Source organism: Astatotilapia calliptera, chromosome 5 (assembly GCF_900246225.1).
Source record: "Astatotilapia calliptera chromosome 5, fAstCal1.2, whole genome shotgun sequence".
Lineage (NCBI taxonomy): Eukaryota > Metazoa > Chordata > Actinopteri > Cichliformes > Cichlidae > Astatotilapia > Astatotilapia calliptera.
Genome location: NC_039306.1, coordinates 30,022,356 through 30,290,749, shown reverse-complemented (window position 1 = coordinate 30,290,749; position 268,394 = coordinate 30,022,356). Strand labels below are relative to the sequence as shown.

Sequence of the window (268,394 nt, the reverse complement as noted above, 5' to 3'; positions counted from 1 at the left end):
TCAGTGACACTGAATCTGCATATGGTAAGCAACTTGCTGGGCTTTGTAGTGCCCCCAAGACAATAGTGGTGCTAGCAATGACAAAAAGAAGTGCACAGGGATCTTAAACAGTAGGAATATACAAATGGTTGTAGTCCTGACCTGATGTGCAGCGTTTCAGGGTTGAACACTAAAATCTGCTTGTTCTCTGAGTGTAGCCATAGACCCTGTTTGAGCAGAGCTGGAGGTGCCAAAGGAGATGGCCAAGTATATATTAGCTGTGGTGTTTCTTGTTATTGTAGAACATTTATGATCTTATCCCGAACATCTATTGCAGCCTTTGCATGGCAGTGTACTTAGAAATCAGCCTTTTGCTGCCACACTAGTACCCTTATGTTCTGACTATTATACTGTTAAAGTAGAATTATAGTTGCTGCTGATGTAAAAGAGAAACATGATTCTGTTAGCAATATAACTATTCCATTTGGAGAAAATGGACTTGAGTCCAATCAGATGCATCTCTTATAAATCAAATTGTAAAATTCAGAAAAGAAAACTCCGGGGGAATAAATGTCCTGCACAGTTGCAGCTATTACAGTGAGTCATGCTCACTGTGCTGTGTAATGGCAGCATTATAAAAAAAAAGTGTCATTTTCAAGCTGAAATAGAGGTCGGGTTCTGATAAAGCTTTGAAAGGCAGGTGTAATTTATTACAGTCTATAAGAAGGCAGAACAGTCGTGAATCGCCATTTTCAGGTCGTGAGTTTCTCCTGATACAACCAATCTTGTTAACGCGCCTTTATTTTCTATTAAACTCTGATCAAGTCTGCAGCATGACAGTTTTGGGCTCATACCTGAGGTCATGTCTGAAATTATAGTTAGATGATCTGAGTTGCCCTACTGTGAACTACTTCTGAATCACAGCTACCTCGCCAACAGGGGTGCTTCACAGACAGATGGTTTCCATGGCAACATTATTTGATAAGCTCTCTCAAAGCGATCAAAAGGGGGAATAAAAAGCCACCTACTTAATAAGTCATAGACTGGTGAGTGTGACTCTATCACTGCTTTGTGAAATTTGGATGTCAGTTTTTGCACAATGACAGCGGGTTTATTCAGGTGGAGGGCAATTATGTCGCTGTGAATCAAAATCCAATTGCATTTGGTGTACACAGCTCTCATATCGAAGTGCTTCCACTGATGCGCCGCCAAAAAATCGCACAAAGACTAAAGTTATCAGAGTTATGAATATGTGAGATAAATGATAATCAGAGTTAAGTTTGCTAGATGGAAAACAGAAGTTTAAAAATACTTTTTTATCTTTCTGCAGCTTATTATGTTTTCACTTGAGGGGCTGAATTTCAACCGAAAAATGTATGGGTCAAGATAAGTTTACCCAGCAGCTGCAAGGCTGTGAAAATCGTACATTGTGTCGGTGTGTGCTCATGCACCCTTTGTCTCCCTCTCTCCCTTCCTCTTATTTACCCTGTCTAATATGATTTATGATCTTACATAGAACCGAGAAAATGTTTGCATTAGATCACTGAAAGCATGACCCACATTTATATGTATCTTTGTCATATCTGCCACAACAAATCACTCACTAATCCTATATATACCAGCGTTAGACATGATTCATAAGCACCAACAATTAAATCGAACGATTACAGATTGGATGACACAACTTTATTTATGCATGCATGGTGACCTACAGTACAGGGCCCAGCATCATTATAGGCTGTTGAAGTTGGGTCTTGACAGCCTGGTTGCATAATCCTCATTGTTATGTCCCAGTACCTGCAGAGCAGAAGTGATTGCAATAAAAATGGTGGGAGTGGCAAAGCAGGCACAGGGTGAGGCGAAAAATCAAGCTCCGTCTCCCTGATTGAGGGCATAGAACCCAGCAAGGTAAATGTGATAACAGACACCACAGAAATGTGTTTGTGTTTGCATGCATGGCAGAGCAGCCCAAAAAACTTTGTAAAGCACTTCCATGCAAGCTTGAGCAAAAGAGAGTTTAGCTTCTGTTAAAGCCATCTGGCACCCCTTTGATAAGATGCGACTGAACTGTGTCATATTTTCTTCAGCTGGCTTGTCCATTAACACTACAGACCATAGAGGAGACCGAGACAGAGAGCGGCACACAGTGTGTGTGTGTGTGTGTGTGTGTGTGTGTGTGTGTGTGTGTGTGTGTGTGTGTGTGTGTGTGTGTGTGTGTAAGAGCTGGTGGCTGTGGGTGTGTGGGTAGGTGGGCGGTGTGGGATAGGGGCACTCAGAGAACGACAGGGAGAGTAAATGTCATTTCAGAACCCAGCACCTTTCCGCTAACATGCCACCCTCCTTTATTGTTTTATTCCTTTTTCAGATGCAGTGCGAGGATTTCACACTAAAGCATGAGGAATTCCTGAAAATGACAGCTAGTTTTACACATTTTCATCAAGTCTCATCAAATTCTTCTTTTATGTGTATGTAAAGCTTACAAAGCAAGTGATGGGGGATAGAGTTTTTAAGAGGCTATTCTGCTCGTGTGTGTGTGTGTGTGTGTGTGTGTGTGTGTGTGTGTGTGTGTGTGTGTGTGTGTGTGTGTGTGTGTGTGTGTGTGTGTGTGTGTGTGTGTGTGTGTGTAACAAAAGAGATGAAGAGGATTTATTTGTAAGAAAGAGAAAACAAAGGAGCAGAGGAGTTGACCTAAGGGGAGGACACTTTTTCTGCACTTAATTGCTAGCAGTCTCCCGGGATACAGAAGATGATCGTGTGGGCCTTATTCAGGACAATGTTGCAAAACCTCAGCCTGTTTGGCATTTTCTCATTTAATAATGCAACTGTGTGAAAAGTACAGGAATTTTTAAGACAAACAACTTCCAGGACTATTCATGAATTTTTGAGCAATATGTGTCCATAGACACGATGGATCAGCAGTTCTTCTCATCCCCTTCAATTCATGGTTCAGCAGCTGGAGAAGGCTCCCCATCCCCAACCAAGTTGCTGTTTAGCTGTCAAAAGTCTAAGTGAGCAGAGAACACTGGATGAATGATGTGGGGAGTGATCGGTGATTTTATTGACGGTGAGATGAAGTTCAAAATGATTCCTATTCCTATGAGATCATCGAATCTGTACTGTACTACACTGCTTCTTATCACGAGCATCCCACGGTGCCCGATGAGTCTAATTAGAAAGCAGATACAGACGGAAAGCAACGTAAACATGTGCTTGCAGAATGATTTGGATGAATTTCAGCTCGTACTGGGTGTTCCGGAAAGTGCCAACCTTGTCACACAACACATATTTCATACTTAAACAAATTCAATATGGCCCTGAGTAGAATCAGTGTGTGAGCAAATTGCACAGAAGATAATGTATCAAATAACAGGCTAAATCCAATTTCACAAACACATCCCCTAGAGTAAGATTCTGATAACTTGACAGCTAATCCTTGCTTTCATGCACTCATTGAGAGTATGAGAAGAAAGAGGCAGCAATCCCTTATTGTTAGATGGAAAACATGGAATTTTTATGTAAATAAGCTTTTATTTTGTCATTATCCTTCCACCAAGTTCTGCTTGAAATGGATTTTCTATTTCCAAATGTACATCTTTCAGTAGGAGTCCAGGTTACACAGGTCACCTACACTAAAATGGACTTAAGCATACACTTACTGACACGCACATATTAACAGATGAGTTTCTCATTTATCTTTGTATGAGTGGGGGTAATCTGCATTTAAAATGTATTATACAGATATCATTTTGATTATTGATCCAAGTGGTTGATATAGAGCATATCTATAGTTAGCAGTGATAAACAAAAAGTAAGTGCAATCACTTTACAGATGGAGCTTTCTTACATATTGTCTTGATGCATCCTCAATCATCCAGGTAAGTAAATCTTTCTTACATACATTGTTGGATATTTTGTTGGCAAATAAATCTTGTTGCTGTTACACATCTGCTTGAAATCCACAAGCTTGTCTTACCCTGTGTGTATTCTCATTGATTGCTCTGTCATGTAGAAGTCCAGCATGCGTACCTGTTCGCAAACTGTATGGTGAAACTTAAAAGTACCTCAAGCCAAAGATCTCAGTTAGTTACTAAAGTTATGTACTTTGCTGAAAACAGAAAACCTTGAAGGGACGCAAGAATATGGAGAGTTATAAAAACAGATGCCTTCAGTAACACTAGAGTTAAACAGTTGAACTGTAATGGAAAATGGATCCTAATGTATCCCTCTAGTTCAGGGGTGGGGAACTCCAGGCCTCAAGGGCCGGTGTCCTGTAAGTTTTAGATGTGTCCTTGATCCAACACAGCTGATTTGAACGGTTGCGGAGACTTTTTAGTCACACCATTGAAAAAGCACTCTAGAGCCCTGTAGAGGGAATGATAATCTTAAAATGTAGATTACTCAATAAATGCCCTTAAAATTCACTGATAATATTTTATTGACTTATTCAAAGGAAGTTTCTATCTCAAAATGTATTTTCGTGTTTATTCACAAATATAAATCCGTTTCCACACAACACAAAAGGTGAAAAAATGGACAACAATCAGAAAACATAAATGTAAATTAATTGTTTGTTTGAACAATATGATTTTCTACAAAAAAAATGTATTCACACTATTAGCATTTGTTTTCAATTAGCTAGCGTCCTCCCATTGCTTCTTTGTTAGCTTGACCTGCGTTGGCTAGCAGTGCTGGAGACTGCTTTGCAGTTGGCTAGGATGTAAATAGCTGGCTCACTAGGTACATAAGGTAAATGTAATTTTTAGGCAGAGAAAGTAAAACTTATTTCAAGATGTTTATTCAAATTAAAAATGGGAGATCAGGATCAGACGGTGATTATATTTTCTATTAAGTAGTTCCACTCGCTAATTTCTCCTTTGCTGTCTATAAATCGGAAATAATCCTTTATGTGTTCCTACCCCAGCTGTGGCAACTCTATTGTTTTTTTTATTTTCAAAAATATTACAGGAAAATGTGTGAACTTCTATTCAGTTAAGTAAGACAAAGGACAAAATGGGCCAGAACGATCTGGAATAAAGTCCCACCACCTTCAGCTAATGAGAACTTAAAGGCAGTTTAAAAGAAAATACTGTCAAGCGAGACTGTTTATTATAGAAAGCAGCCTGGCAGTCCTCCCAGCTGATGCCTCTGAGGTTGTTAAGGAAGTACATGGTTTACTCTTTACATCCTTTCTTTCTTCTCATGGCTGTTGTGCGTTCATGTTGCAGAGGTTTATGAGGACACATGTGTGGTACTTCAGTATCTAGCTGTTACTACAAGATAGATGCAAACATAAATGGAGTAAATCTTTTTTTACATGCCAAGTCATTTCAAATGCATTGGCTGAAAATGGTCAAATAAATATAAAAAAAAACACGAACTGTTTTACAAGAACCGTTTATGTTTTTTGAGAACAGTAATTATCAAAAAACATAACTTTTGTCTGTTTTTTCCAAGAAGAATAAGAAATAACACGTGATTTCACTCTGAGTTGGAAAAAGACGCAAAGGAGAAATGACATGAGAGGAAGATGAGAAGTTATTGTCAATGCCAAGTTGAGCATGTGAAATTTAATAGACTGGAAAAGGCTGGAAATGTCGTGTTTTGTATGGATGAGGTAAGTACTGGGTCTGCAATACTTTCAGGGAAAAGGCACTGTCCAGCATTCTGGTTTTGATACTGACAAAATCTGACAATTTCCTCTGGCTACTCCGCTTTCATATTTTACCTGACCACCTGCAAGAGAGAGGAAGCATTACTTGCTGTAGAACTACTAAGACTGCGCGGAATACTGTCCAAGATACTGCTTATGGAATTTTTCATACACTGTGCTATTGTCAAACCTCATTCTCTTTAGCCCGGGGATATTTTTACTGGCTACTACAGTCGCACAGTTTCGTCAGACTCAGCAGTGTTGCTTAGATTATTTACCAGAAAAGTAATACAATTAAAATACAACATTAAGTTAGCTTAAGAATAAGTCATCCGGAAGCACAAAAGTAAACAGACAATCCACAAGAATTTCGCTAACCATTGTTTATGCCGAGGCCAAGCATAAACATGGCTGGAGTCAACTTACTGGGTCACACATGAGGAGTCAGGAGAATATAAAAAACACATAACAATAGTAGCTTTTTTCTATATTATAAATTCTCCTGTTTCATTGTTTTCTTCCCACTTCTTTTATGATGACCACAATTTCTTCAAATACCAACTTTCGCCATATTTGAGCAATAGATAACAACCGTGCTCAAATCCTAATGGGGCAACAGGCAGCCAACCCCAGACTGGCATCATATTTGTCCCATCTGTTTTCATTGCCAAAGGCTTTGGGCATGCGTATGTCTGTTTTCCCACACTCGAGGCCCACATGCAAGTGTGAATCTATCCCTGCATATCATGTTCTCGAACCAAGAGAAAAGAATACAGATGATTTTATGATGTTCTTTCAAGCAGCCCATCCAGCTTAGTAATGAAAAACAACAGCGCCAGCATGATTTAATCAAACTGTTTCATGAAGTCATAAATAAAACTATGAAGTTTTCTGCTGTCAGGAGGTAAGACTGCTCCCCACTTGCCCCAAAACAAGGCTTGAAATGACCTGTATCTGGACAAGATTCTGAAAACATTGACTTTGCATGAAACATCTCCTCAGTCTGTTAAAAAAAACAAAAACAAATGATAAAAGTGGAACAACCTCAAACTCTTAGTGACCACTTTCAATTGTGAGGCGATTCAACAGGTCAGCTGGTGGGAAGCACGATCTAAGTAAGCAAGTAAAACTGATTTATAAAGCTCTTTACAAAGACATACTGTCACAGAGCACTATACAATTAAAGTAACTACAAATAGTAATAATCATAATAAAATAGAAAACAGCCACAGACAGAAAGTCTCTGTCCCTCCTGGTCCTGAGTTTTATAACAGGAACCACAAATAAATGATGAACCTGAAGCAGCAGCGTGTTCAATAAGAAGCTGGGAGAAATAACCTGGAACTTGTCCATTTTCACTCTTCTATCTGTCTCGCCTCTTTGTTGTTCTCTATCTGTATGAGTTTGTGTGAGTGAACAGGTAACCACACTTTTGTGTTTCAGGGGCAGGGTTTCATTTGGTTTCCTGCCCTCTGGTCCTGTAAGTAATGAGCTCATCTGTGTGTAATCATCTGATTCTGCTACTTAAGATTTAGGAAGACCTTCAGTTGATGCCTGATTGTCGAACTAATGCCGTTAGTGAATCTGGCTCCTCTTGTGTGTATGCTTGCTTTGTTCTGTGCTGAGAATATTTCTTGCCTCTTTTCTTCTCTGCACAGAAACCTGGATGTGAAACTGAGCGACTTACTGAGAGAGAGAGAGAGCCTTGTGATGGAAGGAAACTGTGGATTTGCTTGTGTTTGAATTGTGGACTTTACTAACTGGAAACTCTTTAGCCTCGAGCCTTGTGATTGACTTTGCTGTAAATAAACCTGCTAACTTTTCTTCAGAGTCTCGCATCTTGAGTCCAACCCATTCGCTTGTTTATGACACATTTAGTGTTCTGGATGTAAGTACAAGATTTTAAAACCCACTTGCTAGAATGTGTAAATACTCTGGCAGCAGCATTTTTTATAGCTTAGAAGTGTGAAATGATGAGTTGTCTAAGCCAGTAAGTGGGACATTAGAGTAATCTAGGCACAAATGAACTATTGTCTCAATTCCACTGAGGAGACTATAGCTCGTAATTTAGAAATGTTCCTGAAATGAGAACTAGATTTTACATGTAAGACAAACTCCAAAGGAATCAAATAGTATGAACCCTGGACTTTGCAGATGAGTAAAAAGAAACAATCAATTATTGCCTCAGACTTTTCGATGCTTAAAATAATTGTTTGAGTCTGTCACCAACCCGGGTTAAATACTCAGCTATGGTGGACAACGTATCCAGCTGCTGCCGCTTAAGAGACACGTGCAACTGAATGTCATGAGCATACAAATAAGAAAGGTCACTAAAAGAATAAATGATGCCAGCCAAAAGGAAAACTGAACTCTGTGGAAACCCAGAGATTAGAGGAGAGCAGACTTTTCTTGCCCACTCCTGTCAGATCAGTGTAAGAAAAGACAGTCTAAAGCTGATCCAGAGGTACCTGGCATAAGCTTAACCCTATTGAGTAACATATTATGGTCAAAGGCTGCACTGCGATCAAGTAACATGAGTACAGACCAATTCCCTGTGTCAGAAACTATTAAAAAATCATTATAGACCTTCAAAAGAGCAGTCTCAATGGAGTGCTGCTATTGAAATTGAAATATTATTGAAATAATAAGAACCTGAATTGACTTTCCAATAATTTGTTGATAATTAGCTATTTTGAAATTGGCCATTAGAGCTAGCACTAAGATTAGGGTTTGTTTTGTTTGTTTGTTTGTTTGTTTTTGTTTGTTTGTTTCTTTGTTTTTACAATTTATCACAGTTTACTGCTTTTTTTTTATCACAGATTGCACATAACTGCCACTTTTAACTCCTTTTGTTCAATGGTCTGCAACCACTGTTTTCCCCTTGTGTGACCCAGGCCAAAAGAACAATTCAGGCCAGGTATTTATTTTTTTCACTGCTAACCATCTGTGACTATATAACACAAATATGTCCAACCATCTGACTAGTAGCTTTAAAGGGCAATGAAAAAAGTTAATAGGAATGCACAATCATAGAGTTATTAAGTGAGTGTATTTGTACTGGAGGGTGAAGCATGGCAGAGCTACCACCACACATATCCTAAACTGTATAGAAGCTACAGCATTATAGGTAGACTAAAGGGGGCTACACAGAGGAACAGGCTTCCAGCAATGTGGTAATAAAATTTAATCGGTTGTCGCAGCAACTTGTGAAATAACTTAGCAATGCAAAAAGTGACGTGTTGGGTGCACACAAATGGCAAGGAGCACAAGGTTAGCACCTACTGCCTGTATTCTGAGTGGTCAGCTCATTTCTGCTTGCTATATTAAAGTTGCTCAGGTCAACCGTGGACCCTCAGGCAATGAAGAAATGTCCTGGTGCTCTCGACAGGCTGTCCACTATTGTTGCCTCTAAACCCAGTAGTTCACATATTCTTCCCTTCATGCTCTTACTGGCGCCGGCCGTGTGTTTCCACTCAATAGAAAGAAAAATCACAGAGCGCACACAGGAGTGGAGAGCAGAATGGTTTAGTTTGCAAAACCCCACAGGGTGAACAATGTCAGCCACCAACTCCCCGCAGAGACTCACTGGACCTCCCCACTGGGAGCATTAAAAGAAACGGGCCTAGTGGCAAGACACACGTGTACACACTGACACAAAAGCACATGTGTACTCATGGAAAAGGATAATACAATAATAATATAATGACTACTACTGATTTTTGAAAATAAGAATGCTTTAATCATGCTGATTTTGGAGCCATACATTCACAGACTTATTAGGGTAAAATCAAGTCATTTCCTCTTCTCAGAGAGGAGCAATGCATCACACCTCTCTCCTTGTTTTAGACGTTACTTCATGAAGGTCACATAAAAAAGCCTGACTTTACAAAACCATTCATGGTGCATGTGCTGTAGTTTGAACATTATGTTGTTTTTATTGCTCCATTACGTTCTTCATACATGAAACAACAACCTTAGTTGGCTTTCTTACACCTGTCTCTATGGCAGAATCTAGACTCATAACAAATACAGTTTTCGAAGCTTCAGCACTGTTCTTCTGATAATATGACACAATTGACCCGTTGTGTCTTTCTTTTGCTTCTCCCCTCTGGCCTCAAATACTGTTTATCCTTCAGGCTGTCCAGCTGCTCAGCGACTGGTGTTGGTGGTGAGAATAAAAGCACTCTGGTAGTTTCTCCAAACATATTTTTGGTTGAAGCACAAGTCACATACTGTACAGTATATTTATTCAGCTGACTCACCATTTGTCTGCCTCTAGCTTTGGACAAAATAAGATCACGAACATTTAGCAGCGAACGAACACAAACATTGTCAGTTTTTCACTGTGTGAACCATAACAAAGCCAGGAGATTAAACACACATGAGACCATGCTGACCATCAAATTTTAATGCTGTGTACACATGCATTTTCCAATTTAGCTCTGAGTACCAGGGAGGTTAAAAATAAAAGCAGATGAAAAGGATTAAGGTCGTAGGTTTGCACACAGTATGAGATATTGTGTTCCTGTAATCGTGGCATTTTGAAATGTGCTAATGGAATAATTTTCAACCTTCTCTTGGAAGCATGTTTACCAGCAGACAAACATAATTCAGCAGAGCTGGAGACCATAAAGGGGCATCTTAACTCCTTTATCCAAGTTTTAAAAAATAATGAGCTTAGAGCTATTAAAATGTAAGCCACAAGCATTTATAATGAGGTAAACACAAGTGGCCCCAGAGCTGTAGTAGAAGAAAAAAACAAAAAACATCCTGTCTTCTTAATACCTAAAACTAATGGGCAAATTGTTTTTGTGAAACTTCCAGACTCGTGGGCAGAAACTAAACTCGAGCATTTGTTGTGCTGCCAGAGTAGAATTACAGCTCAAAATAAATGATTTGTTGTTAAAGATATAGTCAGGTATTCAACTTACACTGAATACTTATGAGGCAGGTGGGAACTGAGGTAAAAACAAAAAAAATCAGTGATGTAGGAGGTCATAATAGTCAAGATTTATCACAGACCACAGGTTATTACCCATAAAATATCAGATCTAACCTTGACCTTGGGCACAGTTGGGTGGAAATCAATTCAATGATAATTTTGCCTAAGTTTCATTGAATTTTGACCTTTTTTATTTCTTTTATTTTATTTCATTATTTAATGACGTGCAGTTCTTTTCTTGTTTCTTGCATGGCTGCTCTGTGTTGCAATTAAATTGCCCAAATCTATAGTGCATGCAATTGACGATTGATCCCTCTTTCTTTATGTCCTGCAGGTGAAATACCTGTGACCTACACTCCAGATCAACAACCACACAAATGGCATCCCCAGGGGTGCAGGGGTGTTGTCTTCAGGTATAACTTCTGACGTAACGCTGAACCTCTGAGGATGGCTGCATGGTGGGAACTGGAGGGCACAAATGCTCACGTAGATATTCTACTGGGAAGTTTTTTGTTTTTGATATAAGGATCCCCTACAACTTGTGAGAGCTCTGATGTGCGTCACCTGCGATTTTGCTCTGATATTTCACTGCACATTCCTTTGAGGTAAATGTCCCACAATGAATCGTCCAGTAATTGTCTGTTGACGTGTGTGTATGCACATTCTTTTCAATCCCAACTGTGCTAAGAGTGTAGCATAGCTAAGAGAGCACTGATTTATGGGTATCTCTTCCACGCTCATGTTTCTGGATCGAAGAAAAAAACCTCATTCTGATGAGGCGGGACATCTTCATCCAGGATGCTAGCCTTGTTTAAAGCCACTTAAGAGCCTCAGCCTTAGCTGGACCTACAAAATGATTTCATTTTTGAGCATCTGGATGAGTTCAACAATGTTGCCAACACAGTGCCGTGGTTCCTGTCTTCCCTCTTGAATGTGTCAACCAGAATCTGGCTTCAGCTGAGAGCCTCCTCCAGTCTTTGAAAGAATTGCTTCACTGATTCTGTTCTTCCTGCAGTTTGCGCATCTCTGCTCAGTGCTCTGGCGATTATTCAAAGATTCAAAACTTCAGCTCTTAAATTTCCAGTTGCATTCCCCTTTGGACTTTCATTTCAGCTGACATCAGAAATGTGTAGTATAATTTCAGCTCTTGGGAGTATGTTGGGGTGCAAACCGAATTTCCCTAATAGTGCAAGAGCACTGAAGTTTGAAATGCTTTGGGCTAATGCTGATTGGTCAGATGCAATAATATCACTCTGTTTTTGTAGCCTGATTGCTGATTGACAGGGAGAAATCCAAGTGGTTCTAAAATCAACAATGTTACTCATTGCTGTAAGGATATAGACAGATTTAAGTGAAACCCATGCAAATGTGTCCCACCTCCAGGCCTGACAATGTCAATGCATATCCCCTATCACCCCAAAAGACAAATGAAGTCCTGCATCAACACAGTGGATGGCGTGGGATGGTCGGATGAAATGAAAGGCAAGAAGTTAAAAAAAGACCTTGTAGGGAGATGAGATGTAATGTAATAGTGAGCTGAGCTGAATTAAGCCTTCCTAGCTAGTCTGCTCCACATACTGCACCCCACACAGTGTCTGCATTACAAGCAGTTGGTAGGTGGTGAGATGTGGTTGAAGACTGCTTGTGGGCAGATTGTCTGAAAGTTCTTTTTTTTTTTATTGTTTTTTTTTCCTTTTTCAAGAAGATGAGAGCCTCTCCATTGACTGGGAAGACAGACTGCCTTCATACAGCCAAAAGTTACATGTGAACATCTGCTATATGGAAATATTAGAAAACGTTTTTCCTTCCTTCCCTATAATAGACGCAGACTCTCCTCAATACATGCTGACTGGTTGCCATAGTTATTGGAGGCAGTGGAAAAACACAGCTGAATGACGAAATTATTAATAAATGAACACAACACAGGCTCTCACATGGAGTTCGCCTGCACACATGAACAGCAGAATATACTAATAACATCCTGACTAAAAAAAAGACAATAGACGATGGATGTCAAAATTTCACGGCTGTGTATACGTTCTGGATCAAGTCCACTTAGCATTTCATTGACAGATTATTGTATTTTTGGCCACACAAAGAGTGCATTTGCTGAAAACAGAACTCTGAATACCCTGAATACCACTGCAAAATTTTGGCAATATTTTCAGCTGTCCTTAATCCAACATCCACAATAGAGTGATTCATCAAACAGTGCCCAGTGCCTCTTTTTATTTGAAGTTTATGTTTAAAACCGATAACCACGGTTCGTTGGAGATCCATTGTTTAATGTCTGAAATGAAATAACAAGAGACATCTACAAACCAGTCCATCGTTGTTTAAGTCAACAAAGATCTGCAAAGCTCCAGCTGGTCAACATAAACATACACTATTTATAACTTTCTGTGTTTGGAAGATTTGTGTGGTTGATCACTAAATGCACATACTTTTATTTAGCAGTAAATATGGGGATTTTATGCATTTGAAATAAAAAACAACACTTAATGGGAACATCAGATATAATGTGGCCTGTTGAACAAGAAGTTCACCACTGCTTATATCTGTGCTTTGCATATGGAGCTGGAGCTCAGAGACATTGGCTGTGTTCAGCATGCCACATACGCATACATATTACATAGACACATTGTTAGTGTGTTGTAGGCAAAAGCTAGTTTCTGCAAGGATTCAGCCCAGTGCTTAACAAGTGGAAAGTTACATTCATATTTATTTCACCCAAATGTAATATTCTGTCCTTCCTGGAGAGAAGACAGATTCTAGCTTGGCAGATAGATAATAGGTTCATCAATAAACACCCAAGATAAAGCAGGTAAGCTTTACTTACTTCCAAGATTACAAACTTCCACCAAGGTAGCTCACTGTGTGCAGTATTTGAGCTAATAGTATTGTATTTTGTATTTATTCATTTTGTTGTTTTTTAACATACTTAAAGAGGTTTGTGGTAAAAGCAAGTGTAAAGTGTTGGATTTTATTTGGCCTGTTGAAACCCATTATAATATACATGACAGGAGTTTGAGTATAATTATTTTGTTATTATCTTTTAGCTATATAGATGCTATACATGTGTAGCATTCATTTCATTGTCTAGAAATATAACTGTGCTAGCTATAGGCAGTAGCTTCATACTGGCTGGCTACCTGCCCAAGCACGTGCGCCTTTAACTACACTGATAATGATAATTGTGGAAACATCTAAGAAAATCAGGTTAAGGTTAGCATGGCAGCTGTTTACTGTGATTGCACAAATATTATAGGTAATAGACAACAGATCCTGATTCATAAATAACTGGACATGAATAACTTCAACTTATTATATAACATTACACTACGGTATATTTCGAACTAACTAAGCAGCTCTTTCACTTCATAATACTTTGTTTAAAGATAGAACATGTTTTGGGGCTAAGTTGAAAGAAAGGCAGATGGGAAATGACATCAGGGGTCAAATGTGACATTATATTTAAAATCTTTCTGATGACAAAGACGCTTAAATACACGGGATGGAGACGATAAGATACAGGGGAAACACAATCGGGTGGAGCAGGTTATCGTACAGGAGGGAGATTCAAGGAGGGGAAGGCATACCTCAAACAAGAGACAAGGGTTGGCAATAAATCACACATGGAACAAAACAATGGGAAAAAATGTGCAATCATAGGGCATAGCTTATGTAGACAGCTGGTACCTCACAATATCACTGCTTACTTATATCACAAGTTCTTTAGGACTCAGCAGAGAAAAACAAATGAGAAGTGGAAAAACAGCAGCTATGCAGACATTCTCATTGCCAATAAACCCAGGATATGTCTGCATGAATGAACAATAAGCATATGCAGAATCATAAGCTATAGAAAGGCAAAAATGTATGGATTTTGAGGAAGTTATGAATTGCAATTACACTGCTGTGATGATAAGACCTCAAGAAGTCAGTGCACCTAGCTTACAAGACATATAGTGTTATTTTTACATTACATTTTAAGTCAGTGTGTGCCTGTGTAACTCAAGATATAAAACTTCTATATGATATATTGTGATTTTGGACATATTGATCATTCATATTTCAAGGGAGTCTAGCTGATTCCCACTGCTTTCAGTCTTGGCTAAATTAAAACCCTCTACTGCAAAGACATCAGAGTGGTATTGATCTTCTTCTTTAACTCTGGAACAGACTTTGGTAAAATAACATTCATTCATTGTTCTTGTCTTGTCAACAAACAACAGTAAGAAAAACAATGTGAGATCCATAATAAGCAGTTTGCCTGTCTAACTAAAGGAAGGGAAAGGAAAGGTGGAAAAAGGTGTTAACTCTCTCATTACTTGCAGATATGTTTGTCCATTTGCAAAGAAACTTTGTAACATGCAGCTATTTATCTCATAAACAGTTACCGGTGAGTTTTAAACTTAGGTAGATTTTAGACAGTCATTTGTTTTTGGACAGACTCCTGCAGCACTCATGCACACTGGACCAACTAGAGACTTCACAACACTTCTCAGTGACCTCTGCTGTACCACTGGTGATCAAGGGCTCTAAAGCATCTCCCAAGCATCAATTTTCAGTGATGATTTTTTTCTCGTTTCATGAGAGGCTCTCAGATCAGCCCATATAATAAAGTGGATCCTTTAAAACAACAGCAGATGAGTATCTTCTTAAGCCCATATATAGAAAAAAAAAAAAAAAGGAGTGGATGATGATGATAATAATAATGGTGGTAGTGGTAATCATGATGATCAGCAGGATGAAGGTCATTTTCCAATATCAGACTTCGGCTGTATGGAATTGGAATTGGAACGCTGCCAGGGAGGGAGCTGACATCAGCAGGGTCAGAAGTCCAAGAAGGTGTGGGGTGGGTGGTCGTGGATTTGATGGGAGGCAGACCTGTGGAGCAGAGGCAGTGATTATGGTGCAAATGGTTTTTCGGGAGGGGGAAGTGTCGGTGTGAGGGCTCTTCATTGCACTTGTGTCAGTTTAATGACTCGGCAGCGTGATTGCACAGTTTAGTCCACACAGTTACATAAAGCACCACTTTTTCTGCTAAATCTGGTCATTCTGTTGCTAAGAAGTCCACCTGGTGATAATAATGGTATAGTTTTCTAATGCTGTACTACAGCTAAACTGTTTGACTTTGAAATATTGCAATAGCCATATGGGTAGGTGTCCCCACAAGCTAGTATACTGCATGTATTTATTATCAAAACTACAACCAAGCATGATAATAATGGCTGAGATCTATCTTAAAAATACTCTGTGTAATGAACAGGAAATAACATTCAGTGACAGTGTAACAATGTTACTTTTAAAATATCACATGCAGCCAATTACTAAGTTACTCTGTTACTGTTTTAAAAAGAAGGCAGCTTGAAGGATCCGCTTTCTGAATGCTTGTGCCTTTGTCTCTTTTCAAAATGTGACTGTGCAAAACAGGCCGATTGTGGACTGAAGGAATGGAGTCCAATTTTTTTTTTTAATCAAAGCCAAAAATAAATATAACAAAAAATGAGATGAAATAAAAACATGTCCAGCCAGTGTTTTGCTTTGTTTTCCATGTTATCAGAGTTATCACTCAGATGGTCAAAAACATTAATGTCCATCTAGTATTTTTGTAGTGCTTCAAGGGCCTACTTGAGAGTTAGGACTTGATTTAGAGTTGGAATTAGGTTTGAGTTGTGGTTAACGTGCTTCTGTGTATATGTGTCCCATCCCTCAGTCACACAGGGTGCTTACTCTTGGGAAGCACTGTTAACAGAACATAACCTTTAGACAGTAGCGGTTTTTGATACGGGCGACACGAGCAGTTGCCCGGGGCGGCATCGTGGTGGGGGGCGGCATCACAGGCATCGGCAAAAAAAAAAAAAAATGCTCGTACTGACGCGGCCCTGACGTCATGCCAGCGCATATTGGGAATGGCATAGGCAGTGATCGGTTTTCTATTTGCTGGGAGTAAGGGCGCCCTCCGTTTGTGAGGTGCGCCTGCTGATTGCGGTACAGGGAGAAGAGGGCGGGGTGGCGGGGGATTCTCTGGCTGGCTGGAGCAGCATCTAATAACCAACTCACAAAATAAAACAAAATACAACCAACAAACACAAAAACACCAGACATGATACAGACTTATAATTTGCACCGATGTTTTTTCGAAATTCTATACACGAAAAGTGAGCGCGAGAGCCCTCGGTGCGCCTGCTCGCTGCTGAAGTCAAAGTAAACTTTATTGTCATCTCCTACATACAGTCCAGTATATAGAGAGAAAAGACGATGAGGCTCCAGTTACAGCAGTGCAAGTAAACAAACAATACACATAGGAAGAGTAAGAAAATAAATATACACTTTAGGACTTGGGGTAAAGGGATCAATAACAATTTACAGTTTGACGATTTAAAGTCTCACACACAATCTGTTGAAAGGGGAGGTGGGCGGCTGCTTCCAAATAGAGCACATTTCATTCATAATGTTGTAAATCCAAGCTCATTATGTATTCATGATTTGAATCCTGGATTGTGCGAAATCCCAGAAATAAACCCTAGACAAAGCGAATCTTTGAACTAAGGTGTAGGTATATTAGGTTATGTTGTGGTGAACCTCGGGTTGGGGGGGTGTTCATACTGGAGTGCAAAATTAAAACCAGTGGAAGATGGACAAGAAAAGTTCGCCCAGGGCGCCAAACAGGCTAGAACCGCCTCTGCCTTTAGGCAAAGTATGACAGTATGCAACTGTAAATGATGCCTGACAGATATGACCACATCTCAACGCTTTTCAGCACATTTTATTTTGGTTGTCGATCCTTTACACTCTTGGCTGCAGCTTTTCAGCCACCTGCCGGGCACACATCGACAACAACAAAGGACCTAGTTCATTCTTGTTTTAAGCCGGCGATGCATGATTGCGGATGCTGCTCGGGTGCGTCCGCCTCCCCCGCAGCCACGCCGCAGACCGTGCCCTGCCACAATAACAGGGCTGGACTGGGACAAAAAATCGGCCCGGGCATTTTGACTAGAGACCGGCCCACCAAAAATGTGACGTCATTCAGGGGTAAAACCGCAAAGGATTCTGGGAACTTGTGGCAAGAGGTACTAGCGCATGCAGGCTTTCAATTGAGCTCAGTTACACAGCGATAAAAAGAAACACAAAAAATGGCAAGAAGCTGTTGTATTATTAACTGCAATAGCCGGTGTTGTGCCAAAAAGTCTGCCAAAAACTGATTGCTGGTATTTAAATTGCTATGAGTAACTTGTTGGGCTATAATATGTGAAACATATGTCAAATGCATCCCTCATGGATGACATGAAGTCATCTCTCCATCTCTCTCTGCTGCTCTTCTGTCTCCTCTGTCACAGACTTCTCCACTTTAGATGATAAATCAGCCTGGTGCAACATGTAAGGATTGGCACAATTTGTTAAGATTTTGAGGAGTTTGAGAAACTAACCTGAAGCATAAAATAAAATTTACTATCAGTAGCTTCATAGCACCCGCCCAGCAGTATATAAACTCCATCATGCTAGCTAGTACGCAGTACCAGTTATTCTAAGCGCCTGTAAAAAGTCAGCACAACGAAAACAAACTACAACTAAACTTGGTTTATATCTGACACAGACAGCAGGTCATAACTTCTTGCCTGAAGTTCAGTTCCTCTGCCACTATGGCTACGTTCACACTGCAGGCGAAAGCGCATCAAATCCGATTTTTTTGACCCTATGCGACCCATATCCGATCATGCTATGACAGTGTGAACGGCGCAAATCCGATATTTTCAAATCCGATCTGGGTCACTTTCGTATGTGGTACTGAATCCGATACATATCCGATGTATTAGAAAGCGACTGCTGTTTGAACGGTCAAGTCGCATTAAATCCGCCTTTTACGTCACCGACACAAGACTGAAGCCAATTATCAGCGCCAGAGAAGCGCCCGAGAAGACATCGCGAACACTTCCTGGCCATCCAGTGTAGATGTAAGTGAAACTGTTGGGAAGACAACGTAAACATTTTATTTGTACTGTATAATCTGCAGATTCTGACAGAAATCTGCAGCTATCCTTTGAAGCACCGCTCCTCTCTTAAACAGCAATAAGGATCATTATTAGGTTATTTACATTATTATGTAAATAACAAAATAACTTAAAGCAAAAATTGGGAAACGTGAAGTCCGAAGTCTTTACATTAAGGGCCATCAGTCAAACAATACTGTTGCTCTGGGTCTAAACAGAGCGCGTTGTGTGTGACATCTTCTTTTGCGCATGCGGGCCGCTTTGAGCGTTCACACTAGAGCGCGTTTGCTGTCGCATTTTATTTGTAGTGTGAACGAGCAGACAAAAAAATCGGATTTGATCAAAAAATCGGAATTGAGTATTAAGACCTGCAGTGTGAACGTAGCCTAAGACCGGCGGCCGCCTCGGTCTCTCCTCCTTTTGCCTCCCCTTTCCCTTATCCACCTGTTGGCCTCCACCACTTGCTGATGTTGCTAAATCTGTGGAAGCTATGCCATAGCTACCGCCAAACAATTCAGTTATTTTTACACATTTGGCAGCGTCTGCCTGAAGGGCTCGTTTCTTTTTGGTCCTAATTTTTTCTGCACCTTCTTTCCTTTTTTTGTTCTCCATTTTCTTTAGTTCGTCTATAAGATTGCTAAACAAGGGGGAGGGTGCATCCGACCTCCTCGGCTGTAATTGGTCCAGCCCAGAGTCAATCATGACCAACTGGCCAATCCAACACCTTTCATTATTTATACCCTTCCAAAAAAAAAAAAAATCGATCGGCCCATAAAAACAAAAAATCGCCAGCGGCCCACCGCCGATGGCCAGTCCAGCTATGCACAATAACCAGAATATGGTGTTGATCCAGCATGCAGTACCACGTCTAGCATGACACAATCCCAAACATACTGACAATTCAGTAAAAATGCAGTGCCTGGATAGAAAACACACAGTGGAACACTATCAGTCATGGATTGGCCTCCCCTGAGACTGGACTTCAACATTATTGAAACAGTGTGGGATCAGCTTGCAGAGAACAGAACAAAAATAAGCCAACATCCAAAGAAGAGCTTTGAATATCCTTCAAGAGGCCTGAAGAACTATTCCTGAAGTTTACTCAAAGAAAAAACAATAAAATTTCCCTAAGATAGTTCAGGCTATGTTGAAGAAGAAGCTTGTTCGTACCAAGTTCAGTACTTGGTACAAACAAGCTTTTAAACTTGTTTAGAAATGTGCAAACTCTGTTTTAGCTTTATACACTGTTTTTCTATGACAATCCTCGAGGTCTCCAACTGAATACAACTATCTGACCAGCACATTCCTGATGGATTTTTTAACTAACCGTGTTTGATAAATGCTCACCTCTTACCACTTTTGTAACCACTGAAAAAAATGGACTTGTTCACACTGATAATAGATGGTATATTGATTTGTCATCTTGAGCAGATGGGATTTTCTTTTCTGTAAAAAATGCCATTTCGTTTGTCACACTTTAAATGCTGTCTAATTTATGGGTTGTTATTTGTGGTGTTAATGGGTTTTTAAACAGATGCCACCTGGTTTGAAACCTGAGTTGAGAGATCTATGCTGTATAATAACATCCTCTGCCTATCAGTGCATGCTGAGGGCAGGCCAAACTCCTGCTACATACTGTACTTTTTCTTTCTAGGCGTGGTAAGTTTGGTAAACAAAAAGAAAACATTAAACTTCATTTATATATTTTTTTTCCACTGCAATTCTTCTGGATGCATTGTGAACATGTTCTGTTCATTAATGGTATCAAGGGAGTCAAAGATCACAGCTTTTGCCTTTTACCAGCTGCAGCACATGCAGTGCAATAGTACTTGGTGAGTGGGTTCAAACATCAGAACTGACTCCGTTAATATGGCTTTGTGTAGTCAAGGGAAGTATCCCTCCATGTAATTTTAACAGGGGTGTAAGAGAGCAGGCCATAGGGACTACTTTGCTTGTCACCCTCTGCCACCCTCCAAAGGTCGACAATGAGCTCCAAGGAAGCTCCAGCACTCTCCACTCACGTTAATTAAAGTCTTCTACTGGACAAGAGTTAGCAATTAGTGTGTCTCCTCAACTACTGTGTGTCCCCAGGGAGGTGCCAGGAGGAACTCCCACTCACCCATTAATGTTTAAACTGGCCTGATTGAGTTGAATTATTCAGTGAATCGCTCGTCTTCTGTGGTTAAGTACCTCCTTGTTGGTTTGGTCCACGGGCCTGATTCTATGTGACTGTAGGAGCAGCTGCTACGGCTTTTGTTTTGGTCTGTGGTTGTCCTCACAGAGGGACTGCAAATAGCGATGGATCAGACTAGACACAGTTTGATGATGGGATCACACAAGTTACAAATGGCTTTAAATTCTTGGATAACACTGCTGAATCTGACCTTCATTTTAATCTCAGCTACACACTACACATGTTTTATGACTGTGTGTAGCACATTTTAGTCATATAAGCAAAATCCACATAGAAATCCAGACGTTTATGTAAACTCTTCCAAATTACTCAAAACCACTACTACTCCTATTAAGATATGACAAAAAGTAGTTCCTATTTGCAGAAACACCATAGTACACCATTGTAACAGATCACATTGTGCTACAGTGACACACAAACAATACCAGCCACGCTGTTGTGGCTGGTATTAATATTTATCTTTGGAGGAAGTCCTCTGGATTTTCACCAAAGCAGAGCTCAAGCTGATATAATTGTTTTGTTCATTTTGTTCAATTTAAGACTCATCATTTCCAGCATATGGACGCTGGATTAAAAATGTTATGTACTGTTTATCCTTGGAGAAGATATGCTGGTCTATAAAGTGATCATCGTCGTGTTTTCTTAGCCATTCTTGATGGAATTGTTAGAATTACAGAAGATGAAGACTTGTTGTGAAGCACACTACACTACCTCCTTTCTATGCATAGGCCATAATACAAAATTATCTAGTCCTTAGTGGCTCTTAAAGTTGGATAAATATAAACTCAAATGAACAACAACACCTGACACATTTTATTGTGTCTGTTATTTATCTCAAAACTAAACTAAATTTGAAGAACCACCTTCAGGTGCAGTAACTTGAAGTAATCATTTACTCGTTTACATTTTGAATACGACTTTATCAGTCTCTTTTCTTTGCAATGTTTGCATTGATTTTTGGGGCCATTTATTTATGCACAGTTTCTTAAGGTTCAACAACAGCAATTCAATCAGGTTCAGGTCTGGACTGAGACTGGACTAGACCTGAACCTGTTAGCACCTTATTTCTTTTCTTTTCTGTTGTACATTTCCTGCTATTTTCAGATCATTGTCCTTTTGTATGACCCAATTTCAGCTAAGCTTGAGCTGTTGCACAGATGTTCTCACATTTGACTCTAGAATACTTTGGTATACTAAGGAGTTCATACTCAACTCAATGACTGAAAGGAGTCCAGGTCCAGCATCTGCAAAAAAAATCCCAAATCATTGCTCCAGCTTGTCAATTGGTATGTGTTTTTTCTCACATATGGTGTTGTGCATTATGGCCAAATTTCTCTACTTTTGTCTTGGCTGTTTGTTCATATCTGACTTTGCGAACCTAAGCTGTGCTGCGATTCTTTTTAGAGACAAGAGGCTTTCTCTTGGCAGCAATTTCAAACAACCCACACTTGTTCAGTTTTCTTATAACTGTACTATCATGAACTTTAACATTTAACATGCTAACTGAGGTGGTCTGTAGAGTCTGAGATGTAGTGCTTGGGCTTTTTCAAATTTCAGAGCATTGCACAGTCTGGCCTTGGAGAGACTTTGCTGGGATGTCCACTGCTGTGCAAACTGCTGGGCCAATGTCTTAAATGTTTTCCACTTGTGAATGATCTTTCTCAGTGTAGAACGACAGACTGTTTGGAAATGACTTTGTAACCAAATAGATGAGCAACAAAAATTGCTCCTGTAAGATCACTGCTCACTTTCCTTCTTGGCATTGTGTAAACGAATGAGAAAGACCAGTAAACTGATAATACTGCTTTTATCGAGGTACTCACACTTGCTGATGATCAATAATCACGTGTATTTTGATGATCAACAGCTGGCTGTTACTTACTGTCTTAATCCCTGTGGAAGTTGTAAGGTTGTAATTAGTTTTTACACACAGCTTTTAAATTTTTGCTAAATAAATAGTGTAAAATGTCATTTTGTTGTTCATCTGAAGTTGTATTTGTTTAATTTGCTAAGATCCAGATTATTTTTGTGATGTCCTGATATGTGAAACCTTAAAACTGACAAATACATGAAAGAAACATTTACAACAGGTATTGCTGTAGATGGTATATAAACGGTGGACATAGCCACCGTAAGATCACCCACTGACTTTTGACTTTCAAGTCCTAGGCAGAGAATCTTGGCGGTGACCATTTTTGAATGAAACCATCCTGAAACTGATTATAGCTTGCTGTTTCTAATGAATATAACTATTGTGCATCGCTTTATCATTAACAATTTTTTTTAGAGATATCTGAGGTACACTACAGTATACAAGGAGTCAAAGAGGTACTTTTGTGCTGCAGTGTTTTCAAGGGTTTCAGGGGAGTTTATGGGCAAATTTGGGAACTTTGGAAAGATGCAGGTTAGCTTTTTCCCTCCAGCTCCCGGTCCATGCTAAGCTAGGATAATCGTCTTCTCGATGTAGCTTTCTGGACAAACTCCAAAGTAGTATTGATTTTCTCAGCAAAGCAAGGCCAATTCTGATACAATCCCAATAATTTATGAACACTTACAGGCAACAGAGCAACAAAGAAATTGGACGTTAGAGTCTTAGAAAGCTTCAGTTTACGTCATCATTTTTCAATTTACTCTAAACCTGTTGGGGGGGAAATACATTTCATGACCCAGTGGAGCTTACGTAACATTTGAGAAGAGGTGCAATTTTGCCTGCGGTTCAGATTGTCCATGCACACAAAATATACAGCATGTCTCATACTGATCCTAGTCCATAATTCACAACATTTCTTTCTCTCACAGAAGCAATCAGAAAGGCCTTTTTTATGTGTTTGGAGAATGCCTTCAGAAGTCAACTGACTTGGCTGCATGCTTTTACTATAACTGGAGCCATTTGTAGGACATATCCATTTTTGAACAAATCTGTGGCAATGTGCAAGTAAAGCCTGGGTTATCTATATTGAACCATATTCTGGCATTGCTTCTGGCATCCTACACATCCTCATTGTGAAAACAGCAGTTACCTTGGTAACAAGCACACCACAATAAGGGCATCTTAGGAGACAAACAAACCGTGCTATGCCATGGAGGCTGGGGCTGTGTGATAGATTTATGTAATCAAGGACATTTACTGTATGGCCACTCTTACCTTGATCTCCAGCATCTCCATGGCAACACTTATGGCAGTTCTGTTACATGGACACATCTGTGTGTCTTCTACAACGCAGCATATAGACACTTAATGCTCACTGACTAAGGCAGATTCATTCCCTGGAGCCTTTCCAGGGTTTAGCTTGGCAAAAAGAATGAAATGAGAGCAGTGACTCTAACACATGTAGTGATAAAGTTTCCTCAGCAGCGGAACTGCACGCCACTGTTTTTTCTCATGCATATATGCCCAAGGCAATCTTGATGGTTCATTGGATGAGTTTGTTCACTTAATCCAACAGATGTTCCTGTGCAGTCACAGCTGTTAGCTTTATTTGGTAAGAGAATACTTGAGAGGACATCTCAGAGCTATTATCCCAATAGAAAGATAATGCACATTCACACATTTGAGCATCTTGCTTTGCTTCAGTGGACTGTGGAGAAAGAAACTGTACTTTTGGTTTGCACTTGTCACAAGCTCTTCTGCTGTACTTTCTTTTAGTTGTTGTTGTTGTTGTTGATGATGATGATATTTGTCACATAGCAGTGGCTGAGACTGTCCTTCCACAGTTGGAACTGTCAGTTTTAACAGGTCAGGAAGCTGGTCTGGCTTCTGCTCATACTTTCTTTATCAAACTCTAGAATTGCTGAGACAAGTGCTGTACAGTTGGTTTCATTAGAGGTCTATCACATAGTTTGGACATTATAGGATGAAGTGTGTGCTTCACAGTAACAAGGGAGCACTAGCCTCTTACTACAGAAACAGCCTTGGATATGTGTTGACATCCTATATTCCATTTGCCTGAGAGAAGTGCACCCATCCAAAATCTAATTACCACCACCTTTGCTCCTCATACAGCAGATGGGATTAGGTTTGTGGGTATTCCATCAGTTAGAAATTCCATTTTTGATCCATTATTATTTATTCCCTATTTTTTCTGATATAGTGGCATTTTAATTGATTTAATTTGTTTGCTTTTGCTTTTTGTTGTTGTTGTTTGAATCCTAATTAATTTTAAGAAAACAAACATCATAAAACAGAAAGTGACTTTAACGTTAAGCTTTATTTAAACAGATATTTAATCTCATTTGAACGCGCACCTACCCTTAGAGCATAATATACTAAAACAAATGACATATAAAACTGATATTTTCTGTTTTTAAAAAAAAATACATAAATAAAATCAGCACTTGCATGGAAAAGGTAAATCCACCTCACATTCATCAACACCTTCAAGTCCATAAAGTTAAAGTGGTCCAGATTAGGTGCCAAATGCTGGAACCTGCACAGGGACTGATAGGTGGAACCAGCTGTATTTAATCCTCTTATATTTAGTCTGCTGCTCTCTTTGCTACTCAAGTGTGTGGTTTCATCATGCCAAGAGCTGAAGAGCTCTTGTGAAAGAGAGACATGACACTCAAAGAGCCCTGGGTTTATGGGAGACTTATGTAATGCCAAAGATGGCAGTTGTGCTGTCCCTGCTCCCATCGAGCCAATCAGCAGCTGAACTGAGAAGCATATGAGCCAGTTGTGTTGTTCCCTTGACGGAAGTACAGAGTTAATGTGTCTGAGAACTCCAGCTGTGTGGTGGCAGACAAAACTGTTATAAACTTGTTATAATAGCAGATGAGTAAGTAAATGTATTTAAAGTTTTTCTCCCCTGACAATATACACAATGGTAATTAGTGGGTATTTGTTTTAGTTCTGCATCTTGTGTCTATTTCAATTAAAGTCATGGTTCTTGCCCAGTTCATTTGGTCTAGAAGTTTGGTCTTTGTGTTTCCAAAATGGCAGCTGAGAGGTTAAACTTGATTCTCTTGTGCCTTCAAAACAGGCTGTGAGTCTCATATGGGATTTATAACATTTTCCAAACTAGTAGAGCTAAGTCATCAGACTGTAGTATGATCAGTTACAAGTGACATAGGTTGGGCAAACCCCAAAACCCTTGAGACTGAAGATGTCTGAGGGTTCGTTTTTCATAGCAGATTGTTTAAAATGTGCACAAATTGCCAACATGGTCTACAAATTTGTTAAAAAGCAAATAGCACAGCACATAACTGTAGACACAGTACGCCTTATATCATGTCTTATATCATCCTAAATTCATTACAATATTAAATGAAAAAACCTGTATGGATCTTTATGTTAATGTGCATTAGCATAGCCCATATGGAAAAGATATATATAAGTCTTATAAAGTTTGTATCTGTCTTGTGAAACTTGCATGAAAAGCATATAAGAGTGAAAACAGATATAAGATCCCTTGAAAAATTATATAATGAAACTTGTATGTTTTGGATACTTACTAAAACAATGTATGAAAGTAATGAGAAAGTGGCCACTTTCATGAGTAATCACATATAAGTTTTTACTATTTCTTTTCCATATGGGAGTGTTTTCAGAGTTTATGGAGAAAACAACAACAAGAATAATTTGTGCAAACCTTTATTTTGCTTTGAGTTTTAACACAGAGCTACATCTAAAAAGTCCACAGATGTCATCACCTCTACATGTGGTGAAATTCAAGCACAGTAAGTAAATAGAGCTTCCTGATATGCGTTTAATGTTGTTAAGAGGTGTATATTTACTGAAACCCTAACCAAGTACCAAACAGTACGGAAATGCTAAAAGTAAAAATTATCCCTGACCCTGAGTCTCAGATGCTTGACATTTCATAAGTCTTTTTCACAGCATTCACAACTGCCTATATTTAATCACAGTCAAATTTTTATGTGTTATAATGCTTATAAATTAGATTATCAAGTGGGACATTTATCTTTTTGTCCCTGTGGACCTTTACATATGTTTGTTCGTGACCACTAAAATATTTGTTAGTAGGGGTGGGCTGATTCTTCATCCCTCTTTCATGCACCATTTAATAAAACCCACAAAAGGCCATGCTTGCCAGAGAGCCGTCAATGTTCTTGGTCTGTGAAACATCAACTAAGAGTGCCTTCTGTAATTGAAATGGATTTGTTTGCTATACATATAGGCTTTCACACTTGAATGCATTTTACAATTCCAAGCTGTATCTTAGTAATCAGAACCTTCCACTCTGTGGAAGTAAAATGAGTTACAGTCTAAGCTTCAGGCCCCGAAGACACGACTAAATTGGTTTTACGACAGCGACAACATGTAGAATTATTCTGTCGTGAAGCTGTTGTCTAACACAATCATTTTGAGGTGCTGCATTAATACACTGTCAGCGTAAAATATGTCTGTTGTATGCCATTTTCCTGACTTGTTTGCACTGTGTAGTTTGACAATGATCTGGCTGAGAACACGCTGGAGGCCTGCAAGTGATGCAAGCAAACATTTAGCCCAGATCTGTTGTCAGAAATGACAAATGAGGAGCACATTTTCTCCAATATCTTAAAATCAGCATGTGTTTGTGCATACCAAATGTACAATGACCAAAGAAGCTCAGTACAGCGTGTCTGCTTGGAGGAAATATCTGTGAGCAAACCAACTTTCTCTGAAAGCAAAACAATGAGAAGATAATGAAGCAGAACAAGACAGAGATTAAAGGTCAGTGTTTGAATCGAAGAACAGACATTTAGAGAATGTCTAAGAGAATACAACAAGCCACTGAATACATTTCTGTAGGGTGTTTTTTGTCTCCACTATCTCATATTGTTGTTCTCAGTGTCCCAGTAAGTCAATCTTAACAGTCATCTTTTGAGTTAAATTACAAAGTGGAATATATAAGAACAGAAGCAAATATTATCTACTCACAGCGGTAAAAGCACGAGGAAGTCCATGCACATGTTTGATATGAATACACATGGCAGCTGGTGGAGAGCTGAGTTTATTGGCTGCAGTAAAGGCAGTGTTTTAATTGGCTCACATGAAGAACAACAACATTTTGTGACAGCACAGTGGGCAGGTTGAGTTGGAACATACAAATGAGGCAGCGCAGACCTCTGCTCTTCTGTTTGTTTATCATCTTCGTATGCAGGCCTGCATAAAAGGAGAGTGGAGCTGTCCGCGGTGCTGAACCCGCAGCTGCTCAAAGTTTAATCTTTGTTCGTCACATTATTGTGTTTCTTGTGATGTGAGGAAGAAAATCGAACGAATAACAACAACTTGATAAAAAAAAAGTATGAATTTCATGAATGTTAATTTCATTTATCCATTCAGTGGGAAAATTCATTTTTATTTGCTTTACCCAAAATCGTGCCAGCTGTTGATTATGTTTTTATTTTTTATTTATTTTTCTCATTCATTAGCCCCACCACAGACTGTGTGTGGGGGCTACTTAACATTCCTTTCTTTCTGAGGGGGGCGTCTCAATAATCACCTGAGCAGCTACGAGTTACAGCTACAGCATACTGCAGTGTTTGCATGATATGATGGCTTCTTGAATTAGGATCAGCCAAGCAGTGAGCATCTGAGACTGCATGAAAGTTTTGTTTATGAAATATTTATAGTGCACAATAAATTTAGAAACAACTCAAATAGATTATAAGCTAAGCTAAGAACAACAGATGGGTTCTGAATATAGAATTTTGAGACTTGGACTACACGTTCAAGTCTTTGCTTGTCCAGATTTTTGCTTTATTATTGGGAACCGTTTCAATGGAGAACAGATGAACAACCTTACTCTATGTCCTCTAAACTCCCCGAGGAGACAAACTCTTTTTAATAGAAGAAGTAGTGAACTTCAATGCTACCATAATTCACTAAAAAAAGAAGATTCAAAATAAGAGAACGATGAGGTCGAGAAGAATAAGAGAGCAGAAAATACAAGAGATAACTGATCAGTGGAAAGAAGATAAATGAATGCCAACAAAGAGAACTTAATAAAGTGGCTGTCCAAAAGCTGACCATTTAGGAAAAGTCTTTGAATACTGATGTTCTGAACTTAACTAGAATTATACCGTTTCTGAGTTTGGATACATCTGCTGCTACATATCCATGTAGTTCACTATGCATGTGCTCAATAGTGAACTTTAACAGGATAGTTCTGAGGACAAAATGTGAATCTTATGTCCAACTGGTGTAAAGGATTAAATAACATTCAGCTCTAAAAATGCAGAATCTTCATGGAGGTCATAAAAGTAGTTATACATGTGTACAAAGGATGGGAACATCCTTAGTCATCATGAGATGGTCACGATATCAAATATTAAAATGTAAAAAGAAAGCCAAAGTCTGGCCAGAGGACAAGTCTTGAGAGTACAAGTAATCAGGTAATTAAGATTCATCAAATGAAGTCTGGATACATTTTGATGCCAGTCTACTCTTTAGCTGCCTGCGACCACCTAACCCCACAGCCATGCCCCCAGCATTGTTAAAAAGTAAGAATAGTCTTATTCTAAAGATGAAAAGACTTATATAAACATACAGAGACAGACATCAGTGAACAGATTTTTAAAATATGTTGAGATGATTTCACAATTGCAGGGCATTTCTAGGAGAGCCCTCGTGGTACTAAAATGTCCAAATGTCCAAAGCAATTCAAGAGGTTTCTCCCGTAGATCTTTTCAGTGGTGACAGGAGACAAGCGTTCCCTCAACCAATCTTCCCATCCATCCTGAAATCCTAAAATTATTCTCATGAGCTTTTGGATTTAATTTATCAGTTTATCATGGAAATGTCATTTCGCAGTGACTGGGTTTTGTCTGTCTAGCAGCATCAGGGAATGAAGTCTCATTCTCACTGTGGTTAATGAACCAGATTTTCTGGCATTAGTCTGCACTAAGTATCTGCATTTACTGTAATCATTAGAGAATATAGGACACACCGTGGCATGCTAGATGAGCTGTAACCACACTCTGTTATGCAAAGATAAAACGTGATTCACAATAATAAAACAGCATCAGATTGCAGATGTCAAAATGTACTTTTTCTTTATTATTAGAAATGATTCTTCCAGGTTGCCTCAGGTTGCCTTAGTATGCAGTGCGTGATATGAAATATTTTTAAGGTTCTTTGAAATTCATTATGCACCGCACATCGTTATTACTGGGAAGGAATATTTAGAGAACTGCAATGTTCAGGCTTCTTCACTTTGCCACCTGATTTATTCCTGAAAACTTCCTATGCAAGTGAAACTGAGTATTTCATTGAGAATCCCATGAGACAAACAACAAGTCAGGATAATTTTGAGATTATTAGATATTTTTAGTCTGATATTGTGTATCAGTATTGTGTACTTGGCCAGAAAGTAGAATATGTCGTTTACTCTTTTTATTTAGGGGTGTTGGGAACGTGATTCGAGGTTCAACACCTTAATTCAATACCAAAATTATGCTTGATTTAGACAGTCCCATCAACCATGAATGGGGCATAAATGTATATGTATATATTTCTGTAAATGCCTTATGATATAATCAGCATTTATTAACTGGTAATAAGGCAGTATAACAATTATTGCATAATTGTAATTAAAAAAAAGATTGGTTCAGGAAATGAGTAAAATCCATATTAATATCAGTGTAAAACGACATTAACTCTAAATTTTTTGTCAGTGTTTATTATCAGCTTTTTTATTTGTTGTTTTCTTAAAAATAGCACATACTCTATTACAAATGTCTGATCATACAGTGAAAAATATTTTTCCTGCTGGATTAAGCTCATTGTTAGAAATGAGGGTGGTATCAGTGGCACACTTTAACAGCTTAGCACACTGGGAGTAGGGAACTTTGAAAACTCTGTGTCCCCAACCTCTACGAACCCTCAGATCAACTGACACGCGGATGCTTTAACTACCATTTGGAAAGGCTTATCATGCTGAGGTACTAAAATGCTTGAATAAGTGTCAGGTGTGTGCAAACAGTTATAATTCAAACAGTCTCTCACATTCACCTGCCTTTTTGGTTTTGATTTATTAGAATAATAAATGCATTATTAATTTTTTATTGCTTTTTTCATTTATTTTTTTTTTAAATCTGCCCCCTGCGTCTGCAAGAGTTAAACTGGTTAAACCAGAATGATCAAGCGAAAGATGGTTAAACATACAGCTGAGGGGGTTTATTGATTAGCTGACTAAATGGTTCATCGAGAGAATCCACAGCTAAAAAGGTGCAGCACAAAAACACAGAGAATAACAAGCAAGTGCTCATATTCAACAGTATGATACCTTTTGAAGGCAGTCCTTCTTTTTCCTGTCTTGAAAAATGTATGTTACCTGGCTCTTTGATTCTCAGTTCCCGGAAGCAGAAGTCCTCAGGCTGCTGTGTACCACACATTCTCCGTTGTAAAAGCGGAACCAGCAGCCAGCTACTGTACCGCAGCACAAATACAAACATGTATCCTTTGAAATGTACTTGAGATGAGCTCGTGTCCAGCAAAGGCAATCTTTCGACAGAGAAACAATGCAGTCTTTCCTCTGCTTCAGCATGTCTTTTTGTGAAATTATTACCTCATGAATCATATGTGTGTTACTGCAGAATTATCATTCATCTGTGCTGCTGTTCTCTAGAGCCGATGAGCCCCTATGAAAGCAAAACTATATTAAAAACAAATATCGGGAGACAGAGGTAGACAAATGTAAGACTGAAATCTATCCAGCTGGAGGGGGCAGACGTCCTCGCAAAGTCAAATCTGCACTTGCACTTTGATTTTATTTTTGCAAAAATCTGGGGATACAGAGCTACATTCCATTATTGTTTTTTGTTTCTTTTTTATTTATTTTTGTTTCTCTTTTTTGTGCGAGAGAAGAAGCCAAGTAAATGAACACAAAACTCCCATCTCACATTACCAGAAGCCAGATTCACAAATTGCTGAAGGCATTCTGGAATAAACAAGAGGAACAGGTTGCTCTGCCAAGTCTAAATGCCTGTTGTCTTGTGTAGACTCAGTAAAATCATTGTTTACTGTCTTGCACCTCAGTTTAAAGCAGAGCTGTGACCATCAGTGTCGGATGTGGCAGACATAGCAGTAGGCTGATGACTGCGAAGGAGCAAAAGTCGATGATGTGTGTTGCAGAGCTGTTGCATTAGATTGCACTGGTTGTAGCTAGGCGTAGCTTAAGAACTAGCAACTAAATGCATATCTGTCTTGGCGATATGTGCGCTTAAAATCAGGAAACAGTAATGCGTTGTTAATGAAAGGGGAGCTTCTGCAGCAGAGCATATTATCTCGCAGTTTCATCGTTTTTTCATACCTTTGTAATTCAACAAAAATACCGTATGACCCGACTCTCTGTTCACACTGTTAAAGCCCAAGTGTCTGAATGTTGTTGAAATGAGAGGATTGTCAAGGTATTTTTAAGACTTCATTTCAAGAAACATGGCCTATTGTGTAAAAGCAAGAGCCAGCAGTGGAGGCTATAATTACTGCATGTAGCTTTAAAAGTACACCATTGAGGATGTAACAGTGAGTAAAGTCAGTGTTTAAATAAATCAGCATCCGATACTGCTATTGTTTCTCTTAGGCAACCTTTTTTTTGTTTTTTAGCTTTTATCTCTGTTGAGGTCTCCTGCAATTCCAGAGGAACAGATCTGGCTCCTCTTTTAGCTGTTAAATGCTGCACTGTTTGCTGTATGCACATCTGTTGTTTGTTTCTAAATGGTTTATCAAAGCTTTAAACATTGATCTGCTGCTTCAGGTGAGGCTAATGAATGCAGAGGGTCTGAAAGACACTAAAATGCTTCTAGATCTGAGAGAAACTAACAGGGACACCCCCATCACCCATCCCTGAGGACAAGTATATGCAAAGCTTAAGCGAAACAGGCCCAAATGCAGAAATTCAGCAAGTACAAAAATATAGATAAGAGTGAAAGCATCCTCAATGTCCCCCCAAAAAAGTAAATACAGAACACGAACAGAAGCAGAGTGGTCTATATGCAGTTCAACAGCAGGCAAAAAAGCTTTGACTCAAAATAAAAAAGTGGCACACTCAAGTCAAAAATCTATATCAAGCATGCTGGCATTACTTTTGAGCCTCTGAAATGGGGGGACTATATATAAAAATGGGTGTAATCCAAAAGCAGAAAATGTAATATTTTTGTAAACTTCCTTGAATCAAAGCTGAAAGTTTGACTGTTTGATTTAAAATCTACTGTGAAGTTGTATAAAGGGAAAACTACAAAACCTCTGTCAGGGTCCAAACGCTCATATGGCTAACTGTCTGAACAAAATAAGAAACTGTAGTGATATAATAGCAGTACTGGGGGAAAGCAACTCAGAGCACAATCATTCCAAATCAGGCCTTTTACCTCCTGTCACATGTTTCTTTTTGTATGTGTTTCTCTCGTTGGAGGTTTTATTTAGAATATTGTGCTAACATAAATGGACTGATTCTTATATAGCACTTTCTTACTCTCCCAAAGAACTCAAAGCACTTTATACAACACGCCTCATTCATACACGAACAATTTCTATGCAGAAGTGCTTTCTATCTAGTATTGACACATTTATGCATCAGAGAGCAACTTGGGGTTAGTACTGAGCACAAGGATATTTGGCATGCACACTCGAGTAGCCAGGGATCAAACCATCAACCTTCCAATTAGTAAACAACCTGCTGCATTGCCTGTGCTACAGCAACCCCAAACAGCTTGAGCCTCTCCTCATTTCTTTAGCCGAAAACTTGGTATATGCCAGCAAGTGTCAGGTCTAAAAAACTAGACCTGATGCAGGACCTAAGAGGCCCTTCAGTTGATCAATCTATTGTTCACCAGCTTGACAATGATCTCAAACACTCTAGCAGAGCAGTAAAAACATACATGGAGAGAAAAGACACAGTGAAACACTATCAGTCATGGATTGGCCTCCCCAGATCCCAGACCTCAGTATTATGCATTTATTTATTTACATATTTGTAATGCATTTCCCTTAATGCCACTGTCAGTCTTGCTTATGTCATTTGCATAGAGTTCATTATTCCCAGTGGGCTTGTCACTTCAAGCTTTTGTAGCAGTTTAACTAGCTGACACTATTTAAAAAATCAGAGTGCAGCTCTCAAAATGTTTACAGAAAATTATGTAATAAATTAATAATAGTTGTAGCTATCTCCTCACTCCAAAGCTTGCAAGTTTCACTTGCATGCTTTGTCTTTCCTGTCACTCTTAAAATAATTAGTAAAATCACTGATATTTACTTGTCCACTATTAAATTATAGCTTCCGTTCTTCATGTACTTTCTTGTCACTTTGTTGTATAATATTAACAGGTCTAAGGATGACGAAATAAACCAAATAAGTTATGATAAAAAAAAATCAATGAGGGAAATATTCTGCAATGAATATGGCCTAAGAAATCAAATACATCTTTTCTTAAATTTGGTAAAAAGGAAAGAACAAAATTAAAATAATGGAAGAAATAATGGATTTCAAGTGAATGTATGCCTACTCGATGATTGACGGGTGATTTTCTTTTCTTTTCTTTTTTTTTCTCTTTAGTAATAAGAGGTGAGACTGTGTGAAGTAAGGTGTCAATGAAGCTGGAACACCGAGTCCAACAAAACCATGAGAGGCAACACGGCCAACACAGCACTCAGAATGGAAGCACAGCTGGAGTGTCTGTCGGTCGTGCTGTGCTGTTAAATAGGTGATGTTCATCACCAATTACTGTGAAACCATCTGGTGTCATCTGCAGTTTGACGTTAATGCCAGCTGACTGCATAAATGCATGAAATGATAAATTCTCATGGTCAGTAAATGTGGGACCAGAGGGCGGAGCACGTGTAATAGATTCACAGAGTTGTCGGTGACCCAAAAGCAGCATACAGTATGACAGCACATCGACTCTTCTGACTGTAGCTGTGCCCTTTAAAGACCACTGCAGATCCGATGTTAAACAGTAGAATTTGATTTGTAGCCTCTCCCGCTACAACAGTGATTACCACAGAGGCGGTGGTAAGCAGAGAAGTTACTGATAAAACCTGACATTTACTCTTGATGTTCAAAGGAGAGCTATTCTACGTTTATCTGTTATATAGGGGTGTGTGGCCAAAGGTTTGAAGTAATCCCTATGGGGCAAAAGCATGGGCATCAAATTGCTCTAAATACTTGGTTGCGGATAGTTTTTTCTGCTCTTCTTTCTTTAGAGTGGAAAAAGCTGTAAAATTTTCCAGCACATGGCTTTTGTGCACCAGTTTAGCTCGCTGGACTAAGCGAGCAACCCATATGTCGTAAGGCCTGGGTTTAAATTTGTTTTTTGTTTTTTAGTGTGTAACTTCACTGTTGCGACTTTCTTCCGTAAATAAAGCCGCAGCCGGCTGAGTTGGTTGTGTCCCTGTGACGCGCCTCCAATAATCCATAATGAGTCGTACTTGTACTTTGCGCATTTATTTTAAGAACAAAACAAAAACAAAGATTTGTGCTTTCAATCAATTTACAAATAGCGCATGGATTAACTGGTGTGCCAAAAAATGACGGTCAACAGAAAAGTTTGCCCACAAACCACTCACCCAACACACCTGCTGCAAACACCGACATCAGGTAAATAGACTGTGACCACACCCACATACCATCACCTGAGACGCAGGTAAAGCTATACACCTGTGCCACCAAAACAAAAAGGAAAAACATAAACATTGACTTTGGCTCTTACATTCACCCTGGTCTTTCTTTGAGCTTCCCTGTCTTCTTTCTATTATCCATTAACAATAAAGGCCAAAAAAGCACAACAAATATATATTTAAAGTTCTATGCAGATTGCAGTCAGCTGAGTTATGGTCCCAATTCAAGTGCATTATCCTAGCTACGGTGGCTGCTGTAGCACAAACAAGCCAAGAGAGTTCAAAAACATTACATTCAGAACATACCCCATAATGGCACAGGCCAGTCACCATGTTTCCAATAATTTTTGTGTAAAAAAAAAATTTTGTACACACTATATTTTAACATGTTTGAATAATATCAATGCTTACCAGTAACCAGATAAGGCAAATAAACAATCAGTTAAATGCGTTGCAATATTTTTCACTTTTATTCCAGATTGACCTTAAAAAATCTGGCCTCCATTTATCAGTACTGAGTGTACTCAAATAGTGGCTCCAGACCAGATGCCTAGTGTTGTTGTTTTTTTGTGTGTGTGTTTGTTTTTTTTGTATAGTCTATCAGTCTACTCTTTACCTCAGCTGCCAATGCTGGGTGAGAAGTTCCCACCTTTATTTACTCTGGGAGAGGCCGTAGAACTTTGCCAAAGGATTCAATGAGTAGGTGAAGCTCATTTCTTATCAATGACAGCCATACTGAGGATTAGTTGTTGAGGATTAGCTGAACAGTGGCACTGTTACCCTCTGTTAGCTGCTGTTATCTATGATAATGTTAGCTTATAACCAGCTGTTGTTGACATTTAGCTGGCTCTTGTCAGCTGAGATGGGAGGTCACATGTCTAACCTGCTGGCAATAAGAAAATGTTACAATAATAAGCAATAATTGGGACTAAATAAGCATGTTACTGCGCATGTTCATTTGTGTTAGAGCACTGACTTCAGTTTAGAAGATGAGGCTTAAAGTGAGGAGGAAGAGGACCACGTTTTATTATTATGTCCGCAGTGTTGTCTCTTCCCTTTGCATTTTGAACGAAAGATGATGGGGACCCCTCCTCAGCAGAGAAAACAAGAAAATCTTTATAGTGAGTAAAGATGATGTTTTTGTAAAAGGTGATCATGCAGCATGCAAATATGGAAAACTTGTTCCCTTCTCCTCCACCTTAGCTGTTAAACATAAACATGGTTGCCTCCATAAACTTCAAACCCAATCCTATGGAATTTTACATTAATTATAAGTTTATGAGAATCCCTCAAGCCAATGGTAGCCAGTCTGTCAAAGGACTAACACGGAGGGACAGAGTGACAACCCACCAAAGCCCAGTATAAGGTAAATATTTTGAACTGTGCAAAATGCAAAGTGACTCTGCTCGAGACCAAGTATAAATATATGGAGTTAGAAATGAGCATAATAGGTCGTCTTCAAGGTGGTATTCTGCTTTCCTCTTGTCGAGAGTTATTGTTCTCTCAGTAAGAAATATGTGGGCCTGACAGTATGTCATCCACATTTTGCCAGCCAAAGTACACCAGCACAAAGCAACAAGCTCCGTTATTAGACTAAACTGACAGTCCTGTGTTATTCAGCCTGACAATGGGCCTCATACAAGACTGCACTGGTATTCTTAGCATAAATCCCTTTGAAGTTTGCTCACATGTGTTTTTCTAGGGCTGTTTGCAAGGAGCACATCTGTAAAATTTGATAGCTATATATATCTATGCTCTTAAAATTGCTTCTTCATTTGATTCATTCATAAAAAACATATCAAAGAGTTACAATAGAAAAGCAAGGCAGTGTTTGATATGTTTGGAGGGTCTAGCATGAAATCCTTCAAACAACTCTCATTGACAGGCCCTCGTGTTTTTGTACGGTACCAGATTTGGTGATGCAGTCTGCAATTATTTTGAGGTCATGAGTCACAGCAGCTTTATAGTGAAGAGCTTTTTGTAAACGCTGACGTCAATGTTTGGCCTCTGGTTGCATGTAATTGTTGCTGTTGTCTACTTTAATGGGAGGCAGGAGGAGAGCAAACACTCTGGGTCCTTTGATGGGTCATTGTCTCTGTCCTCCCATTCTTGCAGTCTCTCTCCATCCATAAGCTCTCACCATGACTCGAACTAACATCTCTTATTTTCACTGCACTGGCTGGCGCCTATGCTTGAAAGATAGTCTTTTTAATTACACTCTCTGTTTTGTAACTATCTTCTCTCCCAGAGGAATTTGTTGGAAAAGTGTCAGAGTGAGCCCGCTTCAGGCTAGAGTTTAACACAAGCCTTAATGTGTCTAAATATCTGTTGATTTATATGGCGCTAGTGATTACACCCATATTTCATTTTCTTAGCTTTGTTTTACAATCCCTGCAATCATCTCCTTAATATATGTGTAGCAATAAAATTGCTTTTCCTTCGCAGAGTTATTACTCTAGATATGTAATCAGTATCCAGTGCTAACTCACCCAATCTCATTTTTCCATCATTAACTTGTTTATTTTATTGTGAAAAGACAATAAATTGTGGCAAATTTTCCAAATATAGGAGCTTAAAGGAGTATAAAAAATCTATTAATTATTAAAACCTGAAATCATATTTGACCTTTGCCTGAATGAATTAAAACTAAAAATATGTTAGAGCACAAGAAGAAGAGAAGGGCCTCTATTTGCTTTCAGATGCGCCCAGTGCAGCTGTTGTACAACATCCTGAATTTTATGTTGTGAATGCCGGACTTTTCATCAAAACGAAAACCCACGAGGACCATCTCTGTGGTGTTCCCGGAAAAAAACACTCTTGCAGATTGTATGGTAGCTTTTCATCAGAAGGATGGGACAATGTTTGCACACTAGGGTGCTCCTGGTGGTGCAGAATAGCCTCATATTCCTTGGCTACTATGCAGCTAGGCACAATAATTATCAGACAAAATGACTCGCTAGATTGCTTCCCATATCAGTACAGCTGCACCACCATGTTTAACAGTTAGCAACAGACATTGAGATCACCCCAAGTGTAAGGTTTATAATTGATACAGTGCACACACACAGACCCACACGATTAATTGACATTGCCTGCCCTGAAATGGCTCTCTATGTTCTACTTAGCACGAAAGTAATTAGGGACAGATGTCAGCGACAATACAGCAAACAAGTTATAACTTGTACTATCAGGGTTTCAAAATGTGGAACCGATAAACATTGAACCATTGCTAATGCAAAAATACAATATTACCACGTGTTGCACTAGTCACTCATTTTCTGTCTTAATATGAGTTACAAGAGAATATCAAACCACTTGTGCATGTTAAATCTAGCTTAGCAGAATAAAAGATAGAGCTGGCACAACTAATAGAAATCATCAATACTTTGGTATTTAAAAAGTATAACAGAGGACTTGTATGTGACAGTGGTCAGTTGTGATAAACACACAGAGAAAAGAGATTGACTGTACAGCTAATTTTACAATATGTCATATTACTGTTTTCCCAGGTCAACACAACTTAATATACGTTTTCAAATAGCGTCACAATGTCTTTTTCTACTTAACACTCTGTATATAACTGCTGCTGCACGGTGCATTGTTCAAACTGTAGACTGTTTAGCATTTGATTTTAAATATCTTATTTGATTTTTACTCTAAAGGCTTAGCCTAAGCATCCAATTAATGTAAAATAGCTTTTTTTTAATGCAAGCTTTACTCTATACAGCATGTACAGTTTAAAATTTGAGCTAACTCTATGCTAAAAACTAACACAGCCTGGATTAAAACTAAAAGAAAGGGTACAGTTTCCATTATGAGAGCTGGCGTCTGAACAACAAAACACAGTTAAAGACGTTTCGAGACACAAATTCAAATTATGTGAAGGACTTGTTAGCATAATGTGGGAAAGAACGGGCCTGTTGTGAATGCTTTATGTAATAGTCACCCAGCACTGCCACTCCACAGATGGTCCAGGAGAGGTAGGCAGTTGTACCAGCACATCTATTTCCACATAGCAGCAATAAGAGCTCTTATCCCTCTCTGCAAACCCACACTCTGACAGGAGGCTGAGGCACTTGACGAGCAGCAGCGAGGCCAGATACTGTGATTAAAAATGGATGCTTATGCGAGAGAGAATGTCAGCATGATGCTGCCATAACACACTCATATAAAACGGGCGTCAGATTGCTCGTCTCTCGATGTGGTCCTTATTGGTGTGTTATTGATTATGGCGAGTGAGCAGATTGCACTTGGAGACAGGCTGATATCCGGAGATTTGTGTGGCTGGTGCTTTCTTTACGAGGCTCCTATCCTGAGTTTGTCAATTAGTGTGCTCAGCAGAAAAAAAGACACATGCTGTACCTGATGATAAATGGGAACTTGTTGAGATGTGATCTGTAAAATATTGAATGCCTGTGGACCCACGTGGAGTAGATAACAGCATGAACAGGAAATAATTCCCCGGTATGAAACTAGTATGAGGTCTGACCAGAGTACAGCTTTAGCTGTATGAGAAGTACGGTTGACTCTGTTTGTGTATGCCGATCTCGCATTCTCGCACCGAGTTCTTCTGATTAGAGGCAGCATAAGGAAATGTGGTGCAGTGCTGACTCAGATGAGAATTAGTTGTATTTCCAGAGTTATATAGTATTTGCAGCACTGCCCTCGTACAGAAACAAATCACAACAAACAGACACATCCAGCAGGAAGATATCTCTCGCCTTTCTAAGTAAAAGCGTCAGTAGAATGTAATACTCCAAGAGTACTATCAGGAAAAAGGTGGCTTTAAACACAATGCTCATAATATTAAGAGAACAAATGTTCTGTTGTGGCATGTAATGTCCAACACATTGTGATGACTCCACAGAGAATGACTGCCCCGAGTATTATTTAGCTGATTTAATTGGTCTTACATATTTTAACCTGTGTTCAGAAAAAATACTTCCTCCAACCTGACACAGGTGTACACACTGGTAACACTGTTGGATTGTTGATGTATTAAGCATTTGCTTAATACTTGTGCATGCGCATTAGCATTTCTTCTGTTGCTGGCCCTATCTGTGGGTTCCCACTCAGGTAATAGACTTTAAATTGGGACAAGGTGTAAAACTTTTCGTGAAACACTTTTCAAGGTGTTGGAAAAGTTTTACAAACATATAATCTCAGTTATTCAAAGACAGAGGACCTTTGCTTAACAGATGGAGTCTATGTGGAAAAGGCTTTTGGGCTTTTATTGTAAAACTTCGAGTGACCTCCAGAAAGAAATGCCAGCAAGCCTGAGTGCCTGTGGTATATTCACCATATAGCTATATATGCTATGTAGCTATATATGCTATATAGCTATATAGCTATATGCTATATGCTATATAGCAGGGGTCACCAACACGGTGCCCGCGGGCACCAGGTCGCCCGCAAGGACCACATGAGTCGCCCGCGGGCCTGTTCTAAAAATAGCTCACCATAACAACTTACCAGTAAGCTGCATCTATTTTTATTTTTTCTTGCTATTTTTTTTTTATCACAATTGCATTGGCGTTTATTTGTTAGAGATAATATATTTAAAAAAAAGTTTATTATTAAATATTAGATCATGATCTAATATTTAGTGCTAGCTGGTCTCCACGGAAACAGTTGCCGTGAAGACCAGCAAAGGCAAAGGTGAGGAGATGAGGAAAACATGGCGGAAAAAAGGAAGAAAACATATAATTTTCACAGTGAATGGGAGGAAGAGTTCTTTTTTACCTCTGTGAAAGATTAATGCATGTGTCTCATTTGCGGGGCAACTGTGGCAATGGCAAAGCGGCACAACGTGGAGAGACATTTCCGAACGTGTCACACAAGCTACCATGCTAACTACCCAAAGGGCAGCACACTGCGAGCGGAAAAGGCCCGCGAATTAAAGGCAGGTTTGAGCAAACAGCAGTCTTTTTTCACGAGACCGGTGAAAAACTCTCAAAAAGCAGCCGAAGCCTCATTTAGAGCTAGACATTTCATGATTAAGAAAAAGAAGGCATTTTTAGACGGGGAGTATTTCAAAGAAGCAATGACGATAATTGCAAAAACTGTGCTTAAAGACGAGAAATATGGAAATATGGAAATATGGAAACGATGTAATCTCCAACTACAATTGTTAGAAGAGTGTCGGCTATGTCCGGGAACTTGGCCGATCAGTTGGATCAGGATCTGGCAAAGTGCAGTTGGTTTAGCATCCAGTGTGACGAGTCCGTCGACAGCAGCAGTACAGCACAGCTGATGGTCTTTATCCGGATGGTATTTGATGGTTTCTCCACAAAAGAAGAACTTCTGACACTACTGCCGCTAAAGACAACAACGAAGGGAGTTGACATCTATAACGCGGTGAAGGAGTTTTTCGCGAAGAAAAAGGTACCGTTGGAAAAGCTGGTATCAGTGACTACCGACGGGGCTCCTGCTATGATCGGCCGACATACGGGATTCATCGCTCACTGTAAAGGTGACACAGAGTTCCCAAACTTCATGCATTACCACTGCATCATTCACCAGCAGGCGTTATGCGCAAAGGTGATCGGCTTCGAGCACGTCATGACTCCCGTCGTGAAGATCATAAACAGCATCCGCTCCAGAGCTAAACAGCACAGAACATTCAAGGTGCTATTGGAGGAGCTGTCAGCTGAATATGGTGACCTGCTACTACATACGGAAATCCGATGGCTCAGCAGGGGACGGATTTTGCTTCGTTTTTTGTCACTTTTGGGTGAAATCAAGGAGTTCATGCAATCCAAAGGGGAAGACACATCTCTGCTGGAGGACACTGAGTGGACACTTGACCTTGTGTTTTTAACAGACATTACTGGGAAACTGAACCATTTGAACTGTGAGCTGCAAGGCAAAGGTAAGACTGTTGCTGACATGATTAGTGCTTTAAATGGATTTAAAGCCCAGATGAACATTTTCTCTGTGCATTTACAGAGAAAAAAGGTGCTGCACTTTCCCTCTGTGCAGATGGTGCTGAAAGACAATGCTTCTGCATCTGAGACTTTTGACAAAGTTGCAGAAAAGTACACTCAAGTCATAAACCGACTTGGTCAAGAGTTTGAGAACAGGTTTTGTGACCTTGATCAGCTTGAGCCATGTGTCTCATTTGTTTCCAATCCTTTCATGAATGTGGACACAACATGCATTGCTGAGCAACTAAGTTCAATGTTCAGCTTGGATGCTGGACAGGTGGAAATCGAAATTGTAACATTGCAAAATGACGTCCACCTCAAAGCCTATCTGGGTGCACCAAACTTTTGGTGCCTTGTTGACACAGAAAAGTACAGTGGTGTGTGCACAGCAGCTATGAAGGTTGCCAGCCTGTTTGGTTCAACCTATCTTTGTGAATCAGCCTTTTCTGACATGAACTTCATCAAGAACAAACACAGAACACGCCTCTCCGATGCACATCTGCAAGACTCACTCAGAGTTGCAGTGTCAAGTTATACCCCAGATTACAACACACTGGTGAACAGCATGCAATGCCAGGTTTCCCACTAACAGACAAAGAAAGCCATATTAGATGTTCTCAGTGGCAACATTACAGTGTCATGTCAAAGTTGAATTTAATTATTGAAAAACAAATGTGTTTGTTAAGTGTAACATGTGACAATTTGCTTTAAAATGCTGCCAATTTGGTGAAAAGTTCTGTAAAATTTGAAAGTTGATTTTTTGTATGTTACATACATACAAAAATAATGTATGTAACAGTGCATGATTTGTTAAAATTTGTTAGTGGTAAGTGAAAATGTTGTAGAAGTGATCACTTCAAAATGTAAATACTTGCAGAGATATATAGAAATAAAGCGTTGCATATTGATATTTATGTTTCCTACCTTGTTTCCTAATTGCATTCTTTATAATTATGGTGAAAAATAATTAACATAATTAGTGTCCGTACATAGATGAATATCATTAATTATTAATGATAACCAGAGGTGTGGACTCGAGTCACATGACTTGGACTCGAGTCAGACTCGAGTCATTAATTTTATGACTTTAGACTTGACTTGAAAAAATGTTCTAAGACTTGTGACTTGACTTGGACTTTTACACCAATGACTTGGGACTTGAATTGGACTTGAACCGGTTTACTTGAAAAGACTTGATATTTCACCCCAAATATAAAATTTAACATTATATAGAGATTGAAAATGTGACGTCATTCACGGGTAGAACCGCAAAGGATTCTGGGAACTCGTGGCAAGCGGTACTAGCGCACGCAGGCTTTCAATTAAAATCAGTTATACAGCGATAAAAAGAAACACAAAAATGTCAAGAAGCTGTTGTATTATTAACTGCAATAGCCGGTCACATGACAGCCACGGGAAGCCGACGAGTAAAGAGATCGGTTGTTACCGGATTACGTCGTTGAAGAGAAATTGTTCGAGCCATGTTTCCGAAGTAACAAAGAGGCGACGGATGGCCTGGATTGCAGCCATTCAAAGATCAAATATAACGTCCCAGAACACCAGCTCACAGGTTAGTCTGCTCCAAGCATTTACACGAAGGTCAGTCTGTTGTTGTAGTTAATACGTCATTTTCACAACATAATTAGTGATATAGGTTACAAGCAAGTCTGGCGCTGAACAGAAATTGTCGCGCTATGCTCCTTTATTTATTGTGCATAAATAGTGAATTGTCCTGACACAATATTGCGTTTCGCTTCTGTTATTATGGTACATTGACAAAAACATATACTTTTATTCACAGGGTAAAACAGTTGTTTTGTATCACTAATTGCCCAGTACGATTACAGCATACAGTATTATTGTCACTGCTACATTTCTGTGATGAACCAGAAATTATTTCCACTACTAATTAATTACCGTTGAGCTCAAAGGTCCTATTAATAAACGGTTAAGGAATGTGTATTTATGACGACGATTTGTGAGACTGGTAAACTTATGATAGGTACGATGGTCTTTCGTTCTACACGGTGCATTTCAAGGTCCTGCACCCATCCGTCGGTAAACTGTACCTGGGCTTGTTGCAGTGACCTGAAGTTACTAAACTTCATGAGTGTATGCACTCACTCCAAGAACCGTATGATTATAAATATGCATATAAATATGCTAAGATGAGATAGCTGACTTCATCTAACTAGCAAATGTTGTCCAGGCTACGTTGGTGATACAGTTTTTTTTTAATGTGTATGATATTTTTGTCATGCGATTTTAAAGCTGGTCCTACAACCGCATCCAAGAATAACATGCAGCTTATCTCAGAACTGTCGGTGAAAATTATTCTTGGAGCTAGGTTTAATTGAGCTGCATTTTAAAGAGGTGCAATTTCACAATTTGTGTATATTTTTTAAGTTCACTATTTTGTCATGTGTTGAGAAAAACACAGATTTTAAAATTACATGGTCTAATATTTACATTTAGCATATAACTGCAACATTATTTTTTCGTTGTTTTTTTTTAAAGACTCGAAAGGACTTGAAATTCAAAGTTTCAGACTTGTGACTTGACTCGGACTTTTACACCAGTGACTTGAGACTCGACTCTGACTTGCCTGACATTACTTGAGACTTGACTTGAGACTTGAGGATAAAGACTTGAGACTTACTTGAGACTTGCAAAACAATGACTTGGTCCCACCTCTGATGATAACACATAATTAAGTTAAACTGAGGAAATTTGTTATTTGAGAAGTGTGTGTCAAACTGGTAGCCCTTCACATTAATCGGTACCCAAGAAGTAGCTCTCACTTTCAAAAAGGTTGGTGACCCCTGCTATATAGCATATATAGCCATATAGCTATATATGCTATATGCTAAATAGCATATATCGCATATAGCTTTAAATGTTCTAAAGCATATAGCTAAATATGCTATATAGCATGTAGCTACATAGCTATATAGCTATATGGTGAATATACCACAGGCACTCAGGCTTGCTGGCATGCAGTTAGTGTGTGCCATAAAATATAGCTATATTATAGCACACACTAACTGTATTACATATTTAATTATAGGTAAGACTAAAGTTAAATATTTCTTATATTATATATGCACCGGAATGTTAATAATTAATATAACAATTTAAAACCCTAAAAAGTCATCTTAACTAAAAAATAAATAAAAGCACATGAAGTATTGTAGACTACACTTCTTAAGTTAATCTTTTTTTTAATCACTGTAGTCTTCTACATCTGAAGTCCAAAACACTAGGAGGTGACTCATTTGATTGCAAATAAAAGTCTGATTTTATTAAAACTCCACTCTTTGTCTCACACTTTTGTACTTTTCTGATGCTTTTATTCAGTCTTACTGAATACAACATAATGTTCTTTCTGCACACTGTGGTCCTCATTAGAGTTAAGAAGGATAATTAAAGAGAAAACCCTTTAGGGCAAGCCTACATTGTTACTTTCTGTCAGTGCCTAGGAACATGTGGTTTCCTTCAGTTATGCAGTTCCGTTAATGTCCAGTTTCAAAACACCAAGATGGCGATGGTGAAACCGGTTAGTTTGAGACATCTAAAAAGTACTTCACTGACTACATCTTTAATATACACTCAATTGTGACAAGTATATACACTCACCAGCCACTTTGTTGAACATAAATATATGTAGAAATGCTTCTTAATGAAACCATCCAATCAGTCACTCACATAGCAACAGCTCATTTAGGCTTGTAGAAATGGTGAAGACAGCCTGCTGAAGTTCAAATCAAATCAAATCAAATCACTTTTTATTGTCACATCACATGTGCAGGCACACTGGCACAGCACATGCGAGTGAAATTCTTGTGTGCGAGCCCCACAAGCAACAGAGATGTGCAAACACAACAACACAAACGAGCAAAATACAAGAATGGCCAACCTGAAACTAATAAATATATGTACAATATATAATAGTGTATGCATTTCTGGATGTGTATACTAAATATTTTCCTACGTGTGTGTGTGTGTGTGTGTGTGTGTGTGTGTGTGTGTGTGTGTGTGTGTGTGTGTGTGTGTGTATACACATTTTTACAAATTAAATAGTAAAAAAATAAAATAAAATAATAATAATAATAATAATAATAAAATATATAAAATATACAGAGTTGAATATGTGCAAAACAAGTGGCATTTATATACAGTGTGGAGTGCATAATGTTGAAGTTCCAGTAGTGAAGCTGAGGTGTCTATGACGTGTTCAGCAGTCTGATGGCCTGATGGAAGAAGCTGTCTCTCAGTCTGCTGGTACGGGACCGGATGCTGCAGAACCTCCTTCCTGATGGAAGCAGTCTGAACAGTTTATGGCTGGGGTGACTGGAGTCCTTGATGATCCTCCCCGCTTTCCTCAGGCACCGCTTCCTGTAGATGTCTTGGAGGGAGGGAAGCTCACCTCCAATTATCCGTTCAGAGCACCGCACTACTCGCTGGAGAGCTTTGCAGTTGTAGGCGGTGCTGTTGCCATACCAAGGTGGTGATGCATCCAGTGAGGATGCTCTCAATGGCACAGTGATAGAAGGTCCTGAGGATGCGGGGGCTCATGCCGAATCTTTTCAGTCTCCTGAGAAAGAAGAGGCGCTGCTGCGCCTTCTTCACTGTTTTGTTTATGTGTACTGACCACGTAAGATCCTCAGCCAGGTGTACGCCAAGGAACCGGAAGCTGCTCACTCTCTCCACAGCAGCGCCGTTGATGGTGATGGGGGTGTGTACTTCTCTGCACCTCCGGAAGTCCACTATCAACTCCTTTGTCTTTGCGACGTTGAGGGTGAGATGGTTGTCTTGACACCAGTGGGTCAGGGCGCTGACCTCCTCCCTGTAAGCCATCTCATCACCGTTGGTGATAAGACCCACCACTGTAGTGTCGTCCGCAAACTTCACAATGATGTTGGAGCTGTTAGTGGCTGTGCAGTCGTAGGTGTAGAGTGAGTACAGGAGAGGGCTCAGTACACACCCCTGTGGAGCACCAGTGTTCAGTGTGATGGGGGATGAGGTGATGCTGCCCAGTCTGACCACCTGGCGTCTGTCAGACAGGAAGCTAAGGATCCAGCTGCACAGGGAGCTGCTCAGTCCTAGATCCTGCAGTTTCCTGTCCAGCTTCGAGGGAACGATGGTATTGAATGCTGAGCTGTAATCTACAAACAGCATCCTCACATACGTGTCTCTCTTCTCCAGGTGTGACAGGGCAGTGTGTAGTGTCAGGGCTATGGCATCATCAGTGGACCTGTTGTGGCGGTATGCAAACTGTAGAGGGTCCAGTGAGTCGGGTAGTGCAGAGCAGATGAAGTCCCTGACCAGCTTCTCGAAGCATTTGCTTACGATGGGGGTCAGGGCTACAGGTCGCCAGTCGTTCAATGAGGAGATGGTGGAGGATTTGGGTACAGGGACGATGGTGGCCATTTTGAAGCAGGCTGGGACTACAGACAGAGAGAGGGAAAGGTTGAAGATGTGCGTGAACACTCCAGCCAGCTGAGCCGCTCATGACCTGAGGACGCGGCCGGGAATCCCGTCCGGACCAGTAGCTTTGCGTGCGTTCACCTTCCTGAAGCACTTCCGCACATCCTCCTCAGACACAGTGTGAGTCTGTGTATTCATCAATGTCTCTGGCGGCCATGTGAAACATTTCCCAGTCCGCGTGATCAAAACAGTCCCGCAGCGCAGACTCCGATTGGTCCGTCCAACAGTGCACCGCCCTCCGGGTTGGAGCTTCCTGTTACAGCTTCTGCCTGTAGGCGGGCAGGAGCAGGATGGAGCAGTGATCTGATTGGCCGAATGGGGCGCGGGGGAGGGCTTTGTACGCATCCCGGAAAGAGGTGTAACAGTGGTCGAGTTGCCGGTTTCCACGTGTGTTGAAAAGGATGTGTTGATGGAGTTTTGGTGAGACTTTCTTCAGGTTTCCCTTATTAAAGTCTCCGGCTGTGATAAACGCTGCCTCTGGGTGTGCGGTTTCCTCCGTGCCCGAAGCTCGCACAGCTTGTTCTCCAGAGACTGCATATTAGCCAGTAATAAACTGGGTAACGGTGGTCTGTAAGTGCGCCGTCTCAGTCGAACCAGAACGCCAGATCTTCTCCCTCTGCGTCGGCGTTTGCGGCCTCCAGGGCCAGAGAACAAAGGCGTCTCAGGTGAGATGAATGGGGGGTCTGCAAATGGAGCGTCCGTGTTGCAAAACTTGAACTCCGGAAAGTTATAAGAAAGACCGTCTTTTATGTCCAGTAAGGTTTGTCGGTCGTACACAAGGAGACAAGTGCTGCTCGTGAAAAAATAAAGGAAAAGTAAAATTAAACACAGAAGAAAGCCGTTGCTTGGGGGAGCTCGCAACGAGGCTGCCATACTCGGCGCCATCTTGATCACAGAGCATCAGAGTGGAAAACAAGGTGATTTAAGCGCTTTGTTATACATGCGAATATTGTGGTTATGCAAAAATTCTGCTCCTCGCATACATGGTGTTGAATAATCAGACCCCATCTTATCTTAATGACCTTATAGTACTACATCACCCCCACTAGACCACTTTGCTCTCAGACTGCAGGCTTACTTGTGGTTCCTAGAGTATTTAAACCAGCTTTAGTTTGGATTCTGGAGACAGAAAACTATCTCTACTTGTAAGATTTGGCTTAAAACTTTCCTTTTTGATAAAGCATATAGTTAGGGCTGAATCAGGTGATACTGAATCCCCCCTTAGTTACTCTGCAATAGGTCTTGGCTGCTGGGGGATTCCCATGATGTGTCCCATGAGTGTTTTATCTTCAGTCACCTTTTTAGCTCACTATGTGTTGATATACCTGTCTGCATTTAATTATTAGTTATAATTAATCTCTGGCTTTCTTCCACAATGTGTCTTTGTCCTGTCTTCCTTCCCTAACCCCAGCCAGTTGTTGCAGATGGTCGCCCCTCCCTGAGCCTGGTTCTGCTGGAGGTTTCTTCCTGTTTAAAGGGAGTTTTCCCTTCTCACTGTTGCCAAACCACTTGCTCATAGGGGATTTTTGGGGTTTTCTCTGTTTCTTTGTGTTATCATAGGGTCTTTACAATATAAAACGCCTTGCAACTGTTCTTGACGCTATATAAATAAAATTGAATTGAATTGAATTGAACTTAGCATAGTTGCTGGTACCAGACAGGATGGTCTGAGTGCTTCAGAAGCTGCTGATTTTTTCCAACACATCCATCAGACAATGGTCCAAAAAAGAGAAAATGTGAGTGAGAGGCAGTTCTCTTGAAAACAATGCTCCTCTGAAGTTAGATGAGAATGGCCAGACTGCTTGAAACTGATATGAAGGCATTGATACCTAACAAATAACCATGTGTTACAACCAAGTTATTCAGAAGAGCATTTCTGAACACAGGACACATTGAGCCTTAAAGCAGATGGGCTGCAGAAGCAACATAACAAACTGGGTGTCACTGCTGTCAGTTAAGAGCATGAAACTTAGACCACTAAACATTTGAATAGTAGAGGATTAGAAACTTTTCCCTCGTCTGATGAGTCTCAGTTTCTGTTGTAATATTTGGTATCAAAAACATGAAGTATGGATCCACCCTGCATCTGAATAGTTCAGGCTGCTGATGGTGATGTAAGAATGTGGGGGATATTTTCTTAGTCCACATTAACATTTTAAGCAGAGGTAGCAAAAGTATGGACATTCTGTGCTTAAGTAGAAGAACAGACACTAGTGTTTTGAAAAATACTCCAGTAAAAGTCAAAGTACCGATTCGACTTCTTTACTCGAGTAAAAGTGAAAAACTGCAGGCTCTTAAATGTACTTTAGGCAAGAAAGTAAATGTAGCTCCTAGAAGAACATTTGTACCACCCATTTTTGTGCAAAGCTAAGTGAACCGTTTGCTATAGAAATAATAAAATAATACAGGAAGATAGGAATACAAAATCTTATTTCAGTTCATTTTAATTATAATAAAGGTACGCAGCTTGAATCAGTTAAGTAGAACATGAGCAGAGAAAAAAAAGGGAAAATGAAAATAGCTCTATTTTCTGTTGCCTACATCGTGGAGGGTGACTTTGGCTCTAAACACGAAAATATGTACAGTCGGGTGGAGCAGGTGGAGGAACCCTAAAATTGGTTGTAATGGCTCAGTGTGGGGGAAAGAATCATAACTCACAATAATTTCTATTGAGAGCTCTGGTAGATTTTCATAATGTACAGGCTGTGATCAGCTAACCTGCTGCTCTTTGTGGATGTACATAACTAAATTCAACGAGATGTCCTGGCTTATTTCTATCCTCTACACTGACAGCACACTGTTTATGCTTTAGTTTTCTTTTTTTCTAGATGTTATAAATGTTGTATGACAGTGGAATTCAGTGAATGAAACTAATAATCATCAGCTTAACTTCAAATTCATCTCTGTTACCCTTGATGTAACCTTACCACTGTCCACCAGTCACAGGCTGTGCTTTAAATCCACCACAACACAGCAAACTAACCTGTTTACCCTGCACTAACCCACACTAACCTTTAAATAACAAAGTTACTCTACCTCAGTTTGTTTTGCAGCATGCTTCATGTCATGAAAACAAAACGTGATTAATATGTACAGACACAATATCTGAAAACTTAAATTTACAGTGTATCAAACACCACTGAGCAGTTCTTACCTTTAAATCTCTCTTCTTCCTCTTCTGTCCCGTCTTTCTTATCTTTCTACATCTCTGAGTGAAATTAGCTCTCTTTCTCTTCTCTCCCTGTGAAAGACAGCAGCTGGACCTTCAGGAAGCAACACACTGTGAGACAAACTGCACAAATAGTTTGAGCAGATAGAAATGTTACATTTCAAATTGCCTGTCACTTAAAAATTGTTACTCCCTTTATACTCGCACGTCTTCTCTGAGGCTAGCTAGATGCTGAAGCACCACAACCACAACTTATGGACACCTGCAGTCGTTCTGGTGTTCTGTCAAATAACAACACCAACCGCAATAATAATAATAATAATAATAATAATAATAAGAAGAAGAAGAAGAAGAAGAAGAATAACAATAATAACAAATAAAGAAAAGATCCACTTTAACCCCTGACTGTGGCACACGGTTTTGCCTCTTTCATCTCTTTTTATGCCACATTTCCTGGTGATTGTCACAAGTACAGGGCCATCTTTCATGTGTTACTGAAAGGAAGATTCAGATCATGGATGTCTTGATTCATTCATTATTTAATTACCTGGATGATTAAGGAACTGACCTCACAGCCGCTTGCTCATTCAGTGGGCTACTTTCAGTCATTGTGCAAATGTACTGTTTATAAGGTTGGGGAAACCTGCAGTCAGCTGAGACTGGCAAAGTCACATGGATGAGTGATGAAACGTTTCTCCCACTGAAAATGTTAGGTTGAGATGAACAGAATCAACCTTTCGGGATTGTGGATGTGTAGCTGACAATTCTACAGCAACTATGTGACGCTGTCATGTTAATATGGATTCTAGATTTTTCACTTACGACAGCAATTTAATTAAACTGCAACCCCAATCTGCTGTTGCTGATTACTGAAGAAAACTGTCCAGTCTATCACCTCATTAGTATCTTATAAGACAAGAGATACACACTGAAAAGAAAATTCTGTCAAAGCAGGTGAAGAGGCAGAATAGCCGAGACTTCCATTACCAGTTATACAGACAAGCTAAATGTGCGCGCTCCTGCTTGCTATTGTGCTCCAGTGTTATCACAGTGTACACCCCTGAGCACAAATTAGGGACACAGATGTCCAAAAGAGTGGGTTTATCATTAATTTAACTATGTACTGAAGAAGTACAATGCATGACCCAAGGAATAGGACTCTCACAAAGCTTGCTATAATTGAGCTTTGCTTCCTGCTGCTCGTACCAGACAATTGTCCCACCGGAGGCTATTCTCGATGACTCATTCCTGTACTGATGGTCACACAAAGCACGTCTTAGCCATGTAAGTTAACAAAAATACTGGTGAGATGAAGATAGCTTGTTGTTTAATACAAGGAATATGAATGTTGTGCAACTTGAAATTCAGCTCTTACATGTTGGAGATACACAGAGGCAGAGATTTCTTGAGAAGATTAGTAATAGCAGTGCATTAGGAGGAAGGACCTCTGCTTTATTTTATGTGGATAAAATACCTCATGAAGATACAATTCTCTTGGATTAATAAAGTATTCTGATTTATAGGAAAATGCTGGGCTTTTCTTGACCTTTGAGATGACTGTATTGAAAAAAAAATCTGGCAATCCCAATAAATAAATATCTGTATTTACTGTAAGTTGATCAGTGCTATACCATGTGACGTTGTATTTCTATAAATGATATGTAGACCTTGATTTTGTATTCTGTAAGAAGGATGTTTCAGAGCTGATCACATGATAAAACACCCAAATGAAATGAAAAGGTTAGCCTTAAGCAAAATTCAAGCCGGTAAAGGTATCGTTGATACGTGAACTCTCTAAATTTCCTCTGCTTGGGGCAAGGTATCATTGCTTCAATGTGATGAGAAGATTGTGATGTATTATGTGAAACTTTTCTCAAAGATTTAATGTAGGCTTTTTTTTATTTTTGCCATAGAAGAATCTCTTTGAGTTCTCTCATTTAACTTTTAGAGAATGTACCACTCAGGTCAGCAGTGGGTTTACCCACTGAGCAAGACATGATGTTAATTACCCATCAAGAAGTTCCCCTCCGACCGTAGTTCAGTGTTCTCGCACTGCAGCGGGTTTCACTTTATTACCTTCATGGTGGTAGTAGGAGAGACTTCTTTTGCCTCCAGAAACCACTAAATTATTGAAAACAGGTATTCAGTGAGATACTAGGAATATGACTTTCAGTCCACCAACACAGGCTGGTCTAATAGCTGATGCAGATTTTCTGCAAACATCTTGCCACTTTTCCCCCTAGACTGGTCCCACATTGCTCAGATGCAGGGACAGGAAGACTTTCTGTGTCTCTGCATATATGAACACATCCCAATGTTTCCCTCTTCAGTATTCCTCAAGATAATCTCCTTTGGACAGCTCTAATGCCTTTTTGAATATTGAATGAATGGACTAATGGAGAGGAGAAGTCACTAATCAAGATCAGATTCAATAATCATTCTGTTTGGGTCGATGAATTATTCAACTAATATGCATTTTAACTTAAACACTTGGTGACTTTGCCAACACTACAGTAGCCGACATTTTTATAGGAATAGTAAGAATAGGTAAACACAACTGTCACTCAGAAAGTCACCTAATCACCAAATGTTCAAGCATTCATTGGTCTTATGTCATTTGTATTTTTCTCTTGAAAAATCCTAGGGTCATTAGGTTTGTCTTTGCTAAATGATCAGCGTGGTGTGTCAGTCAGACTACTATTTCAAAGATGATTCATCAGGAATAAATTACCTGAAAAAAGCCGACAGGTTAATATTTATCAGCTTTTATGTGAGCAGGAATACTGGGAATAGGATATGAGATACACCTATATCTGAGATTTTCAGATATCAGTATCTCACAGTCAACAAAACCAATGGTGTAAATACATAAATGTATGTAAGTGCAGAAAACACCTGTCAATCATTTATTGCAACACTACCTCACCCATCGTGCCTCCGAGGCCACAGCAGAAGCTGTCGTAGCTGTGGACACGTTCCATTTGGCAGCACTCAGTTATACGTGCTGGTCAATGCTTAACACTGCGTGTGCTTGATGTTTAGGGGGATGTATTTGCTGGTATGATTATGATGGGGATAACTAATGTACTCGCAAAATAATTCACTTGCGTTTAGCTAGCTGATTGTGACCCACTTTGACCATATAAAACATGGTGATTACTTCCTCCATCGTGAGATCAAATAAGCTACAGCAGCACCCAGCACACTCTTCTGGCATCAGCACTACTGGCTGAAAAGTTTAATTTTCCTCAACTTTTTAATTCAGGCAATTAATGCAAATTAAGCAAGAGACACAAAATTTATTGCTGGAACCCAGCTGATCAAAAGTAATCCCAGCCCGCATTTGTCAAACATCTTTAAGGAACAGCACACAGCTCAGTGATTTAAAATGCTGTCCAGGCTCCTTAGACCTGTGAATGGACTTTAAGCGCTCATTTCTTTAGCTTCCCTTTTATACTTTATTACATTCTAAGGACAACTTAGACATCCCACGGTAGATAAAGATCAGTAACAGCAGGAAATTATTAATCCCCTCCCTTCCATTTTCAATCTGGACAAAGCCTGAAGGGAAGATCCAATTTTATTTCCTATTATTGTGCCTTTTAATAAAACAAAGACAAAGTCTGTTGAACAGCTAAGGAAACGTTGCACAGTACATAAGGTGAATGTGACTTAGAGCCAATCTTTAAATATATGAATGCCCACAATAAGTCATTTACTTTTTCATTTACTGTAAAATTGGCTGTGCTGAATCTGCCTAGTTTTGCATTCGTCTAATATGTCACGTTTTAATGAGGTAGGTAGACAAAAGTTGTTTGAAGTGATAGGTGTTCACATTTTTCATACTTGGTTTTTTGTTGTTGTTTTTCATCTTCTTCCACCTACTTCTTTTCTTCATGTCTTTACAAGTTTCCTCAGTTAAAAAACTCCAAACACATCAGCTGTACATCTTGAATTCATACTTTACCTCCTGGGTAAAATAAGTCAAGCTTGGTGTTGTAAAATCAATAGTTCTAACACTGTAGTTCAAGCCTGGCTGCTGGGCCAGGCTCAAGGAGCACATCTTTCTGCTGTCAGTGTAAGAAAAAAACCCATTGGATTCCTTTTTCTCATACAAAAACAAAAAGGGGCGGGGTGGGAGAAGCTGTGTGAATCATTAATAACTTGTATAAAAAATGCAAGTAAGTTTTTCTTCCTGATGGAGAACTGACGTCAACTCAACAACTGCTGTCCAGAGCTCGCAGGTTCCTATTCAGCAGAGCCAGCAATGACTGTTCTGAGACCGAGGCTGTTGATGGATGGCTCTACAGTGTGAGACTGTAGTGCCAAGTCCCTGACTCAATGTGATTGTTGCACAAGCACACAACAAACAGATCAAAAAAGGGGGCAGGAGGAGCAGTGGAACAACAGTGAACGAAAGTCAAGAGACAACTAGCGCAGGCTGTCGGCACACATTGAAACTGTTTCAATAAATGTTTGCAAAGGATGCAAGGAAAAAAAATCTGTGCACACCTTAATGGGCAGGATTTTTCAAATATAAATACAAAAAAGGGTACATCATTACTGGTATGACAAGCAGATCCCACCTGAGATGTTTTCTACACGCCAGAGTGGAGGGGGCGCCATAATGGGCTTTGGTTTCTTTTTCCTTCAGTGGAACAACGGAGCTTCCGGAGGTGCAGGGGCGTCTTAGCCGTCATAGCTGCTAGCTATGTCCAGATGTTGCAGAGAGCACCCTCATGACTGAGGTCCCTCGTCTTAACGACTGGGTTTTTCAACAGGACAATGCTACAGTACACAATGCCCGCAGGACAAGGGACTTCTTCCAGGATGATAACATGACTCTTTTGGAACATCCTGTGTATTCCCCTGATCCAGATCCAATTAAGAACCTTTGGGGATGGATGGCAAGTTTCCATCCATCCCTCGTACAGCCGTCTTCACCACTTGGAGAAATGTTCACACTCACCTCATGGAAATGCTTGCATCAAGCATGCTGCAATGAATGTTTGAAATAATCAACAATAACAGTGGAGCTACTCATTACTGAGTTCATGTTTGGAACTCTGATTTCTGTTTTGGGGGGAGGTTTGCAGGTTTTTTTGGAGGTGTGGTCCTAAACTTTTGATCAGCTGTAAAACAGCTTGTTTCAGTTTAAGAGTTGTTTTCAGTAAATTGCATGCTCAAAAAATGTTTTGTCTCACTCGCATTTCTTCTGGATGCATGTTGAAGCTCTACTTGGAACCTTGTTAAGATCCAAACATGCAAAGTATGATTTTTTTTGGCATTTTTCAAGTGGTCTTAGACTTTTGATCGGAACTGTATTATATGCACACCACTGAGCATGTACAGACTGATATTAATCTTTAATAGGGCTGTCAACATTGAGAACAAACAAAACAACTGCTGTATAGTGCCCTCCGCTATTTTAGTTTTAAGTGGTAACATGACTGCATCACATGACTAAAATGCGTCATCGTTTTTGAAAGTCTCCATTTTCACTGTCCACACTGCGACGCAAACGCGCCGTCTTCAAATGTATTCGTTTTCAAGAGCGCTTTCAAAACGCTGCGCTTTTCCTTGGCAAAAAAAAAACGGAGAGAAAACGATGCGTTTTCAAACGAAAACAAATTGTGGACACAGTGTGGACATAGCCTTTGACGTCCCTCTAGGTCAGGGGTGTCCAACTCCAGGCCTCAAGGGCCAGTGTCCCGCAGGTTTTAGATGTGTCCTTGATCCAACACAGCTTATTTAAATGGATAAATGTCCTCCTCAATATATCTTGAAGTTCTCCAGAGGCCTCGTAATCAACTACGGTAATCGTTTGATTCAGGTGTGTTGACCCAGGGTGATAGGAGGCCTGGAGTTGGACACCCCTGCTCTAGGTAAACATGTTTCAAATGCTGTTTACATGATAAATGTTACAAGTCTCTCATGAATAAGTTATTTTAGCGCTAATTTTGTCTGGTGTAGTCCTGCTGAAGTGACGACACAGGAATTGCTTTAAAGATTTTTAAGGCTGCTGAATATGTCAGTAAAAGTTTTTTTTTTCTTAGCAGAAGCCCAAGCATATCTTGCTCTTCCTCATCTTCTTTCATTTCTGTTTTTAAATTGCTAAAGAAAATAAATGTAGGCCACCCACACCCAACAGCAGGGACAGGACATTTACCTAATGTAGCCAGCATCATTTATGGTGTACAGTGTATGGTCAGAGAAAATCCTCACCACACAAGAAGTAATAAACTGAGTTGTTGCAATAAGTACTAAGAGTGGGGACAAAGAAATGGGACCAATTACAGTCCAACATGGTGCAAAGTTATTTTATTTTTGCTAGAACTGGAAAATGTGTTCATATCTAAAGCTTGTGATATGTGGGGTGTACAGCGCAATATAAAGGAAAGTGCTATTTGAGTGTTCGATATAAATTTTTATCCTTCTGCAGAAGATAGGATTCTGAGTAGATTGTAAAAAGAAAACAAAAAGGCTGACAATATCCTGGCTGAGCTTCAACGGCTCATGAGGGCAGAATTGCTCACACAAAATAAGCTTGTTTGAATGCAAATTCCGAATGTGCGCACAAGGACCTTTTTCTTTGTCATTTTCATCGTTTCCGGCTGTGCATATAATGAGCGCTTTGCTTCGCTGGTTCCATAGGATTTTTCACTGCACTTTTTTTTTAAATAAAGCAGATGGAAAAGAATCCGTGAGCTCCCAATTTGCCTCTAGCACTTGTGAATCTGCCATCTTCACAAAGAAATGGAAATAATTAGCCTACTAATTTCATAAGTCTCGTTCAGATGGCCAATTCCACAGATTGCATTTCCTCTCTCCAAATATGACACAGCACTGAAGCACCGGTTATTCTTGATCCCTCTGATAAGCCTGCCGTAGGGCACGTGTGGGATATGGACACAGATCACACACCCTCGGTGCATCACATCAATCAGCGTTGAGGTTTTATTTTTAATAGACTGTGTGTGTTGTCAAGTTTGTATTAATAAATAGGAAAGGAGAAATGAGATGCACTTCAATAGCTTTCAACTAGGGGACCTAATGATAAACTTATCTCAGAGAAAAGGATGAGGCTTGAAATGGTCATACAGCAGCAACTCTATTCACAGATTCTTTTGTGGCCAAGACAAAACAAGAGGGAAGTAGAGACGGACAAAAACAGGAGAGAGGGAAACAGAGGATCATCGCTATCTTGATTTTTCACCACTGTGGATTTTGTGCATTCTGCAGTGCAAAATGTGGCTTTGCAAACACACACACACTAAGCACACGCACACACTCACACTTTGACAACATAAGCTGGGCTCGCGCTCTCCATCTATATCAAAGGCCCCACCATGCGGGGATTGACTTTTGTTCTTGGCAGCATGAAAATAGGGAAAACTTTATGATGTCTGTTTCCCTCTGGTTTTATTTGGCTCCAGCTCTGTTGTGGGGAGAGTGTGCTTGTTGTGTGTGTCGCCTGTTTCCAGCCCAGGGAGTTGCTACTGTATGCTGGTGAGACACTTGTTTGGTTTATTCGGGAGACTGACAGATGTCTCGGTTGGCTGTTTCTTCAGCTCATTTAATTGAAAATGCAGTCATTTGCTCCAGCCAAATGTTTATGGGAAGAACAAGTGAAGGAAGAAGAGAAGGGGAAAAATATTTTTGGTCTGTTGTAGCAGGTCTGTTGTCAGTTTTTACAATTTTATGTGGCATCTTTGTGAGGATCGGCTGGAGGTGGGAGCTGTTTGGTCAGTCGTGCTGTTTTGCAGCCCCAAAAATAATGAAACCACTAAATATATCTGGATCCACTGACAGGGAAGAAGCAAATCAGTGCCAGTGAGTATGACTTCTAAAAGAATACTGACCCCTAGTGGAGAACTGCAACAAGTGATTCATTCAGTATCAGAGGAATGGTACACAGAAAAAAAAGAAGAAAGAAAAAATGATTGAGTGGCGTGCAAAAGGCAGCTTACACAAATATTTACTCATAACCGCAGGATGAGAACACAGCTATAAACAAATAAATACTTAATTACACTATCTCATGCACACATCTAGTTAGAAATGGGGTGATGTCAGAGTTGTGGTCGATGTTGAAACTTTAAAGTTTGATACAAAATATGCAGAGGAATCATTATACAGCAAAATAATTAAAAGCAACACTGCTGGATATGAGTTACTCTGCTACCCTTTTAGCCCCAAACTGTGTTTTTTATTTAAAGAATCCCTGGACCGGAAGAGCTTTACTTCGTCCAACCTGGCAAAGCTGTTTTGTGTAATTTGTAGCAAGCTAGCTAACATTAAGGCTAACTTAATGACTCTGTAATAAATTAGCTGCTAAAGGACAAACAGTTATGGTTGAAGACAGTGCACTCTCTGTCAGTTATAAGGTTTTGTGGAACAGAACTTGCCGGTAGGTCTTAGAATTAGGTAAATACGACCACAGGTGAACAAGTTTATTAAGATTATGACGTCATTATTCATTAAAAACCAAGCCAAAATATATAAGCAGTGTGTGAAAAAGTAATTACACCCTGTAATTCAGTAGCTTGTAGAGTCATTTTTAGCAACAATAGCCTGAATTGTTTTTGATTTGATGCTGCATCAGTCTCTCACATCATTGTGGAGAGATTTTTGGCCTCTGTTCTTCACAATGCTACTTTAGTTCATTCATTCATGCACACCTCTCTTTAGTCACCACCATAACATTACAATCCGAAGTCTGGACTCGAACACCTCGATGATTCTTTTCTTTTTCACACATTCTGTTGCAGATTTGCTGCATGAACCGGTTTGGGCCAAGCTTTAGCTCTCACACAGATGACCTCACATTTGACTCTACAATACTTTGGTCTACAGAGGAGTTTGTATTCACCTCAATGACTCCAAGGTGTCCACGTCCAGTGACTGTAAAACAAACCCAAATCAGAATCGGAATCAATTCACAAAACTTTATTTAGCCCACAATAGGCAAATCAATTCAACAGTCCAACATTAGAACAGTAAGCAGTGAATAAAAAATAAAAAAACAAATAATCACCCTTCCACCACTGTGCTTGACAGTTGGTATGATGTGTTTGTGCTGATATGCTGCGTTTGGTGTTTGTCAAACATGCTGCAATGCATCATGGCCACACATGTCCACTTTGTCTCATCTAAATCTAAATCTAAAGGACTTTGTTCCAGAAGTCTTGTGGTTTGTTCAGATACAACTTTGCAAACCCAAGCCACGCTGTCATGCTCTTTTTAGAGAGAGGAGCTTTTCTCTTGGCAACCCTTAAACAAGCCACACTCGGTCCTTCTTTTTCTAAATGTACTGACATGAACTTTAATATTTAACATGATAACTGAGGCCTGTAGCTTTCAACTTTACAATTGGGGTGAATTTGATGGGACATCCACTCCTGGGCTGATTGGCAGCTGTCTTAAATGCTTTTCGCTTGTAATGATCTTTCTGACTGTAGAATTATATTTATCTTATAATGATCTTATAACCCTTCCCAGACTGATGGACATCAACATCTTTCTTTCGCATTGGGGTAACAAACGCCTGAATGCGTGAGACCGGCATATTGCCAAAACTTTAGTTTTATTGAGGCGCTCACACTTGCTGATGATCAGTTAATAAAGTGCTTTTATTTAACAGCACCTGGCTGCTGTTTACCCTCTAAATTTCTATGGAAATAGTTAGGGTGTACTTAGTTTTTCACCAACTGCTTCTGCATTTTGGCTTAATTTTGTTAAATAAATAAAGACATGAGATAATATGTCATGTTTTATACTTAATCTGAGACTGGATTTATTTAATTTCAGGACCAGCTGAAGACCAGATTATTTTTATTATGTCCTGATATGTAAAATTGTAGAATCCAAAATGAGTGTACTTTGTTTTTTTTGATGACTGTATTACAATAAAAACATTTTGTTTCTTTGGTTTACTAACCAGCTAGTACGACAAAACTAGCTGGTTAATAGCTGGTTACTACAGTCTAACATATTGTCGGTTACCAGTTTATTTATTGGAAATAAATAAACTTAAGATAAAGCAGTTTTAAGGTTTGAATTTTACTGGTGGTATCTAACATGATGAAGTATGCTTTATTATTTGGATCCATTTGTGGAGGAAGAACATGTGCATCTGCAAAAGCTCTGCGCAGCACCAATCCAGAACTAATGCAGTACCAGCCCCTTAATCCACTGTCAGAAATAAGCACTTGAGCTCCCCTCTCATCAATGCCTCGCTCACCAAAAAGCACACTTTTCTTCTTCAGCGCCCAGCATCTGTGAGCCTGCACTTCTGTAGGTGTTCGTAATTTGAAGGTACTTTTTACTTACCTAACGCACTACGATGAAGAATATCTTGCTATCTCTGTCTTTCTTTTTCCTTTGGTTCACAAACCTAAAGCCCACAGTTGGGCCTTCTCACTTTTTCCATTCTGATTCAAATCCACTGAGGTAAAAAACACTGGTGTGATGAGACAGAAGTTTGTTTTTTTCCTTTTTTGTGCGCCTGCTATTAGCACCAGAACCAGTTTAAAGTAGGGGGTAAGTAGGGGGAGGTGAATCAAGAAGACATTGAGCTCGAGTCTTCAACGTCTGTGGAGTCATACTCATCAGCGGATTCAGTCAGGGCAGGATAGGGATGAGGCTGGTCAAGGTTGACGTAGGTGACATTCAGACTGATGTAGTGCTCTCCTTCCAGGCCAGACAGTATGGTGGAGACAGCTGACACCAGTGTAGCAAAGCTGGGCCTCAACTCTGGATCCGGGTCCCAGCACTGGAGCATAATGCTATACCTGGGGAAAAAATACAGGCACAATTAATATACTGTATAAGGAATTAGACATTTTCACGTAAAATTTACGAGGCCCTGAAATTTTACAGACTTACAGCAGACTCACACAGAAACACTGTGTATGTGTTAATAGCTGCAGCTGGTTAATCCTCTCCTGATGACAACATGGCATGTAGGAACGATTTTGATTGGCATGCGTGTCATACACTTGTTTTATTGAACCAGGGTTTACAGGGCCGTGAAGCACAACAATTTGAGAAGATGGCATATATTTGTATGCTGAGAGTTGGATAATGAGACAGATAGCTCTCCTGTGTCTGAACACTAAGCATATATCTGTACCCGGCAGCTCATTAGCACAAAGACTAGAGCGAGTGAAACAGCTTGCCAGGCTGTGTACAGCTGTAAGACAATCCAGCGCCTAGGAAGCTCACATAGGCAACCAGATGAGATCCCAGGAGGTTCATGGTTCAAGCTGGCAAAGAATATTTTGAAAATATTTAATTAATGACATGTAAATTTTGTTACATTTGGGTCAAGCCAGATTAGGTTTGTTTCACCATTCCCAGAATTTAGCTTCTTAAAGTGAATGGACCACCAAGAAAGTGATTATATAATTAAAAAGCATTGTTCCTCTGATTCGCTCTGATCTAGGTGGTCCAGGTCCCTTCCATGAGACCTCAGACCACGTTGAATGTGTTGCCAGGCCTCAGTGGACACGGGGCATGCATGGTTACTCTTTAGTTGTTGAGCAAGAGATCACCATCTAAGCAGTTTATCATTAAAAGGCAAAAGTACGGTCACACTAGAGTGTGTTGGGGGGGGGGGGGGTTGTCAGTTGTGTGTAAGTGTATCTGCGTGAGTGCGAAACACATAAACATTAACTCCAAGACAGTGTTGCATAACCATGTTAAAATACAAAGTAGTGGAGAATTTACAGGTATCACTCCACTCGAACATCTTGTCATTATTATCTGGACTTTGAGTCATGTTTTTTTTTTTTGTTCTCTTTTACCCTGCAGCTGTTAATTTGTACCAGAACTACTTAAGCATTGGTAGGATCCACATCAACACTTACACAGTGTATTTTTGCAATAACTTTTGGAGTGAATCAGAAATTTGGGGCCATAAAATGACTTCATTCTTACTACTTACAAAGGGTCAGGGCAGTACTGTGGCTGAGGAAGCCTCCTGCCCTTCAGTAAATAGTGCGTTATATCGTATGGGTCCACCTCTGGGTAGGGGCTGGCTCCTCTGGTCAGCATTTCCCACATCAGAACACCAAAGGACCACTGTATCCAAAGACACAAAAAATATACATCAAGTGTCAGCAAATGTGCATAAAACACTCAAATGCAACGTTTTAATGCAAACAGTGTAATGGAAATCAAATCAAATACATTTTAAATGCAACTTTACTGCAGTAAATCTTTATGTGCGTACCACGTCTGACTTGGAGGTAAATTTTTGTGTTTGCAGACTCTCGATGGCCATCCACTTGACAGGCAGTTTAGCCTTCCTGTGGTCCTGAACACTGTAATATTCCTTATCGAAAACATCTCTGGCCATGCCAAAGTCCGCCACCTTCACCGTGTACGACTCATCCAGCCTGAAGAAAGGAAAAGCCAACTGAAGGATTCTCTCGAAACCAAATGCTTTAAGTCTAACAGAGACACTGAAACATTTGCTAAATTCTCTGCATGTCTTGGAAACTCACATGCAGTTGCGTGCAGCGAGATCTCTGTGCACAAACTTCTTCTGGGCCAAATACTCCATCCCCTTGGCAACTTGCAGCCCAAAGCCAATCAGATCCTTTACAGTGGGGTTCTAAAGAAATCCATGAACACACAACAAGACACACCTCATTAAACAAAAGGAAATGATAGTTCATTAGGTATTTAACAGATAGTTCCTCATAAACGAGGTGATGAATTTCCAATATTTTAATATAGTTATCACACCCTCTTCTCGCAGCGTATGAAATGCCGCAAGTCCCCGTGTTTCATGTATGGCAGAACCACAAGAGGGAGCCCTTCCTGTGGCAGGAGGATGCCCAACAGAGAAAGCACGTTGCTGTGATGGAAGCCCTTCATTATGATGCCTTCCTTCAGAAACTGCTCCACCTCTTCCACATCTGTTATTCCTGATGACACACACATGTAAAAATTCTTTTCTGATGGCCTCTGAGAAGACAGTGGAATTACAGAGAGAACCTCTTCTGAAAGGTACTCATAGGACATCACAGATACTCTTAGCACTTTGTTCCACAGCAGAGACACTCGGGTTCTTTCGTAAAACATATAAATCAAACCTCAAGAAGCAGAAATTACTCAACTATTCAAAGACTTGACAGCACAGTGGATTTCTCTGTTGTTGGAGTCTGTGAAGTAGCCGTGATAGACGGTTCCAAAATGACCTGCAACAAAAATGAGACATAATTGGCTTCAAAATATTATATAATGCTTGGCTTCCATAGCAAGTTTTTTCACGTGCACAAGTCCTTACCTTTTCCGATAATCCGATGTTTCTGGACAACAAGCATCTCGGCAGGAATGAGAACATCTTTCACCTCTTCCAGCAGCTCTGGCCTAAAACTGGTGATAGGGATCTTTTCTGTAGGAAGGAGGGGAGTGAGGGTCGGATCTATGCGACCTCCAGCATAGGTCAGGCTGGGGAATGCTACCGGCCCCACCAAGGGGGTGGGAGGACTTAGCGATACTACTAGTAAAAGTTCACAGAGAAAGAAAAAGAGAGGCATGAAGTTATTAAGTTTATGAAGGTGTCTTTGTCAAAGGAAAATCAGCAATAATTAGAGTAAAGAATATTATATATGTGCTTAGATAGCCACCTCTTCTGTAGTCTCCAACAGGTGACATCTCCACATTATTTGTACCACAGCGGTTGGCGCTGTGGGTTAAACGTGACTCTACCATGGAGGCTGAAAAACATTTCACAATAGTGTTCAATCATCAACCCTAACAGTGGAACATTTACATCCTATACAAAACCTGAGATGTTCTACTTGAAAGACTTTAGTAATTCATCACACTGACACCCACTAGCAGTTGTATAAACATGACTCGTCAAGGTCCACACATGAAAGCGGCGCTAACCTTTCTTCTTCTTCCTTAAGTGTTTCATGACAACAAAGGCCAGCACCGCCCCGGCAACCAGAGCTGCCAGGATCCCCAAAACGATCCCCACCATGTAATGGTTGCTGACCCTCACCACTGTGCCAACGTTGTGAACCTGTCCGTTGATGGAGATCTAAGAAAATAAAGTCCATAAATCACAAGTTTAGTATTTCTGTAGATCTGGAGCAAACCATTCATTTATGTAAAAGTTTTTGCCTGTCATGGTCCTGGGCCATGTTGGCCCAGTGTTCTTAGTTTTCTTGTATGTTTGTATTTTGTTCCCTATTTAGGCCATGTTTCCTGAGTTGCCCTGTTGTGTTGTTCCCTAAGTGTTTTCCCTTCGTGGCTTTTACCCCCTGTGTGCCCCTCTGTGTATCTGTGAGCCCTCGTCTCTCCTTATGTTTTATTCCATGTTTCCCCTGCCCGTTATGTCTAAGTTCTCCCCGTGCTCTCTCTCTCCCCCCTGTGTGCCCTCTGTGTATTTATGAGCCCTCGTCTCCCTTTGTGGTTGTTCCATGTTTCCCCAGCCCGTTATGTCTGTGTTTTCCCCGTGCTCTCTCTCCTCCTGTCTGAACCTCTGTGTACTTCCTGTTTGACTCTGCCCGTCTCCCGTCAGTGTTATGTTCACCCCGCCCTGTCTCGTTATGGTTATCTGTGTCAGCTGTGTTCCCCGTGTGTTCCCACTTTCCTCGTTAACCCTCTGTGTATTTCTGTCTGCGTCTCCCTCTGTTCGGCGTCGCGTTCTCCCTCATTGTTGTGTGGATTCCCTGTGTCTCCCTACGAGTGTTAGTTTATTGATTCCCAGTTTAGTTGAGTTCTGTATTTCCTATGTTCTGCCTGTCAGCAATAAAGCTGCTTTTGAGTTCATCCCCGTGTTTGTGAATCTTGCGATTGGGTCCTCCTCCCGCCTGCCACACAGCCGATCCATGACATTGCCACATATGCTCGAACCAATGTTAGTTAGTAAAAATCTAATTTTGTATGAGCTCAGCTGTAAAAAAAAAAAAAAAAAAAAAAAAAAATTTATAATATTAATTTGTACATTAAATGTTGATTTTATGGTGGATGGCTCAACACTTTAAACAAACAGCATGCATCTCTAATAGATCCATAATTTTTCTATAGTATTCTGTTTATACATTAAAGAGTATCTGCATGCCTGGTGGACAGCAAGGAGGAGGACGCTACTTGGAGATATGGACGCTACTTTTATTTTTAAGAGTCAAAGTGCATCCAAGACAGAAACAGCTGCTGACACAAATACTGCTAACGCTACATCAGCTCAGTACAAGCATCTGCACTCACAGCATGCTAACACAAAGGTATCAAAGACCCCTAAGTGACATCAATATTGAGTGCACACAACCCAGCAGCCAAAGCCTTCTGCAGGTAACAGTAGCTGTGATGAGCATTCAGACATGTAGCATTGTAACTTCTCTTTTATACCTGCACGTGTTTCTGCAGGAGAATCACTCCGATGATCACTTTTAACTTGCCTTGCTTTGTGTAGTGGTCTTTGTTCATGCTTAAAAAAGAAAGCCATCGTGTATGTCGTCATTAAAGTACTGATTTGTGTCAGCGTGTGGAATGCAGCCGAAGGTTAACACTGTTAACCGGTATTTATGTGGCAATGCATTTTAGGTCATGTTACATGAAAGTAACGAGTAGTGTAAGAAATTACTTTCCACGGGGAGTAATTAAATCACGTACTGCATTAGTTTTAAGAAAAGAAGCGAGTAATGTGTGATGCATGAGTTTTTGTTTAGTATTGACCCCAACACTGTATATGACACATTAGTGCAAATTTAAAATGCTGACATTCCAATCCATTGCCTACTTACAGAAAGATAAGTAATATATTACAGTCAACATATTATTTTAATATTAAACTTAGGTTAAATGCTAATAAGCTAAAACTAGCTTATTTTGGACAGTCACTTAATATTTAGTAAGCTAAAAATAGGGTTAGCTTATTCTGAACTTGCAAATTTAGCATGTTCAGGGAATCATGAAATATCACAACTCATTATTCCATGTTGTTAATTTTTGTAATTTCTTTCATTTGAATGTCATAAAAAGCACAGAAACTGGTCTTTTATATAGATATGGGGTCAGAACCCATAGTTAGAATGCCGGAATCAGTATGGTGGAGATGGGATCTGTGTTCATATAAAAAATATTGAATTTATCCAACAGTTACTTGTCTATCCTATCTTGTAGGTACACGAGACAGGACAGACAACTTAGTGACGTACAGTAATGGTTACTAATCAGTGGCACAGACAGTAAAACCTAGGACCCCAAGTTCCATATTGAATCACGTTAATCAATTTATAACCATCTGACCGACCTTCACTGGTAGTCCCTCACTAGGAATGGTCATGTTTTTGGGGATCCTGCAGGTTATCTCATTATCCAGGACTTTAGCACCACAATCAACACCTGCCACCGTCATAATGATGGTCATGCAGGAGCTCACCAGGTTCAGCTTTTGGTGCTAAGAACAGGATCAAAACGTGTGATATTTAAAATTTCCAATATATTCCACACATTTGAATTGATTTAAGTAAGAATGAAGTAACACAACAGCTTACATGTAGTGACACTTCATCAAACCCAGGGTACAAATTTAGAACATGTCCTTCTGTTTCAAAAGGTATGGGCTCGCCGTAGGGGTGATAGGAGAACTCTTTGCTCCACAGGCTTGATGCTCCATCCATATCAAAAGATAGCGATCCTTCCACAGTTTCATCCCTGTGGAAAACAGGGGTCATGCATTCCATCCGTGTGGGTAAAGACTTGCCGAGGCACTCCTGAAACAAAACAGTGTAATAAAATTTTAATGCTTGTTCTATACAGTAAAATATAAGCACATCACCCAGAGAAGCAATAGAGAAACTCTATAATTTAATACACAGCTCAAAAAAATACTAAAAACATATCAGATCTCAAAGGGAGAAAAATCATGTTGGATATTTATAATGACATGGACTGGGTAATGTGTTAGGAATGAAAGGATGTCGCAGCATTTTGTGGGCATAAAAATTATCAGAGTTAAAATACAGAGAGTTGAATTCAAAGACACTCTGAAAAAATGATGCAGCAGAATAGTCCTTTTTGCAAAAGAAATGTCATTGCAGCAACTCAAAATGTTCCTCAGTTGTTTGCGTGGCCCCCACATGCTTTTACGCATGCCTGATAATGTTGTGGAATACTCCTCGGTATCCGGGGGGTATCTCTTTCCAGATCTAGATGAAGCCTGTACAGCCTGAAGTGCAACCTGGTGGCTCTGGATGGACTTGAAATATAATTTCCCGGAGGTGTCCTATTGGGTTTAAGTATGGGCGAGCATGGGGACCAGTTGGTGTCAGTTCCTTCATCCTTTGGAACTGCGTGACCTGGAAACCTTCACTGACTGACCGCTAAACCAGCCATGCTAAACTATGTTACAGGCAGGATTACTTTCTCCAGACCCTTTCATGTTGGTTACATGTTCTCATGTGCTCATGGTGCCGCAGTTCAGCAGTGAGCACAGAGCACACTGAGGATGTCGGGCCTCGTCAGTCTGTTTCTGAACACCAGTGTCCTGCTGGAGGTCATTTTGTAGTTTTGGCAGATCTCATCCTGTTCCTCCTTGCACAAAGGAGTAGACACTTGTCCTGCTGATTGGTTAAGGCCCTGTCCAAGTCTTCTGGAGAAACTGTCTGGGTCCTGGAATCTCCTCCATGCTCTTGAGACTATGGTAGGAAATACAGCAAATGTATGTGCCGTCCTGTAGGAGTTGGACTACCTGGGCAACCTCTGTAGGGTGCAGGGATCACCTCATTCTACTAGTAGTGACACTGAGCCTACCCAAATGGAAAACAAGTTAAAAAAAAAACAGTAAGAAAACATGAGAAGGGAAAAATATCAGTGGCCTCCAGCTGTAAAACCATTCCCGTTTTGAATGTTGCCTCATTGGTGCACCTGTTGTTAATTTTTTTGAGCACTGTATATTTACAATGATCGATGATGGAACTGTACCGTTGACACAGATTTCAGGTGGCTCTCATTGGGTTTAAAGCGGATGATTGTGCGGTAAACAGAATCCAGGTTCTCCCCTTCAATGACAATCTTTGAACCTCTGCAACAAAAAGACGTTTAAATTCCATTTTTTAATGAATCTGCCATCTCAGAAAAATGAATAATACACAAAAGTGAAGTGCAAATGCAAAATGGTCCAATCATGCCCTCAAAGTATGTACACACAGCAGCTGTTTTTGTGCTGAGGTTTCTGTGGCATTACCTGTCAAAGCTACAGTCAGGCCGGACGTCTGTTATCTTTGGGTTTTCCTTGTAGTAAAACACCTTTGTTGTGAGAACAGGAGACTTGTCAATGAACACACTCAGAGGAACATCTCTCACCTCTGAGATTTCTTTGGACAAACAAATGATGGAAGACACGTTGCCTTTAGGCGCTGTGACCCTGCAGAGAGACAAAGCTATGTGTGAGTGACACGTCACAACAGACAAACTGGAGCAAATCGAAAGGCTTCATGCTCTAAAATATATTTGTGTAATCATCAAGAACTGGAGCAAAAAATAGTTCACTTGTGAGTCTTTTAACACTTTTCCAAACCAAGACAACTTTACAAGCTCTAAGACAAACACTTGAGAAACCGAGTAAGTGATTGTGCTACAAAGCACGTAAGGTTTTGTATTTGTACCTTTTTATGTCGCAGGCCACATCGTTAAGAGTGACTCTCCTGGTCTTTCCAGCGTCCAAGTGAGGCCCACTCACTGTGATGAGTGTGCCCCCAACACGAGGGCCATAGTTGGGCTGGATTTCTGTGATGTTGGGAACCTGAAGAAGTCAGTTTATTTTGATTTTGTGGTAAAGCAAACCCTCTTCATAGACAAGGAAAAAAGAATTGCAAGATATTAACAAAGGTTACCACAAATGTGAATCCTGGCATTTCTGCCTTCCCTTCAATAGAGTAGCGTCCCTCCACTTTGCCCTCATGCACTTCCACTGTAATGTTGACTGGTTTGAACAGCTCAGTGGCCCCAGAGCGAATCTTACACACCAAGCTGAGTATCAGAAGAAAACACTTGCATTAGACATGTCCAACAAAACTACTAACAATTTAATTTCATGGTGAACTGTCTGACTACAACAGGAAACAAAATTACCTTCGGTGACTTATTTTTGCTGTTTGCAAAGACCGTTATAGAATAATGAGCAAGCATTAATATAAATAGGGCATATCACAGTGCAGCAAAGATATAAAAAAAAAAACTACTGATGGATTTGCTGATAATGGTTATAACACAAAAACCTTGTCCTTGGAACCAAAACAAGCCTTGCAAAGTTACTCACTACGTGTTGTTGCTTTTGGCTGGAATCACAGTGCAGGACGTCTGTCCCAGTCGGATCTGGTGGGTTCTGGAGGTGATAGCAGGCCTCAAAGGCGACTGGAACTCCCACCCAGTCAGCGTTAGCTCTGTTTGACCATCAGGGGGAGCAGTCCGTGGAAAGAACTGTGTTAATAAAAGACAATTATAGTTCACCATTGAAAATGAATGCTGTCATAAGTTGTAGATTTCAGATTCAGAGATTGTGGATTATTAGACTAAATCTCACTCCGGAGATCCCAGGTGGGCAGGACTCGTTTCTCCAGCGATTGTGGCACTCGCTCTCCCACGAGCACACTCCAGAGCACCAGCCACAGCCCATGAATTTTGGGGCAGTCAGGCACATGGCACAAGTCAGGAAGTGTTGACAGCCTGGTCCTCTTTGGGGCACCTGGATCATCTAAAACAGAATAATAACCGTTTTCATCTCACACACTTATTGCTAGGGGGGAAAAAACTCTCCATTTTATTTTTCATATAATGAAGCCTATAAGCAGCATAAGAAATGTTCTTTTCAAAACCAAGTATTGATTTCTCACATTAAATATGAAAAGTATTCTGCCTGACATGTTTGTCTGCATTATACCTTGTTTCTTGTATTTAAATACCTGAGTAGATCATCCCTTTCATAGTGTTAGGAGGACACATGTAAAAATCTTAAATGCAGGATTTAAACAAGATGTAAGTGATAATGTAAATGACATAGGTGTGCATAAAATAATGTTTAATCTTCAGTTTTTACACTGGCACTTTGGACACTGCTTGTTTCATAAAACTACTGTAGAATCATTTTATTTGCTCCTTAATAACTGATCCTGTTCATGGAGAGAGACGTGTAAGCTGATACTTGGTCTCATTCAGCAATAGTCTGTTTAAGAGGTCAGCTGGACAGCTCCTAGTGCTGAAACGAGTCTTATCTAGTGTCATCAAAATATTACAAACATGTTCAGAGGAGCGTCATTTTCTAAGGTCACGTGACCAGTTTGATTTAATGATTCGGTTTAAGGCTCTGACAGTCATTTCAAGTTCTTCAATTTTCTAATTACCCACTAATTGATTCTCATGGTCACAAGGGTAACACCATTTAAAAAGTGAAAGACATTCGCTGGCCCTAAGGCAAGAGAACACCCGGGCAGGTGCTCTAGATTGTCACAAAAAGACTGCTAAAATTACCCAGCTCTTTTGTAACTGTGATGTGACCAGATCTCCGTGTCTTTCAATAGTGAGAGCACGATTTACCCACAGAGTCTGCTAAGCTTGGACTGGTATAAGATTGGTATACTGTGCAAAGGGACTGCAGCTGTACCTTGTCTCCAACCACAAAGAGAAGATATTCTGAAGAATGCACAGCAGCAATGGAGGAGACCCTCTGGTTTTCTACCAAGGAGTAATTGGCAAAGATGACAGGGCTGGATCTTGTCAGCACAAGCTGCCAACACAAAATGAAGGGTTGATCATTAGTAGAGGAGCAAGTAAATAAAGACAAATGCTAAAGATGATAAATTATGCTATACCTGAAGCAGGCGTCCGGTCGAGGTACCAATGTGGGCCACGGTCTTGTTCTCTATAGTTGTGACGAGGAGAGATGTGAGCAGGACGTTTGTCATCTTCCTGTTGAACAGGTCCACTCTGTAGTAGGGCTTTGACACCATGGTAGGATGGTCTCTGCATGTGGCATTGTTCTCCATGCTCTAGTACAAAGGTCGTAGACAGCAGAGGGCACAGACAACAGGAAATGGTGAGAGAAAAAGCAGTTCAAGTGCAAGCTGCAGCGAGGCAGTATTGCACAATATGTGGCAACAGGGTATCAACAGGTTGTTTGTCCTTTATGCTGGAAAAAGAGAGTATGATCTTGTGCAGTGTTGTGCTGTCAATGTGTTTCAGGCTATAGACATAAAAAATTGTTTATACTGAGCATTAAAATGATCACTTATTCTTGATATATCATATTACGTTGTGTTCAGCAGCTGATCAGCAGTCATTTAGGTTTAACTGTAGAAGAAGTTTAGTAAGTATACCCTGAGGTGTCTGTGAAGGTTCTCAGTCATCCAGGTCATCGTAGTCAAAGGAGCTTGCAAAGAAAAGCGTCTGGACTTCTTTAAGTTACTTGAAGACGTTTCACCTCTCATCCGAGAAGCTTCTTCAGTTCTAAGGTCAAATGGTGGAGAGTCCCAGATATAAACCTAGTGGGAGTAACCCCCCACAGAGGGACAACAGGACCCCCTGATGATCCTCTAATCGCCTGAGCCAAGGTGTGAAACTGGGTGTGGGTCCCAATCAGCCAGAGTTTCGGGTGTGTTCATTGTGAAACCTGGCCCCACCTTATCAAGCGAATTCCTGAGATCAGATGGCCCAGGATGTGAGTGGGCGTTAAGGCGTCTGGGAAGAGATCTCAAAACTGGATTATAGATGGCAGAGAGTTGGTGTCGTAAACCCCCGCCTCTGTTCAAAGATGGTCGCTCACAGTGGACATAGATGGCTTCTTTCACTCCTCTTTCAAACCATCTGTCCTCTCTGTCCAAAATGTGAACATTGGCATCCTCGAAAGAGTGTCCTTTATCCTTAAGATGCAGATGGACTGCTGAGTCTTGTCCTGTGGAGGTGGCTCTTCTGTGTTGTGCCATGCGCTTGTGAAGTGGCTGTTTGGTCTCTCCAATGTAGAGGTCTGAGCATTCCTCGCTGCACTGTACAGCATACACCACATTGTTAAGTCTGTGTTTTGGCGTTTTGTCTTTCGGGTGAACCAGTTTTTGTCTGAGCGTGTTGCTGGGTCTGAAATGCACCGGGATGTCATGCTTGGAGAAAACTCTCCTGAGTTTTTCTGATACACCGGCTACATAGGGGATGACAATGTTGTTGCGTCTGTCTTTCTTATCCTCCATTCAGGAGGAGGAGTGTGTGTTTTTGGAAGCAAGGTGTGAAATTTCCTGCGTTGTCTTCTAGTTCACCAGGGAAGACACCAAGGACAACTGTTTGCCTTTCCTGGACTGCGCTGTGCACATTGAGGAGAACGGCAACCTCAACATCGAAGTTTACCGGAAGCCCACACACACGGACCAGTACCTCCTTTTTGACTCCCATCACCCTCTGGAACACAAACTTGGAGTAATTAGGACCCTACACCACCGGGCAGAACATGTTCCCTCTAAGCCTGAAGGAAAAAAGAAGGAACACACACATGTAAAGGAAGCACTCAAAACGTGCGGCTATCCTAAATGGGCGTTCTTAAAGTCAGCAAAGAGGCACAGAAAAGAAGACCAGACACCAGCGAGGGAGGATAAGAAGGACAGACGCAACAACATTGTCATCCCCTATGTAGCCGGTGTATCAGAAAAACTCAGGAGAGTTTTCTCCAAGCATGACATCCTGGTGCATTTCAGACCCAGCAACACGCTCAGACAAAAACTGATTCACCCGAAAGACAAAACGCCAAAACACAAACTTAACAATGTGGTGTATGCTGTACAGTGCAGCGAGGAATGCTCAGACCTCTACATTGGAGAGACCAAACAGCCACTTCACAAGCGCATGGCACAACACAGAAGAGCCACCTCCACAGGACAAGACTCAGCAGTCCACCTGCATCTTAAGGATAAAGGACACTCTTTCGAGGATGCCAAAGTTCACATTTTGGACAGAGAGGACAGACGGTTTGAAAGAGGAGTGAAAGAAGCCATCTATGTCCACTGTGAGCGACCATCTTTGAACAGAGGCGGGGGTTTACGACACCAACTCTCTGCCATCTATAATCCAGTTTTGAGATCCCTTCCCAGACGCCTTAACGCCCACTCACATCCTGGGCCATCTGACCTCAGGAATTCGCATGATAAGGTGGGGCCAGGTTTCACAATGAACACACCCGAAACTCTGGCTGATTGGGACCCACACCCAGTTTCACACCTTGGCTCAGGCGATTAGAGGATCATCAGGGGGTCCTTTTGTCCCTCTGTGGGGGGTTACTCCCACTAAGTTTATATCTGGGACTCTCCACCATTTGACCTTAGAACTGAAGAAGCTTCTCGGATGAGAGGTGAAACGTCTTCAAGAAGTCCAGACGCTTTTCTTTGCAAGCTCCTTTGACTACGATACCCTGAGGTATATTTTCTAACTCAAATTACTGTATTTGCAGGGATATGTTTAACTTAAAAGGCAGCATGAAACAAATCCATCTCTCTGTACAATTCCTTGATCTAAAAACACAAGTGCACACTGCAGTAATTGTATACCCTTAATATCTGCACATCCTCTATAGAGAAATAACAAAGTCAGTATGATAAGAGGGGTACTTTAACTTGTTCGTTACTGTTCTTACTGTCTTGGGGCAACTTTGACCACATAACGTCCTCTGGGATTAATAAAGTATTTCAATTCTGATTCTTTATGACAACTGAGCAGAGTCTGAGAATGTCTGATCTAATGTATGCTGTGTGATGAAAGTTGGTCCTTGAGAATAAACTATTAAGGGGGGCTTGCATTTGGACAAATCTGTTAAAGTCACTGTTTAATGGGAAATGTAATCAAATCTACACCATCAATCACATATAAAGGTTTTTTGATGTAAACAAGAACACAGCCATTATAGTATGTTAAGGAAGATTTATTAGCTGTCCGACCGCATGGGAGCATTGTTTGTTTTACATGCCTTGAGCAGTTCCATATTATTAGATTGTAATATTTGATCTCTGGAAAATGTACAGTTGTGGTTCGACAGACTGAGCTGCTTTCTTGTGAGATAAGTTGAGCTCGTCACCGGGGTGACAAAGAGAAACAAAGTATCTGGCACACCAGAAGCCCGAGGTGAATCGGTTGTGATAATATGATTATTTAATAATCTAAAGGCCTTTGATAGATGTTTATGCCTTGCATTACTGACAGGAGGATTGCCCTGGAGCTGTAGATACAGAGCAGGGAGCATCACTGTTTGATTTAAGGGAGTATTCTACCAAGGAACAAGAAGCACTATGAGAACACAAACCTCCACCAAGGCAGCTCACTAAGCAGCATTTACTTGTAATGGAATAGTATTGTCTTTCGTGAATATTCATTTTGTTTTCTTTGTTCTATATACTTTAAAAAGTTTTTTTTTTTGTATTTTTTTATTTAACATTTATTTAACCAGGAAGATCGAATTGAGATTAAAAACCTCTTTTTCAAGGGAGACCTGGCCAAGTTTGTAGTGCAGTAAAAACAAGTGCAAAGTTGGTCCTGTTAAAACCCATTTTAATATACTTGACTTAATTTTAATGACACTTTTTGGGTGTAGAGCACATGTGGCATGCATTTTGTTTTTAGTAAAATTTATTTTTGTCATGGTCTCTGTGTCTTTGTTGAGTTACTCTCGTCAGTACAGCCCCAATAAACCCTGTTTCTCGTGTGACTACAGGGATTATGCTAACCGCAGTTCTCTTGTGCTTAGGTTCTCGGACTTGTCCGTACCCCCGATCTGTTTCCCTGGTGGTGTGGCGTAGAATGGAGTAAGAGTGAGTGTGTAGAAAACAAATACGAGAGGAGCGAGTGAGCAGAGTGTGCTGGATTCAGAAGAGTGCCGAAGACGAACTGGGAAGGAGCGAATGAGCGGAGCGTGTTTTGAACTTTCTCCCCATTTCCCCCTGGACCGCTGCATATCCCTGCCCTGTACACTGTCTATACTTTCACGTGGTGTTTCGTAAATACATTTACGATTGCTATTCTAGCTGGTCTGCGCCTGAGTCCAGTTTCGCCTGTGTTACAATTTTAATGTTTTGCAATAAATATCAAGTGAAAAACATGTTTTGATCATAAGTGTTTTCAAAAGAAAAAATGCCAATTCTGGAATATTATGACCTGTTATTATAATTTACATAACATTCATAATAAAATAATGTGATATTTAGAATCCCTATACATCACTGCCTATATGTCGTCAATACAAACAATGTCAGTAAGAATGTCAGTAAGTCATTGAGTTGACCTTGAAGAGCTTAGTGAATGTAGGGAAATTTTTATGGATTGTTAACATGAGCCCACTCTGCACCCCTGCAAAGCTTTAATGGAATTTATTTAAAACCTTCCAAGCTGTCGTGTTTACAGACAGGCTTGAATTTGCCATATTTTTCTAGTCAATGTCCAATCGTAGTGTGAAGTCTCCTCCAGTTAACTGAAGCCTGACATTAGTGGCCTAGTGCCACTGGAGGCCATATATGTCTTTGTGTCACATTTCCTCTGTTTTTTTCCCCTCATCACTGATATACGTTGATCCAAGTTTCATCTGTCCAAAACCTGCTTTTCCAGGAGATACGTGCTGTTTTAGGTATGTGTTAATGTCTGATCTGGCCACTCTGAGACAGATCACTGGTTTAAACCCTGTGGTGAACCTCTGATAATGATATGCTTACCTCCTGGAGTTGTCCTAACTTGAATATTGTGAACAGGTTTTTCTTTACCTTGGAAAGGATTCTGCAGCGATCCACCTCTAATGTCTTCGGTAAACCTTCTGTCTTCGGTAAGGTCCTTTTTATGTGTCATTTTTTTCACCAAATGTGCCACAGTTTCCTTTCCTGCTATCTCTCTGACAGATTTGGTTTGTTTTTGAATCCTAAAAATGACTTGTTTCAGTTGATGAAACAAGTGAAATGTCTTTACCTTGAAGATTAAATTTGTTCACATTCAAATCCCACCCTTAAGTGAACCCATCCAGTTACATTTGAGACCATGCTAATAAGTACCAGTGCAAAGAATGGCAGTAATTTCTATGTGGTTAATCCAATATACTTGTTCAGCTGCTTAGATCAGACCATAATAATCATATAACTATATCTCAATTATGTTGTGATATACAGATAAACTAAAATTGAGTCAGTGTCTAAAAATATATGGACTGTATGTAACCTTAGAGCTTAAGAAAAAAACAAAAACAGCACTGCTATTGCCTGAAGTCATCCACCTCCTAATCCCAGAGGAGTATAAAACAGTGGGTATGAATTGCTTTCCTAAAGCCTAACTCTCCGTTACAGCTACTCTAAATACAAATCATAAATACAAATATAAAACTAATTAAACTGAAAAGCTGTAAAAATAAAAACTGTAAGCCAGAATATTATCAAACATTTTAAGTCTAAAACAATAGTGCATTTGTCATCACAGAAATAGCTTAATAATTCAGTGACATAGTAACAAGCCAAATGAATGAATCATGAATCAATGTTATTGGAATTCCACGTGAAAGACCAATTCAAAGTGGTGTACACGTGAGAAGTGGAACGAAAATCATACATGATTCCAAACATTTTCTACAAATAAATAACTGCAAAGTGGGGTGTGCGTAATTATTCAGCCCCCTTTGGTCTGACTGCAGTCAGTTGCCCATAGACATTGCCTGATGAGTGCTAATGACTAGATAGAGTGCACCTGTGTGTAATCTAATGTCAGTACAAATACAGCTGCTCTGTGACGGCCTCAGAGGTTGTCTAAGCGAATATTGGGAGCAACAACACCATGAAGTCCAAAGAACACACCAGACAGGTCAGGGATAAAGTTATTGAGAAATTTAAAGCAGGCTTAGACTACAAAAAGATTTCCCAAGCCTTGAACATCCCACGGAGCACTGTTCAAATGATTATTCAGAAATGGAAGGAATATGGCACAACTGTAAACCTACCAAGACAAGGCCGTCCATCTAAACTCACAGGCCGAACAAGGAGAGCGCTGATCAGAAATGCAGCCAAGAGGCCCATGGTGACTCTGGACAAGCTGCAGAGATCTACAGCTCAGGTGGGGGAATCTGTCCATAGGACAACTATTAGTCGTGCACTGCACAAAGTTGGTCTTTATAGAAGAATGGCAAGAAGAAAGCCATTGTTAACAGAAAACCATAAGAAGTCCCATTTGCAGTTTGCCACAAGCCATGTGGGGGACACAGCAAACATGTGGAAGAAGGTGCTCTGGTCAGATGAGACCAAAATGGAACTTTTTGGACAAAATGCAAAACGCTATGTGTGGCGGAAAACTAACACTGCACATCACTCTGAACACACCATCCCCACTGTCAGATATGGTGGTGGCAGCAGCATGCTCTGGTCAGAGTTGATGGGAAGATGGATGGAGCCAAATACAGGGCAATCTTTGAAGAAAACCTCTTGGAGTCTGCAAAAGACTTGAGACTGGGGCGGAGGTTCACCTTCCAGCAGGACAACGACCCTAAACATAAAGCCAGGGCAGCAATGGAATGGTTTAAAACAAAACATATCCATGTGTTAGAATGGCCCAGTCAAAGTCCAGATCTAAATCCAATCGAGAATCTGTGGCAAGATCTAAAAACTGCTGTTCACAAACGCTGTCCATCTAATCTGACTGAGCTGGAGCTGTTTTGCAAAGAAGAATGGGCAAGGATTTATGTCTCTAGATGTGCAAAGCTGGTAGAGACAAACCCTAAAAGACTGGCAGCTGTAATTGCAGCAAAAGGTGGTTCTACAAAGTATTGACTCAGGGGGCTGAATAATTACGCACACCCCACTTTGCAGTTATTTATTTGTAAAAAATGTCTGGAATCGTGTATGATTTTCGTTCCACTTCTCACGTGTACACCACTTTGTGTTGGTCTTTCACGTGGAATTCCAATAACATTGATTCATGTTTGTGGCTGTAATGTGACAAAATGTGGAAAAGGTCACGGGGGCAGAATACTTTTGCAAGCCACTGTATTAAACACAGATGATGTTTTGGCAGCAGTTTTGGCATATATTGGTCTGCTGTGAAGTGGAAGAACCAAGGTTTCAGTCTATTGGACAGTCCCGCTGTCACGTTACTCAATATTCAGACCAGCAGCCAAAAGCAACAACAGAAGATCCATTACAGGAACACTTCATTAGTCCAACCAAAAAGTGTTCCTCCAAAGGCAGAGGAAGGGGCAACATAACTCGAGTTCTGCCAAACTTTATGAAATCACTTTCTCCTGAAGTGCCATCATCTGGGATAACCAGCAGCTGAAATCATACTAATTATACAGCTTTACAATATCACAGCAACATTACAGTAATAGCAACCAGTCCTTGTGGGAATACTCATAGTTTCTCAAACTGGAATTTACTTAAAGTAACTGTGGTATCAGATGTCTTACCACAGCTCCCACTACCCAAAACCTACCCCAAAAGACAAAACTGAATAATTTAACACAAAAAAATATGAGAAATATGCATGGGATCTGGGAATAAACAGGCGTTTTCCCACGAGAAACCAGCAGCAACATATTCTAAGACCTTTAAAATCAGACATCCTAACGCACACGCATCACCTGAAAAGGCCACTGACTAAAGTCACACAAAAAGGGAACGGGGCAAACCTTTCCAGTCCCTTCTTGAGAGCATTCAGCCTATAGAAAAAAAAACTGACCCTCACTCCCACTTGGCTGCCATCCAGGTCCTTCTGGATAATGATGAGTGTAGTAAGACTTTTTCCATATTTATTAGCGATCCAAAAAGCTTTCTGCATCCCTGTTTTCTCTGACTTAACAGTGGCTGCCAACTGACTGCCGATGCAAAAGCTTCTCACATTCCTAATATGACTAAAATGGAAACCTTAATATTGCTTCACAGAAACCACAAAATTTTCCTTTTCATTGGTGTCTCATCTAGAGGAGGTGATACATGATGAATACAGGATCATTTCTGGCTAAAGAGGAAAATAGATTCAACTGAATGACCATAAAAATTCATACAAAAAGGGTGAATACAATAGACTGTATATAAAAGATGGTCATACCACCCAGACCTCTCCCATTGGTTTTGTACTGTGTGTAATGAAGCCAGAAGTAGCCAGACGTAGGAAAAGCTGGCCAAATATGCCGAGAATCCCAGCTGTGCACAAAACAGCCAAGCAATGATGCATTCAAGAACAACCAGATGCTCTGAAATTTCCAGTGTTTGTTTTCCTAGCTGCACTGTCTCTAAATATCTCTCAAAACCATCTCAAAAAATGTGCTCCATTGACGAGTGTCTGATGTAAAAGCTGCAAATAAACCCCAAATCTTCATCCAGCAAACCTCTCGCCTTTGAGTGGAAAATCCCTGCTCCATATAAGATGCGTGTGACCTAGCCAGAAACCCAGGGAGATTTGCCTCGTCAGTGACGCTTTGGTGACAACACTGTGTGGTTGTGTCTGATCAACATTTTCTTGTAAACCTAGTGAAGGTTTTGTCAGAAATCTCATTGTTTACAGATGTGGTATAAGTGTGTATTTATCTAAGTTTTATTTGTCACTAAACCACAATGATTCAAAGACATCTTCATGACATCTTCAAGTTAAATATTCATAGAAAAGATGGAAGGAGGAACTATCAGTTCTGGCCAAAACCATTTTTGGTACCAGGCTGTAAAGGGGCTTTTTAATTTAGGGTTTAACATGGGAGTCTTTTAGGGATTGATTCACTTTTGGAGCCTGCCACTACAGGACAAACAGTTTTTGGCTTCCTGTGATGGATTCATTTTCAGCACCAAGGCTTGATGAAGATGAGAGACATATTGTGCAAGAGTTTTATCGAGCCACCTTTGTTAGTCCATAAATTATCCAAGTTCAGATAATTTTCTGCTCATCTTATCGCGACATACTTTCCTTTTTGCCAGCTCAGACCAAGCAACTGTAGCATTTAGAAGAAGAAGTAGCATTTTCATAGTTGTGTATTTGCAGACTGATGCGCTCACCTCATGTGGACAGCTCTCACAGGGTTGGAAATGGCAGAGCCCTCTAGAGAGCTGCTCAGGTCCAGACTCACAGCAGTCATCCACCCCATCAGCAATTGCCTTGTTCACATTGTCCATGGGGAAGGCGCACAGGGCAGAGTCATGCTCTGTGACTCCGTTGTCGTCGGTGACAGCAAAAACACCATACAGGATGTCATCCTCCTCCTCCGCTCCTAACTCCTCTGCCAGCTCCCTGCCTGCTTTGCCAAAATGGGCTGCTTGGACCACGTTGTACACAATATCCTTATAAGGTTCACTGGCTACGTTCCTCCTCCTGCGCTTTGGTTCAAAGCGACACTCCAAGATCAACTCGCGATACCGCTTCATTTCCCATTCGTTCCTCGGGAGACGTCCCAGACGAGTCTGAAAAGGCGACGATTCCTGATCCGGGCTCTCTCTCTGGACTGAAAGGAAGTACACAAACTCCTGAGTGAAGAAGCTGTAGACATATTCAATATGGTATGTCTTTCGCAGGCTGGGAAGGACAGTCAGACCACGCACATCACTGAAGAAACCATCTTCTGTGGCCAGTGGTCGACGAACTGATAAAGACTTCCTGCCGTAACGCTGAGTGACACTGTCATTAACACTGGCCGCGACAAAAAAATAGACAGTCTGACCCTCCTCCACCATTGTGACTTTCGTACCAAGAGGGCTAGCCACACAGTCAGGACAGTTAGCAGCAGAGTTTGAGCCCTTTCTGAACAAACACTTTGAAAGAGAGGGTGGCTCTCCATTTGGGTTCAGCTGGTGGAAATAGCATACGCCGTACTGAGAACTTCCACAAGAATATAAATACATAAAGAGTGTATCCAACAGCAACACCTGATTGTCTGTGTCCTCTGGAAAGTTGTGATTCTTGTCAATCTCACACAAATTGCATATGTGACACTCTGAGCCCCCCACTGGCCCAGTGCGGAGCTCCCACACCTTCTCCAGGCTTCTGTTGACAGCTTCGATCACATTCTTAGAGGCCACGTACACTTCTTGGTAAAATGAGTTGTTGACTATGTTTTGGATGGGACCCCCAGCTTGGAAGAAAGGCATTGTGTACACAACAGAGAAGTTGACAGGGCTGGGGGCCAATGACGCACAGTTGGCCAGGGCAAAGGCCAGCACAGTCTGGAACCAGACGCATGCCCACCACTGTCCGGCCCAGTGGACCATCTCCAGTCCGGGTTCCAGGGGCCCAAAGGCACAGGCGATGTGTCGCTACCTCCAGGTCTGCTGCTGAGTCAAAACCATCCTTAAACCACCCAGTGACACCTGATCAAACAAAAAGAGTAAAATAACTCATTAAACTGATAAGAAATCATGAGCTGCAACTCAAGAATGACTAAAGCTTTGATATTTCCTTGCTTGAGAGTTAAATAACAAAGATGATCCAGGAAAGCTTTGCATAAAGATGTGAAAGTGAAAAGGGGATCTTGGCTGACTTGACTGCTTTCTCCTGCTTTAAGCTAAATGTCCTCTAGGACCAACATTATACTGAACGGACATGTATAAGTATTAGACAGATCTTCTCATCTAGCTCAGGCCAAGAAATCAAGTGAGCATATAACTAGCAGTACTTACATTACCTTCATTCAAGGCTTTTAAATGCATATCGCCTATTTCTTATCTAAGGTTCCTTTGGCAGGAATGGATTTTGTTTAAAGAACCACCTTTTGAACAAACAAAGAGCCACAATCCCGTTTGTATGAAGAGGTAAAAGCTGACAGAAGTGAGATGTGTCTGAAAGCTGTTTACTAAAACTGCTGTAAGACCATAAAATGATAAGCAGTAGCCTGTTGTTTCATGTTGTCATGATAAATTATGCCTCCTATGGGATTTGCTACTAATGAAAGTGAAAATCAATATAACAGTATTTTATTATGTTTTGCGTGGAACCCTAAAAGACCCGAGGTAACAATCATGATCACCATCTTGTCTGGTCCTGATAATAAAAGCACATGTGGTCATAAAAATAAAAGCTTTCTCTGACTCACCACAGACACTGACAGGAAATGTTTAGATCATCAGACACAGAGTTGTGGTGGTAGAAGATGTGGATGTAACTATTTTTACTGGGGCTTTGTACATAAGCCATTCATATCTGTCTGGTCATGTTTACTCTGGTTAATCACAGGCAGAGTTTTTCAAATGAATCATCTTCTTTTATGCAAGGGAGTTGGTGGTAACAAGCCAAGATAATGACTTTTGCTCAACATGAACCAACCAAATTTAGCAAATCTACATTTTTCCATTGCTCATCCAGCCCAAGCTCTACGTAGCGTCCGAGCCCTGTCTTCATCGTGAACATACATAAGTGGGTGGATCATTAACTGGACATACGCCATGACTGTTTTCTGGCCTGGCCTCTCAATTATTCATTCCTGTTACAACCACTACGTGCCTTTCAGGGGGAAAAGATGGCCACGGACTGATGGTCGTCAGACGTTGTGTAGCCTTTAAAACTACCAGGTGAGGGCAAAACTGCTCTTCGGCTCGTGTCAGAGAATTTAATCCATTTTGAACATTATATTTAACAGCGTCAGAAACGGCAGTGTGAGCCAACTGATTTTAAGCACAAAGCACTTGTTTTTGCTAAAAGCAGTCGTATGGAAAAGTTCAGAGTCTCAGGTCTTTGCATCAATAATTCATTGAACCCCGCTGATGCTGTTGTTACATTTTAACATTTGCAGCTCCTTGTAAAGCTGAGGTTAAGGTCTGGGGACATGAGTACACATAGTAATGGCACTGATTGACTTTCTCCGGGTTCATGGTTAATAAAGCAAACGGCTGAAACAGAGTTTCCATTCACTTTGCTATTTTCAGGCCAATCAAGGCTTCATCAGTGAACCGGCATGAGTTGCCAGTAAAGCACCTTGCTCACTGGCACTTCGGCGTCCTAATCAAGAGTAGAAGATCGAAGACCTCTCTTAGAATAATCAATGCACAGATATCCAGGGGGATTTGCAGAGTTGAGCTGCTGTTCGAACAATCAATAGTGAACACATATTGAACCTGAAGGACTCATTGACTGAGAAGAAGGAAATAAATTCCAAGGCAATACAGACTCACTAGAAATATCCAGTTTAAGGAGAAACTGCGTCTGCATTTCTTTGTTTTGAAAATATCTTTATTTCTACTGTGTGATTTTATACAAAACAAGTGAGATTAGAAATCAGTCCAATTATGAGTATCTTAACACAGAACAGCATAATTTCTTTTCGCCCTGTGCTCATCTGCCCTCTTCAGTTGATCGCTTGTATTTATGGGTTTGTTGTTGTTGTTGGGTTGGTGAAGTTTCTCCTTTTACTTTGTCTCCATATTCGGTTACAATCTGCGTTTACTTCTTTGAATCACTCCAGTGTAACAGAGTGCACACTGGCTCCAGTCCACAGGTTAAAGATGTTATTTTCATTCCAAAACCCGAGTTTAGATAACGCAACACTGAGTTTATATTTCACAACCCCCACAATAAATATTAATCGCAAATAGCTTGCTTTTTATAAACAATTATAAATGGATGACACCGGAAACCCTTCCTTGCATTATAAGTGCTGTGAGAGATAATATAAAGAATGCCGGTGCTGTAAGTCAAACTTTGGATCATAAACACAAGCTATTCTTTTTAAAGTCCTCTTCTAGCATTGCCTGTGCTCTGAAGGCTAGTTGGTTTCTGTTTTGTATCTAAACATCAGAGCAGACGCTGCTGAAGGAAAGAAGGAAAGATGAAAAGCTTACCTGTGCAGGTCAGTCACAGTCTTGAGGGAAGCAGCCACTGCCAGCTCTGCGCCTACTGTAAAACAGCGCGCGGGGGAAGGCGGGTTTTTCCTCAGGTAGAGTTAATATCACACGATTAGCTTAACACACAAACATATATATATATATATATATATATATATTTTAAATATAAGCCCTTCTGTATTCGTTAGCGCCCGCTTCGTATTTAACTTTAACTCCCGGTTTGAATCGGTCCTCTGTACCTCAGCTGTGTCCTCGCTCCTCCCCTCACAGCTCCACACTGACACACACCAGCAGCACGAACAGAAGCCAATTAGCCCAGCGTCTATAGGTGGCCTCAGTCACTTTTTAATGCCATAAACGTTTCCTCCTTATCCCCCCCACCACTGCCCTGCCTGTTTCACAGCACCATAAAACTTACTCCTTTTGTTGTGCAAGTGTGCTCCGCGTTTGTGAGACGGAAGTGCTGCTGCTACTGCCATCTACGAAGTGCCTACAGTGTGAGGGGAAAAGAATGACACATCAGCTTGCAGGTCGTTTCTTTATTTACATATAATTTTGCAATTATGGGACTGCCATAAAGCATTACATATTTGTTTTGCACAATAACAGTTAAGGCATGATGTGACAAATGTGACAAGGCTAGATTCCTCAAGCATAGCAGGTTTCTAGGAAACAAAGCTTTAAGAGGCATGCAGAAATATATCATCTGTTAATGTGAGTATTATGGGTGAAAAGAAAGAGATGAACTGGAAAAATAATGGAGTTCATGTGGAATTCCTCTACAGTGGTGTTAAGAGAATACGTGTTATTACAAACTACTGACAGCAGTAAACAGGTCACAGGCTTTCTGTTTCAGTGTCCGTTACATAAACAAAGAGTGCATAGAGGTAAAAGGGTGATGCTTCCAACAGGAATGCTGTTAACCCATATTTTGCCAACATGTCTTCTAATTTGAAAATACATTCTACTGCAGTTCGAGGAATTTCCAGTTTATTCTTCATTTCTAAGAACTGAGTTAATACCATAAAAGACATTTTTTTTAAGTTGTCTGATGCATAATAGCCGTTACAGTAAAACCATTCTTCCATGAAAGATCTTTAACAACAGGTAAACACTGCAAGCTTCTGTGTTACCAAAAGTGCGGAGGCTTCTATCTGCTCTTCATTTTTTTAAATTAAAAGTTATAAAAAAAATTTCGCCAGCTAAAATACAGCGTTAATTCAATTGCACAGCACACTTCATTACAAATCAGAGAATTAGAACAGAGCATTCCAAAAGTCAAAAAAAAAAAAGAAAATGCATAGGATTTGACAATCATCATACTCTTAAAGACTACTGCTTCATCATGCGTAGCTGCTGTTAGCACCACTCCAGTCTGTTTTCACAATACTGCTTTACGTTTCAGGAGGCTCAGTATGTGAGAGGACTGAGGATGAAGAGGCGATCCTCCTCCTTCCTGATCCACTTCAGCAGTTTATTGACAGCGGCGAACGCTGAGGCCTTGGTCGCCAGCGGACTAAAGCAGAGGTAAAGCTCAAAGCCACTTGTCACCTGCAAAGGAGAGAAGGCACAACGAGACAAATGGGGCATGAAAAAGCTCTGTGTAGTAGAAGGATATTTTTCTGTTAAAGAAGTTCAGAAATGTGGTTCAATGTAAGAAATTGTTACAGTCTGCAAAATTACTGTAGCTACTGCATTTCAGATCAATGATGAGTGATTAAAGCTTAATGTCTGATGTCTTTAGTCAAAACAAACTTTGTACTTGACGCCAGGAGGCTAAAATCTTGCTTATTATGAGTAATATTCATTTTTGCACATTACTGTTAATATTGTGCAATTATCATTAATGGCACATTTAATCAAAAATTTGTGTTATATGCACATTGAAAATGTTAAAAAAAAAACTAATTATGTAATGACAGTATATTTTTTGTAACAATATTTGTAAAGCATTGCACCACATTTAGAATGATGACCCTTTTTCAATACGTTTCTTTAAGATATATATTTAACCACACAACATGCAGTTAGAGGGGGGGGGGAAGAGTGGTCAACAACTTTCCAGAAGTGTCAATGTGGACATTACTTTTATTGTTATTTTATGTGTATGTGATGGTAATGTGCAAGGGTCTGCACAAGCACAAAGCTGCTAACACAAAGCTGGTAATGAAGGACAAAGGTTATTCCAGTAAGCTATAATTAAACTCGTTGTGGGAATAAAAAACAAAAAAACACTAACACACTAATTAAAATAGAAATCAAAAAACATAAGCAGTATCTTCTTTATCTTCTTTGGGCTGGGGGATGCAGCATTTTCCAAAAAGAATTATTTATGGATCATGTTCACACGTGGCTTTTTTACTGTATGATAGAGCTTCAACCTGCATTTGTGCATGGTACAGTGAACTGGGTTCACAGACAGTGACTGGAAGTGTTCCTGAGCCCATGCAGAGATTTCCATGACAGAATAATTGCTGTTAACGGCAGCCAATGCTGATTTTTGGCCTTGTCCTTTGCCCACTAAGATTTGCGTTTTGATCATATTAGGTACTGTAGATGATGAGAAACTCAAAGTCTTCACATTTTTATATTGAAGAATATTATTCTGAAAATTTCCAAGAATTTGTAGACATTTTTTCTCTCTAAGATGCTCTTTTTATACACAGTCATGTTACTGACCTGTTGCCAGTTAACCTATTTGATTGCAAAATGTTAATCCAGCTGTTGATAATACTGCATTGTGAATGGAAAAACTGATGTAAAGTTTATGCCAGCAATCAAAATTATTTATGACTTTATTAAATGGACAATTGACCCTAATAAGGCAAATAGTTACACCCCCCCCCCCCCCCAAAAAAAGAAAAAACAAAACAAAAACAAAAAAACAGTAAGCTAACTAAATGTGTATGAACAATGTCAACAATCCAGTGTCCAGTATTCATTTTGTACACACCAAATGCTTTAAATGGCTGTCAGCTTAAAAATAATTGTTCAAAAACAATAAACCATTTTAACCACAACACCAGACTCACCTGTGCCAGCAAGTTTTCAGTTTCCCTGCAGCGGTAGTAGTAACGGAGAGGTCTGGTTGGATGGTGCAAGCAGCTGTGAAGTTCCTGGTACAAGCTCAGCAGCCTTTCCTGCTCTCCATCAGACTGGTACACCATCGGAAAGTCGGGGCTGAAGGTGGAAAATATCCAAGAACAAGGATTTGTGTTCATGACAAAAAATATATACATATAAGAATGCAAATCTTTGTATACTGATGATCATTTTACTGGCCCAGATAAAATCAAGTGTCATCTGCTCTCATGAAGTTGTCATTTATGTAAATTTTTCGTAATACCGAAAACATCTGAGTAGATGTGTTTATACAGTGAAAGGAAAATGTTCTTGAATTAACAGGATTAATGACTGTTAAAATACTCTGATCGTTATCTAAAAACCCCTAAATTTGACAAACACAGTCTAACCACTCACCTGGTGTACAGTCCGGAGCTCTTTGATTTATACAGGAAGTGCCTGAGCTCTGGGATGCCAACCTGCACCACGGAGTAACTGGGACATTTCACCGCCTCCTTCAGGGCCTGGTAGGCACTACGCTTGCTCAGCCTTTCCATAAACTTCTGCTTGCAGTCGGACATGTTAAAGAAGTCCTCTCTTTCAGTTGAGACCAGAATGAGACAGAGCTGGGAAGCAGGCTCCAGGTAAGAAATGTGAGCGTGGAAAAATCCTGCGGTGTTGAACTTTGGCAGACAGATCGGCGTCCAGCCTTCACCTTCTCGGAAGGAAGAGGAGGAACCGACGAGGTTGAAGACCAGGTGCAAGTCTATGTGGTGGAGGAACTGGTCCTTCTTCCTGACCAGGGTGACCAGGCGATCGCCGGCCAGCAATATGGAGAACACCAGGTTTTTGGATTTAGCGGCCTGTAGGCTCGATGACACTACGTCCCTGGCAGAGCTGGGGAGGGGCAGGCAAGTGACGGCACTGAGCAGCAGGCCGGGGTCTCGTTCCAGCCGGATCAACAGGTTGTCAGTGAGATACTCTGAGCCGGCCAGCAAACGCCGCAAGTCGTAGTTCTGCTTGTGCTGGAAGATGTGGTTGAGCTGGGTGAGGGTGAGCAGGCTGACTATCTGGTAGTAGATGTATTGCAGCTCCCGCAGCATCTCCTTGTCTGATTGACAGGTGCGTGACACTCCCACCAGGACCAGAGGACTCTTGGTGAGGAAAACCACTTTACAGCCATCTGACACAAACATATTAACAGCACTTACATTAAGATACGACATATTTGTTTAGAGAATTAAATGTTGCTGCCAAAGTATAATCTGACCTGCATGGATGGAGCGGATGATGTTCTTCTCAGCCTCGACAAACGACACGAGAGCCATCATCACCCCCATGGTGCTCGACAGCGCCTCTTCCGTGCCGTAGCGAGTGTAGATTGGTTTCCCCGCCTCACTCAGCACAAACACGTGTTTTTTGTGGCTCCGCCACGCCTCACTGGACACATCCTCCTCCTTAGTCCTATCCGACAGGTCATTGCTGTGTTGTTCATCTATATTTTGTTCAGCAACAAGTGCCTTGAGCCCCTCTTCATGCTGCTCTTCTGATTTGCCTGAATCAGCTGTCCTCAGGGCTTCTTCTTCAGCTTCAGCAGTTAAATCCTCAAATGAGTGTGCATGGATGAACATGGCACTCTTCTGGCCAGCACCTGTATTAATATAAATGATGACAAACTTTGTCCGTAAAAGATTTAAAAAAAAAAAAAAAAAAAAAGAAAAAGCTAGAAAAGCTCTATATAAATATGAGCACAGTACATCACATGGCAGACATTTCTGGACAGTTCCTTTGGAAAACAAAACTCCAGGAAGTTTGAATGCTACTTTCTAAAAGGACATGTGGCCAATGACCACATATACAACTGCCAAAGTAACCACCAAGTCCTCTTTTAGTGTTTTCTCAGTTTGCAGCATTTATAGCGGTTTTCATAATCAAACATTTTTCCCATGTAGAAAAAAATAAAAATAAAAAATAAAGAAAAATAGTGGACTGTTAGTATCAGGCTCATTCTCACTACTGAAAATCATGTGTTTGGTTAAGGGATGGGGTAAGGGTGGAGCATGAAGGAGACACAGACATGACCCCTCTTTGCTCAGCGTAAATTCTTCATACTCTTACCTGCCGAACAATCAAACACACAGATTTTTTTTTTATGCTTGGAAGCAGGCCTCGTGTTTAATGTGCCCGTTTAATTTGCATTCACACGTACAGCCAGGTAATGTAGAAATGCTGCTTAGCTCAAGGCAGATTCAACACAATGGAAAGTGGAGATGTATACATAATTTAAAAGATTTTCAGTTTGTGTTTCTACAAGAGGAAAAAAAACAACTTCAACGAAAAAAAAAAAAAGGGGGCTGGTTTGGAAAATGTGTTAAATTCCCCAACTTTGCTGGAGAACAAAACTGGGCATTCCTGTGGGAACCAACTAGCTGGAAAAGGCATCCAAGACAGATGACAGAGATGAATTATGTACATTTACAGGACAAGACTTGATTCTTTTATTTGAAAAACTGATTAATTTTGAACATGGTATGCAACTCTAGAACAATCCACAAAAAACAGAAGTTCAATTTAGTCTATTATCGTATTAGTCACACATGTTTTAACTTTAGGTTATCACACTTCAGAGCTGCTGCAGTGAATAAAATGAACAACCTCTGGCCAAAGCTTATCTAATTAGAAGAACAAGAATAAGGCAACTGTGATAGCGAAAGAGTACGCTAAGACTTCAAAATGTCCTGTTTAGCTCCAGTTTGAGAAGAGCAAATCCATACAGTGTTACATCATCTCTCCTGTCATTGTTGGATTTATTCAAAGCAGGATGTGATGCAGCAGATGAAAGCAGCTGCAGCCAACTTTCATTGTGACAAACTGACAAATTTTCCCCAGATTTTTTTTGCAGTCAACAGATGGTCATATCATTAAATTCTCATGAGAAAACATGGCAGCATTTGAAGGGAATATTGTGCAACTGTAACACTAGCTCTAAAACAGCAGACAACCTGTAAATATATTCACCATTTCTTACATAGACAGGATGTGCATATTCATGCTGTCTCTCACACACAGAGTATTCAGTATGCGTTCACCGGACACTGCACAGCTACAACAATGTGAAACAGAGAAGTCCAATTCATGGGAAAGTTTTCAGAAGTGTCAGCACTGAAAGAGTGTTAATGTCTTTTCTTTGTGCTACAATCATAAAAAAGACAATATTCCAGGCAAAGATACTGCAGGGATTTTGTACTTGAAATAGAAAACAGTTGATGATTACTTGGCCCTGCCCTGCCTTGATATTTGTCTAGCCCAACTGGAAGCTTTTATGGTCTACTGTAACCGTTGTGATCACTGATCATGTCCTGCAATGTTTCGCAATACAATCCTATGAGGGATTGGCCACAAAGTAGCGTGGCACAATTCTATTCACCCACGACTTCTTTAAGACACCTAGACTTACCTGCAGTCTTTGAAATGAGAGCGCAGTCAGTGGTGTAATCCCACTGATAGTGGCTAAGTGAACTACCTGGAAAATATTTCTTGCGTTAACATTACCTTAGACTGGAACAAATGCAAGAGGAAGTTCACACATACTACACCTTCATATTTGACGTTTTTTCACTACTATGCAGTGGTTCCAGTTTTGCAGATGTATGTTAAATGTGTTTAAAATCATACTTGTCTCTGTGTGTTTACAGACAAGCGGCACAACACTTACCTGGTTCAGTTCCCTCTACCAGACCAGGTATGGGGCTGTCCGCCCTGACTGAGCGAAGGCGGTCTACAGGAGCCAGAGTTCCACTTTCCCATGATGCAGTCGCCTTTTGGGCTTCACCTTCCATCACTGCTACTTAAGGCTAGGACACGCACCTGGAAAGATAGACAGACAAAGGGCTATAGGACCAAAGGGCAACAACTTCGTGACTGAGTCTTGGATTTATGGTGGTGTGCCATTACAGTGACATGACACAGTCACCACGAGTCGGTTCAACTGAAATCAAATAAAGCCCTACAGTTAGGTAGTGAAGATTAACTGTTTATTGGAAGCGGGGGAAAACAGAGCTAAACCGGAATGTCCTCCTTGCTCCAAGGAAGGCTGAAACCAACTATGGAAACAAAATGAGTCTCGAAAGAATAACATATTCACACGCAGTATATTTACATTCACATCGTTTTTTCTTGCTTAGCATCCTGAATTATCACAGGCGTCACATATGTTTGACTTCAAAAGCTACTTTGATTGCTGACTTTAGCATGTAGTCAAACAAACGCTATCTCAGACACGTTTAATCGCCTTCGCTCTCAACCAGAGCACTCAAGACCCCTTCAAATACTTCAAAAAGATTACCTTTCATTTCCACAGCTGTCTGCATCTGAATGTTATGCTCCCCAACTCGTTTGCCACAGTTGCTGCTAGCTAACTAGCAGAAACCGCACAGAAGAACTTCTTGAATCATGCCCTGGTTGGTTGCGGAAGTGCGAATTGTGGGATATGAAGTTCCCTGCCAGAGGGTTTATACACTTTTTATCACTCGTTTCCCAGGAGTAATAAAAATGCCGAGTTCATCTGAATAAAATAAAATACGGAGAATTGTCTTTGAAATAGTTAAGAATTAATTTAATGGGTTAATTTTGAATATTACAGCATGCAAGTTACTTATAACACACTGCCATCTTTGATCTTGCTGGTGCTTTCAGGTCACGCAGGACATGAAACAACTGTGCCTGATTATTAAATTACACGATTGTCACGAGACTCAGATACTTAATTTGTCAGACAGAAAACATTGTATATGAAATGTTAAATAATATTTTTGTGTGAGAAAGGTTTGTGAATATATTTGCGAGCTATTTCAATGTGTTTAAAATAATATTTTGTTGTTTTTACTGTGACTTTGCATATGTGAGGGATAAAAGCAAAAAAAAACAAGGGGAAAAAAAAGTGTTGACACATTTGTTGAGTGACACTAAATTGTAACTTCTCCAGGGAAAACGTATTAATTGTTTTAAATAGCAAACGTTTATAGCGACTGAGCTAAATTTTAATACAAAATACGTTGGCGTAGATTCTAACAGCTCATTTATGTTCCGGGGCGGAGCTTTGGTTTGAACGTGCAGCGGGGAACTGGCCAGCGATGGCGTTACCATTGTGTTTGTGTTAGCTTGAAAGGAAATTTCCTAAATTATCTCACTTTATGTGTGTACAATGAAAATTTTCATGTACAGTTGGTGATGCTTCAGTTTATAACGAAGGATTATGCAGTAACTTGATATCTTTGTTTGGTAAGCATGACAGCTCACGATAAGGCTATGGCTAACATTGGTTATCTATATGTAGCTGCTTAACCAGGGTAGCGGAATAGTAAGGCCCACTGACTTTAGCCAGTGCTAACTGTTTTAGCCTACAAATATTATGTAACACTACCGAAACGCGTATGATCAGGGAGTGAATATCACGATTTGTATTTCACTGTTTTTAACAATGTCGTACGCTGTTTCCAAAACAGGGTGATCGTTGTGCCGGTAAGATGCCTATTCGAGCATATTGCACTATTTGCTCAGATTTCTTTGATCACTCCAGAGATGTTGCTGCCATTCACTGCGGACACACTTTCCATTATGAATGGTAACTATACACAAACTCAAATCTGAACAAAACAACTTTTTTCAGTTCATGGCATCTTTTAAGTTATTTTCGTTCCCCTCTTTTTCTTCTAGTCTTCTTCAGTGGTTTCAGACAGCCCCTACAAAAACCTGTCCACAGTGTAGGAAACAGGTACAGTAACGCTACATTGTCAAACTACCAGCACAGACCGTGGCAAGTTGAGTTACAAAGGAAAGATTGAGCTTCAATGACATTTTGATGTTTGTGTGTAGGTCAGCACCAGGCACATTATCAGCAAGCTCTTCTTTGACATTGGTGGAGAGGAGGACAGCACGGCTGACCCGGAAAGCTTACAGGTACCAATCCTACAGCAATATAAAACTCTTCACGCCTTCTGGCATGTAAAACAGAACCTAAATGTGGTCTTTCCTATTGCTATTGTTTGGATTTGTTTTAGGGTGTTATCTTCTGACTGTATTTCTTCTCTTGTTTGCAGAATGAGGTTGATAGAGTCAAGGCACTTCTGAGCTCTAAAGGTGAGAAATTAAACTCTTGAGTACAACTGTTACAAAGTTATGCTAGATTGTAAGGAAGCAGGCAGCGCTAGATTGATCATCTGTCTGGTCAATTTGTAGAGCGAGACTTGCGGGACAAACAGAAGGTGGTGGAGAGTTTAAAGGACTCCATGGACAAGCAGAGGCGAGACCTAGACAGTTTGCGGAAGGAGATTAAAGAAAAGGAGATGCTTTGTTCTGCCCTCAAAGTATGAGCTCTCTGTTCTTCATTGTTGAAAAGCTGCAATATCCACACTGATTCACAGTCACTGCAACTAATATTATGTTCTAACGTCTCACAGACACAGATGTCATATATGGAGACGCAACAAAATGAAGTTCAGGCTGCCAAGGAAGAAGTCCGGAGCTTAAGGACCAAGTTGAGAACATTTGAAAGGTATCTGCAGCCCATTGTATTATATTCAAGCTCCTGTGATTGTAGAGGAAAAGATAAAGATTGTTTAAGATGATCTTTGACAAGTGCGCAAACGTATACCAGTGCATTTGGGCAACTGCAACCTGAGTCTTACACTACAGCTATAATGACATGAAATATGTGCATATGGTCCAGTGATTGTCTTCATTGTTAAAGAGCATCATATTCACTCTGTGCATTGTTTTCTCCTCAGCTTGGATGTGTTGTTACAGGGCCAGAGAGCAGAGGTTGAGTCCATGATCACAGATATGGGTATCAGCCAGGCAGCAGTGGAGCAGCTCTCAATCTACTGCATCTCTCTGAAAAAGTAAGTATATGGAGATTATTACTAAATCGGCCGAGTACCATCTTAAAAATATTGGAAAAATTGTGGCAAAGAAAGATTTTGAAAAGCTTATTTGTGCATTTATTTTCAGTAGACTAAAGTATCTTAATGGAGTCTTTACTGGTTGCTGCCAGAGTCCTGACCAGCACCAGGAAAATGGATCATATTACAGCAGTTTTGAAATCATTGCATGGCTTCCTGTGTGTAAAAGCATTTATTTAAAATTCTGCTAATGGTTTAGAAAGCATTGAATGATCTTGAACCTGAATATATAGCTGACCTACTTGAAGGCTATGATGCTTCTAGACCTCTTAGGTCCTCAGGAACAGGCTTACTTTAGTATTGCTAAGGCTAGAACCAAACAAGGTGAGGTAGCATTTAGTGTTGTGGAATAAACTCCCCTCACACCTCCAGTGTGCAGAATCCATTAGTTACTTCAAATCAGGATTAAAAACGGTTTTGTGTAGTTTTTACATAAAATATACATTTAATTGTAATTATTGTATTTTTCTTTTTGTTCAAAGGTTAAATTTTACTTAAGTTGTTTCAGGTTTACCCTTGGTGTTGACTCTTGCCGTCGAGGGCTTTTTAGTTAATACTGAAATAGTTTTGCAGAAAGGAAGGGTCGAATATTTCTCTTAAAGTCTCTTGTGTTGCATCAGAAAATGTCTGTTAGGTGTTGCTTCTATAAGTCATTAATTTCAAGGGTTCTCTCACATTTCTGCTGCCTGTACGTTGAATAATTACTCAGTGTGTTCTATAAAGATGTGAAATATGGAGCGGTTTGTGGTGTTAGTTTAATCAGATTGTGTGCTTGTCTATATTTGTGACCCAGATGAAGATCATACCACCTTTCTCCTGTAAATCTGAGCTTTTGGGAAATATGTTCCAGAATCTTTTAATAAGTTGGACAACATTTGTGTGTTTGAAAGTACTTCTTTTGGAGCTTTTTGTTCAGGTATTTAGTTCTAATGACCACAGCATCCGCTCAGTATTTACTGCTGATCTCTTTTCTTTCTTTCTCAGAGAGTATGATAACCTCAAAGGAACTTTGAAAGCTTCAAATGATATGTGTGAGAAACTGAAGAGAGAAGTGCTGTCCTCAAACAACAAGGTCATTCGACATAAGAAGATCGCCTCACCAATAAGAAATGGGACTTCGGTGCGGAACCTTTGGTTTAAGTGCTCTGTGGTGTTTGTCATTTCAGTTACAAAAAACTACAATAGAGGTGAATCAGACCAAAGAGGACATGAAGTCTCTGCAGAGCGATCTGGCCTGTGCTGACAAAGAAATCTCTGTAAGGCAGATCAAACAAATCTGTTTATTTGTTATGTCGGATGTGCGTGGTTGTGATTTCTGTGTGCAACCTGTCCACAGAGCCTGAAGAAGAAAGTGGAGTTTCTTCAGAAATCTCTGAGCACACCAACGAGGACTAACGAAGCCGTCAGTCGGCTCATCTTTGAAAGGTGCGTCTCCAGCTGTGGGACTTCATTCTCCTCGTACTTTTGACAGGATGCTTAAGAATGCATTTGCTTTATGCGCTCACGCACTTGTTGCTGCCTTCCCGTCAGCCCTGCCCCACTGGAGCTGAAGCAGCCTCGCCTCCACCATCCAGCAGATAGCGAGGACATTGACCTCAACATGACCTACGACATCACTACGCCAGACGACGGGGCCAAGAGACCAACGCAGGTTCCATTGAAGAAAATGCGTCTCGATCCACCCGTGTAAGAGTCATGTCACTCAGTGCGGAAATGTTTTCTTCTGTGTTTAGAGTAGTTTGAAATCCATCTGCTCTTTTTGTAACAAAGTATAAACTGGAAGTGTTGGTTTTTCAGAACGTCTGTATCCAAACACAGGGAGAAAACGTCAGCTTTAAGCAAGGTAGCCTTCTTCTAATAAATGCATCATTAAATAACTGATCTATATATAATTTGTTTTTAATTTTTTAATGAATTTATTGTATTGTTTTATATTTATGTATTTTTTGTTTCTCAGAATCGCGATGAAGATCTGGACCCTTTTTTAAGGAACTCCCTCCTCTTCAGGAAGAAAACCTTTGGCAGCATGTTGGAGCCTCAGAGGAAGCCTGGAGCTGTAAGTGCAGCCGACTCTCGCAAACTGTTTCCTTGTCCCATTTTGTCATCATCAGTGTTTTGTTGAAGGGGGAAAATGTTTTTGCGTTTCAGGTCAGAACTGGTTATGATGGATTAGGAGGACGAACTAAATTCATCCAGCCTGTATCCTTTTTGTCATTAGTGATTCTGCATGTGTTACTTGTCTTCTAGCGTTTGAGGTTCACTGAAGAATGTTTGATGTGTGTGTTTGTGTATATATGTAAGAGCCAGGGAGCACCGTCTGGCTTCAGATAGATGTTATTTATAACCACGAGATAAATGTAGGTCGCATCGATCCTTAACCAAGCGCTCCACCTCCAGTCTCCTTTGTCACAGATTCGTCCACTGATGAAAGCTAAAAGGAAAAAGGTAACACGGCCCCCATCCAAGACCGCCACTTGCATGACCCTGGACGACTTCCTCGAGTAAATTTTGGTGTCAGAGGTCAAGACACTGACTTCTGTAAAGAAGCATGTTGGCACTGCTCTAAAACCGAGAACCTGGCTGTGGGTTTTTTGATTTGTTTGTTTTTGCCACTCAACACCAAAAAAGCATTTGGGAATGAACTTTTATCTAAAAGAAATGACAAATGTTGGCATTTGGGTGAACTGCAAACCCTGCTCTACATTTATTTTTTTGTGCTGATATGAATTTGTTTGTGTAGGCAGTGTCTTGTGTTCTGAAGCCTCGTAGTTCTGTGGGAGTGTATTTGTTTGTGAGAGAGAAACAGCTACTTGAGAAATTTGACTGAGGGTTGCGATGATTATAAAATTCTGGGCCAGTGTCTAATGCGATACTTTTTTGTTATTTATTCCCCATTTGCTTTTCCAGTGTGGCAAACAAAAATCTTTATCATTTAAAAAAAAAAAGTCTTTGAAATGCTTTGCTATTTTTCACCCTGTTTTCCCTGACTAACCTACATGGGGAGTTACTGTAGGTATTTTTTCTTTTAGATTTAATTGTCATGCTGGATGTAAGCAAACTCAAATAATAAACAATATTTTTTTATTAAGATTCTTTTGCAATTGACAATTTCTTCTAGACTTTTATTCACAAACATGTCAATGACTTGGACTTCCCTGCAGAGGGCAGTACAAACAAGATTTTCTCACATAAGGGTATGAACCTGGCAGCCAGCCTGCGTCGTGAGTGATACTGCCTGCATGTGAGGAATGCTGAATCCATTTATATTGAAGAAGCCAGAACAACAGGAAAAGGCTCAAAAAAACATCAGTCAAAACCTGAGTTATGCATCGTGGTCAAGTAACAAAAAAAACAGCGCTGCAAATAATATACTTGCAAAAACTAATAAAATAACATAAAATTGGGGCTTTTTGCTCATTTTGCCCCGTTTTCAATGTCAAATGAATTTTAATGTTTGCAGAACTGGTGAAGATGGAGGACCTTTCATGGAACAACATCCAACGCAGCCAAAAGAGGTGAAGCTTGCTTGTGATGTTCCTGTGCATTAACATAAATGTAGCCTGTCTACAGCTTTGGCATGCAGCCCTCACAAACTGACCTTTATACAAGTTTGCTTGATATTTGGACAAACAATATGGGGAAAATGCCAACCATTGTTTTCCACTGTGGAAAACTGAAAAGTAACAAGTACAAGATAATGCATCCTGTTCACAATCACTTGTATCCTTTGTGCACTCATGAACTCAGTTTCCAGAATAAAAGTAATTCATTCTCTGCCAAAATAATTGCAGTGATAAGACTAATTAAATGCTGTGTTTCCTTAGTGACTGGATATTGATTTAGCTGTGAGTGATTATAGTTTTGTGGTTCGTTGTATCTAGCCCAGGGGGTCGTCATGACAGGACATAGTGGGGCATTTTAAAAGATACATCCTTCCAGTGCAAGCAGAAGAAAAGGTTACAACAGCCCATATAAATAGCATTCGTGTAAACGTAAAACACATAACCCATGCAGCCTGTGAACAGCGATGTTTCATTGAGGTTTGACAGAAGCATACATCTTACTGCCAAGCAAAGGTCTCCATTTAAGCTTAACATTTTTTAATTGTCTTCCATTTTCATGTCAACACATCTATATGTAGATCATTCTGAAGTCCGTTCAAAGTGGCTCTGTATCTTTTCCATAGCCCTGCTAAGCTGTCACATTTTCCCCATGATGTAGAGTGAGCCTTTCAGGTTTCTTTTGTGCTTTCACTTTCTGGATTATCTAAATAAGTGTGAAAAGAAACATCATCCACAAATGTTTTTGCTGGTATTTCAATCCAAAATAAAAAGGGGGGATTCAAAGAAGAAACACACAATCCAGCCACAAAGCTTAATTAAATGCTATTTTTTCCCACTCTTTGCAAACCATTTCTTTGTTGGCTTCAGTTGTCATTTTGATTCCCGTCACTGTGACCTGTCAGGCTCGACCTTGGACTCTCCGTTCTGTTTGTCGTTGGACTTCAGGGACAGGTGCGTGGTCACGGTAGCCGCCTGAACCACGGCTTTAAAGCTGCGCTTTCTCTTTTGGACGTTCTGCTCCGGGTGGAAGATGATGACGTAGACTTTGGGGATATAGAGCATGCCCAAGGATACGGTGGCGCTCAGGCTCATGGACACGGTCAGAGTGGTGGTTTGGATGAACATCTGCAACAGAGACGGAGGAGTTCAGAAAAATCCTTCCACACACACTTCTGTGTCACTAAGAAAATTATAGATTTGTTTGTTTTGTTTTGGTGATTTTAGCCTTTATTTGACGGTTTGCAGGAAAGAGGGGGAGAGAGGGCATTTCAGCCATAAGGCTTAAGAGCGCCTGCTCAACCAGTAAGTTAAAGTAGTGCCCATAATGATTCATTAATTATGGAAAAAGTGGCTGGCTAATCAAACTTGCTAGCTTTAACCGATACTACTTCACCTTCACGTTCAAATTCTGGCACCAAAAAGCCCAACATGGTGTAGTCAAAACACAGAGTCCAGAAATCCATAGGTGAGCTTGCCATGGCTATATCCATTTGTTATATACAGTCTATGGTAATATATTTCCAATACCGCAATATAATTTATTTTAATAACCCAAAAAATATTGTTTGGCGCAATAATTTATACATAAACGCAAAACAACAAGATGTCTTGTTGCATCTACTCGCATTTTCCAGTAGGTGAGCAAGCACATTTTTTAATTTAATTAAATTTTATTATATTTTGGTGTTCTGACCCACAAGAGGAAGCAAGGGGTCAAAGTTGAATGCCCAATGGAGGTGGTGTGTCCTAATTTCATGCATACTGGATGCAGCAGCAAGGATAGTTTGGAAAGCAGGGTACATGTAATCTGCGCTGTCACAATGCAGTCCTTACAATTTTCATCTCAAAGCAGGGAAGGCAGTGTTTTCCCCCTGATGAATGATTTATGATCTAGTATATGAAGTCAGGAAAAGAGCCTCTATTTATGGGCTTTGACCACATCTAGCTGCTCTTCCTCTTTTTTTCCTTTTTTCTTGTTTTGCATGCATCCGACAATAATCACAGTGAGCGACTTCTTCTGAGATCTGCCTTCAATGAATTATAAAAAAAAAAAACCTCATTATTCAAGAAAACTAAACAGGTCATAAATAAATAAAACCACAAGTATCATAAATAAGAAATGTTTTGTGCCATAAATAGGTCGCAAATTGCATAATATCCTCAGCAGCAACACATCCTGGCTCATGTCCATATAGTACAGTTCCTTTTATCATCTTTTACATGTGTTTGTCCCTGTAGTGACGTCTCCCTTTATGAACGGAGCTGTTTACTGTTTAGAAGTGAAGTGGACTGTAGTTATGTGGCCCGAGCAGAAGGACTAGCTGAGAATCACTGTATGGTCCTTTCATAGGTAATTACAGTCATCACAGGTAGATCACCTCCTCCAACATGTGATGGGAGCATAACAGCCGCTACTTTCATGAGCCAGACAAAAGTTAAGGTCTATATTTAGCTCTTTTTCTAAGTGATGATTAATTGAATGGGATGGCTGAATTGGTCTTGGAGGGCTTCTTATCGTCCCTCTGCACATCTGACCTCCTTTCCTTTTCTTAATTCACTTCATTTCCATTTGGAAGAGGTGAAAAGACTTTGAAAGCACCTCAGGCAGTAATTGTTTCAGCCTGACTGGTTCATAATACAGCTCTCTATTAGCCAAAGCCTGTCTCTATTTTTCAAATATCCCCCCCAACTGTCTTGTACTTTGTGACGGCAGCAAATAGCCCACAAGCTAAATGAAACCCTCAGTACAGTGGGAGCAGGATGTCCTGCGAGTACAGCAGGAAGCAAATACGATATGACAGGCAACAAACTCAAATTTCACTTTCAGCATCTGAGGGATTCATTTACTTTCTTACAGTTCGTGTGTTACTGTGCATTACGTAACTCGATTCAGCATACTGTTTATTTTAACTGTAAGTGGAGCTCAGGGAGTGCTTATGTAATGTAACGAGATTTAATTATGATCTTGAAAAAGATCAAATTTGACTATGCAGAAGAATTTATTGACCTATCATTTAGTGGGTCAAATTATTTCTTTTAATTTCTTTTTGTCCCAACCCAACACAAAGAGCAGCCAGAAATAATTCAGCTATTCATTTGTCCTTTTAAAAAGTGACATTTTTACTAAACAGATTTATTTTTGAGCTGAAGCTATTATATCAGTCTCTGAAAGTCATCATCTGAAAATTTCCTGCTATTCTTTGTCTCATATAAAAGTTTTTGTTTTTGTTTTTTCTTGCCTCCAAAAACTGTTGGCCTACTCCAAAGAGGTTGTTAAAATTTCCTGAAAACACAATCATCAGAACTGTAAAATACCTTTCATTATTATTATTAATATTATACATAAGAAATTGCCATCTTCAACCAATTGAACACATTGGATTTGTATCATCAAATCAAAAAGCCACAAGTTATATCCATCCATCCATCTTCATCCGCTTTATCCGGGGCCGGGTCGCGGGGGCAGCAGCCTAAGCAAAGAGGCCCAGACCTCCCTCTTCCCAGCCACCTCCTCCAGCTTATCCGGGGGAATACCAAGGCGTTCCCAGGCCAGCCGAGAGATATAATCTCTCCAGCATGTCCTGGGTCTGCCCCGGGGCCTCCTCCCGGTGGGACATGCCTGGAACACCTCACCCAGGAGGCGCCCAGGGGGCATCCTTGTCAGATGCCCGAACCACCTCAGCTGGCTCCTTTCGATGTGGAGCAGCAGCTGCTCTACTCTGAGCCCCTCCCGGATGGCCAAACTTCTCACCCTATCTCTAAGGGAGAGGCCAGCCACCCTTCGGAGGAAGCTCATTTCTGCCGCTTGTATCCGCGATCTCGTTCTTTCGGTCACTACCCACAGCTCGTGGCCATAGGTGAGGGTAGGGACGTAGATCGACCGGTAAATTGAGAGCTTCGCTTTTACACTCAGCTCCCTCTTCACCACGACGGACCGGTGCAGCGTCCGCATTACTGCAGCTGCAGCCCCAATCCATCTGTCGATCTCCGGCTCCCTTCTCCCATCACTCGCGAACAAGACCCCGAGATACTTGAACTCCTCCAGTTGTGGCAGGAACTCATCCCCGACCCGGAGTGGGCACTCCACCCTTTTCCGGCTGAGAATCATGGCCTCAGATTTGGAGGTGCTGATCCTCATTCCCGCTGCTTCACACTCAGCTGCCACAAGTTATACTCTATTATAATTCATAACTTTACTTTAAGTAGATGTACAAAGTGATAGCAGCAACACAAATAAAATTTCACATCTAAAAATACTCGCTGGCCCCAGAAATTATGATATTACCTGTGATGCAGTTATGTGCGAGTAGGTTGTTGTACTCAATTTCAGGAAAACCTAGTTGCGTCAAGTTAATTGTTTTTATTTTTCATATTTCAAAATAAATAAATAAAGGCAGACAAATAAAAGCACTGATGTTATAGGTACAATATTTTATCTAAATATCGTGGAGTTTTTAATCTCTTTTTTTATTCTCTAATAAATCACCAGATCATTTTCTCACCTAATTGATTTATATTGTCAGACCAAAAGCCATATAAATTTGAAAGGATCTAAAAGGGGAAAAACAGGAAATTTTTCACATTACATGCTTTACATAAAGTAAGCAGGTAAGAATTCATTAACCAGTGATGTCAACTGAATATTCAGGTAATCAAAACTTCACTCTCAGGATATAAAACTTGTTGGCCAGTGGTGGATGTTTTAAGGCTGTAGTTAACCCTCCTGCATAATTCACTTGTATTCCATTTATCAGCATTTTTCACGTCATTGTCATTTGGAAGTAAAATGCCCCTCCCTCAAAGTTTATTTTTTCTCTGTGCCGGCCTGCTTTCCGTTGCCAGACTTTCTCTGACGTTTGGTGGTGTATGCTCTCCACATTCACAGTAGCCTCTTCCTGTTTATATGAACATTTTCAGAATTTCTGAAACCATGCACTGCCCTTGTTACATTTCTTACCTTCTCTGTAGACTGCGCTGTGCCAAAGAAGATGGGTACAAAGGCCAGCCAGATGATGCAGGTGGTGTACATGGTGAAGCCAATTGGTTTGGCCTCATTGAAGGTCTCAGGAACTCCTCTGCTTTTAATGGCATACACCGTGCAGGTGATCATCAGTACAATGCTGTAGCTCAAACACAGTATGAGGGACAGGTCGGACATGTCGCACTTGAGAATTCCACGGGCAAACTCTGGGTTTGGAGGCTTCTGCTCTTCATAGTCAATGATGGTGTGTGGGGGGATCACACCAAACCAGATGAACACCGCGAGTAACTGTAGAGGAAAGGAGCTTTAGACTGCTGCATGAGCTTTGACTTATCTATGGCGGAGAAGCATTGATAAGCTTACCTGCACTGAGATGAGTATAAAAGTAATGATAAGCTGAGAGGTCGGGCTGATAAACTTAGGAGGTGTGACCGACTTCTTGCCCTGCTCAAAGATGCGGTAGATCCGGTTGGTCTTCGTCAGCATGGCGGCGTAGCTGATGCACATCCCGAGCCCCAAAAACAGGCGGCGGAAGGCGCATATTGCCACACTGGGCTCTGCAATCATGAAGAAGGTGATGAGGTAGATGAGGAAGATACCTGTCAGCAACACATAGCTGAGCTCTCTCCCAGAAGCCCGGACAATGGGTGTGTCATTGAAGCGGATGAAGGTGACAATGGCTCCGGTGGTTGCTAAGATGCCCAGGATGGCCAAGAAGACGGGGATGATGGCCCAGGGAGAGCTCCACTCCAGCTTGATGATTGGTGTGGGGCGGCATCCCGTGCGGTTCTCCAAGGGCCTCATGTCGAATGGGCACATGTCACAGGTGAATTCATCCAGCAGATACTGGTAGCCATCACAGAGCTCGCAGTGCCAGCAGCAGGGAACACCCTTGACCATCTTTTTCCTCTCGCCAGACTCGCAGGGAAAACTGCACACCGACTCTGGAATTTTACGGTCACCGCCCGACCACTGCATCTCCTCTGACTGAAATGGATGCACACACACAGTGTGTTACTATATTACAGCTGGCTGTGACTTAACACAAGGCTAATAACTGTGAAACAAAACTCCTCAAAATTACTTCTTCCACAATCACTTAAAGCCTATGAAAGCCAGGTAAACTGGCATAAAAAGAATAAAATTGTTAACTTATTACCTTTCACAAATAAAAATTTCCTCACATTGTCACCATATTTTTAGTTTTGGTTTACAAAGAAAATCAAATGCTATACTATGATGGGTAGGGAAACTTGGAAAAGATGCCTTTTTTCTGTCTGAAGCTATCTATTCTGTAGGAAGCTTTCAGCCATCTGGCAAAAAGCTTGCAGTAAAAGGAATCTTAGAATGAAAGGATAGTTTGCAATTTTGAAAATTATACTTTCTTGCCACTTTCATATCTGCTGAATGCAAGGTTTAGCATAGAAACTGGAAAAGGTAACTATCTATATCATCTAAAAAGAACAAAGTGTCGGGTCGTACTGTAGCAGAAACGTACAGCTTTTGCACCGAATAATTTCATGGTCATGGGAACTGGATGCTGGGCACCTTCAGCTTCTAAGGTGACGACCCCACAATAATAGAGCAAAAACTCTAACATTTAGATGCCCCCCAGTGAGCAAGCATTTGGCAACAGTGCGAAGGAAAAACTTCCTTTCAGCACGAAGAACCAGACTCGCAGAGGGGCAGCCATCTGCCACAACCAGGGGGTGAGGGGAGGAAAACAGGACAACGAGACATAATGTTAAACTAGAGCTTTGTTTCCAGTTTTTATGCAAAACTAAGTTAATATCTCATCTTCTCATGCAGCAGAAATGAACTTCTGAATATCACTCTGTACCACAACTGTAGTAAAAATAGACATTTACATTGAGGCGAAGATGGTTTGTCCACTGGCCGATATTCTTGTAGCCAGGATTGCTGACATTGGACATCTGGTACTGGAAGATGTCATATCGACCCGGAGCATCTCCATTTTCATTGAACATCACTCCAGTTCCTGCGCTACCTGTTAGATGGAGACAGTCTAAATGACCTATGCACTATCAAAAGAAAGCCAAAAGTCAGAAGGCATTCAAACTGCCTTAACCAGAGAAAAACACCCCCATCTTTAGCGGCAGAGAGAACACCCACACACTGTTGAATGCAGCTTATTGCTTACTTCACTCTTGTGCAATCATGTGAAAGCTGAGTGCAGGATGCTCTTTAGTGAAGGCTCTCCTCCACGAGTACAGTCTTTCAGTGCACTCTCCTCTGTTGCCCTAACGTGATTGAATGTTCCTCTCGGGTCCCTGCAGGCGCTAAATCAGAAAATCTTCCATACAAGCCAAGGTCATGCAGCAAGAGGAGCGCAATAAATAGGATGCTTTCACAGGACACTTTTTTTTTTCTTTTTTCCAAACTGCAATATTTTTGTATGAAAGATGAGGATGAAAAGCGGGTTCGTTGTGTATAGAGAAGAGCGAGGACGCAGCCCAAGGGAGGGGACGTGCTTTGAAGAAATGCGCCGTGTTCTGCAGCTAAGCACATTAGCAGAAACATCTCAAAGCTTCCGTTTTCAACACGACCTCCCTTCCGCTGCGTTCCCTTTTAAATTTGCTTCTTTTTAAAAACCTCTCCAGTGGCAGAGAGCGGTAGTTAGAAAAGCATGGCTTTTGCTAACAAAAAGATCTCCTTGCAGCATTTCTCTCCCCAGCAGCAACGAAATGAAACTCTCCTTTTATCTAAATAGCTAGACATATCAGGAGGTAGGTGCGGAAAAACTGACTGAAAGTTGGAAGCTCACCATTGAAGTTCACAGAGCGAATGTACTGGAGGAGCATGCGTCCATCTACGGGGTCCATCTTTTCGCACACGCCCATGGAGCCAGCACAGAGGTCCAGGTGCATGCTGTGCAAGGCGTGGGCCATGGCGTACACAGCATCAATCACAAACTGCACCTTGCCCTCCTGTTCGTACTGAGAGTCTCGGCTGATTCTTTCGTCACCTGCCGGACAACAAAAATGACCAATACATAAGTCAGATAAGGTGACACTTTTTAATTTCGGTGCTGCTCCCTGCTTACCTGTACATTTTCTTCTACCAGGATCGTATTTTATCCCAGGACGAGTTAGTTTACACTTGAAGTCATCCTCCCAGAATTCTGCAAACCAGATGTTTCTCCTGTTGTTCTCCAGCGACCTCGAAGTGAAGTACTGGTCGAACCCTGAATCGTTTACGCATTTAATTTAAAAACAGTTAAAATAACAGGACTTCACATGTTGGAGCAGAGATAATGGTAAAAAAAAAATCCTTTGAAATATGGCTCTAAGTCACTTTTCAGAATTTATACAGGCTGGAAATATCAGATCGGGATATATCAGACTTATCAATCGTTAATTTCCTTTATTTGGTGCATTGATATTAGACTCATCTGTCAATGTCACAGGCTTCTGTGGGTATGCTTATTGGATCCAGCTGTTCAGAGTTAGATTTAAGGCTCATTTAATACATTTTCCTACCGTCAATGGAGGCTCTTTTAGGCAGGATGGTGACAGCACCCTCAGCCACCTCCTCCTGGTCTTCAATCGCAGAGTTTTTGGATCCCCAACTATCCGATCCAACAAATAGGAAGTGGCCTGTCAGGTTGGCCTTTTTGGCAGCCTGCAACACCCGTCTAAAAGATACAGTTATATATCATGATGAAATTTCTTCTTCTTCTGTCATTCTTTGCTCAGAGTGGTTAGAACAGGAGACTACATAGTTAAATGTAAAACAGCATCCTTGTGGGGGCCTCTGGATGTCTGGAGTTTTGATCTCCTCCATACCTGCTTCATACCCTGGGGGACGGGGCTGTGGCTCCCCACACTCCCTAGCAGATCGTTACATGGAGAAACCTTTGGAATGCAAGCATGCTGATCCACACAGGTATGCACACAGGTGTACACACGGGTATTCACAGATGCGGACTACAGCTTTCTTGGCTGCTGCCTCAAAGCACATTGTGCTCTGTCTATCTTGCGTGCTGCACAATATCGTTTATTATTTAGTATCTACTGATATCTACTGCTAGCTAGTTTGTGATGGTGCCGGTTTTTTTTATTATGTTGCTCTTTGTTGTTTGCTTTCTCCTCTGTTTTTTTTCTCCATACAGGTGACCCAGGTGTTTTTTTTTTTGTTTATTTGTTTTTTTTCCTTCCCCCCTTCTCACCGTCTCTTCTCCCCTTTGGTTTTCTTTCTCTGCCTCTCTTTCTTTCATTCTTTCTCCCTGTCCTATCCCCCAGTCATGTCTGTCCTGTTTGTAGCAACTGAAAATAAAATAAATTCATAATTATAATAAAGGTCAATCAAATGGACCAATATGGCAAGGCCATGATGATCCACTTGGTAAAAGAAATCCGCTTGGCATCTTTCTTGGCCTTAAGACAACAATTCTGATGGCTAAAGATCCAAACGGGACACAAAAAACCCCCCAAAAAAAACAGCATCCTTGTGAATATCTTGCAGACTTCATGTATCTAATACACCATGCAGCAGAGCATGACTCACTTGATGTCATCCTCATTGGCAAAGATGATAACCCCGCGAGCGTTGGAGGTCTCCATCAGTCTCTTGATGATTTTATCAAACTCCCCTGGTCTGGGCTCTCGTGGAATCCTTATGGACTGTGCAATACACAGCCCTCCTGTGTCACAGACCAAAAAAATCATCTTTTATTGTTTGCAGTGTTAGCATGCCAACATTAGGTCAGTTGTAAAGGTAGCTAGGTTTTCCCACGACTCTGCAAAAACAACACCCAGCTAAGGTGTTGGGGTTTTTTTGTCTGCTAATTATTTAGATTAATGAGCTTAGACCAATGTGTCAAAATAGCAATAATATCATAACATGAAAATCCTTGCTGTACACACAATATTATATGACCAAATCCTAGTAAATTCCAGAATGGGAAGAACACACTCAAACCTTTCTGCTGTACTGAGACTGAGCCCAACACCCACCACACAGTATCAGATCTTTGTTTTGGGTTAGAGTCGGGTGGACCAATCCAAATATCAATATTAATGCTATTATTGGTATCAGATCAATACCAGCACCAGTAGATCGACAGTTTGTCTTTGTTCTCCAAGTTCAGTATGCATCTCACCGAATTGTGTTAAATACTAAAAAAAAAAGTCTCTGAAAAACCCAGTTTCAAAATACATGAAACCTGAAAGGTGTGTTTTGTTGTATTCACTAATTCTTTCACAAAGCAATGGTCATTAACATGTGTTCTGAATTTGCATATACATTATGATTAATCTCTGAAATAATAATGCACTGCTCTCACTCTGAGCTCCCTTCGGTCGATAATCCGATTTTTTTATACCTGCACCTCTGTTTCACACACACTTTAGAACTTATTGTCCCATCCTGGTTAAATTCTGTTATATCACTGCAGCCATGGGCAGAAATGATGTGTAGAGGGAGACAGAGGTCCTCACCTCCAGTGTTGCCTTCATCATTGTAAACATAACTGCATGTTGCTGAGATGCAAAATGATTCATTTGAGTATTGAAAGATGGATTACCTATCATTGCATGTCATTTCCTAACTCTTTTACATTCCAAAGGTGAATTTCAAACAAAGGGTGCGTAAGACATTCTATTAATTATTGATTATTATTTCACCGCCCAATAGAAAGAAATGGTTGTAACCAGCTTGCACTCTGGCAGCTCTCTTACCTTGTGATTTAATCTTGTTCTTCAGGGCAGTCATATCTCTAAATGCACGAGATGATCTGTCTCCAATTAAAATTATTATAAATGACTGAATTTGATCTAGATTCACCATTCAGATACAATGTATAAAATATTATGGCAAACCATCCAGAAGTCAAGATAGAGATATTTCCATCTGGATAAAGTAATGGACAGTAGACAAAGCTGTTAGAGTCTGTCCCATACTGTCAATCACTGATGTATGTGGATTTGATCATATTAAATGTGATCACTAATACATTAGGACTAACATGTCATCCCATCGTATAGATTTAAAAGCACAAATGATTTTATTAAAGCATTGCTCCTTCCTGTCTTTTAATGAGTGGGAAAAACACAAATGACTAATCCCTTGTTGTCGTGACACGTCAGTGCAGTCAGACACACAACCTGCTTCTCTGGAGATCTGGAGGAAGGCATCCACTCCGCTCTCTCCGTAGTTGCCCTCAGATGCCAGCGTGGACACGTAGTTCCAGCCCATGTTCTTGACGATGTCCACCATGGCCTGAGCCTGGTAGGAGTCAGGAGGCACCACACGGGAGAAGAACTCATAGCGGCTTTTGTCGCTCAGCTCCGGGGCAGTCGATGCATAGCTGATCTGGGGGATCTGAGACACAGGGATGGGTCATTTGTGATGAAAGAGTCGGGTCAAATGGAAAACATGAGCAGTGCTGATTATTAGGCCAATATGTGAATCCAAAGGTAAAAGGGATGACAAGAGGCAGTGAACCATGTCAGGAGCATGATGCACCACTTACTCACAGGCAAGCCCTTAAATGGATGCCTCCCACAGTAATACTGGCAAGTCACAGTGCATTAAAATCCCAAAATTGGACTATCATAGAGCGTTCATCTCTTGAAAATCCCAGAGCTGGTTTGCACTAACGATACAGCCAACGTCACAGTAGAGTACAGATGGTGGGAACCAGAGCAGTAAAGGGGGAAAATAAGGATGGGAAGCTTAATTTGTTGGTGTGCTACATCTTTAATGACACAGTTTATGTCGACAGTCTCAACCCTGAACCTGCTAATGCCAGTCCCCCCAAACCTGGCTAACATCCAGCCCTCTCTGGAGAGCACCGAGAGATAAAGGTATTCACAAGGGGCAGTGACGGGGAGAAGGAGAGAGGACCGAGAGAACCATTTCACAGATTATCTGCAAGGATTAGTGTGGTTTTAGTCAAATTACGTTAAGCAAAGAGGGAGAGACAGAGATCAGGAGCCTAGAGAAAGGTTAGCATTTCTCAGCTGTAAGCCATACAATACATTTAATTCTAGTGGCCACATGCAGCTTGCATTTGCTGGTCCGCGTTAACCCCGTCAGTCTCAGATGTACTGGTAAGCCTCTGTGGTCCAGACCACATCCTGAAATCAGGTTGGTGAACTTTCCTGCCCTCTCCTTCCCCCTTGTAAGAGTGACTGGCATGTGACATCATCAGTGTCCAGAGAAGTCTGTATCATTGTCTGAAAAGTCACTCAGATGTTTGCATGCAAAATTATAATGCACAAGACAAACACATAATCCTCTCCCAAATTAATCCCACAGAAGCATCTGCACCAATTCACTTGTTAAAATCAATAAGCCTTATCACTAACATAAGCATCCTCTTTTAGTCCAGTCTTGCTGAAATCTGCTTACAGTCATAAAACAAGTGAAGCTGAGAAAGAAACATTGTAATTTGAACAAACTAGACTGACTCATCAAGACACTGAGCCCGGGTATAGAATAAAGAGGCTGACAAACATGGATATAATTATGACCCTCTGGAATGAGTCAGTATAGAACATTCGCCTACAGGTGCATCTTACAGGGGTTTGTGAAAGCTATATTAATGGGTTAGTTATTTTACACAACCTTGAATTATTAAGGGTTTAGACCCTAAAATATTAACTGTCAATGAACATGTTAAAGAGTTAATTGCTTCAGAGGTATTTGCAAAATTTATAAAAACTTCATTAAAGAAAACTCGATGAATGCATGCTCTATAACTCATTTAAAAATAGTCTCATATAAGATACCTTACATTATTTATAGTTTATGCTCACCTATTGAAAAAGGAAAAAAATAAAATAAAGATGCATTTGGAGCAGGTTACAACAAAAAGTGTATTGGTTATGAGCAGATGTTGAATATGTAAAGAACTTCAGACTAGAAGCATTTGCGGTCTGGAAAGCAGCACATATGGACGGTAGGAGGAAACGCACTATTTAGCTAAATCTACTTCACACTGGTCACAAATTGCTGCTATCCTAGAACCAATGTCATCCTGTTACCCTGACACTATTTTGAGCCCAGGGTCCTGAGCTGTTGAGAGGGGCTTAGTGGAGTTGGTGAATTCTGTAGTTAATACCTGCCCTCTACCCAAGTTGTGGATTCTGAGCTGAAGGTGGAGCAACTTGGATGGAGGGCAGATATTAACTGCAGAATTCACCAAAACAGAAACATCCAAACACATCAGCCTGGTTGTTACAATTTTTCTGTATTACTTGCTTGCCCCAAATGTTAGATTTGCACAGACTCAGTGTTCCATCATTGCTATAAACAATGTGTAATCAGTGTTTAAAGGTCAATCACCTGTCAAAGAAAAAGAAATACCTGGATTAACCTGCAGATTCCAACAATTACAATGGATTCACGGCCCTGTAAGTGTCACTCTGACAGGCAGCAATACACAGGTTCATTCAGGTCGCATAGCTGTTTCAGTTACACTGCTTTATAATATCATCAAGAGGTGGGATGTTTATCTCTGTAGAGCAGCAGTAAGTTCTTTAGGTAAAAACATAAAGTGTCTCAATACTATTTTGGTATCAGATGTCTTCATCTATCATTTGTCCAACCCTTTCCTTAACTGCTTATCCAATTCAGGGGTTCCAGAAGTACTGGGGTGGCTATACCAAAGGCAGGGTGCACCCTGGGCAGACGCGCACACGTATCGCAGAACTAACACAGAAAAACATACAAACATCCACACTCACATTAACACCTACGGCCAATCAACCTTACATCCAATCTAATTTCTCTTTGAATACCTGGAGCTCAGACTACCCAGAGGATGAATTCCATCAGAATGTAATCATGACCAAGGTCCACATTATCTTCTAAGGAGGGATTTAATCAATCTCAAATTTTAAAAAAGAAGACCTAAATCTGCAGCGACCTAATCACAAATACTGTAACTCTACTGAGGCAGGAAATGAAGGTGCAGCTATATAAATTAACTTCATAAGTGCGAGCTCTTGCTCATAGGACATCTGTTTATTGGCCACAGCTGGTCACTGATATCACTGCAAGCTGCTCAAATCTAAAATTAGGAATGTATTCCATATAGTTGCTCATTTTCTGGCACAGTGTCCTCGGACTTGATGTGTGTAAATCATTTTTTTTAACATAGTGCTTCTGGTCCTTTTGTTGCTTCTGACTGGTTAAAATGTGGCGGTGCTGTTTGTGATCCTCACTCACTTTCTGAGTGAAGATTTTAGATGCTTTAATACTTTAGTAATACTTAATTCTTTCAAAGTGTTAAACTTTTACCTTTATTTTGCAAGCATGACAAAAGGAGAAACACTAAAACGGTAAATTTAAAAAAAAATGCCTTAAGATTCCAGTAGTTGTAAAATATTAAGCAAGAATGAAAGAAATGTTAGCTGATCACAGTTTGGTTAAACTTGTTTTCTTAAGAATAATTGTCATTGTCTCTCCTGACTGGAGAGTCCAAACCCAGTGAATGGGAACTACTGTGCTCTTTCTTTGTGAACAGATTCAGGAGAGGTTGTGAGGGGATCATTTTATCAGCTTACATTCTCAAAACACTCCCTGTCCCAAATATTTTGCCCCTTCACTGGTTAACAAAGCTAGGATGGTTAAAGAAATCTCACCGCAAACAGTCTGAGTACATTGGCCACCATGATGGACACCGAACTTCCAGATGCACCAATCACCCCAACCACCCTCTCCGGTTTTGGGAATATCGGAGGCTCTCCGTTTGAGCAGCGCACATCCGAGTTGTCCTTCTGGATGAGGGCCTGGACAAAGGTGAGCGACTGTTCCAGGGCATACGTGTCTCTGGAGCAGGTGTCGAGGATCCGAGCCCCAAGTGTGATGTTAGGCAGCAGCTCGGGATCGCTGTTGATCTGGTCCAAGGCATAGAGCATGGCCTCCAGTCGATGGATCCCTTTCTCTCTCTTGATCTCTCCGCAGGGTATCCCAGCCGGACCCCGAGAATGCATAGGGAAGAGGCCGCCCAGGGTGATGTCGCCTTCGATTTTGATGGACTGAGGCTGGGTGCCCTGCTGGGCACGTGAGGCTGGACTGAAACCCACCAGCAGAACCCAAAGCAACCGAAGCCATGGTTTGTATCCATATGACGTACCAAACCAGGAGCACTGATGGGATGAGAGGACCTCTGATATCATGATGACCAGCAGAGGTACTGACAGCACTGGGCCACTCCCTCTACCTTTGACACCTGAGGGAGTTAAGAAAAGGGGTGTTAACATCTGGTTATTATTGAAGTTAGAGCATGTAGAAGCTTCATACACTTTATTCTCTCCGGTTTACCTTATTAACTATTCTTTTTATGGATCCACCACATCCATGAAGCAGTCTGGGTTGAATTTTTAAATACAGCATCCAACTTGAAATGCATAAAAATGTAAAATTCTGTGTGTCCCGTGCATCATTTTATAAATATTTATCTTTAATTCCTTATGGCAATTATGATATGTTTAAGGACGATAACTGCAGAGCTGCAGAGTCAATGCTAACAGTGATTCCCTTATTAGGTAATGATGCAGAAAAAGCACCTACAGTCTAACATCGTTTCCTGTGCTTTGAATGAGAGCTGGGAAAACGTAGGAGAAAGAACAAAATATAAGCGATAGATGGAGGTGCACTTAAAAAAAAACCTGTGGCTGAAGAGTGGATTTTAGCCAAGATGCAGGATGACACAGAGTGGAAGCTTTTATCATGAAGAGCAAAGAGGCGATGATGGAAAACACTATAAATTTTGCAGAACAAAACATTGACTAAATCCTGACCGCATTTCATGCTTCAAAAGCCGGAGCAGGTTAATTATATCTGCACGAGGATCACTGCCAAAATCCACAATGATCAGTTGAGCCCGTTCCATTTAAAAAAAATCACAATTATAATTTCACAAGGCTCTAAATAATAATTACAGGATAACGTCATTTTCTTAGAATGATAAAAACTCATATTTAAAATACCTCTGCTATACCGTGATTATAAAGTTAAAAAAAAAATACATGCAATCAATGCAAGAATGATTTGAATTTCCACAAGCTGCATTAATCACATTTTTTAAAACTTCTTCATAGTGAAGAAGGAAGAAGATAAGTCTTACCTGCCCATTCTTCATGGACCAGCCTTGATTTTGTCCATCACACAAACTCTTCCACGCAGGCCTCCATCCAGGGTCCAAAATGTGATTATTATATCTGGAAGCAAGGCTCTCCTCTCCTGACTGATCGTAAATCCTTTGTCATCTCAGTCAGCCTGTGTGCACTCTCAAAAATAACCAAAGACTCTCTAAAAACAATGGTCCAACAAAAAAAAAAAAAATTGTTGTGGTTTAGTAAAACAAAATGAAAAAACAGAGTTCTGCAGCTTTTTTGGAGGGGGGGGGGGGGGGGGTATAATATCATGTGAGAATCAGAGAAAAGTGCAACATTACAGCAGTGAGATTCTACAAATCACCGCCAAATCCCTTAAAAGCCCTCTCACATACACTCCCTCTCTCTCGTTCTTTTTCCCTTTGAGCGCGCCTCTGTCTGGGCACCCCCTCCCTCTCTCTCTCTCTCATGAACCCTCTCCTTGCTCGTTCTCTCTGCACTCTAATGGCCACAGATTGGGATTATCATGCAGGCGTCTGTGAAGAAAGCACTAGGTGGACTAGCCCTTTTTTTCATACAGCTGAACCAAATGCAGAACCCTCCCCCCTGCAACACACACACCAGGATGATGGACCTCCGTCACTTTGAGAGATTAGATGAGCAGCGATTTGATTCGTACTCTCCCTATACGTGAGCGCACACACATGCACGCACACACATGCACTTCCATTCACACACCTGTCAACACTGGCACAATGGTGGAGAATATGAGAGCGCAAAATAGGTTTCTGCACCACAGAATGCAGCTGGATTAGATTTATTATTGATTTGAGTTGATGCTCTGGGAAAAAAAATGCAGCTGCCAGATCAGTTTGCAACTCACCAGTAAATTAGAAGACTGAATGTATCATTACTACCATCTAATGTATCAGTATGGACATCTCAAAGAAGGCATCAAGTCTTCATACAGTGGAAATTAAAGCTCACAACACAGCTTTTCTTTTACACGTCACTTTTAATTTCAGTTTTTATGACATTTAAAAAAAGCAAAACAGATTCTCCTCCTCACTTGCAGAGTCTGCAAACCCAAGACTCTGAAGGTCTGAGGTCTACTAGTACCTGTGTAAATAGGGGTTATTTTCCCCCTTTAAAACTACCCTAAGAAGACAGATTTCTCCAAGCCATCCTCCGCTTTGGTGTACTCCAGATGAGATTTGAAGTACTGGCTTTTGTATCTCGGGCTGTTTCGAACATACTCAAGGTAATCAGGGGTTCCAGGGCAGATGACGTTGTCTGCCAGCAAGATAGTGCCTTTCCTTAGGAGGCCACAGTCCTGATTCAAAAAAGAAGAAAGGCAAAACTGGAGTCATGGCAGAAAAAGCAAAGACTTTAATGAGTATAGGATGAGTCAAACAGACTTGCCTCTAGCAGCTTTGTGTCAGGAAGGTAGCGATCTTTCCAGTGATCCAAGAAAACCAAATCAAATGTTTTCACCCCAAACTGTTCCTTCATTTTGGGGATCCACTCGCCAGATGGGCCTTCAACTACCTGGATCTATTAAAAAAATAAGTAAATAGAAAATAAAAATTAAAAAAGGAATATTGCAATTTGACCCTATGCATTCCCTATGCAAATCAGCTTCTTTTTAGAGCTCCTCGTTACCTTATCCTCTAGTCCTGCCCAAGCAATAACCTGACGAGCAATTTTGGCGTAGTCTGGGTTAAATTCAAGAGTGATGATCTTGGCGCGTGGAGGAAGAAGGCTGGCGATGCGCACCGTAGAGTAGCCACAGTAGGTTCCCAGCTCTAACACAGTGACTGGATTCACTTCAGACACCACTGAATCAAGAATGCAGCCTATGACAAAACAAAAAGAAATATTAAAAATATATAGTTAGATCGAATAAGGAACTGATTTTACTCATTGAGCATATCATTAGGAAGTCAGTACCTTTCTCATCCCCGACATTCATGGCCCATTCCTTCTGTCTGCAGAAGTTGTCGATGGCTTTCACCACGCTGCGAGGGTCTCCTTTAGTGGCGTTCTTCTGTACTGCATGTAGGAGTCGCTGGAGTTAGATGCAGGGGGAGAAAAAGCACCACTTAATAAAACCTCAATAAGAGTTTACGAGCATCAATTAGTTATAACAGACAATACTTGGATTTGCACAGATATTTTGATCTGATGGTTGAATTTTTAAAGGGGATTTTAAACACATATGGATATAGTTTTGTTAATCTTATCACTTCTTGTGTTATGATTGTGGTTCCAGTGTTTCACACATTTCATAGATGTCCAACAAGAGAAAATTGTGGTCTGCACACTATAAATAAGAGCTAGATACTCGTTTTTTCAACATGAGACAGAATCAAATGATATTTTCCCTTTTATGAAAATATTGTTAAAGGGGAAGTTGTGCTTGTGTTATTTCCTATTATTACATTAAAACAGACTTCAGAAAGCCAGCTTAGGTTTTCGTCCAAACTCAGCAGGGTTCCTTCCCGCTGCACACCTGATCCCCATCAACCAATCACTCCCAGGAGCCACTCCCAGCCAGCACAGCTGTCTCACATTAGCTCATTAAGCGGTGCCGTATAGGCTGCACCCTCTTCCCACGCGTCTTTCTGAGTCGCCTTACACTTTTATTGGAGCAAACACACAATATACTGGGCCGCCAGGGCCCTTAATACAGCTGTCTGCTAAAGAATGGAGCGTTACTTGCATATTTTTGTGCTTCAGCTCTAAAGCTCTGTAAAACACTGGACACTATTTTAGGTGCACCTGTTCAACTGCTTTTTAATGCAAATATCTAACCAGCAAATTCCATAGCAGCAATTCAATACATTTAGGCATTTAGTTCAAACTGACCCGGGAAGAAGGGTGATTTAAGTGACTTTACTGTGGCATAATTGCTGGTGACAGATGGGCTAGTCTGAGTATTTCAGAAACTGTAGATCTGCTGGGATTTTCCACACACAAGCTTATATAAAGTTTATAAAGAATGGTCAGAAAAAGAGAAAATATTCATTGAGTGGCAGTTTTGTGAGAGAAAATGTACCAGTAGTAAGGTCAGATGGCCAGACTGCTTTGAGGCAATAGGAAGACAACAGTGTGTCAACTTGCAGAGATTCATTCCCACATGGTATGCATGAGAGCACTTCTGAACCCATATATCAAAACCTGAAGCAGATTGGCTACAATAACAGAAGACCACACCAGGCGCCACTCCTTTTGGGAAACTGAGGCTACAGTTCACACAGGTTCACCATAACTGGACAATAGAAGATTCTAAAAACGGTGACTTATCTAGTGAGTCTCAATTTTTGCTGTGACATTCAGATAGTGGGGCCAGAATTTGTTGTAAATAAAACAGAAGTGTAAGTCCATCCTTTCTTATATCAAGGGTTTAGGCAGCTGGTGGTGGTGGTGTAATCGTGTGGGCAATATTTTCTTGGCACACTTTTGCCCTTTCGTACTGAATAAGAATCTTTTAAACCCCACAGTCTACAGGAATATTCTCAGGGAGGCTGCAGTGCTCCAATCCTTTCAAACTGGTTTATTAAACTTGACAATGGATTTTCTATACTCAAACGGCCCCCACTATCACCCGTTCCAATAGGACATCTTTAAGATTTATTTCCAAGCTCCTTAGTTGAACAGGAGATTGCATCATGGATGTGCGGCCAACAAATCTGCAGCAACTGTATAATCCTATCATGTGATCCTATCACCAATGCTCTTATGGATACCTTGTGGGAATGAGTCTCTGCATGTTGACACACTGTTGTCTTCCTATTGGCTCAACGCAGTCTGGCCATCTGACCTACTACTTTCTAACTATTCTTTATAAACCTTGAATATGCTCATGTGTGGAAAATCCCAGCAAATCTACAGTTTCTGAAATACTCAAGACTACCCCATCTGTCATCAACAGGAATTTTTCCAGCACTTTCTTGAATCTGTGTCACAGAGCATTAATGGTGTTCTCAAGGGGAAAAGGCATCCAATTTAGTACTATCAAGGTGTACTTAATAAAGTGTCCTGTGAGTGTATTTCATACCCTAAGCCCCATACGCAACTAAAAAATGATATTAAAAGTAATAGTGTCTTTAGGGTCATTTGGTTTTCATTAAATTATTAATTAGTGTGTTTTCACACCTGTGGTGTTTAGACCATTTAAATCGAATCATTTCGTTATCCCCCTTTTCCGGTTTGTGTGGATGTATAGTATACAGTACTGTACAGAATATCACACTCGGGTTTAGACCAAAACAACCACACCGAGACACATGTGTAGGTGGTCTCATGTGCAAATGTACTTGTGTTGTTCATTTAGGGTGTGAATGTGATCCAAGCCTAGATCCAAAACAAACCACCCACTTTACACTGCAAGTTTGAGCTAAAAAATTTACTGTAGCCATGTATACTTTGTATTCTGGGATGTGGCAAGGTATTATAGTTGTGCAAAGGTCTGTACAGACTAGCAACTAGCCGTGAAATAAATGTAAATTCTCTGTGTTCTCCAATTTTTAATAGTTCTCCAATAGTCCCCCCAAGGACACATCTGGCCAATAAGTGAACTGAACACTCTCATGTTGTTTGTAGTGAAACATTTAGGTTCACTTGTAGTTCACTTACATTTTTTTCTGTGTGAAAACAAACCAAACCATAGTAAAAAAAAAAAACTCAAATTCATCAACTGATATGGACCAGCATAAACAAACTACGGGTGTGAAAATGCCCCTGATTTCATGACAACACATAAGCACATCTTTTTGTTCTTTGACATTATGGGGAATTGTGACGTGAATTTAAATCCATTTTGGAATAACGCTCTAAAATGACAAAATGTGGAACAAATGAAGTGATGTGAATACTTTCTGGATGCACAAGCTCAACTACAAGTTTAACTTTTCTTTCCATTTTCTACTCATTTTATGTTTTAAGCATTTCAACTCTTTTTCTTTTTCCAGTCCTTTTTTTGCTTTTACCCTTTTCTACTTTTTGCAGTGTGTTACTGACTTCACACTCAAAAAACCTGTAAAATTAAATTATTTAAAAATATTTAAATAAAAAAAACTTTAGGTTCATAATAGTTTTTGTTAATAGAATGTCTTTAGTATTTTTAATAAATATATTTGCAAATCGCTGCATTTCCAACTTGTGTATGTGAAAGAGTTTTAGGTGCATGACACTCTTACATTAACATCTCTGTAATAGTTATGGTCGCCGTGACACCCCCACCCAAAAAAAAGGGAGGCTGAATGAAGAAAAACATGAGAAAAACATAAGAAACCAGACAAGTAAGTTTTGACAATTTCAGTGAAAAGTAGTTTTTACTGAGTGGAATAAATGGTAGACGACTCTGCAGATTGCCTCACATTACTGTTTGTCTCTTAGATTTATTGCCATGAATCTGGTATGCTATATTCTTCGTGGGTGCCACGGATATTTTTACAGTTTATTGTTCACAATCATTTCTTCAGCTGTTTGCTTTCCAGTTTTGGTGAGCCCGTATCCACTAAGCTTCAGGTTTCTGTCCTTACCTGATATGAATGGAGCCCAGTGTGAACCTTTGCTGTTGTAGCCTATCTGCGAGTGGTCACTATATTTTTCACATGCTTTGCTTTTTCTCTCCATCTTGGTTCTGCCATACCTTTTCTATACGCTTCATACACTGTTAAACTAAATCACATCGACACAGTATGTGATGGTTGACACTGTGAGAGGTGAGTGTTTGTGGACGGCGCACCTGAGGACGTGTGGACTGGGTCAGTGTGTCCAGCATTCGCTCCACAATCATGTCGTGCCACAATAGCGCCAGTCCTCCATGATACTGCACAGCAGTGGGAATCAGCCATCTGTACAGAGCATACAGAAGAGCTGCTCCACCTGTGCAGCTGTAGAATAGAGTCAGCCACATGCTGCAACCAGATTGTAAAAATATCAGTTCAGTGCAGGTATGGTGTATAGTGCTATATTATGGAAAAGGACAATGATAAATGAACCCCAGACGCAGTGCAATAACGGCAAATCTGCATGAGATAAATGAAAGCTCCTCTCCTGTCTCCTCTCGCCCTACCTTTCCCTTTGTGTTGGGTTAATGAGATGGGTATTTATGCAGTGTACAGTTGCTGCTTCACTATCAGCTGCTGTTACCGCTGCTGCCATGTCCAAGATGAACACCCACACGAAACTCAATATGATGATATCTCTCAAGGATATCAACTCCAATAAACAGTTGAAAGCACACCACACAGTGCTTTGTGTGGACCTTCCTCCTCTCAGGAGCAATTAGTCTGTTTAGATTTCTCCAGCACAGATAAATGGGTAAGAAAAGGGTGTGTGTGGGGAGGGGGAGCACAGCCAGAATTCTAAACAAAAGCTGCTTCTGTGGGAAAGCAGTGAAAAGCATGGCTGGAAACAACTCTACCTTGCACTAATAATACAACTGTGGGAGACCATTGGCTGTTGAGGTAATTCCTTTTGATTTGGAGTTTTAGTTGCATGGCAACTGGCCGGGGGTTAAGAGCTGTGTCACAAAAGGCAGAGCTTTGGGACTTTAACCTTTACTTACTTTACTTTGCTTCTTCTGAACATACAGGAACAGGCGCAGAAAATAAAATGGAATTTTAGAAAGGCTGCATAAACACACACATGCATGTTTATCATTGTGCAGATGAACAGCTGCATGAAGTTGCATGCTTTTCCTACTATCTACCTGAATTCAAACTCTACTGGAACAAAAACAGAGAAGGCACAACAAAACTGGTAAAAAGGGAATTTGTGAAATGCTTTTTTGGTTTTGCATGGCTGAAATCCGCATCAGTTACAGGAATTACCATTGATGTCCCACAGTTTCACAACACTATTTCACAATACTATTTCGCAAACTCTTCAGTCCATAATATGAATTCAAACCAGACTGAGCAGTGGTTTTTCTTTAGCAACTGCAGGACTAATTCTTCTTAGGAAAAAAAACCCGGTTGCATTCTTAAAATCTTACTTTTTATTACAATCCCAGGGAACAGAAGAATAGAAGACTTACGTGTGCAGGCAGGCTCGCTCTCAGCTCTCTTCTCGCTTCCCCTGCCGCTAGAGGAAAATCTGCTGGTTTCCTAACAGGCGGACATATGCCTACGTTTACATGAGGCTAACTCCTCCCTCCTCTTCCATCCACCCTCCTACTCAGAGCTGTGCTGTGAGCATGCAAGGAATGTACAGCAGACCTAATCTCAACAGTCAGCACACTCACACTTGCTCAGTCTTGACAAAAACAGGGCGCACTGTTTGTTGTGCATAGCATTTCATCATTTATTAGGGTTAAATATGTGTGTTGATTAAATCACCTTTATCATTTGTAGGTGTTTGCCCTGATATTCTTAGTGGGTAATTATCCTATTTACATTTCATAATTTTAATTTGATACTTGAGCTGTGTGAAGACACCCCTTCTACACCTCAGACCTAAGTGGGATTTATAAGCTAGCAGAGGGAGCATTTGTTGTCTACTCTGGTTCAGGGACTGCCCATCTGCCTGCAGAGAGCTCTGTTGCCAGATGGAGGCAGTATACAAATATGTGGTACAACTGGTCTGTGGGTCGCTCATGTTGTTGTTTTTCCATCAACCAGCCACAGAGAAAAGCAAAGTTACAACATAGAAAGAGGTGAAGTGAAACAGAGTAGTAAAAGCAATGAAACATGTCCACTGTAGCCACTCTCTGTGCTTTTCATTACGCTTTTTTTTTTATCTTTGAAGTTTTTATCTCCTGTTCCTGGTGAACTCTGCTGTTGCTCCCTTCTCTTTTCCAGCCCACTTGTCAACCAATCAGCATTCAGCAGATGCTTACATCATCTGCATCCAGCGACATGCAGTTAGGATCTTGGAGGACTGCACTGGAGCACATCTGGGGTGGGTGAAAACCCTTCTCCCCCCTCTGCCCAAATGGAAATGTGTACGCAGATGGACATATTTGCGAGATAATAAATCCTGCTTTACACTGTTGCCATTTCAATACTTGGGTATAAAGAAGGGGAGGTCTTCATTTGTTTTTTTAGAAGAAAAAATAAAACAAATCTTCTGTTCTGTTATCAAATCTTAAGGATATTGTACGCTTGGTTTGAGGCACTTTTCTTGTAGGACAAAATTGTACTTTGGTCATTGCCTAACTTAGACAGCTAACAAAAGACCAAACAACCCAAGTCAGGCTAATAAACATTATCAAAAGCTGTGCTCATGATGCCAGCACCAGGCTACACCCACCGCTGACCAAATCCCATCACAGAGATAGTTCACTGGGCTCTAAATGTCACAAAGCCAGTGTGTCTAGAAGGCAATCCAGGGGTGAGTTAGACACTGGGCAGCTGTGGCTCTTTTCTCTGGCAGCAGTTCCAACATTGTCAAGAGAAAGGAACTGAACTGTAAAGCTTCCTCCCGTGACCACTCATATTTGTCCAGCAAGATCTCAAACAGGCCCCATGGTTTCAGCTTTGAGATGTGTCGCAGATGTCCTGGAGACAAGGAAAACGGACCAGAACACTTTTAGGAAGGAAAAGATGAACTGCGTAAGAGAATTAAAAAGAGAGTTAATTAAATAGGTAAAACTTTCTGTGTCAAACTACAATAAAAAACAAACAAAGTGATCGCACAATGACACAAAATTACCCTTAGAGTTGAAATATCGTTTAGAATTTCTCCCTGAGAGGGCAAACTGTGATGGAAGAGGTCCTAGTAGCTCAATGATGTGGGCAATGTGATCTGAAAGGACATGAGTACACACCGTACTATAAGCACATAAATCAAGGACAAGAGAAATTTGTGTACACCACAAACCTTCCTCGCGGGAAAATGTGGCTCCTGACTGTGGGTCGAACAAATAGTCCCCTGTGGCCAATTCAAAAGCCTACACAGAGAGGGACAAAAATAAAAATGGTTGTAGTGAATCTATGAATGTCAATGAGATGTGTGACCTTCATTTCTTTCTTCTTTTTTTATTTTGTTTTTACACTTATATCCAGGTACTTAGCTCACCATGCAGGCAGTGCTCCAGATGTCAGCGGGTGTGCCATAGTCAGCACCAATCAGGACCTCCACAGAACGATACTGACACGTCTGGATGTCTTCGGTAAAGTGTTTGTGCTGGCAACAAGATAGATGAGCTGCATACAAGGCTGCACAAAATCTCTCTATGTTAAATTAAAAACCTGTGACCCTTAATCTATATGCACATGGTTGTGTAAGCCAGCGGTCCCCAACCCCTGGGCCCGGTCCGTGAGTCGTTTGGCACCGGGCCACAAGAGTTGAGGCTCGGGTGTGAAATGTATGGTTTTCAGGGTTTTTTATCGGTTTTTAGCATGACTTTGTTATCGTTTTTAATCGTTAACTCTGTTTCCTGGGTCTTTTCACGTGTGTTATGAATAAACCGGTACTGGTTTTATTTTGTTGTATTTATCCGCGACACCTTAAAGGCCGGTCCGTGAAAATATTGTTGGGCATAAACCGGTCCGTGGCGCAAAAAAGGTTGGAGACCGCTGGTGTAAGCCACTGTTATGATGATGACGACAGACCAGATTATTTCAATAATTATGATAAATAACTATTCTTAGGAACAACTGGAATTTAACATATTAGCATGCTAACATTTACTGACTGGCATTAAACACAGAGTGAAACTGAGGTTGATGAGCATGTCTTTATTATTTTATTTTGTTATAAACATAACTTTATCCAATAATAGGAGTAAAAGTTCATGAATGACCCAAGTTATTAGAGTTCGTTCAAAGGGTAGTGAGGTTTTAGTACGTCCAGAGTTTGCGTACAGTGCCATACGTACAGCCAGGGTGGGATTTGCTTTGGAGATTTGGTGATTTACCCTCTACTCTGGTCTATATGTTCGTCACTCTAATATATTATTATTACCTTCCCACCACAACCTTCCTGTATAGGGTTATGATGGGGTGATAGAGAGAAACAGCCGCATTCCTGAGTGATTAAATCAATCCTAACCTGATCGTCATCTGTTTTGTCACAAGTTAGAATCGGTGATCAACGATGCTGTACAGAATGTTAGCCATTTTCACACATTAATTAACTCACAGTTAATTGCCAATCTCAGTAAATGTAAGGGAGCTGCCCCCATCCGTGTACAAAGATTTGCAGATGTGCATAAAGGAGGGGTGATTTTAATCTACTATAGTGGAAATTTTTTCTTTTTCAACAACATTTTGTGCTGTTGAATTTTGAGAACTTTTCATCTTAAAGTCAAATGGCACAGCTACTAAAATAGTTCTAAGTTGCTGTGTCTGAAGAAGAAGACCTGAAACTGAGAATATTGGACATGTTGATTTCTGTGTTCAGGGTGGGACTAATCCTGGTTCGTGCCCTTTGGATCCATGCACCTGCAAGTGATCAGCTCACCTGTTCCTGTTCCTGACTTTCTCTAACATTCACCCTAAACTTTGACAGTTTTGTTTGTTTGTGCTGTAAATAAACTTGTTAAAACAATCCGCCTGAAGCCCTGACAAATATCATTTAAAAAATAGTCTTGTGACACTGCGGCTATATGTTTATATTCAGAACCCTTAAAGATTATAATTATTCTATAGACATTTCATTGACAGCAGGGATAAATACCATAATAGGCTACAGAATAATTTTTCATTTTTCTTGCATGCTTTTAAAATGTTACCATAGAAAACAGCATCTTGATCTGTTTTTCTGACTCGGACAAATAAAATGGAAACCATCAGTTGTAATGAACTGCACAAGATTGCTACATACGCCTCTCTTAAGCTACATGTCAGCCCACACAGTCTCACAAGCGACATATGGCAGCTGTGTTTTCACCACAGGGCACTGTAAATATGGCTATCATGCCGTGCACCTGCTGCATTGTATCATAATGATGACTTAGAAGCATTTTTAATGCACTCGTGTGGCCATTTATGAAACAGAGTGCAGTTTACTTCAAAGTTCTGAGTGTGTTTTGATTAAATGTGGGAATAATACTATAATATCAAATACTTAAAGGTTTAATAAAGCCAGAATCCTGAAGCACAAAGCCCTGGGCAGTTGCAGCTGAATTTATGGTATGACATAGACCAACTCAACTCTAAACTCCGAAAGGCAACAACCGTGTGATCTGGAATTCAGATATTCTCTAGAAATCAAAAACAAACAGAAACATATTCCCTAATAAAAATAAATTCACTCACCACCCAGCAGGCATTGCCTAGATCAGCAATCTTGATGAGGATTTTGTCAGCATTGTGAGGCTTCAGTAGGTCCAGAATAACATCTGAGTCACTGGTGCCTTAAGTACATAAAACAACATGACAGCTAAGAAAGTACTTTTACTACTTACGATCCATGTAGCCTTTCAGTTTATGTAAACACACAGCCCAAAGTACAGATTTGAGCCAAAATGCAAGTTTCCACAGAAAGAGGAACAAACTGTTGGCTTTAGAGTTACTTTCCCTCCAAGAAATCTTCTTAGACTCACCTTGTGGACATGATGGTGAAGGTAGCAGAGAATCTCTGTCTGCAGTCTGATGTAATAACAATGATCTGGATCCAGAGACAGCAGCATCTGTGCTGAGGTCTGGACACGAGCAGAAGGAGTCTCTGAGGCTGTGTGCAGCTAAATTCAATCTGTCTTCCAACAGCAGAGTCTGTCTTCTTACAGTGATGTTAGAACCTGTTAGCTTAGAGTGACAAGTGGAGCCATGGGTGCTAGAGGTAGCACCGACAGAAACGGACACATCAGGCTTGCCTCGTCGGCTTCTGTCTTTCCTCGTCAGTCGCTTAATTGGACTTCTGGAAATCCTGCTGGACTGTAGGGCACAGTCATACGTGGAAAACAATCAGCAGAGAGCATGGACCGAAGAAATTAATAAGAAATGTGCTTAGTGATTTATCACAAATCCATGCCTGCTTTGTGAGATCCAGCAAAAATGCAGAATAATGCAACTACAAGTGATGTTTCATATTCTATTAGTACTTAAGTGCACAGACAACAGTGGATGTATTTAGCATTGTTTTTATATTTCATACCTCAGCAGTGAATCATAAAGTTTTCACATGATTTAGAGCAGGTTGCTGACAACAAGCTATGGTGAAACCACAACAGCGGCTATTGGAAGGACATCAAAATAACCAGTTGTGTCTGCTTACTGTTTCAGCATTGCTTAGTGCCCAGTCCTGATAGTCACAGTAAGTTGCCTACTGTAGAATATATACCATAAGTAATACACCATAGGAGCTGTACTCTCTAAATACATGATAACCTGCTCTTTACTTGTCTGTACTCCACTGCAGTGCATATATTGCAAACGCCTCTTTCCAGTCTCTCTTTAGGATGAGAAAGGAAGAAAAATACAGTAGAATGAACACATATAACGTGCTCTCCAATCTCTGCCCAAACTCTCTGTAAAAGTTACACACACCTGAGTGGGTAGTAAGAAGAAAATGCTGCAATATGAATGCCATAATTATTGATTATATGAATGTTACAAATGCAAAAAAACAGGCAGAGCATATTTTCTGACTGAGGTGAAGAGGCCACAACTGCTCAGCAACTCAGCAACTGCTGATAAAAATCAAGTATGAACAGTAACTTTTCCCATATCCACTCACTGTGGATAGAAGTCTCAGTGTAGTGTGCTTGTACAGAAGACCGGTTGTTACACAGTTTGACAAAGATGAAGGAGCTTATAGGATGCATCAGTATAAAAGCAAAACACCAACTCCATCTTACCCACTCCCCAAGAGTGTGGAAAACCCCAGTCAGCTTTCCGAGTAACTTGGGCGCACTCTAAGTAAGTCAAAGTATAAAAGTAAAGGTCATAATACAATCAGAGCTGAATAAAAATGTATTAATAAGATAATAATATCAGAGGAATATATTTCATATTGCACACCTGTTTTTCTCTGGAAACTGTGTTCACTGGCAAATGGAAAAACATCAGGAGGGGAAAAAGGCACAAATGTGGTTAAGGTACTTCCCGAGACACCATATAACTGAGTCATATGTAGGCTAATTATTAGCACAGCATCGCTAACCTGAGGTGCTGGTGAATACAGGAGACCTGGGCATCTGCCACAGCTTGGTGTCGGCCGCGAGCTTTTGAACATAAACCTCATCCACTCTCAGAAGGATGTTTTCTGGCTTGATGTCTGTGTGAATGATCTTGCATTTAGTGTGCAAGTAATCTAAACCCTGAAGAACCTGTGAGAAGGAACCGTAATCAGATCACTGACATAGGCAAAGACAGAACATCTTCTGTTTACAGAAAAACCTCAAATAGTGGTCATAGACAGGGGACCATTTCAAAGGTTGGAATAAAGGATTGCACAAAACCTGTCTGAGGATGCTCTTAACGCAGGGAAGAGGGAGGCCTGTGTAGTTCGATTTGATGATCCACCTCAGCAGCTGGTGCCCAAGAACCTCCAGAACCATGCACACATCTGTTGAGCAATTAAGGACCTGCTTTTATACCACAGAACCTGAATATTACACCCTGGGTATTTAGAAGAAGCCAGAATACACTTACAAGATCTGCACCACTCAATGAAATACTACAAGTTGCGGAGCAGATAATTGTGATCGACCATCTTTATAAAGGATACGCTCTCCATTCACTCCAGTCACCCTGAAGTCATCAATGAGCTGGACTATGCTGTCTCGTTTAGGATCTTTGGGGTCGCTGTCTCTTACCTGATGATTAAACAAGTACGTATTGAACAAAAATAAATAAAAATGAAGAGGACACATGATTTCATAGCATGGTGACGTTATTGTGACTCCACAGTGATGTACATAAAATAGCAAAATGATCGCAGAAAACCTTTGCAGTTCATTGCACCACTAAACATGCTGATTACTCAGACTTCTGCTCGTGGCCAGACTAAGCCTAACCCTAAGCCAGTTCTGTTACACGAGTGTTTTAAGAGCACTCCAAAATGACTTGAATCTGACAGCAATGTGACCACACTGACGCATTTCAGAAGTTTGATCTCATCCAGTGCCGTCTCTGTGAATGTTTGAGCACTCTTCACCACCTTCAGAGCCACAAATTGCCCTTTCCTGCATGCAAACAATTATGTCAGTGAGTTACTGGATCATATTGATAATTGTTGTGTAAAAAGTCAAGTGGACCAAACCTGTACTTACACCATATCCCAGCAGAGCCACACAGTAGAGAAATGACCCCATCCCAACTTTTTAACAACTTGGTAACGGTCAACAAAAATGTCTCCAATCTCTACAGGGTAGTAACCACCTGCAATGAAATACGCAGCAGATGTGAAAATTGAAGATCTCAACCAGGGGAGCTGGATTTCAGGGTCGGTGTCTTACCTACCTATGCAATAGTCAGCAGGATTCTCCTGTTGCTCATCGTAAAATCCCTGAGGCTCAGGTGAAACAGCATTCCTCTGTACAGTTTGAGGGCAGCGGTGATCCTGGCTAGGCTTACGAGTCCGTGCTGTGTTAGAAGTGGCGTGGGTCCTGGTTTTGATGGGTGGATTAAAAGAGTTTGTTGTAATCAGCGCTGCTATCGTAGCAGCATACGATGAGGACATGTTTATCTGGAGCCTGATGAACTCGAGCCCAGCTGGAGGAGGGTCAAGAAGACAGCAGCACTCATGAAGCTTATAACAAAAATGTATCTGCATACGTTCAAGAAGGAAGGAGGTCCTAAATCATTTCCCGCATGTGTAAAGCAAGAGTTCACTGGCTTGGAGTCTGGCAGCTGGTTTGTATTGTTAGCTACTGAGTGCAGTAGGTTGCTGCAATGACATTTTAAAAGAGCCAGTGAATGCGTATGATTATTTTTAGCTGGATGAATGGCATGTCAACGTAAATAGCTCGTGACACCAGCCAGCTGCAACTGAAATCTTACTGATATTGCATGAACTGCTGCAGTGCAGGAGCCACTGCTGTAAACAAGCAATGGCAAACTAGTCCATTTTACTTCACATTTGTACCACAGTTACAGCGCTTCAGTTTCGGCAAGACAGTAAAACAACTAGACACATACATGCAGGCTAGACTGCTCTCGTGGCATTCAACAAATAGCTGAACGTTGTGTGTGTGGTTATAAAAGTTTTAATTGGTGGCTGACACAAGAGGAAATTTCTAAAAGTCACTTTAAAAATTACTCTTTTTTTATTTTACCTTTTTTAGCAACGAATGAAAAAAAATTCATCGGCTCACTGACAGGAAAGGAGCTTTAAACAGAGAGGGGAAAACAGCCCTTTGGCTTGCTTCCTCTTTATGCTGCCTAGCTAAAGATTCTTCTGCAGTGTGTGACATTCACATATGTCTTTTGTAAGGTATTTTGTATTGTACATATGATAAATTTGCCATTTCTTCCTCGAAAAGACTTATTCCGAAAGGGCTTTTTTTTTTCCCGTGGGAGACGTCGAGAGTACATCAACTCGGAAACCGTTATCCCTCTCTAAATACCCAGCCACGTTCAAGGAAGAAGCAACTTACCGTTGTGTGCAATGTATCCACTTTTAGTATTTGTAACGCGGGAAATGAACGAGCCTGACACGAGGACATTCTCAGCCCGCTCTCCTCTGTGCGACTGGAAAAACACACTCAGGTCCAGGAATAGCAGCCTGCCGCTCCTGCTACCAGGGGCGCATCCGGATTTTTTTCATAGGGGTGGCACACCAGAAACACAATTTCCAGTTTTATTATGTTGTTGTCAAATATAGATGACTTGAAAAATATGTCAAAAAAGAGAGAAAGAAAATAATTATATGCCTAGTTAATCTGCTGATATTAAAGTTGATATTACTGAAAATAGGTACAAATGAAAACCAAATAACATTTTGAAATCCATACTAATGTGTTACAACTATTGATTGAATGACTGGAAGTCCCAACCATTGCTTTAATGATTCATAAGCAGAGTCGAGCAGAAGCTTAAGACTCTGAGAGAGTGCTCCTGCCTGCATGTAGCAGACATGCATTTCTGACAATATTATTGCTATCTAGCGACTAGCTCGATTTACAGAGGTGGTAAGGAGCTTGTCTTCTTATTTCTTTGTATTCAACTTTTCAACAAATTTTCATTTTGAGAAGAATGCTACTCAGTATGTTCCTGTAAAAAAAAAAAAAAAACACAAACAAAAAAAGAAAACGCAGTAAAAAGTAACTGGTGATTACATGCATTGGAGCAACAGGAAATGTAAAAAAAAAAAAAAATGGATATTGCGCTTATGTCTGTGAAGGTTCTCAGTCATCCAGGTCATCGTAGTCAAAGGAGCTTGCAAAGAAAAGCGTCTGGACTTCTTTAAGTTGCTTGAAGACGTTTCACCTCTCATCCGAGAAGCTTCTTCAGTTCTAATGTCAAATGGTGGAGAGTCCCAGATATAAACCTAGTGGGAGTATCCCCCCACTAGGTTTATATCTGGGACTCTCCACCATTTGACTTTGCGCTTGTGCTGTGCAACACTGCAAATATATATATATATATTTTCTATTTATTTTTAAAAGTAAATACAGGACCAGTATTTACCAGTACTGCAGATACTTTAACCTATAAATCAGAATCAGAATACTTTATTGATCCCTGGGGGAAATTATTTTGCATTATTATATGCAAAAGGCAGCTTTTGTAGGGGAGAGCAGTGCGCCATGATTTTGAACATATTTTAATGACCACTAAATTGTTGTGATTTTTACTTTCTGCAATACTTCATTAAAACAACAAAATCCTCCTTTCATCTTTATTTTAAACTAGGGTTTTGTTTTGTTTTTAGACATTAAATGTAAATGTGCCTCCAAAGCATTTTGGGTCAGTTTTCATTTTTCACAGTGAATGTGTGTATATTTTTTCCATTTCCAAAAAGATAGTTTAAGACATTTCAGTGTACTTGGAAAATAGGAAATCCTATCACACTAGCACTAATCAATTACCAAGAACTGCACTGGTGTTGAGGTTATACCATTTTGATAAATCCACTTATCTCTTCATTATATACTCTGGTTAATAGTTTAGAAGTGGTAGGTTTAGCACAGAGTACAACCACAGGTCATTTTCAGCACAACTTTGCTGCATATAGTACAAACACATTTGAATTTTGATTTCAACATGACACTTTATTTAGATCTCATACATACAGAACAGAGCAGGCCTTGTTTAGCCTAACTTCATAGGCCTGGTTATAAAGAGAGAAGAAAAGAGAAAACAGCTGCACTTAAATATCTTTTCTTTTTTAAGAAATAAAGAAAATATAAAGTATAACCAAATATTAAACATATCACACAGCTTAATGAAATTTTAAACATACATTACTAATTCCTGCACTGATGAGAAAGGGCTACAGTAGATGGCTACAAAACGTTATAGGTTCATAAATATAATATAGTTTGAATACATTTGCTTTAGAGCTAAATTTATATTATTTCTTTTGAACTTAGAGTACATTATATGAAAAATACCTTTATGACCCCCAGTGCACAGCAGTTTGGTCTTTGATTTCAGTCTTTAACAAGCTGGAAGGAGCTCTATGAAGCAGGAAACAGAGGATGTGAACCCATCAGACAGGCGTAGACACGAGGTTCATGTTCCACAGTGTGCTACAGTTTGTAACTGAGCAAAAACATCACAAGCACACACAAAAGAAAACTACATTCAGATGAGTCTGAAGATCAAATACAGAAAAAAAGGCAAAATCATATTAAAACCATGAAAGAAACATGCTATGTTGTTACAACAATACAAATATTTTCAGTTTACTTCTTCTGGTTTCTGTAGTGTACATTGCAAAATGCTACCCAGGCTGATTGTGAAAACAATGTAATAATGCTACTGATATACAAAGATACATGACACAATGTTAAAAAAAATATTTAAAAGAAAGCAAACATGTCAAACAGATTCCTTACAAATACAAACAGCATGTATTCTCACAAAGACATTTACTGGTATGAGACCTGCTCACACCACCATTCAGTACTGCAGCGGCCCTATTCTGGTCACATGGTCATCCTCAATTTTTTATAACCAATTAAATAGTTCTCACTTGGGGGGGGAAGTGGGGTTGAAGGAGTAGGGCAGGTTATTTTGATTATACTTATTATGCGGTTAGTTCGGAAAATTACATTGTTAGTATGGGAATAGAACATTAGCTTGAGACTCATCAGTACAAGCCACTATGTACAGACCACCACCCAGACCTTCAACAGATGTTTGAAGACCAAAAAGAAAAGAAAAACCTTCTTATTGACTGTTATCTATCTTGGTGACAATTTCACAGGGGTTAAGGCTTAAGATGTTCATAAAGTGCTCTGTATGACAATCAAATCCTCCGCAAGTGAATGCAGAAAAAAAAACTAATTTGATACGAGTTATTTCTTGTCACACAGTCAAGTGCTACTGCCATACAGAAGGTCTCACTACAGCCCTAAGGTTTGTCCTAAACTGATCTAAGGTCAGCACAGAGAAGGCTACATTTATCAACCAGCACTGAGCTGAAACCCCCAAAACACCAAAATACAAATGACATCATTCCAAATACCCAAACTGAGTCACACTGTGATACGCTTTAGTCTGATTTTTAAAAACTAAATCTCACACAGTCTTAATACTAGCAACTTTAAAGTTTTTCTAACCAAGGTTTAGTTTTGATATTAAACATTTAGGCACTCCTGTCTGCTACACCATTACGCTACAGTTCATGGCCCACTTCACTTTTATCAAATATGAAAAATACAAATGGCTGTGACGTTAACGGCAGATGAGGACTGAAGCATGTTTCTGCGGTTTATATAATTTACAAACACACGTTCACTGGCATGTAATAAGTCTCAAATGATGTGAGCTCATAACATCTTTGAATATAACATGGTTAATGAGCAATAAATTACCTCTTTAATATAACAGTTCTTTATATCTCAGAAGATACAAAATAGTACTTTACAGCTGTATATATTCTGTAAAAAAGTATATCTCGGCAGACTTTTCAGGATTTCAGGAAAGGATCTTGCCGTTCGCGTTGGACCAGAAATATTTATATGTGAAGTAGAGTATGATCATATTGGTATTAGATGCTCTGCAAGTCAGCACCCGTGTACAGCCACAAAACACTGGGGTTGACATTGATATTGGCAAAAATCAGGTATAACACAGGGAGCTTGCCCAGGCTTTTTCCAACTTTACAGCTACAGTTTGTCATTTACTTCAGTCTCTTTCTGCTGAGGTGGTCATGTTTTTCAATGCTGCTGAGGTCACATTATAATCAACTTGTGTGTGGAATTAAACTGATCAAAAGAAATAAAGCGAACACTTGAACAATTTATAACATTGATTTTTGTTGTCATTTTGAATCCAGCCTTCAGAAGGCTTTCCAACTATATTGTTCCATTATTTTGTTCTCAACAAATTACACAGTGTGTGTCATAAAGACTTTCAGTTTGAATATTTAATTCATCGAGATACAGCATGTGATTTAAGTGTTCCCTTAATTTTTGGAGTAGTATATCGGAGTCCATGTGAAGCTACACTGTTTTTGCGTATGTAGTGCATTGATGTGTGCATGAGTGCTGCTGCTGCTTCAGACCAAGGTGCCTGGGTCAGCACTGGGCTCCTTTGGAGTCACCTCTTGCATCTGTGGATCAGATGTCTCCTGATAGAGAGAGAACTCCATCGACCTGTGGGGGGAGGTAAAACAAGTCAATATTGCACTCCCAAAAAAATAAAAAATAAGAGAGGAAACAAATAAACACCACAAGAAGCATGCAGTAAAACCACTAAGAAATTAATTTTCTTAGGGCCCACAAAAAAAGGGGAAAAAAGTGTGCAAGACTATAACAGAGCTTGGAGAGGCCCATCCTTGGAAGCAATCAGGAACAACAAAGAGTGTTGGCATGACGCTGCCAGCAGCAGGCGATAATGCTGACCAAGCCCAAAAAAATAAATAATAAAAAGAAAATAACACAGTGTCAGTTGTAAAAGAGGATGATAGATGGATTGGCTGAGGGGCAGAGTGAGTGTAACAGCACCAGCATCTGTTGGAAGCATTGCTGCCAACATCTAAGAAGACAGACAAATCATCTGTAACACACAGATTTCAGTAATGCATCCATGCTGTACATAACCTTAAAATCCAAGCATGAAAACAACTGTGTCTTTAGGAAAAGTGCAAGGTTTTCTGAGTATAAACATCAGCTAGTGAATCACATTTAAAAAAAAAATACTGACCTTCCATGGAGAGGGTGGCCATGGAAGCTGGCTGACTGGGGTATCTGAGGCCTTTGGAGGTTAGTTGGTTCACCTTGAACAGACTGGGCCTGGTGCACCAGTGGGTGTGGGTGTGAAAGACGAGAGATCCCTGCCTCGTGACCCTTTGGGGCAGCAGTAGGATAGCCAAGAGCATTCCTTAGGTACCAGTCTCTAAGGCCCTCCAGAGCCAGGGCTTTATGCAGGCTTCTTGTTGAGTCTTCTGGAGTAGGAAGAGAAAACTGTGGGGGTCTGCGGTTGAAGGAGGGACCAGACAAATCAGTCTGGTAAGGGTGCAGGTTGGGAATGGATGATGTGGTGGTTCCAGAAACAGGAAGGGGGGACTCGTACGCTGATAGTAGAATTGCATCTTGGGGATGTTGCTGCAAAGGAATAAAAGGTCCACAAGATTTGGTTCTGGTGACCTTGACCCTGCGTAGTTCAGCTTGGGATCCTCTAAGGACCATGGGACTGTAGGGAGGTGCAGCACTGGGAAGGTGCACCTGGGAATGGGAAAATCCATTGGCATGGGGAGGCACTGCTGCAGTGGATGAGCGAGGGGAGGACATGTCTTGCCAGATCCTTCCTGTGGACTGGTACAGATGGTGCTGCACTTGCATCCTCTGCTGTTTTCCCCAGATATAGTCCATCAAAAGTTCGTTGTAGCCACCGCTTGCTCCCCTGCCACCCATAGACAGACGCATTTTGACTTGCTCAACAGAGCTGTCCACATGCCCCTCGGGGCTGCCCAAGTGAATATGCCGCAGTTTTCCATCTGTCAGCGTCTCCGAACTCTTGTAGGGCCCTCCTCTCTGCGGCATGCCGTTTCTAGGGGCTGGGTCGTCTGGAAGGCTCGATCTGTCCAGCAGGGCCTCAGAGCTGTTGCTGCGCCTGGCTCGGGAGCTGTACGGACAGCTGCGGCGGTCAGAGGAAGAACCTTCTTGAGCCAACGGAATCATGTACGGCACATCCAGGCTGCCAGACCACTGTTTCAGCCCATTTCCACCAGATGCATCTGACCTAAGATATGAGCACAGCAAATGAGCACAGCAGCAGCGCAAAGTAATCAGAGAGGAAACTAAAGAACTTTAGATACAGCAGAGTGAGTGACAGCAGCTTTAAGCTAATCCATGTAACTGAATTTCACAGAAAAGTTACCTTTTAAAAAAGGAAAATTTTTTATGCCAAAAGTCCAAAGAATTAAAAACCTTTGCTGGTAGCTGAATTTGACATTAATCGCAGTTACAACCTGAAGTCTCTGTCTTCATTTGGCTAAGTCATTAAGCCATTTCCAACCATACAGTTATCACAGGAGGCGGGAGGTGTGCAGCATCAGACAGAAGCAGCCCAGCATCACAGATTACCTGACATGAACGCTGATGGGAGCAGTTCGGGCCAACATAGGAGTTGCTGGAACACTTCTGCCTTCAACGTTAGAAGCACTTCTAGGTAAAGAGTGAGTTGGGCTGTGGAAGAAAACCAAAAAACAAAGAATCACAAGATGCAATTAGCATTTGTAACCCACACAATCCTGATCATTTACTTTTGTGTGCTTATGCTGTGAATGTAACAGAGCAGGCAGGCTGCACAGGGTCACCTTAAGATACACACCTAACAGAGCTAGTGACAGAGTTGCGTCGTGTCCTCATCTCGTAATAAATCTCCACTGGGGATAGCTTCCTGCTGATTCTGTGGTCAGGGCTGCCTGCAGTAAGTCGTGGCTGAGACAGAGATCGCTGGTCTGCAGCCACGCTCGGTGAAGACTCTGTAGGAGGAAGAACAACAAATCTTCTTTTGATGTAGTCAACTTTCAATAAAAGCCTTAAAAGTGCAATTTTTGGTGCAGAGCATTAATAACACTGCATATTCTCATGTTTTAAGAATGATGTTGGGTCAGAGGTTCAGTTATTTCTTTGGTGAATGTGGATACACACGGAGACTGTTGACTCACCATTGTCATGGGATGTTGAATCTGACATGGAGCTTGTACTCTCTGACATGACAGTGTCCTCTGAAACACAAAGGATATAGGTCGTAGGCAAAGCAGCATGACACCTGGTGGCTTAGGTAAACAAAAATGCAAAAGTGCAAAGATGATGTTTTCAGCATTGTGCTATTGTTATTGTGTAGCTTTGGGGGGGGGGGGGGGGGGGGGGGGTTGTTCTTTAAGTGTGCAGGTGTGGGATTAGTTGCCATGGTACAGTACCTGTGTGACAGCCCCGATGGACCGTTCTTTTGCTATTTGGAACGTTTCGGTCTGATTCCGAGTGTCTGTACAGAGCACCCGTGAAGATGGCTTTCATCTGCTTTCTTTGGGCAGCCTCATCCTGCTGCCAGGGAAAGTCACCCATGTTAGACTGAGTATACACACACACACACACACACACACACACACACAAAACGGTACAGCTACTGCGTAAACACAATTGATATTCAAGGTGTTGACTTACCTCTGCCTTGGCAATGGGCGCTAGGCCAGCTCTCCGCTGCACCAGCGGGGGTTTCTCTCCTGTCTCCAATGGGAAAGCACGTGGCAATTTCCCAGTCAGCTCCTGTAGAGGACATCGATTAGCCCCCAGTTACTGAAATCCTTCTCACTGGCCACTGAGGTGCAAACTGTTTCATAAAGTCATAACCATTTAACGGATTACTTTAAGTCTCTTAAAAAAAATAAAAATAAAAATTCCTTAAATGGTCAAGATATGGCACGAGATATATGCCAGCAATAATTTGGCTGCGTTTAGCATTTACCTCTAAAGCAGAACCATAACTCTGCAGTTGAGAAGTGCTTCAGATGTCTAAGTAAGCTACACTGACAACAGAGCAGACAACTTCTGAATCCATAAATAGGCACACAGATAGAATGAGTCACCATCCAGCTGAAAACAGGGACGTGTTGAACAGCTGTTAAAGAAAAGCTGAGGCAGCTGCGGATTCATTAACATGCACTGACAGGCTCTCAGAAGCAATCAAGCAAAGATTTTGTCTGTGAAAAATATCCCCTTTTCAACAAGTTGTTAGCTGCAGCTGAGCTCAGATGTTCACGTTTATTCTCATTTTTACAGAAGACTTAAATTTGCTGTTAAACCACACTGCAGCTATCCACTCATCGCTTGAGGTGTACGGAGAGAGAATCTAAGCTGAGCTGCGTTTCGAAGATGAAGCGAGATCGACTCACAGCTTCCTGCAAACAGACTTGTTTGAGCTCTCCCACTCTGGCGTTGAGGAGAGCCTCCAAGGCCTGCTTCCTCTCTTGCAGACTTGCGATCCTCTCAGCCTGCAGCTTGCCATCCTGGCAGCCTTGAACATCTAGGAGGCACAACGCATGAAAGTCACTTTTGCACACAGTGAAATTCAGATGTGGACTCAAACTGGCAGTGATTTCATTAAAAACGCAATCTTGTGGGTTATGTTTATACTGTATCACAGTGTCGTGTTTTTGAAGGTGTCTGTTCTCAGAGTGCTCTGATAAGATTATCTGGCAGCTGTAGTGGCAGTATGTGAACAAAAGGTCTTCACAAAGACAGATGTTTTTTCAGCTGGCAGTTCCCTAGAGAAAAAACTGGCAGGAAAACAAGCAAGCTGATGGTTTCTCAAGCCTTTTCAGACTTGTCCACAGATGGAAGTGTGAATCCTTACACTGTGAATAGTCATCATTACTCACCAGGAGCCCCCAAACCCATGGATGTGATCAGATGTCCTTTGACCTCCATGTGATGTAATTCTGGGGACTTTACAATTCACGCTCTCAGCCACACCCTCACCTGAGAAAGAGAGATGAAGGTTTAAAATGTATCATTAGCCAGCTTTGTGTTATCTGGAGGTACAAGACACAAATATTTTAGAAATCTGCCAAAAACCTGTTTGAAATATACCCAAATGTGAGCCAGTACACTGGACTTATGTGAGGAGTTAAGTAAATCAAATGGGCTGATTCTTATATAGCGCCTTTCTACTCTCCTGGAGCGTTTATATGCCACACTCACCGGAGCTGTTTTCTATGCTTTTTAACTAACATTCATACTCCAGTGGATGCATCAGAGAGCAACTTGGGGTTAGTATCTTGCCCAAGGATATTTGGCACTCAGACTCAGGTAGCCAGGGATCAAACCACCAGCCTTCCAATCAGTAGACTGACCTGCTCTACCTCCTGAGCTACAGCCACCCCAAGCATTACATCCAATCACTGAAACTAATTTTTCGGTTCAAGTAACATGAAGTAACTGTAACTGAGCACTGGAAATAGCAGCCACAGCACATACATACATACACATATACTGTACATACATGTATGTATGTATGTATGTATGTATGTATGTATGTATGTATGTATGTATGTATGTATGTATGTATGTATGTATGTATGTATATCGGAGTTGCAGAAAGGTGCGACAAAGAAGGTGCATAAGAAATACAGCAAGCTGTCCATACCTGAGGCCTTGGAAACTGCCAAGCAAAGACTCACAGCCTTGGCCAGCCGCTTGAGGAGGTACACCAGAGAGATAGAAGGCAGGAGAATAAACCAGCTGTTCTCCACAGAACCAGCAAAGGTGTACTCTCAGTGGCAAGGGAACAATAAGAGAACAGCACCACCAAGGCTGGAGACGGAGCAATACTGGAAGGGCATATGGGAGAAGGACGCAACCCATAACGGCAATGCTCAGTGGCTAGTGGATCTGAGGGCAGACCACAGCGAACTCCCTGAACAGGGTCCAGTAACCATCACAGTGGCAGATATCCAAGAACGGGTCTCCAGTATGAAGAGTTGGACAGCACCAGGCCCCGACATGGTTCACGCCTACTGGCTAAAGAAGCTGACTGCACTCCACGAGCGCCTAGCAGCACAAATGAACCAGCTGCTAGTTAACGAGAGACACCCGGAATGGCTAACCGAAGGTCGGACGGTCCTGATCCCCAAGGACCCCAAGAAGGGACCGGTCCCCTCCAACTACCTACCAATAACCTGCCTCAGTACTACATGGAAGCTCCTGTCAGGCATCATATCGGCTAAGATGAACAGGCACATGGGTCAATACATGAGCGGGACACAGAAAGGAATTGGCAAGAATACCAGAGGTGCAAAACACCAGCTACTGGTAGACAGAACAATCAGCCGAGACTGCAAGACCAGACTGACCAACCTGTGCACTGCCTGGATTGATTACAAGAAGGCCTATGACTCAATGCCCCACAGCTGGATACTGGAATGCCTAGAATTGTACAAGATCAATGGGACCCTAAGAGCCTTCATCAGGAACTCAATGGGGATGTGGCGTACAACACTAGAGGCCAACTCCAAGCCCATAGCACAAGTCACCATCAAGTGCGGGATCTACCAAGGAGATGCTCTGTCCCCACTGCTGTTCTGCATAGGCCTGAACCCCCTCAGTGAGATCATTAACAAGACTGGCTACGGATACCGACTACGGAACGGAGCAGTTGTCAGCCACCTCCTGTACATGGATGACATCAAGCTGTATGCCAAGAATGAACGAGACATCGATTCACTGATCCACACTACCAGGCTATACAGCAATGACATTGGAATGTCGTTCGGACTGGAGAAGTGTAGTCGGATGGTAACAAAGAGAGGGAAGGTAGTCAGAACTGAGGGGATTGAACTACCAGAAGGCAACATTGCAGACATAGAGGACAGTTACAAGTACTTGGGGATCCCACAGGCGAATGGGAACCATGAAGAGGCCGCTAGAAAAGCTGCAACCACCAAGTACCTGCAGAGGGTCAGGCAAGTCCTGAGGAGTCAGCTGAATGGTAAGAACAAGATCCGGGCCATCAACACGTACGCCCTGCCCGTGATCAGGTACCCTGCTGGGGTAATAGGCTGGCCAAAGGAGGAGATAGAAGCCACTGACATAAAGACAAGAAAGCTCCTTACCATGCATGGAGGGTTTCACCCCAAATCCAGCACCCTGAGGCTGTACGCTAAGCGGAAGGAAGGGGGCCGGGGACTGGTGAGTGTCAGCACCACAGTCCAGGATGAGACAACGAACATCCAAGAATACATTGGGAAGATGGCCCCAACTGACCGAGTGCTCAGTGAATACCTCAGGCAGAAGAAACCCAAGAAAGAGGAGGGAGACGAGGAACCATCATGGAAGGACAGGCCCCTGCACGGTATGTACCACCGGCAGATAGAGGAGGTGGCTGATATCCAGAAATCCTACCAGTGGCTGGACAAAGCTGGACTGAAAGACAGCACAGAGGCACTAATCATGGCAGCACAAGAACAAGCTCTGAGCACAAGATCCATAGAGGCTGGGGTCTATCACACCAGGCAAGACCCCAGGTGCAGGCTGTGTAAAGATGCCCCAGAGACAATCCAGCACATAACAGCAGGGTGCAAGATGCTAGCAGGCAAGGCATACATGGAACGCCATAACCAAGTGGCCGGCATAGTGTACAGGAACATCTGTGCCGAGTATAACCTGGAAGTCCCGAGGTCAAAATGGGAGATGCCCCTAAGGGTGGTGGAGAATGACCGAGCTAAGATCCTGTGGGACTTCCAGATACAGACGGACAAAATGGTGGTGGCTAACCAACCGGACATAGTGGTGGTAGACAAACAGAAGAAGTCGGCCGTAGTGATCGATGTAGCGGTTCCGAATGACAGCAATATCAGGAAGAAGGAACACGAGAAGCTGGAGAAATACCAAGGGCTCAGAGAAGAGCTCGAGAGGATGTGGAGGGTGAAGGTAACGGTGGTCCCCGTGGTAATCGGAGCACTAGGTGCGGTGACTCCCAAGCTAGGCGAGTGGCTCCAGCAGATCCCAGGAACAACATCGGAGATCTCTGTCCAGAAGAGCACAGTCCTGGGAACAGCTAAGATACTGCGCAGGACCCTCAAGCTCCCAGGCCTCTGGTAGAGGACCCGAGCTTGAAGGATAAACCGCCCGCAGGGGCGTGCTGGGTGTTTTTATGTATATGTATGTATGTATGTATGTATGTATGTACAGTGGGGCAAAAAAGTATTTAGTCAGCCACCGATTGTGCAAGTTCCCCCACCTAAAATGATGACAGAGGTCAGTAATTTGCACCAGAGGTACACTTCAACTGTGAGAGACAGAATGTGAAAAAAAAATCCATGAATTCACATGGTAGGATTTGTAAAGAATTTATTCGTAAATTAGGGTGGAAAATAAGTATTTGGTCACCTCAAACAAGGAAAATCTCTGGCTCTCACAGACCTGTAATGTCTTCTGTAAGAAGCTTTTCTGTCCCCCACTCGTTACCTGTATGAATGGCACCTGTTTGAACTCATCATCTGTATAAAAGACACCTGTCCACAGCCTCAAACAGTCAGACTCCAAACTCCGCCATGGCCAAGACCAAAGAGCTTTCGAAGGACACCAGGAAAAGTATTGTAGACCTGCACCAGACTGGGAAGAGTGAATCTACAATAGGCAAGCAGCTTGGTGTGAAAAAATCAACTGTGGGAGCAATCATCAGAAAATGGAAGACATACAAGACCACTGATAATCTCCCTCGATCTGGGGCTCCACGCAAGATCTCATCCCGTGGGGTCAAAATGATCATGAGAACGGTGAGCAAAGATCCCAGAACCACACGGGGGGACCTGGTGAATGACCTGCAGAGAGCTGGGACCAAAGTAACAAAGGTCACCATCAGTAACACACTACAACGGCAGGGAATCAAATCCCGCAGTGCCAGACGTGTTCCGCTGCTGAAGCCAGTGCACGTCCAGGCCCGTCTGAAGTTTGCCAGAGAGCACATGGATGATACAGCAGAGGATTGGGAGAATGTCATGTGGTCAGATGAAACCAAAGTAGAACTTTTTGGTATAAACTCAACTCGTTGTGTTTGGAGGAAGAAGAATACTGAGTTGCATCCCAAGAACACCATACCTACTGTGAAGCATGGGGGTGGAAACATCATGCTATGGGGCTGTTTTTCTGCCAAGGGGACAGGACGACTGATCCGTGTTAAGGACAGAATGAATGGGGCCATGTATCGTGAGATTTTGAGCCAAAACCTCCTTCCATCAGTGAGAACTTTGAAGATGAAACGAGGCTGGGTCTTCCAACATGACAATGATCCAAAACACACCGCCCGGGCAACAAAGGAGTGGCTCCGTAAGAAGCATTTGAAAGTCCTGGAGTGGCCTAGCCAGTCTCCAGACCTCAACCCCATAGAAAATCTGTGGCGGGAGTTGAAAGTCCGTGTTGCTCGGTGACAGCCCCAAAACATCACTGCTCTCGAGAAGATCTGCATGGAGGAATGGGCCAAAATACCAGCTACTGTGTGTGCAAACCTGGTAAAGACCTATAGTAAACGTTTGACCTCTGTTATTGCCAACAAAGGTTATGTTACAAAGTATTGAGTTGTATTTTTGTTATTGACCAAATACTTATTTTCCACCCTGATTTACGAATAAATTCTTTACAAATCCTACCATGTGGATTCATGGATTTTTTTTTTCACATTCTGTCTCTCACAGTTGAAGTGTACCTCTGGTGCAAATTACTGACTTCTGTCATCATTTTAGGTGGGGGAACTTGCACAATCGGTGGCTGACTAAATACTTTTTTGCCCCACTGTATGTATGTGTGTATATATATATATATATATATACACACATACATACATACATACATACATACATACATAAAAAAAAAAAAGCATTCGATCAGATGGCACAAGGGTCCATCAGGGGGCGCTGCTGTCCCTCTGCTCAGGTATTTAAAAACTGTATCACTAATTACGAGTTAGTTTCTGTAACAACAGACTTGTGGGAGAATATTTGACTCAGAAAGAGAAAAGACAAAAAAATGTCTTAGATCAGAAAAAAAGGCACCAGGTGATAGCAACAATTTAAATGAAACCACAATAAACCCAGTTATGACGGTATGCAAGATTATAAATTTAGGATTTAATGAGTTCTAGAGAACATTTTGAGAGTAAGTTCATCTAGAGTCCAAACATAACTTGCAGACTAGGCCTTCTGAAAGAGAGTAATACTCTAAATACTCCAAAATTAGCCCTTGGATGCAATTAGTAGCCAATTAATTTGCAAAGAGAAGGAAAATGAGACGAGATAAGTAGCATTAATAATGTATGGACAGATACAGAGGGAGAAATCTAATCCCTGTGTGTTTCATGCCTCACAAGCTCAAAGCTACCATCACAAAAAAAGCAAGAGAAACAGAGCCAGAAGCAAAGTGTTGGAATAAGTAACAAAGCCGGCGAAGAATGCAATCAGTGGCATTTCCTCCAAGCGACTGTCATAAATGTCAAGGTTCACACAAAATTCACATCATTTTAAAACTTCTACATATAATCATCTATTTATCTGTTGAGAAGGAACAACAGATAATCGGGGGGAAAAACTAAGACATGTACTGTTTTTACTAAACTGTTGCAGGTGAGGCTCGGTTCATATACTCTCTTCTACATAATGGAGATTCATTACAAACAAAGCCTCTTCCCTAATGCCCAGTAGAGACTTGACATCCAAAAATAGCGATCGCGTTTTCTGCCAAAACCTCTCGCTCGGCGTTGCTCACAAATCGCTGCCGTAAATAAGCATCCTGCTGTCTTCTTGCCAGTCGAGTAAATCATAAAACGGCTCCATTCAGCCCACAAATCTAGATGGAAGGCCTCAAGGGCTGGATCAGAATTACCATTTCCAAAGATTGCTTCTGCCAGTGTCCCATCTTTCAAAAGGAAACATTTATCTATCAGTTAGTCTGAGCAGCTGTCTCAGAGCTCTGCTCAGATTTTTAGCTTTTTTTTAGGCCAGAAACATTAGAGTTCTGTTTTCCTGCCTCAAACAACACGACGCTCACTTTCTGTGAAGACATACTTGAAATACTTCCAGAGTTTGCGTTGGCTCCTGTTCTGGAAGTGAACCAGTAAGTGCTGTTTGCTCCTGTACATGCGAAAACCCCCGCATGCTTGACCTCCTATTGACAGACAAACAGGAGCCTTTCACACAAGCAAGTGGCAGACAAAAGCTCATCACATGAATCCTGTTACACAAAAACGAGTTCATGATGATTAAATTTTCAGTTAATCTAATACACCAAGTGGGATTTTCACCTGGGAGTGTACAAGGCAGTGTCATGTCTGTTCTTTGTTGAACAGCCGAACAGTAAACCCACAGAGAGAAGCAGTCGAGAGGAGACTGAGACATTTGGTATTCATCTGGACTGTCGCTGGGCAGCTGGAGCCAAAAGGCTGCCATGCCCCTAAGAATGGCTTTGTCCAGCAACCAAAACATTTCCAAGGAAATTCAGTGCAATCCCCCCCTTTTGTTTTTGTTAAACAAAACTAAATGTGCCCACTCTGTCATCATAAAAACACTAAAACCTCAGTCCTCAGTGCAGATATCACTGGTTCATCTTTGCTACTATAACAATACGTCTCACACTTCCTTTTTATAGTCTTACAATGAGCATCCTAGCAAGAAACAACACATTCTTCCTCTTACTTAGATAAAGTTTAATTCCTTAGCAAGCTGCATTTAATTTATGTCCTGAAGAAGGAATTCAGTGCCACATAAATTGGGGACACCAAATCATGAAATAGTGTGTGAAATAATCTGTTCTGTTTCTGTTATGCAGTTGAATAGCAGCTGAAATATGGCAGACATGTTTTGGCAGCGCATTATGATGACAAATTGAAGACCTCAATCAATGTGACCGTAATGAAAATGGGCTTGAAACTTTCAATATCATTTTTTTTGTGTAATTACTTCACAAATGGATAATTTTCTCAGTTATTTGTAATTGTTAATGTCAGGTTGTTTCTTCAGAGTAATGTCTTTGAGCAAAAATTAAAATCATTCTGCAATGGCCCCTTTCTGTGTTTTGTGCCTGAAATTTTTAACTGTACCATTAGTTTTGTCCACAACAAACCACAAACCAACTAGTACATTTGCTTTACTTTGAAATAATAGGAATAACTGTACATTCCAGCTTATTACATTAGGGTGAAACCCACCTGATAACCTCCAGTTATTTAGACTTGTGGGTAAAAGCGGCCTATTATGGGAGGGTTAGCAGACATGGCTAACAAATACCTTAAAGACCTTTATTCACCATCCCTTACCCACCTAAATGACATCTATGAAATGTTTGTTGGCTGGTTGTAGGCTACTCCTAATTTTTCCTGCTGTTCAGCAGTGGTTGAACCTACAGTGCATCTTGTTATAAAGGTGTTTATAACTACAGAAAGAATGCAAAGACACCACAATGGGGCTATGGTTAAAACACCATAGCAGTAATCACTGTGTAATAGCAGCTAGAGGAAAGGTGAAGACCAGTTGCAACAGATCCACCATGGCCACACGTAACAGATAACACACCTGAGGGGATCAGATGCATCACTACCTTAAGTTAAGTGCCAGCTTTGTAAGCACCTGCTGTGCAGAGGCACAGGTGTGACAATACAGGACTGCAACACACTTCAGGGGGGGAAGCATGAGTGAGATGGTAAATGCACTACTACATGAACCCTTTTCCCGACATGACATACGTCTGATGCTTTTTTCCAGCACTTTCTATCACCCACAAAGGAGTACAGCATCTTGCCCAAAGACACTTTAACGTGGAGACTGGAGTAGCTCAGAATTGAACCACAGACCTTCTGATTAACGGATGACAACGACCTCCTGAACCACAGCCGCCCTCACAGAATCTGAGGAGATATAGATTTTAAACACCACAGCTTCAAACACTTGTTGGCCGAGCATGCGTATGGGCTGTGGATGGTGGTACAGATAGCACTGAAGGAACCGTGTCGATGAAAACATGAGCCGTGCGATGAGAGCGAGCTGCCCTGTGCAGCTCGTATCACTCAAATGCAAATCGAGGAAGAGTTTAATATTCTAGACGGGCTAAACACTGAAGCCCGTACCGTAGCTCTGATCCTCCTGTGTCCACACAAGGAGCCATAATGCTCTCTCGTCAGCTTAGAAGTGATGCATATTAGCTTGAAATATTCACAGCAAAGCTACATTCCTACAGACAACAGTTTTATGCGTCGTCTCCCTTGATAAACACGATGGCTCTCGGCTCTTAAACAGATTCACTCTCTCTCTACTGTCAGCTTTCATGTGGCCCAAGAGTCCTGGGAACAGGAAAAGCTATTGTTGAGAATTTATAATACACATATTCAAGACTTAAAACTACAAGTCTTAATACAGTGCGGCAGGAGCTTTTGCAGCACCACCATATGCTGCACAGCAGGTTTATTGGTCTCTTTCAACAGGCGGCTGTGGTATAAAGGAGCAGCTGAAACCCCACCTCCAGCTAACTATGGGCAGGTGAGGCCAGCAGCCCTCATGTTGACCGCTGGTGTTGACACAGCTGCTGCTGTTGTCAACTTACACATGTGAACCAGAGGAGGGTTACAACTACACAGCTCCTGTTAGGCTAGCATGAGGATCCCCCGCTGGTTCCTGAGAAGTTAATAGGCAGCAGACAGTTAAAAACTACAGTTTGCACCACTGTCTGTGTCAGTTGTTACAAAGCAGTGTCTCACTGCTTTCACTGGTGCACCAGGACAGCATTTCTCCGTGTCTAAAGCCATACTGATCTAATCTATAGGAGAACAGTAATGCAACTCCCAAACATTGACTATCAGACCCCAAGGACCCTGTAAGGATGGGATAGAAATGTAAGAAGGAGGAAGATGTAATTTATGATTCAACAAAGAAGAGATTGGACAAGGTCAGACATACGGCTGATTCAGAGCTGCCTCCACCTGAGCAACCCCTGGAACTGTGGATGGAGGGCTTATGCAGGGGTCAGGTGACCCTCCAACCAACCCCACGCACCAATGTGATCTCTTCGTTTTGCTCTCTATATCCATGAAATACTGATTTATAATGCACTTATCAGCACAAGGCAGGGCAGCTTAGCCAAGGCTGACCAATCGTATAGCTCGTCCTCTCTCCCTCCCCGGGCCTTGATGCTCACCTTTGTATGTTTGACACAACTACCACAGGCAAAACAAAGCAAAGCCCAGTGATTGCTATCCACCTGGATTCCGCTAAGCTGAGGTTGGAGGAGAGGAGGGTGCAGTAATAAAGAAAGGAATGTGACTCTAATGTCCGAGGGGATTATTGCTATACATTTTTCCTTTGGTCTGTAACACCTGGAGGGATTTCTGTATGTCCAACGCTGTTTTTAATGCTCTGTGGCTTGCTGTAATCCACTTTGCTGATTCTGGAAAGAGTTCAGTGCTTTTGTTTCGCTCAGACTTATGAAGTGCAGCCACAGCAGCCACGCCATTACATTCAATATTTACACACTAAAGGACCTTGATCTGATTTTTTTGTGTTTTGAAGAAAAGTAGGTGAATACGCTCCCCCATCTGTAGTACTACAGTCGCTTGATCAGACTTTATTCCTTGGTTCTAGCAACAAGATACTTTAGATGAAGCTAAATGTTTCTCATTTTGACTCTATGTCTATGTGCTAGTAAGAAGTAGTGAAACGACTAACCAGATCAAGCAGCCAGTGTTTCTTTTCACACTCTGTACTTAACGTGCATGTTTTGTCAGTTACCTACTACAGAACTACACATTCAAATTTGTGTCAGCCCATGTCTTAAGGGGATTGTTTAAAAAAAAAAAGAAAAAATATTGTAACCTTGATGCAATGGTATTAAATGTTATTAAAAAAAATGCAACTGTGACAAAGCTATCTGGGTCAAAGTCCACGTCCATGGAATGTGACTGAACTGTACTGAAACACAACAGCCAAAGGGAGTGCTTTGTACTGTACAGGCGAACAGAAACACTAACATGACTGGTTTCATCCTAATCCCTGTGATCAAGAGGAAACTGAGCATGAGAATGGTCTCCCAGCACACCAACCCCTTTGCTTGTAAATGTCATGTCCCTGCACTAACAACTGTAAATAAAAAAGGAGCAATGAGCATAAGGCTTCAAAGGAAAACCCTCTTGTAAAAAACAGAGGTGTTTCCCAGAAACGCCAAAAGGTGGACTACAGTGACTCGCTGTAAAAGGCACCAACACATTTTTACGAGCCCACCCCACCAAAAGGGATCCTGACGGACAGGCTCGCTCAGGGATCTGTTAATAATAGGAGCTTAACGCTGCTGCATGTGACCGAGCAGTATTAATAAATGAGAGGAGTGAAGCAATAAGGCCCAGGAGACGGCAGTAACAAGATGTTCGGGTCTGTTTTTTTGCTCCATAACAATACAGCAACAGGGGAGAAGTTATGCATTCCCGGGAAGCTTGGCACACATTTTCACTCCTTTAAAAATTGAATTTGAGACGTTCTTGCAGTTCTGCCACCCCCTGCCTCCTGACGAGCGTGCCACACAAACGACCCGTTGCACTGTTTTCTGGCACAACGCGTACACAAACGCAAGGCTCTCACTTGATGCGGTCCTTGCATTCATCGTACGGACATGTGATTTGGCTCAGCATAAAGCACGCGTTCGCACATCCAGTCTGCGCTGATCCCCGCATCTGCATAGCCGTTGCAGACGGCGGCGCACCGGCTGATAATGAAACGCACCGGACTCATTATGGAAGCGATAACACATCGCAGGTGTGTCACAGCTCGCCACGATGACAAACGTCTTTTCACACGAGCTAAATGCGTGAACAGATGCGAGGACGTTTTGCGGACTCGCGTTTAGGCCGATGCATTTCATTTTATAGAGAATATCTCATTTTTTAAAAAAGCCGTACTGGTAACTATTAATTAATACGCCCATTTAGGATGGAAGAGGACATATTGGAGCAGAATCCCCTCTTACCAGAGAGCATGACTGATGCCTTGCGAGGTCTCCATGGTTCTCTGGAGCGAAAGCAGGGGGAGGAAAATCATTCCTGCTTGTTTTTATTGGCAAAATGTGCGGAGATCCACGGAAAAGAGCTGCCCGTTCATGATGGTTCACTATCCCAATTGTAATTCACCAGCAGCCTCGCGACCTCCGCTGCGTCGGAGCTCTGCGCATCTCAACAGACCTGCTTTCTGCGCGGCATGAAAACGCTCTCTTTCACACAGCCAGCTGACTCCAACACGACCACAGCGACGATGCCCCTCCCCAGATGGTACATGCCTTCAATGTGCGCCACTCGATCCGCTAATAAGAATGTAACCCAGGTGTTGCACAGTAGCGTGGATTCATGTGCAGCATTCAAGGTAACCCTCTCCAAACCCCCAAGAGACTTTTCCAGATTTAAAAATTGATACGTTCAACTCGAAAAATTCAAATAGTCGTTTTAGTTTTACTGCTTTCTAGGTCAGAGATAATTTGGACCGCACCATACCAAATTATAGCAGCCCAACATGGCTTTTTAATGGGAAGTTTATTGCGTTCTTCCATCCTTAATTCCATAACTTCAGTTGCAATAAACGTCAATAATGATTTGATTTCTTTTATACAAAGAGATCCAGATTTTCTGGAACTCTGACAGTTATTAGTATTAAAAAAACGCATTCAATATCCTTTGAAGTGCTAACTTTTTAATGTTTCGGAGTGGATTAATATTGGACTAATTTCAGGGCTTCAAATGTTGTAAGAAAATTCACTGTAAGTATTAAGAAGTATATCCGATCCAGAAACAGCTTTATACTAATTAAAATATTTTTTTCAGCACATCACCAAATAACGGGCGAAAAAAGTGTCTCAAAACAAAAAAGGACCTGTTAAACACCTGTTACCAGCCAAGTGAAGCACACATTTCACTCTCTGAAGACAAAGTTAAAGGCGAGAGATCCACAAACAACAGCTGCGCTAAAGTCCTGGCAACAAATCATAAAGGGGAAACTGAAATTTGTGGTTAAATGGTCAGTTTTGCCTGAGAAAGTTCGTAAGTACAGCACTTGGTTCTTCCTTGATTATCTTCATCAGTACAGGACAACCTGGAGCATCTTTTTTGAAAGAGTCAGTTCCCAGAATTCATAGCAAAGCTTTTGACCGCTCATGAAGAACGATCAACAAAACCGACAAAGTGCTTGTTAAAGGCACAGCTGAACTCTGAACATTACACTGTTGCAGTCAAATTTACACGAACTCTCTCTAGAATCTGATTTATATTAACTGATCAAAGTATGTTTAAGGCTTGCTTAGCTTTATAGGCTATATGTTCTCTTTAGGTTATGTGTTCCACTGACTCAACCATAAAATCAATAATTAACAGACAGCAACCACATAAATTGATTTTACTGCATATAAAGTTTAAGTCAATTAATTCTACTCAGTTGATGATTTAGACACATTTGGCAAATTGTAAAATAATACAAAATATTATAACATTATCGCCAAACATTACATCCACAAAGACAAAAATGACCAGAAATGAGGAAAACCTGTGTCAGTTCTTCAAATATGTTTTAATTCAAAGACTAAATAATATTTTTTTAAAGAATAACCCACTGTTCCCAAATATTTCAACATATGCACAATTACTTGAGGAAAACATAATTTAAAAAAAAATCACATCAAGAATGTATAAAATTTCACATTGTTAAAACTTACAAGAGGTTTGTAATTTGGGGAGGGGGGGGGGGTGAATTATTATACACTTATAAAACAAAAACAAAACACATTATACAGCTGAAAATACAATTAAAGGCCAAGTGTTATACTACTCGAGAACAGAGACGGAAGGACACTCGTTAAGTGCGTATTATTATTTCAGATTTATAACGAGTCATCGTCTGTATGACGATTGTTGCTACATCATCAGTTTAACAAGAGCATGTTGTTCCAAAAACAACAAAAACCTCGCAAAACCAAAACTAAACCTTTAAGGAAAGTGTTCTCTGCTCTCAGCTAACATGCTGCCAGTCACAACAACTGAAATCCCGTTGCTGGGTTTTAGTTTAAGATTTGTGAGGAATGTTTAACTACATTCATCTTAATCTGTTTTTTGTGTTTTGAGATCTTAAAGGTGTTTTTAGTGTCAAGTCTAAGTACGGGGTCAGTGAATAAAGTTTTCAGTGGATATATTGTGAAATATTCTCACTCGACATGACATTGGGCTGAAATCGAGATAATCTGGATAATCACTATCACAGACGTCTTGGGTCTTTTTAAAACAGCGGCTTGCTCCTACTTATAGCTTGTGGGTCGTGTCTGAACTTTTGCTTTTGCTCTAATGACTTTAGACTGTCATAGTAATAGGGTGAATACAAATTTAGCGTAATATGTCCATACTAGGTCAGTTTGTGATGATATATTTCCCACTTTTCAGATATTTCTGTTGCAATATAAACACAAAAACTCACCCTGTGAAAGCAAAAAAGGAGGGTAGGTTAGATTTACCAGAAAAAAGCTGACCTACCCAACAAGTTATGAGATTAAAGTTATTTATTTATGAGAACAAACCTCAGGAGGGAATTGTACTTTTTTTTTCCTGTCATGGGACAACGTCAATGCATTTTTAAAGGTCGTATGAAACTCATCACACCACACCCGCTGCTGCTAGGAGCACATTCTGCCTTCAGCGGAAGAGCCAATCAAATAATCGACTACTTTGCAATCAGATTAAGACATTTAAAAAATGCTTGTAATTTCAGCCCAGAATCAACATGTCATTATTATAATCCAGTATGAATGGTCATGAATTTGAAATAATCACATAATTCAATTTAAATAACTATTTCTAATAGAAGGGTACCTTTGGCAGCTCCCTTATTTCCCAAGTGGTCGCCACATCAGATGGATCCACACATCTGATTTGCCACCGGATACCCTTTCTAACTCACATTTATCTGGCCTTAGTATTGTCACTGGGAGCAAATGCAAAAATGGAGCACATCAAGCAAGAGCTAATGGAGTGCTAGTGACAACAGTGATGACACTAGTGAATATATTATTAAATTAAAAAAGAAAGCAGTTGAGGTGCACACTTGTTTTTACCAAAACAAATCTTCTATTAACTTTGTCGTATGTAGTATGAATGAACCCGGTAGCATGACAACAGTGTTAATGCTGGGAATCAAACCTGTGGGCTAATTCCTAGGAGTACAGTTGTCTAAAAGGGCTACTAAAATGTGGAATAATGGTAAGGAGGGCGAGGGATATTCCTCAAGTAAGAGTGTGAATCAACCAACAGCACACTAACCACACAGAGGGCTGACTTCAGCCTTGTCCAACACACTGCCAAAGCCAAGACACATAACAGTCAAGTAGAAAAGCCCTACACCTACATAATAAAACATCTGAGAAGAAACACGCCTGGATTATAACGTCACAACTCCTGAAATGCCTTTGGTGATTCTTAAAATAAACCATTTACAGTCCAGAGGTAAGTCTGTAAAGTTTTGATATACATCATCACCAAAAATTACAATAAAATGGGACAAAGTGTCACCAGAAAACCAGTGGTCTCCACTCTGCTCACATTTTTCCCCATTTCTGTCTGTGATGATGTTGAAGTCAGTGAAGTGCTCTGCAGTTATTACAAATGCCCACATTCTTCTTCACCAAGAAATCACATGTTGATGACCGTTCCAGTATGATGGGGTCTTTATAATGTAATGGTTCTTTAGGAGGCATCCCCTGGCACACAGAGTACTTCTCCAGACCCAAAAGCAGGTTGACCACCTCAGTCACCGAGGTTAGACGTGCTGGGTAGCAGTCGTACAGCGGGTGGGTGGGGAGCAGCGGTTGCTTTTGGACCGTGACCTGATAGAAGAAGCCCGGGTCGATCAGCACCATGGTGTCAGTCATGCTGGACTGCTTAGAACACTGGATGAGCTGCAGCTGCGGGCCCTCCACCATTATAGCATACCACAATATGGGCAGTACAGAGGACCGTAAAGAGTCTAGTAGTTTCATGAGGTGGTTTTCCGCATCTGTACCAGTCCCAACCGAGTTATCAGCCAAGCTGAAGATCTGTGTAATCTGCAGACAATAAACGAATAACAATACATACACATATGATTGTTTTGGGGGGTACAGGCAGCCTCAGCAGGACACTTACCAAGGGCAACTCATCTTCGTCTTCTTCAACAACTTGCTTTGTAGCTTCTCTGGCACTTTGTGCTCTCTCTGCATCCCATCTGTTTTGCTGCTCCTGTATTGACAAAGTTGGTCTCATGAGAGTGGGGCCTTAGTCTTTAACTTAATGCAAAATTATAAATATTAAACTACACCCAGCCCACACCTGCACATCAAATTGTGTCAGAGTCCAACAACGCAGTTTATTATTAATACACTGAAACCGTTTGAAGACAGAAATGGATCCTTTGTGGAAGTCTGCAGCTACAGGAAACCTCTGGTGCTACTAATGGAGATTATGTGAAGTATCGGGTAGCAGCCTCTGGGAATCCCACAAATAAACTTGTACAAACACATTGTAGTTCCTCAAGTTGCTATTTGAGGCTGGCTCATAAAACAAGTCAGATCCCACAGAATCTTAAAGTCTGGTTAAATAATTAAATAAATAAAACAACACCACACCACTGTATGTGGGTGAATTTTACATAATTTGACATTATTAAACTGTTACTTTGTACTACTTAGCAGCTAGCTGTGTCTGTTGCATACATCCATACAGTTCATACACCATGCCAACACATCTTGCGAGGGCTAACTACAATTCAGCACCCTAACTTTTTATCCAAATATGCTCACTTGTGGCTCGAAGAAATAAAAAAAAAAAAAGGAAAAAAAAAGAACAAATTTGTGAAGCTAAATTTAAGAATTCAATTTGCTAAAAACTATTTGGTGCCATCTTTTATTTACAGTCTATTGTTTAAAGGGGGGGGGGGGTTAGCCTGTGTATTGAATTATTAAACACTGTGGTATATAAAGATGTGCGCAACTATGCCGTTACTTTAGCAAAATTGTGTTTGTCTATAATTATGACGTAGAAGAAGATCAGACCAGCTGTGACAAATGCAGAAATTCTTTTATCTCTGTGTATACACCAACACCACCTCTGGAAAACATCAAATAGCTTCAATGAAAACCATGAACAAAATGATACATGTATGAAAAGGGCCACATTTTTAACAATTGGTGAAGTGTCAAAAAAGGAAATCTACACTCTTCCCTACACATAGTTTAGATAAGGAGGGCCAAACAAACTTTGACTGTTATCATATTTGAAATAAATCGTGGAAAATTAGATATGTTCATCCATAAACTGACTGGCAAAACAAGTGACCACAAGGACAAACTGAAGGACAGCCAAGGAGAGGGTGGTGACAAGTAGAGAGCACAAACAGCTTGGCAGCAAAACGCAGCCATTACATTACAACAGATCACATTAACTTTTGTGGGTGGCCTCATGCCAAATGTTTTAGACACAAACCGAATCACTGCAACATCTCTGGTTTATCCATCCAGGTTGAAGGCATTGTTACATTTTGTAACCCTTCTGTCTTTCATGCTTCTATTCTGTAAAACTGCAATAAAGGCAAACTGCTCAAAAGCTTCATTTAAATGATGCTGTCAAATATTGAAACAACAGCAAAGGACCACGAGAACTGTAACAAGAAGCAACAACCCTGACATTATACACTTTACTTGTTCAGACTTCATTACCAAGCAAAGGTTAAAAAGAAAAAGACCACAGATTTAAGAAAACGGGGTTCCAGTAAGTGTTCATGATACGAAAGTGTAAGTAGGAGGCTGATGGCTCGTGATGAGTGAGGATCGTGCCGTCGTTCGGCATTGGTCGGCTTTTTACACAATCAGCCAGAAAAGCGCAACAGTTTACAACAGAGCTGTGAGACCTTTGAAGCAAACCTCTTGGTGAGGATCAGAAAGAGCAACGCTTTTGTTTAAGTTAAACTTACCTGGTGGGGGTTGCTGTGGTTGCTGATCTGAGGGACGCTGTCTGACAGTCCGTTCTGCACTCCAAACTCGGAATTATTCAACTGCTGAAAGACAGCGTTACGTTGAAATCGTGTTTCTGTTTGAGATGAGGGGCATTTGTCAAAATATGTGTGGACTGAGATCTGATTTCAAACCTGCATAGATGATTGGTGGTTTCTCACATTCGTGTCAAAAAAGCTTTTGCTAGACCTCACAGGTGACGAGCTCCAACTAATCTACAACGGCAGAGCAAAGCCAGGTCAGGTTCACAATTAATGGGGTGATCGAGTCGTAGCTGCCAAATGACCTCAAAAATAATCTTTATGAGCAAAGAGGAAACAAAATAAATGACCAGAGGCGTTGGGCACTCACTGGTTGTAAATTACTGTCATCATCTTCATTGTCGCTTAAATCATAGCCCATTTGAGACCCTTTGGTTTTCTTTAAACCTAACTTGCGACTGTATGTGTAGTGAGGTCTAGGCCGGCCTGGCGGAAGTGGGCCATCTGGTCCGTAGTCACCTTGTCCCATCTGGAAGGGCAGCAAATGCCTCTGCCAGGTAGAAGCAGAGGAATTTACTTAAATAAATACTGGAAGAAGCAGTGTCATTGAAAAACTATTTTACAAAATTGCATCTGTCAGTCTTACCATTGCCTGCCTCTGACACTGTCGTAAGCGACACTTCTGCCTTTTCTTGTTACTGCCCCCAAACTTGGGCTTGTCTATACAGAAATCACACGTGCCACAGTCTTTCCTGCAGAGACAGGCCTTGCATTCTCCACAGGAACGTCGCTTCCGCTTTTTGTGCCACTGAAAACAAGAAAATTCACACAATTGGGTCAAAATAACAAGACAACAGTGAAGAAATCACTAATAGAGACACACTTTTATCAAAGATACGCGACAAGTATGGGCTACTATGGGCAAAAGGTGTCTTAGGAATTACACAACTTCTATTTCCACCATAAATCTCCAAAATGTAAAAATGTGTAAAATTCAATGTTTACTGAATCATTCTGGTTAATTAACTGGTTGAATAAAGAGAAAGTTAAAGACAAAAAAAAATGTGCAGTCGACTCCAACAGTCTTTAACCAACTAGTGCTGAGGTGTCTAAAGGGTACAGGGGGAGATTGTCTATATGGGAGGAAAGTTATTGTTTGCAATCAGCCTGAATGAAACAGCAATCCCACTGATGTGGAACAAAGTGGAGGCTGTAACTTTCCTATAATTAATAAACAGCACAAAAATGTCATTGTGTTTTCCCATATTGGCTTTCCATTCTTTGAGGTTCGGCTGGTGCTTCTTCTTCTGCAGTAGTTTAATGACACCAGGCTGCAGAATTGGTGCCCCCAACTGTTGATCACAATCCACCTAAAGCCTAATATTTTTATAGCAGTTGTGAATGTTTTCATTTATTTACACATTCTGGAAATATTGCTAAAAGTTGTACTAAACGTGGATGGAAACTTGGCTAATGAGTATATATTCCTAAAATGTATTCACCTCTCTCCCACCCATCACAGCCTGAGGAGTCCTCACATCAGCTGGGAGTTGTTGCATGTATTGTTAAGATGTGTCCCTTTTTTAACATGAAACGTTGTTACGTTGCAGTTCATATAAAACCAGCATGAACAGAACTGTAACACTAACGAACTTTCACTCAACTCAACTTGAAGTTGCTGTTGTGAAATGCTGCAAAAGATGTCTCATCTCACCACATCTCACAGGAGCCCTATCTAGATGTCATTTGGGTAAAGTGAACTCAAGAAACCAGTTTCAGATGAGCTTTGTGACATTATCCAGTCAGCAACAACACTTACAATGATGTTTAAATGGTGTTCAGTTGGTACTAAGAGGCCTAGAGTGTGCTCCGAAAATATTCCCCATAACACTGTAACACCACCACCAACCTGAACCGTTGATACAAGGCAGGATGGATCCATGCTTTCATGTTGTTTAAGGAAAATTCTGACCCTACTGTCTGAATGTTGTAGCAGAAATCCTGACTCACTGGGGAGCCTCAGTTCCATGTTCATGTTCTGAGAGGAGAGGCATGCAGTGCGGTCTTATGTTGCTGTAGGCCATCGGCTTCAAGGATTGATGTGCTGTGGGATCCTTTTCTGAATACCTTGGTTGTCACAAGTGGTCATCTGAGTTACTGTTCCCACTGTGCAGACTAGGGCTGCCATAAATGATTATTTTGATAGTCGACTAGTCACAGATTATTTTTGCGATTAGTCGACTAATCAAATCATGCATCCATTGGACGTAAAACGTACAGCTTATTGCACCAGCATGCATCTGCTCTTATATAACTATCATTAGCTTAAAGCTTGAAGTGTTTAAGGTATGTGCTAACCAAAAATAAAGACAAGATGATAGTTTATTAAACTTTTAATGAAATTTGCAGATTTTCTTGGTGGAGTTTAATAAACTCTGCCGTCTACTCCTTGCTATCTAAAATGTAACAGGACACTGGAGTAAATTCTCAACCATCTCACACTTGTGTTTAATCAGTTTTCTGTTTGACGTTTATTCAGCTGTGTAAAAACTATAACTTTGATCTCAGCCAAACTGATTAATCAGGAGCAAACAAAACACTGAAAAAAGCCAAACAATAACATTTTTAAGTTATCTAAGTGACTTATATATCATGTTTAACCTGAACAGCGAAAGACCGCGGACGGTTTGAAAACGATGTGCCGGGAGTTGAACCTTGACCTCCCAGCCAGCTCGTCTCCAAAAATGAAAGTATACACCCGACCCATCCTTCAAATCTGGGGAAATTAAGGACGCATTTGTCGGCCACATTTGGAGAAGTCTTCGAGTTTGGACAGCCTTTGTTGCGTCGCTGTAAAGTAATCGGCCTACAAATGCGGCCCCTGAATTTGGACACAGCTACAATACCGGACACAGCTTCTTCTTCTTCGGCGTTTAACGGCAGCTGGCATCCTTGTAGATCAGGGGTGTCAAACTCCAGGCCTCGAGGGCCAGTGTCCTGCAGGTTTTAGATATCACCGTGGGTCAACACACCTGAATGAAATGATTAGTTCATTACCAGGCTTCTGGAGAACTTCAACACATGTTGAGGAGGTCATTTAGCCATTTAAATCAGCGGTGTTGGATCAAGGACACATCTAAAACCTGCAGGATACAGGCCCTCGAGGCCTGGAGTTCGACACGTGTTGTAGATGCATTGCTGCCATGTTCCGTTTCAGTCCATTACTACACTCTTAAATCGTACTACTAATTCCTAAGTCTTTCAGGATCTTAAAAAGCTTCAATGAAATGTGTCACTACCGTGTGTCTGTGTGTGGTAAAGATATATGCCTTTATGCAAACGTTAAAAAAGAAAAAGACCTAAAACACTCACATCATCATCGTCATCGGTTGACAACTCATCCTCATCATCAACATCCACATTGACTGAGAAGTTCTCCGTGTCACTGCTTTTGAGACTGGGGTGCTGTGTGAAGACAACATCAGTATGAGTAAGGAAAGTGATTGTTCAGCACGATGCTATAAATAACACATTTGATAAGATCAGAAAAGTGTTACCTGTGAATCTGTAACTTCACCCTGTAAAATCAAATGAACATTTTAGAAAATACAGGAAACAAAGCCAATCAAAGTGTTAACTATTCAGACTATACAGACTTTATACCTGGAAACTCATGCTGTCGTCAAATGTCTCTGAAACGTCACTGTAAGGCCTCTGCTGCATGAAGCCTCCACTTCCAGGGCCCTGGAAGAACATACCAAATGCATAAGAAAGCAATATTGATGCTAAAGTAATTTAAAAGTATAGAAATAAATAAAAATCAGTGTGTAGCTGTTTACCTTGCGAATAGGACATATACATTTGCGTTTTCGGCATATGCGTCTCCGGGATTCTGGGCTCTGCAGCCCATGTTTGCAATTGGCACACTGCCCACAATTGTCGGTGTTATGACATCCCACGCACTGACCACAAGGAATCCACTACATGTGGCATGGACACAAGGAGAAAGACAGTTTGCTTCTTTAATAACATTCATGAGAAATGTGGATTGTAAGACACACGGCAACAGTTTTATCAGAATTTTAAAGGGAAATGAAATGAATTTAAGAGCATTTCGATACTAGCATGCACCCTTTGAGCATTAGTTACATTACCTTTCTGAAGCGAATCATTGGGTGTTCTTTTGTCTTTGACGCTGCTGGAAGTGGGGAAAAAATTGTAGGTAATGTTACAAGGAGAATCCATATTTCACCCCATCTTCAGCCACCTGTTTCCCTTTGATATCAGATATAGATCTGATGCAGTTTTGCCTCTCACTTATAATTCTACACACTTATGCACCAACGTACCCCAACAGGAGGGACAGCAGGGCCTCTTTCTTTGTTTGTCATACCACGTGCCTGTGAAGGAAATGCCACATCTGGCACAGATCCTGCAGACACACATGATGACCCCCCCCCCCCAACCTCAAGTTATCACGAGAAGCTGACACTTGTAATGATGGTGTTATGTTGCACGTAGTAACAGACTCACAGTATGCTGTCCTCTGACCCGATCTCTCCATTTATAGAAGGGAGCGGACGTGGCTGAGATGACGATGGACCAGGGAGTTTAATTTTATCCTCTGCAGGTGGATCCTCACTGTGAGACCCTTGATTCGGCGATCCCACTGTACTGTTCAAGGGGGCATTTGAATGATTGGAGTTGACGTTTTTAGACCCGAGGCTTGGGGTTAGTCTGTGGTGGGAGTCAGGAGTGTCTGCCCCCTCTCCCCTCTCCATCCAGCTGGACTCTGAGGACGATCGCTCGCGGACCTTTCTCTAAAGGATGAGAGGGTGAGGATAGCAGACTCTAAGTCATGCAGTTCAAATCTTCAGTGTCTTCATGCTTAAAATACAAAGAATAACACCAAGCGACACCTTTCTGCTTCGAATTCTTGGGAGCGGTGTTTCGCCATGGTAGAATTTGCCCGTCTTGTACTCAAAGTTAGACAAGTCCTGTCCTTCCAGCACTGAAATCAGCTCTACTCTGCTTCTCACTCGATCACCACGAGGACTGCAAAGGAGAAAAATAATTACAACCACAAAAAAACCCAAAATATTCCTTTGATATTAAGTGCACACTTCAGGAGGAGTGTAAAAGGTAGCACCATTAATATGTCAACAACTGTACAGGTGGATTCTTTATTCCTACAAGGCCGTATTTACCTTAAGTAATATACATCCTTTTGGCCAATACTAGATCCTGAACGCCGAACGACCTCTTTGCGCTTCCAGCCCTCCCCCAGTGCAGGGCATTCAACCCATCCCTCATCAGGGTGCGATCGTTTACGGCGGGGTGCATGAAGCCTGAATTTAAAAGAAGACACACACTCAAACATTTTAGAAATGTTTAGATCACATTGAGGGAAAAGAGACTGCAAATACATCACCCTGAGAAACATGATGAATAATAATAATAATAATATAATAAATAAAAGTTATTTTCCCAGATACAGGCAAAGTTGCATTGAAGTTTGAAATGAGCTCAAATGAATAAGACATTTAAAGCTCTGTTTTCATTGGTAGCTCCTCTGAATATTTGAAAATACACTTGATGCTTAAAATGGTCATAAAGCTTGTGCAGCATCTTTGCACGCATGCATCCCCACTGCCCGCCCTGTAGTAACAATGGTAAAAAAGGGGATCCTGTGCTTGCTCACCAGCATAGCATCTAAATTTAGTCCAAAAATATTTAAGATAATGCTGCTCATTATCAGATTACAGCAAAAGACCTAAACCTATTCCCAAATTGCTGGCTTCATCAATCGGTTACACCGTGACACAGATATGTCGATCCTCTGAACCTCACAGTAGGAAAGTAATCAATCAAGTAAAATAAAATGCAAGTTAGAGTTTTCTATAACATGGCAGGTATATTTTGGTAGTTATTTTAACGATTAGAGTTTGCATCCTATTTGAGGGCACAGGAATCCATGCACACTCTAGTAACACCAAAAGAGCTTGTAACATACACAGTACTGTGCAAAAGTCATAAGCCATCTCTAATTTCTTTATACTTTGCTTTCATGAAACCAGACGGTCTTGGGATTTCTTTATAAAGTGGTCCTGAGGGTTACTTCTTCAGGCTTTTTGAAGGTTACTTTTAACTCAAGAGATGAACTAGTGTTGCCTAAACATAACAGAGAAATTACAAAAAAATTGTTTCAAATTGTACCTTTTGGTACTTTGTTACTAGTAGTTTGAGGAAACGGGACAAGCAGAAGACAAAATATGTCTCAGCCTAAAAAAAAAAAAAAAATCATAAAGAGAATCTGAAAATCATGTTCTTAAGGAACAGGAAAAATTTCAGCAAAGACCTGAAACAGAACCTGAGTGACGCTGAAGTGTCGTCAAACACACATAGGTGGGCTGTCAAGACGCCATTCTTAAGGAAGGGAACGGTGGACGCCAATTTACACAAGAAGTAGACCTCGAGTCTTATGGAGTGATGAATCCAAATCTGACACTTTCGGTCAAACCAAATTGTAACTTTAAAGCTTTTTACAAACTCTGTTTTAAAACACTGTATGTATATTTGCACATTTCATTAAATTCACTGCACCTAATTTCTTTCTTTTTTTTCTGTAAAATATTAAAAACTTAGCGTGGCTCAAGAATTTTGCACAGTACTGTACATCTGTTAGGCAGTAATGTGACAGTCTGATCACCTGGACCTTTCTGTGTTGCAGGGGCTTATATGATCGATAGCATGTTAGAGAAAAAGCAACTTTATGAGTAAATATTACTACAGCATCACATGACCACAAAGGATAGTAAGAACAACATTATTCAACCTACTGATATATCTTTTTGAAGGTGCTCTCACTGCCACCCACACTCTCGCTCCTTTCACTTTCTCCTGCCAGACTCTCTTCCTCTGGATCATTTCTATCATTGCTTTCGGCATCATCATCATCATCTTCAAGTGGCTCAAACCAGTCAACAGGAGGCTCACCACCAGAAGATTTTGCCTCCTCTTTCTCCTCTGTTGCCTTTTCTTTCATGGGACCAGAGCTGGGGCTTCCTATTGCATTTACACCATCTGAGGATTCTGGGGCTGCTTCATTTGTCTCATCTATTTCACTGCTCTTCTTTTCTGACCTTTGTCCTATATCCTCTTCTACAGTGTCTCCTTTACAGCTGTTCTTCTCTGCGTTTTGTCCTGCATCTTCTTCCACAGTCTCTGTGCCCTGGAGTGGGCTTTCAAGCGTTTCCTCATCCATTGATTCACAAGTTTAATTTAAGTTTCCTCTATAGTTCGTCTTGCATCCCATTTAAAGATGTTTATGTCCACAGTGCCCCTTGATGTCCTGGCCTCTGAGGTTAAATGTGTGCGGCTGCTGGTTGAAAGCTGGTCAATTTATCATGGCAAAGCCTGTGGTGAAAAAAGAAAAATCGAGGCTGATTATAAAAATGATCTATACAGCATGTACGGTTAACACAGCTAAATGGCTGAGAAATTGTAAAGTTAGTTTCGAAATAAATCTATTCACAGTTCATTAGCTGGGACTATAATATAGCAATGTTAGCCAGCAAACAAAACGTTAGCATTAGCTAGCATAAACTGCTAAGTTTTGTTACTGTTTCAAGTTGTGTCATTGTTTGACATGCAGCGCGGATATTTTGGTGACACTGAGATTAGCGAGACACTAAACAGTAGTGTAACATCAACGCTAGATTAGATGAAGTAAAAGCATTATAAGCGAGAGCAACGTTAGCCTCCGTTAGCTATCGCATATCTCCATGGATGATTTCTAATCCGATAAACTAAAATAAATGATGTTTATAGAAGCTGTTTATCGCTACCGGACTACAAAGGTTTGTGGCCACTTGGGTTTTCTAAAAAACACGCACCCACACACACCTTTAGGTAATATTCCTCAGATGTTTGGGATAGTGATTTCAACACGTAGCTCCCCTTATTCACTTAGAGCTAACGTTGATAGCTACCCTGCACCTAGCACTACGGAAACGGTGGCATTGGACACAACCAAAGACATCGGAACACTCAAGATGCAACTCCCCCTAGCTTGTGGAGGGTAGCACGGAACTGTTCGTTGGATGCGGTGAAGGTGTTCTGTGGTGTCTCCCCTTTGTGTGTGTGTGTATAAATAAGGTGCGGGACAAAACGCGCTAATGAGTACATCGTTATTTCACGCGCGTGTATGTGTTCACTGCCAACAGCAAGACAAAAGCAACTAACTGGCACCGCTCCGTCTTCTCCTAAGTGAACATAGTTTTTATGCTTATATTTGCTTTTTTATATATAACTTTAAAAATTCTCACCTAAAAATACCTTCGTATTTAAGAAACACTGGTTTCATTTTTTTTAATTCAATTTGTAACACCTAAGTGAAAAATGTACCCCATATAAGTGCCAAATCACCGCAAAGCAGTTTAACCTAGCTCTGCTGTAGACTGCATCATGCTGTAATACTACCTACCACTTTTTAACATTTGTTCACCGTTATTAATTAAACTGTACCTTAGTTCAACTATGACTTGTTCAAGCGGGCGGGGCTTGTGGGAGGGGGCGGGATTAAATAGACAACTGAACAAAAGACGGAAGGGAGGGAAGCCTCTCATCCCGAAAGTGTCATCTTCGTAGCCATCCCTTTAACAGTGCTGCGTTAGAGACCGATCTGAAATCAGATTTTAAAAACCATTAAAATATTAAATATGAGATTAGATTGTGACGTCTTTTTGAGGCACTACATAATCTCGGTGTTTTCAGGGAATTTACAAGAGCACATCTTAAAAATCATTAGTTAATTATTGTATGACAATATTGTATTTCTTTCTATCCTTAACTTTATTTATGGGATATTTTATTGTCTGCTTTATTCATTTTTAACTTTTATCATTGTTCTTTTATAAAGTAGTTTGGTCAATCACGTATTTTTTAAAGTGCTCTATAAATAGAGCTCAAAAGTGCTCTATAAATAGAGCACTTTTGAGCAAGAATACCTCAGTAGGCTGGCTTTTATTAATGCATTTATTCAAGACAACGATACTTACAGCATATATGTTTTGGGTGATTTTAATGCTGATCTCACAGACAGCAGTTCTCAGTTTGCTAAACACTTAACTCACTTTTGTCAAGTTAATAATCTTATCTTGTCTACCAAAGTGTTACTGCCTGCAGATAGCTATACATAAGTGAAGCCTGGCATAGTACATCATGGCTGGACCACTGTATCTGTACAGCTGATGGACATGCAACTTTAGCAAACATGACTATTAGGTATGAGGTAACTGTGTCAGATCATATACCTTTTGGTTTTACTGTGAATGTGGAACAAATGCCAGCAACAACTGGAAATAATATTGCTAATATTGCTACCAGTGTAAAATTAGACTGGTCAGCATGTAGTGAAGATGATTTCTTAGCTTATCATAGTAATACCGATATACATCTGAACAACATTTCTTTGCCCAAAGAAGCTATTTTGTGCAAAGATGTCAACTGTAAGAATGCTGTGCATAAACATTTACTCTGCTCCATGTATGATGATATAGTGACTGCTCTGTATAAAAGTGGTACACTGCTTGATAAACAATATAAGCATAAGAAACCTAACATCAGACCTGGCTGGAAAGAACATGTATCCATGTACCATGATGAAGCTCGCATAGCTTATAAATGTTGGGCCATGGCTGGAAGACCTAAACAAGGCCCAGAATTTGAACAGAAAAAATGTGCGAATGCCAGATATAAGTATGCTGTTCGCTTTATAACTAAAAATGAGCAAATGCTGAGAGCAGATTCTTTGTCCAGGAAAATGCTGTGTAATAATATGGCAGATTTTTGGAAAGAGGTGAAAGCTCTTAATAACTGTAAACCATCTCTACCATCAACTGTTGAAGGTGTTTCTGGGGCAGATAACATTGCAGCATTATGGAGACAGCATTACAGTGCGTTGTTTAACTGTATAAAAAGTGATCCATATGAGGACAATTTTGACATGAGTAATGACACAATAAGTGTAAGGACACATGAAGTATTTGAAGCCATTCATAGGTTGTCTGATAATAAATCCTCTGGTTTGGATCACATCACTGCAGAACATTTAAAACATGCTAGTTTAAGGCTAGCTCCTCTTTTAGCACTCTGTTTCACTGGGTTTATGATTCATGGCATATTACCAGACTCAATGCTGTGTATTTTACTGGTACCAGTTATGAAGGACAAAGCTGCAAAAGTGAGCTGCTTGGATAATTACAGGCCAATTGCACTAGCCAGTATTTTATCTAAGGTGTTAGAAAGAATCTTGTTTGATAGAGTTAGTGTGTTCATCTCTTCTCTGGATAATCAGTTTGGCTTCAAACCAAAGCACGGCACTGACATGTGCATATATGCACTCAAGGAAATAGTCAGTTTGTATAGGGCTAAAAATTCATCTGTCCTCATGTGTTTCATTGATGCCTCTAAGGCTTTTGATCGAGTGAACCACAGAAAACTTTTTGATAAAATGAAGAGACGGGGAGTTCCTCAATACATTGTGAGGATTCTCTCTTACTGGTACGCTCATCAGAACATGCAGGTTAAATGGGGAAGCAGTATTTCTGCCCCCTTTGGTGTCAGCAATGGTGTTACACAGGGTGGGATTTTGTCTCCAATTTTATTTAATTTGTATGTTGATGATTTGTCCATACAGCTGAGAGCCTGTAACACTGGGTGTATATTAGGTAAAACATTGATAAATCATCTTATGTATGCAGATGACCTGGTTGTTTTTAGTCCAAGCAGTGCTGGGTTACAGGATCTTCTTAATGTCTGTACTGAATATGGTGTGCAATATGACATTGAGTACAATGCTGCTAAAAGTGCTGTTTTGATATGTAGAACCAAGCAGGATAAACAGCTAAATTTCCCTTTGTTTAAACTGGCACAAAAAACTCTTGAAGTTCATAAAAAGGTGAAATACCTCGGTCACTTTATTACTGAGCAAATGAATGATGATGATGACATATACAGACAACGATGTAAGCTCTATGTGCAGGCAAATACTATTGCACGCAAATTCAGCTTTTGTTCACTTCCAGTTAAAGTGGCTTTGTTTAAAGCGTATTGCACACCGCTATATACTGCCCCCTTGTGGTTATCCTACAAACAATGTAGCATGCAGAAGCTGCATGTTGCATATAATGATGCGATGAGAATCCTTTGCAGGATACCTAGAAGTGGTAGTGCCAACCAGATGTTTGTAGCTGTGGGTGTTTGGACTTTTAAAGCACTTTTAAGAAAGCTAATGTTCAATTTTAGAGAACGACTGGATGGTTCGAGTAACAGTATAATTTTAGCACTTACAGATCCGACACTGAGTGGTTCCCGTTACTCACCCAGTCTCAGAAAGCACTGGTTAAAGTGTTTGATGTTTTAGATACTTATTTATATACATATATATATTTAATGGTTTATACCTTGTGTTGGGGGGGGGGGGGGGGGGGGGGGTTTTGTCTTGTTTTTTGTTTTTATGGACATGAAGTCTGCCAATAAAGGTTGAGTTGAATTGAAATAAAGTTGGATTGGATTTCAACATCTTCTGGCCTGAAGTAGGATTTCAGAAGGAAAACCTAAATGCAAAAACTTTGTAAAAGGAATTGTGCTATGCACACAACCACAAAAAAATAGGGTATTTCCTTAAAAGAAATACACAACATAAAATGTGTACAATTACAAAAAAGGTGCTTGTTTTTGTCCAGTGTGAAAAAGTTGGCACACGTAAAAAACTGAGGTGAGTCGTTAGTGTGAGTACTCTTCTTAAAGGACACGATCTGCATTGCAGTACCCTGAGTTTCAGTTCCCAATGCAGTCTTTCTGCAGCTTTTATTTTCCTCTCATTATATCCATTTATGTATGTATGTATGTATGTATGTATGTATGTATGTGTTACTTCACACTACATAAACATTCTCAGTGAAGCTACATTAATATAATTATATCATTCTTATAAACCTTGATAGTCACATTCATAAAGTATGGAAATGAAGGAACAAGTAACACATAACTCTTACACACACACCTCATACACAACAGGTTTCAGGTGTTTATTCAGGGTAAACATAAAAAGAAAAGAAAAGAGCAGTTTTCAATCAGCAGTACTTCATCTACTACTATCAGGAAAATATATATTATCATACACACATTTTTAAAATAATTATCTAGTTAGAAAATCAGCCTCCATAAAATTGGTTGTTAATGTTTATACCCCTTACTTCTCAAAACTCGTGTTATGTAAAGTACGGGTGCACCAACATGTTAATTCCAGCTGTTCTGCCTGGCAAATGACACATTTACTGATTGCGGTGGATGATGTTTTTGTTTAAAATTTAAAGAAAAAGAAAGCGTGAAGATTTCTTTGTTTCCCTGAAACACATTATGGAATCAAATGTAAAAAAAAAACACAAGAAGTCATAAATTTCACAATCGGTGCATCCCAAACATACAGTGATCCACAGATCCAACAGTAGCAGAGCTGACTACCTATCCTTGTTGCTACGGAGATCGGTCGTCAACGGGTCGTGCTGAATAGTTTGGTGCAACATCAGAGCGAGGAGACCAGCTCTGTTGGTCATAGCAGTCCTGACATTACGTTCCTGTTCAAAGAGCTCGTCCAGCTTGTACCACTGTGTGGGGGGGAAGGAAAAGAAACAGACCAGTGTGGAAGAGCCAGTGTTAGTTATTTAAAATGACAAAGTCACAAAGAGATTTCCGTCTCATCCCGGGATTGAGCTGCTCTGCCTACTTTAAATCCTTTAATTTGCACAGGTGAATGTAAAGGCGACCCCCCACCCATTTCTACTACTCAGCCGATACAAATCTGCTGTAACCAGACCGTTTTTGGTCCACTACCTGCATTCCCCAGAAAGCTGCCCAACATCTCACCTGATCTGACACATGACTTTCTTTGACTTTGTTTGAACTGTGCAAGCTTTCCAAACTACCGCATCAATCGTGAAGTTGGACTCACCACCCTGACGCGCTCCAAGTCCACCTCGGCTCTCCTGAGCTTTTCCCAGTTGTAATGTTTGTTGCACTTTCTTTTGGAGACTCTGCAATATTCTCCTGTCGGCTCAAACACATTCTTCACTAGAGGGCACCCACACACCTCATCCACAGGCACCTGTGGACCGATCAAAAGAAAGACAGATTAAAGTCTCCACATTGACTGCACTTTATGCTTAGTGGCTTCCCGCTGCCACTTCTTTGCTTTTACACCAAGAAAGCTGTTTTTCTGACCTTTGGATCTCTAGAATGCTCTGGACACAAAACCTGAAGCCTCTTGCAATATGTCTTGCTTTGTGGATTGTACACGTCACAGAAGAGCCTGGTTGCGCTGCAAGAAAAAAAAAAACATCATCTTAGTAAATCATCCAACTACAGAAACATTCAAAAAACCTAAAGGCAGCAATGAACTTCACTAACCCTTCTATCCTTGTAGGGTACATTGACCCGAAGGAAGTCTGGCTCTCATACTGTTAAATAATCAGAAAAATAAGTGTTTAGGAAAAGAATGAGCTTGCAGCAGTATCAAGAGAAATGAAAGAAATGATCACCTTTGCATAGCATCTCTCCATATGTCTGAGTGCCACTTTTGGATTGATCGGGTGACTGCAAGACACGCAGAAGATCTGCAGATCTGTGTCCTCGCTGTCGCCTTCATTTACCTGCAAACAGGAACCAAACCAAATCTAGGTGTTCCTTCTGTTCTTCATCTCCAGGTTCAAATAAACAATCAATGCCTGAGACGTGCGCTCACCTCCTCGTCCTGCTGAACCGCCTGCTGCTTCGCTTTGGCGATGATGCCCTCCAGTTCGTGGAAGCGTCGCTCCATCTCGGTGAGGCGGAGCCGGGCGTTCTGCTGTTCCCGGCGTATCCGCTCCAGCTGCTTCTTACCGTGTTCCTCGGCAATGCAGGGGCTCTGCTGCCACTGCTGGATACGCTGAGGGAGGATCTCATAGATCCGGCTGACAAGAACAAAGATTTTAAAACTTTAAAAAAGTGAAGTAAAGATGTCAAAGAAAATTCCAAACGCTTTTCCAGTAAGTCGAGACAAAACAAAAGCAAAAAGAAAGTCTTACTTGGCGGCCAACTTCATGCCGCAGTCCTCAGAGCAGTATTTGGAGTTGGGTCTTGCTCCCGCCACACAGTTCGGTCCCAGGCACTGACGCTGACCTCCGCTATCTCGCAAATCCCCCCTCTCACTGTGCCTGCTTCGGTCTTTGTGCTTCTGCTTCTGCTTGTGGCGACGTGACTCCTTCTGAATGTTTTTTTTCCAAAAACAGATGTTACCATTTTAACACGCGGCAGCTCTTAAAATATCATCATTTTCTATGAGAAAACCAGCCTTACTTTCTTCTCAAACTTCTTTTCTCGTCTCTTGACATGCTTCACCTTTATAGCTTTCTTACGCATGACAGGACTGAAGGGCACCTCGTCTTCGTCCTCACTGGCCCACGCCTGCATAAGAGGAGTGATTGAGTGAGTGCATGTAAAAGTGAGTTTTTTCTTCTCACTGTCGCCAAGTGCTCGCTCATATGGGGCTAACTGTTGGAGTTTTCTCTTTAATATTTACCTTACAGTATGAAGCGCCTTCAGGCAACTATTGTTGTGATTTGGCACTATATAAATACAATGGAGTTGAACTGAATTGAACATGCAACAGCGTAATGTGAATCGTTCTCCTACCATGCTGTCGTCCAGTCCTGCCGTCTTGTACTGCTGGTAGAGTTCTGCCTCGCTGTCGTAGTCCTCAGAGTACCGCCTCCGTCTGTGGTGGGAATTGTCCCTCCTTTCTCTCAGAGAGAATTCCTCATCCTTCACACGCAGCATTTTCTGAACACAAGATTTATAGGAATTTAGAAAAACAAACAAACAAAAAACAACCTTTTGATTTACACCCTAGTTTTGATGTCCCTTGCACGTTAATGTGTAACTACTATACTATTACACTCTATGAGGCACTGTTAACACATTATGGAGCTAAAGGGACTTACCCTGGCTCGCACTTCACATTGCCTGAACCTGCACTTCTGTCTGATTTTGTTGGGGCCTCCAAACTTCTTCATGTCCTTGCAGAAATCACACTGAGCACAGTCTTCAGTCCTCCTGCAAGGCTCACATTCCCCGCACATCCTCACTGAACGCTTTACCTGGGGGAAATTAACAAGAGGCAATAAGAGCCAGGACATCCTGGAAAACAAAAAATGAAATCCAAAGCAAAAAATGTACAGACTTTACTAAATTACATAAGACTATGAGGAAGATCAGCCAACCCCAGCCATGCATGTAGCGAATCCACCTCTGCTTATAATGACCACAATAATACAACTTACTTTGGATCCACGCCGCCTTTCACTTCTATAGTCTGGAGTACTTGGAGTGCTGTACTGTCTTTCACCTCTGTCAGAGTCGGGTTCCTTGTCACGATTTTTCTTTGATCTGTATTTTACTTCCAACAAGGGGTTTTCTTCTGGTGATCACAAATACAAGGAAGAGGGATCTTGTTCATTTCCAGGCAAATAAAGAACCAGAGTGAATTTTATTTTATTTAAAAAAGCAAAAAATAAATAAATAAATTATCATCACCTCTGCATCTCATGCAGTACCATTCCTGGATTGCCTTCGCTATTTTCTCAGTGATGTTAATGCAGTGGCCATGGAACCACTCATTACAGTTGTCACAGCCACTGTCGCCGAGAAACAAATGCATTTAATGAACAAGCATTTAATGTATGAAATACTTCTTCTGTGCCATATTAAACATGACAATACGGGTATAAATTTTGAGGTGACATAAAAATGTCATATCATGTATGAGACCAAGACAAATTTAGATCTAAAAAGACAATGTTCAAGATAGCAACACACACACAAAAAACATAAGAAAACTTTTTCCAATAAAAGTGGGAACAACAAACATGTTTTCACCGCATAAGAGCGAAAAGAACCCACATCACGTACAACAAGGCTATGGAGGAGGAGATACTAGCAGCTGGTGGTGTGTGGCCCAGATGTAAAGAATTGACTCCCCCCAGGCCTCACTCGCACACTCACTAGTTTTGTACCGTCTGTCAGGAACAGGAAACAGTGGTTGGAAATTACCGTTGGTGTTACATGAGGGAAAAGAAAGGCTTTAAGCATCTGGGTAAAAACTAGAGATGGATCGATCCGATATTACGTATCGGTCCGATACTGACCTAAATCATTGGATTGGATATCGGAGAGAAATAAAAAATGTAACCCGATCCATTAAATATCACAAAAGCATCTAACAAAACTTGCGACATGGCGTGACCCACCTCTTGACCATAGCACGTCGGAGGAGTGCTAAGGTCGGAGGAGCGGCTGTGGTGTGCGAGACCTGTCGGTGGTCTGGTTGAGCATTTGGAGCCGCTATGAGCACCCAAAGCGGCATTTCATCTCCGAGAAAGTTATCCCAGAGAAGTAAAGCAAGTGTGTAAGTTAATTTCTGAAAGTTTGTAAAGAATTCCCACGCTAAGCTTCACAACCGATATATGGAGCGACCGCCTCTTCTTCTCTCCTCCTCCCTCTCCTGTTGTTACTTGAAATCATAAAACTGATCAATGATAGGCTGATCGGCTTTTCTGTTGCAAACTCCTGCAAACATCCCAGCCCTGACATCACTTCAGGGTTTCCGTAGTGTAGTGGTTGTCATGTTCACCTCACAGTCGAAAGGTCCCCGGTCCGTAACCGGGCGGAAACATGGGTCTTTGGGGCAGGGATAGCTCAGTAGGTAAAGTGTTGGCCCTGTGATCGGAAGGTCAGGGGTTCAATTCCCCTCAACGGCTATGGTACCGTCCCTACACACTGCTCAATAGCAGCCCGTTGCTTCACTGAGTGAATGTGTTAAATGCAGAGAGGAATTTCCCCACGGGGGAACAACCAAAGTTTTCATCTGATGTAAAATGTATAGAAATACATTATTGTATCTAGAAACTATTATTCTAATAGTTAGTAGGCTTGTCCTTTTTTCTTTGGGAAAGTACCATCTGTGCAGTCTGCAATTCTGTTGAAGAAAGATGTCAAATCTATTTAATTATTGTGGAAATATAATTGACGTCTGTGCATTTGTTTTACACATGCATTAAATTAAAGTCGATTACATTGATTAAGCATTATGAGATGGAGGGTGGGAGGGTGGTTCCCTATGTTTTTTGCTGCGAGTTGGCAACCCTATTAGTTAGGGGAAATATTAAACAACCTAAGTACTCTTTAAAATACCAGAATAGGGAGGATGGTGTAGGTTTAAGTTTATTAGAATGATCAGTATTGCTGAACTATGAAATATGGGTGCAGTGGATTTTTTGCATACAGGTATAACAGAATAGCTTTAGTTTTATTTTTTAAAACTTGAGTATGAGTTTTATTGATTATAAAACACACTATATCAGATTCATTTCGGTATCGGCAGATATCCAAATTTATTATATTGGTATCGGTCATTAAAAAGTGGTATCGTGCAATCTCTAGTAAAAACTGGACCCATGATGAAACACTACAACAAGTAAAAAATATTCTTCATTTTTAATATATGACAATACTGTGCAGACTGCTGATGAGTTACACTGCCTTGGCTACTTTTGTGCTTACATTTGATCTATGCTGGGTCACTACTTTTGCACTATAATGCTGCTGCTGACACCTTGGTTCACACTGACAATTAGAAAAAAGCTGATAGGAAAAGAAGGATGGAAAATGCCTGGAATTTAGTTACACTTGCAAATACTGCTGCCTCCAAACTGCAAGCATCAATAAAATGTTACAGTATTGTTTTCTAGATCTGTGCATATATCCTTATTGGTAGTTTTCTCGAAATAGAAGATCTTCATTTTTTTTTAAAAATCTCTGATAACATTGCTGAAGCTAGCGCCCACCCCTACTGCGCATACTGCAAATATAAAACTGATATATACTTACATCATGAAGCAGTTGATGTCTGGTTTCCGACAAATACAGTAAAGAGGTGCGTTCTCCCCCTCCATACCAGTGTTCTCAGGCACTGGTACATGGTCAGTGTCAGACACTTCACTGTCCTACAACATACCACATAGGACCACATTAGAAATGACATGTATGTAGACATGCTAATTATACCTGGCTAAATGGATGCAGTAACAAAATGTTACTAACTACTCTAGTTATTAGTTTCCAGATGTGTGCAGTTGCTCCAGTCTTACTGACAGTATACTGTTTCAAACACCAGTGCCAACATTTTATTTTTTAAATCTTAGTATGATTCTGCACCAAGACTTGTGGCCTGTTGCTCGGTAACTTATTGTCTGACTACATTAACTACAGTTCATAAACATCATTCATTTTCTCCTACTTATTTTATTCAGGTTGTATTTCAGCTGTCATAGGGCAAAAGTACACCCTGGACAGGTCGCCAGTCTGTTGGAGGGTTATTAGAGAGACTCAGACAACCACTCACACCAACAGCAACTAACCTAACCCCGCGCATGTCTTTGGAGTTCAACACCAGTCTGGCCGAATCACAGATAAGCAGGGTGTCTGTGCTGCAGAGCACAGCTGTGTCAGAGACTCTCGACATCAATGTAGCGTTAAGGATGCGGAGCGATGGGTGCACTAACACAATGTAAATATTAAAGTTCTCGCCATTGTCAATATGCTGTTGCGCTCTTGTTCGTATTATTGCAACCATATCTCGAGTCTAGCTTACCCTAAAAGTTTGGAGAGAATTGGTCTGTTAATAAACGCGATCGATTGTTTGGGACTGCTCTAGCCATCACGTCGCATAACCAACTCTACTTCCGGTGGGAAAACTAATTAAGGGTAAAGTCGCACTAATAACACCTACCACTCACGTTCATAAGCATACACTATGATCACTTCCACGCAGTAACGTTGTAATAAATATAATCCCCGGTAAAGTCAATTAGCGAACACTACTGGCATGTAATGCCAATGGCGACCATTTCACAAACTGTAGAAAATGCTCAAAATGTGGTCGGCACCAAAAGTGAAGGGCTGACAGTTGTGTTTATATACGAACCGTAAGCGCTAATGTTGGTTAGCATCAGCTAAAGCGAGGAAGTTTGACACTTGCAGAGGCAGTGAACGCAGAGAGAGCTTAAAAACGCATTGTGTTTTTGTTTTTTGTTTTTTGCATTAAGACGTTGCACACAAAATTACAGATATAACGGTGACTTAGCTGCTCGTTGGATAAACCCATGGACCTTAGAAAAGATCAACACTACTCGGATGTAAGCACCCGTGTATAACACAATAGGCAAAATTACGCTTGCTAACCTTTCCACATCACAGGCTTCACATTAAATAAACATTTTTTTCAAATACTCACCATGATCTGAGACCGTTTAAATATTTTGTTACTCTGCAAATATGGCAGTATGAAGCTAAACCTTTAGCTTGACGGCTAAAGCAATGCTAAGATTTACACGGAAACGATCAGCGGACATCGTCAAAGTACTATTGGTCTACATTCTTCTTCTATGGTAGCAGACTGGGCAGAGTAACAGCCAACTTTAAACTGCGCCATCTGTTGGCACCAATTACAGTAGAAAACATGATTGCGACAACACGTTTTTTGGGGAAAATAACAGAGATTGAAACTTTATTGATAATTTGTCCAAGTTGAAAAATGCCCTCCTCCAAAAATATCACGTGACAACCTCATTGCCTTACAGAATTATGACGTCACACACGTAGAATCTTACCACCATTCTTTCCTTTGATCCAAAAACCTATAAATAGGGGTGAAGAGCAACGACTTTTAGTCCGTTTCTCGCAGCCTTGATGTGTGCAGCATTGAACCGTTCGCCAGAAAAGCCTTTTGAAATATTTGGATCCTTTGCAGTTGTAACTGTATCCAGACCCAACATGTCTCAAACAAATCCAAAGGGACAAGAAGTTGACCCATACGCTCTTCCCTGGGATGAGCCACTAGACTCTTCCCTTTCCTCTCTTCCTTGGTGTGACCAAGTGGAACTAGAGGAAAAGCGTTTGGAAGAACTGGAGGATGAAGCGCTCAGAAACACAGAGAAGATTAAGTTCTTGATGGAGGAAAATGAGCGAAAGAGCGCTGAACTAAAAAAGTTGTCATACCAGCTTCAAGAAAAGGAAGCTATTATTGAGGAGAAACAACAAGATCTCCATGACATGGACAAAAAGAACCAGGAGCTCCAAGGAAAGCTTGATGAAGCCCTGCAACAAAATGAAAAACTTGTCCAAGAGAAGAAACAAGACGGCATGAAGAAGAGAGGGCTGCACAGCAATCTCCAAGAAATGGAGCTAATGTACAGTGTAGACAAAAAAAGGCTTGATCGCACACTGCAAGAAAATGAAAAGCTTCTCAAAGAGAAAAGGCAAAAGGAGTTAAAAGAGAAAGAAATGCATTCCAAGCTTCAGAGCATCAAGCAACACATTGAAAGCTTGCAAGGAAAGCTTGATCAAGCTCTGCGACAAAATAGAAAACTCCTCCAAGAGAAGATGCAAGACAGCACAAAGAAGAGAGGGCTGCACTCCAAGCTCCGAGACATGGAGCTAATGTACAATGTTGACAAAAAAAGGCTTGATCGCACAGAGCAAGCAAATGAGAAGCTTCTCCAAGAGAAAAGGGAACAAGAAATCAAACAAAAAGAAATGGATTCCAATCTGCAGAGCATCAAGCAACAAAATGAAAGCTTGCAACGAAAGCTTGATGAAGCTCTGCGACAGAATAAAGAAATCCTTCAAGAGAAAGAGCAGCTGGACAGAAAGCAGGGAGACATGGAGTGCCAACTCCAGCTCATGGAGGGAAACGACAGGATGCTGCAGGTAAAGTTCGAAGAGACACTGCACAAATATCAAGACCTGCTTCAAGAGAGAGAACAGCTGGTCAGTAAGCAGAGAGAAGAAAAACTTCTTCTCCAGGAGTTTGAGAAACAGGAGGCAACATCTAAAGTGCTGAAAGAAAGGTTGGAAGAAAAACAAGCTGAAATAGAAGAAGTGGAGAAAAAATGCAACAAGCTGCAGAAGCAAAACACCGAAACAATCGAGGAGCTGAAAATCCTCATCCTCGAGAAAAAGGTGCTCGTGGAAGAGCAGCTGAAGAAAAAGAAAAAACGCTTCTGCTTCTTCTGGAGGAGGAACACTCCTTCTTTCAGTACTGCCAATGTCACCTCTTCTTCCCCCACCTCTGCTCCAGCTTAATTCCCCCCCCCTCCCCTTAACTACTAACACCTCTCCCATCTCCCTCCCCTCTTTTCACAATCACCCCCCAACCAGTCCCGACAGTTGACTGCCCCCTCTAGAGCCTGGTTCTGTCATAGGTTTCTTCCTTTAAAGGGAGTTTTTCCTATCCACTGTCGCCTAGTGCTTGCTCAGAGGGGATTGTTGGGGTTTTCTCTCCTCTCTCCCTTTACTTTCCATCCCACCCACCCCCACCTTTTCTTTTTTCTTAATAATTGAACAATAAAAACAATTGGCCGCTAATTAAATGTGTCAAATCAATGTCTTTATTCAAGAATACAAGAAATGGGTAATAGCTGCATGTGTGTTTGTGTGTGTGCATAATATGCATACTTTACGTGTTGGATCCAAATCCCACAAGGAATTAAATAAAACAAGAAGACAAACAAAAACAAATATTTCTCTCCCTTCCCAGGTCAGGAATCAGGATGAGGAAGAAATGAGGTCAGATCAGTGCAGGTTTTTGCACTACTGACATAAAGTTTCTGCTGATTAAAAAAAGTATGTCGATATTTCTGAAATACATTTGCAAACAAATAACTTTGACAACTTGTGTTTTTTCATAAAAGAAAAAAGAAAAATCAGAGAGCAGAGCTGGTAAAACAGCTTAGCTCCGCAGGTTACAGGAGATCAGATGCCAAATACTTTTCATGACAGTCTTCGTTATTGCATAAATCTCCCCTTTTATCATTGATCAGTAAATCACTGCATATACATTCATCTAACCGTTATAATTTCATGAGTAAAGATTCTCAGATGACTGAATGGCGGTTTTAGTAAATGTTGAACTTTATTGTGATTTCTATTTTTAGAATCAATTGCACACATTTTGATTTAGTTTTGCAAGCTGCTGATTTCACACAGATCCACTGCCCAAACGTGCCTTTGAGTTTTTCATCATTTAACAAGAATAGGCTCAGGCAATCATTGTGGAATTAGGCTTTGGGAAGGTCTGGGGACAGGTATGCTGGTGGTGGTTTTAAAGCACTGTGGCACAACAGCTTGACTCAGGGAGATGTTAAAGATGCCCGCTAGGACATCAGTCAGCTGGTCAGCACGGGCTCCGAGCACGCGTCCAGGTATATTGTCTGGTCCAGCAGCTTTGTGTGGGTTGACTTTAGTGAGAGTCCTTCTCACACTGGCCGTGGACAGGGACAGCACTTGGTTGTCTGGCAAGCGGGTGGCCCTCTATAGTCCGTCTTGCGTCCCATTTAAGCAAGTGCGTGTTCACACTGCCCCTGGATGTCCTGGCCTCTGAGGTTAAGGTGTACGGCTCCTGGTTGTCAACTGACCAATTTATCATGGCAAAGCCTGTGGTGGACAAAAGATAAGAGGCTGATTATAAAAATGATCCATGCACGCCTTATGACCTACAGCATGTACAGTTAACACAGCTAAATGGCTGTGAAATTGTAAAATTACTTTTGAAATAAAGCTATTCAAAGTCAATTAACTGTGACTATAATAATAGCAATGTTAGCCAGCAAACAAAACGTTAGCACTAATTAAAATAAGCTGCTAGGTGATGTTACTGTTTCAAGTTCTCTCATTGTTTGACATGTAGGGCAGATATTTTGGTGACACTGAGATCAGCCAGACACTAAACAGCAGTGTAATATCAACGCTAGATTAGATGTTTTCTAATCCGATAAAATGACATTATTCCTGTTTATAGAAGATGTTTGTCGTCTGTTTGTTTGACTGACAGGAACAGGAAATAGTGGTTGGAAATTACTGTTGGTGTTACATGAGGGTAAAGAAGGGCTTTAAGCACCTGGGTAAAAACTGGACCCATGATGAAACACTACAACAAGTACAACATATTCTTCAGTTTTAATATGTGACCATACTGTGCAGACTGCTGATGAGTTACACGGTTACATTTCATTAATCATTGTTAAACTAAAGTGGTAAGCAGTTACTTTATCCTTTCACTTAAAATTTCCAGGAAAAACACTACCTTGGCTACTTTTGTGCTTACATTTGATCTATGCTGGGTCACTACTTTTGCACTATAATGCTGCTGCTGACACCTTGGTTCACACTGACAACTAGAAAAAAGCTGATAGGAAAAGAAGGATGGAAAATGCCTGGAATTTAGTTACACTTGCAAATACTGCTTCCTCCAAACTGCAAGCATCAATTGTCAGGCTCAGGAGAGACTCGGAGGCAGACCGTCACTTAAGTTCACAATTTATTTACACACAGACACCAGGTGCGGATATATACAGGTGAGGGGGCACAGGAAGAGGGTCTCCGGGGAACACAGGCACGGGAAGGGGATGGCTATGTACACAATCCTTCACTGGAGCTCAGGTAGCTCGGACTCCGGCTTTTAGCTCACCAAACGGCGGTCCTCAGGCTGGCGAGAAATCTGACACAGGGAGGAAAAACAGGTAAGTTGCGGCACGAAAGAAACTCGGGAAAAAGCTCAGATTGGCGATGACACTGACGAGTGTTACACAATAATCCAGCGAAGAAGCACTCTCAGCAGCCGCCTTAAGAAGTGGATGAGATGATTGTTTGCAGGTGTCCGAGCCAGGGGCTGGAGCCGTCATGACTCCGCCCCGGTAGAGCGCAGTGCGCGGGAGGGGAGAGAGATGCAGCACAACAAAAACACTTGTAGCCATACAGAGTCAGCCGAGAAGGCACAGGCTCATGACATCAATAAAATGTTACAGTATTGTTTTCTAGATCTGTGCATATATCCTTATTGGTAGTTTTCTCGAAATAGAAGATCTTCATTTTAAAAGAAAACCTCTGATAACATTGCTGAAGCTAGCGCCCACCCCTACTGCGCATACTGCAAATAGAAAACTGATATATACTTACATCATGGAGCAGTTGATGTCTGGTTTCCGACAAATACAGTAAAGAGGTGCGTTCTCCCCCTCCATACCAGTGTTCTCAGGCACTGGTACATGGTCAGTGTCAGACACTTCACTGTCCTACAACATACCACATAGGACCACATTAGAAATGACATATTACAGTAGAAAACATGATTGCGACAACACGTTTTTTGGGGAAAATAACAGAGATTGAAACTTTATTGATAATTTGTCCAAGTTGAAAAATGCCCTCCTCCAAAAGTATCACGTGACAACCTCATTGCCTTACAGAATTATGACGTCACACACGTAGAATCTTACCACCATTCTTTCCTTTGATCCAAAAACCTATAAATAGGGGTGAAGAGCAACGACTTTTAGTCCGTTTCTCGCAGCCTTGATGTGTGCAGCATTGAACCGTTTGCCAGAAAAGCCTTTTGAAATATTTGGATCCTTTGCAGTTGTAACTGTATCCAGAACCAACATGTCTCAAGCAAATCCAAAGGGACAAGAAGTTGACCCATACGCTCTTCCCTGGGATGAGCCACTAGACTCTTCCCTTTCCTCTCTTCCCTGGTGTGACCAAGTGGAACTAGAGGAAAAGCGTTTGGAAGAAATGGAGGATGAAGCGCTCAGAAACGCAGAGAAGATTAAGTTCTTGATGGAGGAAAATGAGCGAAAGAGCGCTGAAGTAAAAAAGTTGTCATACCAGCTTCAAGAAAAGGAAGCTATTATTGAGGAGAAACAACAGGATCTCCATGACATGGACAAAAAGAACCAGGAGCTCCAAGGAAAACTTGATGAAGCCCTGCAACAAAATAAAAAACTTGTCCAAGAGAAGAAACAAGACGGCATGAAGAAGAGAGGGCTGCACAGCAATCTCCAAGAAATGGAGCTAATGTACAGTGTAGACAAAAAAAGGCTTGATCGCACACTGCAAGAAAATGAAAAGCTTCTCAAAGAGAAAAGGCAAAAGGAGTTAAAAGAGAAAGAAATGCTTTCCAAGCTTCAGAGCATCAAGCAACACATTGAAAGCTTGCAAGGAAAGCTTGATCAAGCTCTGCGACAAAATAGAAAACTCCTCCAAGAGAAGATGCAAGACAGCACGAAGAAGAGAGGGCTGCACTCCAAGCTCCGAGACATGGAGCTAATGTACAATGTTGACAAAAAAAGGCTTGATCGCACAGAGCAAGCAAATGAGAAGCTTCTCCAAGAGAAAAGGGAACAAGAAATCAAACAAAAAGAAATGGATTCCAATCTGCAGAGCATCAAGCAACAAAATGAAAGCTTGCAACGAAAGCTTGATGAAGCTCTGCGACAGAATAAAGAAATCCTTCAAGAGAAAGAGCAGCTGGACAGAAAGCAGGGAGACATGGAGTGCCAACTCCAGCTCATGGAGGGAAACAACAGGATGCTGCAGGTAAAGTTCGAAGAGACACTGCACAAATATCAAGACCTGCTTCAAGAGAGAGAACAGCTGGTCAGTAAGCAGAGAGAAGAAAAACTTCTTCTCCAGGAGTTTGAGAAACAGGAGGCAACATCTAAAGTGCTGAAAGAAAGGTTGGAAGAAAAACAAGCTGAAATAGAAGAAGTGGAGAAAAAATGCAACAAGCTGCAGAAGCAAAACACCGAAACAATCGAGGAGCTGAAAATCCTCATCCTCGAGAAAAAGGTGCTCGTGGAAGAGCAGCTGAAGAAAAAGAAAAAACGCTTCTGCTTCTTCTGGAGGAGGAACACTCCTTCTTTCAGTACTGCCAATGTCACCTCTTCTTCCCCCACCTCTGCTCCAGCTTAATTCCCCCCCCCCTCCCCTTAACTACTAACACCTCTCCCATCTCCCTCCCCTCTTTTCACAATCACCCCCCAACCAGTCCCGACAGTTGACTGCCCTCTCTAGAGCCTGGTTCTGTCATAGGTTTCTTCCTTTAAAGGGAGTTTTTCCTATCCACTGTCGCCTAGTGCTTGCTCAGAGGGGATTGTTGGGGTTTTCTCTCCTCTCTCCCTTTACTTTCCATCCCACCCACCCCCACCTTTTCTTTTTTCTTAATAATTGAACAATAAAAACAATTGGCCGCTAATTAAATGTGTCAAATCAATGTCTTTATTCAAGAATACAAGAAATGGGTAATAGCTGCATGTGTGTTTGTGTGTGTGCATAATATGCATACTTTACGTGTTGGATCCAAATCCCACAAGGAATTAAATAAAACAAGAAGACAAACAAAAACAAATATTTCTCTCCCTTCCCAGGTCAGGAATCAGGATGAGGAAGAAATGAGGTCAGATCAGTGCAGGTTTTTGCACTACTGACATAAAGTTTCTGCTGATTAAAAAAAGTATGTCGATATTTCTGAAATACATTTGCAAACAAATAACTTTGACAACTTGTGTTTTTTCATAAAAGAAAAAAGAAAAATCAGAGAGCAGAGCTGGTAAAACAGCTTAGCTCCGCAGGTTACAGGAGATCAGATGCCAAATACTTTTCATGACAGTCTTCGTTATTGCATAAATCTCCCCTTTTATCATTGATCAGTAAATCACTGCATATACATTCATCTAACCGTTATAATTTCATGAGTAAAGATTCTCAGATGACTGAATGGCGGTTTTAGTAAATGTTGAACTTTATTGTGATTTCTATTTTTAGAATCAATAGCACACATTTTGATTTCGTTTTGCAAGCTGCTGATTTCACACAGATCCACTGCCCAAACGTGCCTTTGAGTTTTTCATCATTTAACAAGAATAGGCTCAGGCAATCATTGTGGAATTAGGCTTTGGGAAGGTCTGGGGACAGGTATGATGGTGGTGGTTTTAAAGCACTGTGGCACAACAGCTTGACTCAGGGAGATGTTAAAGATGCCCGCTAGGACATCAGTCAGCTGGTCAGCACGGGCTCCGAGCACGCGTCCAGGTATATTGTCTGGTCCAGCAGCTTTGTGTGGGTTGACTTTAGTGAGAGTCCTTCTCACACTGGCCGTGGACAGGGACAGCACTTGGTTGTCTGGCAAGCGGGTGGCCCTCTATAGTCCGTCTTGCGTCCCATTTAAGCAAGTGCGTGTTCACACTGCCCCTGGATGTCCTGGCCTCTGAGGTTAAGGTGTACGGCTCCTGGTTGTCAACTGACCAATTTATCATGGCAAAGCCTGTGGTGGACAAAAGATAAGAGGCTGATTATAAAAATGATCCATGCACGCCTTATGACCTACAGCATGTACAGTTAACACAGCTAAATGGCTGTGAAATTGTAAAATTACTTTTGAAATAAAGCTATTCAAAGTCAATTAACTGTGACTATAATAATAGCAATGTTAGCCAGCAAACAAAACGTTAGCACTAATTAAAATAAGCTGCTAGGTGATGTTACTGTTTCAAGTTCTCTCATTGTTTGACATGTAGGGCAGATATTTTGGTGACACTGAGATCAGCCAGACACTAAACAGCAGTGTAATATCAACGCTAGATTAGATGTTTTCTAATCCGATAAAATGACATTATTCCTGTTTATAGAAGATGTTTGTCGTCTGTTTGTTTGACTGACAGGAACAGGAAATAGTGGTTGGAAATTACTGTTGGTGTTACATGAGGGTAAAGAAGGGCTTTAAGCACCTGGGTAAAAACTGGACCCATGATGAAACACTACAACAAGTACAACATATTCTTCAGTTTTAATATGTGACCATACTGTGCAGACTGCTGATGAGTTACACGGTTACATTTCATTAATCATTGTTAAACTAAAGTGGTAAGCAGTTACTTTATCCTTTCACTTAAAATTTCCAGGAAAAACACTACCTTGGCTACTTTTGTGCTTACATTTGATCTATGCTGGGTCACTACTTTTGCACTATAATGCTGCTGCTGACACCTTGGTTCACACTGACAACTAGAAAAAAGCTGATAGGAAAAGAAGGATGGAAAATGCCTGGAATTTAGTTACACTTGCAAATACTGCTTCCTCCAAACTGCAAGCATCAATTGTCAGGCTCAGGAGAGACTCGGAGGCAGACCGTCACTTAAGTTCACAATTTATTTACACACAGACACCAGGTGCGGATATATACAGGTGAGGGGGCACAGGAAGAGGGTCTCCGGGGAACACAGGCACGGGAAGGGGATGGCTATGTACACAATCCTTCACTGGAGCTCAGGTAGCTCGGACTCCGGCTTTTAGCTCACCAAACGGCGGTCCTCAGGCTGGCGAGAAATCTGACACAGGGAGGAAAAACAGGTAAGTTGCGGCACGAAAGAAACTCGGGAAAAAGCTCAGATTGGCGATGACACTGACGAGTGTTACACAATAATCCAGCGAAGAAGCACTCTCAGCAGCCGCCTTAAGAAGTGGATGAGATGATTGTTTGCAGGTGTCCGAGCCAGGGGCTGGAGCCGTCATGACTCCGCCCCGGTAGAGCGCAGTGCGCGGGAGGGGAGAGAGATGCAGCACAACAAAAACACTTGTAGCCATACAGAGTCAGCCGAGAAGGCACGGGCTCATGACATCAATAAAATGTTACAGTATTGTTTTCTAGATCTGTGCATATATCCTTATTGGTAGTTTTCTCGAAATAGAAGATCTTCATTTTAAAAGAAAACCTCTGATAACATTGCTGAAGCTAGCGCCCACCCCTACTGCGCATACTGCAAATAGAAAACTGATATATACTTACATCATGAAGCAGTTGATGTCTGGTTTCCGACAAATACAGTAAAGAGGTGCGTTCTCCCCCTCCATACCAGTGTTCTCAGGCACTGGTACATGGTCAGTGTCAGACACTTCACTGTCCTACAACATACCACATAGGACCACATTAGAAATGACATATTACAGTAGAAAACATTATTGCGACAACACGTTTTTTGGGGAAAATAACAGAGATTGAAACTTTATTGATAATTTGTCCAAGTTGAAAAATGCCCTCCTCCAAAAGTATCACGTGACAACCTCATTGCCTTACAGAATTATGACGTCACACACGTAGAATCTTACCACCATTCTTTCCTTTGATCCAAAAACCTATAAATAGGGGTGAAGCGCAACGACTTTTAGTCCGTTTCTCGCAGCCTTGATGTGTGCAGCATTGAACCGTTTGCCAGAAAAGCCTTTTGAAATATTTGGATCCTTTGCAGTTGTAACTGTATCCAGAACCAACATGTCTCAAGCAAATCCAAAGGGACAAGAAGTTGACCCATACGCTCTTCCCTGGGATGAGCCACTAGACTCTTCCCTTTCCTCTCTTCCCTGGTGTGACCAAGTGGAACTAGAGGAAAAGCGTTTGGAAGAACTGGAGGATGAAGCGCTCAGAAACGCAGAGAAGATTAAGTTCTTGATGGAGGAAAATGAGCGAAAGAGCGCTGAAGTAAAAAAGTTGTCATACCAGCTTCAAGAAAAGGAAGCTATTATTGAGGAGAAACAACAGGATCTCCATGACATGGACAAAAAGAACCAGGAGCTCCAAGGAAAACTTGATGAAGCCCTGCAACAAAATGAAAAACTTGTCCAAGAGAAGAAACAAGACGGCATGAAGAAGAGAGGGCTGCACAGCAATCTCCAAGAAATGGAGCTAATGTACAATGTAGACAAAAAAAGGCTTGATCGCACACTGCAAGAAAATGAAAAGCTTCTCAAAGAGAAAAGGCAAAAGGAGTTAAAAGAGAAAGAAATGCTTTCCAAGCTTCAGAGCATCAAGCAACACATTGAAAGCTTGCAAGGAAAGCTTGATCAAGCTCTGCGACAAAATAGAAAACTCCTCCAAGAGAAGATGCAAGACAGCACAAAGAAGAGAGGGCTGCACTCCAAGCTCCGAGACATGGAGCTAATGTACAATGTTGACAAAAAAAGGCTTGATCGCACAGAGCAAGCAAATGAGAAGCTTCTCCAAGAGAAAAGGGAACAAGAAATCAAACAAAAAGAAATGGATTCCAATCTGCAGAGCATCAAGCAACAAAATGAAAGCTTGCAAGGAAAGCTTGATGAAGCTCTGCGACAGAATAAAGAAATCCTTCAAGAGAAAGAGCAGCTGGACAGAAAGCAGGGAGACATGGAGTGCCAACTCCAGCTCATGGAGGGAAACAACAGGATGCTGCAGGTAAAGTTCGAAGAGACACTGCACAAATATCAAGACCTGCTTCAAGAGAGAGAACAGCTGGTCAGTAAGCAGAGAGAAGAAAAACTTCTTCTCCAGGAGTTTGAGAAACAGGAGGCAACATCTAAAGTGCTGAAAGAAAGGTTGGAAGAAAAACAAGCTGAAATAGAAGAAGTGGAGAAAAAATGCAACAAGCTGCAGAAGCAAAACACCGAAACAATCGAGGAGCTGAAAATCCTCATCCTCGAGAAAAAGGTGCTCGTGGAAAAGCAGCTGAAGAAAAAGAAAAAACGCTTCTGCTTCTTCTGGAGGAGGAACACTCCTTCTTTCAGTACTGCCAATGTCACCTCTTCTTCCCCCACCTCTGCTCCAGCTTAATTCCCCCCCCCCTCCCCTTAACTACTAACACCTCTCCCATCTCCCTCCCCTCTTTTCACAGTCACCCCCCAACCAGTCCCGACAGTTGACTGCCCTCTCTAGAGCCTGGTTCTGTCATAGGTTTCTTCCTTTAAAGGGAGTTTTTCCTATCCACTGTCGCCTAGTGCTTGCTCAGAGGGGATTGTTGGGGTTTTCTCTCCTCTCTCCCTTTACTTTCCATCCCACCCACCCCCACCTTTTCTTTTTTCTTAATAATTGAACAATAAAAACAATTGGCCGCTAATTAAATGTGTCAAATCAATGTCTTTATTCAAGAATACAAGAAATGGGTAATAGCTGCATGTGTGTTTGTGTGTGTGCATAATATGCATACTTTACGTGTTGGATCCAAATCCCACAAGGAATTAAATAAAACAAGAAGACAAACAAAAACAAATATTTCTCTCCCTTCCCAGGTCAGGAATCAGGATGAGGAAGAAATGAGGTCAGATCAGTGCAGGTTTTTGCACTACTGACATAAAGTTTCTGCTGATTAAAAAAAGTATGTCGATATTTCTGAAATACATTTGCAAACAAATAACTTTGACAACTTGTCTTTTTTCATAAAAGAAAAAAGAAAAATCAGAGAGCAGAGCTGGTAAAACAGCTTAGCTCCGCAGGTTACAGGAGATCAGATGCCAAATACTTTTCATGACAGTCTTCGTTATTGCATAAATCTCCCCTTTTATCATTGATCAGTAAATCACTGCATATACATTCATCTAACCGTTATAATTTCATGAGTAAAGACTCTCAGATGACTGAATGGCGGTTTTAGTAAATGTTGAACTTTATTGTGATTTCTATTTTTAGAATCAATTGCACACATTTTGATTTAGTTTTGCAAGCTGCTGATTTCACACAGATCCACTGCCCAAACGTGCCTTTGAGTTTTTCATCATTTAACAAGAATAGGCTCAGGCAATCATTGTGGAATTAGGCTTAGCATATGTGACAGTACATGGCACAAAATAAACAAGAGGTTTCAATGTATCTAAATTTTTGTTGACTATAATGAAAATATATACTCTTTAGTATATATTAACCACTGGATGCAAAGTAATATATACAAAGGAAAACTTTCTGAATCACATATTCGTATCTGTAAATGAAAATATATGTAGTGTGTATATATTGTTTTTTGTTTTATATGTCTGAAACAAATAAAGATACAATACAATACAATACAATACAACAATACATTTAGTTTTACATTTCAGATCACCATAATAGGATAACCACAATCCACAAATCATTCTATGTTTGAGTAGTTTACAGAACCAGTAGTTAGTAACTACTGGTTCTGCTAACTACTAGTTAGCAGCCGCAAGTCTGCTGCTTCAATTCAAGCATTGTAAGCATTCCTTTATACACAGCATTTCAGTCAGGTTGAGGTCTGGGCTTCCATGCTGCAGATTTCCTGCTGTACTTGGGGTCATTATCCTTGTGCACGGCCTAATTTAGGAGAAGCTTTAGCTGTCGGACAAACGGCCTCACATTTGAGTCTAGAAAACTTTGTCATGCAGAGGAGTTTGTCACCTTGCAGCTGACAATCTCTTGTGGCTGCAGAACGAGCTCAAATCATGACTGTTACGTTTCGGTGTTGTCAGTGTTTTGTTTTTGCGTGACTGTCATGTGTTTCCTGTTTTATTTTGAAGGTCTGTTGTTATCTTAGTGTGTTCAGTTTACGTTTCCTTGTCTCGTCAGGTCTAATTTGCCCCAGCTGTGTTTCCCTCCTGTGGTCCATTCCCTGATTGCTCCTTCTATGTATTTAAGCCCTGTGTGTCAGTTGGTCATGGTCGCGATCTCCCCCGTGTTGTAAATAGTTTGGTGGTTTGATGTAAATAAATAGTCTGTTGTAAATAGCTGTCAATGGGTTTGTTAATATTTTCGTTTGAGACACCTTCGTTTTGGGATTTTGGTGGAGAGCTTTAGTTTGTTTCTCGTGTGTTTTTTTTCTTATTTTTATTTTCATACGTTGCACGCCGGTTGCCTAGGCCGGGGTGTAACAATGACCCTTAAACCAGCATGCTTGACAGCTGGTTTGAGCATCCGCTATGTTTTACATACAGGGAGTGCAGAATTATTAGGCAAGTTGTATTTTTGAGGAATAATTTTATTATTGAACAACAACCATGTTCTCAATGAACCCAAAAAACTCATTAATATCAAAGCTGAATGTTTTTGGAAGTAGTTTTTAGTTTGTTTTTAGTTTCAGCTATTTTAGGGGGATATCTGTGTGTGCAGGTGACTATTACTGTGCATAATTATTAGGCAACTTAACAAAAAACAAATATATACCCATTTCAATTATTTATTTTTACCAGTGAAACCAATATAACATCTCCACAATCACAAATATACATTTCTGACATTCAAAAACAAAACAGAAACAAATCAGCGACCAATATAGCCACCTTTCTTTGCAAGGACACTCAAAAGCCTGCCATCCATGGATTCTGTCAGTGTTTTGATCTGTTCACCATCAACATTGCGTGCAGCAGCAACCACAGCCTCCCAGACACTGTTCAGAGAGGTGTACTGTTTTCCCTCCTTGTAAATCTCACATTTGATGATGGACCACAGGTTCTCAATGGGGTTCAGATCAGGTGAACAAGGTGGCCATGTCATTAGTTTTTCTTCTTTTATACCCTTTCTTGCCAGCCACGCTGTGGAGTACTTGGACGCGTGTGATGGAGCATTGTCCTGCATGAAAATCATGTTTTTCTTGAAGGATGCAGACTTCTTCCTGTACCACTGCTTGAAGAAGGTGTCTTCCAGAAACTGGCAGTAGGACTGGGAGTTGAGCTTGACTCCATCCTCAACCCGAAAAGGCCCCACAAGCTCATCTTTGATGATACCAGCCCAAACCAGTACTCCACCTCCACCTTGCTGGCGTCTGAGTGGGACTGGAGCTCTCTGCCCTTTACCAATCCAGCCACGGGCCCATCCATCTGGCCCATCAAGACTCACTCTCATTTCATCAGTCCATAAAACCTTAGAAAAACCAGTCTTGAGATATTTCTTGGCCCAGTCTTGACGTTTCAGCTTGTGTGTCTTGTTCAGTGGTGGTCGTCTTTCAGCCTTTCTTACCTTGGCCATGTCTCTGAGTATTGCACACCTTGTGCTTTTGGGCACTCCAGTGATGTTGCAGCTCTGAAATATGGCCAAACTGGTGGCAAGTGGCATCTTGGCAGCTGCACGCTTGACTTTTCTCAGTTCATGGGCAGTTATTTGGCGCCTTGGTTTTTCCACACGCTTCTTGCAACCCTGTTGACTATTTTGAATGAAACGCTTGATTGGTCGATGATCACGCTTCAGAAGCTTTGCAATTTTGAGACTGCTGCATCCCTCTGCAAGATATCTCACTATTTTTGACTTTTCTGAGCCTGTCAAGTCCTTCTTTTGACCCATTTTGCCAAAGGAAAGGACGTGACAACATGCATGAAGAAGATGATGTGGACAAAATACTCATTTGCCTAATAATTCTGCACTCCCGGTACGTCTGTAGACAGCTCTCCTGACCTCCTCTGCATATGATGATGATGATTTAGACTAAATTTGGAGTCATCACTCCATCAAACCTTTTGCCCCTGACTTTCAGTCCAGTACCTGATTAACTTGGCATACTTCAGCTTCTTTTCCTTGTTTGCATCCCCTAACACAATCCCTGCTAATGATACCATGTCCCAGCAGTCTGTCTTTTCCTATCAAGTGTTAAACTTTGAGTTTTTGTTCTTTCTTTTGAGATATATATGTATTCAGTCATTGGTTGACACACCATTTAGTCACTGATAGGCTGATACAATAATATGGCTTCACGATTTCTTGTTAAGATTTGCTTATTTATAGTAAATGTAGGCACTACAGTAGTATAAAAGTACCACTAATATTAGGTAGGACGTAAAAGGTTATTTACATAAGCAAATATATTACATTTTCGGTGTGTCTCCCCCACTCACCTAACGCAAACACACTCACAGAGAGGGAAAGAGAGAGAGATGGAGAGAGACAGAGAGTGAGAGAGATTGTGCACGACGATGGCAGCAGTTACACCTCCACCACTGAGAGATGTGATTAAGGCTGCGTGTTGGATTGTCCTCTACAAAATGCTGTGAAATGTAAGTATGCCTTGTTTCCTATGAAGCTAATAAGGAGAAATAAACTTGACAGACTTTGTAGATGCTGACATATTTCCAAAGCACAGTGTTCAAGTATTTATGGCTTGTGACTAATAATCTTCAAATGTATTAAATATACCAATCTAAATATGTTACTTTTGACACATTGCTTTTTACTTATTCTCGCGTGCCCTTACCTTACCTTGTAGATTTTCTCTGTCATAAATTTCATCAAAAAGCAGAAATGTGGATAAAATGTTCTGTGTGAAAAATGTCAAAGATGGTAAGCACTACTTCAAGAAATTAATTTTTAATGAGTGCAAACTCAAGATCTCACTTCGTCATATTGCTGTCAGGATATGAGTGTACTAGCTTTCATCTACATTATGAATGTATCTAAAATGGAGATAAATAATAGATTAACTTCCCAAGATGTCCACTCATTACTGACAGCTACAAAACCTCAGCTAGAGACTCTGGCTCTCTGGTAGTGGCACAGAATGATGGAAATGGCTTTTCATTACAGCATTACAAAGTCATCTATTCCAGTTTAAGAGGAGAAATGATCTAAACATAATAATCACCGCTAATCTTTAATTAAATATGTCATTTAAACATTGTTTTCCATATTTTACAAAGACAGAGGCAGATGACATATTCAAGTGATTGCAACGATGGATGACATGCTCAAATCTGCAGATACGACTGAAAAAACGTACAATAGAAATGCTGACAAAGCAGAGCTCCACGATCCACTACCTGCTATCTCAAAGTTGCCCGTTACACGTGATTCCACTGCAGACCTTACAGGTATGCTCACATGAAACAGATAATAATGAAAACACACATGCTTAGTAACCCGATTCCTCCTTGTTTCTGTGCCTCCAGAATCTTTGATTGAAGTCAATAGTTTTTCAGAGCAGATCTCCACTGAGGACACCGAATTATCTTCAGTGGACCTCTCTACGAATGTCTTCTCCCATAGAACAGTAGGTACGGTGACCTGTGAGTTCTTTGTTTGTAATTTTATCCTCTGAAAAAATGTTTTCACAAGAATTTCCTCTGTCTCACACAGAAGCTCCCAAAAAATGTAACATGCAAAATATACCGAAGTCAGGAGTGACCAGAGCAGTATCTATCTGCAGTCCACAATCTGTGGAAAAGGAGCAGCCAAAACCTCGCAGCGCCTTGCTGCCGTCCTCTCTGGAGGCCAGCACAGTCCATGAATTGAACCATCCACCCAAACCAAAGGGCAAGAGCCAAGAAAGCCTTAAAACCACTTCTGCTCACACCGACCCAGGCGCAGAGGGTAAGGACAATAAACTTTAGTGAAATCCTATTTCAACTTATTGTTCCCACATATCTGTTTTCTCTCTGCATCTTTCCTCACTAACCCTTCTCTTCTATGCGAGACCTTTGTGCTGCAATCCTCATGGCCTGCCTCTTCTGCCACCCACTGGACTGCATCCTGTCCACGCTGAGGGGGTTTAACGGGTGCGCCTGGTGGCTGTGCTCGTCCTTCTACGACTGCGAGCCTCTCCTGGGGGTGATGCACCACTGCAACCTCTGCGGGTGTCTGGGTGTTTCTCGCTGCTTCCAGAGCGACTGTCCGCTGTGCGACTTGTGCCTCCAGGCTACAGAATGCCTGGACCTCGCTATGGAAATCTCTCAGATGCTTTACCACTGACGCCCGCTGCCAGAAAATAAAGCACATCCACACACGAACCGATGGCAATCATTTATTTGTTAAAAATCTCAAAGCCAAATTGCAGGGACAAGACATGTTGCTTTGTAGTTAACAGTCGGTGTGAGTATGAGTCACTGTGTATATGCTTGGTTAAGACAGGGTTAATATTGTGGAGAAGAGTAAAAGCTGAATAAGTACACAAGTTCTACTCCGTGATTTACGGGAACACGATGAGAAACGCTGAGTGATGGAGTGGAGCTGCTTTAAGCTGAAAGGTACCTCCAACGCTCTGAACGATCAGTGGAGAGCTTAAAAAATTATTGTAACCACCAATCAATGCCACTCAAAGCTATGATCTAAATATATTTTTGGCTGTTTTAACTAAAAACAGCACCATCAGTGTTAGAAAAAACAAAAAAATACTCAAACACACATTCATTAACTGTACACAAGGTTCGGTAAGCATGTGATGAAAATAAACCCTTTCTAACGTTTGTGACTATTTAATGGAATAATAATTACCTTGAGGTTTCATTCAACAAAACATCATACAATGTTATAACAGAAGTGAGACTAGTGGTTGGTTTAAAAAAAGGAGGTCTGAGCCAACTGAATTCAGACTACAATGAGCAGGAATCCATTATTAGATTATATCACTTTTCATCATCCAAAAAAACAAACAAACAAAAAACACCCCACATATTTATTAGAACATGCTAACTGGTTAAAAAAATTACTCAGTGATTACCAAAGTTAATGGAGACAAACTGACAACACACATTAGTCTGCAGAAACTACTTATCAAATGATCAGGTATAAAAAAAATTGTAATGAACTACAGTACTTTTGTAAAAGGAGAAAATTGTTCTGCATTCCCACTGACTTTAAAGAAAGAAAAAAAAAAAAAAAAAAAAAAAATTATATATATATATATATATATATATATATATATATAAAAATGCTGATTTGCAATTTGTAGCTACTCTGGAAGAAATCCTGCTTTGGCTAACTAGCTGCAGCAGCATGTGAAGTTTTTTCACGGCCTTTAAGGTTTTATTACAAATACATGCGACCTGGGCCTTAGTTGTCCGCTGTATGTAGTAGTAATAAAAACAGACACAAGCTTTCTTAAAATGCATAGACTGCCATAAAATAAGGTGCAAAGAACTTGCTCAAAATAAAAGACTCTTATTTACAATGTGCTGTAACTACTACACAATGTGCCAATTCACTTTTTTACAGAGATCCCTTCTGTAGTTGCTGGTGATACAACCCAACACGCATGAGTATGCAACTGCTTTTAACAAACCCTGATTCCAGTCAGTCTGAAGAAAAACAAAAAACCAAAACACACACACATGAAATATATGCTATATATTGGCATTTCTTGACAAGTTAGTTGTGCCAAACATGTCCTGTCACGAAAAAGAAACCTCACAGCTTTCTTCCCTACAAATATGCATATAATAAATTCAAGCAAACCATATATCCCTCTTAAAATCTCTGAAGAAATCTTAACAACTATTTAAGAATGTATCATTTCTTAATGCTAGGTCCATGCCCCTATTGTACAATATTGCATTTTATACTAAGATTGCATTCAGAAACTCAGACATAATCATCTGATGTCTGACTGGCTCCAAACAGGAACAATTATAATGAATTTGTGTAGCAAAAAACAAACAAACAAACAAAGAAAAAATTGCTGTCTTCTGGTGTTAGTTTTGTTCATAATTATAGTTAAATTTGACTTTTTAAAGTTCAGTTGTGCAGTTCTATAAATAGGCTATAGTTGTTTAAGGATAAACTGCACTTCCTGACATTCTTGTCCCTACGGAGTCTCTGACCACACGCAAATCATCACAAGTCCTCATCCATCTCAAGGCTGCTCCTGCGACTGCTGGTTTTAGAGGCACCCGGTGACAAAGGAGAAAACAGTGGCTCGCCAATCCTCTCTGGAGACAGAGTGCACCCGTCATCCATAAGTATGTCTCCCAAACCCATATCGGAGTAGAGGGCGGAGGCCGGGGGGTCATCGAGCTCAGCGAAGCTCAGGCTGCCCAGGTCCAGCGGACTACTTATGGTGAGTCCGGCGGGAGAGTCTGAGGAGGGTGGGGACAGGAAGGAGGCAGGCAAAGGTTGTCCAATGGCTGCCGGACCGAGGAGGTTCTGGTTGGAGGCTCCTCCTGTGTTGGGAGCCAGAGACTGGCTGCTCTGTGGAACTGTGGACTGCTGCTGGAGCAGAGAGGGGTCGGAGCTCAGAGCAGAGACGCTGTTGGAGTTTGAGAGGCCGTGAAGCCGTGCCTGCATTTCCAGTTCCTGAAAACAAGAACAGCATGTTTTCTAATCAGATGGCCAGAAATCACTCATGTCATTATTGCATAATCTATTGCACTCCTATATTGCATAGCTCCTTTTATGTTTTTGCATTGAAAAATTCATTCCACGTGTTAAACTTTACACCCAAAAAACTGTCTAAACAAGATGAAACACAGATGGAACAAAGCAAGTCTGAATTTTTGGTTGATCCAAATTTGCAATAAGGAAGAAAAATAAATAGTTGAGAACTAGATGAGAACTAAATAAAGCAAACATAACATTTTGTGGATTTCACCTACAGTATTTTGTGCAAACTTTATGTCTGAGTAAACCAACAGGATGAGTGCAGACACTTCACAGACTTACTGTATGTATTACAGTAGTGACGACAGTTACACTGACATTTCTTCAGCAAGACAAAGACCTTCTTTGTTTAGAAAAAATATGAGTGAAAAGACAACAACAGAGCAGGGCCAATGACGTGGAAGTCACTACATTTATGAAGACAAGCAGTTCACGCCCTGCTTACATTTCTGTCTACACCTAAACAGCAAAGGTGGACAAATGGCTTTTGATTTTCTTTGACTTTCAAGGAATATGCACCATTGTTCCCCAGACACATCCATTCAGATCCATTCCTATTTAGACGCATTCTTAGTCTGGATGGCACTACCTTGGCCTCCTGTAACACTCTGAAGAATCAATTATTTTTGACCAAGAATGTTTTCTTTAACAAGAAAATTAAGAAAGCCTTCTTTTCTTTGCCGAGTAAATCGGAGGCATCCTTTTTCGGAGTGATGTTGAAATACTTGTTCATACATAAGCTTCTAAGATGCACTATTCTATTACTTATTATAAGGCTGTTCTAAAAGCTCCCTGAAAAGCCTTCAGAAGATGGAACTCAAGAGAGCATATATGTCCATACTAGATATTTGTTTTTAATGGCTGTAAAATCCACAGTTAGCAAGCCCTCGAAGATCAAGCCATATCATGACCTCACTGCAAACCCACCACATCAACCCAACAAAGCCATGACCGCAATCTGGTCATGGCAGATGTCTGCCCATTGTCAAGTCTGGTTCTGTTAGAGATCTCTTCCTGTTAAAATGGAGCTTTCTCATACAGCCTCATCCGATTGTCAGGATTCTCTCACTAATGTCTTCATCTTACAACAAAACACACTTTGAGATAACCATTCCTGTAAAACAGCGCTACATAAATAAAACTGAACACCGACCTGGATGCGTAACATTAAGGAGTGGTTGGCTTGCTCCAGCTTCTTCTGCCTCATCTCAACATCCTTGGCTCTCTGCTGCTCCTTCTGCAATTTCCTGATGTAGTCTACAGAAGCCTTGAGAATGGTACCTTTATTCCAGCGCATCTCTCTGTCATTGTTGCGATGTCAGTAAAGACAGGAAAGACAACAGAAGCAGAGGACAAGATCATGATTTATACACCGCATGTGTGGCCCCAAGGCATTAAAATTCAAACAGTGTAACTTCATGTGAGCAGTGGAAAATGAATATCCCACTTACGGGTCTGATGACTTCGGTATCAAAGCGCCCAACTCCTTTATGCGGTCATTGATATTGAATCGACGCCTCCTCTCAACTGCAACCAACAAAGAGAGGAAGCAAAGGCACACGAGGTTATCTCTAACAATCAGCTGGTATTAAGCAGAAGTGTACGAATAAGTAAATAGGATGTTGTGATTCTGAATCTGCATTGCGGTCTATATTTTTATTGTAATCATATTCAAACAAGAAGTTAAAAAAAATGACCTCAAACAAAGGTTTGACTTACTGAGGTTATGATTGTCTTTCTTCTGCCTTTCTTTCATTATTGCTTTGGCATCTGCATCTGACAGACAAAATGTTAGCGTTCATGTTACGAAAAGCTAAACTGTTTATTAAAAAACAAATAAATAAATGAAACAGGACACGTGTTTATAAAAAGAAGTTACTATACCAGTAATTTCCCTTTTAATTTTTGGAAGATCAGCAGGGCAGGAGTTGCTGACAGTAAGAGTAGGCGCTGCCATTCCCGGGCTATGGTACACATCCAAGAGGTTTCCTGGGAGCTGCACAACAAACAACATGTTCCAATATAGATCTTAAATAGTACCTGACTACTCTGAAGCAAATGCTGCTGCTTTCATTTAGAGCAATCGGTTCTGTGAGTTCAAAATAGACTCAAAGCAGGTTTCTGTGGATCAGACAAATGCTATCAAAAAGAAATGGCTGCTACATAATAACAGCAAAGAAAAACCCCACCATTTATATTCTATTGCATATCAAAGATGAAGACTACCCAGTGCCAATTCAAAAATCAGAAAAAGCCTTTTTACCTCAGTCAGCTTCTTTTTCTGGCCCTCCAAAATCATCACCATAATCCTCATTTTTTGCTTTGCGGTGAAATTTTGGAAACCTGTTTCTTCCCTGCAGATTACTTCTTGACCTGGCCGTGTACTTTTTATGACTTTGTCTCACTTCTCTATGTCTTGTATCCACTGATAGCTTTACCCTGCCCATGAAACACTTCTGTGACAAATGGTAACTGAGTGCTACAAGTGTATATTTGCTCTTACAACTTTCAGAATTCCACACATGAAAGAGACCGCCCATTCACAGAGCGTACTCACTTGGAGCTGTCTGCGTTATTCTGTTACTGCACTATTAAAGAAGAAGCTCTAAACTGGAGAGGAACCTTCAAAAAGGAAGTTCAGGAGAGAACAATAAATGCATAGTTCTTCATACCGTGCTAGGCAGCTGAAGACCTGAGTCTATCAACGTAATGATGTCGTCATTAAAACTGGATTCAAGGCTAATAATGTCATCGATCACATCGTCAATCTAGAAAAACAGACAATGAGACAAACGTGGCAGAAGGTAAATGGTGTGATAGTAATGAATATGTATTTACACTGTATAAAAACAATCCAGGTGGCAACACTAGACATCTGAGCCCAATGTGAGAGCTTTAAAGAGGCGTCATTTGGAAGACAGTGATGCGTGCGTGAGACGTGCTGGCACGGTTATTCTGCCGGTGCAGTATTTAACATCTTATTGTGACGAAAGGCCAACGAGAGTATGACAACAAAGAGCATGCACCCTCACAGTGGGACCTTCAGGCACATTGTTACAGAGCAAACACAAGCTAATTGAGCAAGAAGAAAGCAGCAGATATTCAACTTCCCCACAAAAATGCGCTGGAAGTTTCCAAAAAGGAAACTACTGAAAAGGTTATGTAATCTGCTGTATCATCAAATGAAACTCGCACACAGGAAATTTAACTACTGGTATCAATGTTGGAATTCCCCTTACTTCTTCCTTGTTGGAGCCGATGTTGAGCAGCGCCATAGGACTATTAGGGGCGCTGCTGGCAGTAGGGGCCACTTCTGGGGCAGAACTGGACTGGGGGGCGGGGGACAGAGACAAGGTCTGAGGAATCGCCTTGTTTCCCAGAGTGGTGGAGAGGTACTGCTTCACCTGCTGCCTCTGTGCCTGCTGGATGTGGTACTTGGTGGGGTTCTCCAAGTGGGTCTGCACCTGATCATTCAAACAGCTGTTAGGGGCTGGTGGACTGACATACACACACACACACACACACACACACACACACACACACACACACACACACACAGTGCTAAAAATTTAAAACAAAACAGGTCGCTCTTACTTTCAGCACCTCCACGGGCACCTGTGCTGGAGGGGGCCGGGCGGCATTAGGTGGCAGAGTGACAGAGATAGCTGGAGTCGAGTTGGTGGCCCGAAGCTGAGAGGCAGATGCCTGTTGTTGCTGAGCAAGAGCCTCGCGTCTCTCCTGCTCCTGGGCTTGTTCCCGCATCAGCTGCTGCCGCAGCAACACACGTGACGACATGGCTGAGACGGATCCAGGGATCTAGGGATGGACCTGTAGGACAGCATGCGATGTTATTACACCACTCAATCCACAAATCAGAATCCTACACTTTAATATTCTGATGAGAATTCCAGATGTCACTGCCAGGTCTAAAATACATTTACATAGAAAATGCTTAGTTTGGTTTGAAATAATCTGAGTAATTAAGTTCCAAAGCCATCAGAAGTTTGTGATATGACCTGTAGAATTCAATACATAATTGTACAACTTAACAAAACTGTTTTCATTAAAAATGTTAACAAATTACTTTAAAATGCCAAACAAATCAACACCATTAGTAAGACTGCAACACCCCCGAAAGCTGTTGGTTTTCAATCAGTCATTTAAATACGTTAAAATACGTTAAGATCTTGAATTAGTAGTGGGACTGTTACTTAGTTACAATGGTACTTATACAAATCTAGTTTCTCTAATCTGCTGCCTTTAAAGCTTCTTCAAGCCCCGACTTCTTTATTGTCATTTTCACTTCCCCTTTTTTTAATATATACCCTCTGTTATGTCCGGTACAGTTGTATCTGTTACTCAGAGACACAGGAGACTCAAATAGATCTTGTTTCAACCATGCTCAGCAGTCCCAATGAGCATTACAAGGTTACTATTGCAACAGAATTATTTACGAATGTGAAGAATTGTGTAACTGTATCTCAGCCCATTTTTGCACAAAGATTTGTACATTTGTTAAGGGCTCTCCAAGTGCCTGCTTAAAAGTGTACAGAAAACTGTTGAAGTGCATTTAAAGTATGTGTGTGCATATAAGTGCATATATAAATATTAATGGCTGAAAAGACAAAGTTTGGCCCAAGAACTGGAGACAACTTAAAAAGGCCAACTGGTCTGCTGCTTACATTTCTTTGTTGCACTTCAGCCACAGCAGATCTGCAAATATGTGTATCTGTTTACATCTCCAGCACCTTGTATTAGACCAAGTTGGCACTTATATATATATTTACATAGATTAATACACCTTTTTTTTGCACATCTGAATACTTCAGAATTATTATTTTTTAAACAAATGTAATTAAACATACATGGATTGATATTCTATTACACCACACTCACACAGATATTTTGCAGAAAATTCTGAAACCTTAGTAATTCCATACAAGAGAAGTGATTTCTCAGAAAAGGAAAAACATCAGCTGGGCGTTATGCCAAAAAGTGACCATCTGCCAAAAAATTTCCGATGTTTCTATGCATTTTTTATGTGTCATTTCTTTGTAAGGAGCTTTGAAAGAAAAGTGACTGGACTTCTTTAAATTTCTTGATGTTTCACCTCTCATCCGACAAGCTTCTTCAGTTCCAAGAGCAACTGGTGGAAAGTCCCAGATTTTTAAACCCTATTGGGAGTGTCCCAAGAGTGTTGTTAACCCACAATTGATCATGATGTCTATGCTTATATTAGTGAAATTACTGTAAACATGAGTGTTGGAGTGGGTGTATATATAAAAAAAGAAATTACCTCTTTTGCAAGTTACTTTATGAATTTGGCCACTTAAAATATGTTTGCAGAAACAGAGACTTATTCTGATGAAAATTAGCAGAAATATTAAGTAAGTAAAGTTCTATTTACAGTGGGGCAAAAAAGTATTTAGTCAGCCACCGATTGTGCAAGTTCCCCCACTTAAAATGATGACAGAGGTCAGTAATTTGCACCAGAGGTACACTTCAACTGTGAGAGACAGAATGTGAAAAAAAAATCCATGAATCCACATGGTAGGATTTGTAAAGAATTTATTCGTAAATCAGGGTGGAAAATAAGTATTTGGTCAATAACAAAAATACAACTCAATACTTTGTAACATAACCTTTGTTGGCAATAACAGAGGTCAAACGTTTACTATAGGTCTTTACCAGGTTTGCACACACAGTAGCTGGTATTTTGGCCCATTCCTCCATGCAGATCTTCTCGAGAGCAGTGATGTTTTGGGGCTGTCGCCGAGCAACACGGACTTTCAACTCCCGCCACAGATTTTCTATGGGGTTGAGGTCTGGAGACTGGCTAGGCCACTCCAGGACTTTCAAATGCTTCTTACGGAGAAACTCCTTTGTTGCCCGGGCGGTGTGTTTTGGATCATTGTCATGTTGGAAGACCCAGCCTCGTTTCATCTTCAAAGTTCTCACTGATGGAAGGAGGTTTTGGCTCAAAATCTCACGATACATGGCCCCATTCATTCTGTCCTTAACACGGATCAGTCGTCCTGTCCCCTTGGCAGAAAAACAGCCCCATAGCATGATGTTTCCACCCCCATGCTTCACAGTAGGTATGGTGTTCTTGGGATGCAACTCAGTATTCTTCTTCCTCCAAACACGACGAGTTGAGTTTATACCAAAAAGTTCTACTTTGGTTTCATCTGACCACATGACATTCTCCCAATCCTCTGCTGTATCATCCATGTGCTCTCTGGCAAACTTCAGACGGGCCTGGACATGCACTGGCTTCAGCAGCGGAACACGTCTGGCACTGCGGGATTTGATTCCCTGCCGTTGTAGTGTGTTACTGATGGTGACCTTTGTTACTTTGGTCCCAGCTCTCTGCAGGTCATTCACCAGGTCCCCCCGTGTGGTTCTGGGATCTTTGCTCACCGTTCTCATGATCATTTTGACCCCACGGGATGAGATCTTGCGTGGAGCCCCAGATCGAGGGAGATTATCAGTGGTCTTGTATGTCTTCCATTTTCTGATGATTGCTCCCACAGTTGGTTTTTTCACACCAAGCTGCTTGCCTATTGTAGATTCACTCTTCCCAGTCTGGTGCAGGTCTACAATACTTTTCCTGGTGTCCTTCGAAAGCTCTTTGGTCTTGGCCATGGCGGAGTTTGGAGTCTGACTGTTTGAGGCTGTGGACAGGTGTCTTTTATACAGATGATGAGTTCAAACAGGTGCCATTCATACAGGTAACGAGTGGGGGACAGAAAAGCTTCTTACAGAAGACGTTACAGGTCTGTGAGAGCCTGAGATTTTCCTTGTTTGAGGTGACCAAATACTTATTTTCCACCCTAATTTACCAATAAATTCTTTACAAATCCTACCATGTGGATTCATGGATTTTTTTTTCACATTCTGTCTCTCACAGTTGAAGTGTACCTCTGGTGCAAATTACTGACCTCTGTCATCATTTTAAGTGGGGGAACTTGCACAATCGGTGGCTGACTAAATACTTTTTTGCCCCACTGTATATAGCACCTTTCTAGATAAAAGATCACAAAGTGCTTCAAACAGGGATGACAAAGTATAAAACAAAAACAGACAAAAATTAACAAAATGTCATTCTAAAAAAAAAATTAAATTAAAAAATGTTATGTTATATTGTTGCTTTTTTGATACCCTCTGGCCCAGATCACTCTTTAAAAATATATTTTTAATGGCAGTGAGAGTGTTTAGCTAGATAGATAAATTATATATAAAAATCACTTTGTCAAAAACGGATTGGATTGCAGCTTCTACCTGGTGATGGGGATATTGTTTGTGGCTCAAAGTTAAGAATATATCTCATATATATTAACATAAATATATATAACATATGTTTCATAGATTATAGGCCAACATGTCATTTACAGCAGTTTAAATACGGGCATTTTTTGGCAAATACAGGTGTTGTGCCAAAAAGTGATTGTCTGCCAAAAACTGATTTCCGGTATTTGCCAAAAATTTATTGCTTGTATTTAAACTGCTATAAGTAACTTGTTGGGCTATAATATATGAAACAGATGTCAAATGCATCCCTCATGGATGACATACAGTCATCTTGAGCCACAAACAACATTCGTGTAACAAGGTAGAAGCCACAATCAGTTTTTGGCAGTGACTTTTATATAATCTTTATTTTTGCAGTTAAAAACAATCTCATTAACATTAAAAATGTCTTTTGTAAGAGTAAGTTGGCCAAGAGGACAGCAGAAATGGCAGCAAATATTACAATAGTTCTGTAAAAATATTTTAAGTAGGGATAAAGGACCGGATTGGTTATAATGTAAGTACAATAACACAGAGTTGTGAAGATACTTGAAAAACTGATAATTTTTTAATTCTATATATAACCCCTTTGTAAACCCTGTTCACCGAAGTCTATTTACGAACATACGTAAAGATATTACACATAAAAAAAATACACGGAAACATTGGAAATCAGTTTTTGGCAGACAATCACTTTTAGGCAGACGAACACCAAAGGGAGTTGGTGTCACTTTAAGCCATTGAACTGTAACAGTTCGACAGTTTTTATCTTGTCTGCGTGTCATTACTCACTGACAAGATAAAAACACCACAGATGGGGAAAAAAATACCCGTGATCATCCTTTGTCTATTTTCTGCGAGCGTAGTGATTAGTTTAAGATTGTATTGTTGCTTGAAGTGTGTCGATAATTTGGTCGAGGCAGACTGAGTACAGACCCCGCCTACTCGCCGCACGGCAGGCGTACGCGTACTTTTGTACTGTTTAATTTGTACTGCTGCTCATTCCTGTGCAATATCCCATCTGCCCGCCCCCCACATTAAGATTTTCTTTATTTAATCACTAGTGTGTACATACATATATATATATATATATATTTAGTCAGTTAACTGAAAATCTTTTTCTTTTACTACATCTTTTTAATATTTTGCTCTTACTATTTTTCTATTTATTTTTTATTATTTTATTTTATTTTTTTCTACTGTACCATTCTGCTGAGTGACTGTCTTCTGCTCGTCAAATACATTTCATTGCGATGTTGACCCTGTGCTAACTTGCATATGACAAATACAACTGAAAACTGAAACTGAAATAGTGGTCGCCTACCTTCTTAACAGAGATTCCCCCCTGACAACATAAAAGATCCAATTCAGTTTTAACAACATCATTTAAATGGGTTAACTCTGGAACCATTTAGACAGACAGTTGGGAGGTTGCTGTTTACTTTACACATTTTTCGTAATTTCTATTTTTGGCGAGCTAGGTTCTATCGTCATGAATTGGCGGTGTTCGTTTGACAGCTCAGTGCTGCTAACGGGCCCAGATCAACGTTATGTGAGGACAAGCAATTCAAGCTAGAATTTCCATCGTATACTATTTACTTTGAAGCTATCCAGTGATAGTCCACTTGTTAGAAGGTTGCTATTTTAGCTGAAGGCAGTGCTATTTCAGTACTCGTACGACCCCTCGACGGCCAAGTAAAAATAGGAAGTTGAATCTGAGCTAGCTAGCCCTCATTGCGACAAGCTAACGCTACACAGCTACATACCTCTTTCAGATTAAAGATACGTACTATCTGATTAGTGTAAGAGGAGTTACAGCCACACATCCACTGAGTCCTTCGCTTTCTTTGCCATTTCTTCAGATCCGTGAAAACTAACTTGATAGTCACTAGCCTCCGCTCTACCGTTGTTTACCTCAGGCCGACGGCCTTACGTCATCTTACGCAACTTACCCGGAACTTGTTAATTTTAAAGTTGTATTTTCAAAACGATATCTTGAATAAAGTGTCCTCTTATAGTATTGAAGTGCTGCTATAATTCATAAATGTGACACATTTTAATCTATGTTAGTCTGCCAATAGTGCCGCAGAGGTTAGCTATTCAAAAAAGTAAAGAAGTAATTCTTAGTATAAGTATTACATCAATAATATTACAACTATTCAAATCGCAATATTTATAATACCCGGTGTCTGAACAGGAATATAATCTACCAGGGACGACGTAAAAAAAAAAAAAAAAAAAAAAAAACCAAACAAAGAAAAAACAAAAAAAAACAAAAACTTAGTTTCAAAGAAAGTATTAAGGGCCTCAGAAACAATTTTTCTCAGGTTCACTGCTGCACATGTTTAACCCAACAACAATAATAGCCATGTCAAAGAAAGACAAACCACCAAAATGGATTCATTAAATTCATCATTTTATTTTGGTAATATTTTAGTCTGAAAATGAGAAGTCCATTGCAGATGTCAATGTGTCCGAGAGTTTGGTGGCAAGTTTGTCTGCAGAGCAAAGAAAAAGAACCCAGAAAGCATTAGGGAAAAATCTAGATCATTTCTATAATAAATTTTAAAAACAAAAATGCTAAAAGTGTCACAAATCACATACAAGCAACCTTTTGGACAAAAACTGAGGAGCTGGTTGATACCACGACTTTCTGTGCTGACCAAACTGCTAGCAGCAGAGGTTTCTTTTCCAAATACATCAATAATTTTATCTCTGTATAGCGACATTTTTGTGACGAAACCCAACTCGCTTGATAGATTTGTTCTGATCTTAGCTCAGGATGTCTTTCTACTTTTTACTTACAATGGTTTATGAAAGAAAGTTGCTAATATCAAAACAAACACAATAATTTAATTAAGTGAAATGCATACTTCTTTGAATTGTGATCATGACTGACTTGGCTAATGAAGAAAAGCTGTGAGCTGGTTTCTTATCATATTTTTGATCACTGTTTAGCTGTCCTGTGAGGCACGGTCCAATCAATTTTACTGCTTTTATCTGAGTCTGTGCAGAGTATTACGGTGCACTCGATAAGTTATCAGTTAAAATCATCAATAAACAATGCTGAAACAGTGCCAGAGGACGCAACACAGACCCATGAATCATTACTTCCACAGTGTTTTAAAAAGGATGTGAATTATATTAGTGAATTGAATGTAGTGAACTGGATTCATGGAGCAGTTGTAAAATATCTAAAATGTGAGTATTAGTATTACACTGAGATGAATAATTGCACAAACCAGCTCTTTTCTGTAGCTTCTTCCTCTTCTTGCCCGCAGCCAGGAGTGCCTGACCCTGCAGCAGAGGGTCCACGTTCAAGATATTCTTTAAATCCGGAGCCTTGGATGCAGCATCCGTTGCGGGTACCTCTGTCTTTTTCTGTGATTTTATTTCCACTGTCATTGGTCCAAACTGTTTTGAATGGAACAAAATAGCAGAAATAAAACGTGAGATGAATAACAGCATTCACAGTCATCATATACTATAATTCACCCACAATTTAAGGCTACTGCTGCTTCTCACCTCTGGATCCTGATCATCCTCCATAGATTCAGTTTCCTCTTTCGAGGATGATGCTTCCACTGATCCTCCTTCCAAGCCCAGATCACAGTGCAACTCGCCCTGGCCTCCCTGTGTCAGCCCAGTGGTTTCCATGCAGAATCCCATTTGAATGTCAGGACAAGACGACTCTGGACACAGAGGAAAGCACAAACCATTTAGTCTAAAGTTATCTGAACAGGTTTACATGATCAAATCATGTGGTTTTATATTATCATCATGTTCCATTTAATTTGCCTGACTGTGATACTGTTAATTATAACTTGCTTACCTGCAAGAACCTCCTGATTTCCCTTTTCCAGCTCGTCCCAGTCAAAGGCTTTTCCCATTTCTGTAACGATCTCAGCACTGACGTGTGTAGGAAGAGTGTGTGTCTCTGGAGGGTGTGTGAAGTAGCTAATCCTTCCCCTAAGAAACATAACTTTGTGAATTTAACAGTGCTTAAACTGAGCCGTTGCTTCAATATCATTTCTAGAACTTTAAAAAGCTATACCAACCCGGTCCAGTCCATTAGTACACTCTTGGCTGCCTTGTCAGTGTCCGGCAGCCCCCCCTTCCTCAGTTTGCCTTGCCGACGGGCGAGCAATGCCAAGAACTCCAGAGCTGTATGAAAGTCTGGGACACCGTAGTGCTCCATGATCTGTGTTTCCAAAAAAACAACAACCCCAAAGCCATTGTTTGAACTACTTATTATTCAGTGCTCAGTACAGTTGCAGTGTTATCATTCAGTACAGTTGCTGAAGAGGTAGCATGACCTACTTGTGCCTTGTTGCACCTTCTGAGGATGGCTTCCACGGGTGGAAGGGGATCAACAAGCTGTTCGATTTTAACACAGTTGCGAAGAATCATTGCGGCGTCTGTCGTTGATGTTGCCATGACAATACCGGGACAGTCCAGAAGCTTTATGTGTTTGTCCAAATGTACCTCTTGAAGACACCTGAAATCCAGAAAACCCATCAAGAACACCATGGCAGGATTAATATGCACATCATAATTGTGTCTTGTTAGACGAACATATAAAGTTGGCACAGTTGCCAAGTATGCCTTCACTACACTGAGGTTGCATCCCTGTGTGTGTGTGTGTGTGTGTGTGTGTGTGTGTGTGTGTGTGTGTGTGTGTGTAAAAACTGAATTATTTTTTTATTTTTTATTTAGCTGAGATGATGAAGTTGAATGATGGAACATTAATTAATTACCATAATGCAACTTGTTTTTCACAAGTACCTACTTCACAAATGTGAACATTAATTAGCTTTCCTAAGCTGTAATAATAAAAACTCTAAATCTGGGCAGGGGCTGTGACTCATGTTCACTCACTTTTCAGGAAACAAAGCAAGACTTAAAGCAAGTTGTCAAATTTGTGCAAGTGTTTTGATCCCCACCCCCCAAAAAAGTAAAAAAATAAAAATAAAAATAAAAAAAGCACAAAAATGCTGATGTACCAAAAATTACGTGAAACTCACAATAATAGATGTATTAACTTAATATTTTAAAAAAATGTCAGAAAGTTCAATAAACATTCCAGTATCAAAAAGTTTCAAACATTCTAATTTTCTGGAAATCATTTCACGCTTCAGGGTCACAGAGTAAATCTAGAAAAATATTTCTGATTTTATCTGTTTTGATTTTATATACTGTTTTGTTTGTTTGTTAAGCTTAAATTTCAAAACTTACATTAACTACTGATTTTATCTACTGTTCTGATTTTATCTGTTTTGATTTTATATACTGTTTTGTTTGTTTGTTAAGCTTAAATTTCAAAACTTACATTAACTACTGATTTTATCTACTGTTCTGATTTTATCTGTTTTGATTTTATATACTGTTTTGTTTGTTTGTTAAGCTTAAATTTCAAAACTTACATTAACTACTGATTTTATCTACTGTTCTGATTTTATCTGTTTTGATTTTATATACTGTTTTGTTTGTTTGTTAAGCTTAAATTTCAAAACTTACATTAACTACTGATTTTATCTACTGTTCTGATTTTATCTGTTTTGATTTTATATACTGTTTTGTTTGTTTGTTTGTTAAGTGGGTTTAGAGCTCTGGGTAGCTCCCCAGCTGGGTCTAGACTGGGTCTAGAGAGTATTTTAAATTCAGGGAATTTAAAATAGAAAGTAGCTCGTCCACAGAAGGACTGGTAGCTCCCCTTACGATAAGGGTTCAGATCGCGCGAACAGGTGTGAAATGTGTGTGTTTAGTTAGTTTGTTTGCTTGTTTTAATCAATTTTAAATCATGCTTTTTATTTGTTTTTGTTTCTAATGTCTCTGTAAAGCACTTTGAATCACCTTGTTGTTGAATTGTGCTATACAAATAAATTTGCCTTGCCTTGCCTAGAAAACAAGTGTAGGCATGTAGGTTGAGCATGTTAATGTGTACTTACTTGGTGACACCTGGTGTGGCTCCAACATTACATGCTCGTGCTCGTTTCAGACTGTTGATCAAACTACTCTTTCCAACATTAGGAAAACCTGCAAAACATTAATGGAACGAAAAAAAAATCCTATTTACTCGAAAGAAGAAAACCTGGTACAAAAACAGCAGTGTGTAACCTTTGATTCAATCTGGCCTCGAAGACATTTGTGTAGACAGATTGTCTGTAGCCAACTTATTGGTGCTCTCAGAATTTCAGGGCACGGCACTTACCTACAACACCTACAGTGATGGCTGTCTTTATATCCAGGTTGCGGCAATAGTTGCCCAGTAGCTTCATCAAGCAGTCTGCTCCAATACAAGCACTGGTGCTGAGAAGCTCTGTGGTGGCTTGTGTCACTGGAACGTTGCTGCGTTTCTTCCCATGGCAGGAGACATAATGTGCAGAGTTCATGCCGGAGTCACATTTAAAAACAAAGTACAGCCTGGATTTAATCTTTATTTCTAGATAATTAGAGCATAACTGCTTCACTACTCACCAAGTTCTTAGTCTGCTGCTGAGTAGATGCTTTAAAAGCCACAGTGGGGAACTCATTTCTAAGATACTTTATCCACTTTTCCACTATTTCTTTTGACACCAAATCTGGAACCAAAGTAAAGCCATTTACTATTTTAATAAACAAATGAGATATGTACAATGTTAGTGGCCTTCTTACCAATTTTATTGAGGACTAAAACTATCTTCTTGTTCGTTCCACTCTGAATGACCGCCTGTTCCACCTGAGGACATCTGCAGCCAAGAGGGTCACGCGCGTCCAGTACCTCCAGAATCACATCAGAGGCCTCCACAACCTTAAAAAGCAGCATGTCAAATAACGCTCATGTCAACTCCTCTCTCATCCATCATGTTTCTAATAGCCCTTTTTGACTAGTACCTACTTGGCTTGACTCAAGTTCAGTCATTTTCCATAACAACCAGGTACCAGCTAATGTGCACGTGGTCATTTTAGCAACATGGAGTGAAAGTCCCATGACATCATTTGTATGTGACACAAACACCACAACAAAGGAGGACGTGAAGCCGATGGTAAAACTCCTGCTTGGTGTATGTCGTTTTGCCAGTCCCTGGGATCACAGTGTTGTTTTTTGCGTAACCAATTCCCTCATTTTCGAGTTCGAAAACTGACAGCATTGATTTTTGTGAAAGAGACTATTTCATGACTCTTCGAGTGATGTCTCTGACTAGCCAATTAGTGGCATGCAGTCTGTTGATGTCACATTTTCGAATCACCTCAGATTGCTTGGAAGCCAGGTCGAGAACCCAGCTACTACTGCTGAAGTACCTAGTACTACCACCTAATGGAAAACCCTAAAAACCAAGTTGAGTCGAGCCAAGCCGACCAGAGTATGTACTAGAGGAAACAGGCTATAAGATACTGAATGATACAGAGTGATTTTAAAGAATGTCAAAATTTCATTTAGTCTAAAATAAGAAGATTAATTCTTGTTGTGGTCCATATACAGACCAGTGTGCAGTGCAATTACATACCTTTTTAAATTCTCTGTAATATGCTTTCCTTGAATTCTCATTTTCAAAGTTGACATGCTTTTCTAAACTCTGCATCTCTGTCTCCTGTGAGGACAAAGAAGAATATGGTAATGACCACAGCAGCAAACTGTAAAGTATGCAGTTAGAGTATCGTGCTTACCCTCTGCTCAAACTCCCTTTGTCGCTGAAGGATGTCATTCTGGAAGGTTTGCAAATTTCTCCTCTTCATAAGCTCTCGTTCTCGAGACAATTTCTGCTTCTCCTGAAGGTCCTGAAGCTAATGTAGTAAGATGTGACATAAGAGAATGATTCACCAATTTGCCATCAAATCTGGTACAGCCAAGACTTTCAAAGGACGTACCCTTTGTTTCCTGATTTCTTCTGGGTTTCTGCTGTCCTTGACAGTCTGAGCAGGGGACTGTTCTGTATTTCTCCGCCCCGAAGCATCCCCCTTTCTTCCATCTTTAGCCTGTAGGATAAACACACAGGGAGTTGTAATATATTTTAGCTCATCAGCACAGCACTTGAAAGCAAAAGCATTCATTTTACTGTCTTGTTTACATTGAATGATAAATGCAGCCAACCATGGTAAAGATACAAATCACTACCACTGATAAGCTCAAATACAATATACTCTATGCACAGTGTACATTTGACTTTTATTACCATATAGTCCAGTTGTTTTTGGCTATCCCGCATCTATTTATTCCTGCTCTATTCATTTTCCCGCTGTAAACCTGCTACTGTGACTTTCCCAACCGAGGGACTAATGAAAGTGTCATAGATCTCCCAGTGGTGCCTACAATGTTTTTGCTTGTCTTGGCGTCACAATGAAATGTTTCCTAAATGTTTGGTGAAAACATGAAAAACGTTTAAAGTGTGACACCGACTACATACGGGCGCTGAGAAGCTCGGTTCTCAGCGCCAGTTCAGTACCAACCGAACTATTACTGACTGCTCCAGCAGGGCTAAAAGTTAGCGACAGATAACATTAGCTTTGTAGCACTCACCTTAAACTTCGCACTGAACCCGAGTCGTTTGGCTCGTTTCTGTTCTGTTAAATGCAAAAAATACAAAACGAAGACGTTTAAATGTCATTTCACGCATTCAGTGAGTCAATACTTTCAGCTATAAACTGATGGATACCTACTAGCTTTAGACATAACTTCACCCTAGCCTTGCTCTTCTCAGACTTCACGTGTACTGCTTCCCAAAGAGGTGGACATGCGCACACGATGACGTCAACAACAACAACATCCGGTTAAATGTCGAAATAAAAGCTTAGAAAAATAAACATATTTAAGTTGTAACTGACAGCGTAGATAGAGAATTTAAGTGCTTGCGTTATAATATTATTATTGTAATATGTTGTCATTACCATTATAATGCACAAATTATAACAGAAACTGTTTTGGGCTAACCAAGAAATAACAAAAAGGCACTTTTGAGACAGGGGCTAGTTCATTTTAACTCATGAATATGTTTTGGACAGCATCGTTTTTCTCATTCGGTTTTTTGATTCTAACTTAATTCCAAAGTCATTACAATGCATAGAACAGGAACCAGGAGACAGCTCAAACAGTGGCCTAGCATAACTTTGAGGTTATGCAACATTTCACGCAAATGCATCTGGTAAAGAGTCTTCACTGAAATGGCTCTGGCACCAATGTAATGAATTTATGCATAAGTTCATTGCGGAAGATTTGTAGTCACATATCTGTCTGCTTTCCAGGTGTTTGGTGGTTAATCTAAGCTTTACATCACTTTCACTTTTCCACGCTGTCAAGCTCATTGTGGCATCACTGGTCTAGTCAGCCTACTTTAAGCCAACCAGCCTCCACTCTGCGTACTTTAAATATCACTGCTCATCAGTCAGTCTCCCTTGCAGACGCCTTCGTGCACCCCACCTCCTCCCCATCTCCACCTCCCCCTTGATTCTCAGGCTCAATTTAAGCCTCCATCTCCATCTCTACCAACAGTGTCTAGACTCCGGGGGTCTTGCCCTAATCCCTGTCATTCCATTTGTGCTTTTTTGGGCCATCAGAGTCTAATCGGCAAATACCTTTATTGAATTCTGTATATCAATAAGTTATGTTTAGTTCCTTCTAACGATCTTTCCTTATTGAGATGCAATGTGGCTTTATTTTGAACATGTTAAAATAATACAACAACAACAAAAACAAGAAGCCCAAACAAACAAACAAAACATAAGAAAAAATGTTTAATAAAAAGTCGTTATAATAAATGAACACTGCAATTCTTAAACCATGTGGAGAAAATAGAGAAATGTAAAAGATTGTGATTTTTTTCTATTTATGAACAGCAAACACTACCAGAATGTTATTATAGCTGATAAAGACATTATTTTTACTTCTATTATAGCTAATAATGATATTTTCAAGTTATCAAAACAAACTCTTGCAATCTTAACCCCAGAAATGGCCTGATTTCAAAGAGGACGACTATTGAAGCTGAGAAAGGTGGCGCATGCAAAGAACTCTGAGTTCGCAATCTGTCTTAAAATAAATAAAATAAATAAAATAAAATAAAAGCATTATCAGTGGCAGTCCATCCATAATCATATTTAATAAAAAGACTTGCATGATTAAATGCATGTTATCATTGCAGCCTACGGCGTGCACCCTGCCTCTCACCCACCTGGGACAGTCTCCAGCCTCAGCATGACCCTGAATTGAATCAGTGGAGTAGAGAGTAGTGGTACGTGAAACATGTTAATATTAACCTTGTTTTATATGCAAAGTATAAGTGAAAATTACCATTAAATTCTGAATACGGTTTTGTTAAAGAAAGGAAGAGTAATTTTAATTAAAACATTAGCATGTTAAATGAAAACAGTTAAGTTCACTCTTGATTTAAACTAGCAGTTTGGGAGCATCAACAATATTTTTTTTTAAAAAGAAAAAAAACCGTAATCCACTGTGTCGTGTTTTGTAAGCTCTCGAGAACATTGTAGTCTTATTCTCCTGACAACAGAATGTGAGGCTTTAAGGTGTACACCTGAAGATTAACAATGTTATAAGCCATTTTTAAACCTGAACTAAACACAGTCAGACATTGTATTACTTTAGTAATACTTTATTACTTCTTTTCCAATGCAGAATATTTGCTAATGCCTTTCTTTGTGAAGTTGCTCTACTCTTTAATGAGGTTGGCTGTTGCAATTCAAACTGTTCAGTAAGTAGTTCCTAATTTCCTTTACTCTCATTTCTGGTTATAAATCGGTTATTTACTTTTTTTTACTCAGTTAGTGTTGTCTGTACTGCTGAGTCATGCTTTAAAGGGACTAAAAATGTACCAACTGTATCAACTCCTGGCAATACTGTCCTATGTTGGCAATTATTTTAATAAACATGAGAGAGGAAGACACCCTACAATGAGTTGAAACACAAAATTGTTATTTATTCCTGCATATATGATTTCTGTCATCCATGCTGTGTCATTTTGTATGACCCTCACGATTTCCTGTCGTCACCCACTGTTGGTGGCAGTCCCATTCTCCCAACATCTGTAGCATTAAAGGGTACAGTCCTGTGCCAGACTTTGGATCAGGTGTTTAATATAGTATAACATGTTAAATGCCACATTTGTATTTGTTTTAGCATGTTCAGATTTTACCCAAGGCATCAGAGGACACTGTTGCTCTTGCAGCTGTTTCTTGATGTTCTGGCAGTGTGAGTGCCGTGATAATGAAGGTGACAATTTCTCACATCCTCACAAATCAGATTAGCAGGAACGCCTCACGTTGGCATCTGATGTCTGACCTGTTTACTCCGTAACCCTTCACGTCTGGCAAGTTTGCTCTGGAACCTTTTAATCTCTCCGGATTGACAGTTCGCTTGAGGGAAAGGGTGAGATTTACCAAAGCTGGCATAATGGTTTAATCAGTGCACTCCTCAAGTCCACTTGCCTCACAGGTCAACATTAGTTAAGAACTCCATGTAGGAGAGGAGGAGGTGAAAGGCTCCTGGATGACTCTAAAGATGTTAACTTTTCCACTTTTTGTTTTTAATGTGAACAAGCTGTTAGTGTGAACTTCCTTAACTAGGTGAGCAAAATGTGATTTTGTTCTGCATCTGTGTACCAAATATTACTCTCTTGTGAATAGCTTCATCTTAATGTCACATCTAGTATTTATTTTTATCAGATTTGTGTGCACGTGTAATTGACAGATATTGAAAAACCTTTTTTTTTTTCTTGGTATAAACTTTTTCAGGCATAGTCACGCAAATGTTGAACTTTACATGGGCGTGTAAGAAGGAAATCTGACACTAGCTCACTGCTATACATTTAGAATTAGTTGATCCTCAGTTATTTATTTAGCTTCATTTTCTGAGTTCTAACATTATGATGAATAACCTTTGATTCCAGTAAATCTCTTACAAATTTAAGAATTAGCCTTGCTGCTGTTTCATTAACATTTTTTAAGAACCATTAATTTGGAGCTGTAACACATATATATAGTATGTGATTAAGTTTTGTTTGGTTCTTCTTCTTCCAGCGACAGTTGAAGAAAACCAACAACCAATCCTCAAAAAGTTGGCCATTCTGCTAAAGATAAGAGGAGTGGTTTCCCGTTTTTGAGTGAAGTTACATCCCAGGTGGAAAATAAAGATGAGGAAATCTTTGACTCCCTGATTCAGTCAAGTGCTTTTGGCAGTGTATAGTAAATGTGAAGGTTTGTGCTACAGCATTTCAAGACACAAATGTTTGTAAGGTCTCCTGCTTAATACCAAATAACACCAGTGAAAATAGCAATAGTGGTCAAACAATTGCTACACTAGTAGTTATAAAATACACCAGCACTACAGCTTGAAATATGCTTGATATTTTTATTTACATTTGAAAAAAGACAAGTAATATAATGATTCATTTGCTTTATGTGTATTTTTTTTCTTTTTTATTTGCCAGAGAAAGCTATATTTACTAAAAAAAAGAAAGAAAAAAGGAAACAATAAATATTTACTGTACAAATCAAAACATTTATCTTTTTTTTCCCAAAATGGATAACATGGATATTTATGCGGGAGCCACAGAGGAGACCTCAGTCTTTGATGTGGAGACTTCGGAGCCATCATCCACTTGTTTGCCAAAGAGCTGCATGATGCATGTGCGGAACTGATTGGGAAGGAATAAAATAAAAGCATGTTAAAAACTAAAACAGATTTGACAGGGTAAATTTACCTTTGTGTTAATATTGAGCCCACCTGTCTGTTCATGAAGACATAGATGATTGGGTTGTAGATAGTAGCGCTCTTGGCAAAGTATGCAGGCATAGCAGCAGCCAGAGGGTGGAAGGCATATCCAGGGTTGGCTGCGGCAAAGCAGGCAAAGAAGGTGTAAGGTCCCCAGCAGACACAATAAGCCACGATCATGACAACGACCATCCTGGAGACTTCCCTCTCAGCCTTCTGGGTTGACTCTGACTCCTTCTGCTGCATGGCAACCTGTGGTTGAAAAATCAAGAATGTGAGATCAAATCTTCTATTCTCACATCTCTGAACTGAAAATTATAAAAATCAAATTAAAGTAGCATACAGCACGGATGGCCATCCACACAGCAAGGTAGCACAGGATGATGATAGCCAGGGGGAAGATACAGCAAGTAAGCATGAGAACAATCATGTAGGACTGTACTCCAGGGTCTTCACTTCCACTGAACACATCAGGTCCACAGGAAGTCTTCAGTCCATGAGGCCAGTACCTAAAGCAAGAAAATGTTTAGTCTCTAGTTTATATTTAAAAGACTCTGCCTTTGTATGCATCTGTGACATTAAAAGAAGCAGCAGAGTAGTTTACCTGCTCCATCCAAATATGGGAGGAGCACACCAAACTGCAGCCCAGACCCAGGAGAAGACAATTCCAGCTGTGGCCCATTTGGCATCAAATTTGACATTTCCAAAAGGTTTGCACACAACTATCCATCTTTCCCAGGAGATGATTGTCAGGGACCAAAGAGCAGCAATACCTGTGTAAAGAAGCAGGATACTCAGTAAGTTTATTTAGCCTGCAGCCTTACATTTGACATAATCCTGTCTTCAAATACTTTTACATTTAATATAAAAATAAAAAAATAAATAACAAAACGGTGGCCACTTACCACAAACTGAGACAACATAGCCCTCAAAGATACACATTGGGTGTCCTAGAATGAAGTAGCCAAAAAATTGGTTGCATACACTGATGGTGCTGGCAAAAACAGTCTCTCCCAGATCAGCAATGGCTAGATTGACCAAGATCCAGTTTAGAGGGTGACGCAGTTTCTTAAACTTCATTGTGGCCACTAAGACGAGACCGTTGGTGAAGACTGATAAGACCACCACGACAAACATCCAGAGTGTTGCAAGATTGTAAATCCATCGAGGTGCGATGTGGTAATTGGGACCCTCAAAGGGATCTAAAAAAAAAAAGAAAAAAAGAAAAAACAATTTGGCATCTCATGTTTTTGCACAACCTCTCTCCATTGCACTAACTGTGGTTCTAACAGTTTGTGTGTCTTTTCAAATGGCTTAGGCAGCAGATTCAAGTCCGTGGTTCGACCCCCTTTGTGTGGGAGATTTTCTTGGAGAAAGAGCCTGTACCCAAGTTGCTGCTGATGGCAGACCTTGCATGGCAGCTCAACAAGTGAGAGTACTTGTACTTGTACGTGTACTTGTACTTGTGAAAAGATCACTAACAGAATCACTAACAGCACCACAGCACTACTTATGTGCTGGTATCATTCACCATTTTGACATACAACAGTCCAAACTACTTCATTAGATTTGAATCAGATTACAGTTAAAATAAGTATCTTTATATGAAAAGAGCCTCTGGGTGTTTATTTTTTTTAAAAAACAGCCCAGATCTTTGTTACCAAACTGGATGCATAAAAAGGATTGTTACCATTAAGATGTAACAATACTATAATAAGAATGCCACCAAACACTGGTCGAAAACAGTTTTCAGTTACTCTTAAAAATGCACACCCAACTGCATACAGCATCATTAGTAGACATTATTGTTTCAAGACTAAAAGACTGATTTTGAATCCAGCTCTAGCAAGTCAAACAGCAATCTTTTCTTTTGTTATTTTGTTACAAGCTCCTATGCCGGTCAATTCATGAGAGAATAATACTGTGGTACCGTACCTCTGGTGTTATTGCTGTTTGTGTAAGCGAAGGCTGATCCCCTGGTTGAATCTTCATGATACCGCCTTGCAGCAAAACTTTGTTTTCCCCACTCTTCTGCCATTCTGTTCTTAGAAGGAGGTCCTGAGCTGTTAGCCTTTCTTGTCACTTGCTACCTCCTTGGCTGCTTGGTGCTACAGATCTGACTTTTGCTTTTATACCTATGCTTCACAAACCCATGATTGGATTAGGTCACAATCAAATTATAGCTGTGATGTGCCTATTGGCAGTGCAGCACAGTGGCAAAGCAATAACCCTGAACTGTAATTAAAACAATCAACTAATGAGGTTAAGACAAAATGCTAGAATAATCTTGTTTGAAAGTGGATTTCCGTCCACTGACTTCAGATAAGGATTAGTTTCAAGATCTTTGACCAACAAATAAATGCCAGTTTTGTGTCCTAATTTTTCCACACTGAGTTCTCTAGTGGCTCATTTGGTTTATAACCATGTAGAAATGAAAAGTAGAAACATAAAAGTGCATATATCTCTCAAATCACCATTAAACCTATAAAGAAAATGTTTACTTTCTTATACTTTTGAATACAGAGAGGTGTCAAATCCAGACACTTTGCAATATTTAATATTTATGCTACTGTGATCCTAACAGGTATATGTGTCAGCCCTGATTTGCATAGCACTCTCAGAGCAGCTTTAGTGGAGAAGTGGAGATCCGCGGTCCTATAATAGTGCAGGTTTCAGTTGTTGACCTGTGAGGGAAGTAAGACACATTTAATCCCTCCGGATAGAGGGTTCATCGGATTCTTTGACAGTCCTTTGACCCTGCAACACACGTCATAGCCCTTATGGCAAGTGGCAAGCAAAGGGAGGAACACTTTTTGTACTTATGAGCATTATGAGCAAGCCTCATGAAACTGGTTGTTTGAATGATTGTCTTTAGGCTAATAAGTAACTTAAACAATAAACAAATTAAATGATAAAATTTAGAACTAGCTCATTCAAGATGAGTCACTTCATGATGGATCTGTGAGGGTGGCTATTGAAGACTTCATTTGGTTATGGGAAAGCCTGATAATTGAAAAGCTGGTAGTAATTTTATGGTACAAGACTGCGTGAGAGTGTTTTTAAATCTTTTCATGAGTTGCAAATTCAATTATTTTTTCACATTTTTGACAAAGAGCACTGAACGCAATCTGTCTAAAGTCCCTCTGTCCTCTGTCCTCTGTCTGATGCACTATTCTGCAGGATAGTGTGTATCTGGGAGATCTGTTCTAAGTCGCTGTTTATGAAATCCAACTTCACACGTTAACAATAACTCATGCAATTATGTGACAACTGGATGATAATTCCTGTAGCTACTTAATTATGTGATTAAATTGATATAGGAAAAAGCACTGGAGGATCTGTGTAAGCCTTCGGAGAACCTAATGCATCTGTGGCCATTGATCTAATATTCAAAGTGTTACAAGTGAAAACCAGTAGGCTACCAGAGATTTCTTAACAGAAACTGTTACATACCATAGTTATGATTTTTTTTAATGACTAATGAGATAAAAGGTGGGACGTTAGTAAATCTAGAATCAAGACATGACTTAATGAATGTAAAAACAATTTCAAGTAAACAGAAAAAAACATGCGTAGGTACAAAACAAGATTCTTTGAACTGATTAAAACCAAGATGAACAATGAGCAGAACTATGGGACGTGGGAAGAAAAGCGTTTCCCATTATTTTTCAACCATTTTGAAGGCAGTGCTGTGAAATTAGCATGCAGGGGAACTGGGAAACTGCTGTTTATTGATGATTTAGCTGCTGAGTCAAATGGCGATGTGGCAATGTCTCAGTGTAAACATGGATAATAACAAGCAATATATACAGCAAAACAAACATGAGCTCCTTCAGACCGATAGTCAAATGTCTGAGTCAGTCCCCTAAGCTCAACCCAACAGCTACATCTAAGGCCTAGCAAAGTAAATACTATGTTTTCCTCTGGGGAGCCAACACAGTATTAGGTGTCCTTGGGTTAGACAGACAATGACTGCAAGAATTAATTAAATATAGATTGACTTTTATTTTTTGGAGTTTGAGTCAAAGATATTAACATCTTAGCTAATGTTAGCTAAAACAAGTATAAGATAAAGGTTCCAGATAACACAGCTACAAAAACACTGTGTGTTGCTAGCAAAGCATTAATAGATTAATATTTAGGATTACAGATGAGGTCTCAGTCCTGAATCATATTTAAAGTTGCTATTTAGTATTATTCATCAAGCTGACCATCATGCACATTTAAAGCTGAATAAAATGTAATTTTCAGTGGCAGCAACAATGTTATGAAGCTGCAACAATTATTCCTTAAAACAAATGCTGCTCTGTGGTCTTTCTTGACTATAACACGGAGCATAATTTACAACATTTAAATCACACTGCATTCACTCGCAACAGAGATCATAAACTCGGGTAGCAGACGACAGTTTTAGTCATTAGAGCAGGTTTAAGGAATCATGAACTGCTTTCAACTTTCAGAGTCGTACACTATGTTAATCTTTTTTATACAGTCTATGACCTAAAAAGACTAAAGCTGAGCTGCTTCGGCCAAACTAAGTATAACGATTTGGGTGGAGGGAATTCCCTGACTAGTGCCACCCAGAGGCCACACTGTCACAGCCACAGAAAGTGGAACATGTAGCCTACTTTTAGAGCAGGTTAACTAATGTGATCATTGTTAAATTTGATAAGAATGTTTTGTTTACGACTGCAAAACCAATCTGACGCTTTAAGTGACCCACCGGGTATGCTCCTGAAAGTCCGGATTTGCCACTGACTGAGGAGGATGTGTCAGTATTAACTGTTCCAAAACACAATTGAGGTAACAGGTCAGCGCAGTAGGTTAATAGTTCATTTCTGTTGTTAATGGGCTGTTTAACTTATTTTCCAAAGCCTGTTGTCTCCGAGGGGACTCATTGTAATGCACTAAATATAAGTGTGACTCAGCTCCTTGGCTGTAAATCACAAAGTAGCCGTCAGGTTTCAAATATCTGATTCTGAAAGAAATTCCTCATCTGCACAGTTTCATTGTGGATCTTTCACTGGCTACAAACATTACCATAACTGTAACATTATATGATAGCAGCACTGCACCAGTGTTCCTAGCTGAGGACGTTGCAAGGACAGCAGCTGTGTTGCACCACCTTCTCCTGTCTTAGCCGTGAATGTCTAACCTATTTGACACAGTGAAAAGTGAGCGAAGATTTCTCATCTCCAAGCAGGCCAAAGCAGATTATACGGACAACTCAGGTTCCTCCACAAAACAGATTAACACAGAGTAATTACTTTTGGCATGCTCGCTCCGTAAACACTTTAATCTCTCCGGAACAGCGGTTCATTTCAGGGGAAAGCTAAGGGTCCTCAAAGCTGCTGTAGTGGTTTACCTTAATCCCTAACTCTGCAGTTTTGTTGAGTCCACTTCTTGCACAGGTAGCAGACATGCAGATTTGATAAGAACCCTTCCTCGGACAAGGACTTTACACCAGGAAAAGGATGGACCCCAAAACTGGAGGGAGTTGTAAATTTTCTTTATATTTTTCTACTTTTGTATTTCCAACTGTGTCTCTCTTCATGTTAGCACTTGCTAAAATTTTCCACCTTAGATTAGGAAGCAACAGTGGGTTAAACAAAGACATTTCTAAAATGTGAAGTTAAGTAGGGATCTATCTCTTAATGTAAATTTACATATCACCTGAGAGGTAGAGATGATGCTAGGTAAAGGGCTTTTTGGTTTTGTTTTACTCTGGCTGTTTTTCCCACGTCACAGCGAGATGTTTCGAGGGTAGGTCTGGAATTCCGCTAGTTCTGAACTATTCGTGTTTGTCAAAAGTTCACTACTAGCAGAACTCAGATCTGCTCCCGACTATCGACTGGTATCTCCATGACCATAGTCACTAAGAGGTCTGGTTTATTCATTCACTGTCTTAGGTAATTTCCAGTCATTAACTTGCAGTGACAGGAAATGACTGCAAATTGCTCCACTGGTGTGACGTGAACCAGCTCCATCTTTGCCAATCTTTACTTTCTTGTGTTTACTTCACACCAGATAATTCTGATTTATTTCAAATCTGTGTTTGAGGAGGATTTGATGATCAAAGTTTTTACTCCTTCTCTCCTGCTGTACAGATGTGCAAAAAAAGAGATCAATTCCAGAAATATTAGTATGATGTGTGATTGTGTGACTTTCACTTCTTAGCAACAATGTTTCTCAGTAATCTTAGTTTTTAGTATTTTGGCAAGGACTGTTTTTTTGCAAAGGGTTAACAGAGTTATAGATCCAAAATGTAACTTGCAATTTTCCTTTAGGTTTTTGATTTTTTTTTTTTTTAAAAAGCACCAAAGGAGTAGTTATAGTTCCATTTTTAGATTTGTTTGTGCTTTCAGTTGCATAAAATCCCTGATATGAGTCACTGTGAGGTCAACAAACCCCCTTACATCAGTTAATATTTTGATTTCAAGCAAGCAAAAACAGAGAATATTTGGCTGCAGCTGCCTGAAAGATTTGACCTTCAACCATCACAATCATCTGGAATATAGAGTTTCTTATATGCATGTGTAGGTACATATAAGAAACTGCATGTTTTGATCTAATCGAACATTTGTTATGATTATGGTATGGAGGTGGATGCCTCAGAGGCACAGTGTCCTCTGATTGCTTCCCCATCAGCATGAATTTGAAGAAATCTACCATTTTATGAGGAAAAGGGCTTTCTCTGCAAGAAAAACCGTTTTGTATTTTTATTTTACAAAGATAAAAGTTGATCTTTTGTGTCTCATCCCCATTCGTTCATAATCAATAAAGACCATCTTACAAGTACACTCTAGGTGAATTGTAAGCCAATAGTGCTGCAATGGGATTAATGGGTTCTCTGTTAATCTCTATTGGGACTGCTGTGAAAGGTCATTAATTATGACACTATCTGAAGGCCAAATGCTGCAGATCCTCACCTTTTGCAGCACAGTAGCAAATTAACAATTATATTTAAATTTAACACACAAAGTGGGTGTTTCCTCAGCAGACTCAATAATATTAAACACTTACTGAAAACTGTAATGTGGCTTTTGCATTATGTTTGAATTGCATACAAATGTCCTGAAAATAAATGTAACCATTTTCTTTACCATATTTAGCTGTGATTGATGCAGGGTTTCAAATATTAACAAGGACTTGGAGATAAATGCTGCTTTCTGAGCATCTATAAATAGAAGCTATGAAACAAATCCATGAGCTGTGAATAAATCAGAAGAGTGAGGTTGGTTTGCATCATTGTTAAAGCTTTTTTCTTTTCTTTTCCCACTTCCATTTCAATGTGAATGTTTACAGGAGTGTGTTTCTGCTGTACTTGTCTTCACTCAATAACTTTTACAGGCTTGCTAGGTGTGTGCATGTGTTTGTGTTTCTGCATAAAGAGTACACCATGAAAGACTAAACTAAAGTGCGAAACTAGAACCATTTCCTTCACTTCAATAACATTGATGTGCATTTGTGGATTTTCCTTTTACCTCAAGTATATCCTGTTGATCCCACGAGCCCATCTATGTGATGAGCTGATCCAGGAGCAGTAAATGTTGTAAATACAAGCAGCAACATTGTGTCCAGTTTATTGGTTTTCTCTTGCACTACACCACTACACATTAAAAAGATAAACAAATATATTATTTCGGGCTTCCTATAATAACTGCAGCACAACTTATCAAACATATTTACACATATTTCTATCATACTGTAAGTATTTCTGAAACCTAATATGGGTTTTCATGACCTGAATGTTATACTGGAAAAAAAAACAACTAAAAACTAAACAAAACAAGATTGTTAAAATAAAATATAATGCTAAAAAGGTATGCTTTAGTATCATGTCCATCATTATGTGCAGTGATGAGCCTTTTAAAGACACAAATAGTTGCTTCATCAATGAAATTTATTTCCTTTTTGTTAAACATTTTTACTGCATAAAACTATGTATCTGTAACAATAGCAAAAATACGTTTGTCACATTATTAGCATTTCTGTGCTATGTTCAGTATGCGAGCTGTCCAAATTGGGCACGAGTAACCTATGCAGGTGCAACTTTAGAGACTTCAGTGGTGGATTGACTTGATGACTCTTCATCGTCACCTCCGCTCATTCCCAGCATCTGCCTTATACACGAGCGGAACTAAAAGAGAACAAAGAGAAAGGTTTTGGTCACTTCTTGTTAATCTTTTTAGTAGTCCTTGTAAAAAGCCATCTTAGTCACATTAAAGTGTCTCAGGGGAGATGGAGGGGACTCACAGACCACCACTCAGTGCAGCATTAGCATGTTACCAGCAGTGATGGATAAAAGCAAAAGCTGGCACAACAAAAGTCAGCGTGATTGGAGGGTAGTAACTTATTATTTACTCCCTCTTGATGTTTTTTTTTTTTTTTTACATTTTCATGAAAATTGACAATAAATGAGTGTCTTCTTTTTGTTCCATGTTTATTTAGGCTCAACTGTCTGTCAGATTTTGTCTTGGAGGATGGGTCAACCCTTTTGTATTTTCTAACAGCCACCATTAGGGGGCGTCCGTGGCCGACTCAGTCACAAGCTCAAATAAAAACAAAACAAAACACAAAGCTGATGATCCATGTTTGTTACCCTGCTTAAACTAAGCAAAGCTTCAGTTTAGTGAAATGGATTCAAATTTAGGCTAAGTTAAATTTATTTCACTTTGAGCTGCCAAAGATTTTTACCTGCTTATTGAGGAGGATGTAAATGACTGGGTTGTAGACTGTGGAGGCCTTTGAGAAACAGGAAGGAATGGTGGCCAGTCTCAGGTCGAATGGCTGCCCACGGTTATTCACAACCCAGATGGCAAAGGAGGTATATGGCATCCAGCACACCAGAAAGCCCAGCACCATAATCACCACCATCCTGGTCACTTCCTTCTCTGCCTTCTGGGTAGAGGCAGACTCTGCTTGGGCCTTTACTGCCTTTTGAGACAGATCATTTGTCAGAATCAGCATCAGACTGGAAAATTGTAAGTATAAAAATATATTTTTTCCTTCATTCCCACTCCTTCCCTGGTTTGTTTTGCCTTCTAGTATTTCTTTTTAATAAACAAAACTAAACACAACACAATCGCCCTAAACATAGGATACGACAATTGCTAACCAATGTCATATTGCCTACCGCTTTCAGCATGAACAGCAGCTGTGAGTAGCAGAAGACGATGGTGGAGAAAGGGACAGCAAAGCAGAAGCAGAAGAGGAACATCACGTAGGTTTCATTGTTAAACTTGTTGCCTGTTGTGTACCAGTCTGGGCCACAGGAACACTGCATGCCCTCTGGGATATACCTAGAAAGAGAAACAATTATTTTCCGCTGTGGTATATGTATACATATGTTATTAGTCCTAAGAGAACCATTTACATCAAGGTTAGAGCAAATGAATTATAAAGTGCTTAATCTATATGTACTCACCTGCTCCATCCAAACAGAGGTGGAAGTGCAGCGCTCAGACCGCAGACCCAAGTCAATCCACAGCATGCTATAGCGTGGCTGGACTTGAAGGCAAAGTTCCCAAGTGGCTTGCACACAACCAACCATCTTTCAAATGCTACCACAGCAAGAGACCACAGGCTAACCATACCTGCAACACGACAAAGATAACGATAACTACGTTAATATTTAGAAACAGCAGCTGCTTTTTATATATTGGCTCACATAAGCACATAACCAACAACTTCTTTAACAACAACAGTGCCTTATGTGGTATTCTTTGAAAAAAAGAACATTTTGGTGCTCAAAATAAAGTTAGCTTTATATAGTACCATACGGTATGCAATGATACTGGCACCAGTACACTGATAGCTCTATTTCTCCTACAAATAAGGACACAATATGTATTTTATGTGTCATGTGAAAAACAAATAGCTTATTATTATTATCATTATTATTATTGCAGTTCAGATTTTTTTAAAAATCCCTATTGAGAGCGCTTTGGTTGACAAAAACTGGCATAGGTCAAATCTCTCACACGCATCATTTTAATTCGAGTGTAATAATATGATGCATGATGTAATCCTTTTTTCTTACTTAACAAAGTCTATAATTATGCTCCTTACCACCAAGAGTTGCTGTAAATCCTTCAATCTTGCATGCAATTGGACCAGGGAACATGTATTTAAAAGCAAAACAGATGAAGCAGGTGAAAGAGCCCACAGAGGAGACGAGGAGGTTCGCAACAGCCATGTTCACCAGGATGTAGTTTAGATGAGACCGGAGCTTCTTGTATTGGACAGTACATGCGATAGTGAGGACATTGATGATTGTGCCGGCCACCCACAAGAAGAACATAAATGCTGACATGGAATAAAAGATCATCGGGCTTCCTAAATGGTCCTGGGGAACCAGGTATGGGCTGAAGGCTGTGATATTGTTGGTGTCCAGAGGGACGGGGATCCAGAAGTCATCTGGGAACTCAGTGGGACGATTTCCTCTCATTTTCTTAGATGGAGTTTGCGATCAAAATCTATATCTAAAATATAAAAAAAAAAAAAACAGTTTAAAAGACTTCAAATAAACTGCATCTAATTACAAATAGTACTCAGAGATTTCATTTTTCCCTCCGTCTTATATCTGAGATGCTCGTCTGTCTGAAGCAGAGTTAACAGCGGCATTTATAGGAACTTTGATGATTGCTGAGGCTCAACATAATTGGCTAAAGGACAGGATTTAAAGCTTTCCTTGCATTCCGATAACAACATACCCTACCCAATAGCTAATACACAGATTACTATCGCATTACCAGACTTGGCAAGGATCATCTCATTACATCCTAGTGTAAGGGCAGTGTGTTTGTGAACCATATAATCTGATCTACAGGGACTTCCAAGAGGTCAGTGCATGCATCTCACCCTCAGTACTCCTTTTTTCTGGCACAATTATTTTTCACCAAGAAGGAGTAATCAGACTTATGGAAAAGGTTTTTCTATCTGTCTCTTCATCCCTTATCTTGCTAACTACTCATCAGATCTACTTTACAGTTGGTGGTTACAGGTCCTTTGAATGAGTCATTGGTCTCTTTTTGGGGGTCTTCCCTCTATTGATTGGCAGCATTATCAAACCTTTAAGATCAAATTTCTTCCCCTGCCGAGGATATCACATTCCTCTGTGACCTCTTAATTATGTCACCACTTCAGACAGCATAGTTTATATAAACTTCCACTGCAGTGAACACCGCTCTAGGCAAAATGTTAAACCACTGACAGGTGAAGTCTGTAACACTGATAATCTTGCCAGAAACTTTCTTGAACCATTGGATTTTGGTGTTTATGTGGATGTTATTTTTGTTTGTTCCAGAACAAGCAGACCCCCCTCCCCCCAGCACTGGAAGCAGTCTGACCCAGCAGGACAATGTCCTGGAGTAGGTACTGTCACAAAAACATCTTAGGATTGGCTTGAGTTACAAAACAAAAAGTTCAAGCTGTTGACCTGGCATCCAAATTCCACAGATCTTAATTGGATGAAGCATCTGCCTGTACTTGACCTATGAGTCAGGACTGTCTTGGTATCCATCCATCCATCCATTGATTTTCCTCCACTTATCCAATTCTAGATTAGGAAGGTGGTGACTGGAGTCTGTCCCAACTACAATAGGGACAGATCACCAGTCTGTGTATTGTATATATTTTATTTTCTGCCTGTAAACTCCATTTTGGCAGTTTGCATTGAGTGACAAACTTACAGACTCACTTTTAGAAGCCATGCAAAAAAATACTTGCTAATCCTACTCTCAAACCTTTACTTTTACTACATAGTAAATGTTCTCTGTCACACACACTCACACACACACACTCTCTGACTCACTCACTGGCCTGCACCAGTTACCAGTCACTTTGTGGAGCATTGGACTGCCATTACCTCATAAGACTTTGTGTTACACTATCTCATACCGTACATTACCAAATCTCCATTTGCACTATTTGCCTATTTGCACTACTCTGCCTGGTTTGCACTCAATGTCATTTACCCTTATATTGTATATTGTATAGCTTTCTTGTTATATGTAAAATTGTATTATATTATTTAATTTTTTTTACTTTAAAATATTTTACTTGCATTTTTAATCACTCTTATATTTAAATGTTCATTTTCTATTTTATCTAGGGATTGAGAGTAACGAAGTTTCTATTCTCTGTATGTCCTGTACATGTGGCAGAATTGACAATAAAGTTGACTTTGACTTTGACTTGACTTGACTTTCTATACAGCTGATTTCTAGAGGTCATCAGAGGTCAACCAGCCCCCCCACATTAATGGAATCAAACAAAACTGGTGTCAATCAACTGTGCTATGTTTGTGCTGCTTGGTGCTGCTAAAACTGTCGTTTGTGCTGCCTCTGTTTTAACGATATTAATGAAAATGTAAAGGTCAAAAGGTCAACCAGCCCCCCCCCCCCCCCAACATTACCCAAATCAAAGAAAAATGATGTCAAACATTTGTGCTACGTTTGTGCTGGTTTGTGCTGCAAAAATTTTCATTTGTGCTGCTATCATTTCAAAAATATTAATAAAATAATGTCTTGATGCGTGCTCAATCATCCAGGTAAGTAAATTCCAAAAGGTTGATTCTGTTCATCTGGACATTTTCAGTGGGAGAAACGTTTTGTCACTCATCCAAGTGACTTCTTCAGTCTCAGCTGACTGCAGGTTTCCCCAACCTTATAAACAGTGCATTTGCACAGCGAATTAAACTAGCACCACTGAATGAACAATGGGCTGGGGGGTTAGTTCCATGATTGTTAGTATGCAAATTCTTATGACCATTGATCAACGACTACTAATCCAATACACAGATTCTCGAATGGCCATGAGTACCATTCACAGAGAGTTGGGGAATGGCTGCAATCACAGCATTGAAAGATGGCGAAAGATGTACCCTTGGGCCCCCCTTCTCGATTCAGAGATGGTCAGCATCTCGACAGCCTGATGGACGAAGCTGTCTCTCAGTCTGGCCCGGAGGCTCTTCAGTGTCCTTCCTGATGGCAGCAAACTGAAGAAGCTGTTGAAGGGATGAGTGGAGTCACCTGTAATGGAGAGGACCTTCCGGATGAGGCACGCGCAGTAGATCTCCTGGGGAGGGAGGCAAGAGAGGTCCCCCCAATCCTCTCCGCTGCTCTCACTACCCGTTGTCATTTTTTTCCTGCAGGACCCAGTGCAGGAGTCATACCACACAGTGATGCAGCTGGTGAGGATACTCTCAACTGTGCCTCTGTAGAAGGTGCTCATAATGGGGGTTGAATCTCTTGTGCTTCTCAGTTTGTAGAGGAAGTAGAGTCGCTTCACTCACATTGTTTAGTCTCATTATTCAGACTAATCCTTAATCACCGTGTCTTGTTAAAAACCCACATTCTTCTTAAATTTTTAATGTGAGTTGACATATTTTAAGACTAGCACACGCAGATCCCCCTTAAACATCGAATTCAACCCATTTACAGTGAAGCTGCATTAGCTTGCACACAAAAAACAAGCACTGCTAGCCCTGCTTGCCCCAACTGAAAGACGCTGGTTGTGTCTTTCAGTTTTAGTTCAGTGGTTGTGTGATGACACATAGCTGACTAGGGAATATTAACTAAGCAGGATGGCCCATCAAAAAAAAAAAATCTTCCTCTCGCCCCTTGGGGCGGTCTATCCTATCGGGTCCTCTACCAGAGGCCTGGGAGCTTGAGGGTCCTGCGCAGTATCTTAGCTGTTCCCAGGACTGCGATCTTCTGGACAGAGATCTCCGATGTTGTTCCCGGGATCTGCTTGAGCCACCTAGTGCTCCGATTACCACTGGGACCACAGATACCTTCACCCTCCACATCTTCTCAAGCTCTTCTCTGAGCTCTTGGTATTTCTCAAGTTCCTCGTGTTCCTTCTTCCTGATGTTGCTGTCATTCAGAACCGCTACATCTATCACTGTGGCCATCTTCTTCTATTTGTCTACAACCACTATGTTCGGTTGGAGCCACCATTTTGTCTGTCTGTATCTGGAAGTCCCACTGCTCTGTCATTCTCCACCACCCTTGAGGGCATCTTCCATTTTGACCTTGGGACTTCCAGGCCATATTCTATGTTTGTTTTGGGGTTGTTGTTTTTTTCATTTCCAAACCTATAAGGTGACAATTGATACAGGTGGACAGCTAGTTTTTGCTGCTGGTGACAGAGACCTGGCAGACCCTGTGACCCTGTCTTTGTTTGGATAAGTTGACCAAACATAGTAATTTCACTGACTTCTGGTTGAAAAGTCCTTTTGCATAAAAGTCTTTTGCGAAAAATCCCACAGCTCCCGTGATTGACGCTAGCACTTTTCTGAAGAATTCATGGTCACAGTTGTTTTTCTAGTCTTATGAAAGACAACATGATGTTAGTTAAACTGTGGTCTGAGAGTCAGAGAGGATGACAAACGAGGGTAAGGTTAAGAACAGATCTACCTAACTGAACAGTCACGTTGCAGTTACATGTGTATCCGATGTCCATCAGTGTCTCAGCCATGCCCACTCCTTCACTGATCATGTCCACTTTCAAAATACCAAGATGGCTGAAGGATATGACTATGGCTCATGGTGCTTATGTGAACTACAGATTTTTATGTTATAAAATACCTTTTTGAACGATATAATATTTTGTACTTTGGTTGCATGAGAGTGACCTGAATAAAATAAGTTTAAGACAATAAGACAAAAACATTTCGCTAATAAAAGTGCAAATACATATTAATCACACGCTTAATAAATATCACATTTAAAATGATAACAAAAATACTTTTATATAGCACACTATAATATACTCTCATAGTGCACTTTTTAATAACTTCTAAGTGTTGGAGAAAAACACAGAGCAAGTGAAAACGTGTTTTCAGTCAAGCACAGAGATTCAGTAAAGATTTTGTGTCTGTTTTTTATTTGCATTTTCATTTTGCAGATTATTCCTACTTAAATCATGACATTTTTACATATGATAAAATACATGTACATTCTTTGTAATTTACAGTTCAGAAATCAGCGAGCATTGACGTGTTGCCTAAGCAGGCCCGACTTTGGAAACTTCAGTCACCGATTGTGTTGTTGAGCTCTCCTCCTCACCTCCTCCCATCCCCATCATCGCTAACATACATGTACGGAACTGCAAGGGAAAAACATATTTGTAGATTAAATCTCCTGTGCAAAGTTATAAAGTATCATTTTTTATGCATAAAAACAGCCCAATTATTTATAGCTTTAGGACCACAGCTAAGATATGATACAGCCTATATAAAGTTAAGAAAATAGGTTGGTTAGTAGACTTTTGCACCAAAAACATCTTCAAAGCACGAACATCTTGCCCAAGGACACGTGTATGGACTGGAGTCGCCAGGGATCCAACAACTGACTTGTTGCTCTACCTTCTAACGGAGTCACAGCAAGGGAACTGAGCCATTGACCCCCAGATTACCCCTACCTATAACCCCTTTTATTTACATTCCTTCTAAATGGGACAAAAATTAACCAAACATGTTGTTTAAGTTGGATATAAAAGAGTCACAGTAGTGAGATACACATAGATAAAGTAGAGCATCGATTCAAAGCTCCTGCACATCAGATAACTTTAAAACATGTTGTTTGGTGTATTAAAAACCAGGAGAAGACAACCCATTTGCTTCTAAATAACTTAGTACTTACTCGGCACAGCATGTAACTGACCTGTTTATTAAAGACCACATAGATAACAGGGTTGTAGACTGCTGAAGCCTTTGAGAAACAGGACGGTATAGTCGCAAATCTCAGATCGAATGACTGCCCACGGTTGTTCACAACCCAAAGAGCAAAGGAGGCATATGGCATCCAGCACACCAAGAAGCCGAGCACCATGATCACCACCATCCTGGTCACTTCCCTCTCTGCCTTCTGGGTGGAGGCAGACTCAGCTTGGGCCTTGGCTGCCTGTTAATGTGGGATTGATCAGGGTCATGTTGGAAAGGTTACTTTGAAAAAAACCACAAGTCATGTGAATAAATAGAAGAGTTTACGTTGTGCTTTGATCTTGCAGATATTAATAATACTAAGCGTGTCAGTTTGAATGGTAAGTAGATCTGGCCTGTTAGATTTTGGCTTTGATAGGATATAAGACAGCATTTATTTAAGTATACATGTTTCTCAGTCATCAAGAGAATAATTTCAGTAGACCAAAACCATCTCATTTTGTCTCACCATTTTCAGTGTGATGAGCAGCTGGGAGTAGCAAAAGATAATCGTGGTCAAAGGAACAGCAAAGCAGAAGCAGAACAGGAACATCACATAGGACTCATTGTTGTATTTGTTGTTTGTGGTGTACCAGTCTGGCCCACAGGAGCACTGTAGGCCTTCTGGAATATACCTGCAAGGAAAAGTAGAAGCACGTTGATTGTACAGTTCTACTTAAATGCATTGTGTTGCCAGCTGATTTTCTGAAGTATGTTGTGTCTGTTGCTTACCTGCTCCAGCCGAACAGTGGAGGAGCTGAGGCAAATACTGCAAAAAACCAAGTGAATGCACAGCAGGCTATAGCGTGGTCGGGCTTGAAAATAAAGTTACCGAGCGGCTTGCAAATCACAAGCCATCGCTCGAAAGCTATCACAGCAAGGGACCACAGGCTTACCATACCTGCAATGACAGGAAAACCCTTTAACTCCCTCTAGAAATCAGCATAAATAAGTCTATTAAAAGGGAGATGGGCTACAACGGATTTTTACAGTGTTGTCTGCAGCCAATGACTTACCACCGAGTGTTACCATGAAACCTTCGATCTTGCATGCTAGCGCACCAAAGATGAAATATCTGAATGAAAAAGTGCAGCAGGCAGTGAAGGAGCCCACAGTGGACACAAGAAGGTTTGCTGCTGCCAAGTTCAACAGGATGTAGTTGAGGTGGGATCGAAGTTTCTTGTATTGGATGGTGCATGCAATGGTAAGGGCGTTGATGAAAGTGCCAAAAATAAATATGAATAACATGAAAACTGCCATGGCGTAAAAGGTGGCAGTATCCCCCAAGTGGTCCTGTGGAACCAGAAAAGGGCTAAGTGACGTGATGTTGTTTGTGTCCAGGCTGACGGGTATCCAGAAGTCTTCTGGCAGCTCCATATCACGTTTACCCTTCATTTTGCTTATTTCGAACAACGTACTCCTGCTGATGTTACGGCTCAAATTAGGTATCGCGCAGGCTCTGCCAAATAATAAATTTAAGGAGCAGACATGAACGCTGTGCGGTTAGGAATTCTATCGTCTCTTGTCTTTATTGGCTGTGTGTGTCGTATTGACGTTTATAAAGGGTTTCATGACACTGATCGCTATAAAGTGGTTAATTGATTATTTAATTGACTACGTAATTAATTGACTAATTTAATTGCCTTCGTAGCTTTTCATTTTATTAACTGGTGTTGATGCTTCTGTGGTTTCCAGTTCTGTGTTGCGTGCTGTGATGCTAAATTCTGAGATTTGGTTATTTGACAGATATCTGAACTAACAAGTATTTGAATCTGGGAACAAACACAAGCATATTTGGACTTCCAAAAATCTGTGCAAACCTAGATATGTTTTTGGCATCCAAACTTGGTTAAAGAGGTTAATCCCTCTTTCCTAAGGAAGTTCCCTGCCGGTCTTCACCTGCTAATCTGGTTTCCAATCACATTATATTTGATAATCTCTTGTTAAGTGGATTACACCCTATTTTGCATGGGGATTTAACTCAAGCTTTGTGTTACCTTCTTGGCATTTTGCTGCCTTTACTGAGCTTAAGGGAGCGTCTTTGTTGCACTAGCATGCAAGATTGAAGGTTTTATGGTAACACTCTGTGGTACGATTTAAGCTGGCGGGTTAATCGCAGAATTTGCTCATTGTCGTCCCAACGATCCGATACAGAGGAGGATGTGCATAAGCATACTTAAGAGGAAGAAAGTTAGTGGAGGAAAATAGAACTATTAAACTAGCTTGCTCAACACTTTCTTATTTCTAACTTTATTTCATTTTAATGGGCAAAAAAGTTGTAGACTATTTCATACAGGAAAAACAAAATTGCACAACCTCAGCAATTTGGTGTGTATGTGAATATTAACAAAATACAGCTATGATATGCAGCCAGTCAGCAGCAGTTTATAAAAAATCAACCTAATCACATGCATTTCCACTCGAAGCAGGTCCAACTCATGTTGAGGAGTCTTCATCCTTATTTCTGCTCATCCTCAGCATCTTTATTTAGTTTTTTTTTTAACATTGAAAAAAAGATGTTGATAAAATTTTTTGTTTCTATAGTTTATTTATATAAGCTGCTGTTTCCTGATGCATTGCAGCTGCTTTAATAAGACATTTTAATTTAAGCCTGTTTGTTAGTTTATATTATTTTTGAGATCTTTTAATTATGGAAAGGATAGGGACTTCTACAGACAGCAAGTTTCCAGAATGTGGAGACACGTGATGTCCATGCTGTTCTTTTGTGCTTGCCAAAAATTGGCAGGAGATCCTAAAGATCTGTTTATCAAGGACAACATGGACAACTAGGTTAAAGACTGCAGGGGATCTTGGAAAAGACAGACACTATAGAAGCAAATCTCAAATCAAAAGACTGATGGTGGTTGTTCACAAGTACAAAAGCAAAGCTGGGATGTATCATGTCAGGAAGCCCAGCACAAAGATCAACACCATCCTGGTCACCTTGTTGTTGGGCTTCAGGGTGGACGCAGATCCAGCTTGGGTCTTTGCTGCCTGTCAAGTAAGAAAACAAGATGACTTACATGGCTTCTGCATGTTCAGCAAGTCACCCATCTGCTTGTTTCATTACAGAAAATTTACCTTTGCATAGTATGTAGTATGTGTGATTTTCTCCACATCCACAGGAATGGGGCAGTTTTTGTGTGATGTTTAGTGCAGCATCTATTGTAGGTGTGCTGGAGTAAAGCAGCAGAGGGAGTGGGAATACATTTACAGGCCTGTCAAACATTTAAATACTTAATTAATTCAATGATTAAACAATTATTTATTCATTAAGTAAGCGACAGCATTAAGAGGGTTGTGGGTTTGAAACTGCATGGGGCCTTCCTCTGTGGAATTGTTCTTACTGTGCATGTGAGGCTTTTCTCAGGAAGTTCACCCCATATAACAAAAACCTATATGACAAGTTAATTAGTAGGTCTTAATTGGAATTTTATGTAACTTTGATCTTGTCACTCTCTGAAGTTGGCAGTCACCTTGTCCAGGCTGTACTCTGCCTCTCACAGTATCAGCTGACTTGACCCCTATGACTGTAACTGGATGTATTGATGGATTTATCCAGAAAAGGAAAAAGCAACTCCTCCAGGAATATCACCAGAAGCAAGAAATATAAAAATGAAAAATTAGAAGCCAATATATGTTTTTAGGGTATGCTCAACATAATGAACATGAAGTAATGGCTATCTACTGACAAACATGTTTCCACAGATAAGCAAACACGTTAGCGAGTGCCAATGCACAAGATGGTTCAATTAGTTCCACTATAGAGGGAAGGACACTGTTTTGGGATCTGCTAATCCAGGTACCAGCGCTATTACGACAGCAAATCACATTCAGTCTGATCTTGATTAACCTGCTTGCTGTTAGTATTAGGATGGATGATCTTGACCTTCATTATCGTATCAGGCTCAAGAAAGGATTATCCGATGTAGAGGATGGATCTCTGCAGACGGCAGAGTTTGGGCATTTTTTTCCACTTCAGAACAAATTACAGCAGGACAGATATAATGTTGATAGTCTCTTCATGACAAGTAGGTGAAGAAAGTGGGGAATATTGTCTTTGTGAGTTCTACTGTGGAAATGCACACTCACTGTAAAAAACAACAACAACAAAGAAACTGTGTAATTTAACAGTGTTTTCCTATTAACTCTCCAGGAATTTAAATATATTAAATATCAACAAAATTACAAATATAGACTGTGGACTTACAAGTCAAACCTGTAACTGTGAATGACGATTTTTTTTCCCACATAGAAACACTATAAAAGAAAGACTATTCACAAATTCAGCTCGATTTCAGAAATATATAATTGTTTTAATGCTGTAAATACTGTACATATATGACATTTGATGCAATGAGTGAAAATTAATAGCAAAGGAAGTCAAAGTATAGGTTCTGAAATTTTGCATACATTTGTTTATTATTTAGCAGATATCTTGTGTAATTATAAAGCTTTTAAAGTAAAATAATGCTTTAGGTGTTAAAGCTGTAAGTTCCTAAACAGTAACAAGTAAACCCGCAATCTCATTATTGTAAAAGGACATTTGGACCAACCTTAAATCAGACAACTAATGCCAGAGTTTCACAAAGACTTGACCCAGACTGCTGTCTTTATTTGACAGATGTTGTTGTGAATGTGAATGACACATACAGTACAAGTACATATGAGAATTCTAAGGACTGTCTGCTGTACATGTGTTTATTATAAAGTAGTATATGTATATTTAAAAAAAAAATAAAATTAATCAAAAATAGGTCATAAACACATTTAGTGTACACGTTGGTGGTTAGCACCCTGCCATCATCTCTGCACATCCTCCACCTGTGCCTTCAACACAAACACCTCTTATGCCCACCCAGCTCAGCCTGCTCTGGCCTGTGACGGTTCAGTTTTGGACCTTAAATAATAAAAGCATTGAGAACATTAAAAAAAAAAGTATCCTACTTTGCTCCCTAGACTGCTGTCATTTCCTTATGAGGCATTTTATTTGGGGCAATGCCATTGTAATGAGCTTCTGCCAGCAATAAAGAAATAATATCAGTCTCCACCAGGTGGCATGCCATCCAGCTTCAGACTACCATACAAACCCACCAATTCATCCTCTCGAAATTTAGCGTATGAGAGGTCCAGAATTATTTGCCGTAGATGTCTTCTACCCCTAGATTCTTTACTTGGGACAATAACATGAAGTGAGGTAAATGGTTGTCTGTCTCTCTGTGTTTGCCCTGCAACACAGTGATCTGTCCAGAGGGTATTCTACCTTTTGCCCAGTGTGAGCTGGATAGGCTTCAGCCCCTGCAACCTTAAATTCAAACCGAAGAAGATGGATGGGCTATGGGTGGGTGGATGATGGATGGATATTATTGGCAGGTGATAGACGTACATTTAGAGAGTTACCATTCCAAACAGAAGGCACAAAAGTAGCCTGCTAAGAAATAGAATGGATAATTCCTTTGTCCAGACTCTTTCATAAGCAACAAGGTAAACCTAAAAGATGTGTTTTGACTCAAAAGTGGTCCTCAGTCCACTGCATTCCAGTCTGAGATTAACTGATTTTTGTATTTTCCCATAAATAATAATAATGACAAATCTCACCGCCTATTGAAAAGGTGCAAATGGTGCATACAAACTCACCAGACTGCAAGAAATGTAGTGGCTGTAATAAAAGTAACTGGGTTTATTCCACCCCAATACCTAAATGAAACCAGCGCCCATGTTTGCATTTTCTTTGTCACTGTTGTCATTTTTCATCAGGTTAATATGGCTTTGTGTGTGATTAGGAAAGCAATTAAGATAACATCCATTTAGAACAGAGGGTAAATGTAAGACCATCAAGGATGTGACGCTGTTCCTGTCACTGTGTTACTCTGTTTGTACACTGGTGTGACCCTCCGTGCAAGTCCCTAAAATGAAGCATTTGGTAGAAAAAAAAGAAAACAAAAACATTTAGGTACGTGTTCTGAAGATGCTCAGTGAAGATCTGTGGACGATCACAGGATGTGTGAACAAAAAACTAAATGATGTGCAATCTGGTGCATGATGTTTTCTTTTTAAATAACAAAATGCATAGAACTCCTACTTTACAACCTTGCTCATCATTTGTGACAATTCTGTGCTGTGACAAATCAACCCTTTACAAGATTATTTACCTTTAGAATTCCTGAATATAAGTTTATAAAGCCAAACAACCTCACAGATGTGGGCACAATATGAATATGAATGAGTCAGACAGCCTGCTGTAGTGGTGGGAGGGAAAAAAAATCCCTTCTCAAAATCCCGCTCAAAATCCTTGATCCGTGTCACTTGAGTGACATCATGATCTCTTTAGGGTTTGAAAGCTCAGCTCTCCTGCCATTATCTAAGACTCTTAATGAGTGTAAACAATTACTGGCATCTGAGCACCACTGACCTTTCTCAGTCTGCTGTACTCATCCAGGTGAGCACATGTATGAGAAACATGGACAGTATGTCAGTATGTACTACAAAAAATATATATGTGCTGTGTTTTCGTGACCCAATCTGGTTAAAATCTAAACATGACGATAATAATAATGATAATAAAAAATACAGTGACACTGATCAAGATTTTTCACAGTACAGCATGTATAGACATCACTCAGCAAGACGTGAACAAGAGTATTTTTCCAAGTGTTCCGTGATCTCTGCTATTTCCTTTGTTTTCGTTCTTTAGGCAGAGGTCATGCTTGGCTTTCTAGGAAGCTTTCATCCTTTTATCTCATCATTATCGTCATGACGGCCCTAACGAGTTTCCAATCTGTCTGTTGAGACTTCCGAGACATAATCCCTTTTCTGCGGCACGCATGAAATGTCCACTGAAATGGCTTTACCATTGTAGTTTCTTTCTTTCTAGTTAGAGCTGGGCGATATGAGATTTTTTCATATCACGATATGTTTTTTTCATTTCAGGCGATAACGATATCTATCACGATATAAGCCAAATAACTATATTTGTAAGATTTAAATGTGCCGTTGCTCACAAGTAAAATGTGAAATAATCAGCAGCTTGTTTTTATTTAAATATTTATTTCCCATAATAAGTTCAACAGGGTAGATGTACTTAAGGAACATGAGACTTTTTCAGATAAATAAAGGCAAATATTGCAAACTACACAAAAGGCAGCCGCTAAAGCGTTTAAGTTTCAAAATAGAACAAACGAAACAGACTAAATTGTCAATTCCACTTAGAAACAAAATATTAATTCTACAAATAAATCTTAGTTTGTGTTACAGAAGAACAGACAAAACTGACTAACTTTTGTCAATATCAAATAAACTGAGAACTAAAAGGAAATTCTCAATCTCTCCTTGTTGTATAGCTGAGCTTTTCAAACAGTTTTAACAGTTACTTTAGTCTGACAAAAGCCGAATGACGAATTAGCGCTTCCAGTCAGAGACTGAGGCTACGTCCACACGTACACGGGTATTTTTGAAAACGGAGATTTTCCGTTTTCGTTTTAAAAAATAATCCCGTCCACACATAAAGGCAGAAATGAAGGAAAACGCTGCTATGAACATGCCAAAGCAGCAGGTGGCGCTAGATTCCTAACCGTGCAGAAATGCTGGCCAATCAGAAGTCTAGAAGCCTCGGTGGGAAAAAGTAAACAAAGCTGGGGCATAGAAGCAGAACCGAGTCGTCTGTGTGGACGGACAGTAACTGTGTGTATATGTAAGCATTTAAACACTGCAGAGAGTAGAATTAACAGTAACAGTATTGTAGAAATTCATTTCACCGAAACAATAACGTGGCGCACAGTGTGACGCATGCACCAGTTTATTGTATTTCCAGACTTGATTTCGGCACAATTTACAGTGCACGCTACTCTGTTTTTTGTCAGACTTGAAATAGCCGAAATACCTTCACACTACGGAACTTCTATGGCTCTTCCGTTCGACAATCTCTCCGGCGTTGGAACCATCATCTGTTTTCTCTTCAGTCACGCTCGGTTGATTTCTCTAGTCGGCACACTCATTTCCTCCATTATGCGCTGGCTGCTTCCCAAACAAACACACGTGCGGCTTGGCACTTGTGCTGTACCTAACAAGTCACGCGACGTGACGCTGCGGCTGTGATTGGTTCGGCTCTGCGCTACTTAATTTGGATTGGCTGACCTTTTTTTATTTTTTATTTTTTTTTTATTTTAAGAGGACAAGAGCGGCGAGGTCTATCGCGATAGCTTAATTTCTCTATCGAGTAAAAGTTATATCGCGATACATATCGTTATCGTTCTATCGCCCAGCTCTATTTCTAGTTCTTTCAAAATAAAAACAATCTTGACCAAACACAATATGAGGAATAGTTATTCTTTAGTTTTTCTGCATCAATGGCAATTTTCTTCATTTTAGGTTTGATCAGAAAAACAAAGGGACCTATTTGAGTGTGCAGCTGTAGTTGGACCTTATAGCCTATTTGATGGTCATTTCCAGCATTGTGCAAAACTCGTGAATCATCCTTCATTTCTTTATATTCTGATGGGCTTGAAAGTCAATGGTATGACTTTATTTATTCTTCAAAACACTGTGAACTTTCCTAGGCAGGTTTTCTTGTGATTTCTTTAAGAAGTCTTCAGGAATAGTTCTCCAGGCTTCGTGAAGGACATTCAAAGCTTTTCTTTGGATGTTGGCGTCCTTTTGTTCTGTTCAATAATGTTGAGCTCCCCACTCTGGGGAGGCCAATCCATGACTCGTGGTGTTTCACTGTGTTTTTTCTATCCAGGTATGGTTTTACTACGCTGGCAGTACGTTTGGGATCATCATCCTGAAAATAATTCTTTCCAGAGGGTAAGGTCTCTATATTGCATAATGGATCAAAATCTGATGGAGCATTTCTTTGTTCATAATTAGATCAGTCTTGACAAATCCCCAACACCACTGGCTGAAATACAGCCCCACACTGTGATAGAGCCTTTTTTCGTTATGCGTAGACACAACATTGCTTCGTTTTTTGAGTTAGGTGCAATTTTTTATGCTTGAATAATTGATAGGTTCGTGTTAAGCGAGTTAACAAACAATCAACTGGCTCCTTGGAAATAAAATACAAGTAAATGGAGGCTGGCTCAAGAGAATCATGTATATAAAAGTGGCTTGGTTTTTAATTTGTTTGTTCTTCCTTTCTTTTTAAAAAAATGTTCTTTATATGACAGCAGTGAGTTAAACGCGTATATAAATCACAGCACTAAAACCTGTGCTGAACAGCTGGCTCCCATCTTTACTCTGACTGAATGACTACAGACCTGTCGCCTTGACATCTGTGGTCATGAAATCCTTTGAACGACTGGTGTTAGCCCATCTGAAAGACATTACAGGCCACCAGCTGGACCCTCTGCAGTTTGCCTACCGGGCAAACAGGTCGGTGGATGATGCAGTGAACATGGGGCTGCATTACATCCTGCAACACCTCGACCGCCCGGGAACTTTTGCCAGGGTCCTGTTTGTGGACTTTAGTTCGGCTTTTAACACCATCGTGCCTGAACTTCTCTCCTCCAAACTCTCCCAGCTCAGCATGTCACCAGCTACCTGTCAGTGGATCACCAGCTTCCTGACAGATAGAAAGCAACAAGTGAGGCTGGGGGAGATCACCTCTGAAACTCGGTCCCTCAGTATTGGTGCCCCTCAAGGATGTGTCCTCTCACCACTACTGTTCTCCCTCTACACTAATGACTGCACCTCCAAGAACTCGGCTGTTAAACTCCTAAAGTTTGCAGATGACACCACTGTCATTGGCCTCATTCAGGATAGTGATGAGTCTGCATACCGGCAGGAAGTTGAGCGGCTGGTACTCTGGTGCAGTCAGCACAATCTGGAGCTGAACACTCTTAAGACTGTAGAGATGACAGTGGACTTCAGGAAACATCCCTCAACTCTGCTCCCCCTCACCATATCAGACAGCTGTGTGTCGACTGTGAAGACCTTCAAGTTCCTGGGTACCACCATCTCCCAGGACCTGAAGTGGGAGACCAACATCAACTCCATCCTCAAAAAGACCCAGCAGAGGATGTACTTCCTGAGACAACTTGGGGAGTACAGTCGACACAGGAGCTGCTGATCCAGTTCTACACTGCGGTCATTGAGTCTGTCCTGTGCTCCTCCATCACAGTTTGTTATGGTGCAGCCACTAAACAGGACAGGAGCAGACTGCAGCGGACTGTACGGGCAGCAGAAAGGATCATTGGCGCCCCCTGCCCTCCATCCAGGATCTGTACCTCTCAAGAACCAGGAAACGGGCAGGGAAAATCATCACAGATTCCTCACACCCTGGACACAGACTTTTTGATCTGCTGCCCTCTGGCAGACGGTACAGAAGCCTGCAGACCAGGAACAGTTTCTTTCCCCTCGCCATCTCCCTTCTAAACAGTTGACCTGTCACACTGCTCCCACTGCCAGACTGCAACTGCACCTTATGTACATTCTGTAGTATTCATTCCACCTCATTTCATTTCTGTATTTTATGTAAATAAGTTTAGATTAGTTATTTATAGTTGGTTTACACAGCTTTGTGTATGTACAGTGGGGCAAAAAAATATTTAGTCAGCCACCGATTGTGCAAGTTCCCCCACTTAAAATGATGACAGAGGTCAGTAATTTGCACCAGAGGTACACTTCAACTGTGAGAGACAGAATGTGAAAAAAAAAAATCCATGAATTCACATGGTAGGATTTGTAAAGAATTTATTCATAAATTAGGGTGGAAAATAAGTATTTGGTCACCTCAAACAAGGAAAATCTCTGGCTCTCACAGACCTGTAACGTCTTCTGTAAGAAGCTTTTCTGTCCCCCACTCGTTACCTGTATGAATGGCACCTGTTTGAACTCATCATCTCTATAAAAGACACCTGTCCACAGCCTCAAACAGTCAGACTCCAAACTCCGCCATGGCCAAGACCAAAGAGCTTTCGAAGTACACCAGGGAAAGTATTGTAGACCTGCACCACTGGGAAGAGTGAATCTACAATAGGCAAGCAGCTTGGTGTGAAAAAATCAACTGTGGGAGCAATCATCAGAAAATGGAAGACATACAAGACCACTGATAATCTCCCTCGATCTGGGGCTCCACGCAAGATCTCATCCCGTGGGGTCAAAATGATCATGAGAACGGTGAGCAAAGATCCCAGAACCACACGGGGGGACCTGGTGAATGACCTGCAGAGAGCTGGGACCAAAGTAACAAAGGTCACCATCAGTAACACACTACAACGGCAGGGAATCAAATCCCGCAGTGCCAGACGTGTTCCGCTGCTGAAGCCAGTGCATGTCCAGGCCCGTCTGAAGTTTGCCAGAGAGCACATGGATGATACAGCAGAGGATTGGGAGAATGTCATGTGGTCAGATGAAACCAAAGTAGAACTTTTTGGTATAAACTCAACTCGTCGTGTTTGGAGGAAGAAGAATACTGAGTTGCATCCCAAGAACACCATACCTACTGTGAAGCATGGGGGTGGAAACATCATGCTATGGGGCTGTTTTTCTGCCAAGGGGACAGGACAACTGATCCGTGTTAAGGACAGAATGAATGGGGCCATGTATCGTGAGATTTTGAGCCAAAACCTCCTTCCATCAGTGAGAACTTTGAAGATGAAACGAGGCTGGGTCTTCCAACATGACAATGATCCAAAACACACCGCCCGGGCAACAAAGGAGTGGCTCCGTAAGAAGCATTTGAAAGTCCTGGAGTGGCCTAGCCAGTCTCCAGACCTCAACCCCATAGAAAATCTGTGGCGGGAGTTGAAAGTCCGTGTTGCTCGGCGACAGCCCCAAAACATCACTGCTCTCGAGAAGATCTGCATGGAGGAATGGGCCAAAATACCAGCTACTGTGTGTGCAAACCTGGTAAAGACCTATAGTAAACGTTTGACCTCTGTTATTGCCAACAAAGGTTATGTTACAAAGTATTGAGTTGTATTTTTGTTATTGACCAAATACTTATTTTCCACCCTGATTTACGAATAAATTCTTTACAAATCCTACCATGTGGATTCATGGATTTTTTTTTCACATTCTGTCTCTCACAGTTGAAGTGTACCTCTGGTGCAAATTACTGACCTCTGTCATCATTTTAGGTGGGGGAACTTGCACAATCGGTGGCTGACTAAATACTTTTTTGCCCCACTGTATGTGTATGCATGTGTAATGTATATATAGACACGTGTGTGTGTGTGCGTGGGGGGGGGGGGGGGGGTGTATGTGTGTATTCACATTGTTTATGTTAATGAGAGTGTGGGGAGTGAGTTGGAGGGTGGGGTGGGCTGATTTTAACCATGTAAAGCACTTTGTGCTACATTTTTTTTTGTATGAAAAGTGCTTTATAAATAAAGATTGATTGATTGAGAGCAGCGGAGAGGATTGTGGGGACCTCTCTTGCCTCCCTCCCCAGGAGGTGTGTGTGTGCGTGTGTGCGTGTGTGTGTGTGTGTGTGTGTGTGTGTGTGTGTGTGTGTGTGTGTGTGTGTGTGTGTGTGTGTGTGTGTGTGTGATTTACATTGCTGTGCTGAGCCACCATCTACCGGAACCAAATTCCTTGTATGTGTCTGCACATATACTTGGCCAATAAACACGATTCTGATTCTGACAAGCACGCAAACCTCCGTCTTTCTGCCTGTTACAAATAAACATGTACACATACAAACACAGTTTGCATGTGTACATGTGTATTTGTACATGTACATGTGTACAGTTTTGTTTAATGTTGTACACAGACAGACAAAAGGCACTGAAAAGTCACCTCACCTCAAAAGTCACCTTTGATGGAGGAAGAAAATCAGTAGTGTAAGTCTGCCATCTAATGGACTAACATAGTGCTGCAACAAAGGGCAGCTACTTTTCATATCATGAAATATGTTTTTTTTTCTTTATTATTGGCCTTCTTTAGGAAGAAGGTCAGAGGTCAGGTTCAGGTACTCAGAACCTAAGGTCTTTAAGGTGCATGTAAGCACCCCACATGCAGCAGAAATAAAGCTGTAGTGTAAAAAGAGACAGATTGAATTACTGCCAACCAGCTAATGGATGATAAAGTAGTCTGGCAATAATAATTTTAAAAAATGTTTGCGCAGACTTTTTGAAGAAGAAGAAAAAGAAGAAGAAGTCCTGGCCTACTGCTGAGGATAGCTTTGCAGTCCATCAGAACATGCAATGACTGTTTAAGCCACATTAACTTATCATCTTCGCAGCAACGAATTCAACCTGCAAAAAGTCAGAATTATGCTAATACTCGCTCACCTTTTTCTCTTGCTGGTTACCCGGACATCTGGCACTAGTCTGCCAAACTAAAATGCTTGAACCACACTTATTGCTTTATATTTTGCTTCCAAGTAGCCAGACTTTCTACATCTGGCAGTGACTTTTTTGTCACACTGCCAGCACAGTAAAAGCACACCTGGATAGATAAACACAGAATACAACACTATCAGTTATTGAAGCAATGTATGGTTATTAAAAGAGAACAAAGGGCAGCCATGGTCCAAAAAAGGAGCTTTGAATGTTCTTCAAATAGCCTGGAAGTACTATTCCTGAAGGCTACGCAATGAAATGACAGGAAAGCTTGCCTAAGAGAGTTAAGGCTGTGTTAAATAATAAAGCTTGTCATCTGAAATATTGACTTTTAAGCTTGGTACAATTGAAAAAACTTTTTTTGCCTTTTAAAAAAAATAGTATTTCCAAAAATACATGTTTCTGTATGGATTTACCATTTTCCTAACAAGATATAAATAAATGAATAGTATCTCAAGACTTTGACAAAGTACTGTGTATATATGTTGTGTTTTAAATCTGAGTTGCTCTAAATATGATGTGATCTGTTTTGCAGTATTGGTCATAATGTACAATCATTTCTTTATTTGTTGTCTCGGTCATAAACCGAAATACTTTTTAACTATATGTTTTATTTCGCTACCTGGAGCGTACATTTACTTGTCTTTTAGGTTGACATCAAAGAATATGGCTGAACATCCATCCGTCCATCATCCATCCATTGTCTTCCGCCTATCCTACGGCTGATCATATTGATGTCAAAACCAGGGACGCTTTTTTTTTATGTTGAAGCCATTGTAGTAGAGTATTTGTATCAGTGGAGGGCGCGCTAAAGGGGGGCGTGGGCGTGTCAACATTAATATATGCGAGCGCAAAGTCTGTAAATTGTTGCTCGTGCGGTGTTGTCGAGAATTTGTGGGCATATACAAGTAGGTTTAGAGGGGAATAAAATCAGAATTGCATACAAAATTAAAATAAAAGGAGATTCGGTACGGGTGTCGCCATCTTTAGTAAGGGACAATAACCCAACTCCTATAACACAACTTGTTGTAATTCGCGCAAAGTCGTAACGTGTTTACTTTAAATCGATTTGCAGTGTTCCTAAAAGTACACTGGTACTTACTGTACGATTCGCACACACAGATTGACAAAAATAAAAAAAAAATGTATATACCTTTACCTCCGAAACGGTTTGCAAGTGGGTCCTTGTCGCCATGTTTACTTTGGGTGACGCCAACTCTCTTCCATTTTCCTCCGCCTCTGGTTGTCAAGAAGATGGCAGCTTCCAGGCAGGCATGAGAGGAAATACTTCTTCACAAATCGAATGAATTTGGATTATTGCCGCAAGATTAGAGCACATATCTGTGTTTTTGCAATAACTGCATCGAAATAAGTGAGTAAAATTCTGAAGCGTCTGTGCCCTTTTCGCTCTGTTGTGTTTTGTTGTAGCAAACCGCCCGGCCATTTTTCTTGTGGGAGCTGTAGACTTAGGCCGATTGTTGAAAAGATGGCTGCTTCCAGAGACGGCATGAAACATAATAACATTGTGTTTATGCTGTTTAACTCAATTTAGCTCAGTTTTAAGACCGTTGCCGAGCTTGCCTTTGTATCAGGTAAATTATGCACGACAGAGAAACTTTAAATTGCGTTGAATTTAATTGAGAAATTCGGCAGCGCTTTGACAGATGCCAGCTAACGCCGTTAGCTCGAGCAAATTAGGTTGAGTAACTAGCCGCTAGAGCTAACGGGGTACGGCTAACATGAGAATTTGAATGCCGCGATTGCAACTTTAAATTTTTTGTAAATCTGGGTAAAAGGTCTCATAGTTGTTTGGCCCTTTAGTCCCATAATATTTGCAACTGTTAACACAAACTTTGGATTTTTTATAACGTTGATAATTGCGGTAAAGCGGTTGCAAAGAATGCTAAAGTTGTTAGCTACAATATGGCGACTCCCAGAGAGGCATGAAAATAGCCGACTGTTGCTAACGATTGCAGTAGTGGATAAATTAGTGGTACGACTGTGTATCGTTTTGTGAACACGGGCTTATAATCACCTGTTGGATTTGTATTCATCCTGCCTTGTTTTTTGTTGATGTAGTGGGTTAGTTGTCATGTATTTTTATTTTTCGTTTGCTTCCGCCATTTTTCCGACGGGCAGTAGCGTTAGCGGGTGTTTGTTTGGTTGCAAGATGGCGGCTTCCATGGATTGAATTCAATGGTTAGAAACAACTAATAATAAACTTGGATAATGGCAAGATTTACTATGATTCTTAACAGAAGTACGACGTCATAACTGCGTAAGAGACCATAAAGCAGAAGTTGCTCGAAAGGTTTTGTACAAATATAGTTTATTGCTGTTATTGTTTTTTCTTGTCTTTTTTTGACAGTGTTCATTAACCAAAGCTAACCGCTAACTGTAAAGCCTGCTTTAAAGTTAGCTATATTGCACGGTTAGATGCTATTTTTGTATTGCATAGGTTTTATGGAAAGATAACAGAACTATTCAAGCACACATGACTAATGCGTCTTTATTATTTATTTCGGTAGAAGTCATGTCTGCCCCTGGCTCCGCGGTATCTGGGACCACGGCGTCGGTTCTGCAGCCGCGATGGAAACGGGTCCTCGGGTGGTCTGGTCCTGTTCCCCGGCCCAGACATGGACACAGAGCTGTGGCTATAAAGGAGCTTATGGTTGTTTTCGGCGGTGGAAACGAAGGGATTGTGGATGAGCTGCATGTATACAACACCGGTAAGCGCAACTTTGCATAAGGAACTTTATCAATTGTTTCTGCAGAAAGCATCATTTCTTACAAATAAAATTCAGATATTTAGAAGGCTAACTCAAAGTACTTCTACATCTAAAATAGTACAGTTCATTTCAGTATATGTTTATAATGCGCAAAACTAAATAGCCTTGCAGGCCCCAGTAGGCCAAACAGAAGTTAGCCCCCCCTGTCGGAGAAGGATTTTAATACACGTTAAAAAAGGCGGGCTAAAATAAAATGGATGATGCTGGTTGGTTTAAGCATATCCCCTGCCCCAGTTTCCTGCTTATAAACCAATAAGGGCAGGCAGACTCAGCAGTTGTGTTTGTGTTCCCATTCTTTAATGTAGATTTTAAGTTTATGTTTCCAAAAATAAATAGAGGGTTATTTTTTGCTTCTACTTTTAAGCATTTTAAAGCCTTAGTGGGTGTGATAGCATGTCTTTACTTATTAATTACAATTTGCCACAGGAAAGCCTCCAGAAATAACCCCTTTATTGTTATTGTGTTTTAATTTTTAGCAACAAACCAGTGGTTTATCCCAGCAGTCCGTGGTGATATCCCTCCTGGTTGTGCTGCATATGGTTTTGTCTGTGATGGCACACGGTTGCTGGTATTTGGTGGAATGGTGGAGTATGGAAAGTACAGCAACGATCTTTATGAACTACAGGTAAACCTTTATGGAAAAATAACCCCAGTTTTCGTACTAAGTTTGCTTGTCAGTATAATGAAGGCTTGTAAAGTATTTATAGCAACAAAATATAGCTGGTATCTAAGTCAGATTTTCCAGAGATATTTACAAAGCAATGTTCATATGTAGGCCATCGTACTGCAAAGTGTCTTTATCAGCTGCATGCAAAATTTTGTCTTGTCTGCATCAGAGATGACTGATACAGGAAAAAATTGAGAAAGTTGATTGCAAAGTTATGTTTCACCCCTGTTACAGTTAAAATATTTACTAGAACAGGCAAATTATTACAATTAAAATCAAGGTCACTTGTAAGTTTCATCACTATACGTGTTACTGAGTGTTCAATGCTCAGCTGTACAGCATTATAGTAAGGTTGTGTCATTGAAACTATGATGACTTGTGAAATCACACAACTGTGTTGCAAAGTTTATGGTTTCATTGGTTGTGCTAGTCTTGAGAAAATACATTAAAGGAGTAATGTGTCTTTATTCTTAAAACTGTAGTAGAAAGGTTACAATTTACGTTGTTCTGCTCTTCTAGTATGTTTGGGTTTGCCAAATTTCATTAACCGATCCTGAGAAGTTCTCAAATGTTACGTTTCTGATTAAAGGATGTAAGGAAGCAGTGTGCCAAAAGTCTTTGTCACCAGATCCCAGGTGGATTTTTAATCATTGGGAAATGGAGTAGCTCTGTAAACAAACACTAAATAAATGTGGATTTGATGAGGGGGGGAAAGTATGTAAGGGTTCAGTCACAATTGTGATACTAAATCTGTCCTTATTTTTATGTTGTCAGAACAAGGAATGTGGTCAGCTTAAGACTTGTTAGTTACAGCTTATGCTGCCATCCATCGACTGATCGTTTTTTTCCACTGTGGTTTTTGCTACAGGCCAGCAGATGGGAATGGAAAAAATTAAAAGCAAAAAACCCGAAGAATGGCCCCCCTCCTTGCCCTCGTCTTGGCCACAGCTTTTCACTGGTTGGCAACAAATGCTACCTGTTTGGTGGACTCGCCAATGACAGCGAAGACCCAAAAAACAACATTCCCAGGTACAGAGGTTTTCTGAACAGTCATCAGGGGAGCACTGTTTTGCAGGACTGCAAATGTTTTTCTGTTTCAGCCACCGACGTGAGTGTCACTGTGTTTTTATTCATCAGATACCTGAATGATCTGTACACACTCGAGCTTCGTGCAGGTTCCAGTGTGGTTGGATGGGATATTCCAATCACATACGGAGTCCTGCCTCCTCCTCGTGAGAGCCACACTGCTGTGGTATACACAGAGAAGGCAACCAGGAAGTCGCGCTTAATAATCTATGGAGGAATGAGCGGTTGCCGTCTTGGAGATCTATGGACACTTGACATTGGTATGTTTTATAAAGTGTAAATGGAGAAATAACAGCACTAAAATTGAAATGCCCTGCCATCAGCCCTCTGAGACATGATGCGATTCACAGAGTATCAGAACAAATGGAACTGAGCATTTCACTGTTAGAGAAGCAATATAGGAAATTGTGAGTTTTCTGTACACAAGCTGCCTTATCTTTTTGCATTTAAGAATAGATAACCTTTTATTGATTTTATTTTTTTTAATCTCCAGATACCCTGACATGGAACAAACCATCAGTAAGCGGCACAGCGCCACTTCCTCGAAGTCTTCACTCTGCTACCACCATCACAAACAAGTGAGATGACTGCTGCACATTTCCAACAGCAAACTTAATTTTTATTTTACTCATTTTTGAAATTCTGTGCTTGTTAAATGGTCTAAGTGCGAATTCATTTCTCTGTGCAGGATGTATGTTTTCGGAGGATGGGTACCTTTGGTGATGGATGATGTCAAAGTGGCCACACACGAAAAAGAGTGGAAATGCACAAACACTCTTGCGTGCTTGAACCTCGGTTTGTCTATCTCTGTTTTTATTGAAATCATATTTTTTTTGTTTGTTTTTTAAATAGCAAATGTGCAGTGCCACTCTTAACTTTTGTGTAATTCTTCGTTAGACACCATGTGTTGGGAAACAGTGTTGATGGATACTCTTGAAGACAACATCCCCAGGGCCCGTGCTGGTCACTGTGCTGTGGCTATCAATTCCAGGCTTTATGTATGGAGTGGCCGTGACGGTTATCGTAAAGCTTGGAACAACCAAGTCTGTTGTAAAGATCTGTGGTACCTGGAAACAGGTAGGTGTGTTGTAACATGAGTGCTGTTGGAGACAACAGCTCGTTATTAGATAGTATTGAAAATTCTGCTCTCCCCCCCCAGAGCGACCGCACGCCCCTGCCAGGGTGCAGTTAGTCCGTGCCAACACAAACTCTCTGGAGGTGAGTTGGGGTGCAGTCTCCACAGCTGACACATACTTGCTGCAGCTGCAGAAGTATGACATTCCTGCAACTCCAGCTGCAGCCTCTCCAGCTATGAGCGCAACCCCATCGCAGCCGCTTAACTCTCCAAAGAGCCCAGTGCCAGCTGCTGCAGCACCGTCGGCTCAGAGCTTACCACAGACAGGTATTACAATTTTGCATTTTTGTTACCACACCAGGAAGCTCGGCAACTGCAACAACCCAAATTCTACAAGGTGTGAATAATTTGGTTCATTTGTTTTACAGCAGTTTTAAAGGTTGCAGCTCAGCAGTCTGCAACAGGCGCATCTGTTGTCACAGTTCGTCCCAGCCAGCCGGGGAAATCCCCCGTCACTGTGACATCCCTTCCTCCAGGTGTTCGAATGGTAGTTCCAGCCCAGACTACCCAGGGATCGGTATGAGCAGTTTCATACAATTGTGTTCTTTCGCTGTGAACTGCACTGCCAGATCAGCAAATAATGTCAACATTTATTTCTTTTTAACTTTTAGCCAATTGGAAGTAGCCCTCAGATGAGTGGCATGGCAGCTTTAGCTGCTGCTGCAGCAGCAACCCAGAAGATCCCGCCCTCTTCAGCAGGAACTGTCCTCAATGTTCCTGCAGGTGCTACCATTCTCAAAACAGTGGCAGTTTCTCCCAGCACAACCACAGTGAAAGTGGCTTCTCCAGTCATGGTACACGTTGCAGTAAACGCTCTCATTTCCAACATTATGCTCGTCCTATCACAAGCCATTTGTGATAATAAATATGTGCTTGTAGGTCAGTAACCCGGCCACCCGGATGTTGAAGACTGCCGCTGCCCAAGTGGGCACAGCAACTGCATCCTCTCCCACCACTACCACCAGACCCATCATCACTGTGCACAAGTCTGGTGCAGTCACAGTGGCCCAGCAGGCCCAGGTGGTGACCACTGTGGTGGGAGGAGTCACCAAGACCATCACCCTGGTCAAGAGCCCCCTGACCATGGGCAGCAGTGGCACTCTGGTAAGAAAACATGGATTCTTTAGCATAATGTAATACTGCAACTCTACTTGAGAGCACCCTTTGGTGCTTTCACAGGCATGCTTTAAACCATGGATTCTGTAAAATGCTTCCTCGCACTCTGCATCTTTGTATCGATTGGTCACTCAATGGTGGCGTCTTTTTGAACCAGTAGGGAGGGTGTAAAAGTTGGCCTACAGTGACTATTGGAAAAGACAGGGAGCATGATGTCAGTGATCTGCATGACTGTCGGTCAGTTAGGGCTAGAATGATTCTAGAGCCACAAGTTTGGTGGTCGAGCATCCGGCTGACCTCCCCGTAATATCCGATGTTTTCTGGTGACTCATGAATTTGAGTCTCTCTCCTATGTCGGCAGATCTCCAACCTTGGCAAGATGATGTCTGTGGTACAAACCAAGCCAGTGCAGACATCAGCTGTCACAGGCCAGGCTTCCACTAACCCTCTCACACAGATCATACAGGTCAGCTATCTGCATGAGTGCAGGAAAAAACAGGAGGTAGCTTAAAACTCCTGAGACAGGCACCACGTGTCTTTCCCTGAATAGTTTTCATAACATGCACCTTTCTTTCCAGACGAAGGGTCCACTCCCAGCTGGCACAATCCTGAAGCTGGTGACCTCTGCAGATGGCAAACCCACAACCATCATCACCACCTCCCAGGCTGGAGGCACAGGAAACAAGCCCACTATCCTCAACATCAGCGGAGTCTCTCCTACTACCACTAAGCAGGGTACCACCATCATTAAGACTATCCCCATGTCAGCCATCATGACCCAGCCTGGAGCTACAGGTTTGTTCTCATTCAAGTTTGCACACTTTTTGGCATTTGCTGTGTAAATTAACCTTTAGATTTAGGATTAGTGATTGATCAGTGATTATATTCATGCTTGTGTTTGTCCTTGCAGGTGTAACAAGCAGTGCAGGTATGAAAACGCCCATTACAATCCTTACCACAAAGGTGATGACCACAGGAACTCCTGGGAAAATCATCACTGCGGTGCCCAAACTTGCCACGGCAGCTGGCCAGCAGGGACTGACACAGGTAAATTGTCTCTTTTTGCTCAGCAGTGTTTGGTACATATTGTGTTTGTTGTGCTGCCTGTTTATCCTAAATCTTCTGTTTCTAGGTGGTTTTGAAGGGTGCTCCCGGGCAACCTGGCACTATTTTACGCACTGTTCCCATGAGCACAGTGGGTGGCGTTCGTCTGGTTACACCAGTGACTGTGTCTGCTGTTAAGCCGACTGTCACAACTCTGGTTGTCAAGGGGACTACAGGTACGAAAAAATTACTAAGTAATGATTATGTGTATGTGTGTAACAGTTTTGTTTCTCTGGTTTCATTTTTCAAACCACATTTCTTCCAGGTGTCACCACTCTCGGCACAGTCACTGGTACCGTTTCTTCTAGCTTGGCGGGAGGCACAGTTGATAGTTCAACTTCCTCTCTCGTTACTCCCATCACCACACTGGGAACCATTGCTACCCTGTCCAGCCAGGTCATCAACCCAACTGCCATTACAGTTTCAGCTGCTCAGACTAGCCTGACTTCTTCCTCCGCACTGCCCTCTTCTACTATGACAGTGCAGGTAATACTCAGCAGCTCCACTTTGTAATATTTGTATTTTAGTCATTAGGCTTTGAAGCTCTTGCAGTAGCATGTGTCATAAGCTTTAAGTAGTATATCACAACATGCTGAAAAAGACCATATGTGAAGATGTTGCTACCTCTTCTTGTAAACACAGACTAATGGAGAGCTGCTCCTCAGAAATTTTCAGACAGTCAATGAAGTTCTTCTGTTTTAGACCATGTATAACATACTATTTGCCTTAGAGCTGACATCTCTTTCCTCTCAGCAGAACCAGCCCACCCAGGTGACTCTGATCACAACTCCCAGTGGTGTTGAGGCTCAGCCAGTACAAGATCTACCAGTATCCATCCTGGCTTCACCAACCTCTGAGCAACCCACTTCCACTGAGGCTGGAGCTGCTGGAGAGAGCTCTGGAACTGTCACTCTGGTCTGCTCTAATCCGCCCTGTGAGACCCACGAAACGGGAACTACCAACACAGCCACCACTTCTTCCGCAACAATTGGTGCAGGACAGGTCTGCTCTAACCCACCATGTGAGACCCACGAAACCGGAACCACCAACACAGCCACCACTTCGTCTGCAACAATTGGAGCAGGGCAGGTCTGCTCTAACCCACCATGTGAAACCCATGAAACAGGAACCACCAACACGGCCACCACTTCCTCAGCTACAATCGGTGCAGGACAGGTCTGCTCGAATCCGCCCTGCGAGACCCATGAGACCGGAACTACCAACACAGCCACAACTGCTTCTTCAAACATGTCTGCGCTACGCATGTGCTCCAACCCACCATGTGAGACCCATGAAACCGGAACAACAAACACGGCTACCACAGCAACGTCGAACATGGGAGGAGTGCAGCAGGCGTGCTCCAACCCGCCCTGCGAGACCCATGAGACCGGAACTACCAACACAGCCACAACTGCTTCTTCAAACATGTCTGCGCTACGCATGTGCTCCAACCCACCATGTGAGACCCATGAAACCGGAACAACAAACACGGCTACCACAGCAACATCGAACATGGGAGCAGTGCAGCAGGCGTGCTCCAACCCGCCCTGTGAGACCCATGTGACGGGCACCACCAACTCCACCACACAAGCTTCATCTAGCATGAATGCAAACCAGACAGACACGGTGCAGAGCGTGTGCTCTAATCCACCCTGCGAAACCCATGAGACGGGGACCACCAATTCTCCGTCCACAGCCACCTCCAGCATGGGAGGAGACCAGACCAGCACAACAACAGCCCTGGTCCAAAGGGTTTGCTCCAACCCTCCCTGTGAAACACACGAGACAGGGACCACCAACACAGCCACAACTGCCACTTGTAGCATGGAGACAGGTGAAGGCACTGGTATGTAAACATACTGTGTACATTTTACCTGAATAATCTTATTTCTTTTCTTTTTCTTTTATAATTAACAGCAAGTTAGGTTTCCGTACACTGTGTGGTGACTCTCAATCTTTCTTCTTTTTTTAATTACACTTGTCTTGATATTTCTTAAAATAACATCTAGATCTCACATGACGGATGATTGTTTTTCTCTAAGCAGTAAAAGTAGTTTGTTTAGAAATCAGCTATGTTACTATGTCTCATTAGCAACCCAGCAGACAGAAGAAGGAGCAGAAGGTACCAGCAGCACAGAAGAGGCATCCACCACAGCAACAACTGGCACCACCCAGGGCAGGGCTATCACTACTGTCACTCAGTCTACACCAGCCCCTGGACCCTCTGTGCCTGTAAGAATACCACATCATTCCTGTCAAAATAAGATCCTTTTCTAAAAACCATCCAGTATGACTAGGTGATGGTGGTAAAACTAATCCTAGTAGATGTCCACGTTGGGGCTGCATTTCTGAATTTGATATGCTGTACAGACAAAAGTACCAGGCCACCTACACATTACACTTAAAGGATCTGCTTGACCATGGAAACTGAAGTTGTGAAACTCCTGGTGCACAGTACTTGTGCTGACGAGAAAGCCAGAGCAAGTTTATAATCCTGTAGGTATTGAGTCAGCAGAGTGTTGATAGAGTGTTGGCGTCCTATTACATTACTGCGCTGAATATCTATGAACAAAACATTCAGAAATGTTTGTAAAGGCAGACTGTATTGGTAGGTGCCAGAATTTAAACACCGGTGGCCATAGGACTGAAAACGCCTGACTTTGCAGATTAAGAAGTGTGGCCTAATACTTTTGTCAATATGTGTGTACGAATATGTAAGAAGAATGTCATTTCCAGAGTTTCTTTCTCATTGTGGGGTATGATTTCTTTGTTTCCCTCTAGTCGATCTCATCCATCACAGAGGGAGTAAGCACTGCAGCTAGCTCCACAGAGGAACCCATGCAGACTGATGAGCCAGCATCAGCAGAAGCTGCACCTGTTGAGGAAGGAACCGCAGCAATGGAGACGCAAGCAGAGGTGAATAAAGTATGAAGGCAAAAAAGTCTGTTTGGCCTTTGATTTTGAAATTCTTTGCAGTCATGCATTTTCCATGTTTTTTTGATGGGACTGATTTAATGTGTTCCCCAGGGAGAAGCAGCAGCAGCGACAGCCTTGAACCTTCCTTCAGAGCTGATGTCTGAGGGCCAGGGAGCCACACTAATGGTGACGGGGCTGTCGGACGAGGAACTGGCTGTCACTGCAGCAGCAGAGGCGGCTGCACAAGCAGCAGCCACAGAGGAAGCCCAGGCCCTCGCTATCCAGGCGGTCCTCCAGGCAGCTCAGCAAGCCGTAATGAGTGAGTAGAATCAAAGCTTTTTGTTCACAGACTTTCGAATTTTGAACCATAGCATAGCCTAAGTTCAAGGGCTGGCTCTAGTTAACAGGACACTTGTCAGTAAAACTATTCCTCTAGATGTGAAACTCCTGAATTCTCTGTGATCTTGCTATTCATAAAAAATGTATAACTTACAGATGAAGGCGATGCTGCTGGAGAGAACCAGCAACCCACCAACATCCCCATCATGCTGACCCAGCAAGATCTTGCAGCACTGGTCCAACAGCAGCAACAATTGCAGGAGGCTCAGGCCGCAGCTCAGCAGGCCACAGTGGACACAAGCTTGCCCACCGAGGGTCTTGCTCCTGCCGACAGCCTCAATGATCCGTCTGTTGAGAGCAATGGGCACAACGAAATGGCCGCTGCAGTCACAAGTGCTGTGGCTTCTCTCCTGCCACGCACCACAGCTGAGAGTATGTTTGTGTTGTGTTTGGTTTTTTTATAGTTACTTTGAATGTTACTGTTTGTTACAGCAGACTGATTATTTTTGTATTGCTCTTGACATTGTACAGCGCTTGCGCCATCAAGTACGTTTGCACCCTCTGTATCTGTGGCAAGTCCAGCTAAACTTCAAGCAGCAGCCACTCTAGCAGAGGTCGCCAATGGCATTGAGGGAGAGGTGAGTCATTTTGGTGCTGCTGCACTTCTGATTATGTCAGTTGAGGTGAAGAGAGGAAAGGAGGAATTTGCTGACCGTTTTTGTTCCCATGCAGAAGCAAGCCCCTCAGCCAGCTCCAGTGAAGCCTGTCGTGAAAAAGGAGAACCAGTGGTTTGATGTTGGGATTGTTAAAGTGACAAATATGGTTGTCACTCACTACTATGTGCCAGGAGATGATTCTCAAGGAGATGTAAGTTGTCTCAGGGAGCCTTTTCTTGTTCAGAATGATATTGATGTGCGTTACAAGAATCCATCTTTATCTAACTTGTATTTATGTGTTTGGTAGGATGACTCTGGCATTATACCAGACTACAGCCAGATGAAGAAAATGGAGCTGCAGCCTGGAACAGCTTACAAGTTCCGTGTTGCTGGAATCAACGCCTGCGGTCGTGGAGCTTTCTCTGAGATTTCAGCTTTCAAGACTTGCCTACCAGGCTTCCCGGGGGCACCTTGTGCCATCAAAATCAGCAAGGTAAACAAACCCTGTTGCATTATAGATTTTACTCACAGGTGTGCCATACGTGATCACGTGAGCCATGGTTTTGGCACCAAGTAGCATCTTTTCACTGTATCCCCCCCAGAGCCCAGATGGTGCCCACCTAACCTGGGAGCCACCCTCGGTGACGTCAGGAAAGATCATTGAGTACTCTGTGTACCTGGCCATCCAGAGCAACCAAACAGCTGAAGCCAAGGCTTCCACCCCAGCCCAGCTAGCCTTCATGCGTGTGTATTGTGGACCCAACCCATCTTGCTTGGTTCAGTCGTCCAGCCTCTCTAACGCACACATCGACTACACCACCAAGCCAGCGATCATCTTCCGCATTGCCGCCCGTAACGAGAAGGGCTATGGTCCTGCCACACAAGTTCGATGGCTGCAAGGTGAGTTCACAAATAAGTTCTTTAAAATATTAAAAATACTTAATTACTGAGGCTGCTGTTGATGGATTGAATCTCTCCACTTTAATGCCCTGTAGAATCTGGCAAAGATGCCTCCTCTGCAAAACCGGCCCCCAAAAGACCAGGCACCTCTCCTGATACGTAAGTACAGTATTCATGTTTCATATCGTGCACACAGGAACATTTCATCGATGAATAAAACATCCAGCACTTATTCTGGTTTTGTGTGTTCTCCTGCAGTAAGTCTACTGGTCCAAAGAAAGCAAGGACGGACCAGTGAGGTGGCCTGGAGATCCCTCCCAGTCTTTTCTTTTGGTCTTTTTTTTTACCCCACTCGCTGTCTTTTTATCAAGAAGACTGACCATCACCCTTTCTCCTCTTCATCCTCATCCTAACCTCATCCTCCATCCACTTCCCCAAATGTCTCAGACAGAGACGGCAATGGAGGCAGAACAACCATATGAAGCCGAGACGAAAGTTGATCTGAGAGATGTTTCTGTAGATAAAACCCTCCTTCCTCCTCGTTCTGTTGGTCGTACTATTTTTAGAGCAAACCTAGAAGCACATTATCTTTTTCAGTCACATCCCCTTCCATCCTTTTAACACCTATTTTTGACTTATTTCAATAGTTGGAACAGTATAGAGAAGCATTTACATCTTTCACAAACTGGGAGCCAGCCTGAGCGCAATGTTACCCTTTTTCTTTTTCCTGTGTTTTTGGGGAATTCTGGGGGGGATGTAGAGAGAGACTACATGGAATGATGTACAGTGTTGAAAAAGGCTGTGGAAGCATTAGTATAGATGAGAGGAAAAAAAATCGGTATGGAATCAAATAAAGCACTTGTCCTCTGTGAAGGAGGACTTTTTTTTTTTTATTATTATTATTATTATTTTGCTCAAAACTAATTTGCTTCATTGAGAACCAAGTCTGTACAGTCATCGTACTGGACTCCAGTCTCCTGGTAATGTCATCACTGTGCGCTTTTTACCCCAAGATGAGGACTGGTGGCCAACATGTTGGAAGAATGGCAAAAGGAAGAGATTTGTAGAGAACGAATGACTTTGCTAGGACTGAGACTTGCAGCACACATGGAAAAAAAAAATCTTCCCAAAAAATTAGCAAGCAATGATGCAGAAGATCTTTTGTGTAGTTTTTGTATTTTTTAAGCTTTTTTCCTTCTGTGTGTATGTGTATGTTGTGTGCATTTTTAAGAGAAAAAAAAAATACATCAGTTTTTTTTAACTGTTGTTCATCCCAATAATTTGTGTTCATGGGAAGATGTTGTGGCTAATGTTGAGGTTGCCACTCTATTTTAAAAAAAGAAATCTTCAGTTGGTTGTATGTTCTTGTTAACAGATGGCAATGAAAGTGAGAAAGACTTTTTGTATTTGTTCCAAGTAGAAACCGCAGAGGTTATAGGACTGAAGGGAACTTTTGATGTGGACCCAGGGAGAGGAGTTTTTACTTTGTTTACTACTCGATACTTGTGTTGCTTCATTTGCCAAACATGGAAACACAAGGGGGAGGAGAGGCTTAGAAAAGACCAACATCAGATCTTTTCCATCCTTTCCCCTCCCCCTCCATGATATCCCGATCAGTTGTCCTATGCTTTTTACGCTTATGAATGTGCTGTCCTCACGTCTAAGTTTTAGAATGGCAAATTATCAGTAGAATAATTTTCCCTTCCCCTATTTGATGTATGTAAATCCATTTAATAAATCTTTTGTTCCTTTCCACGGCTCTGTATTCCAGACTACAGATGGTGTGCGAGCTAACTGTGACATGTAAAACCCATATGTCTTTTGAACGGCGATGTCTTGGGAAGAAAGCTTACATAGCTGGAGTGTACTCACTTGTAAATTAGTTCATTCATAGAGCAAGAATGAAAAAAAAACAAACAGACAAAACAAAAAAAGGAAACATCTTGGCCTTTTATATAATTACCTGTAACAAACTGTTTTTACATGTTGGTCATCTCTTGATTGCCTTTTGTGTCTTTGCTTATAAAAGAAACGTATATATATATATATATATATAAATATATATAGTCTCCCTAATTTGCTTCTGTCAAGCTGATTCACTGTAGGAGTCCGAATCACTGCTAGGTTCGTTACAATACAAAACTTGTACAGGGAGGAGGTTTCTGACTGGACATGAGTGTATATCTACTTTGTAAGAGTGGATTCAGTTGTGATGGTAACGACGGCCACGAAGATGAGAGCCCGGGTTTGCCGCTTTTTCTCTGGCCCGTGCCTCGGGTTCTGTTTGTGATTTCTCCCGATTACTTTCTAGAAATGAAAACTTTCTCTTCATATGCATTCATAATTTTGTGCGTGTCGGTGTGTCTGTTGAACAAAACTAGACATGCATGCAAAAAAGCAGTGTATTTTAGTAGTGATGCCTTAAGTTAGACCATAAGCTGAAGGTTCTCAGAAAAAAAAGAAAAAAAGAAGAAAAAACATTTAATGAGTTTGTTCCTCTCTCCATGTGGTATACAATTGTGTCCTTTCCTTCCACAGTACCTTTGCTGGGTCACTATTTTTGCACCCTCGTTAGATAGGTCCTCATCAGCAGTGCCGAGGTCTCTGAACTTTCCCCTTCCACACTGGGACGAGTGCGCCTCTCAGCACTCACAGGTGTTGCGAGTTTCTCTCGGCTGTTTGCAGGTTATCTGGAAATGTCCTGTATTTTCCAATGTGTGTTTTTTGTACTGTAGGGAGTAATGTATCTTTTATCATCAAAAAATAAACATGTTAAACATAAAAAAAAAATAGGCTTTTGTGCGTGTGTGTTTATTAAAAGTAAACACAAGACAAGTTGAGTCACCTGCTGTAAGCCACGCTGAGCCGCTCTCAAAAACGGCTTCTCTACATCCAGATCTTCTTTGGCACTTCCTTCAAAGTATTCAGCTCTAATTTCCTCGCACCACTGCCGGGACAGCTTGTCAGACACCTGAGAGGAAACAAAATGTTACTCACATGATGGATCAGAGTAATGTGTGGAATAAAACACACAAATCTAAAGGATGGGCCTCTTGGCAAACTGAGTTTCACGAGCAGTGGGCTTGGAAAGCCTGTGGTGACCAGAACACGTCAAACTAAACAATGGTCACTTTTGTCATGCTGAGAGCCATCCTGAGATGGCATCTGATTTGTAAGAGTTAATAAACATGGATTATACAGATTAAAGGCTTAGCATTAAGAATATAAAGGACAAACACAGCCCTGATTTCTTTATATTTGCTCCTAGTGAGCCAGTGATCTTGACCAATAGTTCTTCAGGCTTTCTGAAGGTCTTTCAAAGTTTTTCTTTCTACACTGACTGCATTTCCCTCTGTTCAATCCAGTCATAGACACTAATCTACAAATCATTCAAGCATTAAATAAATCCACCTAACTCAACGCATGAAGTCTTCACATAACCGAAAACATAGCAAACCCATTTCAAATGATATTGTTAGGTGCTCCGTTACTAGCAGCCTGTCATTAAAAACATTTGTTCACATTTCTTGACTAGAATCTACTAAAAATCCCAAAGACAACACTTTGACAGGCATAAAATATTTTTGCAAAGGGATTTCCATTCGCATCTCTACAAAGTGTGCAGTGACTACTATACGTAATGTAGTAGTCACTGTTAACTGTTATTCTGTCAGACTTCAGCTTGTGTTTTTGTATTTTATTTTAATTCAAATGTCCCAACTCTGCCTAACCAAATAAAATAAGCACAAAGGAAAGCTAAATATCGTTTAGACAGTTTCTCTTTCTATCCCAATAACACTTAAATGGGTACACTGTTATTTCAGCTGCTGGCTTCTTCGTCAATCATTTTTAGGTCCGAGTCGGGATGTGGCTATAGATAGTCACATCTGATTTTGAGCTGCCACTTCCTTGTGAGAGTCACATGCAGTGTGTCACTTTGCATCAGCTTTCTTCATTCTGCAAAACTGAATAATAATCAAAATAATATCAACTGACAATTTTCTTCCACCGACTTCAAGTAGTTTTCAGGCTTTCTTGTAGATTCATTGCATTTTCTCTTTGTGGTAGTTTCCATCCAATTCCAGTAAAATCTGCACTGATTGTGATTTACAGTTTTCCTCCTTGGGTAGGCAGTAGAACAGTGAGGTTAACCTGCACTTGACCCATGCTTTCTTCACGTATCTTTCCTGCAGTGTTGACTTTTGAATACCAGAACCAATCAAAATGTGAGACTGAGGGACAAGAGATAAAAAAAAAAAAAATGCTGTGCAGCCTCCACATAAAGTAGGACACCTGGTTACCCTGGACGCAGCTTACTTTACTGTGCGCTCACACCAAAAATAGAACAGAAGAATACAAAATGTTAATAGAGACTTCACTTTTGATCTAACACTCACTGTGACTTGCATTTCCTTTGCAAGAGTGTAATTTACAAGTGTATTTCAGAAAGAAAAGAGAAATCTCTTGGTGTAAACAACATGAAAGCATGGCTCCATTCTACCAACAGTTCAGGCTGATGGTCGTGGTGTTGGTGGTGTAATGGTGAGAGGGCACATTTTCTTGGCACACTGGGCATCTTAGTACCAACTGAGAATGGTTTAAATACCGCAGCCTACCCGAGAACTGTTGCTGACCACGTCTATACCTTAATGACCGTCTTCAGATGGCTGCTTCCAGCAGGATAATGCCACAGAGCTCAAAAATATCAAAGTGGCTTCTTGAGCTTAACAATGAGTTTGCTTTACTCAAGTGGTCTCCACAGTCACCAGACTGGAATCCTACAGAGCACCTCGGGGATGTGGTCAAACGGGAGATTCACATCATGGATCTGGAGAAGCTGTGTGAGGCTGTGGATCAAAATCTCAGAGGAATCTTTTCCCACCACCTGGGGAGTCTACACCATGAAGAATTAAGGCAGTTCTAAAGGCAAAACTAAGCTAAGGTGTACATTTAAAAGTGCCCAGTGACTGCATACACACAGAATGGCAAAATTGAAGCAATTTGATAACAAACCCGATAACAAGGTAGCTCAATATAGACTAAAGGTCCTAAACCTAAGTGATCACACTTAGGTTTAGTAGGTTCCCACTACAGCACCAGGCCGGAAAGCAGGTAAGACAAAAATGATGTTATAGTTCAGTCGTGGTTCCAACAAATCTGCATTTAATAAAACTGTACTGAGCCACGTGTGTGGTAAACCTGGAGATGCCTCACTGAGACCGACTGAAAGAAGAGGACTTTGACTAACCTCTCGGTCGCTCAGATCCGTTTTGTTGCCCAGTACAATAAAAGGGAAATCAGAAGGATCCTTGGGTTCCCCTTGGATCAAAAACTCCTTCCTCCACCCATCCAGAGCAGAGAAGCTGGCCTTGGATGTGACATCAAACACCAGCATGCAGCAGTGAGCTCCCCTGTACAGAGGTGTACCCAGAGACTGGAACCTCTCTGTGCCTGCTGTGTCCCAGATCTGACATACACACAGTGGGAAACATGGGATTAATCATCCTATATGACATGAATGTCTTGTTCCTGGGTGCGTGGGGGCTTGTTTCACTGCCAAATGCACAGGTGAATTACCTGCAGCGTGACTGTGTCCCCATCTATGCTGATTGTTTTAGAGAGGAAGTCGGTCCCCACAGTGGCCCGGTACATGTTGGTGAAGCGGTGATTCACGTATCTGTTCATGACGGAGGATTTTCCCACCCTAAGTAAACACTCACATGTTTAGTGGAAATCGACAAAATGAAGACCTCTCGCTCTTTTACCGGAGACAGGCGCATTATTCTTCTTGCATCGCACTGCGCCGTTAAATACAAGCCCACACTTTCACACTTTTGAGAATTTGGAATTATGTCTTAAACTATGAACAGAAAGAGAGCCGGAGTAAATGAAAGTGAAACAAGTATCGGTGGAACTGCGGAATTAATAAGAACCTTTAAATGCCCCTTTAACTCACCCAGAGTTTCCTATGAGGATTATTTTCAGTGTAATAGGACCCTTTTTGTCACTCATATCCATGTCTGATTGTTTGGCCCAGCCGGTATGAACCCACGAGAGCTCACGCTGCCGATGCCTTCACGGGTCCCTAGAAATATGCGCCTTCAATGACTGGACGTGTCACACGCCTATAGCCAGATTTAGAAATTAAAATAAAATAACTAAAATACTAATATTATTATTATTGTTTTAAAGTTTTCAAGTGATTTCATCCGTGTGTTAAATATATTCTTTCTTTTTTTCTTTTCTTTTGTTCTTACCACACTGCTGGCAAGTTGCAACTAAATGTCCAAAATTCCAATTAAGTGGCTGTGCTTTGAAGGCACCTCATCATGACAGGTGATTGGCACACAGCCGCGTTCTCCTCATTCCTGTATGAAAGGTCCACAGACTCAGCAACAGGGCTCTACTCCAGGAACAACTCTGAGTTTGTTAACCCTGAGCTGAGGAAACTCCGGATCTTCTTGTTCCAGAAAAACAGTCAACTTCAACTCTGAGTCAGTAACTGGGGTCAGATAACCTGCTCGCTGGCAGGTTTTAATTAGCGAACTGAGTTTCTCTCTGACTCCTCCCCTCTTGCTGCACCTGAATCACCTGGCTGACACCTCGAATCATTTCCTCATTTATAAAATCTCAGTCATTGTGTAGGGGAGTGAACTAATCTGAAGAAGTTGACGTTTTTACAAGCACTGAAATCCCAGTTAGACGCTAATTTGTTCTATTTTTGTACTTAACATTAAACAGGCATTTACTCCTCGATATACAGGTATATACAGCCATGACGTTGCATATTTCTAATCAACCCAGTATAAGATCCACAGTCTCCATCTCTGTGGCTCTGTGGAGAGTAGCTGTCAGACTGTCAGTCAGCTCTTCTGAAACATTTACTGTAGCAATGACTGTTTCAGTCAAACTCGTCTGTGTAAAACTTTAGACGCACCACATACTGATGGTGATGGAAAAATGTCTGTCACAGCTCGATCTTGGATATGATGGGAATATTTGAGTGAAGGTGAGACTAATCTTCACAGATTGTTCACAGATTCAGTCACTGAATAATCTGAAACAATTTAAAGCAACTGAACCTCAAAATATTTTCCACTGAAGATCACCTGAGTGACTCTATCAGTGACTCCAAACTGGATCAGCCCTAAGGTAGCCTATAGGCTCTGTAATGGATCAGTGTTTTTGATCACTGTTCGGCTTTACTAATAAAACTTTACATTCTACTTTACATTCTACATTTGGAAAGCGGCCCTTCATTTATTATTATTATTATTATTATTATTATTATTATTATTATTATTATTATTATTATTATTATTATTATTATTATTGTTTTAAATATTTTTATTTATTTATTTATTTTTAGATCAAACTATAATGATTACACTGGTGAACAGTAAAGATTTATTTTTCTATAAATCTCAAAAATGGGATTGTTACAGCCCATCAGTACATCAAATGTTCACTAAACAAATTAAAATACATAAAAATAAAAATGAAATGCTCAAAACTGTAAAAAAACAAACAAAAAACCCCTTCCTTTATTCCCCACTAGAGGGCAGTATAGACCTCAGGTGGTTTATTTTTCTTCTCGGACAGATATGCTTAGAGCCATGAGGTAGGGTTGCTTTGAATAATCATTAAATGACCAGTTTAGTGTTTTTAACTAATTGTGAGGTTAAAGTTATTAATGAAAGTTAAAATATCATCAATATTTTAATTAAATGTAAAAAAAAAAGGCTAAAAGAAGAAGGAGACATATCAGAAAGGCTAAAATGCTGACATTTACTCACACTTTGTACTTTGATGTTTCAGAGTTTCCTTTTATTGGAGTAATCAAATTCTGCCATCTTTTATTACGTTTCACTTTTGAGTGTTCAGGTTAGTGCAAGAAAAAAACCTTACAGTAACCAGAGGACAGGTTCATATATATCTATCTATATATACATCAATCATACAATCATCATAAGAATATGTTGAATTCACTGCCAAAAGCCAACGGAAAATCTCATGATTCATGAGGTTAATGAGGTGAAATAATTACCATAACTCAGTATACAGTTAGTGTCATTGTTGGGTCTTACAGAATGAAAAATAACACTTTAAAAATAATGGTTCTTGAAATAAAATGGCCAAGAATGTGGGAATTTCGTCATCTAAACAGCATCATTAAACGATTCAGTAAATCTCTGCGTAAAGAAGAACAAAAAACAATGCTGATCTTAAACATGATGCTGAAGTGGAAATCCCATCTTAGTATTATTCAGAAAGTCACAGTCAGTAAACTTTTTTTGCTGCATCCACAAATGTGAGGTGAAATTCCACCATACAGAGACATAGAGGCATACATGAACATGATCCAGAAACTCTGAGCTCTCCTCTGGACTGACCTCATATAAGATGGACTGAGGCAAAGTGTAAACTCTTTGGTCTCTCTTTGCTGATATTGTGTTTGAAAATCATGGACTTTGTGTCCTTGCTGTTGGAGAGTAGAGGAATCATTTGGCTTGTTATCAGAGCACAGTTAAAGGCAGTACCCGTGATAGTATGGGGCACATCAGCGCACACTGGATGTATAAACTGCCTCTGTGAAGGCCTTGATTGTTTTCAGTGAGGCCATGCAATCAGTCACAATCCCTCACCTACCCATTGAAAACATCTGGTGCACTATGAAGCAAAAATATGACAGAAGGAGTCAAGCAGCTGAAACCCTCGAAATCCTTTATCAGGCACGAATGAGCAACATTTGCTTTATGTCACTTGTCTCCTCAGCTCTTCCACCTGCTGCCTTTAGGGGTCACCATAGCAGATCATCTGCTTCCACCTCACCCTATCCCCAGCAACCTGCCTGTCGGCTTGATCTGCTACATACTTTCCACATGCCCAGACCATTTTGAGCTTTCCTTTGAACTCTATCTCTAGCTGAGCCGTCCTGATGTACTCATTTCTAATCCCAATCTTCCCGGTCATTTTTAGAACTCAATACAATTGATCACTTTCAACATCTAACATGTTGTGTTTTCAAACCAATACTATCACACTTTTTTTTACTTGATGCCTGCCTTTAGAAATGAGATTCTAGATTAATGACAGATGAGGTAGAGTTCAATTTTTCTTTGTCTAGTATCAAAGTTACTTATTTATCCTAATGTATGAGCTAAATTGGAAGCTGGTTATCAAGAGGTTAACATAAAAGCATATATAAAATATAAACAATAATAAGTAGGAAGTAGTACTTACTACTGAAACACACGGACACAGAAAATATAAACAATGCAGAATTTATATTTGTGATCATAAGAGGGGTAAAAAAAAAATTGTGCAATCGTCAGTTAAAAACAGAATATAAAACCTATAAGAAAAGAAAAACTCAACTACTTGACACAATGCTGAGATTCCTTCATATCTATGTCCTGTAGTGACTGTCAGAGGTGCAGCAGAACACTGAGATTGCAAAAAAACAGCAACAGAAAAACTAGCGTATCTCTGTGAGTGGCACTCGTGAGCGCCCGCCTAACTTTATTAGACAATGGATGGAGACACACTCATAACGCTGTGCTGCTGCACAAAGTCCACGCTTGTTTGGGTGCCAAGAAAGCGCCTAAACATTTATTTCAATCACAGTGAAAGTAATGGAGATGTGTACAACCATGGAGTGAAGACTTTTTGAAAAAGTGAGGACCTTCTGGATGTGACCCCGGTCTGCTCCTCCTTTCTTTCACACCTTTTAGAAAGAAGAAAGAAACAGAAGGTGTGTGAGTGTCAAGATTCAGGTTTATGGGTGTTGGTCAGAAACAGCTTTAGGCTATTCACTTAGTTAAGTCTGTATTGAGGACCTAGAGAAACCATCATGTCAATAAATGTCCTCAGAAACAGACTGTATGAACATTTGTGTGTGTGTGTGTGTGTGTGTGTGTGTGTGTGTGTGTGTGTGTGTGTGTGTGTGTGTGTGTGTGTGTGTGTGTGTGTGTGTGTGAGAGAGAGAGAGAGGGGGGGGGGAGAAAGAGAGAGCGCTATCCTCCTGGGTATAGCAGTGGTGCTGCAGCCCTGCATTGCAGAGATAAGACCACCGCCTTCACAGAAGCCTGTTTCTTGGGAATTTGAAAGTTGTCCTCATACTCCACTGTTGACACACAATGTCATCTGTCATCCAGCTACGAAGGCCCTGAGCAACCTCCTAACTGTCCGACAAGACACTCCAGCGTTAGTTCAAACTGTCTCTGTCGAGATACTGTCAACAGAAGAAGAAAACTGTGTCCGTGTGTGTGTGTTTGCCTTGCGTGATTTATGTAGTACAGCCACTTACACGCTGTAGGGCCTTGTAACCCTGACAGTATGCCTGTACCGCTTTATGACAGTAAGCGGCGGGCCTGTAATTCCTGGCCTCCTCCTTTCATCTTGATAACCTCTTATCAGAGCAGAGCAGCACACTCGCACTGTGGCGGCAGCCACATCCCTGCCCGGCTGTCCACGCTGCCACAGAGACCTCATCTCACTCTGGTACTACTGCTCTCATTCACCCAGGCTACAGTGTTTCACATCCAGCACATTCACATTTAACTGTGCCATAACTGCCATTAAAAAGGAAAACCTAGAGGGGACAAACCTAAGTTGTCAACACAATAAATTGATAGCACAAGCTGGAGCCTATCCAGCTTTGCCTGAAGTGGGCTTACACTGCACAAATTATCATACCTTGATTACACGATGATGTCAGACAAACTTTAAGCTTTGTATAACAGAATCCTGAATCGAATTTTATTTATTTAGTATAATCGCTTGCTCTTAGTCTTATTATTGAACCAACAGCAGCCTTTTGACAAATCTCATAAAAGGAAAAAAAACAAAAAAAACACTGACAGGTGCGAACAGAGCAGGTTTCTTCTTCACTTATCTACGTGACAACAAAGAAAACATGACACAGGTGTCATCAGAAGTTATACGGAGGTGATGAGGAGGACATTTTATTACAGCTCTGCTTTTTCCTGATATCCAACTGTTTATGGGTCCCCGGGACATTGACTTCACTGACTTTTACTACTTTAACAGTTTATTTCTGTTGTTCCAGGATACTAATTTCACAGCAACCGGTGATACTGTGTGTGGAACGTTTAGGGAAATGAAAGGCTTAGTTAGAATTTTTGTGTAACAGTTGCCATGACCTATATATTGATTTGCATCTGGCCTAACTGATACCACTTATTAGCCATCGCTGCCTTGTCGGACGCATTTCAACTTATCTGCCTCATTCCTAAAAAAAACCCAGTGTGGTTTTTTGTTTTTGTTTTTCAAAAAGGAAAAAAAGAAAGGCATCAATTCTTCCCAACTGTTTTTCTCCCCTGATTTCCCTGAAAACTGTAAATGAACAAAGAGAGAGGAAAGTTGGGGAGCTGCTTTGACTATCAAATGACTTCGACAGTGTCGGGTTTGTGCGCAGCCAGGCCGTGCTCAGACCATATCTCTCCCTATGATTGCAGCGTCTTCGCCGATTTGCATTACTGTGTTCCATTCTAAGCTTTGCTGGACCACAAAGAAATTGTGTCTTTGCATTTTATATTTGCTTTGTTCAAATGTCTGTCAAACTCTTTTCCATGTGGGCTTGGTCTTATCAGGGGCTGTATGCACATTTCATCAACAGACAAAAAAAGTGTCCATCCTGCATGCACACCGCAGGAAGCGGAGTTTATTTTATATTGCATTAGTATATGCATTTCTTTTAAGATCTGGAAAAAGACAATATAACACACAAAATATGATGTGCAATGGATCTGATGATTCCTATCGACTACGTGTAGTTGTTTCATACTGGCCTTGGTTTTGGTCCTGATATGCTTTTTATATACGGTGCTTCCTCTGTGGAAATCATCAGAGATACAAACACGTTATCAATACTACACAAGCAGCACACACAGCCATAAAGGAAGAGCAGAGGAACTAAGATTTAAAGCACCTTCACCTTTCGCTCCAGATGCCACATTTATTACATTATTTATATCTGTAGATGACACGCTTAAATGTGATTTTAAACTCATGCCTGTACATATGTAACATCTAAGCCCCACACAAGCTCGTTCTCTCTGGACCAAAGAGGTGTGTCTTTTAAAAAAATGTTTGTCCCCAACCCCTCCCACGGACTGTCTCGTAGCCCTAAACTTTGCTGGTAGTTAGAGAAGTTTTTTAGTTGTAGCCATCAGCCTACAGTGAGGTCCAGCTGTGCACCACCTCCCACCTGGCTGCATATATTTTTCGGCTCTAAAAGCTCACTGCACCCATCAGTCGTCGGTGGCGTCCACTCAGGTAGGTGACCAGTCGGGACTTTGCCTTCTGTTCTCATATTTCCACCCCAAACACCTGGTGTAACCAGCTTGATTCGTTAAATACAGCTGGCTAGTTTTGTTGGTTAAGAATAATTGTGCATGTGAAACTTTCACTGGCGAGAATTACGATCATCTGAGGCAATTTATTGCTTGGCAGACTGTGAATTGTGGAGATACGAGAGGCGAGAACTTTGCATGAGGGCAACAGAGAATCTGT

General features: G+C 40.8%; 19 protein-coding genes and 4 long non-coding RNA genes across 40 annotated transcripts in view; 6 read left to right on the top strand and 17 right to left on the bottom strand.

Moving 5' to 3' along the window:
* Positions 1-59,935: 59,935 nt before the first annotated feature.
* Positions 59,936-85,016, bottom strand: mst1rb (macrophage stimulating 1 receptor b). 2 transcript variants are annotated; one of them, XM_026168843.1, is made up of 21 exons: positions 84,657-85,016; positions 80,889-82,193; positions 71,730-71,906; positions 71,522-71,644; positions 70,445-70,615; positions 70,181-70,341; positions 69,756-69,891; positions 69,528-69,664; positions 69,107-69,286; positions 68,845-68,944; positions 67,416-67,634; positions 67,172-67,318; positions 64,801-64,954; positions 64,536-64,625; positions 64,193-64,408; positions 64,023-64,103; positions 63,649-63,830; positions 63,405-63,514; positions 63,131-63,296; positions 62,843-62,979; positions 59,936-61,688 (listed from the first exon to the last, which is right to left on the bottom strand). In XM_026168843.1, the coding sequence occupies exons 2-21, from the start codon at positions 82,092-82,094 to the stop codon at positions 61,457-61,459; spliced, it is 4,125 nt and encodes a 1,374-aa protein (XP_026024628.1). In that variant the 5' UTR covers positions 82,095-82,193; positions 84,657-85,016; the 3' UTR covers positions 59,936-61,456. The 2 variants fall into 2 exon arrangements, with proteins under 2 accessions (XP_026024628.1, XP_026024629.1); XM_026168844.1 differs by having other exon boundaries at positions 64,193-64,405.
* A 167-nt stretch (positions 85,017-85,183) lies between these two features.
* mon1a (MON1 secretory trafficking family member A) lies at positions 85,184-92,452 on the bottom strand. Of its 2 annotated transcripts, none has more exons than XM_026168841.1 (7): positions 92,377-92,452; positions 92,068-92,286; positions 91,438-91,589; positions 88,993-89,373; positions 88,140-88,905; positions 87,692-87,839; positions 85,184-86,210 (listed from the first exon to the last, which is right to left on the bottom strand). In XM_026168841.1, the coding sequence occupies exons 3-7, from the start codon at positions 91,559-91,561 to the stop codon at positions 86,070-86,072; spliced, it is 1,560 nt and encodes a 519-aa protein (XP_026024626.1). In that variant the 5' UTR covers positions 91,562-91,589; positions 92,068-92,286; positions 92,377-92,452; the 3' UTR covers positions 85,184-86,069. The 2 variants fall into 2 exon arrangements, with proteins under 2 accessions (XP_026024626.1, XP_026024627.1); XM_026168842.1 differs by having other exon boundaries at positions 92,388-92,402.
* A 225-nt stretch (positions 92,453-92,677) lies between these two features.
* traip (TRAF-interacting protein) lies at positions 92,678-97,769 on the top strand. Its single transcript, XM_026168840.1, has 16 exons — positions 92,678-93,002; positions 93,227-93,345; positions 93,438-93,495; positions 93,597-93,680; positions 93,821-93,860; positions 93,960-94,087; positions 94,181-94,275; positions 94,508-94,621; positions 95,666-95,753; positions 95,848-95,937; positions 96,018-96,106; positions 96,212-96,367; positions 96,479-96,524; positions 96,639-96,737; positions 96,830-96,880; positions 97,079-97,769. Exons 2-16 carry the CDS (start codon positions 93,248-93,250, stop codon positions 97,184-97,186), a joined length of 1,344 nt encoding a protein of 447 aa, XP_026024625.1. The 5' UTR covers positions 92,678-93,002; positions 93,227-93,247; the 3' UTR covers positions 97,187-97,769.
* grm6b (glutamate receptor, metabotropic 6b) lies at positions 97,746-114,555 on the bottom strand. Its single transcript, XM_026168839.1, has 11 exons — positions 114,324-114,555; positions 112,837-113,426; positions 109,351-109,567; positions 107,753-107,888; positions 106,726-106,880; positions 106,290-106,430; positions 106,011-106,211; positions 105,094-105,233; positions 103,589-104,212; positions 103,202-103,513; positions 97,746-99,369 (listed from the first exon to the last, which is right to left on the bottom strand). Exons 2-11 carry the CDS (start codon positions 113,371-113,373, stop codon positions 99,130-99,132), a joined length of 2,703 nt encoding a protein of 900 aa, XP_026024624.1. The 5' UTR covers positions 113,374-113,426; positions 114,324-114,555; the 3' UTR covers positions 97,746-99,129.
* A 747-nt stretch (positions 114,556-115,302) lies between these two features.
* On the bottom strand, positions 115,303-121,540 carry comtb (catechol-O-methyltransferase b). The gene is made up of 6 exons (XM_026168838.1): positions 121,361-121,540; positions 120,065-120,236; positions 116,263-116,380; positions 115,975-116,168; positions 115,735-115,866; positions 115,303-115,645 (listed from the first exon to the last, which is right to left on the bottom strand). Exons 2-6 carry the CDS (start codon positions 120,233-120,235, stop codon positions 115,466-115,468), a joined length of 795 nt encoding a protein of 264 aa, XP_026024623.1. The 5' UTR covers position 120,236; positions 121,361-121,540; the 3' UTR covers positions 115,303-115,465.
* Positions 121,541-121,601: 61 nt separating this feature from the next.
* On the bottom strand, positions 121,602-129,944 carry LOC113022910 (SRSF protein kinase 3-like). 3 transcript variants are annotated; one of them, XM_026168836.1, is made up of 15 exons: positions 129,809-129,944; positions 128,673-128,924; positions 128,483-128,591; positions 128,308-128,395; positions 127,939-128,026; positions 127,670-127,776; positions 127,372-127,537; positions 127,230-127,255; positions 127,067-127,123; positions 125,813-126,143; positions 125,526-125,623; positions 123,343-123,450; positions 123,145-123,214; positions 122,977-123,069; positions 121,602-122,822 (listed from the first exon to the last, which is right to left on the bottom strand). In XM_026168836.1, the coding sequence occupies exons 2-15, from the start codon at positions 128,890-128,892 to the stop codon at positions 122,638-122,640; spliced, it is 1,746 nt and encodes a 581-aa protein (XP_026024621.1). In that variant the 5' UTR covers positions 128,893-128,924; positions 129,809-129,944; the 3' UTR covers positions 121,602-122,637. The 3 variants fall into 3 exon arrangements, with proteins under 3 accessions (XP_026024621.1, XP_026024620.1, XP_026024622.1); XM_026168835.1 differs by having other exon boundaries at positions 122,977-123,214; XM_026168837.1 differs by having other exon boundaries at positions 122,734-122,872; positions 122,977-123,214.
* A 3,790-nt stretch (positions 129,945-133,734) lies between these two features.
* Positions 133,735-149,605, bottom strand: ccdc120b (coiled-coil domain containing 120b). 3 transcript variants are annotated; one of them, XM_026168831.1, is made up of 11 exons: positions 149,324-149,604; positions 144,388-144,487; positions 138,211-138,310; positions 137,725-137,855; positions 136,997-137,098; positions 136,753-136,876; positions 136,498-136,557; positions 136,158-136,311; positions 135,911-136,012; positions 134,529-135,566; positions 133,735-133,978 (listed from the first exon to the last, which is right to left on the bottom strand). In XM_026168831.1, exons 3-11 carry the CDS (start codon positions 138,257-138,259, stop codon positions 133,882-133,884), a joined length of 1,857 nt encoding a protein of 618 aa, XP_026024616.1. In that variant the 5' UTR covers positions 138,260-138,310; positions 144,388-144,487; positions 149,324-149,604; the 3' UTR covers positions 133,735-133,881. The 3 variants fall into 3 exon arrangements, with proteins under 3 accessions (XP_026024616.1, XP_026024617.1, XP_026024615.1); XM_026168832.1 differs by lacking the exon at positions 144,388-144,487 and having other exon boundaries at positions 136,753-136,873; positions 149,324-149,605; XM_026168830.1 differs by lacking the exon at positions 144,388-144,487.
* A 45-nt stretch (positions 149,606-149,650) lies between these two features.
* Positions 149,651-151,009, top strand: LOC113022909 (uncharacterized). Its single transcript, XR_003272468.1, has 2 exons — positions 149,651-149,712; positions 150,168-151,009. It is a non-coding gene; the product is annotated as an uncharacterized LOC113022909 (long non-coding RNA).
* A 1,045-nt stretch (positions 151,010-152,054) lies between these two features.
* mbd1b (methyl-CpG binding domain protein 1b) lies at positions 152,055-163,487 on the bottom strand. 5 transcript variants are annotated; one of them, XM_026168829.1, is made up of 17 exons: positions 163,252-163,487; positions 162,186-162,762; positions 160,554-160,694; positions 160,266-160,401; positions 159,880-160,166; positions 159,696-159,778; positions 159,501-159,544; positions 159,186-159,326; positions 159,010-159,090; positions 158,904-158,924; positions 158,719-158,811; positions 155,993-156,154; positions 155,717-155,896; positions 155,500-155,580; positions 155,326-155,409; positions 153,504-153,596; positions 152,055-153,415 (listed from the first exon to the last, which is right to left on the bottom strand). In XM_026168829.1, exons 2-17 carry the CDS (start codon positions 162,608-162,610, stop codon positions 152,957-152,959), a joined length of 2,511 nt encoding a protein of 836 aa, XP_026024614.1. In that variant the 5' UTR covers positions 162,611-162,762; positions 163,252-163,487; the 3' UTR covers positions 152,055-152,956. The 5 variants fall into 5 exon arrangements, with proteins under 5 accessions (XP_026024614.1, XP_026024610.1, XP_026024612.1 ...); XM_026168825.1 differs by having other exon boundaries at positions 152,055-153,424; positions 158,719-158,816; positions 158,909-158,924; XM_026168827.1 differs by having other exon boundaries at positions 152,055-153,424; positions 163,242-163,486.
* A 4,263-nt stretch (positions 163,488-167,750) lies between these two features.
* On the bottom strand, positions 167,751-174,871 carry cxxc1b (CXXC finger protein 1b). Its single transcript, XM_026168833.1, has 14 exons — positions 174,737-174,871; positions 173,332-173,447; positions 170,980-171,080; positions 170,727-170,863; positions 170,388-170,543; positions 170,080-170,226; positions 169,744-169,851; positions 169,473-169,651; positions 169,151-169,358; positions 168,948-169,058; positions 168,817-168,866; positions 168,631-168,727; positions 168,362-168,514; positions 167,751-168,017 (listed from the first exon to the last, which is right to left on the bottom strand). Exons 1-14 carry the CDS (start codon positions 174,737-174,739, stop codon positions 167,871-167,873), a joined length of 1,713 nt encoding a protein of 570 aa, XP_026024618.1. The 5' UTR covers positions 174,740-174,871; the 3' UTR covers positions 167,751-167,870.
* A 162-nt stretch (positions 174,872-175,033) lies between these two features.
* On the top strand, positions 175,034-186,069 carry LOC113022168 (trichohyalin-like). Its single transcript, XM_026167294.1, has 5 exons — positions 175,034-176,580; positions 178,942-179,021; positions 179,934-180,356; positions 180,531-181,204; positions 184,584-186,069. Exons 1-5 carry the CDS (start codon positions 175,192-175,194, stop codon positions 185,915-185,917), a joined length of 3,900 nt encoding a protein of 1,299 aa, XP_026023079.1. The 5' UTR covers positions 175,034-175,191; the 3' UTR covers positions 185,918-186,069.
* Positions 176,869-179,114, bottom strand: LOC113022908 (uncharacterized). The gene is made up of 2 exons (XR_003272467.1): positions 178,970-179,114; positions 176,869-177,936 (listed from the first exon to the last, which is right to left on the bottom strand). It is a non-coding gene; the product is annotated as an uncharacterized LOC113022908 (long non-coding RNA).
* LOC113022906 (trichohyalin-like) lies at positions 179,459-181,403 on the top strand. Its single transcript, XM_026168834.1, has one exon. The coding sequence runs from the start codon at positions 179,857-179,859 to the stop codon at positions 181,249-181,251; it is 1,395 nt and encodes a 464-aa protein (XP_026024619.1). The 5' UTR covers positions 179,459-179,856; the 3' UTR covers positions 181,252-181,403.
* On the bottom strand, positions 181,535-184,265 carry LOC113022907 (uncharacterized). Its single transcript, XR_003272466.1, has 2 exons — positions 184,124-184,265; positions 181,535-182,602 (listed from the first exon to the last, which is right to left on the bottom strand). It is a non-coding gene; the product is annotated as an uncharacterized LOC113022907 (long non-coding RNA).
* Positions 186,070-192,730: 6,661 nt separating the features above from the next.
* tfe3b (transcription factor binding to IGHM enhancer 3b) lies at positions 192,731-203,424 on the bottom strand. Its single transcript, XM_026168823.1, has 9 exons — positions 203,248-203,424; positions 197,762-197,995; positions 197,407-197,631; positions 196,840-196,935; positions 196,052-196,163; positions 195,887-195,943; positions 195,619-195,694; positions 195,321-195,468; positions 192,731-194,083 (listed from the first exon to the last, which is right to left on the bottom strand). The coding sequence occupies exons 2-9, from the start codon at positions 197,960-197,962 to the stop codon at positions 193,625-193,627; spliced, it is 1,374 nt and encodes a 457-aa protein (XP_026024608.1). The 5' UTR covers positions 197,963-197,995; positions 203,248-203,424; the 3' UTR covers positions 192,731-193,624.
* A 428-nt stretch (positions 203,425-203,852) lies between these two features.
* gnl3l (G protein nucleolar 3 like) lies at positions 203,853-210,184 on the bottom strand. Its single transcript, XM_026168822.1, has 15 exons — positions 210,095-210,184; positions 209,955-209,998; positions 209,306-209,413; positions 209,105-209,221; positions 208,945-209,028; positions 208,112-208,247; positions 207,935-208,038; positions 207,669-207,813; positions 207,406-207,493; positions 205,778-205,955; positions 205,516-205,658; positions 205,290-205,426; positions 204,983-205,149; positions 204,700-204,871; positions 203,853-203,955 (listed from the first exon to the last, which is right to left on the bottom strand). Exons 1-15 carry the CDS (start codon positions 210,105-210,107, stop codon positions 203,891-203,893), a joined length of 1,701 nt encoding a protein of 566 aa, XP_026024607.1. The 5' UTR covers positions 210,108-210,184; the 3' UTR covers positions 203,853-203,890.
* A 3,766-nt stretch (positions 210,185-213,950) lies between these two features.
* Positions 213,951-216,283, bottom strand: LOC113022900 (red-sensitive opsin). Its single transcript, XM_026168821.1, has 6 exons — positions 216,093-216,283; positions 215,063-215,359; positions 214,762-214,930; positions 214,501-214,666; positions 214,170-214,409; positions 213,951-214,080 (listed from the first exon to the last, which is right to left on the bottom strand). The coding sequence occupies exons 1-6, from the start codon at positions 216,193-216,195 to the stop codon at positions 213,982-213,984; spliced, it is 1,074 nt and encodes a 357-aa protein (XP_026024606.1). The 5' UTR covers positions 216,196-216,283; the 3' UTR covers positions 213,951-213,981.
* Positions 216,284-221,724: 5,441 nt separating this feature from the next.
* On the bottom strand, positions 221,725-224,744 carry LOC113022899 (blue-sensitive opsin). The gene is made up of 5 exons (XM_026168820.1): positions 224,229-224,744; positions 223,585-223,753; positions 223,294-223,459; positions 222,855-223,094; positions 221,725-222,297 (listed from the first exon to the last, which is right to left on the bottom strand). The coding sequence occupies exons 1-5, from the start codon at positions 224,605-224,607 to the stop codon at positions 222,196-222,198; spliced, it is 1,056 nt and encodes a 351-aa protein (XP_026024605.1). The 5' UTR covers positions 224,608-224,744; the 3' UTR covers positions 221,725-222,195.
* Positions 224,745-229,026: 4,282 nt separating this feature from the next.
* On the bottom strand, positions 229,027-231,425 carry LOC113022898 (blue-sensitive opsin-like). Its single transcript, XM_026168819.1, has 5 exons — positions 230,883-231,425; positions 230,599-230,767; positions 230,336-230,501; positions 229,829-230,068; positions 229,027-229,271 (listed from the first exon to the last, which is right to left on the bottom strand). Exons 1-5 carry the CDS (start codon positions 231,259-231,261, stop codon positions 229,170-229,172), a joined length of 1,056 nt encoding a protein of 351 aa, XP_026024604.1. The 5' UTR covers positions 231,262-231,425; the 3' UTR covers positions 229,027-229,169.
* Positions 231,426-232,410: 985 nt separating this feature from the next.
* Positions 232,411-244,362, bottom strand: LOC113022897 (uncharacterized). 2 transcript variants are annotated; one of them, XR_003272465.1, is made up of 3 exons: positions 244,303-244,362; positions 232,948-233,042; positions 232,411-232,860 (listed from the first exon to the last, which is right to left on the bottom strand). It is a non-coding gene; the product is annotated as an uncharacterized LOC113022897 (long non-coding RNA). The 2 variants fall into 2 exon arrangements; XR_003272464.1 differs by having other exon boundaries at positions 232,948-233,084; positions 244,303-244,361.
* Positions 244,363-244,390: 28 nt separating this feature from the next.
* On the top strand, positions 244,391-256,730 carry hcfc1a (host cell factor C1a). Of its 6 annotated transcripts, none has more exons than XM_026168814.1 (28): positions 244,392-244,521; positions 245,678-245,878; positions 246,415-246,563; positions 247,474-247,634; positions 247,743-247,951; positions 248,185-248,269; positions 248,380-248,486; positions 248,589-248,768; positions 248,851-249,093; positions 249,195-249,343; positions 249,438-249,620; positions 249,706-249,930; positions 250,304-250,408; positions 250,521-250,737; positions 250,853-250,989; positions 251,075-251,222; positions 251,312-251,532; positions 251,803-252,892; positions 253,139-253,278; positions 253,828-253,962; positions 254,074-254,281; positions 254,458-254,733; positions 254,833-254,939; positions 255,034-255,168; positions 255,265-255,450; positions 255,560-255,857; positions 255,953-256,016; positions 256,116-256,730. In XM_026168814.1, exons 2-28 carry the CDS (start codon positions 245,683-245,685, stop codon positions 256,153-256,155), a joined length of 5,394 nt encoding a protein of 1,797 aa, XP_026024599.1. In that variant the 5' UTR covers positions 244,392-244,521; positions 245,678-245,682; the 3' UTR covers positions 256,156-256,730. The 6 variants fall into 6 exon arrangements, with proteins under 6 accessions (XP_026024600.1, XP_026024599.1, XP_026024595.1 ...); XM_026168810.1 differs by having other exon boundaries at positions 251,800-252,892; XM_026168811.1 differs by lacking the exon at positions 244,392-244,521 and adding an exon at positions 244,577-244,741 and having other exon boundaries at positions 251,800-252,892.
* A 1,058-nt stretch (positions 256,731-257,788) lies between these two features.
* LOC113022896 (ras-related protein rab7) lies at positions 257,789-262,325 on the bottom strand. 2 transcript variants are annotated; one of them, XM_026168817.1, is made up of 6 exons: positions 262,115-262,325; positions 261,814-261,982; positions 261,435-261,561; positions 261,106-261,324; positions 258,703-258,828; positions 257,789-258,586 (listed from the first exon to the last, which is right to left on the bottom strand). In XM_026168817.1, exons 2-6 carry the CDS (start codon positions 261,873-261,875, stop codon positions 258,500-258,502), a joined length of 621 nt encoding a protein of 206 aa, XP_026024602.1. In that variant the 5' UTR covers positions 261,876-261,982; positions 262,115-262,325; the 3' UTR covers positions 257,789-258,499. The 2 variants fall into 2 exon arrangements, with proteins under 2 accessions (XP_026024602.1, XP_026024601.1); XM_026168816.1 differs by having other exon boundaries at positions 261,814-262,325.
* A 5,696-nt stretch (positions 262,326-268,021) lies between these two features.
* gata1a (GATA binding protein 1a) overlaps positions 268,022-268,394 on the top strand; it is a 4,286-nt gene continuing 3,913 nt past the window's right edge. The window contains exon 1 of the mRNA XM_026168808.1: positions 268,022-268,157. The gene's annotated coding sequence lies outside the window, so the exon portion shown is untranslated. The remainder of the gene's footprint in view (positions 268,158-268,394) is intronic.

What these genes read in the sequence shown, in the direction of transcription:
- mst1rb (XM_026168843.1), bottom strand. Translation starts at nt 82,094, where the DNA reads ATGGTCCACTGGGCCGGACAGTGGTGGGCATGCGTCTGGTTCCAGACT. An exon ending in TCTTTGTGGTTGGAGACAAG is followed by an intron (nt 70,616 to 71,521) that starts GTACAGCTGCAG and finishes ATTCTGTTTTAG; the next exon opens with ATGATCCAGGTGCCCCAAAG. An exon ending in CCTGACTGTAGCTTTGACAG is followed by an intron (nt 68,945 to 69,106) that starts GTAATGCCACAG and finishes TTTTTGTTGCAG; the next exon opens with AGGTTCAAAGATTGTCATTG.
- mon1a (XM_026168841.1), bottom strand. Translation starts at nt 91,561, where the DNA reads ATGGAAGGTGAAGCCCAAAAGGCGACTGCATCATGGGAAAGTGGAACT. An exon ending in CATCCGCTCCATCCATGCAG is followed by an intron (nt 88,906 to 88,992) that starts GTCAGATTATAC and finishes TGTTTGTGTCAG; the next exon opens with ATGGCTGTAAAGTGGTTTTC. An exon ending in CTGAAAACTTGCTGGCACAG is followed by an intron (nt 86,211 to 87,691) that starts GTGAGTCTGGTG and finishes TCTCCTTTGCAG; the next exon opens with GTGACAAGTGGCTTTGAGCT.
- traip (XM_026168840.1), top strand. Translation starts at nt 93,248, where the DNA reads ATGCCTATTCGAGCATATTGCACTATTTGCTCAGATTTCTTTGATCAC. An exon ending in CTCAGAGGAAGCCTGGAGCT is followed by an intron (nt 96,738 to 96,829) that starts GTAAGTGCAGCC and finishes TTTGCGTTTCAG; the next exon opens with GTCAGAACTGGTTATGATGG. An exon ending in GAACTAAATTCATCCAGCCT is followed by an intron (nt 96,881 to 97,078) that starts GTATCCTTTTTG and finishes CTCCACCTCCAG; the next exon opens with TCTCCTTTGTCACAGATTCG.
- grm6b (XM_026168839.1), bottom strand. Translation starts at nt 113,373, where the DNA reads ATGATATCAGAGGTCCTCTCATCCCATCAGTGCTCCTGGTTTGGTACG. An exon ending in GCCAATGAGGATGACATCAA is followed by an intron (nt 106,881 to 107,752) that starts GTGAGTCATGCT and finishes TGTATCTTTTAG; the next exon opens with ACGGGTGTTGCAGGCTGCCA. An exon ending in CAGCGCAGTCTACAGAGAAG is followed by an intron (nt 99,370 to 103,201) that starts GTAAGAAATGTA and finishes TCTCTGTTGCAG; the next exon opens with ATGTTCATCCAAACCACCAC.
- comtb (XM_026168838.1), bottom strand. Translation starts at nt 120,235, where the DNA reads ATGTGGCTGACTCTATTCTACAGCTGCACAGGTGGAGCAGCTCTTCTG. An exon ending in CCCAGTCCACACGTCCTCAG is followed by an intron (nt 116,381 to 120,064) that starts GTGCGCCGTCCA and finishes ATCTAACTCCAG; the next exon opens with CGACTCCTACATGCAGTACA. An exon ending in GGGCAGGACTAGAGGATAAG is followed by an intron (nt 115,867 to 115,974) that starts GTAACGAGGAGC and finishes TTTTTTTAATAG; the next exon opens with ATCCAGGTAGTTGAAGGCCC.
- LOC113022910 (XM_026168835.1), bottom strand. Translation starts at nt 128,892, where the DNA reads ATGTCCTCATCGTATGCTGCTACGATAGCAGCGCTGATTACAACAAAC. An exon ending in GACTGGAGTGAATGGAGAGC is followed by an intron (nt 127,777 to 127,938) that starts GTATCCTTTATA and finishes ATTGCTCAACAG; the next exon opens with ATGTGTGCATGGTTCTGGAG. An exon ending in TAGGCAATGCCTGCTGGGTG is followed by an intron (nt 123,451 to 125,525) that starts GTGAGTGAATTT and finishes TCTTGTTGCCAG; the next exon opens with CACAAACACTTTACCGAAGA.
- ccdc120b (XM_026168831.1), bottom strand. Translation starts at nt 138,259, where the DNA reads ATGGAGGTCAAAGGACATCTGATCACATCCATGGGTTTGGGGGCTCCT. An exon ending in CGCCCATTGCCAAGGCAGAG is followed by an intron (nt 136,877 to 136,996) that starts GTAAGTCAACAC and finishes TTTCCCTGGCAG; the next exon opens with CAGGATGAGGCTGCCCAAAG. An exon ending in CCCATCAGCGTTCATGTCAG is followed by an intron (nt 135,567 to 135,910) that starts GTAATCTGTGAT and finishes CTCATATCTTAG; the next exon opens with GTCAGATGCATCTGGTGGAA.
- mbd1b (XM_026168825.1), bottom strand. Translation starts at nt 162,610, where the DNA reads ATGGATGAGGAAACGCTTGAAAGCCCACTCCAGGGCACAGAGACTGTG. An exon ending in CAAGAATTCGAAGCAGAAAG is followed by an intron (nt 160,167 to 160,265) that starts GTGTCGCTTGGT and finishes CTCATCCTTTAG; the next exon opens with AGAAAGGTCCGCGAGCGATC. An exon ending in CTGCTGTCCCTCCTGTTGGG is followed by an intron (nt 159,545 to 159,695) that starts GTACGTTGGTGC and finishes CCCCACTTCCAG; the next exon opens with CAGCGTCAAAGACAAAAGAA.
- cxxc1b (XM_026168833.1), bottom strand. An exon ending in GTACTGCATGAGATGCAGAG is followed by an intron (nt 170,864 to 170,979) that starts GTGATGATAATT and finishes TGTGATCACCAG; the next exon opens with AAGAAAACCCCTTGTTGGAA. An exon ending in GGCATGAAGTTGGCCGCCAA is followed by an intron (nt 169,359 to 169,472) that starts GTAAGACTTTCT and finishes TGTTCTTGTCAG; the next exon opens with CCGGATCTATGAGATCCTCC.
- LOC113022168 (XM_026167294.1), top strand. Translation starts at nt 175,192, where the DNA reads ATGTGTGCAGCATTGAACCGTTCGCCAGAAAAGCCTTTTGAAATATTT. An exon ending in CTTCCCCCACCTCTGCTCCA is followed by an intron (nt 176,581 to 178,941) that starts GCTTAATTCCCC and finishes ACTGGAGCTCAG; the next exon opens with GTAGCTCGGACTCCGGCTTT. An exon ending in CTCCAAGAAATGGAGCTAAT is followed by an intron (nt 180,357 to 180,530) that starts GTACAGTGTAGA and finishes GCGACAAAATAG; the next exon opens with AAAACTCCTCCAAGAGAAGA.
- LOC113022906 (XM_026168834.1), top strand. Translation starts at nt 179,857, where the DNA reads ATGTGTGCAGCATTGAACCGTTTGCCAGAAAAGCCTTTTGAAATATTT.
- tfe3b (XM_026168823.1), bottom strand. Translation starts at nt 197,962, where the DNA reads ATGTCGTCACGTGTGTTGCTGCGGCAGCAGCTGATGCGGGAACAAGCC. An exon ending in AATTAAAAGGGAAATTACTG is followed by an intron (nt 195,944 to 196,051) that starts GTATAGTAACTT and finishes TTTGTCTGTCAG; the next exon opens with ATGCAGATGCCAAAGCAATA. An exon ending in GAAAGACAATCATAACCTCA is followed by an intron (nt 195,695 to 195,886) that starts GTAAGTCAAACC and finishes TGTTGGTTGCAG; the next exon opens with TTGAGAGGAGGCGTCGATTC.
- gnl3l (XM_026168822.1), bottom strand. An exon ending in AGCAGCAGACTAAGAACTTG is followed by an intron (nt 207,814 to 207,934) that starts GTGAGTAGTGAA and finishes TGCCATGGGAAG; the next exon opens with AAACGCAGCAACGTTCCAGT. An exon ending in GCCACACCAGGTGTCACCAA is followed by an intron (nt 205,956 to 207,405) that starts GTAAGTACACAT and finishes TCTGGATTTCAG; the next exon opens with GTGTCTTCAAGAGGTACATT.
- LOC113022900 (XM_026168821.1), bottom strand. Translation starts at nt 216,195, where the DNA reads ATGGCAGAAGAGTGGGGAAAACAAAGTTTTGCTGCAAGGCGGTATCAT. An exon ending in CTATGTTGTCTCAGTTTGTG is followed by an intron (nt 214,931 to 215,062) that starts GTAAGTGGCCAC and finishes TTCTTTACACAG; the next exon opens with GTATTGCTGCTCTTTGGTCC. An exon ending in CCCATATTTGGATGGAGCAG is followed by an intron (nt 214,667 to 214,761) that starts GTAAACTACTCT and finishes TTCTTGCTTTAG; the next exon opens with GTACTGGCCTCATGGACTGA.
- LOC113022899 (XM_026168820.1), bottom strand. Translation starts at nt 224,607, where the DNA reads ATGAGAGGAAATCGTCCCACTGAGTTCCCAGATGACTTCTGGATCCCC. An exon ending in ATTTACAGCAACTCTTGGTG is followed by an intron (nt 223,754 to 224,228) that starts GTAAGGAGCATA and finishes GTCGTGTTGCAG; the next exon opens with GTATGGTTAGCCTGTGGTCT. An exon ending in TGCTGTTCATGCTGAAAGCG is followed by an intron (nt 223,095 to 223,293) that starts GTAGGCAATATG and finishes CTGTCTCAAAAG; the next exon opens with GCAGTAAAGGCCCAAGCAGA.
- LOC113022898 (XM_026168819.1), bottom strand. Translation starts at nt 231,261, where the DNA reads ATGAAGGGTAAACGTGATATGGAGCTGCCAGAAGACTTCTGGATACCC. An exon ending in CCACTGTTCGGCTGGAGCAG is followed by an intron (nt 230,502 to 230,598) that starts GTAAGCAACAGA and finishes TTTTCCTTGCAG; the next exon opens with GTATATTCCAGAAGGCCTAC. An exon ending in ATGTGGTCTTTAATAAACAG is followed by an intron (nt 229,272 to 229,828) that starts GTCAGTTACATG and finishes TTTCCCTTGCAG; the next exon opens with TTCCGTACATGTATGTTAGC.
- hcfc1a (XM_026168810.1), top strand. Translation starts at nt 245,683, where the DNA reads ATGTCTGCCCCTGGCTCCGCGGTATCTGGGACCACGGCGTCGGTTCTG. An exon ending in TCTATGGACACTTGACATTG is followed by an intron (nt 247,952 to 248,184) that starts GTATGTTTTATA and finishes TTTAATCTCCAG; the next exon opens with ATACCCTGACATGGAACAAA. An exon ending in TCTGTGGTACCTGGAAACAG is followed by an intron (nt 248,769 to 248,850) that starts GTAGGTGTGTTG and finishes CTCCCCCCCCAG; the next exon opens with AGCGACCGCACGCCCCTGCC.
- LOC113022896 (XM_026168816.1), bottom strand. Translation starts at nt 261,875, where the DNA reads ATGGATATGAGTGACAAAAAGGGTCCTATTACACTGAAAATAATCCTC. An exon ending in CGGATCTGAGCGACCGAGAG is followed by an intron (nt 258,829 to 261,105) that starts GTTAGTCAAAGT and finishes GTTTCCTCTCAG; the next exon opens with GTGTCTGACAAGCTGTCCCG. An exon ending in CTCAGCGTGGCTTACAGCAG is followed by an intron (nt 258,587 to 258,702) that starts GTGACTCAACTT and finishes TACTCCCTACAG; the next exon opens with TACAAAAAACACACATTGGA.